Source organism: Furipterus horrens, unplaced genomic scaffold, assembly GCF_987537825.1.
Source record: "Furipterus horrens unplaced genomic scaffold, mFurHor1.1.pri manual_scaffold_4, whole genome shotgun sequence".
In the NCBI taxonomy this organism is placed as follows: Eukaryota; Metazoa; Chordata; class Mammalia; order Chiroptera; family Furipteridae; genus Furipterus; species Furipterus horrens.
This window is the reverse complement of record NW_028327174.1, coordinates 50,627,841-50,855,500: the sequence shown is the minus strand read 5'-3', so window position 1 is coordinate 50,855,500 and position 227,660 is coordinate 50,627,841. Positions and strand designations below refer to the sequence as shown.

General features: G+C 41.7%; 6 protein-coding genes, 1 long non-coding RNA gene, 2 other non-coding genes and 3 pseudogenes across 13 annotated transcripts; 7 read left to right on the top strand and 5 right to left on the bottom strand.

Annotated features, from left to right (window-relative positions):
- Positions 1-31,804: 31,804 nt before the first annotated feature.
- LIMA1 (LIM domain and actin binding 1) lies at positions 31,805-118,389 on the top strand. Its single transcript, XM_090273144.1, has 11 exons — positions 31,805-31,906; positions 58,106-58,247; positions 71,165-71,210; positions 79,293-79,760; positions 95,151-95,235; positions 95,988-96,136; positions 98,805-98,912; positions 102,535-102,592; positions 104,143-104,252; positions 111,534-111,667; positions 116,697-118,389. The coding sequence occupies exons 2-11, from the start codon at positions 58,129-58,131 to the stop codon at positions 117,706-117,708; spliced, it is 2,289 nt and encodes a 762-aa protein (XP_090129270.1). The 5' UTR covers positions 31,805-31,906; positions 58,106-58,128; the 3' UTR covers positions 117,709-118,389.
- Positions 62,762-64,005, bottom strand: LOC150011740 (large ribosomal subunit protein uL30m pseudogene; annotated as a pseudogene).
- Positions 69,449-69,619, top strand: LOC150011739 (small ribosomal subunit protein uS14 pseudogene; annotated as a pseudogene).
- Positions 70,128-70,290, top strand: LOC150011738 (U1 spliceosomal RNA). The gene has a single exon (XR_016510972.1). It is a non-coding gene; the product is annotated as a U1 spliceosomal RNA (small nuclear RNA).
- A 2,893-nt stretch (positions 118,390-121,282) lies between the features above and the next one.
- CERS5 (ceramide synthase 5) lies at positions 121,283-148,745 on the top strand. 2 transcript variants are annotated; one of them, XM_090273143.1, is made up of 11 exons: positions 121,397-121,653; positions 139,057-139,162; positions 139,754-139,884; positions 140,583-140,640; positions 142,514-142,564; positions 143,222-143,314; positions 143,938-144,066; positions 144,166-144,272; positions 144,968-145,124; positions 146,466-146,574; positions 147,859-147,920. In XM_090273143.1, the coding sequence occupies exons 1-11, from the start codon at positions 121,457-121,459 to the stop codon at positions 147,864-147,866; spliced, it is 1,146 nt and encodes a 381-aa protein (XP_090129269.1). In that variant the 5' UTR covers positions 121,397-121,456; the 3' UTR covers positions 147,867-147,920. The 2 variants fall into 2 exon arrangements, with proteins under 2 accessions (XP_090129268.1, XP_090129269.1); XM_090273142.1 differs by lacking the exon at positions 146,466-146,574 and having other exon boundaries at positions 121,283-121,653; positions 147,859-148,745.
- On the top strand, positions 141,371-141,503 carry LOC150011736 (small nucleolar RNA SNORA51). The gene has a single exon (XR_016511040.1). It is a non-coding gene; the product is annotated as a small nucleolar RNA SNORA51 (small nucleolar RNA).
- A 3,627-nt stretch (positions 148,746-152,372) lies between the features above and the next one.
- On the top strand, positions 152,373-153,318 carry LOC150011734 (microtubule-associated protein 1 light chain 3 beta pseudogene; annotated as a pseudogene).
- A 13,556-nt stretch (positions 153,319-166,874) lies between these two features.
- On the bottom strand, positions 166,875-169,861 carry COX14 (cytochrome c oxidase assembly factor COX14). Its single transcript, XM_090273141.1, has 2 exons — positions 169,703-169,861; positions 166,875-167,244 (listed from the first exon to the last, which is right to left on the bottom strand). The coding sequence occupies exon 2, from the start codon at positions 167,234-167,236 to the stop codon at positions 167,063-167,065; it is 174 nt and encodes a 57-aa protein (XP_090129267.1). The 5' UTR covers positions 167,237-167,244; positions 169,703-169,861; the 3' UTR covers positions 166,875-167,062.
- Positions 169,862-170,628: 767 nt separating this feature from the next.
- On the bottom strand, positions 170,629-177,793 carry GPD1 (glycerol-3-phosphate dehydrogenase 1). Its single transcript, XM_090273140.1, has 8 exons — positions 177,645-177,793; positions 177,084-177,261; positions 176,141-176,281; positions 175,430-175,568; positions 175,063-175,175; positions 174,144-174,377; positions 173,813-173,919; positions 170,629-172,823 (listed from the first exon to the last, which is right to left on the bottom strand). Exons 1-8 carry the CDS (start codon positions 177,683-177,685, stop codon positions 172,727-172,729), a joined length of 1,050 nt encoding a protein of 349 aa, XP_090129266.1. The 5' UTR covers positions 177,686-177,793; the 3' UTR covers positions 170,629-172,726.
- A 3,038-nt stretch (positions 177,794-180,831) lies between these two features.
- Positions 180,832-192,931, bottom strand: SMARCD1 (SWI/SNF related BAF chromatin remodeling complex subunit D1). 2 transcript variants are annotated; one of them, XR_016510459.1, is made up of 14 exons: positions 192,622-192,931; positions 191,796-191,983; positions 191,486-191,528; positions 191,269-191,391; positions 190,474-190,596; positions 189,345-189,461; positions 187,721-187,822; positions 187,272-187,433; positions 187,083-187,180; positions 185,528-185,663; positions 183,607-183,729; positions 182,395-182,496; positions 181,630-182,262; positions 180,832-181,133 (listed from the first exon to the last, which is right to left on the bottom strand). XR_016510459.1 is itself a non-coding variant. In XM_090273139.1 (13 exons), exons 1-13 carry the CDS (start codon positions 192,796-192,798, stop codon positions 182,209-182,211), a joined length of 1,548 nt encoding a protein of 515 aa, XP_090129265.1. In that variant the 5' UTR covers positions 192,799-192,931; the 3' UTR covers positions 180,832-182,208. The 2 variants fall into 2 exon arrangements, 1 of the variants encoding a protein (XP_090129265.1); XM_090273139.1 differs by having other exon boundaries at positions 180,832-182,262.
- Positions 192,932-193,754: 823 nt separating this feature from the next.
- On the bottom strand, positions 193,755-217,300 carry ASIC1 (acid sensing ion channel subunit 1). Of its 3 annotated transcripts, XM_090273138.1 has the most exons (11): positions 216,937-217,300; positions 216,086-216,281; positions 199,500-199,650; positions 198,745-198,872; positions 198,308-198,458; positions 197,881-197,937; positions 197,263-197,416; positions 196,746-196,837; positions 196,168-196,247; positions 195,976-196,080; positions 193,755-195,826 (listed from the first exon to the last, which is right to left on the bottom strand). In XM_090273138.1, exons 1-11 carry the CDS (start codon positions 217,296-217,298, stop codon positions 195,722-195,724), a joined length of 1,581 nt encoding a protein of 526 aa, XP_090129264.1. In that variant the 5' UTR covers positions 217,299-217,300; the 3' UTR covers positions 193,755-195,721. The 3 variants fall into 3 exon arrangements, with proteins under 3 accessions (XP_090129264.1, XP_090129263.1, XP_090129262.1); XM_090273137.1 differs by lacking the exons at positions 216,086-216,281; positions 216,937-217,300 and adding an exon at positions 202,069-202,726 and having other exon boundaries at positions 198,308-198,461; XM_090273136.1 differs by lacking the exons at positions 216,086-216,281; positions 216,937-217,300 and adding an exon at positions 202,069-202,726.
- Positions 205,284-209,479, top strand: LOC150011730 (uncharacterized). Its single transcript, XR_016510460.1, has 2 exons — positions 205,284-206,203; positions 209,180-209,479. It is a non-coding gene; the product is annotated as an uncharacterized LOC150011730 (long non-coding RNA).
- Positions 217,301-227,660: the final 10,360 nt, after the last annotated feature.

The window sequence follows — 227,660 nt, the reverse complement described above, 5'->3', positions numbered from 1 at the left end:
TTCTCCTATAGGCTTTCTTTTCACCCAGAGGGCTAGACAAATACATTTTTAGAAAAGAACAAAGCCTAAGGTAAGTTTTAGAGAGATTCACTAAGGGGCAAAGCGTTCTAATGAGCATGACACACTCACCAGGTATGGCACAAGCTAACAAGCTAAGGCCTAAGTTTTCATTACTCCTACCCTTTTCTCCATTCATTACTTATCAAGCTCACTGAAAACCCTGAGGGAAAATATCTCAGGGAAAAAATAACTAGACAATTACAAAGGCACTAAATTGAATGACCCATTATAGATGACAAGAATTAAGAGAATATAAGCCAAATAAATGTCACCAAACAGGATATTGATAATGAAGTGGAAATGATTATAAAGAACCAAGCAGGATTACTGAATATTCAAAATACAGTTGAAAGAAACTCATTACATATAAAGAGCAAAATGGACATAGCCCAGGATCAGGTCAAGGAACTTTTCCAGAAAATGCTGAAAAGAAATAAGAGATAGAAAATATAAAAATAAAGAAATATGGAGGCTAGACACAGAAATAACACCATTTATATATGAGGAGGGACCAAAAAAACCCAGAATTATCCTCTGGAGGGTGGGCCCCTTGTAGTACAGGCGTCCCCCAATGAGTATTCTAGGAACCCATTCTGTATGAGTGTACCAGCTGGCATTGTTCTGAGAGTCTGTATTTGACTTCAGTGAATTTTTTTTTTAACACTCTTTCAACATGTTTGCCCATTTCATCATGAGTGATTTATGAGTGCACCTGCCCCCACCACAATGCGTGTTCAGCAGTTTTTGACCAAAAACGGCTGACTCCCATGCCCCACCCCCTCTTATTCACCCAATCTCACCCCAAGCAACATTTTTTTTGTTTGTGTCTCTGTATGATAAAAGTCCTCAAAGGGAAACATTTTGCCCACATGGAAGAGGTGAAACAAAAAATGGCAGAAGCACTAAAAAGCATCAAAATTGATGCATTCAAAAACTGTTTTGAGCAGTGGAAAAAATGTCTCGATAGGTTTATTGCATCAAATGGAGAGTAATTTGAAGGTGACTGGAGTTTAAACATGTAAAAATAAATACACAATTTTTTATAAATAAATTCCAGCTTTTGGGGTGTCCCCCTCATAATAGGAGTTTTAACAGGAGAGAAAAAAGTAAATAGAGGGAAGATTATATATGAAAAAAACAAGTGAGAACTTACAAAGAAAAATTGATATTGAGGGGTGTATGGGGTAATATATAGGTTGATATGCAAAAATGAATACTTAGTAATATTTTAATAAAATTTAAGAACTCCAAAGGCAAAGAGAAAATTCTAAAAACTTTCTAAGAAAGGCAGCTTACCCACAAAGAAAATGAATCAGAATGATGTGAGACTTCTCAAGAACAACATTAGAGGCAGGAAAATAATAAAGGTACATTTTCAAAATATTGAAAACAGAAACTTTGACTCAAATTTTATATTCAGCTAAGCTATCATTTAAATGTGAGTATAGTACCCTGGCTGTGTGGCTCAGTGGATTGAGTGCTGGCCTGTGAACCGAAGAGTCGCCGGTTCAATTCCCAGTCAGGGCACATGCCTGGGTTGTGGCCCAGATCCCCAATTGGGGTGTGCGAGAAGCAATCACACATTGATGTTTTGCTCTCTTTCTTCTTCCTTTCTTCTCTCTCTAAAAATAAAAAAGTAAAATCTTTTAAAAAATAAATGTGAGGTTACAATAAATATATTCTCAGACCTTCAAGGTCTCAGTAGGTTGTCCTAAAGATCCTCTTTGAAAATACTCTTGGAGAAAGTAATCCATTAAACAAAAATTTTAGGAAGTACTATAAATTATAAGATAGTAAGAATGAGAAAATAACTTTGGAAAGCTTGTTGTTATCTAAAAAGTAATTTTGTACCTATATGTACACCACCAGATATAACAAAGTAGGGGACAGAGTGTAATATCCAGAGGTAGGTAAGAGTGTATGTGTGTTAAAGAATTTGTCCTAGTAAGGGGGAAGATAGAGAAGATACAGATAGGTATTGATAAGTTCCATAAATTGGGAAGAATAAATACAAGAGTCTTAACAAGTTATGCGTAACCAATGGAAGAACAAACTTAAAATGCAAGCCTTTCAAACTCATAGAAAAAAACCCTCGATTTATTCAAGGAAATAAGCAAAAAGGAAAAAAATGAAAGAAAATTTAAACTAAGATGGAATTAAAAGTTCTAACATAAAAGTAATTTAAAATTAGTTAAATTCACCAAAGAAAAGATAGAAATCTTAGATTGTATTAATAAACAAGATCTAGCAATACAATGTCTACAAGAGACACATTTAAAAGAAAGGATAGTACAAATTAAAACAAAGAGATGGAAAAAGTCAACTATGAACCAAAAGAAAGCCAAATAGACATCTAATATCAAAGAAATAGAATTCAAGGCAAAAAGCATCAATAGGGTCAAAGGGTGACAGTAGATCAAGAATATATAGTATATAGATAATATAACACATCTATATTATTAATATAGATGCTCTCAACAATATAAACAGATAAAGCAATTAGTGACCCCTGGTTCTCCCCTGATAATACTGCCTCACCTGCAGCCTTCTCGAATAATGTATTTTAACTCCTACATCTCCCTTTATCACCTGGCCTGGAAATGAGGCAGGGGAGGAGGGGTCTTCCTCACTCCTCAGTGTTATTTTCGCATCATTCTCCCCTACTCTCTTTATATATTATGTAAAATATTATATATAACATATAATAATACTCAACTTTAAATCTCCTGTCATCTCTATTGCAGTCATTTACCTCCTCCTTGCTCATTGTCATTCTATCTAGTACTTCTGTCATAAACCCTAACAATTCGAATAGTCATATAGATCTTTCCAATACCTGGTGTCATAATGTTTTGATCTATTCTCCTTCAGTGATTTCATCCTCTAGCCAGTACTTCCACCCTTGACCTTGTCAGTTTACAAAACAAACAAACCTACAACCCTTCAATAATCTCAATTTCAAACAACTCATTCTTCCACTACACCTCACTTCCACTAGTACCCCAACAATAATAATCCTTTGATCTCTATAGGAACCTTTTACTTCACTGGTTCTATCGCCTTTTTACTGTCCCTGACCTCTTCATGTCCTCACTTCCTTTGTAACCCAGTATACATTTTCATGGTCAATAATTATCCTTCCCTTGCATATGTGCTCAACTCTAACTCACTTGTTCCTCTCTTGCTATGACGTACTCATTGGCTGACCAAAGCCCAGCTTAAATCCAGTTTTCTCTGCCTATTTTATATCTGTACCCTGGCAGTTGCATGTGGACTGGGGAAAACATTCTAACTTCCTGACTGGTCTTAGTTTAACTAATCATTAACCTCAAGTGGCCCCATAATGCTGCCTGGCAAACATTCTGTATTTCACTAATCCATTCACTCTGACTTTCCCGAACAGTTTTGTATTTCTTTCTGTCTTCTCAAATCTCTGAGGTCTTCTCTTTCATATATCTTCGCTGATGACCTAGCTCCTTATTGCACTAAGAAAATGGAAGCACTCATTACTATACATACTTCTAGCACCATATCTCCCTATCTGTATTTGTATCCATATATTTTATTTTCTTATTACTAGTGAATGAATTACTGACTACTACCTAATGCCAGTCCCTTCATTTGTATATTAGATCCCATTTCCTTTCTTTTATTTAAGCACATTGCTTCAGCAATTCTCCCATCTCTCTCTGTATCATCAATTTTTTCCTCTCTAACATAATGTTATTTTTCTCAACTTAAAAAAAAAAAGCAAACAACTCTCTTAAACACATTTCCTCTGCCAGTTACTGCACCATTTTTCTCCTTCCTTTCACAAAAAAACTCCTTTCAAAAACTGTATAAACTCACCATCTCCAATTTCTCTCCTGTCCTGAACCCACACTAATCAGGTCTTTTTCCCTACTCTATCATCAAACTTGCTCCCAGCAAGCATCAGCGACCTCTATATATATTGTTAAATCCAACCATCCATTTTCAGCCTCTTCTTACTTGACACATCAGCAACATTTGAACTGCTGAATACCCTCTTTGAAATAACTTTCACATGGGTTCTAAGACATCACACTCTCCTGGTTTGCCTAACTTTCTGGCCACTTTCACATCTTTTTCTGGTCTCTCTTCATCATCCTGAAATCAAAAGTTTAGAGTGTGCTGGGCAGAGGGGAGCAAAGGGGGAAAAAATTGGAACTATTGTAACAATATAATCAATAAAATATACTTTTAAAAAAAGGTTAGAGTGGTTCAGAGTTTACTCCTTGGACCTCTTTTTCTATCTACATTCCTTTTATGGTCTCACTCATGTTATGGCTTTAAATGCTATATATATGCTGATGACCACAAATTTATATCTCAGCTTTAACTCTGCCTCTGAGCTTTGCCCCTGAATTCTAGTCTAACTATACACTTGATATCTCCATGTGGCTGAGCTCCTGATAGTTTATACCACCAAGCCCACTCCTTATGCTTTGTCCCTTATAACAGTTGTGCCTTGAATTTGTAGCTTGAATTTACTCTGTATAAAACTTACCTGTTTGGTTTCAGGGTTTTCTAAAATTCTGTTTTTAGTTTCTGTTCATATTAGCTTTGAATATCTATCTACTTATATCTCTTTATTTTCAACTTGTCCTTTTTTTTTTTCATTTTAAATGTGTCTCTTGTAGATAATATATTGCTAGACCTTAATGAAACCAAGGGAACTAGGTAGGGATACAACAGAGACAGAAAAGAATATTATGGTCAATTATAGGCTAATACACTAACTAACTTAGATAAAGTAGACAATTTTTGAAAAAATAGAAAATGCCAAAACTGGCATAAGAAATTAAAAATATGAACAGACCAAATATCTATCAGTAATTGAATGGTAATTAAAGACATTACCTCCAGAAAAAAAGCATTAAGCTTATATAATTTAACAGTTTTACCAAGTCTTCAAGCAGCAGATAATACTTTTATCAATAAATTATTTCAGAAAATAGGAAAAGAAGAAAAGCTGCCTAGTTATTATTCCAAAGTCATATAGTACAAGGATAATCATAACTCATGTTACTGGTGAAAATAAATTTTTAAAAATAGATGCAAATAAGTATTATTCAACTGAATTCAACAAACTGTTCTAGCAACACAAGAATAGCTTAACATGAGAAAACTATCAGTTACTGACCATATCTATGAATTAAAGGGAAAAAAATCACACGATCATCCCAAGAGTTGCAATACAAAACACTTGATAAAGCTAAATATTTATGTTTAAAATTTCTTCAGAAAGACAAGTATTTCTCTTTTTTAAAAAATAAACAAAAACTTTTAAAAGAGATTTTATTTATTTATTTTTAGAGACGGGGGAAGGGGAGGAAGAAAGAGGGAAACATTGATGTGCATTTGGTTGCCTCTCACACACCTGCAACTGGGGGCCTGGCCCGCAACCCAGGGATGTGCCCTGACCTGGAATCAAACCAGTGACCCTTCAGTTTGCAGGCTGGTGCTCAATCCACTGAGCCATACCAGCCAGGGTCTAAGAGCTCTCTATACAAGCAGTAATGAACTAGAAATGGCAAACTACCATTCACAATAGCACGAAAAATTATAAAATATTTAACAATCCACAAATATGCCACAATACTTTTACACTAAAAAACTGAAAACTCCTTTAAAGGAACCAAAAGAAGATCTGAAAAAATAGATAAACTATATTCTTAGATAAGACATCTTAGTTTAGGAAAGATGTCAGTTCTTCCCCAAGTTAATCTATAAATTCAAATATCATTTTAAAATATTAGCTGGAACCTTTTTATAAATTTGACAAACTCATTCTAAAATGTATTTGGAATATTAGCCCATAAAAACATGAGTCAATTCCAAAAAAGAAAAGTTTAAAGAGGATAATAACACCAACTATTAAGACCTAACATACTATAGATATTTAAAAAACAACAGCAGCAACACAAGAACAAATATGCAAACAAATAGAAAGGATAGAAAGTGCAGAAATACACCCATGATACATAGAACTTGACACAGAAAAAAGGCAGCACCACAAAGGTGGCAAAGCCATCTTTATGAGGAAAGGACAGATTGCTTAGAAATTACGTTAATACAACTGGTCCACAATATTAAGAAAAGCTAGATTCCTACCTTACACTAAATATAAAGGTAAACTTCAGATGGCTTAAAGATATAAGTGGAAAAGTAAAACTATGAAGCTGAAGGAAGAAAATATAGAAAAATATCTTTGTGACTTGGATAGGGAACAGTACAAGATGCAAAAATACAAAATTTAAAATCACTATGATGTATATTTCAAATACCTTACAATTTTATTTGTCAATTATACCTCAATTAAACTGAAATTTTAAAAAAATCAAAACGGAATTTAAGGCCAAAACTTAATAGATTTACCAGCACAACAAATTTAGGAGGTGGTTAATATCAAATCTTGGCAAAATGTGTGGGGGCACTGACCTCTTGTGCACAACCTGTAGAAGTGTAAACTGTCTTAGTTATTCTGGGAAGCAACCTACAAATATTAGTGAAGATAAGTGTCTGTGTGTGCCTTGTAATCCCAAGATTCCATTTTTGGGGTATGTGTCCTAGAAAAAAAATGTCATGTGGATTACCATGGAAACATATAAACAAACTCATTACTATACATACTCCTAAAAAGGAGTTCCCATAAGACTATCAGCAGATTTCTCAAAAGAAACTTTGCAGTCAAGAAGGGGCTGGCAAGAAATATTCAGTCACGAAAAGTAGGGATCTACAGCCAAGATTGCTCTACCCAGCAAAGATATTTAGAATAGAAGGGCAGATGAAGAGCTTCCCAGACAAGAAAAAAACTAAAGGAGTTCATCATCACCAAACCATTATTATATGAAATGTTAAAGGGACTTATTTAAGAAGAAGATCAAGTCTATGAATAATAAAATGGCAATAAACACATACCTATTAACAATTGAATCTGAAAACAAACTTAGCAAACAAGAAGAACAGAGACAGAATCATGGATACAGAGAGTTTTGATGGTTGCCAGATGAGAGGGGTGTTTGGGGGAGTGACTGAAGAGGTGAGAGGATTAAGAAATACAAGTAGGTAGTCACAGAATAGCGATGGGGATGTAAAGTACAGTATAGGAAATGGAGTAGCCAAAGAACTTATACGTATGACTCATGGGCATGAAAAATGGTGGGGGGATTGCCTATGGGGAGCTGGGTGTGCTGGGTGGAAGAGGGAAAAAAGGGAAAAATTGGTACAACTGTAATAGCATAATCAATAAAATATAATTTAAAAATAAATAATTTAAATAAGCAGACTAAGAAAACTGCTCTTCATTATAGCAACAGAAGAGGGAGCACTTGAGCTGAAAAACCTGGAAGGGCTCTTGAAACTGTCTATTCTCTCTAAAACAGCCATTTGTTAAAAGCTGACCCAGAAAAATTCAACATATTCAAACATGAATAACAATAACAGAAATTCAGCAGCCACACAAAGTTATTATAAGGAAAAACACACAAAGAAATAATCACAAGTTTTGACAGATGAGAACAGACCAGAAAAAAAAACGCTGTCCCAAAGCAGAAACCAAGACTAAACTTAGATAACAGTAGTAGATACTACGGTGTGTTCCCCAGATATCCACTTCAGGACTGAAGCAAGCTTTTGAGTCCTCCTCTTGGAATTTCCTTTAGCCAAAGAAATCTTCCTCTCCCAAGTTCAAACCCTCTCCCCAAGGTTCACCTGCATCCAATAACTGGTCCATGTCAAAATATAGAGGTTCCTATCTCAAGGTAAGACAACTAAAGGGCCATTCTACCTTTATATCTCTTTACAGGATGGGCTGAGGCCTTTGTCGTGACTGATCATGGTCAGTGGTGCGCTGGAGCTGGCTCCTGCTGGCCTGTGAGAACCAACTGTCAACATTTTCAGGAATTTTACAAGCAGGTTGTTATAACATAGCCATTGCTAAACTTAAATTATATAAATTTAAAATTAAATAATTACATTCATATCCAAGGTAATAAATACTCAATATTCATTACTTCCTAATTATTTTACTACATTTATTATTATCTATGTTCTTGAGGATATGTCTATTATTTCTGTATGGGTGCTACTATGCATTTCTCCCCAGATCCATGTTCAGTGATATCATGTTTGTAGCTTAAAAATGGCCATGGTGGAAGTATTTACATGCTGGAAAGTGTTACAAATCAGGGCTTTCATCCACACCCCCTCCCAAGGAATTGGTTGTTAAACAATCACCAGTTCAGCATCTCCTTTCTCCTGGATCCTCCTTCCTTTATCCTTCATGTTGTCACAATTGCTCATCCCAAGGGCACTCTCCAATAAACTGTGCATACCAATCTCTGTCTCAGAGTCTGTGTCCAAGCGAATACAACCTAAAACAAAACAAAACAAAACAAAAAGTGGCTAGGACCAATGTACCATATAGAACATAAAGGATGGAAATAAGAAAAGCCAAGAAAATGAAAGAAATAGGATATTAAAAGAATCAAAGAAAAAGTAATATAGAAATCAGACAAACAGCATACATATTTCCAGCTACCTTTAAAAAGAAAATCAAAATAATAGAATTAATATTTACAACTATAATTCAATCACACTTCTCTTGGGGATGGGGGTGGCTGTGGAGGGGAAGAAGACCTAAATCTATACATATTGAAAGGGCACACCATATGCCAAATTAAACAGACCCAGACTGGTCATCATTTAGATTTATCCTAGAAAATTATTATGCTTTAATACAAAGAAAAAAATTACCTGTAGTTTCTGGTGGAAAGACCATTTTCTAAGGATAGCAAGCCAGATTAACATCAGAGGTCTATGCATCATTCAAAGCCATAAAATAGTAACGCAATATCTGCAATATAATCAAGGGGAAAAAATGTGCACCAAGGAATTTAAATGCAGACAAACTGTTCTACAAGTAGCAAGGCTATAGAAAGGTTTTCAGTATGATCAACACCTGGTGGTATTATATTCATCAGTCCTTCCTGAGGATAAACTACCCAACTAAGAGAGGACTGAAAAACTTCAACAAAGAGACTGGTGGTGCACACTGAATATATTTAGCTATATATCTAAGAATAAAACAAGGTGGGAATAAGAATAGCATAAAATTTTATATGCTCTGACAATGTAGAAATAATTTTTAAAAAATGAGAAGAGAAAGAGAAAAGTAGAATAGTTCACTGATTGTCCAACAGGTAAAATGTGGGAATTCAAGGAGGTGATTTAAAGCCAACAAACTGAATATAGAAACCAAAACATTTAGAAGAACAAGAACCAATAATTAAGGAAAACAATACTATTAACTAAATTTGGATGGTAGTGGGCACAGAGGAGACAGGTGGTAGTTTCAAGTTCTTTTATTATTGCTCTAAGTAGGAAACTAATAGTCAATGTGTGAAGGAGGACCAAGTTACTATATGAGTATTGGTATAAAGGGAAATTGTTAGGACAAAAATATAAATTTCCCTAAATATCAAGAAAAATACACAGACACACTACAAAGAACAAAGGAAACTGAACACACAATTTATTGGAAGACTAGGCATTGTTTTGTATATAAAAAGATGACATAACTGAGATCAAACATAGAAGTTGTGTGTGTGTGTGTGTGTGTGTGTGTGTGCACATGCACGCACACATGATTGCTTAAATCACTTATCAAAAGAAAGGGATTTTCAGGTTGATTCACAAAATAAAACCCCACTCTGTACTGTATATAAGACAGCCTAAAATAAAAGAATGAGCAAAGATGTACTGGGAAAATGCAAATTTTAAAAAGCAAGTATTATAATCTTAATATTAGATAAGGTAACAATCAAGCAAAAGTATTAAATGAGACAAAGAAGGACACAAAGTACTCAAAGCTACAATGCATTATCAAGATATAATAATAGTCATATCTATGCAACAAATAATACAGCAACATTTTTATTAAAGTAGTAGCTACAGCAGATTGTAGAAATAAAAAAATACTAACAATCACTTTAATGAATATTTCTCAGTCCAAGACAATTCAAAGAAATTTTTTTTAAAAAGTAAACATTTGGGAGAACTAAACAATGTTGGACTATAAGATGGATAGTCTTGTAAGATGATAAAAAGTACATAAATCTTATCAAACGTTATATCATGATATATTAGTAATCTATTGATGCATAACAAACTACTTGCAAAATTCAGTGGCTTAAAACAGCACATATTATCAAAATTTCTGTGGGTCAGGAGTCCAGTAGCAGCTTAACTGGCTGGTTTCTGGCTCAAGGTCTCTCATAAGGTTGCCCTGAAGATGTTGGCTGGGGCTACAGTCACCTGAAGGCTTGACTAGGTTTGGAGAATCTGCTTCCAAGTTGGCTCGCTCATGTAGTTGTTGGCTGGAGACCAGATGTAGTTCTACATAAAGCTTCTTGAGAATCCTTTGATATGGTAGCTGGCTTCTACCAGAACAAATGACTCAAGAGAGACAGAAAGGATGAATGCCTTTTTATAACCTATTCTCAGAAATGCCACACTGTCATTTTTGCCACATTCTATTCATTAGATACAAGTCCCTAGGTGTCATCCATGTTCAAGGGAGGGTCTCCACCTTTTGAAAGGAGGAATACCAAAGAATTTGTGAATTATGTTTTAAAACCACCACAGACAGTATACCAAAAGTAAAAATTTGGATTGTTTTTCTATTAAAATAAAATATTGATCTATAGTCTGCTGTCAACACCCAGATAACTAAAGTTTCTTAGATCATAAAAATACTCTACACAGGGTCCTGTTAACTTTTGAGTCTTGCATTCACAGTAGTCATTTAATAGGCAAAGGAAAGGAAGAAAAAAAGGGAAGATTAAAAAGTTACAGCAAAAAATACACAGAAACATTGTTTGGTCAGTGTGACTCACTAATGGGAATGTTCCAACATTATCTGACTTGTTTGAGAGACAAAGACCTTTTAAGGACAGTGCAATTTAAGGATTTGGACCTGGGCCTGCTTGAGTTTAAAGGGCTTTGCCTTGATCAAGAGCCTCAGAGGACAGAATAGGAGGATAAATATAAAGTATCAAGTCTTTCTTTTTTTTTTTCTTTCTTTCTTTCTTTCTTTCTTTCTTTCTTTTTTTTTTTTTTTTTTTTTTATAGCACGAAAGAGAGACAGAGACAGAGAGAAACAACGATGTGAGAAACATAGATCGGCTGCCTCCCACTCCCACCCTGACCGGGGATCCAACCCATAGCCTATTGGTGTATGGGATGACGCTCCAACTAACTGAACGACCCAGCCAGGGCTCAAGTGTTTCTTATATATGTAGTGATTATTTCCAGCTAGGATAAAAGCTACTTATAAAAAACTATCCTTTCTTTTCAATCTAGTTTAACTGTCCAAAAAATGAACTACCTAACAGAAATCAAGATGAAGAAATATGGTCAACCTTCATTTCAAGTGCTAATTTGTAATTTCAAGAGTGCTAAAACTAAAGCCCTGTTTTCCAATTCTGCTAGGTAAATGAGCTCAGAGGAGTTCAATGTGCTAATTCTATTCACCTTTTATTTAAAACCTCAGGTTTACTATATCCTGGCATTGTCTAATACTTAAAAAACAAAATCAATCAAAAAATCCTAAAACACAATTTTATACTTTTCTAATAAACACAGTGAAAAAAATTTCCCAGTGAAAGGAGATAAATTGAGCACATCTGGGACTCCTGTCAGGCTAAAGAATCTGTGGAACACTATTTAGAACCAACTGCCAGAGCTCAGTTATCACAAATTCCCATCACATTTAAATAATTGAAAATAACAGTTTGCCTTCTAGATGAAGTCAGTTCCCATAAGGCTAAAGCCTGGATGAGATTGCTGACCTTTTCTCATTTCTTGGGAAAGCATAACACATATTTATTCCAACGTGCTTTTAACATAATCCAGTGTTCCACACAATCCTCTTTATCTATCCAATGGTCCTAGTTCTGGAGTGTTCTTTTTATATTAGAGTCTGGAACATGTTCAAAATGTTTCTCACAATTACAATAACTAAAACTTTTAGTTCCTTTTTCTCCATTTTTCCTGTTTATTTACAAAGATAGAATATTTTAGGACCAATTTAAAATAAATATGATACAAGAGTAACAAGTCTGAGGTGTACTACACAGAGTGTATTATTTTAGGTAAATCATCTATCCTCTCTTTGCTTCAATTTCCAGTCTCTAAAATGGCAATACTAATATTCCATCTAAATCATAATGTTATAATCTTGAAAATTAATAATAATGTGGATGAGCTAATTTTAACAAAATTTACTTTTAGTGTTTTAGTGCAGGAGTTGGCAACCCACAGCCTATGGGCCAAATTTGGCCCATGACCTACTTTGTATAGTTCACAAGTTAAAACACATTGTTACATCTTTTAAGAATTATAAAGGTAAAAGAAGGAAAAGAGGAAGGAGGAGAAAGAGAAAAAGAAGAAGCAAAAAAGACTATGTGATCCACAGACCCTAAAATATTTACTAACTGGTCCTTTACAGAAATAGTTTGCTGTTCTAGTTGATTCAGCTATCTTGAAAATATTTCCAGAACTAATATTTTTGATAAATATAATAATCAAAATGTATATACTTCAGAGCCATATTATAGGCAGTTAAGGGGCAGGGGGGGAGGATGAGGAAATTGTATTTGAAATCATTCATTTAATAAATATTTGAATGTCTAACCAACAAAGTGCTAAGCACTAGTGATAAAAACAAGTGAAGAATCAGGTAAACAATCCCTTCTCTCATGGATTGGAAGAAAGTTGTAATGGTGACAAATAAGATATGGTTGGATAAATGGATAAATTTGCTTAATCCAAATTTGGGGTGTGAGAGGAAATTTTCCAGAGGAATAAACTCTAGGATGGGACTGAATAGGAAGAGGTTTTCAGTGGACCCTTGGACAACACAAGGGTTAGGGGCACTGACCCCCACACAGTCAAAAGATTTGAGTATAACTTTGACACCCCCAAAACTTAACTACTAATAGCCTACTGATGACAAGAAGCCTTACTGATAACATAAACAGTTGCTAGCACATATTTTTGCATAGGTATTATATACTTCATTCTTACAATATGCTAGAGAAAATAAAATGTTATTAAAAAATTATAAGAGAACTCAAGCTGGTGTGACTCAGTGGATTGAGCACTGGCCTGCAAACCAAAGGGTCACTGGTTCAATTCCCAGTCAAGGCACAAGGCTGGGTTATGGGCCAGGTCCCCAGTTGGGGGCGCACGAGAAGTAACCACACATCGATGTTTCTCTCCCTCTCTTCCTCCCTCCCTTTCTCTCTCCCTTCCTTTCTCCCTCCCTTCCCCTCTCTCTAAAAATAAATAAATAACACCTTAAAAAACTATATGAGAAAATACATTTACAGTATTTATTGAAAAAAAAATGCATGTTTAAGTGGGCCTGTGTAGTTCAAATCTGTGCTGTTCAAAGGGCAACTGTAATTAAGTGAAATAGGGGAAGCAAAAGTATTCCAGTTGAAGAGACTATCATACAAAGATCCAGGAGCCAGATAGAGCATTGTTACTTAAAGATCTAAAGAAGGTCAGAAGAGATGGGACCTACCTTTGCAGGGAAGTGGGACTGAAGGTAGAGTTACTGAGAGATGAGGCTAGAGATATAAGCAGGCATCGGGCCATGTTGAGGGTTTTAGATTTTTACACTGAGGATAATGAGAAGCCATGAATAAATTTTAAGCTGGGAAGTCACAATACAATTTTCATTTTAGAGCACATACTCTAGTGATGTAGAGCATGGACTAAAGGGGACAAGTCATAATGAAATTAGTTTATGACGTTGCACATGCCATAATCCAGGTGAGAGATGGAACATCCTTCTATCAGTTGGTACCAGATGGAACCTACAGTACCATTTTTTTTAAATTTATTGATTTTAGAGAGAGAGGAAGGGTTAGAGATTGAGAGAGAGCAAAACATCAATTTATTGTTTCACTTATTTATACATTCATTGGTTGCTTCTTGTATATGCCTTGACCAGGGATGGAACCTGCAATGTTGGTGTGTCAGGACATCTAACCAACAGAGCTACCTGACCAGGGCAATGTACTGTACCAATTATTTAGTTATTGTCTTTCAGCTCCAAATCCTTTTACATTCTGCTTTTTGATGCTGTTTATATTAAGACTTTATTAAATCTAGAATTTATTTTATTTATTTATTTACATTTTATTGATTATGCAGTTAGAGTTGTCCCAATTTCTTTTCCCTCTGCTCCCCTCCACCCAGTGACACCCCCCCTTAGTCCATGCCCATAGGTTGTGCATATAGTTCTTCTCAACATCTTCCTGTCTACTGCATTCCCTCCTGCTGTGCTTCTTAACTCCTGTACCATCTTCCTCCCTCTCCCCACTTCCCCCTCCCTGCTAACCTCCCCCCTATATGTTCCCCATACCTATAATTCTTTTTCCACTCTCGTTGCCTAGTTTGCCTTTTTTCGATTCCCTAGCTTCTGTTGTTGATTGTGATACAGTTTTCATTTTAATGTTCATAGTTTAGATCCTCCTTCTTCTAAAAAAGTCCCTTTAACATCTCATATGACAGTGGTTTGAATCTAAGGAACTCCTTCAGTTTTACTTTGTCCTGGAAACACTTTCTCTGCCCTTCTATTCTGAATGACAGCTTTGCTGGATAGAGTAATCGTGGCTGTAGGTTTTTCCTTTTCATTATTTTGAATATTTCTTGCCTGCAGAGTCTCCTTTGAGAAATCAGCTGATAGTCTAATTGGGGCCCCTTTGTACATAATTCTCTTCTCTCTTGCTGCTTTTAAGATTCTCTCTTTATCCTTAATTTTTGACATTTTGATTATAATGTGTCTTGGTGTGGCTCTCCCTGTGTCCAGTTTATTTGGAACTCTATGTGCTTCCTGGACCTATAAGTCTACTTCCTTCCTCAAATTAGGGAAGTTCTGCTTCATTATTTTTTCACATAAGTTTTCAATTTCTAGTTCTTCTTCTTCACCTTCTGGCAACCCTATAATTCAGATCTTCGCTCTCTTATAGTTGTCCCAAAGGTTTCTGAGCTTCTCCTCATTTTCCTCACTTTTTGTTTCTTCTTTCTGCACTGGTTGACTGTTTGTTCCTTCCCTATGTTTCGATTTGTTGATTTGATCCCTGGTTTTCCTTACCTAACCATTTGTTTCGTATGTGTTTTTGTTCATTTCAGCAGGACTAGCCTTCATTCCTTCCCCATCTTGATTAAGTCCCACTGTTATTTCTGTAAGCTGTCTTATAACTATCGCTCTGAACTGAGCCTCAGAAAGATTATCTATCTGTTCGTCTGTTAATTCATGTATTTGCTTTCTGGTCAGCTGTGTGATTGGGATCTCTATCATTATCACTGCCATCCTGGCATATTTTTGCTTCCTGGGCGGGGCTGTCACACCTCCTACGCTATAGAGGGCAGAGCCCCGTGCACTTGTCACTACTGGGCAACCCTTCTCACCACACTGTGGTGCTTTGTACAGGGTGGGGGTCCAAGATGGATTCCTGCCGTTCTCTCTCTGCTGAGAGACTGGGAGCCTCATCCTCCATCCCCACACCCTCCAGGCCTCACAGTGTGAGGCAATGGGGGTCTGCCTTCCCCAGCACTGGAATCACGAGCTGACGGGTTTGGTCTGCAGCTTGGGGTGTTCTCAGGTACTTCTCGCCTCCCCTTAAATACAGGCATCTGTGCTTACCGCATTCCCACCACCGTCACCACTGTTGCTGCCGCCAACACAGCTTGACCTCTCTACCCCGGCTTCGCCCCTCCTACCCGTCAGGATGAGCACCACTTGTTTATAACTTCATACATTGGACTTCCATGTAGCTTTATTTTCTGGAACTTCTGATTTTCTCTAGTTTTGCAGTAGTTGTAGTCCTTCTTAGTTGTAGAGGGAGATGGAGTGTGTCAGTCTATGTTGGCCGGAAGTCCTAGAATTTATTTTGATGTGAGATAAGGATGGTATTTCCTATTTTTCCATATCAATAGCCAATTATCCCAATACTTTTCATTAAATAACTCATTAGCCAGTAACCTGAAATGTCATCTTTAATCGTATATCAAATTAATCCTTATAGGTGGGAATCTATTTCTAGGCCCTATATTCTGTTTCGTTGATTTATCTATCCTAGTACCAATAATACTAAATTGTGTATTAATTACTATGACTTTTAGAATCAGCTTGTGAAGTTCCTAGAAAACTACTGTTGGGATTTTGACTGGACTACACTGATATAGATCAATTTGGAAAAATAAATCTTTTTTTTATATTGAATCCTGCTATGTATTAACATGGTATATCTCTTTATTCATTCATATCTTTAATGTTCTTCAATAAAATTTAAAATTTCTCCTATCTTATACATAGTTTGTTAGATTTAATCTCACATACTGTATTTTTAATGTTACTGTAAGTGGAATTTTAAGTTAAGTTTTCCATTGTGACTGAAGTATAGAAATGTATTTGATCTTATATACTGATCTTCTACCCAGCCATCTCGCTAAACTAAATTATTAATAATTTATGGTTATATACTTTTGAGTTTTCTATTAAAATAAGTATATTACCTACCTAAGTTTCTTCCTTTTAAGTTCTTATCTCTTTCTTTTCCTTGATTTATTGCCCTGTCTAGGACTTCCTGTAAAATGCTGATGAGAAGTGGAAATGTAGCTCTGACTAGTGTGGCTCAGTGGATTGGGTGTCATTCTGCAGACTGAAAGGTCCCTGGTTTGATTCCTGGTCAGGGCACATGCCTGGATTGCAGACCAGCTTCCTGGTGGGGGCATGAGGAGGCAATCAATTGATGTTTCTTTCAAACATCAGTGTTTCTCTCCCTTTCTTTCTCCCTCCCTTCCCCTCTCTCTAAAAATAAATAAATAATTTTTTTTAAAGAAATGGTAATAGTAGATATCCTTATCCCATTCCTGGTTTTGGAGAGAAGTCTGCTAAAGTTGGGAATTATGTTCACTTTAACTTTTTTGTAGATTTCCTTCAGGAAGTTTTCTTTTTAGTTTGCTAAGAGTTTTTATCATGAATGGGTCCTGAATTCAGACGCTTGTTCTACCTCTTTTGAGATGCTCTTAGCTTTTCCCCTCCTCTAATCTGTTAACATGGTAATTTACATTGGTAGTTTGTATTGTTTTGTTTTGAATGTTAAGTCACCCCTGCATTCCTGGAAGAAACTGAACTAGGTCATGCATATCATTTATTACATTGCTGGATTCAGTTTACTAATAACTTATCTAGAATTTTTGTGTCTGTGATAATAAGATGGGTCTTTATTTTTCTTTCTTTCCCTGTCTGGTTTTGGTATCAAGGCTTCATGGTCTTATGGAAAGAGTTGGGGCATATTTCCACTTTTTCTATGTTCTAAAGTGTAGTATACAGTATACACGAAGATTTAAATAATCTAGTCTTTGAAAATCTGGAAGAAAGCTGTCTACAGACCATATCTATTTAATAGTGCTCTCAGCAGCAAACACAGCCATACTCTGGAGATATTGCAGGTTCCGTTCCAGACTACCAAAACACAGCAAGTATCAAAACAAAGTAAGAACTGCAGTAAAGTGAGTATTTCAATAAAGTGAGTTGTAATCTTTTTGCTGGTGGAGGGTCTTGCCTTCAATTTGTAAAAAAATGCAGTATCTGTGAGGCACAACAAAACCAAACCAATAAAACAAGGTATGCCTGTACCAGAATATCCATGTAACAACAGCTTAAACAATAAAGACATTTAATTACTTCTTCTAACTAGAATTCTCTCCAGAATAAAGTATTAATGACTGAGTGTTTTTCTTATTCTTGATGGTGCTGGATCTGAGTGAGACTTTCACAGGAAATCTAAAAGAGTGTATATACATCAGAGAAGTCTCATATTTATGCAAAAACAAAAAAAGCAGAATAAAAAAAAAGTTTTTGGACCAGTCAATCATTGAAAGATTATTTGATAGGTGTTAATAGTTTAAGGTAAATATACATACACATACATATGAATATATTTTATATATAGAACCAGAGAAAGAGTTCTGCGTATTTTTTATGCTTGAGATAAATCCAATGCACTATATAATAGCATTTTTGTAAATGAAAAAAATAAAAAACAAAACAGAATAACAGAATTAGGGACTATGAGTTCTAATCCGACCTTGCCTTCCTTTTGACTTAAGCATAAATTACAAATCTTGTACTTTGTATATTCTTGAGGCCTAATACTGTGCATAAACAGTATACAAGAAGTTTAATCTTTATTTTGTTCTTCAACAGAATCTGAAAAATGATGCATACATAACAATAAATTAGTATGATCAGTCTAACTGATTGAGAGTATTTTATGTTTTGGCAGATATTCTCAAAATAAAATTTGATAATTTTTCTGCAATATCCCAAAAGCACATTAAAATATTTGCACATATAACTGATAATCTGTTGTTTACTAATAGACATGTAGAGATCTTTTCAATAAAAAGTTTCTCCTGCCTTTAGGAATGAAATTAATTGTGAAAGGGCAGGTGTTTTGGGGAGCAGGGAAGAGGAACCAGAAGCATCTTAAATTAGAACCACTGTCTCTTTCACAGGATAAAAATGGGAGGAGGTAAAGAGGGCCTGAATCTGGTAATTTAAGGTGACAGACACTAATAATACGTGTCTTTGAATTTAAAAGCTGCAGCAAGAGAGGACATAATTAAATTACATGAGGACAAAGAAGGCTAGAGAAAGACTAAAAGGTGCTCTCAGGTCAGCCTTCCACTACAGCTGGGTACTGTTCTCACAGAGTTCCCTAGAGAGTCTTCTACCATCAAGTGACATTTGAGGTATTAAACATGTGAGATGGGATTGGACACCTTGAGCATATGATCCTTAAGGGGCTGACAGTGCACACTTCCTGTTGAACTAGTTTCTTATCCTAGAGTCTGATCCCCAAGCTCAGATGTTCTCCTGTTCTCCAGCACTTTTCAAACTTCTATCATTCTGTTACTAAAAGAATGAGGAAAAACCAACAGATCAGCTTCTGCTGTGGGGTATGCAATTTACCTCCAGAAAACTTTTCAGCCTATATGAGGAAATCCACTGGGAGAAATGGGAAAGAGATCTAATATTTACCAAATGTGAACTATATGTTAAGCAGAGTACTATGTGTCATTTAATTTAATCCTTGTGACAATACTGTCATCCAAATATTATTGCCAAAAAAGATGTTGAAAGAGAAGAAACTTGTCCTCTAACTTCTGTTAAAAAGTCAAAGGTGAGATGCAAATGTGTTCTGATGCAAAAGCTTATTTATGCTTATTCCACCAAAGCAAGGGATCCCTCCCAGTCAAGTGTTAATGCCTGGGTGTTTCCCTGCCCCTAGATAATGCAGCATCTTCCTGTCCCTGTAACATTTTCACAACACAGTGACTTTTCACTGAAACAATTTAACATTCTGCAAACTAAGAATCTGACAAAACCCCAAAAGTTTATTAAGTTCAGGGATATTAGTGTACATGTGTTTAAAATCCTAATAGTGAAAGGAAGTACACTAATCTCGCCAACACTACTTTTTTTAAAAAAAGGAAAATCATTTCCTCCTTCATTTATTGGAATTGCTTGGAAGCAGAAGTCAGGAAATCCCCTTCCTTGATTTGTGGTATTTATGTGGTTGTTATTTCCAAAGAACAGAATTTATTCTGCTTTATCCTCTGAAATGTTCAATATTTCTTCCTTCCTTCCTTAACAGAACATAGTTTGGATTAGTTTAAAGATTTCCATATGACAATAGCTTATTTTATTCCCTTTTCTATATTCTTAGAAAACGAAGCTTTAAGCAAAAACAGTATGCCTAATTATTTCTTATACATAAAAAGTATATTCCTTACAATGATAACTTACTATCCTAGGAATTATGGCAAAATACTTTTAATACACATAAATATTTTCAGTTGAATGAATGAATTAACTATATATATCAAAAACACATTTAAATGTATGGTTAAAATGGATGACTCTTAAATGTTTTGGAAGAATGCAAATTGTTCAAATGTGTAGAATACATAATATCCTAGAATAACTACAGAATATGTTTCACCTAAGTAAAATATTTTAATTATTAAAAGATTATCATAGACATGCAGTTAAATGAAATAGAACAGAATATCCAAAAATAGGCAAACATCAACATATTTGTTTAATTTTCAACAAAGGGAACCAAAGTAATTCAACAGTGGAAAGAATAATCTCTTCCACAAATGGTGCTAGGACAACTGAACAACCATATGGAAAAACCTTGACCCTTACCTCATACCATATACCAAAAAATTACTTCAAATATAACATAGATCTATAGGTAAGAGCTAAAACTATAAAACTTCTGAAACTATAAAACATAGTAAAAATTTTTGTGAAATGAATTAGACAACAATTTCTTAAATAGAATGCTGCACAAGACAAAAGAAAAGGTTGATAAATTGTACTTCATCAAAACTTAAAACTTCTACTTTTGATAGCTACTATCAAGAAAACTCAAGAAAAAAGCCACAGGCTTTCAAAGCATTTATCTGATTAAAATACTTGTATTCAGAATAGATTAACAACTTTTGTACTCAGTAATAAGACAAATAATCCAATTAATAAGTGGAAAAATATTTGAACAAATAACCAAAAAATGATATATAAAAGAAAATACACACATGAAATGATGCATATTATCTATAGTTATTATACAAATTAATAGAATGAGAAATTATCACACTCACTAAAATGGCTAAAAGTAAAAAGACCAACAATAGCCAGTACAGTGAAGGATGGGGAGCAACTAGAACTCTCATATATTGCTGGTGGGAATGCAAAATAGTACACCCGCCTTGAAAAAAAGTCTGGCAGTTTTTTTAAGTTAAATGCATGTTACAATACAACTCACTCCAAAGCAATCTTTCTTCTACGTAATTTACCCAAGAGAAATGAAAACAGATGTCCATATGAAGACTAGTATATAAATGTTTATAGCAGCTTTATTTATAATAGCTCAAAGCTAAAACAGCACAAATGTCAATCAACTGGTGAATTGATAAATTATGAAATGTCCACAATGGAACTGAATCTACTACTTAGCATTAAAAAAGAATGAACTACTGACACATGAAACAAGATGGATAATCTCAAAAGCATTATGCTAAGTGAAAGGAGCCAGAGCCAGACACAAAAGACTACAAGCATTTATGTGAAATTGTAGTAAAGTCAAAACTGTAATGATGGAAAACAGACCAGTGGTTGCATGGGGCAGGGATTAAGGATTAGGAGAAGAGACTAATGGCAAAGAGGAACAAAGGAATGTTTGGGGGTGACAGAAATATTGTATTAGGATTGTCATGGTGGTTATACTGTTGTACACATTTGTCAAAAACACATTGAAATATATAGTTAAAAATGATGAATCTTAATGTACATAAAGGATACTTCGGTAAAGCCAATTAAAAAAAAAAATGTTCCTCTTCCTTCATGAGAATCAGAGATTTAGATTAGATATAATCCAACTCTAATCCTACACTCTAGTTCAGACCATCAACATCTCTCACCTAGATTATTCTAACAGCCACCTAATGGCTCTCCTAATCCTCCAGTTTTGCCACCTTTCAAACGATTCTTCACATTCCAACCGAAGCTATCTCTCTAAAATACACATCTGATCATTCATTCCCCGGCTTCAAATACTTTACTATACTGTACAGATTTCAGTATGCATAAGAAATGACTTGGCAGTGTTGCAAAAAAACACAGATTTGGGGACTTTAACCCAATGATTTTGACTCAGTAGATCTGGGGTAAAATATAGGAATGGGCATTTTTTAACAATACTCCTGGGTGATTCTGAGGTTGGTAGTGCATACTTTAAGGCACAATGTTTAATGGCTCCTCAGTCCTCCTACAATGAAGTTCAAACTCCTTAACATGTCTTGCAATGCCTTATACAGTCTGGCCACTGCATACCTTTCCAGCTTCATTGGTGATCATCACCTGCTGGACCCTAGACTTAAATTATACTGAATTTCCCCAAATTTTTAAAGAAAGCACATCCCTACTATGCTCTGTTCTACCCCACTGATCCAACCCCATCTATCTACCCCTTCAAATGAACAAACCAAACACACACACCTTTCTGCCTTGTTAATTCCTATTTCCCATTCAGTTGAGACATCAATCAATTCTGCTAGGAAGACGACTGATTCCCAAGTCTGAGTTAAGTACTCCTTCTAAGAGCTGCTATAGCCTCCTGTATTTTCCCCTATCACAGTACTTATGTAAAGTAGTCTACTGACTTATCTGTCTGACTGAATCACTGACTTGTTCTCCAATGAATCTCCCAGTGATTAACACTGTATCTGGAATATAATAGGCACCCAATAAAAATTTATCGAATGAAAAAATTAATGACTTCTATTTAGAAGAAGTATGAAGTTAGGAGAAACAGGCTAAAAATTTTATTTATGTAATGGAAAATATGTATACCAATGAACAAGCGCCAGGAGGGCCTATAGAAAAATAACTACAGTAAGTGAAGTAGGAAGAAAACAAACAAATTATTTGAATAAGCACTTCACATACACGCAAAAATCCAAATGATCAATAAGAATAAAATGATATTTCTTCTCATTGTCAACTAGATAAATATAAGTTAGCCAATGACATTATTATTCCATACCAATCAAACTGGCAAAGATTTAAGTCTAATAATACCAACTTATGGCAAGGATGTAGAGAAATGAGATCTCATACTGTAGATGGAATGGTAAGCTAAAGGTATAGTCCTAGAAACTCTAGACTGTAAGTATAAGGATGTCCTTTTAACATTGTTGATAACAGTTAAAAAGTAAAAATAATCTAAATGTCCATTAGTAGTGGCATATGTTTCAATGGAATACTTTGGAACATTTTAAAAGAAATTAGTTAGCATTGGCTGGCTAGCTCACTTGCTTAAAACATCATCCCAATATGCCAAGACCGTGGGTTTGATCCCTGGTCAGGGCACATACAAGAGGTAGCCAATGATTGCATAAATAAGTGGAACAACAAAGCGACATTTTTCTTTCACTCTGTCTCACTAAAATTAAATAAATAAAAAGATGATTAATTAATTACACATTTGAATATGGGTAGTCCCCCACAATAAAGAATAAAGAATTAACATTAATAATGCCAATGTTGAGAAATCAGGAGTGAAAAAACAAAGGACCCAACAGAGAAGAAAAGCAGAGTAATGGTATAACTATCATTTTATTATCCTAATCTGTTAACCATTTTTCTAACAAATTTATTGTCATTAAGTTTAATACATGATCTACTATTAAGCTGCTATTTCTCACCTCATACAAATTCACTAAAATAAAACTTCGTTGTTTTTTTTAATTTTATTTTTTGGTTTTTCAAATTTCTTTCAGCTTTAGCAGTACTGACTATAAAAGTGCCATCTCTTTACCTTTGTGTATAGTTCTTGAGATTGTAACATTGTTTGATTCTACTTTAATATCTACAAGGTCCTGAAAATTATTCAAATTAATTTTTTAAAAGATTTTGTTTTTAGAGAGAGGGGAAAGGAGGGAGAAAGAGAGGGAGAGAAACATCAATGTGTGGTTGCTTCTCATGCGCCCCCAACTGGGGACCTGGCTTGCAACCCAGGCATGTGCCTTGACTAGGAATCGAACTGGTGACCCTTTGCTTCACAGGCCAGCACTCAATCCACTAAGCCACTCCAGCCAGGGCAATTTTTTAAATTTTTATTTATTGATTTGAGAATGAGAGAGAGGAAAGGAAAGAGAGGGAGAGGGAGGGAAGAAGGGAGGGAGAAATGCGGAAGGAGAGAGAGAGAGACATCAATTTGTTGTTCACTTATTTAGGCATTCATTGGTTGTTTCTTATATGTGCCCTAACCAGGGATCAAAGCCACAACCTTGGCATATCAGGATGACTCTAACCAACTGAGCTACCCAGCCAGAGCCTCATGTTTTAAAATTTCACTTAAATGATACATACAACTTTGTCCCACCATCCTTCCATAGTAAAGTTATTTCTTCATAAGGCCAAGAAGATGGTTCTAATAAATCAAAATAATTTAAAATGTTTTGTTTCTAATTAAAGACATAAATTCATTACTTTTTTTATTAACATATTCATAGGCAGAACTTCACATTTATTTTTATTAAATCGAATGTCTTTAAACTTACCTGACAAATCTTTAACATGAGACTCATGCTTTATAATACCAATTCTAAATTTTGCACAGCTTTTATGATGTATTTGATTAATTTTTTTACTTTCTGTATGTAAGTCATCTTAACTGCAATGCAAATGAAAATAATGAAAATTCTTCAAGAATGTTAATCATTAAGTCAAGGTCTTTCAAGGAGTTAATGTTAGCTAATCCCTGTGCCAAACTGGAATAAAAAGAATGAGAAAAATGAAGGATATGCCTGACATATAGTAGTGGCAGTTTGTAAACTACATGTTGCCTAGCTCAACCATAGTACTTGACCAGTTTTAATAATTTCAATTTCAAATTCTTTACCTGCAGTTTCTAGATGAACTTTATTTTTATTGGATTGGTGATAAATAGAATAAATTTTATCCAGAATTTTTTTTTAATTGACTTATTTTAGATACTGAATTATAATCAATTATTTAAACAGTGCCAAATAATGGCTTCAGAAAAATTTTCTAACAAATTTGTAGTTACTCTAGACTTCCTTCCCACTACTGTATGAACATCATTAGAACAAAAATGCACTTAAGTTCACAAATATTCATTATCAAAGCCATAATCATTTAAAGTAGACAACAATGTATTAGATATATACTCTGTTGTGGCTGATAGCAATTCTTTTGAAGTAACAAATACCATTAACAGGACAGAAACTAATTGAACTGCATACTGGAGATTAATCACTAAGTGCTCTTCTTTAAAAGTGTAGATGCCTAATCAATCATAGCACATATCTGGCATTCTCTTCTATGATATTCTAAAATATCTTTGCATAATTTATTTTGTATATTCTGCTTTTCTTGTTGCACTGTATCATGTATGTAAACAACTACCTATTTCTACTTCATTTTTCTTATTTAACTCTATTGCCCCCTCACTATCAGGCAAAGACCTATTATGTTTTTACTAAACTTTGAAGAGTTTTTAAAAACTTCGGTGATAACCCTGGTCAGTGTGGCTCAGTTGGTTGGAGCATTTTCCTGTACACCAAAAGGCTGTGGGTATGATTCCCTGTCAAGGTATATAACTAGGTTGTGGGTTCACTGCCCAGTTGGCCTGCATATGGGAGGCAACCAATCAATATTTCTCTCTCACATCGATGTTTTTCTCTAGCTCCCCCTTCCTCTTTCTCTAAAAAAAAAAACAAAAATAAAAAACCCTTCTATGATAGTATCAATGTCTTTATTTAATTTATATACTAAATTCGAAATTGGGTCATTAGTTGATTCATCTAACAAATCTTGAATTTTAGTGCAGTCTTTTAAAGAAATTATGTTCTCCAATTTTTTTTTTTTTGCAGAAGTTTGCCTGCTAATTTTATTAGTAGCATTTGGGGCTACTAAATATGCCCTCCGTTCCTTGGACCAATGGACATACTTTTCTGCTGTCACTCTTACATGCTGAACTGTCAAACAATCCTTACATCCATTCTTTTATTTCAAGCCATTTGTACTGTTCTGAAAATAATAACACTGTTTTTCATTCCAACAACCTGGAAGCAAGGCTATCTATTTCTTCCTTTGATGAACATGGTGGCTTTTCTTCAATGATTGGTCATTCTGTGATTTTGAGATTTGTTTCCATTAGCATAGGTATCATACAATTTTTATTCCTATTATTATTTTCTGTGTCTATGTTAAACTTCTTCAGATAAAAAAAAATATAAGCTACTCTGTTACTTTAGCAATTTAGGAATCAGAATCTGAAAAACAATTTTGTTATGTCAATAAATTCACAGTAGGTAACCACTACCTGGGTTTAACATAAAAATTATGTTAATTATTATAATATTATTATATTGTTTTTACTTTAAATATCAGGGCTTTAGTTCAACTGTTGATTCAGAGATATACTTTATGCAAATTAGGGGCTTTTTTTTTTTTAATGGAGCTGATAACATTACACTATCATAAACCAAGGACTGGTTTCTCTTTAAAGATTTCATTTATTTATTTTCAGATGCGTGAAGGGATGGAGAAAGAGAGGGAGAGAAACATTGATGTGAGAGAGAAACATCAATCAGTTGCCTTTCTTACATGCCCTGAGGGGGACCAAACCCAAAACACAGGTATGTGCCCTGACTAGGTATCAAATCAGCAACCTGTCACTTTGTGGGATGATGCCCAATCAAATGAGCCACACCGGTCAGGGCAAGGCTCAGATTTGTAAACTATTTTATACCCAGACTGTGTGTGTTTATCTTTGGTACAGATTAACTGCTTTTCTTCTTTTGACCCTCACACACATATTAATAGCTACCAAGAATGTCAGCTATAAAGTACCATAGAGACTGATTTGGGAGGGGGTGTTAGATGGTTCTTTTTTAATTTGCATTTTTATTTTTTATTTTTATTATATTTTTTACTTTAAATAATTTTTTATTTTTTCAATTACAGTTGACATACATTATATTAGTTTCAGCTGTACAACCCAGTTATTAGACATTATATAATTTACTAAGTGATCATCCTGATAAATCTCATACCCATTGACACCAAACATAGTTATGATAATATTATTGACTATTATCCCTATGCTGTAGTTTACACCCTGTGACCATTCTGTAACTAGCAATTTGTACTTCTTAATCTCTTCACCTTTTTTACACATCTCCCAATCATCCTCCCATCTGGCAACCATCAAAATGTTCTCTATATCTATAAGTCTATTTCTGTTTGCTTGTTCATTTGTTTTTTAGATTCAGTATTGTTCATAGATATGTACTTATTGCCATTTTATTATTCATATTTTTATCTTTTTTTATTCTTCTTCTTAAAGAAGACCCTTTAACATTTCATGTAATACTGGTTTGGTGGTAATGAACTCCTTAAGTTTTTTCTGTCTGGAAAGCTCTTTATATGTCATTTGATGCTAAATGGATAGCTTTGCTGCATATAGTAATCTTGGTAGTAGAGCCTTATTTTTCATCACTTTAAATATTTCTTGCCAGTCCCTTTTGGTCTGCAAAGTTTCTGTTGAGAAATCAGATGAGTCTTATGGGAGCTCCCTTGTAGATAACTGTTTTTCTCCTGCTGCTTTTAAGATTCTTTGTCTTTAACCTTTGGCATTTTAATTATGATGTATCTTGGTGAGGCTCATTTGGGTTCATCTTCTTTGGGATTCATCTTCTTTGGGATTCTCTGTGCTTCCTGGATGAGTAAGTCTATTTCTTTCACCAAATTAGGGCAGTTTTCTGTCATTATTTTTTCACAGAGGTTTTCAGTTCCCTGCTCATTCTGTTCTCTTTCTGGCACCCCCATGATGCAAATGTTGGTACAGTTGAAGTTGTGCCAAGGCTTCTTATATAATCTTTATTCTTTTGGATTTTTTTTTTCTTTTTTTAACTGTATTTTTTTTTTTTTTGAGAGAGAGAGAGAGAGAGAGGGAGAGATAAAGAGAAACATCAAATTTTTTTTGTTCCATTTATTTATGCATTCATTAGTTAATTCTTGTATGTGCCCTGACCAGGAATGGAACCCACAACTTTGGCGTATTGGGACATCTAACCAACTGGGCTACCTGGCCAGGGCTGTTTTCTTTTTGTTATTCTGATAGGGTATTTTCTGTTTCCTTATCTTCCAAATCTCTGACTTGATCCTGTACTTCATCTACTCTAATGTTGATTTCCTGTAATGTATTCTTCATTTCTGACTGGTTCTTTTTTTATGTTTTCTAGTTCAGTTTTTATGTTTCCTATCTCATTGTTGAAGTTCTAAGTTCATCTACTCTTCCCCTAAGTTCCTTGAGCATTCTTACAACCATTGTTTTAAATTCTGCATCTAGTAGATTGCTTGTTTCCATTTTGTTTAATTTTTTTTAGAATTTTGTTCTGTTCTTTCATTTGGGACATTTCTTTGACTCATTTTGGCAGCCTCCCTTTTGTTTGTTTCTATGTGTTAGGTAGAGCTACTACGTCTCCTGGGCTTGGTAGAGTGACCTTAGGTAGTTGGTGTCCTGTAGGGTCCAGTGTCAAAGCCTCCTCATTCACCTGAGCTGGGCACTCCAAGTGAGCATCCCCCCGCACCATGGGGCTGTGTACACCTTCACGTTGTAGTTGAGCCTTGGTTGTTGTTAGAAAATAACTAGGAGGGATTTACCATCAAGCCAATTGGCTGCAAGGAGGCTGTGGCCACCAATCACTATGAAGGATCAGATGTGTGAGGGCCCATCCCACAGTGCAGGCCCACTTGAGCAGGGCCCTGGTGCTCAGTGAGTCTGCCTCTTGAGTGTATGGTTTGTGGTTGGGTGGTGCTTCGACATGGTCTGAAGCTGTCCACTGGGTGCACTGGCTCCAAGGCCTCCCAGGAGGTGCAGGCCTAGGTCAACTGCTACTTGTGTTCTGCCCAGAGTCACCCCGCAGGAGCTACAAAATGATCTGTGCTGGGCTTGGATGTGCCCAGGAGAGGCCAAGCTGTGAACCAAGGCTGGTTGCTGCTAGTGCCAGGCCTGGGACCACACAGCAAGAGATATGAGGCACAAAGACAAGATGCTGCTTGTTTGAGAAAATTTAGGAAAGTCTGAAGCATGAAGCAGTTTGTACAGAAAAGCCACTGGTAACAGTTCGGGTGGACCCAAAAGTAGGGTTGGGGAGGGTCTCAGGGAATCACCAGGCCAGAGTGAACAGCATTAGCCAGGTTGTTGGAGATTCAGACACGGCGCCCACCTGCCAGCTCTGTGGGAGGGGGTCAGAAAAGGAACAGTAGACTGCCAGCACATCTCTCCAGAAAAAAGCTGCCCCTCCAGCTCTTATTCTGATGCCACACAATTCAACTCTCCCCCATATGTCCCTGGTGCCTTATGAGCTGCTGCCTCAGCCCTAGAGATCAGAGCGAGTGAGTCCAAGTAAGCTAGTATGCAGGCCCTTTAAGAAGAATACCTAGGACTCCAGAAGCCCTCCATCTCACTCAACCACAATCCCTTCTGATTTTTACACCCAGACGTTATAGAGACTTCTCTACCTGGCTCTGGAATCCTGGGAAGGGAGAACTGATGTGGGGCTTAGACTCCCTGCTCCTCAGGGGGCACCTGCAATTCTGAGACATCCGTCTTGATTTTTATCCACCACATGTGCGTGTGGGCCCACCTTTTACATGTCTCCACCCCCCCCACCCCCACCAGTCTCCATGCAGCTTCTTTATATCCTTAATTGGAGGACTTCGGTTCAGTGAGATTTCAGGCACCTCAGGATGATGACTGATCTGTAGTTTAGTTGTAGTATTGATGTGTTTGTGGGAGGATATGAGTACTGCATTACCTACGCTGCCATCCTGACTAGAAGCCCAGAAATAGCATGAATTTCAAACTAAAATAGTTATGTTGCTTTTTATTTTATACCTATACCTTCAGTATGACTTGTTAGTTCTTTAAAAATCTATCAGTTTTGATTTTTTCCAACAATATTTCACCAAAATCAGACTATGAATAAATGCTTGATTATTATTTGATTCAGGAAAAAAGACACATCTGCTAAAGAAGTATAGTTCAGACATAGATGTTGGTTGATATTTTTGTTTAAATTAACAAGTAAGACAAAAGTGAAACAGTGAAGAAGTACGTTGGAACATCATTCATGAACTGGGTAATAGTTTTCAAATACTGTTAGAATTCTTCCTCAGTTTTTTGTGCTATTCACAATGTCAAGCCATGGATGTGACACAAAGTTTAATTTTACACTGTCAATATTTGCTCCACAAGCCTGCTGCCTATTTTTGTAAATAAGGCTTTACTGGAACATTGGCAACACCCATTTAAAGTGTAAGAGTTCCAAGTAGTTGTGACAAAGACTATATCTGCTGGAAAACCTAAAATATTTACAGTTTGGCTATTTACAGAAAGAGTTGGAGATAATTGGTCTAGAAAATCAACAAAACATAAACCAAGCCCTGATTTGTAGCATTTGCCAATTTCCATTGTGTAAACATTCCTTTTGCAGCCAATTTAATGCTACAAATGTGAGTTGGGAAGAGATGCATGTATTATACAATATTTCCATCCTACTGATAGACAACCTCGAGAGCAATTATTAGTACAATGAAGTTAAGAAAAGAATGATGAATTTTGAGTATTTACCTGTTTTTAATATAAAACTATAAATTTATAAAATTCTATTTTTAATAGTGGTTATGCTTACTAACTGGCTCTTAAATCTATGAAAATTTAGCAATCAGCCTTGCAAACTAGTAAAAGCCAGTTGTGTGTACTACTATTTATTTTCAAAAGGGTGCCAAGGAAGGCTTTGGGAGAGCAAGTAATTTGCCTTAGTTGGTAAGTGGCTGAGTTGAGATTCAAATTTAGGCCCAAAACTGAGACCCAGGTTAGGCTTCTTGTTGAATAAGGGCCATTATAGGTTTCTTTTTTAATTATAATTTGTAGGGGGGCAATATTATTGCGGTAACTCCACATGCAAGGGAATGCAACTTCTGGATCTTGCATACTCCCTTACATTTCCATGCTGACTACCAGTTTTGCTAGTCTTGATGCTTGATACCTATCCAGTAATCAGTCTAGGCTGGATATTTGAAAGAAGAAGGGAACAACTGAGTGTTCTATCCATCTCCATCGTCTGCTGCTGGAAATTTCTCTTCTTAAAAAATTTCCTTAACTGTTTTAAGAAATGTAAATACAGGCGTTTTCCACCATGAGCCTATTATAGTACTACACGAACTCCGAAAAGCTTCAGAAAACTCGTAGTCCGAAACCTTACACTTGGGGTACAGGAGAAGGAAAAGACACTATCAAAGGCTCTTCAGTCCCACGGAACTGGGGCAAGAGTTTAGGGGCAGGATTACCAAGTGCTAGGCCCCTTTAAGTTCCCTAAATCTTTCACACAGCTCCTTTCTAAGCGCTGTGTGAAAGGTTAGAGCTCTTAGAAGAGAGCTGTGTGAAAGGTTATAGAGCTGCTGGAGAACTTGGGAGATTTGCCCTTGTCCAGCCCCTTCAGTTATAAGAAGAAATTCAGCTCTAGTGAGTTGAAGCGACTTGATGAATGTCAAGCGGTCGAGACAGGATTGATTTATAGCTCTTTCAACTACACAGCACAGCGTCCTCTAAAATACCCACCCTGCAATGAACTTACCCCGAAATCACCAGGAACCTGGTCGGGGACTGGCCCAGTTGAGCCTAGGGTAAACCTCCCAGGTGCTCCTGGGTCAACCTGCAGTAACTCTGAGTCTGAGTTAATTAATGTCAAACTAGGAAAAGACAAAGCCCAAGGCGGTTAAGATATGTGGATTCCTCAGTGAGCAGCATGGAGAATTAGACATAGCCTAGGAAAAGCAGCCCCGCCTCTCACACCGCCAACACTGAGCGCAGAAGAGCAACGCGAGCTGCTGCAAGGGAAGAGCACGCAGCAGGCGGCGCGCACGCTCGCCCAGAGGCCGCAAGGGAGGCGGGCTGGCGTGCGCGCCCACGCCGCAGTGGGCGGGGTTCAGGGCGGGGCTCTGAGCCGGACCGGGGCGGGGCCGCAGGAGCTGTAGGTGCTGCAGCTAGGTCGCGACAGGTGCGCGAGGCAGAGAGCCTGAGACCTGTGTCAGGGCTGGAAACAGGGCGGAGAAAAGACCTCTTTAAGCCAGGTAAGGGCCTTCTCTCTCCACATTCTCCACGCCCGGAGAGTGCGCGGAGACCTCAGCTTTCCTCCACATCTTTCTCCCGCGACTTCTGGGGCGAGGGGAGCACAAGAAGAGTGATCCCCTTACCCTCGAAAGAGGGAGTGGAGAAACCGCTGATCCACTGCTCTTTCCTCACTTTTGGGTACTGCTCTGGGAATGGAAGCAATTATATAGGGCTGAACCTTTGCTGCCTGAGAGCGGGAGCTGATAGGAGCTCCCTCCTCTTCAATCGGGAACACTTTTTAAAAAAATTTGTTGATTTTTAGAGAGCGAGAGGAAGGGAGAGAGAGGGAGGGAGGGAAAGAGGGAGGGAGGGAGAGAGGGAGGGAGGGAGAGAGGGAGGGAAGAAGCAAGGGAGAGTGAGAAAGAGAAACATGGATTTGTTGTTCTACTTATTGATGCGTTCATTGGTTGCTTCTTGTATGTGCCTTGACCAGAGATGGAACCTGCAACCTTGGCATGTCAGGAGGACGCTCTAACCAATTGAGCTACCTGCCAGGGTGGGAACACTCCTTTTTAAATATATATATATATATATATTTATGTGGTGGAGAAAGGTGGCAGTTCATCTAAATTCAATTTCCCAGGGAAATAGTATTATGATATTCAACTGCTCTTTTCCCTTCTTCATTTTCAGCCATTCCCTCCCTCTTCGAATATTTCTGCCCTTCCATTCTGCCAGTTGAACTCAGTTTAAGATACTTATATCTTTTTGAGGTATGTCGAGAATATAGCAGTCCTTGCAGCTGGATGTATCATCCCTGAATCGCTGTGGTGTATATATTGCTGAGACCTGTCACCAATGTACATAGGTGTTAATATAAGGTAACCGTATACCTTTGGCTACACCTACTAAACTTGAAGTTGTAGGTGCTAGGAGCGAACCATCTGGCACCTGTCCTTGCCTCCTTCTGGTGCTTACAACAGAGTTTAGCTGATCCTGGTGAGAGATATTTGAACTACTATTATCTTTCACTTAATTCTAGCATTCAAAAACCTGCCTAATCCAGATGGTTCTATCAACTTGACTTTTTAAGTTAGTCAAGATATTAGGGAGCTTTTAGCCTTTAAGACAATGCCCCTTTAGGGAAAAGGTCTTTTTCTGCCTGATAGTCTATCTTTTGCTCTTGATTTCAGTGGTTAAATGGAATACTTAAAAAACAAGATTTCATTTATTTCTTTTTAGAGAGAGGAGAAAGAGAGGGAGAGAAACATCAATGTGTGGTTGCCTCTTGCATGTCACCAACTGGAGACATGGTCTGCAACCCAGGCATGTGCCCTGACTGGGAATTGAACTGGTGATCCTCTGGTTCACAGGCCAGCCAATACGCTGAGCCACAGCAGCCAGGGCTGGAATACTTTTTATCTTCATAGTTACTAATACTATTCACAACAAATGATAAATAATTTAGGAACTGTGAAATAAAACTTTCTTCTGAGGTCTGATGTCAGCACAGAAAAAAACCCTCAAGAAATATTTCTAAGTTTCTGTGGAGTTATAACCTGGATGAAGGATGGTCATGTTTTAGGTAGACCTTAAGAAGTTATACAGTCAGCAGAAGAGAAGGTTTTAAAGGGAAAAAAAGGTGTGTATGCATATATATTTCCTTGTTTTGCAGCAATAGAAAAACACATAACATGTCAATAGGCAATTCCTGTAGAAATTTAACTCATTTTTTTGGACAAAACATGTATTAAGTGTCTCTGGTTTTGTCAGTCCTACTGTGGGTTCAAAGTTCCAAATGTCCCTGCTATAAAAGAGCTTAAAATCAAATGGGTTAGGCAGATCACTGGATACAATTTACAGTATTAGGTCAGTGCTACACCCAGAGGGCTGTGGGGGCACGGATAATAGTTTATTTTTAATTCTGTCTTCTAGTTTTCCTTAAAAACAAAACAAAGTAAAAAACCACAATAGTAAAAACCTTTAAGTAACAGTTCTCTTCAATTCATGAATTTGTACCATTTGTATTTCTTACCTTGTGTTCTATCAACATAATGGCTTTTTGAAGATGAAATTAGGTCCTATTGTTAAATTCTGTAGCAGTTCAATAAATGGTTGGTGGAGCTATTTTCACTGCTCTATGATGGGCCTTGAAGTGTTGTTATCAGGCAGTCCCTGAACTATAGAGCTACTGGGAAGAGAATAGAGTATTGGCAACAATAGTAAAGCAGTGCCATGGGATTAGGTCCTATTGTTAATTCTGTAGCAGTTCAGTAAATCATTGGTGAAGCTATTTTCACTGCTCTATGATGGGCCTTGAAGTGTTGTTATCAGGCAGTCCCTGAACTGTAGAGCTACTGGGAAGAGACTGGAGTATTGGCATCATTAATAAAGCAGTGCCATGTTGTAAAAATTGCTCATTGTGTACCTCTGTTTAACTTGGTACATTCAAACTTTATTTCAGACTCTGGTTAAGAGGTGGGCCAGATTTCAACCTCCTAATAATTCTAAGAAGAGAAAACTTCAGAAGTGAAAACAATTCTGTTAACAGCACATCTTGGTAACAAAATAATTTTTCTTGCTAAGGTGTCCTCAAACTGTCTTTTTCTCCCTTTTTCCTTTTGAAGTGGGGATGGGGTGGGTAAATAGGTGGAAAAGGAACGGATCAGAAGTGTTTGAAGATTCTTTGTAGAGCTTTGATGATTTGATGATTTGTAGTTAATTATATACAAATGGTGGTTATTTTATTTGGTAATTTGAGCCATGGTACTTGTTAAACATGTTTCTTTGACATTGCTTACCTCCTTTCTTTCTGTTTATACTCTAGGAAAGTGGTCTCCACCAGGAATTTTTGGAAAGGCAGTAGGTATATTTGCATGTAATTTGGGTACCTACAATGATTACATTGTTTTCTAACAATGTTCTCAGGTACAAAGGTTCTTCAAAGACACACAGACAAAAAAGAATGTTGAGAGTGTGGGAGATCATTAGACATGTTTGCCATAAAAGGCCTCCTAACAACATTGGGAGAATTTGTCATTATTTTGTTGACCATGAAACTAATTTTCAGGCATTCTTAATTCCATACACTCAGAAATAGATGATTTGCATTTAGATTGGAATTGTACTCTTTCTGCAGATACAATTGTGTAATTTGGTTCTGAAGTCAGTAATTTCCATAAGAAAAGACTGTTGGGTTTTTTTAAAGGTTGCTATGGTCTTCCACTATTTCTTTGATAGGAAGTTAAAGTACTTTATTTTGGATTGTGTACAGTAATCTCCAGGTGATGTTAAATTACTTAACACAGACTCTCAAGGTTCTTTAGTAACAACTGAGTGGTTGTAAATTGAGTAGTTTCTACTTAATGATTGTGGAATTAAGATTCTATGGTAAATGGTACTCTTGGTAGGACCATACTGATATGTTTATTCTGTGGCTGGATGTAAAGTCCTTGAGACTAAGTCAAGTTATTGAGCTTACGCAGACCTCTTTTCATGAAAAGGACAAAGTTTGACCCAACATGTCCTGTTATTTCTTTAACTTGAAAACGTTTCTGGAGACTTCACATATCCAGTCTTCAGAAGTTAACATGATACCGTTAAGTTGTACATTCTAATTTTCTTTCAAAGAATTTCTTAACAATGCTACTCTGAAACTAAGAACTTTCATATTTAGGAAAAAAAAGCAACATTTTTTGTACTTCTGATCACATGTGTGGAACTATTTTTTTCCCTTATTTATCCTATAACACAGCTTAGTATTTGGAAAACCTTACTGTCCTTCAAACAAGTTTTTTCTTCCATACCAAAGTATTTCCAATTTCTGTTTTGTTACCCATATATCAGTAGTCCTGATAATGCTTTGACTTTGTTTTAGACTTCTACAATTGTTTTTTTCTTTCATAAACTGAAATCAAGCAAATGGCCCAAGACTTCTTTTCCTCATATTCAGTTTTACTGAACAGGTAATATTTGCTTAGATTTGGCTTCCACCTCCAGCGCTTGAGGAGATCTGTCTGTCTGTGCATAGTACCCAGTGATTTCCCTGTAATGGCCCTGTCACTGTCCTCCTCCTTATCACTTGGCAACATTTGACCAAGAGGACAACTTTTCTGGTTCTTCCTTTCATTTGGCTTTCTTAATGTGATTGTACCTGGTTCTCCCATCTTCTAATCAAACCACTTCCTCCCATGCTCCTTCACTAACTCACAGTCTTTTTGCCTCTTAAAAGTGGGTGTTTGCTATAACTCTGTCCAATATCTTATTCTCAAAATACTGTCTCCCTGTGCAATTTGATCTGCTCTCATACCTCCATGTGAGTGACTTGCAAATTTGTCTTTTTAAAAAATTTTTTCACATTGTAGATATAAATTCTTTTTTTGTTTACACATATAAAACATACATACACATTTAGAAAATAAGGAGTACGTATACTAATTATAGAAAACCTGGGAAAAGTTAATTATAAAGAATATAAAATATTTCATGATCTGTTCCAAAGAGAACTTTAATTTGGTGTATTTCCTTACAGGCTTTTTTTTCTTTGATACACACCATAACAAATACACACCTAATTGAGCTCATATTATTACAGTAGATATAGTTTTATATCTTTTTTTTAAATTTATATTTTGTCATAATTTTTCATGCCATCAAATCATTTGAAAAAAATCTAATGGATGTTTAATAATGTCATTATATTGATGTTGCATAATTAAATTATGCACTTGGGTATTTTGATTGTTAAATTATTAATAAGTGAAAAAATTGAGAATAAGTTTATGCATAAATCTTTGTACAAATCACTCATTCTTTCCTTAGATTAGATTATCAGAACTTGAATTACTGGGTCAAAGGGCATGAAAAATTAAAAATACTAAACCTGCTGCCAAATTGCTTTTCATAAAGACCAGACTAACATTCTCACCTGCAGTGATTTTGAATGCTCATTTTACTGCATTCTTCATAACATCAAATATTATTTTTTAATCTTTACTAATTTGATAAGTGACATAATTGGTATTTTTTAAATATTAGTGACAGCAAACAGGTTTCATACATTCATTTCAATTTCATCTGTGAATTGTGATTTGTTTAATCCATTCTCATTTTTATTTGGGTCTTAACATCTTAATTATGTTGTTTTTCTGTCTGGAGTTTTTTCATTTATTTGGGACAGGGAGTATAGTTTTTATTAGGCCAAATTGAATAATTGGAGTGACAAAATAGAAAGTGTACAGGAAGTTTAAATTGTGGTATCTTAAATGCCCATTGTTATGAGAAGCCAGAGCTTGTGATTGATGAAACAGCATTGCAAAACGGGAAGGGTGCTGGCTTGAGAGTCAGGATTTCCACCTTGGTGCTAGAAACCAACCACTTAGGTTATCTTGGGTAAGTCATTCATTCTCTCTGAGCTTCATCTGTAAAATGAGAGGGTTGAGCTCTTGATCCCAAAATCCATACAACCTCTGTCCTGAAAGGATGACTTTTGATCACTGCTCACTATACATTCTGAAATTATTTTCTCTCCCATTCCTAACCCTTTACCCATTTTAGAAATATAGGGCCTGAGGAAAGACGATGCAGTAAAAGCAGTTTACACAGGGATCACAAAATCGCAAGGCTTAATGGAGCCTGGTGGCAATTTACTGTTTGTGCCCTCAGAACAATAGAAGTTGCAAAGATTGGTATTTTTTAGGCACTCCCATAGATTGACACTGGCAATCTAGTCAAATAAGTCTAAAAAGCCCTGCTGGTCTATGTCACAAAGCACCATAATCTCTAGTGAATATAAAGCAAGTCTTCTTTATGATAAGAGGTTTAAGTTGCCAAGCCCAGTTATTTAACAGCTTTCACTATTTTACACTAAAACTATCCTTTTTGTGATTTGTGTAAGTTCTTCATTTTAAGAATATCAATTCTTTGTTCTTTGGTCATACGTTTAACTAGTTATTTGCCTTTTAATTTTGTACGGGGTGTGTTATTACTTATCTATAGATCTTTTTCTTTGGAATTTCTTTTCTTGCTTTTACTCGTGAGTCTTTTGTCATTCAGAGATGGGTTAAGTATTCACTTTGATTTGCTTTTAATTTTTATGGTTTTACTTTTTACATTTAATTCATTTTGAATTTGCTTGGGAATACCAAACCAGTATGTTTAGTGCCTTTGCATATCTCTGAGCTTCAGATCCATACTTCCTGCTACCTGGTAGACCACATGGGTAGTCCCTATATATTAGGCACCTGCATCCACCTTGTTATCTTGAACCCTTCAGTCCTTTTCTCCTCCCTCACTGAATCACCAACTTTGGTTGATTCTAGCCCAACGGTGATAATGCCTCTTTCATCAGTATTCTAATTCAGCTCCCCCTTTTTTGCTAGAGTTCCTGAGCAATCCTTACAGTTGGCTTCAGTTTTTCCCTTTCAGTCCAGAGTTGTCCTAAAAAAAATAAAACACTGATTTTCAAAGTATGGTTCCCTCTATCACCTGTTTCAGAATCACCTGGGGTGTTGGTTAAAAAGGTAAATTCCCAAGTCCTGCCTAAATCTACAAATCAGCATATCTGAGGGATGGGGCCTGGGAATCTGCAGTTTTAACAAATACCTCAAGAGATTCATTTACACACATAAAGGAAACCAGTGCCCAAGTCAATTAAGTCTAAGTTTTTCTGCATGCCATTTAAGACCCCCACTCCCACACCCTCACAGTTTATTTTTCCAGGCTTATCTCTCACATCACTCCCTCCCACCTGGCACTATAGTTATACAATGATTCCCGGTTTCCTGGACCCACCCTGTCCTTTCCTGCCTCTGTGCCTTTGCTCATGCAGTTCCCACAGCCTTATGCTCCTTCCCCTCCCACCTCCCCCTCCTGACGAAATCCTTTTTCTTAAGAGGTCAAATAAAATGCTAGTTAAAAAAAATAAAGCCCTTTCTAATTTATCTTATTTGAATCAGTGGTTCCCTCCTCAGTCTTCACTTAACACTTTATTTTTGCTTCTTTTTTTTATCTTCATGCTGTCACTGTTTATGAATTATTGCTTTCTTAAAAGATTATAAGCCTTCTAAGTGAGAACCTTGCCTTTCCTTTTCATTTCATAGTCATTATTCATATAATAAGCAATTAAATACTCAGACTATATGAAATATATCTCATCTTGCAAACACTATTATATGTGTTCAGCTTCACATCACACTTAGAATAGAATTACAATCTTTGCCATTGCTTATAAATTCTTATTTAATCTGGCTGCCATTCATCTCTGTCATCGTCTCATACTTCTCATTCACTCTCCAGCCATATTTTTTCTGCCTTGGGGCCTTTGCATTTGCTATTTTCTCTGCCTGGAAAACTCCCCCATCTCTTCTCATTGCCTGGCTGGCTTCCTATATCCTCCCCATCATTCAGGTTTCAGCTCAAATGTCATTCGCTCAAAGAGGCCTTCCCTGACCACTATCTAAAGCATCTGCCCCCTTTCCTACCACCGCTTTACTCTCTTTTTATTTCTTTCACAGCATTAATCACAGTTTTAATTGTCCTGCTTCCACAGTAGAATGGAAGCTACATGAGAGCAGACAACTTGTCTGTCACTTTACAACGGTGTATCTTTAGCAAATAGAAAACTGCTTGACACATGGTAAGTGCTTAATAAATATTTGTTGACTGAATCAATAAGCCTTGAAGATAGACTTCTCATTTTAACAATGCTTGTTTTGGTTCACAGTCCAAAGCTTTGTTGTTGTTGTTGATGTTGATGTTGGTGGTGGTGATGTTGTTGTTATTTTAATGAACAACAGATGAGGTGGTTCCATCAGGGTTCAAATCAGGTATCAGTCCCCGAGGATTTCTGAAGGTAGCCAGACAAAGGTTTGGATACTGTGATAGGCAGGATTTGGTTCCATTTGAGTGCGGGTTTTCCAAGGTGTTCTCAGGATCCAGGCCACTATATTACTACCTGTCAGCATCTACTTCCATGGTTATTACTGCTAGCCAATACTAGTCTTTTAACACTCATTACATTTCTAAAAGCAAGTATAGTAAAACTAGAATCCAACTGCCTAGAATCCTCACGCAACCAGAAGTTTTCTTCTGCTTGCTTTCTCTAGAAGAAAAAGAAGAAAGCCATGGAGAATCTTCAAGGAAAGGATATTTTCATTGTACTTACTCCATACCCTGAAATAGACAGTATATTGATTAGAAGGATTTTCAGCAACAGCTTTATACAAGGGATTTCTTGTTAACATCTAATTGAATCAGTTCTAATATCTTCCTATTTCTCTTCATCGGATAGCCTTATTTTTTACTTCCATTTTTATCTTGAAACTGAACATAAATTTTATTTAAAATATTAATGGTTTTTAGAGAAATTTATAATTTTTCAAAGCACTTCTATTTTTATCCTCTAATTCAATCCTCATAGCCATTCCATGTGAACTATCTGTTTTTCAGATGAAGAAATTTGAGACCTAAGGAAATTGATTGACTTTCCCATGCCAACTAAAATATCACTACCCAATAAATTCCTCTCAATAAATTTTTAAATTTTATTTTATTTAAAATTTATTTATTTATCTTAGAGAGAGAGAAAGGGGAGAGAAAGAGAGAGAAGCATGAACATAGATTTGTTGTTCCACTTATTTATGCATTCATTGGTAGATTCTTGTATGTGCCCTTGAGGGATCGAACCCACAACCTAGTGTATTGGGACAGTGCTCTAACCAATTGAGCTGCCTGGCCAGGGATCAATAACTTTTTTTTAAACAGCACTATAATTTGAGGTAATTTTTAGAAGATAAACATTACAATTTAATCTAAACACTAACATTAATATGTTTGTAACCAGTGCTTATTAAGAAATGAGATCCATTGCATCAGTTAAGATTAGCAGAATTTTATCACTTCTGTGGCTGCATTGGTAGTTCTTTATGTGACCAGACTCAGCTGTGCTTGTCCTTGATTAAAGCATTGTTTGGTGTTAGCTTCTCAGATTTTTACAGAAAGGAAAGATTAGAGAACTTGCCTAGAGAAGAGTCACTTTTCAGTAAACCTGTTTTAATTCTCCTGCTTGAAGGGATTGGTTAAATTGATCTGAACTGGCTTTTCAGATTGAGCAAGACCTGAAAAAAACACATCATCTAAAATTTCAGATAAGAAGAATGGAAGCCAGACCCTTCCTGGAAATGGCCAGGAGTGAAACTAAGAAGCCCTGTATTTGGAGAAAACTTGATTAATTATTAAGGACAGAGGACTAGTATAAAGAGGTTATATCTTTAATGGAAGCAGCCTTCCTAAAATAGGTGTTTATATTTCTTCTGCTTCGACCTTATAAAGAAAACTCTTTAACTATCCACTTTGTTTTAATTAAGCATGTAATTGGGAAGATCTATGAGCATATAATTTATAGGCAGATATTCAGTTACTTATGTGGGCCACATGTCAAGATATGTGGCAACGGGGAACTAGCATAGTACTGTTTTTCATCTGTATAACAGATATTTATTGAGCCCCTTACATTGGACCAGACAATGACATTTGATGCATCTTATGATAAAGTACAGAATGGTACAAAGGTTAAAGGAGAAACAGGCTGTTAATAAATCTATGCTTTTGTGGCTTCTGTCAGCTCTAAATTACCACATTCTTTCTCTAATTAACTATGCTTTTCTCTACTTTTCCCCTTAAATTTGAAATTACCGTCATTAATATCTGGTTTTCTATTTATTGAAAGAGATTTTACTCACTATGTATGAAAAAACACTGGAAAAAACCTCATTCTCTTGGATTATGTTGCCTTTGCAATGAATTAATTATTAACTGGGAGAAGGAGGAAGAATCAAGTGAATATATAACATATTAGATTTGAGAGAGATGTAGAATTAAACTTGGATTAGATCTGGTATTTCCTTAGAGAAAAAAATATGATTCTTTATGAACTAGAAATTTTAGACCAAAGTCAGTTTTTAAGGGCTGTAATTGGAGGTTACTCTTTTAACTGTCTAAATAAGATACATGAAGACTACCACAATTATATAAAAAGCTAATTTGGGTTTCAAAAGTGCAAGAAAATAAGATAGTCAAGTGAATTAATAAAGTAAGAGAAGCCATGCAGGAAGGTAATAGTTATATCATCTTTGACTTAAGAGTTTTTATAAAGGAGTTGAAAACACGTAAAATGTGGCCCTTACAAGGTAAAGGAACATTACCATTCTTAGTTGCGAGACACTTAGGATACGACTGGCCCAGACCAGCCCCAGATTCTGGGAAGATGTGGTTTGTAGGCAGTTGTTAGAGCATGGACATTAAGGTCTGTCAGACTATGTCAAATCCTGGCTCTGCCTTTACTAGCTGTGCGACCTTGAACAATCTATTTAACCTTTCTGAGCCTTGGTTTCACCCTCTGTAAGATGAGAATAATAATATTTGTTTCATGGATTAAGTGAATAAGATCAAATGGAATGAATCACCTTGAATATGACCACTGCTCAATAGCTGACCCCCAGGCTTATACAAAGGTGGCCAAAACTTTTGCCTGATTCTGATACAGTCCATCTAGATGATGGAGGATTAGGATCTGTGTCTGCCTCCCTGCCTAGCCCTAATAACTCTGGGATCAAGCGAAAACTGAACTCTCAAAACTGTCTTTACATTGGAATTGTAGGGGACCCATTTCAGAAAAATTAGATGTGTTTGGACTCCACATGAGATATTCATATTCCAAAGAGAATAGTGATATTCAGAGCACCCTCCCTTCACACATAGCCCCCACCCCCTCACAACAGAGAGGCATTAGACTGGCTGGTTGAGGGCAGCAGCTGGAGCACAACCCCAAACAGTGATCTTAATGCCCAGATAGTCATGTAGTTAGTCAGGCTTCTCAGAGGGCTGTGCTCTGATGGGAATATTAATGAGCAGTCAAAGGGTATATGCCCTACAAAAGGGAACTCTACAGAAACAAGGATCGCATCTGTATAGTCAAGCAACAATTCTGTTTGGAAAGAATATTAATGAGATCTGGATAGGAATCAGACACCAGGAAAGGACAGCTGCTGTAAGAGGCAATTTGAATTGTACAAGGAGTTACACATGATATTCAAAAAGTCCTTGTGCAATTTTAAAAAGTAATTAAGTTGTAGAGTTAATAAACAATTTATAATCAAAAAGTGAATGTTGAGTGGCCAATACACAATTGGAAAGATACTCAACCTTACCCATAATTAAAGGAATGAAAATTAAAACAAGAATGTATCACTTTTCATACATCTAGCAAATTAAAGAAATAAAAAATGATTAATAATGCTTAACATTGACAAGGATGTGGAGAATAGGCTTTCTCATAGAGCTGATGTTTCAAATATAAATTGATGTGCATATATATATATATTCATGTAACTGTTTTTGAGGACTATTTGAAAATGTCTATTGAAGTTTTTAATGCATAAGGCTTTTGAACTAGAAATGCTGCCTCTGGGAATTTACAACATACATGCACACTTCCAGGTAGGCAATAGTAGAGGCATGTTCATTGCAGCCTTGTTCTTAATAATGAAGAATCTAAAGCCATCTAAATGTTCATTGACAGGGGCCTGGTTAAATAAGTTATAGACTATTTTGGAATGAAATAATAAGTGGTCCTGAAAGGTTGAGATAGATCTATATGTTCTGATGTGGGAAGATGTTCAAGAGGAAATGATAATTGCTATTAAGCTCATTAACATAAAACCATTGTAATATTTTTAAAAGTATGTGTTTCTACATGATATGTGTTAACATCTCTGTGTCTGAGTTTTCTCATCTGTAAAATAGGCATCATAGTAATATCTACCTCATGAGTTATTGTGAAGATAAAATGAGATAATATATGTAGAATGTTTAGAACAGTGGCTGACACATAGTACTATGTGTTTGGTATTATTGTTATCACATATAGGCAATATCAGGAAGCTTATATTCCAAACTGTGACAGCGGTTACCTTTGGGAAGTAGAATAGGCTTGGGGGAAGGGGCGAACAAGAGCAGGCAGACTTCTATTATTGTTTATGATGAGTAGGCTCATCCCTTGACCAATGACTCTGAACAATGAAGTTAGTGAAGAAAATAACAGCTCTGGTTTTGAGTGCTTGTTGAGACCTTTGGAGGAGAAGAGGTTTCCTAAAGAAAGAACGAAGGTGAGGGGAGGTGGTAGGGGGAGAAAGGAGGGATGCTGATGGATTCCACCTTGGCTGCTGAAGCTCTTTTGAAAACCACTAACCTAATTTAGGATTAAAAAATTTTAATTGCACAAGAACCTGATGAAGTCTCAACAATTTTACCTGGACTTATTCTTTTTGCAATTTAGTAACATTTATACTAAAAAGTTTGTTTTAATTTGACTTTTGAATAAAAACTACAAAAAGTAGTTTTTGTGGCCAAAACAAACATTTAAGGAGAGACAAGTAGTTTTTCTAATAATTATAAAATAAATATTTTAATGTTTGAAACAGACCACTTGGCATATTTTTCGAGTTCCATCAGTACTGTGTAGCATGTGTTCATACTTCTTTTTTTTTTCATGGACAAATAACATATGTATCTTTATATGGATAGACCACATTTTGTTTATTTATTCATCAGTTGATGAACATTTAGAACATTTCCATTTTGGAGCCATTGTGTATAATACTTTATGAACATTCATGTACTAGTTTTCATGTGGACATGTGTTTTCTTCTCTCTTGGAGACACAACCCCATCACACATGCATATATCTGGAGTCGAATTGCTGAGTCATACGATGATTACATGTTTCACCTTTTGAGGAAATGCAACTATTTTCCAAAACAAATGCACTATTTTAGACTCCCATCAGCAGTGTATGAGGGTTTTAGTTTCTCTACATCCTTACCAACACTTGTCACACTATAATTTTTAACCACATCCCACAATAGAAAATATTTTACATTGTTACTCACTTTATATAGCCGCAAACAAAAGCCTTATAAAAGAATACTTATACTATGTGTGATACACTGTGACACTTTCTACTTTCATTCTCTTTTTCTTTTTTTTTTTAACTCTGTATCTATTTTTAGAGAGAGGGGAAGGGAGAGGGAAAGAGAGGGAGAAAAACATCAATGTGCAAAAGAAACATTGCCTCTTGTATGTGCCCCAATTGGGAACCAAACCTGAAGCCCAGGCAAGTGACCTGACCAGGAATCAAACCAGCAACCTTTCATTTTGCAGAATGACGCCCCACCAACTGAGTCACACCAGTCAGGGCTCTCTTCTTTTTCATTAACACAAACAAACATACTTGTTCTGTCCCACTAAACTGATTTCACAGCTCACTAATTTTGTGACCTGAAGTTAGAAAAACTCTAGGCTAGTTTACCCCCTTAATTTTACACAAGAGGGAATTAAGGCCCTCAGAGATGACTTTTTCAGCAGATGATACTGCTAATTAGTGGCAGATTAAAGATTAGAGCCCAAGCCTGTTGGCTTCCTGCTTTAACTTTGACATCTCAATAAATCATAGTTGCCTTCAGATTCAATAGATAAAAATAAATTGCAATTTCTATTCAGATACCATTTTTTTTACCTTGTAGGTTTTTCTCAAGCAGCATTTTTAATTCAGCAACAAATCAAACTATAAAAAGAATAAAATAATAAAAAGAACCCACTTTTTATTATCATGAGTCATTGGTCTGCACAGTGATTTTGTGCCTTCTGGGCAGAAAAATTCTAGGTGAACCTAGATGATGGGCAACAAAGTTATGTCAGTTCAGTGTCCAGACTCATTTTGCACAAACATCAATCTGTCTTTAGAGGGCAGCCATTTTCCTCATACTGCCAAATGTGAATAGCAATATAAAATTTGAAGTGGTCTATATAAGAATTTCCATCTTGAAGTTTTTCCTTTTTTCTTGGAATACATATAAGTCTTAAACTCTTATATTTCAGTGTTTTTCAACATGCGATAGGGAAACCTCCGATGAATCACTTGAAGGTTCTTGTTAAAATGTGGTCTTCCTAGGTCTAAATTCCAGCCCTAATGAATTAGAACTGTGGGGTGGGACCTGGAATTCAGTATTTTAAACGTTCTAGGTGATTCTTATATATACTCAAGGTTGTGACCTACTGAGATAAGTTTCTCCTCCCCTTTATATTTCTCATATTAGCTCCCTTTTGAGTTCTAGAATTATTATTTGAGTTTGCTACCTGAAAAACCAAATACTTATTTGAAAGAATTAACACTTGTAAGAAAACACCTAAATTATGCCAACAAAGGGAGTTGACTAAAACAATCTGTATTGATAGGGTTCAGTAGAGTTTAGTGCTAGAGTCCATTTTTTGATGGCTATATCCACTGATTTCCTATAATTTGGTACGATTTGTCTTGGAATAAACAAACATAACCCACTATTTTGTTTCATTTGCTTTTCCCTCAAAGTATTAATCTATAAAAATAGTGGAACCCAACAAATGATTTTAAATACTTGGTATCCCTCCCTTTATTTTACAAATACTTGAGTGTTCACCATGTACCAGGCACTGTTCTAAAAGTTAAAATACAGTGTGATTAAACAAATACAATGTGATCAGTGTTGGGGGTGGGTCTAGAACTTTAGCAATTTAAGAGAAACTTCCCAGAGCAGGCCTGGGGGGTTAGGGAAGGCATCTGGAGGAAAGTGTCATCTAAGTTGGGACCTGTACCATAAAGCCATGGAGGAGCATGTATAGAGAAAGGCCAGGGATCAAGAGAGAGAAGTTGGGCCTGACTAAAGATGTGAGAAAATGTTTATACGAAGTCTACATGTCAGAGAAAATTAAGGAGTTCTGTGAAATAATAATAATGATGATGATGATGAATATTATTGAGTAATAATGATGATAATATTAAATATTTACTGAGCATTTATTAGGTCCTAAGTAGTGTAGTATATACGGGATGTTTAGGAACTTTTTTTAATTCTCAAAACAATACTCTGAAGTAGGTTCCTTTCCCTCAATTTAGAGATGAGGAAACAGAGATGGAGTATTATAATAACTTGCCCAAAATCACACAATTAGTCAGAGGTGTGAGATTTGAACAGCCAGATTTAAACTTAATGGCCTATGTTCTTAGCCAATATGCCATTCTCTTTGCACTATGTTCCACGTAATAGGCATTTTATATAGAATTTTTGATAAGCCAGTGTGGGTGATGGTATATTCCTCAGGGAAGTAAATAAATTGCCTGTGGTAAGCATACTTAGAAAGAGGCAGAGTGAGAACCTGTAAGTCCTCTTTTTAACTTCAGACTTTGTGTGCATTTTGTTACATTATACTATCTTTCATGTTATTTTATTTAAAAAAATTTTTTTTTAATTTATTGACTTGGGAGAGAGAGAGAAGCATCAATTTGTTGTTTCACTCATTGATTGATTCTTTTTTATTTTTTTTAAATCCTCACCCAAGGATACATTTAGAGAGGAAGGGAGGGAAAGACAGACAGACATTGATCACTTGACTCTAGCACCAACCACCCGCCACCCCCCCTCCCCCCCGACTAGGGATCAAACCCACAACTCAGGTATGTACCCTGACTGGGAATCAAACCTGCAACCTTTTGGTGCACACGACAATGCTCCAGCTGAGCCACCCTACCAGGGCTCGTTGATTGATTATTGTATGGGCCCTGACCAGGATTGAACCCACAACCTTGATGTATCAGGTTATCACTGTAACCAGCTGAACCACCTGGCCAGGGCCTATTTTATTTAATATAAGCAAAAATTCATATGCCAGCTCATCTTTTGAGAAAAATTATTTGTGGTTAAATAAACTTATTTTGAAGGGTAGAGGTAAAAGAGGATGATACATATGATTAGGGCTGTGTTATGTTGTGTATTTATGGGACATATGAAATGATACAACATATAGTAGAAACTCTAGGACTGGAAGTCAGAAGGGTTAGGACTTTTGATACAGCTTTGGGAATCATCTGGTGTAAGTGACCTTTGATGACTTGATGGTGGCTGAGCTCACCCAGAGAAAGGAGAGAAACTGACCCTTGACTAATGCCTAGGAACAGGGGTAAGTGGAAGGGGAGAGAAAGGTAGGAAAGGAGTCAGGAAAGTCATTTAAGAAAAAGAACAAGAGAAAATACAATTTCAAAAATGAGGGACTAATTAACAATTCAAATGGCAACAGATGATAAAAATTGAGACATGGTTCTTGGATTTGACAGTAAGAAGTCTTCAGGAGAATAATTTCAGCAGGAGTAGAAGCCGGACCCAAGTGGGCAGAGGGATGAATGGAAGGTGAGGAAGTGGAAACAATGAGTATCTGGAGACTAAGGTTTGGCTGTGTGGGTAGCCACAAGGAGAGGTGGCAGTTTGAAGGGGGAAAAGCTTAACAGAAAAAGAGTTATTTATTTAATCCATATATACACATTTCAGGTATGTATACACCTACATATCAGAAATGTGAGCATATTTTTAGGGCAAAGTCAGAGATGGAGGTGAAGTGAGGTTCTGGGAAGATAGAAGGGAAAAACCAGGCGCTCAGATGGATTGTCATAACACTTACTCTTCTGACAGACAAGGTGGGAGAAAAGATGATACCATCTGGGGGTACTTTTTTTTTCTTTTTTTCTTTTGTCTTTGAAGTGATAAAGTGTGAATCAGTATGGGTGAATGTAAGTGCTGAGTGAAAGTGAAATTGCTTCTCATTATACAATACAACTTCTTTTTCATTACTCTTGCTCTAAATCTTAGTGTTTTTTAAGACCAAAATGTTCTTAAAAGGAGATAAAAGAGGGAAAAATATTATCAAAGTGAATTTGTCTTGATGCCAACATCTACATCCTAGACCCCTCGGAATTTGGTCATTGTTATAATTTTCCTGTTGTCTGGGATACATGTTTCTACAGAGGCCTTGCTAAAGTCTTCTAAGAACAGTAGCAATGATTATTCTAACATGCCTACAGACTTCTCTTTCACCATGTTGCTGGATAATAGATAGTGTGCCTTTTATGTATAGTATTTAAAACTATTTACTGGTTCCATTTTTTAATATAATTTGAGTTTATCTCAGAGTTTAAGTAAGATAAGTTACTAATTCACAGTTCTGAAAAATGATACACACTTTCTTGACTACTAGTTTTGGACTGAATAATAAGCTTTTTTTTTTTTTTTTGTACTGACAGTATTTTGGATAAAATTTAAACTTTCATGCAATTTTATTCAAGACAAATTGATCGAATTTCTTCTATTTAGAAAGCAATATACTAGATACGAGGAGAGCAGGAGACAAAGTAGATCTGTCTCTTCACCTCAAGAATCTTTCTATCAAGCAGATTGATAAAATTATAAGGAAGTGACCTGTACTGATTGGGAATAGGGTGAGGGCAGTTCAGCTAAGGGTTCTTTGAGGAGGTAGTCTCTCACTTGGGTCGTAAAAGGATTGAGGAAGGAGTGGCATTCCAGCTGGAATTTAAAAAAATATGGTATATCAAGAGAGTGGATACTGGTAATGTCATAATTTTGGTGATTCTATATTTATTTTAATATCAAAATTCTATGGAGTTAGGCTTCTCACTATCAGAGACAGAAGTTACAAATAAATAAAAGGGACTATGTACTAGAATGAATCTTATGATGCTAGATTGCAGTCAGAAGTATCACTATGAGTTTGTAGTTTAAATATATATACAGATAGGTAGATATAGAGATAAATATATAAATGTAGATATGTGTAGATACACAGGTAAATATATATATTTCCTGGTTCTGTGCCCTAAAAAGCCTAGAAGCAGTGACATCAGTAGTAATGAGCACACCAGTGCCCAGATCTTGGTTTCTCCAACAAAAGGAACCAGGGTGCCTTGGAGAGGTGGTTGATTCCAAGGGTAGGAAAGACAAATACAAGATAAGTCTGGAACATTTTATAGTGCTAGAAAGTAAGAAAATGCATATATATATGCGGTATGTTGAAAAGACACCAAAGCCAACCTGAAAGAGCTCCAAATGGCCAAAGCTGAAACAATTTGAGCAACAAAATAAAATAACTCAGGGAATAACATAAATATCCATAAGTCTATACTAATATAAATAAAATGGATAAATAAGTAAATGAGGGAGAAAGGACATTTCTTTCTTTTAGAAGAATTTCAATTAATAAATGTAGACAGAAGAAGGGCAATAGAAAACCACCATTAGAACACCACAGTAACAATTATTTAAGGTAAGATCTACCCATGAATGCTAAAATTAGTGAGTAAAAATTTAAAGAGAAACAGGATTAAAATATCCCCCCCCAAATATTTATGAATCATAAAGGGAAAAAAATAGTAACTTTACAGTGGAGAAACCTAGCAGACACCACCTTAACCAAGCAAATAAGGTTAACATAGCCAGTAATAAGACATCAACCTTATGTACTCTCTGATATGATGCAGCGAGGAAGATACATCAGTTCCGCAGTATTCTCTCCAACATTTTATAACCTTAATTTAACGTATTTAAAACGAAACATTTTTTTGAGCATTGCAAGATGTTCCAAGTTCATCTTCTATTTGTCCTGCAATAGCTCTGGAACCAACCACTTCTCATAGGAGCCCTGGTTCTTTTTACTGAAGAAATCGAGAAACCCAAATTGAGAGATATTTTACAGATTATCTGACCAGTATTCTTTACAGGTGTCAAGGCCATGAAAGACAAGAAAAAACAGAATTGTCATAGGTTGGAGAAGACTTACAGAGACATGACAACTAAATGCAGTATAGGATCCTGGAAAACTGATAGGACTGGAATAAAGTCTGTAGTTTAGTTAGTAGTATTGTACCAATGTTTATTTCTTAATTTTGATAATTATATTGTGGTGATGTGAGGTAAAGCTAGGTGAAAAGTATCTGGGAACTTTTGTACTATCTTTGCAACTCTGTGAAAATCTAAAATTATTTCAAAATAAAAGGTTAAAAAAAGCTATTAACTTCCAATGTTTTTTTCAAGTATGTTAATTTAGTCACTACTTCTTTATACAAAAATACACCTTTAGAAATAAATGTAGTTTATATTCTGAAAAAGCATTATGTGAGCACATATTTTATGTTGCTTTTGTTAAAAATTTTCCTTCGAACCTTAAAATTTTTTAGGTTTTCTCTTTCATTTTAATTAGTTGCTCCCTTTTACCTGTTGTCATCCAAACTGGAAAGAGTTATTTAAAAAAAAGAAATCAACTTTAAAACTACAATTTATTTCTAAAAAATAACATTTTATCTGAACAAGGGAGTTTGTTGTACTTTTGACCCTTGAACAATGCAGGGGTGAGAGGAGCTGGCCCCTGCACAAAACTCTGTATAACTTTTGACTCCCCCAAATTTTACTGTCACTCCAAAGCCTTACCAATGACATAAACAGTCAACTAACATATATTTAGTATGTAATATGTATTATATACTATATTCTTACAATAAAGTAAGCTAGAGAAAAAATGTTATTAAGAACATCATAAGGAAGAAAAAATATGTTTATGTTATTTACTGAAAAAAAAAATCTGCATGTAAGGGGACCCACACATTTCAAACCCATATTGTTCAAAGGTCAACTATACTGTGTTCTCTTTAATCTTTTAAGGCTGTATTTAGGCAATTATGCCTCTTGCATAAGTAGCCATCTCAGGAGGAGAGAGACAAAGATAGAGAAAGAGATATGACTTAGATTTGGTTTATAAGAAACAGATTTGGGAATTTATTAGTGGCAGCTCATTTGCTTTTGTCCCAGCCTGGTTTCTGGGATCCAATTTAGTTAGTTAGGTATGTCTATATTAGAGTAGGTTTCAGTCTTATTATTGGAATAGGTTTCCTGGAGCAGCTAGAGACCTCGCCCTAAGCAATAGCTTGAGGAAACCGTACCTGGGGCCAGTTTCCCAGTGATTCATTGCCCAACCATTAAACTTTCAAGGACCTTTGTTCAGAGATCTTTATTTCTGTGGTACAGTTCACCTATAGGACGTTAAGCTATTCCACCTCAACCTACCTGGTATGATAAAAAAAAAAAAAAAAAGAAGTTGGAACTGGGAATTAGAACTCTGGCTCTCATACTAACTAGCTGGTGAATTTGGGAAATTATTAGACCTTCATGTGCCTTAACTCTCTTACTGTAAAAAAGGGTTTTGGTTACTTGATTTCTAAGATGCTCTCTTATAAAAATCTGCCACATGTATCTAAAGCTGAAGACATCTTCCTTCTTAGCAAATGATTCCTCTTTCTATGTCGCCCTTTTTTATTTGTTACACCATTGTCCTTATAGTCTCTGAGGCTAAAAATCTTAAAGAGTTATTTTTGGGGTTTTATTTTTTAGAATATTTTTTAAAAGATTTTATTTATTTTTAGGGAGAGGGGAAGGGAGGGAGGAAAAGAGGGAGAGAAACAGCAATGTGCAAGAGATACATTGATCAGTTGCCTCTCGCACACCCCCAACTGGAGACCTGGCCTGCAACACAGGCATGTGCCCTGATCGGAAATCGAACCAGCGACCTTCCAGTTTGCAAGCCAGTGCTCAATGCACTGACCCACACCAGCCAGGACTTAAGAGTTATTTTTGTTATAGCTGTTTCCTTTAACTCTTCTTGCACACAACTGTCAGCCTTTTCAGCAGTTCTTAGTTCACAGTTGAAGTGATAATAGAATGCATATGACCTAAGAGGTTGTTGGGTTTGGAGTCTTGTTGACATAAGAAATGTCCAAACCTGTAGAGAATTTTTACAAGAGTTTATTTAAGCCAAAGTAATGACCATGCCAGGAAGCAGGATCTCCAATGCTTTGGAGAACAGTTTTGCAATTCATTTTATGCATTTGAAGTTAAGGAGGGAATGTAAGAATGATTACATGAAGGTGGGGGAGAGCAAGGTAGGGATTAGATCACAGGATAATTAAGATTATGTGCTCCTTGAGAATGGTTATGCCTTGGAGGTATTACTTCTGTTATTTCAAAAGAGTATTAACCTAGATGCATAAGAACAGTAAACAGGGCTGGATTTAAAATCTTCCACTGAAGAAGTTATAGGGCTGGGGTGTAATTACCCACCATGACCTGCCCAGTTAGGAATTCATGATCAGATCACCCTGTGAGGTAACTTTCTGCAGAATCTTTTCGTCTACAGGCTGAAACACTGGATTCTGCCTGGGACATATATTAGCTATGTGATGTTAGGCAAATTATCCAACCTCAATGAACCACATTTTAAAAAATGAAAATAATACTCCCAGGCTGTATAAGGATTAATCAAGTTAGTAAATGCCCAGTAAGTGATAGCTGCTATTATTATTTATATATGGCAGTACAATGGATTAGATTTTAAAGTTCACAGGGATATTCAAGGATATTGTAGCAGCCCAGACTGAATATCTCTTTCTAAGTGGATCTCTCCAGGTGTTGGTACATACCTTTTCACTCTTAACAGGATTCCTAGAATTAAGGAAATTGTCCTAAAGTCTGAGACTGGGACTGTCATTTGAGAGAGCACATGGTAAGTGAGGGAGATATCACACATTTTTTTTTTTAATGCAAACCCATGAAAGGGAAGAAAGTGAGAGAGAGAGAGACAGAGAGAGAAGGAGAGAGACGTTGATTTGTTGTTCCACTTATTTATGTATTCATTGGTTTATTCTTGCATGTGTCCTGACCTGGAGTCAAACCCAACCCTGGCATATCAGGATGACGCTCTAACCAACCGACCTACTGGGCCAACACCATTGCCACTATACTCTTACTGAAAGATAATTTTTATGAGTTTGCAGCTAGGGGGTTCAGAGATTTGCTACCGAATTTTCTACCTTGGCTACAAGGAATAGTTTTAATTATGACTCATTACTTGTAGTGAAAAGAAAATTGACTTTGGAATCAAACAGAGTATCAGTTTGAATCCTAGCCCTGCTACTTAATAGCTAAGTGATCATTGTAAAGCTATATAAGTCTCTGAATCTCAGTTTCTTCATCATAAATATAAGATAATAAAACTAGTCTTGTAAAGTAATTGTAAGGATTAGTGAGATATGTACTTCTTGTAAAGGAGGTGTTTTAAAAATGTTTATTTCCTTCCAAGAGTCTGATTTTTAACCTTAGTCTTGAATTTTAAGCTTCCTATTGTGTATCACTAGTATTTTTTTTAATATTTTATTTCTTTATTTTTAGAGAGAAGGAAAGGGAGGAAGAAAGAGAGAGAGAAACATCAATTGGTTGTTTCTCACACTCTCCCAGCTGGGGACCTGGCCTGCAACCCAGGCATGTGCCCTTATTGGGAATTGAACCAATGACCTTTCGGTTCACAAGCGAGTGCTCAATCCACTGAGCCACTCGTATTTTATTGCTGACATGTATATTTCAACATGTGTAAAGCAAAACTCATTCTCCCTCTTCTTCCTATATACTCTCTCTGCTAATGGCATCAACATTCGATATTATTTAAGTTTGATGATGCCAGCTTTGATTACTTCTCTTACCCTAAGTTCATTTTATTCTAAGAACTGTCAATTCTCTCTTTCCACCTTTCTATTCCCACCTATTCTAATTTAAACCTTGATTACCTCTCCCTTGGTTTTAGAGTCTTCTTGACTAGTACTTTAAACTCCAATCTTTCCCCCTCTTCTTGCGTTACACACTGCTGCAGAATCATCTTTTAAAACATGACTCTTATTATGCTACTTGCTTTTTTAAGAAATTATTTTTATTCCATCACAGAGACTGTGGGGAATTCACTACAGAGTTCTTTTCTTACAAATGCACACAATGAGGCTCAGGGAAATTATTTTTTTATTTGCCATAAAGGTCAGATGTATGCTAGGGAGTGGCACCTTAAGATTACTGGACTTCATCTCAGCTCACTCACAGGCTAGTTCTCCACTGTTGGAATATGGCCCAAACTCTTCACCATGGTTTTCAAGACTCTTCCTCTTCTCTCTTTCCATAGCTTATCTTCAACTTCTCTTGCACCTAGAGTCGCCTGTGCTATTTCAACTCCCTATGGTGTAATGCTATTCTCCATACCTGAGATGCACTTTCCTCCTCCTGCCCTTGCTTGTTGAAATTCTGCTGTTCCTAAATCACAAGTCGATTCGATGTCTCTTCCCTTCCCACCCACCAAGCCAGAAAATCAGGTCCTGTACTCCTGAACCATGCATTGCCTCTAACCACATTCTGCCTTGTGTTATAATTATTTCTGTACATGTTAGCAAGCCCAATAGATTATGAACACTATTGGGTAAGGCCTTCTCCCCACACCTTGTAGGAAGCAGTTACCCAGTAACTGGTACCAGCTGACTCGTACTTATATCTGTTTCATAGGGTGCCAATCACATTGCTAAAAAATAACAGTACATTTCAGTTAAGAGAAATGTGGTCAGGGTGTGAGCCACCTCATTTCTCGAGTATAAAGTGTGCTTACCCTAGACTTATACCAAAATAGATGTGCTGACTTTTCCTAACTTTCTGGCCGAGAGTAAACAAAACCATGGAATTAGACTTGGGGAATTAAACTCCTTTTCTTAATCACACTCAGTCTCTCAAATAATTTATCCTTTTCCTTTTTTACAAACAAATTTGAGAATATATCTTTTGTGTGTGTGTGAAAGATACGCTCTACAGCAATCCATTCTGAATTTCTTTTTAAACTCAGAATGGATTGCTGTAGAACTGACAACATTTAAACCCACATCTATACTGGAAGCATAATTGAACCAAATAATGTCTTAAAGTGTTGATCAGTATTTCCTAAATTTGACTTAAAGGGTTATTACTGTGGTTTGGCATAATTAAGTTTAGCTGAATTGTTTGTTGCTTCAATGTCTTTTTCTTGTTAGAAAGGCTGACAGTATATGGTGGGTTTGTCAATTATAAACTGGAAAGCAAATAAAGAAATATCATATATTATTTGATACATTTAGAGTTATTTCAAAGAACATGTATAGAATTAAACTATTTTATCCAGTAAGAAGAGATAATATAAAAGCTGAACATTTCTTGCTCACTTATTCTAAGTCAGGGTCTTTTCTATCTTGTTTGTTCCTCATAAGGGTATGATGAGAAATCTAAGATTTAGGGGCAGACACAGCTTTAAGTGATGGGGCCAGCACCCACTTAGATGTATCAAACACCAGGGCCCTTACCATTAGAGGGTCCTATGTTGCCTTCCAACTTCGGGATTAAAACAAACGAGTAAACAAAAATAACAAAACTAGTGTTGTTTTCAGACAGGGATTTAGTTGGAAGAACAGGTGCTACACGTAAAAGGGCAACATGGTCTCTTAGAGTTGCTTATCGCTCACTTTGTGTCCCAGGACTTTTAGTGTGAAATGAAAGCCCAGGTTGCTTGGGTAAGCGTGTGTGTTCTGCTGTTGCCAAGGCAGTTGGAAGCAGTACCTGAACTGTACATTCTACCAACGAGATCAGTTATGGTCTGCGGTTGTAGAGAGAGCTACAAGAAGTACCGTCATCTATATTTTCACTCTTTAAATAAGGAAACTATTGACTCATTTGCCCTGGCTGGTTTGGCTCAGTGGATTGAGCGTCGGCCTGCAAGCTAAGTGTCGTTGGTTCGATCTTCCAGTCAGGGCACATCAGAGAAGGAAAACTCTGACTCCAAAAAACCTCCGCTGCCTTGCGGCATACCTCTTCAGGGGAAAGGCTAAGGGAGTAAACCCCGACAGAAAATCCGGAGCCGGAGTCCCTAAGGCGGTTTGACGTTGTAGTCAACACCGGCAACTCCTGCGGCGCACCTGAAGCCAAGCTGTATTGACTCCGTCTTTCCCTTGGACCCTTCAGCTGCGAAGAGAGGGGGGGTCTGCTGCATGGGCAACAGCAGACCCTCCATATCACCCTGCCCAGGCTCTGTAGCTTCAGCTTCACTGGAGAGGACACTCCAGCGTCATCGCAAGATGTCGATCCAACATGGGAGGAGACAGATACCGTGTCACTCCCGAGTCGGACTGCACAGCCATTCTCGGCGGTGCAGATAGACTCTTAAGAAGCTACACCATCGTCTCTCGAGACGGACGGCTGCCGATACGATACGATTGACTCATTTCTAATCTCACCTGTTCTGGACAAAGGTTGGGACTCCTTTGTTAATTACCAGGGGACAAAAAACCAAACCAGTCAGGATAGGGACCAGGTGATATCAAGGGCATGGCATTATGCATTCTTTGACTTGAAAGGATTTTAGGAAAGAATTTAAGTATAAGGGTTTTAGTCCCTTGAATTTAAAGTTCATTATGCTTTGCCCAATTGTTAAAAGGCTTAAAATAAGGATTATAACAAAAACTACCCTGGTTGGTGTGGCTTGTGGACTGAAAGGTTGATGGTTCAGTTCCTGGTCAGGGCTCATGCCTGGGTTGCAGGCCCAGTCCCTCGTTGGGGGCCTGCAAGAGGCAGTCGATCGATGTTTCTCTCTCACATCAATGTTTCTCTCCTTCTCTTTCTCTCTCCTTTCCCCTCTCTCTAAAAACAATAAATAAAATATTTAGAAAAATTATATCAAAAACCAATACTAATATATTGTACTTAAAATGCTCTTAATACTACTATAATATGCCTAGTATTTTAAATATATTATCTCCTTAAATCTACATCAAAAGCCTTATAAAGGTAGGTATTATTCTCACTTTTTCAGCTGAAGAAACTAAAACTGAAAAGATAATATAATTTTTTCAAAGTAACGAAGTTATGATTTTACCTGAAGTCTATCTCACCTTAAAACCCTTGCTCTTTATATTATCCATTGCTGTATCCCCAGCTCTTTCACCAACAACAAGTGGTCACTGCTGCAGAGCTTGGGGAGAGAGGGCAGCCAAGAGAAACTTGGATGTAAGTGCTACCTAATTTGGACCTGAGTCCACAGAGGTGCTGATTGTACCTCCCCTGGGATGTAACTCAGAAGAGTAGAACATTTCACTCCAAATGTGACTTTGGAACAGACTTAAGTTCAGGGAAAGGCCAATCGATGTCTGCACAGTAGGGTCAGTCATAAAATGATGGAACTGGAAGAGACGTTTGAGATCATCTGGTCTAACCTTCTCATTTTACAGGAAACTATAACCCAAAGATATTGAATCATTTGACCAAGATTATGGTTTTTGAGAGAACCGGTAGAGGAGTGTGGTCTGCTTCTCTGAAGTTCTCTGCTCTCTCACAACACATCACTGCCGGTACTTGGATGATGGGGAATCATCTTTTGTGTCTAATATTCTGCCTTTCTTTATTGCATAGGTATTTAAGTATCTGTAGACAAGATGGAATCAGCTCCATTTAATCGACGGCAATGGACTTCACTTTCATTGAGGGTAACGGCCAAAGAACTTTCTCTTGTCAACAAAAACAAGTCGTCAGCTATTGTAGAAATATTCTCCAAGTAAGTGCTGATTCTGGTCCAAAAGGACCATCTGTTTTGAGCAAACATTACCACCTGTCAGGGAAATCAGTAAAGGAAGTACATGATATAAAGTAGTTTTATTAGCTCCTTTGGATTTTAAGCACCATACAGGCACTGTGGAGAATAAGGTTTTGTGATAACGATCAGGAAACACATTTTGTCTTAGAATATTTGTTTAGTTAGGGAAAGAAAAAAGTTACAAATGCAAAAGATAATCTTAAAACACTAATTATTGAGCAAAATGTCAGCAAGTCTCAAATAAGTAGGAGTAAGGCCTGGATGCGGAACAAGAGAGAGAGTGACCGTCATGGGCAGAGGCTAGTCAGGAAGGCTTCCTCGTTCAGATGAGTTTTGAAGAAAGTTTTGATTTAGCTGAAGGTAATGGAATGTAAGGTGCACTGTTTACCTGCATTGTCTAACATGGTAGCCACTACATACATGGCTATTTAAATTAAAATTAATTAAAATTAAATAATATTTAAAATTCAGTTCATCAGCTGCACTAGCCACATTTCAAGTGTCCAATAGCTACATGTGGCTGAGGCTACCATATTGGACATCACAGAAACATTTCATCACTACATGTAGTTCTGTTGAACACTGCAAACTCTGTAGGCAATCTGTTGCCCACTGGCTGCATTTTAGTAAATAAAGTTCTACTGGTACACAGCCATGTCCATTTGTGTATTAACCATGGCTGCTTTCATGTTATAGCAGCAGGGTTGCTACAGAGATCATATGGCCCTCAAAGCCTGAAATATTTATTCTCTGGCCCTTGAAAAAAAGTTTGCTGACTCCTGCTCTGGACCATGAGTTCTTTGATATGATGGTACCTTTCCTGCTTATTTTGTATCCCTAGTGTGTAGCATGGTGATTTGAACTTAGCAGGTACTCAACAAATGTTGAAGAAATGGTATATGTAAACAATAAACCATGATGGCAGATACATTGACTTCCCTCAAATAGAGATGCCATTGTGGGGAGCTTTGGGCAGATGGTAGTTTTACCTTACTAGTAGAGTTTGTTCATTCATAAAAGCTACGATATATTTAAGAGAAGAAAGATGGTAAAGATTTGAAGAAAGTAATTCTAGGAACTATATCTAGGATATAATTAAATACCAATAAGAGGTTTCTGTAATCCACAGTGTCACCTTTTCTTCAATAACAAATCCATCAAGCACCTGCTATGTGGAAAACACTGCCCTTTCAAACTGTTGATTTTGGTTATCACTTAAGATAAAGTAGAGGCTGTGTGAGACTTCCTAGCCCTTTTGCCTTCTAAATTATGCATTTTATATTGCTGTAATTTTATGCCAAACATGTATATTCATATAAAAAAGACAATTAATGAAAATATTTCAGAAAAAAAGGGATCAAGATCTGGAAAGCTGTTAAGACTTAATCCCTGACCTCATGGAACTTAACAGTATAGTGTATATAGTAGAGTGAGTCCCCAAAGTTCCTTCTTCTTAAGAATCACATGGGGTACCCTTTAATAATATGGTGTTAGAGTTATCTATTCTACATGAAAAAATCCTCTAAGTTTAGTGGCTTTAAATATGAGAACATTTATTTTGCTTATTAATCTCCAGTTTGGGCAGAGCTTGCCTCTGCTTCCCTCAGCATCGGCCAGGGTGCTCAAAGACTGGGGGCCATAGTTTTATCTACAGGCTCACTCAGCTCACAAGTGAGGCGGTTGATGCTGACAGTGTTCTGGGCTCTCAGCTGGGGCCCTGCTCAGAACACCTACACATGCTTTTCCATGTGGCTGCTTGGCTTGGCTGGCGGCATTCCAGGGGCAAACATCCAGACACAGAAGGAGGGAGGGAACAGAGAAGGAAAGGAGTCAGGGTCAGAAAATGTATTGCCCTTTATGACCTATCCTCAGAGTTTATACATTTTTGCCACGTTCTCTTCATTACAGGTCAGTCACTAATGCTGGTTCATATTCAGAGGGAGGGGAGTTTGACTCTACTTTTTGATAGGAGGAATGTCAAAGGTTGTTTTGGACATGATTTAAAACCATCCTGTATGGCTTCCCTTCCACCCCCTTCCCCCCAAAGATTCTGATTTGATATGTCTGGGATGGGGTGCAGGAATTTGTGTTTTTAACAAGTATTCCAGGTGATTTTTACCTTCAGGAAAACTTAGGAAGCACTGGTAGTGGAAGCGAGGGACTTGTGAACGTGAATGTAAAGCAGAATGACAGATGCAGGCAGGACTGTGGAAGCAGAACATGAATAAAGGGAATAGGAAAGCAAGCAGTCTGGCATGGAGAAATACAAAGAGGGGAAGGGACTGGTACAGTTAGTTCAGTTAGAGCCATATGATGGAAGGCCTCCAGTGCCATGCTAAGTTTAGGATTTAGTTAGATAAACAATGAAAACAATTGAAGGTTCTCATGCAAGGAGAATGACATGATTAGACTTGATTTTAGAAAGATGCTTCTGGCAAAGGTTTAAAAGGTATACTGGAAAGGTAAGAGATTGACAGCATGAAGACAAGTCATGGGACTCTCTTGAGAACCCAAGTGAAAGCTATTGAGGGTGGGGGGCAGCAGGAATGGAAATGAAGGGAAGGATTTGTGACAGTGTTGAGATGTGATTAATGGAACTTGGAAACTCCCTGTTCTGTAGAGAAACTTCACATTCTTACCCTTTTCACCCTCCCCAGCCCCACCTCTCTCCAGCTGAACTTGGCTTTCCCTTGACATGCATTCTGTCTCTAAGTAGTGTCTGCCTGCTCTTTCTGCACATGCTTCTCTGAAATATTCTGGGGCCAGGAGTCAGGGATGCTACTCACCTACATTTCTACTGTATCCCATCCTTTGTATTTTGTGCCTCTTTCTGAAGGTCTAAGCCTGTGCTTTAATGCTCACAACTAATTATACTATATTTCTCTTATCCTCCCCTTTGCTGTGGTGGGGTGCCTTCATTGGGGACACTAACTTCCAGATTCATTCTCTTCTCAATGTTTCTCAGTGGTGGTGCTATTAGCATTTTGGATAAGGCACATCTTCCTTGTGCAGGATGTTCATCATCTTGCCTTTCTCCAAATGCTGGTAGCACCGCATGACATTATGACAACCAAAAAAGAAAAAAGGGGTAGAGGAAAAACCCCAGAAAGATTCCCACAATTTTCCAAGTGTCCCTTGGGGCCAGTAATGACCCCCAGTAAAGAACCACATAAATGACCTGATACTCGGGACTCATAATTTCTTGATCTTCCCTACTTCTTCGACCTGCACATTATCTCTCATGCCCCTGTATCCAATCCCAACCCCATCGTTACCCAGAATCTATCTCTGAAATGCACATTTGGAACCCCTACTCCCCACTTAGAGCCTCCTGTGCTTCCACGTGTTATCCCCACTGACCCTGCTCTTTGGCCACACGAGGACACCCAGGCTGTGATGTCGGTCCCCTTGCTGGCTTTGCCTCCTTCCCAGCCTAACTCGATCAGTCACGTCAGTGAAACTCTCACCCCTTCCTCAGTTCTCTTCTCATTCCTTTATTTTGTCACTGCCTGGCCCATCCAATTCTCAAGATAGAAAGTTTGAGTCTTGCAGGAGCACTGATGAGAGGAAGTTGGAAAAAGCTGTTCATCTTAAGGGCCATCTTAATTTTGCAGAGAGAAAGTGGAAAGGAATCTTATAAATCACCTTCCCATAGCATAGTATGTTGTCTTTTTTCCATGACGATTATAAGAGCAAATGGCAGGTATGTAAAACTGTAAATCCTGAACTCAATAATCAGAATCAACATGCCACACGCTGTGCTAGACTCTTGACAGAAATAAATACTACTTCTAATCCTAAGAAAAACTGTATGAAGGAGAGACATTATCCCTGTTTTATAGTTAAGAAAACTGAGGTATAGAGAGTAACCAGCCCATATTAATATTTTAAGTAGTTTATGTCTAATATTTTCCTCCTGATGCATATATCCAAATCTATTAAACAGGTTTTGAAGGATGAATAGTATTTTCTTTGGTTGGTTTGGAAGATAGTGGTGACATTGCAGAGGAAGGGGAACAACAGAAGGTAAGGTGCATAGGTAGGACAGGGCATGATGTGCACTTAAGACAGTGACAATCAGAGGTCAGCCTGGATTCTTCTCCAGGTTTCATACTCAGTGGAGACGTATTGCTGATATTGCTTAGGCTTTCAGGGTTCACTCACTGTAGGTTCCCAAAGCAGATTTCAAGACTGTGTTCTACAAGTCATATATGAATGTCTACTTCCAACACCTAGTAACCTGATTTTCTCTTATTTTTTAAACACTCTATTATGGGACTTGGAATTAATAAATCCTATACAAGCTTAGTTAAGAGTCTGTAGGAACCCTTAGGAGGTTTCTGATCAGAAACTAGTATAAAATTTGGAGGAAACTTAACCTGGCTGACATTTGTAGAATTAGCTGGGCTTTTACGCTTTTGTTTTTTGTTTTTTGGTTTTTTGTCAGTGAAAATTACTAGCACTTAAAATATATTTTAATGAGAACATTTTCTTGCCATCTTTAAATAAAACCTCAAACCTGAATTTTTTTCATCTGAAACTGCTCTGGCATTAGGACTTAATTGCTTCCTGGTCCACAGGGCTTAGATGCCACCGCACTACTAACTCCCCAGTGCTCTTGAGGCCGTTGTGAGCCATGTCCTCCTCTGTGGGAAGTCCTTGTGGCAACACAGGGGCTTTTTTCTTGTCAGCTGTTTAACCACTTTCAGTTTTGCATTCACTAAAGAATGTTCTTGTGGACTTTGAGGAGTATGTGCTTTTTCTAGTCCAAGCATCTGTAGTGCATCTTTTCTCCAATATGGGCGTCTTTTCATACTTTTTATTCTGGCAACAATATGCAGTTTATGAGGGTGCTGTGGATCCCCACAATATTTTCGATGACCTGCAGGTAAAGGTTGAAGCACTTTATCTGGAATTCTTGACGTGGTAAATTTGTGATGAATCCAGTCAAATGAGAGAGACTTCACACCTTTTGTCACAGTTTGTTGTCTGCCTGGGCGCCTCTGAACTATTGAGCCCAAAATCCCAGCATGATTGCGGTGACAGTTCTCTGTAGAGGCTGCCAACAAGAAGTTGAGCAGAGGAAAGACCGCCAGGCTTTACTTTCTAATTGTTAACAATGCATTTTACATTTATATGTACCTAAGAGTAATTTTCATAGCATCAGAGCCTGTGTCTCATGAGTACTTTGTAGCTCCAGAGTTTTCTTTTACTAAACTTCTATACTGTATAAATTATTAAATTTGAGGTAAGGCAGGGACTACTGATGGGTCAATTTGAATGGCTAGCTTTGATTTCACTCACCATTGACTTGATTAAAATTCAGCTCTCTTGGTGGAATTTGGTGTCTTTGCAGAAGGTTCCTCATTGACTCATATATTTTTGGAATTAAGGGGAATCTAGTCGAGTGATTTTCAAACTGTCTTAATTGAGTTCTGCAGAGGAACCCCAGGGACAATTCTGGGAAAATGGAAAGATCTAAAGGGCTGAGCCTAGGATCTTTCACCCCAGTGGTCTTGCTTTAATCCCTTTTATAGGTTAAGTTCTAAATAAAATATCATTTGAACAGAGGATCCTGCAGCGAAAGGGTTTTAAAACCACTGATCTGGCTAAGCTTCATCCCATTCCTCTGACAGATAATGATCTTGCTGTCCAGCAATAATAACCGAAGACCACACCACACAGATGCTGCGAGAACAGAATCCTCCTCCAGCCCCATCGTGCCCTCCTGCATGTCACCATTCTTCCCACCTCTTGTAACAACTTTATCCATCCCATTGTCCCAAGAAAGAACAGGGTTTATATTTAGTGTTCTGTGACTGTTCTTCCTTCCTTAAGGGAAGAAAAAAAAGGACCCTCAGTTCTCCCTGGTTAACCTCTTCGCTTCTCTGTAACATTTTAGTGGTCAAATTATTCCAGAAGAAATACATTGCCTAAAACTTGGGAGTTTCCATTTTCTCTTTTTGGCTCAGAACCCCCTTTGCTCTATTTGAGGGCCTACAAGCAAGAGTCATGACTCAGGAACTCTGTTTTCTGGCCTTAGAAAAGTTTGAGACACTGTTATTACTCCCCAGATAATTTTAGCTGCCTCCATCAGCTGCCCCTCACAGCTGAGCATTAATGAGCAGTTGCAAGATCAGATTCAGTATGTGCAGAGGAGGAGACTGAAGGAAAAAAAAAATCTGGGAAGGGAAGAGGGATGAAATTTTAAGTATGGAAATCTCATTACAAGTATTTTCCCTTCAACTTTGGATCTTCAAAATGCCTTGGCTCCTTCCTCAAATCAATGACCTTCACATTTTGTCAGAATAATGCAAATTGCTCTAAGTGCCTTTGAGGGAAGGCTGAGGCCAGAATCCTGGTCTAATACTGAATTCAGAAGTATTGTGCCATAGAGTTTCTTAGCATTCTGAGCGTACAAAATGTAGAAGTACCAAGGACCTGGCTTGGAAGAAAGCAGTGGTGGAAAACCTGTCTCCCTGCTTATGTACTATTTAGCAAGTACTTCATTACAAATAAAGTGTGGGGATATTTGAGTGGGAGTATCAAAACACAATTCAAGATAGCCATCAGTATACGCGGCCGTTGTCTTACAGATGCCTCAGTGCTAAAAGTTCAGGAATGAAGATGAAAATTATTTTGATTTTCTTTCTTTAAGTCTGTGTTTCTGTTAAGACAGTAAAGGGAACTTCTGAGCTTATTTACCCAGCTAACCACAGTGTAAACATCTTGCCTTGGAGAATAATTGACTAAGAATAAACCTGCTAATTGGCTCTGGCTTTCATATATTGTATTATTGCTGTAATATACTGAAGATGATTACCCAAGGGGTGTGGAAACACAAGTTTGAGACCATTTCTAAGTTCCTTTCTAGCTATAATGTTTCTGTATTTCCATTTTTAGGGAGTCTCTCAGACAGATATATTAGAATAAGTGGGGGGCGGGGGACGTATGTACAAGGACATTCACCAGAGCACTATTTATAGTGGCAGAAAACTAGAAGGACTCCAAATGCCCATTAGAGGGAGTATGGGTAAATTAATTATATTGTAATGGAAGAGGATTGTCAGGGTAACCAAGGGCTTCTGTGTTGCTACATCGAGATGTTTGTTAGCCTTTGTCTTACATGACTTCTTACCACTTCTTCTTTCCCACATTTTTCTTCTCTTGACTTCACTGGCAGTTTCCTGGTTTTCTTCCTACCTCTCTGTCTATTCCTTGCCATTCTCTTATTACCTCTTCCTCCTCATCTGACTGCTAAATATTAGGGTCTCCAGGACCAAGTCCTGGGCCTATTCTTACACTACACACTCTTAGCAAGTGCTATCATATACTCCAATGCTTTAATACCATCTGTGGGCAGGCAAGTCCTTAATTTAGAGTATTAGCTCAGATTTCTCTTCTGAGCTCTAGACACGTATCTAATTATTGTGACCACCAAAAGGATGTTTTAGTTGACATGGCTAACACTGACCTCTTCATCTTCCCCATCTGCAAACTCACTCTTCCTTCAGAATTCCCCATCCCAGTAAACAGTACTTCCATTGACTCAGCTCTTGGAAACCTGGGAATCATTCTTGACTTCTTCCTCCCTTCCTCTAATTGCCAATCCTGTTGATCCTACCTCTGAAATATATCTCAAATCTATTCACTTTCCTTTATCTCCAAGCCAGCACCTGGACCAAGCCAGCATCATCGCTCGCTAATGCCACCTCCGTTCTCATCCCCCTGCAGTCTGTTCTCCACACAGCATCCAGGGAGCTCTTTTAAAAACATAAATTGGATCAATGGCCATTCGTTGTACCTAGGATTAAATTCAAAACCCTTAGCGTGGCCTGCAAAGCCCCTCCTCCCAGCATCATCTCCTGTTCTCTCCCTTTCTCAGTGCACTTCAGCAACACTGGAGTTCTTTGTGTACTTTATACACATGAGACGCTTCCTTGGCTTGAGCTCGTTGCGTGTGCTATTTTTCTGTATCCCGGATGCTTTTCTCACCTCGTTTTGCCTGGCTGACTCCTTCTGGTCAAACTTCAGATCTCAGGCTAAAGGTCATTTCTTTCACATACACATTATGCCCTGCCCTTTCAATTTGGTTCCTTTGTTAGGTTACTTAATAATACTCTGTTCTTTTTCTTTGAAGGATTATCACTATATATGTTGTGTGTATGTGTATATTCATATATATATGTGTAAATATATATATATTTACATATATATATATACTTGTGTGCCCTGGCTGGTTTAGCTCAGTGGATTGAGCGTCGGCCTGCGAGCTAAGTGTCGCTGGTTCGATCTTCCAGTCAGGGTACATCAGAGAAGGAAAACTCTGACTCCAAAAAACCTCTGCTGCCTTGCGGCATACCTCTTCTGGGGAAAGGCTAAGGGAGTAAACCCTGACAGAAAATCCGGAGCCGGAGTCCCTAAGGCGGTTTGACGTTGTAGTCAACACCGGCAACTCCTGCGGCGCACCTGAAGCCAAGCTGTATCGACTCCGTCTTTCCCTTGGACCCTTCAGCTGCGAAGAGAGGGGGGGTCTGCTGCATGGGCAACAGCAGACCCTCCATATCACCCTGCCCAGGCTCTGTAGCTTCAGCTCCACTGGAGAGGACACTCCAGCGTCATCGCAAGATGTCAATTCAACACGGGAGGAGACAGATGCCGTGTCACTCCCGAGTCGGACTGCACAGCCATTCTCGGCGGTGCAGATAGACACTTAAGAAGCTACACCATCGTCTCTCGAGACGGACGGCTGCCGACGACGACGATATATACTTGTGTGCTTATGTGTTTAATATCTAAACGGTAGGCTGTCTGAGAGCAGGAACTGTGTCTCTTTTAATTATTTCTTTCACTATTTTTTCTCTGGTGCTTAGATTGTCATGAAAACTTTAGCTGTTCTAAAATGGACAAAGATGCAGAATAGTATGTTCAATATTATTCCATATGTGTTATTTTTTAATATGTATGTTTTAGATGTTAATCCCTTGTCAGATATATAATTTACAAATATTTTATTCTACTCATGGCCTTTTCACTCTATTGATAGTGTCCTTTGATGCACAGACTTTGTTGACATTTAATTTATCTGTATATTCTTTTGTTGCCTGCACTTTTGGTGTCATTCGAAGAAATTAATGCCAAGTCCAATGTCATGAAGCTTTGCCCCTGTTTTCTCTTAAGAGTTTTATAATTTTGGCTCCATTTTGACTTAATTTTTATATATGGTATAAGGCACGATTTTCAACCTTTTTGATCTCATGACACACATAAACTAATTACTAAAATTCAGCAGCACACCAAAAAATATATTATTTTTTGTTGATCTGACAAAAAAGAAAGTATAATTTTGATCCATTCACAGGGGACAGCTATTGTTATATTGGCAGTTGTCATTTTTTTATTTGACAGTCAAAGGGAAAAGAGGTCAGTGCCTCTGACTAAATAGTCAGGTATTGCATGTTTTAAAAATTCTTGTGGCACACCAGTGAGCTGCAGCACGCTGGTTAAAAATCACTAGTATAAGGTAAGGGTCCAACTTCATATTTTTGCATGTAGATACATACTTTTCCCAACACCATTTGGTGAAAAACTGTCCTTTCCTCATTACACAGCCTTGCCACCTTTGTCAAAAATCCTTTGACCATATATGTGAAGGTTTATTTCTGGGCTTTCTATTTCATTCCATTGATCTATACTTGTATGTCTGTCTTTAGGCCAATACTACACTGAGGTGTTTTTTTTTAATTTTGATAAAATATACGTAACATAATTGACCATTTTAACCCCTTTAAAAAAAAGATTTTATTTATTTATTTTTTTGGAAAGAGAAGAAGGGAGAAAGAGAGGAAGAGAAACATCTATATGAGAAAGAAACATCAATTGGTTGCTTTCTGTATGCACCTTGACCAAGAACCAAACCTGCAACCCAGGCATGTGCCCTGACCAGAATCGAACCCGCAACCTTTCCCTTTGCAGGATGACGCCCAACCAACTGAGCCACACTGGTCAGGGCTTAACCACTTTTAAGTGTACAGTTCAGTGGCATTAAAAACATTCACATTGTTGTGCCACCTTTACCATCATCCCATTTGTTTTATAGCTATATAGTATTCCATTACATATGTACACACACACACACACACACATACACACACACACACACACTGTAATTTATTAACCAGTCTTCTAAGGAAAGGATACTCAGGTTGTTTTTAGTCTTTTGCCATTTCAAGTAATGCTATCACAAATAATATAATATAAAAGTCATTTTTGCTTGTGTGAGTATATCAGTAGAACAAATTCCGGAAACAATTTGTGAATCATAATGCTTTATGCTTTTGTAATTTTTTTAAAGTTGACAAAGTGCCTTCATAGAGGTTTTATTAATTTACCCTCAGTATATTAGCTTTTAAAAATACTTTTTCTACTTGATAGGTAAAATATATTCTTAGTGTTGTTTGAATTTTCATTTTGAGATTGAACATTCCTTTTATTTGTTTAATAGCCATTTAGTATTCTTTTCTGTGAACTGTATGTTTATATTCATGCCTATTTTTCTATTAAGTTGTTTGTCATTTTCTCATTAAATTGTAAGAATTCTTTGTATTTTAGGGAAATTAACCATTTGTCTGCAATATAAGTTGCAAATATCTTTCCAGCTTGTTGCTTGACTTACAGCACTTGTAATTCCATTTTCTTTCATCACCTACATATGGTCAATGAAATCCTAGAAAATTTTGGAAGTTTTTTTACCCTATCCTATAGAAAGCTCTGCTCAGTTGCAGAGTAATACCCAACTGGTGAATAAGATCCTTATTAATATCTGATTATTAAAACTTAAACAGTGATAGGAATAGGAGAGGCCTTAGAAATCCCCTCACGTAGTCACTTGATTTTGTAAGCGAGGCCAGTAAGTGAAGTGATATAACCCAGGTGATACAGCAGGTGAGCAGTGGTGCCAGAATCAGGATTTATTTCAGGCTTCGATTTTGTATGAAGTTATTCTGCTTAACACACATACTAAGAAAGGTCTGAGCTTCTGAAGGTGTTTATGAACTGAAAGTTGGTTTTGGTAGAGAAATGGACTCTTGCCCTCCAAATTTCAAGAACGCATGCGTGCACCCGCTCTTTTCCTTTTGCCTTATTGCATCAGAGAAAGCAAGATGAGTCACCAGCAGCTCTGCTGGAGCCATCTGAAAAAATTCAGCTAGGGTTCTCATTCTTGTCGAGTCTGCTCAAATCAGCACGGCCCGATCTGGCAGTACAGCCTCAATATGTGCTACCAGTGTTGCCACCACTGTACGAAGGATATAAGCTTCATTAAGTTGGACTAAATGAACTACTGTGAATGGGTCATTGGAGACATCTACCTTACTGCAGAATGGCTAGCTCTTTGTACACAAAATTTTTTAAAAAACAAAGAAAAAAGAAAAGAAGAAATAGATTCTCCCATTCTGCTCTTTGTCTTTTTCTCTCACCTTCTTTTCCGTCCCCAAATGTTTTGTGAATTCTGAAATTCTACCTTAAGACAGAGCAAAAGCAGCCCTTTAAACATGCCCTTTTCTGGGGTTGGATTGGTGCTGAGTTTTAGGCCTGCAGACCCAGGGAGAGGCACATGATGGGGATTTTCCAGGTGATGGTGCCACCTTCAATGCTTAGCTCAGAGGCTCTGAGGAAGCCAGCTTAAGGTTGTTCTGGGTGGTCTTGGGTTTTGCTGCCTCCTGCACCACCCAGGCCTTCTGTGTCTCCGAATGGAGAAAACCTGATCCCCCCCTGAGAAGCCCTGGGACTTCACTTGTTTCTCCGGGATCTTCTTATCTAAGTAATAAAAATGATAAGATAATACTCACCTGGCAGGGGAGGTACCATGATCACAAAGGTGGTTTTCCTGGGTGAGGCTTACCGATTGCACTCTGGATGTGCTGACCCCTGCAATTTCCCCGAATGTGGGAAACTTGACTGCAGAATTTGTGGACATGGGGGACTGCGTTCACACTCTCCCCTGGAAAAAGAAAAAGAAAAAGATAACATAAAGTGATAAAAGTAATAATAAAGTTATAAATGCCTGCTTATCAAATCTGAGATGCCATTGACTATATAGGCTGTGTCACTGTTTTATGCATCACTTTGAAAAAATACTGCTAGTTAAAAGGACCAATGCTTTCTTAACACATAAACTTTTCTCACATGTCATCCTTTACGTACATAAAAAGTAAAAATGCCAACTGATAGTGTAATCTCTTTAAAGTCATTTTAAGTTGCACTTAAAACATGTGTAGTACCATCAAATACATTTAACTGAGCCAACTTGATAATACCAATACTTAGACCAAATTCACACATATGCAGGTAGTGTTACTACCTCGGGGTTGACAAGAATTAAAGATTTCAAAGGCATTAATGTGGGGGAAATGTGCATCCTAGGATTAATGCAATGCTATATATATCCTTTGGCTAATCCCAGGGCAATTTTACACACGTGCTCTCATTCAGTCTTCCCAGCAACCCTGAAAATAGCTCTATAAAGCTATTATTCTAGATAAGGAAACTGAACTTAAAGAGGTTAAGTGACTTACGAGACATGGTTAATAAGTGTTGAAACTGGGACCTAAATGCCAGAATTTTTGCTCTACCCAGTTGTTTCCCAGCATTTGGCCTCTTCAGCCTGGGTATTTCTGTTCTATCAGAGCAGATGATAGGAGCAGCCCAGGAAGCGAGGGCTGCTCTGATTCTCTGCTGCTTCTGATAGACTTAGTTGTGAAAGACAGTTGCTGTCAGAAATACATTTGCAGCAGTAGTTTTTCTTCAATATTAAAACAGTGAAAATATAAGTTTAATTTGAGGATATTCTCTCTCCCCCCCACCACCTTTCTCTGAAGGTATCAGAAAGCCGCTGAAGAAGCAAATGCGGAAAAGAAGAGAAATGTAAGTATTCAGAGCATGGGGCACATGGAACTTGAGGAGCAGAGCCTGTCTGGCCCAGCCACCTGCAGCATCTGTAGGGCTTGGGCTCCATGTCAGCTGAGCTGGGCCCTTGTGCCAACTGGTCTGATTTGTGAGCCATGTGCTCGGGAGAACTTGGCTTAGGTGCAGGGAGCCTTATTTTTTTCACAGACGTTCTCCTTTTGAGCCACTTTTTTTTTCCTGAGCTGAGTGAAGGACAGAAGGCCAAGTGCTTTGCCCAAGGTTAGTAAAATGGCTCGCTTCTTCTGCTTAAATTAGGATACAGGGCTTCCTAGGCTGCCATTCTTTTTCCCGAATCTAACAACCAGAATTTCTGTACCTCTTCATTTAAATGGTAGCAGCTATGCAGCTGTTGTCATCCTCTCGGTTCTTTGTTTAAAACACACTTCCTGACCCAGTCTAGTTAGCAAGGTTCTTAGCTCCAGTATCCATCAAAGGCTAAAACCTCAGAACAGGCTTTCTGCTTGTCCCCATTCTTTACTCTCCCTGTCAGCTAACTTAGCTGGGCTATATGGTATAATTCTTTTGCAGTCTTACTTGATTTAATCTTATGAAGGGGAAAAAAAGACATATTTGGGCAAGAATTCTTTAATTTGGCTGGCATTACAAAAGCATCCTCCTGGCAGTTTTCAGTACCTAACCTATTTAAATTAGTATATAACATACCCCTATCAATTTGTTCTCTCTAAGGAGTGTAATGCTAAATGATCCCTTAGTTTAATTTTTCTGTAATTCAGAAAATGGATCCCCTCAGGTACATTGCAAGAAATAGCTACCACCATTTACTCAAATGCTGGTTTCTTTTCTTTATTCCTTCTCTCTCCCTTGCCTGTTATTTCCCACCTTCCTCTTTCTTTCCTTTCTCTCATTCATTTAGCAAGTATTCACAGAGCACCTAGTATGTGCCAGGCTCTGTTTTAGGCATTCGTACACACTACATCTCTGCCACCATGAGGATTACATTCTAGTGGGAGAGACAGATAAATAAAGATATCGTGTCAGGTGATGAATAGAGTGATGAAACATGCAGTAGGTAAGAGAGATGGCGTGTAGGGTGGTCAAGGAAAGCCTCTGATAACTAGACATTTGAGCAGACATCTGAGGACATGAGCCAGGGAGAAGAATGAATCAGACAGAATAGAAGAGCACATGCAAATGCCCTGAGGCAGAAACATTCTTGTGTGTTTGGGGAACAGGAAGAGCAAGATGATACAGGGTCATTGTGAGGGCCTGGACTTTAACCCTGATTCATTAGGGACCTTTGAAAGGTTGTGTCCAAAGGAGTGATGTGACCTGAATTAAATTTTGAAAGGAGAGATTCCCTGGCTGGTGTGACTCAGTGGATTGTATGCCCGCCTGCAAACCATAAGGTCTCCGGTTTGATTCCCAGGCAGGCCACATGCCTGGGTTGCTGGCCAGGTCACTAGTTGGGGGTGTGCAAGAGGCAACGAATCAATGTATCTCTCACACACTGATGTTTCTCCCCCTCTCTTTTTCCCTCCCTTCCCCTCTCACAAAAAATAAACTTAAAAAAAATTTTCTTAATTGTAAAAGAGGAGAGGCTAGAGCTAACAATGGCAGAAGCACAGTGACCAATTACGATCAATTGCAGTGATTTAGGCAAGAGATGATAATGGTGATGAGAAGTGATCAGGATTTATACTGATGAGAAAGAGAAGAATCGAGAATGGCACCAATGTTTTTTGACAAAACACCTGAGAAAATGATATTGATTGAGATGAGGAGAACTGGAATAAAAGCAGGTTTAGAGAAGAAGAAATATTAGAAGCTCAGTTTTAAATGTAAAAATTTTTATTAAGGTATCTAAGTGGAGATGTCATATAGAAACTTAGATTTATAAATCTAGAATTGGAGGAGATCTGGTCTGGAGATGATGAGCTATGTATCGAAGTGTCAGTGGTATTTAAAGACATGAGATTCATGATATTACCTAGGTAGTAAGTGTAGCTAGAAAAAAGGTTTGAGGACTGAGCTCAAGGGCATCTTGATGTTTAAAGGTTGGAGAGATAAGGAGGAACCAGCAAGGAAACAGAGAGAGTAACTGATGAAATGGCATGGAACAAGAGAATGTCAGAAGTCAAGTGAATAATGTATTTCTAAAAGGAGAGTTCTCAACAGAGTCAAACAAACAAACAGGCTGACAATTAATTGTTTGATTTGGCAACATGAAGGTCACTGGTCAACTTGTGCTGTTTGGGAGTGATGGGATAAAGGCCTGATTGGACTAGGTTCAAGAACGTAGGGTGACAGAATTGACACCATGAGTATAGACAAACATTTTTGGAGCATCTCTTCAGTACGAGGTGCTAAAGACATAGAGGAATAAGATGTGGCCCCTGCCTTCAGGGGACTGTTCCGAGTTTGGAAAATAGAATTTATAATCCCAGTATGATAAGTACCATATTAAAGAAATACTCAAGCCCTTACCAGTGTGGCTTAGTTGGTTGGGTGTTGTCCTGCAAAGTGAAAGGTCACTGGTTCAATTCCTGGTCAGAGTACATGCATAGGTTGTAGGTTTGGTCTCCAGTCTGAGTGAGTGCAAGAGACAACCAATTGATATTTCTCTCCCTCTCTTCCCCTCTCTCTAAAAATAAATAAATAAAATCTTTAAAAAAGAAAAAACAGAAACTATTTTTTAAAAAAGAAAGAAAAGAAATACTCAAGGTGCTATGGTTGAATTTAGGAGAGACTTATAACCTTGCCTGTGCCATGTCAAGGAAGACTTCCCAGAAGTGGTGCCTGATTGAGCCCAAAGGACAAATAGAGATTAGCTTTAAAATGGGGGGTGGGGGGGGAGGGTACCAGAGGAAGCCGCTCAGGCGCAACATGGAGATATAAGAGAACAGGCACCTTTAAAAGTTGAAAAAATAAACGTCACATTCACCAAGATGGAGAATTCAGGAAAAGAACCAGATTAAAGGATGAGGAATAAAGGGAGGAAGGAGAGGAGAGACTTCAGCCTTAGATAAGGATGGATGTAAGATGCCTATAGGATTTTCAGAAAAATTAATAAGTGAGGAGAGATATCTGGCTAGAGTTATGGGTTATGAGTCATCAACAGAGAGCAGGTGGGTGAAACCAGATCATCTACAGAGGATATGTATAGCGAGCAAAGAACAGGACCTAAGACAGGGCCTTGTAGGACCCTGCCGTAGAAGGGAGGAACAGAGGAAGAGAAACCTATAAAGAAAAGTGAGGAGGGTCAGAGAAATGGGAAGAAATCTAGGAAAAGTGGGTATCACATAAACCATGGAAGGAAGGAATTTTGAAAAGCTGGGTGGGGTCAGCAACGTCAGATGCTATAGAAAGATCAAATAAAGTAAAGCAGACGTGTCCATTGTACCTGGTAGTTGAAGTAAAAGGATGTGAAAGGTAATTAAAGAAGAAGCAGTAAGCATGAAAAAATGCTAGCCTTGCTAACAATCAAAGTAATATAAATTAAAGTAATCATGAAAGATACATTGTAATGTAAACAGTTGGCAGATTTTTTTTAAGGATAATATTTGGTATGTGAGGAAATATGAACTCACACACTGTTAGTGAGAAGTTAGTTAGGCAATATCTATTAAAATATTAAATATATTTTATACCCATTGACCGAGCATTTCTACCTCCAGGAATTATCATTGATAAAAACTCACAAGTTTTTATAGTATAGTATTATACTATATAGTTAATATTTCATATATTGATATGGGCAGATATCAAAAAGCAGGTTAAATGATTAAAGCAAGGTGCAGAACAGTAGGTACAGTATGAGTTTGTAGAAAAAATATGCTGTAGTGTATAAAAATAAGGGGAAAATTGAGAATGTATGTACCAAACTATTGGCAGTGAATATATTGGTTGGGAGGGGTAGGGGTGTCAAATAGGGAAACTTATAGTATATATTCAAGATATATATACATTTGTATATTGATTGAAACTCCCCCCCCATTTTTTATTAGTTTTGTAATAGAGAAAAATAATAAGTTAAAAATAAGATAACTAAATGATAATTTTAAAGAGGTAATTTGTGATCTTGATTGGCACTACTTCAGAAGTGTTTCGGGAGAAGAAACAGAGTGAATGGAAAGTGATCGAGTAGAAGTAGTAGCAACTACAGGTCTTATGCTTGCAAGACCCTTAACTATGAAATGCAAGAGACAGCAATAACTTAGGGAAGACATAAAGTTGATGGAGGGTTGCTATTTTTTTTAACAAACTTTTTATTTTTAAATAATATTGAATTTATGAATTACTAAGATAGTACAGAGAGTTCCCATACACCTCCACCCACCTAGCTTCCCCAAATGTTAACATTTTCCATTACCATGGTACATTTATTATCAAAACCTAAGAAATTAACATTGGTGCAGCACTATTAACTAAAACTACAGACTTTATTCAGAGCTCACCAGTTTTTCCACTAATGACAGAGGGTTGCTTTTAAGATCCACTAGACTTGTAACAAGTCTGAATTGTCTCCTGAAGAACAGGAGGAAATGTCCGCATAAATTTATAGAAGTGACTGACCAGGTGAAGGAATACTTAAACATTCTATCATGGAAAGCAAGTCAGAGAATCATTCAGGAGCAAGTGGGTAAATCTCTTCCTTTAGCAAATACTGGGATAACCTAAATTCCCCAAAATTTATTCCTCCTTTTCTTTTCCTCAACTACTTTCACCTAGAACCTGAAAACACAAACCATTAGTACCGCCATCAGTTATATTTTCAGGTTCCCTTCAACATGGAATATGCCACTTCTTGAAATCTGTGCTCTTTGGGCGCTCATCTCCAAGATGACTGGCTACCACTGTTCTGAGAAGCTCTTAGCCTAGGAATTTCCTCCCATCCTCAGAGGCTGTGCATCCAGGTAGTCCACGTTTCCAGTCCCACTGCTGTATCCTACCAAACATCCTCCTGCTTTTAATATGAAGATTGCCGTGCTATATTCAACATTATAGCTCATTTGACCCAGCCTCTTCATTTTACAGGTAGGATAGCAGAGAACCGAAGAGAGACAGGTATTTATTCAAGGTCATACATCTTGGAGTGACAGACCAGAGATTCTTCCTAATTCCGAGTCAAATGCTCCTGCAGAAAGGACACTATGTTACATCTCCATGGTGTTCCTGGTCTGGATTCAGGCAGCCAGTTATGGTCCAGAGGCAAATCTGCCAAGATTCTCAGCCTTGCTGAGTAGAATGAACAGTGTGCTGGATGTCACTTTGAAAAGGGAGGCTATAGTAATATAGCAACCAATGGGGCCCTTGAAGGCTTGCAGCGTCCTTGACTTCCCACTGCCTTACTCCAGCAAAATACTTCGGAAAAGTTAAAACCTTGATACAGATGACACCAACTAGAATTTTACCTTATTTTGTGCCCCCCATGCCTTCACTGTAGAAAAGTAGAGACTATAGAGAGAGTAGAAAGAAGAGTAAGTGACTTTAGCCCAAGTTCAGGCTCTGGGAGATGACTGGGGACTATGAATAATCATCATTGTGCGGTGTGGCTTAAGGAGTAGTGAGGATCACCCATTTAATAATTATCACCACTTACTGGGTGCCTATTTATGTCAAATGCTACATTCCATGCTAATATAGTCTCATATATCTAGTCTCCACAGTAGCCCTGTATGGTATTAATAGTTTCCAGAAATTAAGAAACTTGCCCGGAGTCACATGGCTGGGTGGAGCTGGCTTATACAAGTAATACTTGATTATTGTAGAAAATACAGGTAAAGAGAAGAAAATATAAGTGACCGATAATCCATTATCCCATGATTACCCAACTCTCTCAGACCAGTACTCTCTTCACTGTGCTGCTCAAACTGCCTTTAGCTATTGTTTTTGTTTTGTGCCTTCTTGCTTCTCTTTGTTCCTCAGAAAGACTGTAGCCTCTGCTTCTTCCCCATCTTTGCTTGCTCAGGCCCTGAAGGCCTGGACCACTGGCCTAGCCTGGAAAGTGCTGCTGGAAATGACTTAAGGGTGTGGACCTTTAATGCTGTCAGACCACACAGCCCTGCCCTTCCCCTTCTTATCCCCACTCCAGCACTTTTGAACTCTATCCTTAAGTGCTCCTTTTAATAAAAGAGCACATTTACTCCTCCTTAAAGTGCCCCCTAAGGGATGTCCTCGCCCAGGCCCTTGTTCGGGACACTGCTGGTATTCTGTCACACATCCCTCTCTTCTGGTTACCACATGTAAAGTAGAAATAACAATTTTTGAGACACTTACAGTAATATCAAAATTATTTAATATTTTGTGACATGGTGATGTGTAATTTTATTTTTTGTATTCATTTTATTACACAATGAATATATATTTATTATAAAAAGAAAATATAAATGCCCATAAGCCATGATTCAAGGGTAACCCATTAATATCCTGATGTTTTTCTTCCAGAATACTTTCCTATGCTTATCTTTATAAATATACATTTGTATTATAAAATGGGATCATGTTGTCTTATAATTTGCCTTTTTCCCACTCAAAAGCATCATCTTATGAGCACCTTTCTGTGTTAAGAAATATATGTCAATCACATGACTTGTCTCTGAGAAAAGCAGTGTCCAGTTTCCAAGGCAAAATGCCCCTTTGATTCTCAGGGCTCCTCTTGGGCAGGGCAAGGGCAAGGCAGGTAAAGTTGGAAACCAGATGACTCATCCATTGTGGGGCAGACGGTAGCAGGGAGCCAGGAGTGCCGCTGGCAGTTAAGGTAGCACCAGCTTTGAGCTGTTGTTTAAATTCTTTCTTTCCTAGCAAGAAGACTTTTCATGCTTCTTATATCTCTGAGCCATACATGCTTCTTCCCCCAGTGAATTTTGTCAAGCAGTTGTTCTTCTGTAACTTATTTTCAAGCCTTGGAGCTACTTGATGAAGTGGCTCTCGGAATGTATTCAGAAGAGTAATAGGGTGAGAGTCTTAATTCCCAATATAACTGCTAATCCTGTTTAATTCCCTGAAGTCTCAGTCCTAGGTGGTTGGTCTTTTCTTTCTTAGTTGAAAGACCCGTGAGTCACAGACTACAGGAATGGAGGGCAAGAAGGTAGTACTGGAGCTTGTGGTTTGTTGGGAAGGTGGTGCAGCTCTATTCAGGAGTACTTTCAGACTATGGAACATTGAATTTTATTTAAACATTTTATTGTGGAACAACATTGACAGTTTCCAGGTTGTTTTCTGTCTTATGTTTTGAAATTAATTCCATTTTGACCCAGGTGAAAGTGAACTCTTCTAAGATGTTTAAATGTCCATCTTTTGATAGAGAGAGTGGGTATTGTCTTTTTCATATGAAGCCTGGATAATTTTTCAACCAAAGGATCTGTAAAGTAGTGAATTTTCTGATAACTGAGAATTTGCACATGGACAAACATGTAGAGAAGAGCAGGAAAAAAATAATTGGATTCTTATGTAAAGATAAAATTTGACTGTTTATATGCATGTAAATTATGTCAGATATGATGAAATATCATTTATGCAAATACATGTAAAAGTCTGATGACTTTTTAAAATTTCTACAAATAGTTTCAATCCATGATGCTATCATCCACAATTAATGTATTGCATCATTTCAGCTATATTGCATCTTTGTCTTTAAAATAAGAAAGAAAAGGCAGGATTCATCATGTCATTTTGTGGCATGTGATGATGACCTTTTATTAATGCATATTTACAGTGCTTAAAATACCTGGTATCTGCTTTTTCTTTCTCATTTTCCCCATTAATCTTTGGATAAAAATCTCTTGTCTCCACTGTAACTGTCATTAGATCTGGGCTCTCCTTTCTTCTCATTTTGTCCTTATAAGGCTATCCTGTTTTATCACTTCCTGCTTCAGCTCCTGACTTTTTCTCTCTTCCCCTCTCCCTCTCCTGGGGTGGAAGCGTTTCCTCCATGTGGCAGGGCTGTAACTGTTCACAGCTGTCTGAAACGCCAGTGGACCTGGAGCAGCTTGGAGCTTTAACTTTCATTTTACAAAGAACATCATGCTTGAATGTTTCAGCAGGCAAGTTATAACTGGCACTTACTCCTTGTTCTTCTAGAACACTGAAAATCTCCCCCAGCACTTTAGAAGGGGAATCCTGACTGTTTTAAAGAAGAAGTGGGAGAACCCAGTGCTGGGCTCCGAGTCTCTCCCAGACTCTCTGCGGAACAGCAGCACTGAGGTCAAGCACAGAGGCGACCATCCTCCTGCTGAAGTGGTGAGCAGCTCTGCCTCTGGGGCCGAAGCCAACCGGGAGGAACGGGTCCACCCCAGACCTAGACTTGGATCACCTGCTGAAGCTCATACTCAGTATCCGTATCCCCTCATTGAGGACAGTGAGCATCTAAAAGACCACTCAACAGACAGTAAAAAAATGGAAAATTGTCTAGTAGGAGAATGCAGGCATGAAGTAATGAAGCCTGAAATCAATGAAAATACAGAAGCTACGAACAAAATAGAGAAATATAATGTTCCGCTGAACAGGCTTAAGATGATGTTTGAGAAAGGCGAGCCAACTCAAACCAAGGTAAGGATTGGGAGGGTTTAAAACTTGATAAAGCCAATTCAAGTCAATAAACAGAGCTGGTTTCTAATTCAGACAGTCTGAGTACTGGCAAACATGTAGTCGGGGTCTTTTGAATCATGTTAATTAAAAATCTCAAATTATTTGCATAGATGCTAAGATTTGTGAGTCTCCAACCCAATTTCATATGAAATCAAGCTCACACTGGGTTCCAGGTTGATGTCTAGAAACGAAGAGAGTTTGATGCGGATAGTTTATATGTTTTTGTATGCTTGCCCTTTTAATTTGTCTTCCTGTGTCTTTTGTCATTTGTCGCTTTGGGGCGTGGAATTACTGCTGAATCGTTCCCTTGGACACAGCTGCAGGCTGAGTGTTAAGGCCAGAGTTTAATGTTAAGACTGAGGCTTAGTTGTCTCTGCTAGCTGAATCCCTTCTCTTCTTCTCAATTTCCTCATCTGTGCCTTCCAACAAATGTTTTCTATCAGCTAAAATCCTCTCCCAGGAAAAATCAATGAAGATAGCCAGACTAGCTGTAGCCTTCAGGATTTTTGACTTGCAAATGCACAGGGTTGCATTTTCCTACAACTGCTAATGAAATTTGATCCTTCGTGTGGATTGCAGACCAGGTCCCCAGAGGGAATTACTTAACTAGAAAATGAGTTACATATGCTGGTGGCTTATAACACAATCCAGGGGCTGCAGAACTGGTAAATTTTTCCAGTTTTCTCATACTTTCCTGCATATCTGGCTTTGTACATGAGGATGGTTTGTTACAACAGTCATTATAATGAAATAAACAGATCTGATTGGAAGCAAAGCCATCATTTGCTTTAGATTGCATCTAAATGGGGGAGTTGAATTTTTTAAGCTAAATATTTGGCCCAAATCCCTCTATTGGTGAAGTAATTGTATGAAGTGTTCTTTCTGAGATAAAAATTAGATAACTTTCCTATCTTCTATTATATTTGGGGTGACTTAGTCAATTTCTTTCCATAACTTACAGTTCCTGGAGCTTCCTGCCTAGAAACCTTCTTGAGTTTTTAGGGCTCATCTATTTGAGAATATAGGAAGAATTTTTAAAGGCTTTCAAACTTAGAACCCTCTTCTGTGAATGAGTTTTAGCTCTATTTTAACACTGAAACCAGCTGGCAAGAGATGTAACCACAAAGCAGTTTTACGGCTTTTCTTAAACTCTCTTCCCTCCCAACTTTTAGTCCCTCTAGGCCTGCCAACTCCCTCTTTCTCCTTTATGGTCTTAATAAAAAAAAATTTTTTTCTTCATTTAAATGGGAAGAAGAATTTTAAATGGAAGGAAAAAAATGTCAGAAATCCTAAATAGAGAGGAAGGGGCTTTGTTGTGACTCAAAGCACCATTGTAAGTCTCCTCCTCACAGACCTTGCTAAGGGGCAGGACAGCTGATGTCATGCCAGCACACACAATGTAGATTCAGTGCAAAAGGCTGGTGCATGTCAAAACTGGCCTAAGGTAGGAAATGACTGGGACTGCAGCAAACAAAAATGCTGATTATGTGTAAGGATCTTGTGAGAGACTTTTTTCTCATAAATGCCCGGTGAGAGATGGGTCAGAACAAGCCTATCTCTGTGGCTGACCAGAGAGGAGAAAAAACTCTTTATATAAAGAATTGTGAGTCCCCAACCCAATTTCATAGGCGCTGGGCAGCTAATGATCTAGGAAGTGGGGGTGAAGGGGTGTAATTGTCCTAAGATTGGACTTTTTAAAATTGCCTTATGAAATTTCTTCATAGTCATTTGTCGCTTAATGGACTGCTTGGGGAGTATGATACACAGCAGCCCTTGGTTTTATGTAACTGTGTCTAAATAAGTATCATTATCTACATTGGAAACAGCATAGATTACTTTTTAAAGTTTTGTCTTAATATTTCAATAAAACTGTTAAAAATTGTGTCTACTTTAGGTTAAGGAATAACTAATCAGTTTAAAACTAGGTTATGGTTTTGTTAACATAATTTCAGCTTTAACATGGATAAGGCTTTATTTAACCAGGAAGTCACTTAACTGGATCTTAGGAAGGAAGCTCTGAGAAATATAGAAAGGGCGCTAGAAATCCTTTTAGGAGCCAGAGTATATAGATAAGAACGTATACTTCGCTCCAACAAATTAGTACCTCAGTGAGATAAAGGAATATAGTTGGGCACATATTGTGTGAATTTTTGGTACCATAACTGAATTTTAGAGAACTGGACTGAAACTCAGCTAACTAGCTGAGCAGAGTCTGGGAGCACATAGACAATAGAAATACACAGTCTAACGTTGTGTCCTCCTAAATCTTTTTATCAGAGTCATCTGCGGGAGACAAAGTCAATTGGCTTGAGTCTCACTTTTCTTAGCCTCTCTCCCTTTTGGTGTAGATGGTTTTAGTTCTTGTCCATTTCTCTTCCTGATCTTTTATTCACCCTCCTGTTTTGTTTTTTAATTTATTTTTAGAGGGAGAGGAAAGGAGGGAGAAAGAGAGGGAGATAAACATTGATCAGTTGCCCCTGTCACACGCCCATCCGGGCAATCCAGGCAATCCGGGCAATCTGGGCATGTGCCCTGATCAGGAATCTAACCAGCGACCTTTAGGTTTGTGGGAGGACCACACCAGTCAGAGCTGCCCTTCTGTTCTGTTTTCTTTCTTTCTTCCTTTCTTCCTTTCTTTCCTTTTCTTTTCCTTCTTTCCTTCCTTCCTTCCTTCCTTCCTTCCTTCCTTCCTTCCTTCCTTCCTTCCTTCCTTCCTCCCCCCCTGCTTTCTCTCTGTAATCTTATCTCTTTACATGACTCCAAGAAATGAATCCCCAAACTAGATTCTAATCCTGAACTCTTAACCCAAGCTTCAGCCTTATATTTCTGGTTGTCTGCCAGATCAGACATCTCTCTGTGAATGCCCCTTAGGCCCTCCAGTTCGAGAATGCTAAGAAAGATTCATTATCTTTCAGACCAAAACCTGCTTTGCCCATCGTGTCCCTTAATGCATCACCATTCACCAAATCTCCTAGTCTGTAAAGCTGGGAATCATCAGTTCTTCCTTTTGTCCACCTCCTCTTCACAGTCAGTTACTTTCTAAGCCCTGTAAGTCAGTCCACCCCTTACGCATTACTCAAGTATGGGCCATTCTGTCCAATCCCTTAGTATTGCTACAACCTCCCCTACTGGCCTCTCATTTCGTTCTTCCCATGGAGCCTCCACACTGTTGCTACTTATTTTTCTAAATATAGTTATAAATTATGTTACTTCCTTGATTGGCCCTGGCTGGTTTGGCTCAGTGGATTGAGCGTCGGCCTGCGAGCTAAGTGTCGCTGGTTCGATCTTCCAGTCAGGGCACATCAGAGAAGGAAAACTCTGACTCCAAAAAACCTCCGCTGCCTTGCGGCATACCTCTTCAGGGGAAAGGCTAAGGGAGTAAACCCCGACAGAAAATCCGGAGCCGGAGTCCCTAAGGCGGTTTGACGTTGTAGTCAACACCGGCAACTCCTGCGGCGCACCTGAAGCCAAGCTGTATTGACTCGTCTTTCCCTTGGACCCTTCAGCTGCGAAGAGAGGGGGGGTCTGCTGCATGGGCAACAGCAGATCCTCCATATCACCCTGCCCAGGCTCTGTAGCTTCAGCTTCACTGGAGAGGACACTCCAGCATCATCGCAAGATGTCGATTCAACACGGGAGGAGACAGATACCGTGTCACTCCCGAGTCGGACTGCACAGCCATTCTCGGCGGTGCAGATAGACTCTTAAGAAGCTACACCATCGTCTCTCGAGACGGACGGCTGCCGACGGACGACGACTTCCTTGATTAGAAGTTTTTGATACCTCAGAATTAATCCACATTTAATATTCGGGTCTTCCATAATCTGAACTCAATCTACCTTTCCAGTCTCACAACCAGTCTTATACTCAAATCCTGGATTACTCTTCCTTCTCAAAATTATTCATGCCTGTCCCCCAACTTCTCCCTTCTAAAATCTTAGTCTTCAAGGTCTATCAAGACTATGAGGCCTTACCTCAGTTTCCCCCAGACGAATTAACCCCACTTCTCACTCTCCTATAATATTTTACTTCTCTTTGGGCACTTACATTATACTTCCTTTAATAGTCATATATAAATCTGTACACTTTCCAGTCTATAATTTCATTCAAAGTGATGACATTTTCCTTCTCTAGTGGTCAGCACTATAATTTGGCTCTTAGTGTTTATTTAATAAAGATGGAAAAGAAACTTAGAACTCAATTTATAATTATAAGAATCAATTAAAAACTAATTCTCACTTATTCTCTACCTTTAGTGAATAGGTTATTATCAGATGGTTTAGTTGGATATGATGGGTCTAATTCCAGTGAGCAAATGAGTGATGGATTGATTAATGTAACTTATCATCACTACTAGGAAAAAGAAACCTCCAGTGACATATACTGAATGTGTTTTAACATCCCTAACTTCATGTGTATGTTAATGTTTGTTTTACATAGCTTATATGACTATAATGCGCACTCTTTTATTAAAAAGATAGCTTATCAACTGGCTATAACCAATGTCCAGTTATTGTCATGTTGACATTTGAATGCATAATCTTTAGAAACCAGGATGAGGTTATTTAAGAATTAAAAACCTCTTCTTCCATGGCTAGGAAAAATAAAACAAGGTAGGGAACATGTGACAAGTTCCTTAAGTTTCAGTTTTTTCTGTTTGGTTCCTTACATATTTGGTTCACACAAATCATTGGATAAGAGAATAAACACCAATGTTTGGATGGTATATTTCTACCTTCATAATCTATTTAAATTATTGTCTTTTGCTTGGCTCAAGATTGAACCAGTGAGGTGTGATGCAAGAAAATAAGGCCGGAATATGGATATCCCTCGGTTCTTTTACACCAGTGTTTACTACAGCTTCTTCCAGGGAGTATTTCCATCTTCTAGGAGAGTAATTAGATAAAGGAAGGAGAAAAGGAGAGGAGAAGAAAGAATGCCTCCTCACAAAAGAATTCCTATTTTCTAAAACACATAAACACACACTGGTCACTCTTTGGGAACTAACCAAGGATAGGAGGCAGTAATGATAAGGTAATGATAAGTAAATAGAATTAAAACTATCTAGAAAAAAATTTTTCTTTCTTCTTTTCCCCCTATTTTATTTATGGTATATTTTAATGCTCCTAATTAGTCATATTTTAATTGTGTTAACTTGTTTTATATTACAAAGGTAAACAGTTCATTCAACTAAAAGAAATCTGAAATAAAAATGGGAGTTTCCCTTGTCCCATCCCCTTTTCATTTCTTTGCCACTTCTCTCCTCTTAGACTTCTAAATCCATGAATTTTCCTTAGAATTTCTGTTCCTCTTATCATCAGTATCATTATATTAATGGCTAGCATCAAAATGCCAGCAAAAACTTCACTTGTTTATACGAGAGTACAACTATCCTTCTTTAAACAGTCCAACATTTCTGTGGTTTTCCTTCTTGTCAGTTCCTGGAAGTGACACTTAGTATTTTGTTTACCTTTACATAACACTAGTACATGTCAGTGTAGGTACTGGTGTAGTGGAGTGAGCCCTTGAGAAAATAAGGAAACTAAGCTAAAATCTGATCTCTGTTCATCAGATATTTTATCCATAGCCAATGAATCTATGATCTACATCAAAGAAACAATTTATATTTGCCTTCTTGAAGAATGTGTAGGTAGGTGTCTGTAGGGACTCTCTATATTGTTATAAAATTATCCATGACGTTTTATTTTCTCCTTTCATGGTTAATAATTGCATGTGTTCCCTTATCTACTTAATGTTATCTTAATAAGATTTTTCTTTCACTTTCTTAATGTCTCAAGTAAATTATTTAGAATTAAATTCCAAGAAGAATACAATTCTGAGGATCTTTAAAATTGGCATTAACTGCATATTTTTTAATTATAATTTTAAGATGAGCTTAGAGAAGAAAGGGATTTGAGTAACTGTCAACATCACTGTGGTCATCCTCATGTAGAGGAGTATATCTTTAATTTGCTTATCAGAGAATTATAAATCTTAAATTGAATCAACATTACACCTCTATTAGATACATTGCAGGTGCTTTAAATATGGATAACTGGTTTTGTTAGATCAACACAAGAATTATCTTTTTCTATCATTGCTGTCTTTCTCATATATCCCTTTAAAACTAAATTTTTGCTGATTTATTATATTCACCTGTAATTTATAGCTTCTTCTATGTTTCAAATAAAAATAAGAATGACTTCTCTCTATAGTGGATCATTTCTCATAAAGACCTCATACCAGTATAAATAAGTTTTATTTACCCCTAATTAGTAACTCTGAGTAACAGTTTGGTCTTTTGTGGTAAGATAATAATGAATCCAGGTATAAAGGAATTCTGATCTTTCTCACTCTTTGTTGCCCTAAATGGCTGTCCTTGATGTCCTTTGCTCAACCATAGAAAGGATTACAACTAGACTGCAACACAAATAACATCCAGAACCATCAGAAAATCAAGCTCTATGGAAGTCCAACAACCAAGGATTTAAAGAAGCTACATTTATCCAGATGGGCAGGAGGTGAGGAGTCATGGAGACAGGCGGAGAGGCGAGGAGATGCAGTGTGGCACAGAGAGGTGGCAGCAGTGGAATAGACTATCCCACATTCACATATGGTGGATAAAAATCAGAAGGGATACCATGGGAGCAAGCAACCCCAGCCCTAGGCCAGACCACACAGTCCAGGGTGCCAGTGCCTGGAAGATAAATCCTCATAACTTCTAGCTGGAAAAACCAGTGGGGATTGGGGCGGTGGAAGAAACTGCCAGATTTTCAGGACACCCAGCTTAAAGGGCCTGCACGGACTTAGAATGTATACAAACCCACCCACTCTGGGATTCACCACCAGGGCAACAGCTGGAAGGGTGCCAATCGCATATAGGAAGTGGGTGAAGTGACTAGAAATGGGGTGGCTGTCAGGCAAACCTCTGGAAGACAGGCAGTGGCATTGTCCTCTTCAAGCCCTCCCCACCACACACAGCCACAGAGCCGTGGAGCAGGTTGCCCTGCCCTAGCGGTTACTAAGGCTCTGCCCCCAACACACACAATTTACAGGTGCCTTTTTTACAATAGTCTATGCTACTAAGACAGGGAGGCAAAGCAGCTCTACCTAATACACAGAAACAAACACGGGGAGGCTGCCAAAATGAGGAGACAAAGAAAGATGGCCCAAAGGAAAGAACAGAACAAAACCCCAGAAAAAGAACTAAATGAAATGGAGATAACTTACCTATCAGATGCAGAGTTTAAAACACTTTAAAACACTGGTAATCATGATGCTCAAAGAACTCATTGAGTATGGCAACAACATAAAAGAAGAAATGAAGATAAATGAAATAAAGAAAAATCTACAGGAAACCATCAGTGAACGGGAGGAAGCCTGGATTCAAATAAACAATTTGGATCATAAGGAAGAAATAAGCATTCAACCAGAACAGCAAAAAGAAAAAAGAATTTAAAAAAAACAAGGATAGGATAAGGACCCTCTGGGTTATCTCCAAACATACCAACGTTTGAATATAGAAATTCCAGATGGAGAAGAGGAAGAACAAGAAATTGAGAACTTATTTGAAAAAATAATAGAAGAAAACATCCCTAATTTGGTGAAGGAAATAGACACACATATTCAGTACAGTAGTCCCTCTCTATATTGCGGTTCACTTATCACGGCCTCACTGTATCACGGGATTTTTTAAAATACAGTATTCCCTCACTTATCACAGGTATTACATTTTAGACCCTGCCCCCCAATCCCCCGCAATAGGTGAAAATCCGCAGAGTAGAAACCTTACATTTATTTTAGTATTTATATATATCTTAAGACTTTATAAACCCTTCCCACACACTTATAAACCATTCGCAATCCCTTATTAACCTTTCCCACTCCATTATTAACCTTTTCCACACTTTTATAAACACTACTTATGTTCTTAAACATATGCTACACTCTTAAATCTACGTAACTTTAACAACATACGTATACAGTACCGCAAAACCCCACCGTATAGCAAAATATCCGCGATAAATAATTAAATATATTTTTTAAAGTTCTGCGATACAATGAGGCCGCGATACGTGAACCACAATATAGAGAGGGACTACTGTATTATATTTTATTATTTATCGCGGGTTTTTTGCTGTATTGCGGGACTTTGCGATACTGTATACATAATTGTTAAAGTTACGTAGGTTTAAGAGTGTAGAATATGTTTAAGAACATAAGTAGTGTTTATAAAAATGTGGAAAAGGTTAATAAGGGAGTGGGAAAGGTTAATAAGGGACTGGGAATGGCTTATAAGTGTGTGGGAAGGGTTTATAAAGCCTTAAAATATATATAAATACTAAAATAAATGTAAGGTTCCTACTTCGTGAATTTTCACCTATCGCAGGGTGGTCTAGAATGTAATACCGCGATAGGTGAGGGAATACTGTAGATGTCCAGGAAGCACAGAGAGTCCCGAACAAGTTGGACACAAAGAGGCACACACCAAGACACATCATAATTAAAATGCCAAAGGTTAAAGATAAAGAGAAAATCTTAAAAGCAGCAAAAGAAAAGAAGAGAGTTACCTACAAAGGAGTTCTCATAAGACTATCAGCTGATTTCTCAAAAGAAACTTTGCAGGCAAGAAGGGACTGGCAAGAAGTATTCAAAGTGACAAAAAGCAAAGACCTACAACTAAGATTACTCTATCCAGCAAAGCTATCATCTTAGAATGGAAGGGCAGCTAAAGTGCTTCACAGACAAGGCAAAGCTAAAGAAGTTCATCATCATCAAGCTATTATTATATTACATGTCAAAGGAACTTACTTAAGAAAAAGATCAAAACTATGAACATTAAAATGGCAACAAATGCACAACTATCAACAAGTGAATCTAAAAAAAAAAACAAACAAACAAACAAAAAAAACGAACGACTAAGCAAACAACCAGAACAGGAACTGTATTATAGGTATGGAGATCATTTCAAGGGTTATCAGCTGGAAGGGAGAAGGGGGAGAATGGGGTAAAAGGTTCAGGGATTAAGAAGCATAATTGGTAGGTACAAAATAGGGGGATATTAAGAAGAGTATAGGAAATGGAGAAGCCAAAGAACTTACCAGTATATGCACAACCCATGGACATGAATAAGGGGGTGGGATTGCTGAAGTGGGGTACTGGGTAGAGGGGTTAAAGGGGGGAAAATTGGGACAACTGTAATAGCATAATCGATAAAATATTTTTTTGCCCTGGCTGGTGTGTCTCAGTGGATTGACTGCTAGATGAAAGCCAGAGGGTCGCTGGTTCAATTCCCAGTCAGGCCACATGCCTGGGTGAAGGCCAGGTCCCTGGTTGAGGGGGTGGGAGTGGGGCAAGAGGCAATCACACACTGATGTTTCTCTCCTTCTCTTTCTCCCACCCTTCCCCTCTCTCTAAAAAGAAATAAATAAAATCTTAAAAAAAAAAAAAAAGAAAGAAAGAAAGAAAAAAGCCAGCTCTATGGATGGTAGAGATGAAAGCCGCGGTCTCATGGCATTGTTGAACTGCCTTATCAGGTCTGGACCATACCAGGGAATTTAAATAAAAATAAATATATATTTCTTAAAAATATTAAGAATCCATATTTTACAGATGGAAATAGCCAAGGTCAGAGTAGTTAACTGATATACCCAATGTCATGTGACTAATTAATAGAAATTGTGTAGTACCCTTTCTACCATATAACACCATCTTCATGAATATTATAATAATGGTTTATTGAATAAAAGCAACTGGCCATGGCCTTACACATCTTCGAAATCTAATGAAACTGGGAAGAAATTAAAGCGTATCAACAGCTCTATTCTCAAAGAATTTAGCGATCTTTCCTCTTCCCACATTTTTAGTGTCTTAACTGAATAAAAACATCAGGGCAATAAAGAGGAGAAATATATTGCAGTACAGCAGACTTGTACTAAAACTCTTAAATTAGAAGCTTACGGGTTCAGGAAGTTTGTTTCTCTTAAATAAATGAAATAGTCATCTGAACAATCTCTCTCTCTCTCTCTCTCTCTCTCTCACACACACACACACACACACACACACACACACACACACACACAGTAAACCAGAAAGGAGACTAAAAAGCCAAGTAAACCAGGAAAAAAGTTATCTTCATCAGCTGTGCACAACGATATCCTTATCATTGCATAACTAGTTTTTACATGGCTTTAGTCACTGTGTACACACTGTTTTGTGTGCTTTATCGTTTGTTTGGTCTTTTTTTATATACACCTTTCTATGTATCTTCCTAGTTCATGTAGTTATCCTTTTATGGCAACATGGTATTTCATTATACTGTTTAATCATTCCCCAGTAATTAGGTTCTTTTTTAGCCTAATAAAAAAGCTCTAAGCATCTTGGCAGAAACGTTTTTTTTTAGTTATTTGGGATGGGAGGCTATATTACTGAAGTGATGTTATCATGGTTGAAAGATATAATTCCTCAAACATTCTTCTTATGTATATTCAGCTTGTTGGCAAAAATTATACTATTTTACACCACCATTAGCACAATCTGAGGAGGTAGTTTATTCTCCAGCACCTCATCAGCATTTGGTTTTATCATTTTTATCTGTTGTTAATTTAGTAAATATGAAATATTTCCTTTTCTTTTTCCTAATTGAAAGAGTAACATAATTTTTGTAGCATGTTCAGAAATACAGAAAAAATAGAGAAATCCCACCAGTGGAGATCAGTGCTCCCTACTTCTTTATGTGTTATTTTACTTTAAGAGGGAGAAGGAAATGTTTATCTTGCAATACTATGAGAAATTAGGCCAGGTTTTATCTACACCCTATGATACTCATGCATAGTTCAGCAAAGTCTCATTTTTCCCTAAAAGTTATCCTTCCTCCACCCTTGGCTTTGGAGGGATGAGAGTCTGAAGGAAGATCAGAGTTGAAAGGTTGAAGGAAGTGGCTGAGAGGGGTAGGAGTCTCTCAGTAAGTTAAAGTGTTGAAAATCAACTTTCAAAGAGAATTTTTTCTGAAAATAAGGGTACAGGGGACAGGAAATCCTGCTTTTTACTTGACATTTGGGACCTAACTTATTTACTTCTTCAATTTGTTGTCCCACTTATTTAGGCATTCATTGGTAGAGTCTTGTATGTGCCCTGACAGGGATCGAACCCGCAACCTGGGCATATTGGGCAATGCTCTAAGCTACTGAACTAACTGACCAGGGCCTATTTACTTCTTTTAAAACAATTTCCAGCCCTGGCTGTTTGCTCAGTTGGGTAGAGTGTCACCCCAATACACCAAGGTTGCTGGTTTGATCCCTGTCAGGGCACATTTCAAGAATCAATCAATGAGTGCATAAATAAATGAAACAGCAAATCAATGTTTCTCTCTCTCTCTCTCTCTCCCTCTCTCTCCCTCTCCCTCCCTCTCCCTCCCTCTCCCTCTCACTCTTCCTCTCACTCTTCTTCCTCTCTCTCTCTTGCCCTCCTCTCTCTCTAAAATCAATCAAAATTTTTTTTTCAGAGAAAATAAATTCTATGGACTAGTGGTTAAAATCCCCAAACTCTTACTCTGTTAACTTTTACATGTTGATGTGTTTATGGATTCACAGAGAATGTTTAAGGGGCATTCACACTAAATAGAGTTCCTACAGTCAGCTGACAGGAAGGAGGACATGGGGGTGGGGTGAGGTCAAGGCCTAGGACATTCCAGAAAGTCTTAAAGTGTCTTGTCTTTTCTCTCTTTTCTTAACACATTATGATGACTAAGGTTCCCTCAGACATACGAATAAAAAGGGCTGAAAAGCGATAAAAATGTGTTACAGAAGAGTATTTTAGTATCAGAATTCCTGTGTGTTTTTTTCTCTCTGTGTTCCTCTACTTCCTTGAGAAATACTGGAGGAAACTCCTCCTTCTTCCTGTTCCTCAGATTACCACTTGTAAGACGAGGATCATAAAATTTGTAGTAAATGCATTTGAGATCTTGTTATTCTGTGTATTCAAGTGGTTTGCGGGTGAAAAGATATTTTTTAAATGCCTAGAGTATCACCTGGGATCCCATTAAAAGTTGTCTCAGAGCTGTATTCCTCCTTAGAACCAGTGTCTGTAAAACTTTCATTTCCAGACATGTTGCTCTTTTTCTATTTTTCTAAGACCAAATAGCTTTGCATGTTCACTTATTTAGTATTTGAAAGAAGATAATTCAGAATATTGATACCCTCATAGACCAGGTGTTTTTTTTTTTTTTCTTTTGAAGGCCCTATATTTAATTCAAAGTTTTAAATGAAAGGCTAGCAAAGATTGGAAATTTTGTGCATCTAAAGCCAAAGAAAGTCTCTGCCCTGGCAGATCATATGTTCTAATTCTAAATGATCTTGCTCCCAGTAAGATCAGTGCAGGGACTTTCACATAAGTACAGACAGAAAACTGTACTCTCAGCAGGTTATGACATGTAACACATATTCTTTGAATTGTACTTGAACTTTACCTTTGACAGGATGTAAGTATTTGAAATATTGCTCTAGTATTAAGAATGCAGGGGTCCCCCCAAAAAATAAATAAACAAATAAATTTTTTTTAAGCCACAGCTTTTAATTCACTAATATTATCAATTACCTAGCAATATGTTTTTGTAATCACAATATCTTATGTTTCTTGGTGGAAAAGTGACATTCACTGGTTAACAATATCAGTGGCAATATATTAATGGTATTAATAATAATAAAAGTAATAATGCCCCCCCCAAAAAAGAATGCAGAACCTGTTCATTTTCAGTTTTGTTTTTTTTAAGTGTATTTCCAGGGTTTTTCTCTTTTTAAGCCCCGGAAATTCTAATTTTTTTTAAAGATTTTATTTATTTATTTTCAGAGACAGGGGAAGGGAGGGAGAAAGGAAGAGAAACATTGATGTGTGAGAGATACATTGATTGGTTGCCTCTTGCACGCCCCCAACTGGGGACCTGGCCTGCAACCCAGGCATGTGTCCTGACTGGGAATCAAACCGGTGACCTTTCGGTTCACAGGCCAGCACTCAATCCACTGAGCCACACCAGCCAGGGTTGAGAATTTTAACTTTTATAGTGATCATCTTACAGTGCAGCAGCATTTGGGAAAAATTTTTGGAATTTCCTGTACTTTAATTATTTGCAAATGAGAAGTGCTTTGAAAACAAACAAACAAAAAAATGTGGATGGGAGAGTATCCTGCCAAACTGATCTTTTCTCTTTGGCAAATGATCTTCATTTCCAGACTGGGATCTGCTCCCAGAGGAAGAGTATGTTGCAACATATGAGTAACGTGGATGTGATTAATGGTACAGATGACCTGAGTGTAATGTGGCAAAGTTAGAGATGCTACAGCTTATCTTGGTTTTCATTAAAAATATTCAACTAATAATGTAAATAGCAAAGCTGACTGGAGATAAATTATATTTTAAATGTATATTAAATTTGCAAGAAACTTTTTTTTTTTTGGTTTGGTACAAGAAGCCCAATCCTTGTCTCTGACTTCTGAAGTGGTATGTTTTCTACTGCGGGTGTGGGCGTGTGGTGGGACTTAAAATAAGTGATAGTTCAGTCTTAAACTTTACTGTTCAGTTGAGTTGAGTAAGCCATTGAACTTAGAGGCTTAATAGCTATTTACTAATGTTGAATTCAAAAGGGTACTAAGTCTTATCTCCTGTTATTTGGGATTTCAGATATCTTATCTACTTCATGTTATGTTGAGATGTAAATGATAGGATGTGGTTGAAGGCTCTCATTACAAACTGAATAAACATGACATGCTGTGTATCATGGGGACATTCTGTGACACTGAGTGACTTACTATTGAATTACTTTTCCAGGTTTAAAAGTTATAATTTGTGCCCTGGCCAGGTAGCTCAGTTGGTTAGTGTTGCCCTAATACATCAAGGTTGTGGGTTCAATTCCTGGTCAGGGCACATACAAGAATCAACCAATGAATGCATAAATACGTGGAACAACAGATCTCTCTCTCTCTCAAGTCAATAAATAAGATTTCAAAAATATATAATTTGTAACTTTAATTAGAGATCTACTTTAATATTTTATTTATTTATTTTTAGAGGGAGGGCAAGGAAGGGAGAGAGAGAGGGAGAGAAACATTGATCAGTTGCTTCCCATATGTGCACCAACGGGGGACTGAACCTGCCTGCAACCTAGGCATGTGCCCTGGGATTGAACTGGCAACCTTTCACTTTGTGGAATGACGCCCAACCAATTGAGCCATACCGGTCAGGGCTAGAAATTTACTTTAGACTGAGAGATAGAAATTTAGTAATTTATAGGAATCACAAAATGCTTTAAACAAAAAATCTGTAGCATTCACTTTTCTCCTTAACACATTGCATATGGGTGGCGAACATTCTCGTCATTTCTAAAAGGCATTTAAATACCCTGGTACGCAACATGTAAAGGAAAGGTATGGCCTGCCCTGGGTAAGCTTCCAGTCCCGTAGAGCGACACACAACAATTTGATAAGCATTGTGCTGGAAGCGTAACCACCTTGCGTGCAGAGGAAGGAATAGTTGGATTTATGTAGCACAGGTAGAAATTTGCTAAGCTTACACAGAGTCTTGAAAGAACAAGCATTTGCTAGAGAACAGATGGATAAAATGGTAATCCAGGTAGAGGAAACTCGTTTACAATATCATGGACCTCACAGCAGTTTGCTTTTCCTGGAGGATAATGGGTGAGGAGAACAATATACCCAGAGAGGGTAGGTAGGGGCCAGATCTAGAACTGGTCTCCTGTGACATACTAAGCACTTTAGATTTAATTCAAGGAGTGATCAGGGATCCTTAAAGAATTTTAAACAAGAGAGTAGCATAGATTTATATTTGGGGGTGATTATGTATTTTGTATTACTTGGGATAAGGCCGGCATTATAGGGACTTGATTGGAAGGTAGAATAGCCATTTACAAAGGTAGTGCAGAGTAGTCCATCCAGAGCAGCAACAGCAGGGATAAGGTGAGATGGGGAAGGAAAACAGCAGATACTGCATCAGGGCTTGGCACTTTGGAGACACATGTCATCATCATCTGGGACATGAAGATTCCCCTCAATAACTGTTTAAATTACGAGACTTTCTGGTTAGCTGGTTAGGAAGTGATCACTAGTGGAGAGCATAACCTACACAGAGTTAACTTATTTTTCCCCGGGTACCTGTGAATATGAAGTGCTTAATATTTATAATACTAAAAACACATTCTGTGGAATATAGAAACTAATATAAAGTCTAATCTCTTCTGGGTTTAATTTATAAAGGACATTCGCTGTCATCCTTTTTGAACATTGCATCAAGATTTCCCATCTTCTATGCAAAATTTATTGCTGGGTTTTGTTTTCCAAACAGATTCTTCGGGCCCAAAGCCGAAGTGCAGGTGGAAGGAGGACCTCTGAAAACAGCTATTCTCTGGATGATTTGGAAATAGGGCCAGGTAAGCAGAGGGTTCCATGTATATGACATTCTCTGGGAAGTACTCATTAGTAAACAGTACCTTTTGGCCTCAAAGCCAATGCTTTTGAAGGAAGAGTGGCACAAATTAAAAGGAAGTCTTATCTGTTAGATACAAGCCATTCTCAAACCTCATTGCTTTCCACAAATAGCTCCTCTGTATTTTTAATCCATCCTTGTCAGTGGTAACCTATGGTAACCAAAGGGTACTTCTCTGGGATTCCAAGGGAAGTACTACGGACAATTTTGGCTCCATGGTCATCTGAGGCTTGAGGGATCCCATCAATGGGTAGTAACCTCCATCAAGATTGGTTATCCTATACTACTGGTGGTAACAAAACATTTTGAGGGTGGGATTATGTTTTGAAGGGCATATAAGGTACTGCACTAAAGGAAAAACTGAATTAATAAACATAAGAAAATCATCAGCCACCTAGTAATCAAAGAAATTCAAATAAAATGACATTGAGATCTAATTTTTTTCATATGTTAAATAAGCCAAAATTTTAAAATGTACAATACTCAATTATCGTAAAGGTTCTCCTTATAATGTTGGGGAAGTAAGTGAATATTACCATATAGATAACATATTCCTGATTTCCTTCTTTGTACTCTTAATGAAGAAATTGATTCCATTAGATTACAATAGCCCCAAATTGGGAATCTTGAAACCACTGAAATCAAATTTTATGCTCTAATAAATAATTTTTTTTTTTTTTTTTGGCATGCTTCCAGGTCAGGTATCAACTCCTGCATTCAACTCAGAGAAAAGTGACACTAGGCGAAATCTAGAGATCCCACGCCTCTCAGAAACCTCCATAAAGGATCGAATGGCCAAGTACCAGGCAGCTGTGTCCAAACAAAGCAGCTCTACCAACTATACAGTATGTATTCTGCATCATTCATTCATTCACTCATTCATTCATTCATCCAGCAAATGGTCACTGAGCGTAGGAATCAAAACGTCGTCAGACCCTGACTTGTGAGCCCTGGCTCCTTCCCTTGTGTGTCCTCCCCCACCCCCCATTCTCTTTTCACAGAAATCCTACCTTAGTTTTATTTTTCATCCTTCTTATGTCCTAATCCTCTTTACTTTCCTAGGTCTCATTCCCAGCCCACTCATTTTTTTGTGAGGCTACCATCCAGTAACGTCATTGAGAGTTTTGCTGTTTCTTCTACTTAATCTTGTTATTTTTGTTAAAGAAGTAGTGTTTTATTAATTTTAACAGAAACATTTATTTTATTTTTGTTTTTGAGGGAGGAAAGGGCAAAGAATGGAGAGAAATATCAAATGTATTCAACAGTAATACGGAGTAGGGGTTTTTTGCAATTTTTTATTGATATATAATTCTTATGACAAAATCACCATTTTAAAGTATAAAATTCAGTAATTTTTAGCATATTCACAAGGTTGTACAACCACCACCATTGTCTAATTCCAGAACATTCCTATCATCCCCAAAAGAAACCCCATGCCTGTACGCTCTCTCCCAATTCTCCTGGCAACCACTAATTTACTTGCTGTCTTTATGGACTTGCCTATTTCAGACATTTCTTATAAATGAAATTGTACAATATATGGCCTATTTAATCTTCATTCCTTATTACGTGATGATTTTATATATATATATATATATATATATATAGAATAGTGGATGAGAAAAGGTGAGAGATGACATGCTCATTAAGAACAAAATATTTGGTATTCTAAATAGAATGGAGGGTCTTTTCATTTTATACTTATTTAGGCTTAACTGGCAGGATGACACTATGGAAAATCTTAACTGAAGTTATCTTTTAAATGCCATTTATTCATGTGTACACACGCATATATACACATGTACACATACCTATATATGTATCTTTCAAATATTTGTTCCTTCTAAGATTTCAAATTACAAACTATTATCTCTTGATGTCTTTAAACAAAGTTGGAAGACTAGTATTGAATTTTATTTGTTCCCAGGCAGACTGAAACTGTTGCCTATTAGAAATCATCATGTGTGTTTCAGGAGTTGAGCCTTCTTTTCCCACATTATTAAGTATGCATTCTCCAGTAGTGTTTATTGGTGGCCTAAATCTCTGGGCAAGGAATAATATAATCTTGATTTTTCACTGTACTGTTAAGAAGAGATGTGTGTACATGAATATTGAGTGTGAAAAAAGAGCAAATTCTGACTTCCCTTAGAAGGCAGGTCAGGAGATACAGCAAAGAGGTGATCTGAGGAGCTTTAGTCCCTCTTGTTACAGGATTTTGCTGCTTCTCAGTGCCCTCCTGCTATAAACATTCCGACCAGGTGACTCCCTATGTGGAAAAACCTGTTCTGTGACTTTTTTTTTTTTTTAACTCCTAATAGAGTTTCTGCATTGCATCTCTCCATCTTTGAAAATTCTGAGTTGAAATACTTAAGGAATTCTTGTAAAAAGTACATTTTATCTCATCTCAAGAGAATTTCTCCGGCCCCTTTACAGAGATGGTTGTAACAAGGCAGACACTCTATGGCAGTGATTCTGGAAGCTGGGCTTTGAGATGGGGTCAGGAAGGAGTGGTTGGCCTGTTGTACTATTTATTATCTTCTGCAGTGCTGGCTGCCAGCTCCTCCCTGCAGATGCACTTCCAGAATATGTGCCTTAATCTGGAATTCCACACCTGAGTGAGTCACTCACACTCACACTCCCTTCATTGGCCCTGTGGCCATAAATTTTCTCCCCATGCCTACAGAATCACAGAGAACAGAAAGGTACTAGATTACTAGCAGATTAATGATAGGGAATGTCCATATTCATCTATTTCTATATTGATTTTGGGTTTAATAAATACAGTTGATTTTAATACTTTGCCCCAAGTGGTCTTTGCAAGAAAAAAAAAATTGATTGTGTTTATTCCTATGGTAGTATTAATGCCTGCTTTTTATGTTGAGACTCTGTTATGAGAAGTAGAATAAGGTATGTCTTTAGCACAATGTGTGAATTTTATGCAAAAAAAAACATGTTTTTGAAGTCTCATTTTAAAAGGTGGTTTTATGGTATCATTAAATATAATTTGTTTTCATATGTATACATCATCCCTGTCTCTCTTTCCAGGCCGGGCATATATATATATATGGTCAGTATATTTTCTTAATTATTGGCACTTGGCATCTCCTTTCCCTGCTCCAGAATGGTCTTTTCTGATAAAACTCACCAGCTTTGCATTCCCACAAGCTCTGCTGCTAGAAGAGTGAATCACGAGAACATTGTATGCTGGGGGTGGTCTGTGTGTGTGTGTCTGTGTTGATATGTCTGTATTTTAATGAGCATCAGTTTTGGACTAGTGTACAGATATTTAACTCTGAGGTGTGTGTCCACAAAGCTGCTTTTGTCATTTCACAAGTCCAAAGGGTTTTGCTTGTGACAATTAAGGGGCTGATTTGACTTGAGGCCTCTTAAAATAATTTTTTTTCACATTCCAAGTTTACTTAATAATTGTGTTATGAAGAGAATAGTGAGAATTTATTTTACTTTATTTTTTGAGACTTTTAAAAAATTTCACAGACTATTTTTATTTTTTAGAATGAACTGAGAGCCAATGGCAGTGAAATCAAAATTCATAAGTTGGAACAAAAGGAGAATGTACCCCCAGGTCCTGAGGTCTCTGTCTCCCATCAAGATGGAGAAAAGGTGGGTTGAAAAGTCTGATGTCCAGTTGCCAAGGAAACATGTGTTCTAAATTAGATGCTTAAAATTAGAAACCACTCTAACTCTGGGCTGTAGAGTGTCTGGGAATTTGGTAACAGCTGCCAGGACAGATTGTTGTTTTTGCAGGTCACATAATTTTGGTTGGGAAGCTCTGCAACTTATAGTTGACCAAATAATGAACCCTCATTGGAAAATTCTTTTCTTCAGCAAATGCTCTGAGGGTATAGAGCTAAAGTAATTTTTTTTTAAAGTTTTGATTAGCAATATTATCTTCAAAGTATTTGTATATTATTAATTTAACTCATTTTGTGAAAGAAAATTTTATTTTCACTCTAAGTATTTTGAAAGCTAGACACTATAGTAAACACAGGTAATACTAAGCTTAAAAACTAAATATGAACATACCATTTCATGCGGTCTTTATCTGCAAGGAAGCTAACAGTAGAAGGGAAATGGATAATATGTTGGCTGTCATAAAACAGTGTGACCAGTGCTATGAGAGGGCTATGCAAGGCTGTGGAAGCTGAGGCTAAGGACACTTACCCTGACTTCCTCAAGAAGGTGAGGTCCTGATGAATGTGTCAGAATAAGCCAAGTGAATAAGGAGAAGTTCGAGTAAAGAAAGAGAAGGGTATTCTAAGCAGATATAACAGAGGAGTGGAAATCGGAGATCTAAACCAAGATGACGTGGCTAGAAAAGAAGGTACATATAGGCAATAGTGAGAGACAGGTGGAGGGAGAAGGCCAGGGTGGGCCTTGAAAAGCTTTGTATGCCACCCTTAAGAGTTTGGGTGGAGTCCTGCAGTGGTAGAAACCCAGGGGAAGAATTTAAGCAAATTAGATTAGTATTTTATGCGTTTACCATTACATGAGTGTCTTAGTTGGAATAAGCAACAACACGTATGTCAGGTGAATTTATCATTTTCTCTGCCGATCCATTACCCATTCTCCTTGGTCTTTTGGTCAATATGATAATCAAATGTTACGTTAGATGAGGAGAAAGAGCTTTCAAATCTATGACAGTGATTAATATTAGGAGAAAAACCATTGTTTCTATTATACATATTGACACCCTTGAGGCCATCCTTCCAAAAGGTGAAGAGATAATTAAAATTAGTTAAGAGCAAGAGTTCTCAAACTTATTTCAGAGTAACAGACTTTTAAAGGTTTGCTGTATTGACAGAATACCAACAGGAACTCATGAGATATTTACACACTTGGTTGGACCAAAGTAGACACACAAAAAATGGTCTCAGATTAATGGCTACACAATTTGAATCATAGACTAGAACTGGAAAAAATTTAGAAAAATTGAATCACTTTACAAAAACATTAAAATCTATGTTGAAATAATAAGACAGAATACTTGGCAGTAATGTGTTTCATAGTCATAAAATTGTCAAATAAATTGTATCCTTGCAACAGTGGGCTCAGGCATTAGTCACATGGGTCACATGTCACACATATCAAGCGAGTTTTCTCATTAGACAGCCTGGGTTTCCCATTTTTTAAGTGGAAGATTGTCTTAAGAATAACTAAGTAAATATGTTTGAATTTTTCTTATATATTATAAAAAGGACATTTTAGCCCTGGTGAGTGTGGCTCAGTGGCTTGAGTGCTAGCCTGCAAACCAAAGGGTTACCAGTTCAATTCTCAGTCAGGGCACATGCCTGGGTTGCGGGTGAGGTCCCCAGTTGGGAGCACATGAAAAGCAACCTTGATATTTCTCTCACATATCAGTGTTTCTCTCCCTCCCTCCCTTCCCCTCTCCCTAAAAATAAATAAATAAAATCTTTTTTTTAAAGACATTTTAGGGGAAAATATTCCCAGCATTGAAATCCCCCAGTCTACTTTAGGAGCATAGTTTGAGAAATGATCCTTGGGAAAATAGTGCTTAGGCTGTTCCTATCCCTATATCTAATTTCATGTTTTCTTGACTGGGTTCATGATTTGAAACTGGAACTCTGTGCTGAACTAGAGAATGGGAACATTTTAATTATAACCTAAAAGAGCATCAGTGCAACTGAACCATGAATTGGGGAGTGGGTGGGGAGAAAAGGTGTTAAAGTTAGGGCATCGTCTTCAGGCACATACTGCAGGTTCATAAATGCTTAGCTGCCTTAAAATTCATAAAAATTTTCAGAGCCTCAGTTATCCTTTTGGCTATTTGCCTAGTGTTTGTTAACCAACACCGAAGAACTAGCTGAACTTCTATTTGTTGCAAAAGAACACATTAATGCTAGGGTAAACTTGCCTCAAATGGAATATTTTGTACAGATATCCATCCATTTCTCCTCTTGTGAATGAATTTGTACTTTCCTTTAATGAAATGTTTGAGCAAAATCTCACGTGCTGTCTCGTGGCTGTTCCTGCAGTGAAGTCATCTGGTTGGACACGTGCAATGATGTCATGATTGGCATTAATTTTACCCTTTTGGTTCAAGGTGATCAAATTAGAGGTGAGAGAAGAACATCCTGGGATGAATGCACCTACTAATTAGCAAGAACTAAAGAGGTTTTTATGGCCATGCACAACTTTCAGAAAACTTATTTCATATCATTAAATGAAATAATGCATGTAAGGTGATCATTTCAGTGATTAATAGTAAATACTCGGTAAATATTGGATGTTATTATACTGGCTCATTTTATACCATGTCAGAATTCCTGTAATGAAAAGAGAGTAGTGGGAAAAACAACCATGCTGTAATTCAGGTGCAGTCAGGCAACAACTTGATCTCCAGTATTTTATCATAAGTTTATTCAGTACATTATATAGCCCGATGTAAACTCTCAGCATCACTCATAAAATCCCTGACATCTGAGTGGAACAATTATTACATGAAGAGTGCACATTCAGTCGACCCTCATTTTTTGTGTGGAGGAAGATACCAGGAAGGCCTAGGGGCCAGTAAAAAGGAGAGAGAAAGTTAGTAGAAAGTTCTTTTATTTAAATTTGATGGCTTCTGGGGAAAATATATACCGATACATAAGATCTGCTATCTTGTTAAATACTGCTATTTTGAGAGTGGGATTAAAAAGAGAAACTAACCTTGAAGGTAATATCCGAGGTTGGTTTTAGATAAATTTGTTTTATGGCTATATGAAAGTCTTAGGTGCTGGCAATCTTGTTTCAGCAGAATGTATTTGGTTAGGAAATAAAGAGCTAGGGAATTAAAAGACTAAGACTAATTTCTATACGTAAAGACTTTATTTTGCCTAGGAGTGAGTTATGGTTATATGAGTTATGGTTTGTGGTGAGGAGCTTTGGTCTCCCTGATAGAGGGCTTTGTTTGCCCCCCACCCCCACCCCCTTTAAGAATCAAAAGATATGGTTTGGGAGTTCTTTTATAAAGGGAGATGATGCACAATTTTGGCAGCAGAATGCAGTCTGTTTCTGGCCTTACTCTGTAATTGAGAGGCATGTTAATATCCTCATAAAAGACATTTTGTTGCCTCTTGTTTAAATGCTCAGCTGTTCTGGGGCCCATTATTTCCTACAGGCAGCCACTGACTGACTGGAGTCAGCAGGTTTCTATGGCATTAACAGCAGTTTGCTCATTTATTTTTAATGTGATTTTTAATCCCACCCCTCTTTTTTGTAGGGTTCTGCAACTGAGAATAGCCTGGCAGCCTGTTCCACCCCTGCTGAAGCTGACTTCCGTAAGTATTCGTTCTTAGATCTAGACGGTGAAGCTTTTGTTCTCTGTCCCATATTTGGTGGTGAAGGGGGGGTGTCTCTCCATTGCTCTCTGTGTTGAGAAAGTAACATTAAGTTCAGTTCATCAGATCTTTCACTTGGTTTTAAGAACCGATGCTTGAATACGCTTCATACATTTCATGGCTTAGGGAGAAGTTAAATTTAATTATATATGGTTAACTTGGGGCAAAATGAATACTTCTGGTACTTCTCTTATTGAACTTATCCTACTTTTTGTATCAAATCTTTTCAGGTTTAAAGCTGTAAAAACGAATTTTGAAGTTTCATTTTAATAAAAGTTTGGCCAAGGATTTCATTCATGTAAAGGGAGAAAGAATTGATATTTGAGTAACCTATTAAAAATACCTTTCCTACTTATCTAAATGTGTTATCATAGTCCACACTCAAGCCAGATTCTAGAGATTTCACTGTTGATGTTGAATTTGACTACCTTTTCATCCTATTTTGGAGTCATTTTGAGCCTCACTTCTCTCAAAGATAAAAACCTCTTTTTCCTTTGCTATATCTACTTTGATTTTGATTTTCAGTGAATATATATATATATATATATGGATTTCTACCTTCTCCTGGTTAGTTTATTAGACACGGAACACTCGGCAACTAAAGTAGAAGTATGAGCTAAACAAATCTCTAGTGAACCCTACCTTAAAATTTCAGACAGAAACTCTTGCTGCTTGATTCCAGGAACATTCCTTCGCAATCATTTTGCTTGGGCTAGAAATTTTTTTGAGTTTTGACTAGGTTTGCAAAACATTTTTTAAGAATAAGCCTTAACTGTTTAGTACTTTCCTGACTTAACTCTAGATTATAAGGAATTCCTTTATTTTTCCTTGGTAGCTGTGTAAATGACTTTTCTGTGACTCTTCTGAGTTTTCCACATGATGAATGTATTGGCAGGAAATTAATTTATGCAGGCGAGACGTCAGTGATTATGGAAAAAAAAACTTCATGGAGTCTTTTTCCATAATCTTTATCCACAGATATCTGCTCTAGGACTGACCAAAAACAGTGTCAAATTTCTCTCTCTCTCTCTCTCTCTCTCTCTCTGTCTGTCTGTCTCTGTCTCTGTCTCTGTCTCTGTCTCTGTCTCTCTCTCTCTCTCTCTCTCATACATGTTATAAAATTTCTATTTTCAAGCACCCCAGAACAAATTACTGGGAGTGCTAATTATCAAAAAGTCATTAAAATCTATAAACAGCCTTTAGAAATGACAAAAGCTACAGGACAGAACGTTTGTTACATAGAGTGGTCTAGATTGCCACTGTTTGTGGCAAAGGCTGAGAAAGCCTCCTGGCAGAGAACCCGACTTGTGAGAGAACCTAAAAGCATAGCTTCATCATTAGAATATTCCTCAGTAGAAAAGCAGTTGTTTTTCCTGGTGTTGAAATGACCTGTTATTAGTGAAAGTGTCTAAACTTTGCTTTGGGAAGGAACTTTTCTGAGACTTCCCGTGAGGTACCTAAAAAATGTCTTTCTTTTGTAACTCAATCAGGTAATTCCCAGGTGAAGAGTGAGGTCCAGCAACCTGTCCATGCCAAGTCACTAAGTCCAGATACCAGAGCCTCCAGCCTTTCTGAAAGTTCTCCTCCCAAAGCAGTGAAGGTATGATGGCAATTTCTCTCTGAGCCTTTAGACATTGGTTTGCTAGTGGAGCTTACTTTACCTTCTATCATTATATTCATTATAACCCGTTTTTGCTTTCCTGGGGATGAAAATACCAAATAAGGACACACTTAAGGCCAGTTACTTTTCCTGGAAGTCTTGCTGCTTCTGCTCAGATGTTTGGAGCAGAAAGTGGGGAGGCTCACTAATAGCACTCAGTGAGAAATATGGAAAACTCATGAAAGTTTTAAGAAAACCTGAAGTTAAAGAAAATAACCTGATTTCTTTTAAGTCCAAGTTCATAAATCTGTGAATGGGTAAAAGATCACAAAATGGGAAATATGAGAAATCCATTAAACTAAAATCAGCCCATTGGACAGGAATGTGCAATGTCAACTTCAAGAGCATGGCTCCCCAGTCTGAGGAACTTGACCATCACATGATTAGTGGTCAGCATATTTAAAGAAAAAAATGTGACATTCCAGTGGGGGTTGGCCAGCCTATTTACTGTAAAAATGGACATTCAACTAATACTTATGCTTTGGTATAATATTAAATGTTAAGGAATGTACAAAATTTTTGTACCCCCTTGCCAAATATTTTACTTGGCTAGTCAACCTGTGGTCTCTTTTTATTCACCAATTTTTTAAAACCATCTTTTCCCTTTCTATGAACAAATATATATTTCCATAAAAATAAAAAAATAAAAAAATCCAACACCTGTTGTAGGCTGATTATTATTAAAACTGACTTTTTGTGTGTGTGTCCTCACCTGAGGATATGCTTATTGATTTTTAGAATGAGGGAAAGGGAGGGACAGGGAGAGGGAGAGAAACATCCATGTGAGAGAGAGACATTGATCAGTTCCTTCTCATACATGCCCCCCAACCAGGGAGTGGGCCCATAACCTTAGGCATGTGCCCTGACTGAACCACACAGGCCAGGGCTGACTTGTGTTGATTGAATGCTTTGCTAATATTGTGCTAATTTACTCACTGGAATTAATGACAAAACATATCCACGTTACTTTAGTGTCTTTCTCCTCTGATGTTCTCTTAAGTTTTGTTTCAGAACTTAACATTTGAGAGAAAATGTTAAGCAGCAGAGGCAGATTAAGGTTAGTTGAGGCCCTGGGCACAGGAGAAAATATTGGGCCCCTTAAAAAAAAGAGAGAGACAGGGAAAATAAAAATACATGTTAACCATATTTTATGCAGCGTAGTAATGAAACCAAACTTGGTGTCATTAGAAAAAAGTGTAAAATTTGGGTTTTGCGGGGCCCTTCAGAAGTCGGGGTCCAGGGCATGTGCCCAGTGCGCCTGCCACTAAATCTGCCTCTGCTCAGCAGGCAGAATTAGTTTTCAGGTAGTTTATACTGGCCCATCCTCACGCACACGTCTGCTGTGCTTGTATCTCTCACCTGTGGGCATGTGTGGTTCCTTAATGAAAGTTCTAGTGCACAAAAAAGATGAAGAGGACATGGGTGAGGAAAGGGGAGAATCCAGAACTTAAAGGACAGATTAAAAAGGGAGGAGGGGTAAAGAAGGTAAACATGACCATTTTTTTGGGTTTTGTTTTTTAAGATTTTAAAATCTATTTTTAGAGAGAGGGGAAGTGGGGGAGAAAGAGAGGGAGAGAAACACGGATCTCCCCCAACCAGGGGCCTGGCCTGCAACCTAGGCATGTGCCCTGGCTGGGAATTGAACTGGCAACCTTTCGGTCTATGGAGTGATGCCCAACTCACTGAGCCACATCAGTCAGGGCTAAACATGAACATTTTAAAGGAAGCAGAGATTCGTGAGGAGAGTAAAGTTCATTGAAAAAGTTAGAGAATGTAGCAAGAGAAAGCAAGTGTAGGGAGGAAGAACTGAGTTACAGGGATTGAATTTGCACGTGTACTCAACATGACCCTCTCCTCTTCTGGCCTTAAAGATCTGCTCATGCTGTCATCAGCACTTTCTTTTCCAGTATTTGGAGTCCAACAAAGTAGCAAATGCCATGGGGTTAATTTCCTCTCCAACAACAGCGCTGTCCAGATGTTAGTCCTTGGGTTATAGTTCTGGATCAAGGACAGCTAGCAAATCTGACTTGGCCATGGATTCTGTGTGACTGAGTGAGTAGGGAAATTCCATGGCCAACCTAAGAACTGAAATCTCTTCTGGAGTATTTTTGAATTCTCAATCCAGTCTTAAATCCCTCCTTTAACTACTAGACCAGACCTCCTAGTCCTTAAGATCCTTCCTGATTCAAACTCCAGGGTCTCAGCTAATGAACAATGAGCGACAGACACCTCACTTAGATCTTCCTGGCATACCACAAAGAGGAGATGGAGCTAAAGTGCCCTATGTACCTTCCCCAGACCCGTGCCTACTTCTTTGGCCCTGGTCACTCAGCAGTAGAATGCAGACAGGCCTGCTTTCACCAGCCATACACCTCAGGTTTTGAACATTGTCTGAAGACTGGAGTAAACTAGCTGGCTGCCTATGTCTGCCCATGGTTCAAAGCTCAAATGGTTATGGTGCATGGAGCCTGGGGTGGGACTCAATCGCATCTCCACTTTTGTTTAAGAGCAGTCTATTTTCTCTTCCTCATATTTACCCTTTATATTCTGCAGGCAAGTATATAGGGACTTTTGTATTTATAGGAAGACCTACTGGCATAACTGGTCTCATGACTATAGACCAGGCAACAGAAATTATTTCTTCATTTTGGGAAGAATGAACTTGTTTATTCAGAATAGATTTTTGGATCCCATGCAACCTGGGAAAACTCTTCCTTAGTGCCTTGTCAGTTATTGAAAATAGGACATCTAAGGTCGAAACTGAGTTCATTTCAAATTTTAGCTTAATTTTTTTTAAAATGATACTGGTCTTTAAAAGTGAGGATTTTATATATTTTGAACACTGGCCTAATAACTCAGTTGATGAGACATGATGCTAATGAAGCTGAAGTTGCAGGTTCCTTCTCAAAAAGGGTGTTGTTCGGGGTGCAGAGCTCAGTGGACCCTGTGAAAAGGATCAGAAGGTTTTGACTCAAGAGGCTCAGAAGTCTCTTAAGCTTTATGTTCTCCCACTGAAAGAAGTTATTCCCTACATGTTCCCAAAGGGGAGGATAAGGGAGAAAATACAAGATGTTGCTGGCCCTGGAAACACCAGCTCTACCCACTGTGTCCAGGACAGCCCGGCCCCAGGCTTCCTTGGCTAGTCCTGCTGATGAGTGTGGAAAGAAAACAGGAGACTGCATGAGAGCACATGCCCTGTGGCACCCGCTCCTTGCCCTGCCAGCTGTCCCTTCCTCTACAGACAGGGTAGGAGGTTTGATGCTTTTTTTGCAAAGTGATCAGAATTATGCTAGAAGGGCATCCAGAATCTTTTCTCACTGTCTACATTACTAGTGCTTTCTCAGAGCACTAGCCTTTCCTCTACATGGAGAGCAGTTTATTTAAGATATGAATATCCCCAAAATGCTTTCAAAAAGTTTCACAGAAAGCTAGGGGAAGGGTTAAGGCTGTACAGAATTGGCCCAATCATTTACTGTGTGGTGAAGAATTTTAATTTAATTACTTAGGTATTTTGCACAGATTGGTAGGAGGGGATGACAGGCATTTTGTGATGTTCTGAATTTCCTTCTGATTAAAGACTAGTTAGCTTCACTGCCTGTAGCCAGCTGCTGCCTCCCCCACCACACACATATAAACCCCAACTGGAGACTTCATTAGACTAAAAAATATACTTAAGATAGGAGAACGAAGGAATGGAGATGAAGTCATGCAAATTTGTTGGAAAAATAGTTTCAAGTTGATGCTGATTAGCAGAGGCCCTGCAGGATCCCTCAGATGGGAAAGACATGACAGTGTTTATGAACATCAATTATGTATAAATTACCTCATTCATTCCTAAATATCCCAAAGATATTATCTACATATTTTAATTTGAAACAAAGGCTGTAGTTTGTTCAAAGTGCTATAGTGAGATTATTTTCATTTAGGTTAGCATCTGCTCTTCTCCCAAAGAGTTTCTTTTAGTATGAAAATTTAACATTCCAGGAAAAGTTAGAAAATGCTCTGTTGGTTTGTGAGCCCGTAGTTCGGAGTTTTAACTTTACTGACTGTGAGAACTTTGATAAGGCATCTGACATTCCTGCTGCGTTAGTTTCTACGTGTGAAAAGGGGTGAGGGAGGGGAGATGGAAAAACATCTTACATACTGAAAAAATATATATTGTAAAGATTTTCAAGAAGGCCTGACATCTAATATTGGCAGTGTTTTAAATGTAGCTGTGCCAAGTCCGAGCATACCACGAAAGCAGGGGCAGAATGTACGCCAGGCCTACCATAATGCTAGAGATCTGTGGGCATTGACTATGCTTCCTGTTGTCTGAATAGACATGGGGGCAATTACAGAAAAGTGGCTGAGAGCCCAGGACAGAGCAAATAAAGGGAAGGCACAGCCGCAGCCACTCTGGCTTGGCATTATAGCGTGTTGGCATCCTCTTGTCTTTATGAAACTATAAAGGGCCCTTAGGCAACTGCCTCATAAACCTTAAATAATATTAAAAGAGTTTATGTAAAAAGTGAATAGTAATAATGGGACTCTGGTAGGTCTAGCTAGTTAGAAGGCTGTGATTAGTCAGGTATTTGAGCAGCAATCTACAGGCATACCTCAGAGATACTTGGGTTTGGTTCCAGTCCACTGCAATAAAGGGAGTTGTAACTTTTTGCTGATGAAGGATCTTGCCTTTAATTTATTTTTAAAAAAATAACACAACATCTGTGAGACACAATAAAGCAAAGTGCAATAAAACAAGGTATGCCTGTATGATTTTGATATTAAAGAGGAAGAGTAATTTTTCACTTGTGTGGGTAAAGGCTCCATTCAAGAGAGCCACTGTGGGTCAGGCAAGGGAGGTCGGAAGACACTAAACAACTGCTAATGAAACACTCCGTGTGTGGGTGAAGGCTCATAAAAGCCCTCTCTCCTAAGCCTGGGATGTGTTCCAGCCTCAGGTAGATATGAGTGAGGCTGATTTTGCCGCCATTACCAGAATTACATGAAAAAGAAAGAAAACATGGTCTTATTCATAGATCTGAGTCTGTAACTGCGGTACAGCTCAGTTGCAGTAAAGCGCTCCAGGGCGCACCAAATGCTGTGTATTCATTGAAGGTTCCTGTTTGTCTCTTCCAGCTTCTGCTCCTGCTCCTGGTACCTAATTTCTGCTCCTGCCTTCCACTTTCCTCCTAATGTGAGCTCAACTTTCAGCTTTCTCTCAGGTTCTCCCTTCTATTCACTGGGCTGCACCCCTCTGCTACAGTGTGTTCTCTCTGTGTGTGTACAGTGGAGGGCGGCTCTGTAACCCCCCATTCCCCTTTAGCAGAATACTACCCATTTCCTCTTTTACCATGTGAAATTTGTCTCCTGCTCTGTCTTTTCTGACCAGAATGAATACTTATTTTCCTAAGTCAAGTGTTAAAAAATACAGAATTCACCCTGCAGCTGAAAAAGATTTTCAGTCTGATTAAATACATTTGCCTATTACTTTTATATTCTGTGAATTGTGATTCTTACAGGCCCTCTCCAGTGGCTTCAATTGTACTTTTATACCCAATTATTCTGCATTTTAATCTTTCACTTGCTAGACAAGGGCCTAGTCCTTTTAGAGAAACCTAATTAAACTATTCAAGGACATCTCTACTTACGTCCTATCTTGTTAGAAGTGTTCATATATAAAAAAAAAAAAAAAGAATTCGGAGCTCCAAATAATGCCTTAATTACTTCTAACAGCACTCAATATATTAACATTTGATCACATTTAAATATCTCCTTTATGCTTGGTAAACTAGGTTGTAGCCTGTGGTCTTTGATTCTTTTAAGTTTTTCCTTTTTAGGATGTACCCCTAGGAATGGAGGGGGGGCTGTTATTAAGGAGCCATTTCCACTCAGTTCTGCTCCTTGATTCTTAAATCCTTTGGTACTATTTGGGAGTTTCCCACTAATTTTATTAAACTCCTTTTTACAGATCTTTCCCTTTACTTTAATTTTATGCCCATTTTCTGATCTCATTTCCGATCCAAATCTGCTTGAAAAACCATTCCTATTTTTTGCTTTACCTCCTAATGAATCATGTGACAAGTGAACCAAGAGTGTGAATTTTTTTATGGGTCTATTTTCTGGTTTTTTAAATCAACATTCTATCTTGCCCATACCTGGTTTATTTTAGGTTTACCTTAACCATTCAGGTCCTAATTTGCATTATTTCCCACCACACTGGTCTTGGCAGCAAAGGAGCCACCAATATGCCTGTGAGAGCTTCCCAGACACCTTAACTTAAGCTGCTTCTGCATTTACTAGTTGGGGTATTTCTATTGGAGCAAGTGAAGGATTACACACTCCTACGGACTTGGTGCCCACCTCTGGTAGCCATGTAACCATTATCATGTAAAGATTTACAGATTTGCAATTCTGGCTTTCATCAGTGCTAGAATACCAAATCTTTTATATTCTTCAGCATTTGGTTTCCCAGCTAAAACAGCTGTGCTTACCCCACCCTAATTCCACACTTTATAAGCAGTTCATGATTCCCAGTCAGTTATGACTTTCCACTCCCCATTATGTTTATTTTATTCTCCATTGGTTTTTTTAAAAGGTGATAGAACCTATAACTTTATTGGGCTGTGCTTTCTTCTGGAGTCCTAATAAAATAGTTTTGTCTCTTTTAAATTGTTCCATTTATGTGTCAGTTTTGACTTCTTTAAAAAAGATTATGCCTAGTGAATTGAGCAAGTCAAGATTATAAGCAGAGGAAACTAAAAGATGCTTTATCAAAGTGTCTTTTCCTAATTCCCAAAGCCAAATACACTTCCTCTCCTTGAAAATTTTCCCCTTCAGAATTCGTTCTCATAAAACTCTCCTGTTTTTCTTTGGCACTTGAATGAAACAATCCAACTTATTCTCCTGTGTGTGATATTTTCCCATTTCCTGTCTGTGTATGTTGTGTGCATTGTGGTCTGTCTAAGCTTTTCTCTGCAATCCAGCCCTAGTCCTATACCCACCCTCAGTGGCTGCTACACTTAGGGCAGCCGAACAGTTTGGGAAAGGAATGCAGGACAGCCTCTTGGCTTCACAGAGTCAGCTGAGAGAATCATAGTAGACTTAGTGTTCCTGTGAGAATTGACAGACCAGGTTAGGGAGCCATTAGATAACAAAGTACATTTCAGGGCCCATCTCAGCAGAGTACTAACTTATCACTGCCTATGCTAAGTTAAAGTTGTCCTTTCCTTTTCCTAGAAGTTTCAGGCACCTGCAAGAGAGACCTGTGTGGAATGTCAGAAGACAGTCTACCCGATGGAGCGTCTCTTGGCCAACCAGCAAGTGTTTCACATCAGCTGCTTCCGTTGCTCTTATTGCAGCAACAAACTTAGGTAAGCCAGACTAAAACAAGCCATCTCTCTATATAGTTGGACCTCCGGAGGGAGCCTTCTGCTTTTAAAACACTGGTACTAACAGCTATTATGCTGATAGTGTACTATTAGTTGAAGGACCCTTTAAAAAAGGTGAAAAGTACCCTTTAATGACAAGTATTTCATATCACATGATAGCTGTGTTTGGAACTTCTTGGTACATTGATATGTTAATTTACATGTTAGGACTAAAGTTTAAATAATAGGGTTGCAGGTTAAGACCCCCTGTGACCTAATTCAGTAAAATGTTTTCCCTTCGTATCATAGGATCATAAAGTTAAGAAATCTCAGGAGGATACTTCTCTGAGTCCTAACTTCAAAGTGTCCTGAGCACGGTGTAAATGGTAATAATAGCAACAAGAATAGGCCCTGAAGAGCATGTGTTTTTCTGTATGTTGCTTCATTTTCTTTCTGAGAAAATAATCATTATTTCTTCCAAGTAACTCAGAGTATGGATGTAAATGTGCCAAACTGGGGAAATATTCTGTATTAATTTATTTTAATTATAGAGTCTAGAAAAAGGAGTAACTAGTATATTACTTCCTCCAGCTTTCCTGCCAGAGCAAACATCCATTCTAAAATGTTCTTGAAAGATGTCCTGGCATCCATATGACACTTCTGTGGGCTTGATGCTTCACAAAGAGCTAGTGCCAGTATTAGATTGCTGTAGCTCGACAGTGACATTCCCTTCTGTTGAGCCAAAAGATACCTCTCTAACTTTCACTCATCGGTTCTTGACAGATTGATTGACTTTAGAGAGAGAAGAAGGGAGAGAGAAACATTTGTTGTTCCCCTTATTTATTCTTTCATTGGTTGATTCTTCTATGTGCCCTGACTGGGAACTGAACCCACAGCCTAAGCATATCGGGAAGATGCTATAAGCAATTGAGCTACCTGGCCAGGGCTGATTGTTTTGGGGTTTTTTTTTTCCTCTCCAAAGTACATTTTTCTGAATTTTTGAATTTTTATATTTTTTCTGTGGAAATGCTGCTGTTTTTATACCCCCTTTAAAATTTGTTACCCTGTGAGAGACACCAGATCTCCTAACTGGGGTGCTTCCGGCCAAGATAGAGGCATAGGTAGACACCCTTTGCCACCCTCCACAACAATAAGAAATACGACTACCTCAAAACTAAAAACAATCAGAACTACCAGAAAATCGAACTCCATGGAAATCCAACAAACAAAAAAAAAAAGGAAGTAATACTCACCGAGACAGGTAGAAGGGGCAGAGCCGGGGCTGAGAGGACATGGTGTGGCACTGGAGGTGGGAGCGGCAAGGCAGTGGCTGTGGCCAGCTGGCAGAAAGCACAGTCACATATTATAGAAGTTGAAGGGGCCACCTGGGAAGCGATCACAGCCCCTCACCAGACCGTGCAGCTCCAGGTTCTAGCACTGGGGAAAATAAAGCCTCATTGCTTCTGACCATGAAAACCGGGTGGGGGGGGGGGTTGGGCTGTCAGAAGAGACTACTGGTCTCTCAGCAGAGGCCGTTTGTTTAGAGGACCCCCACAGTCCTAGAACGTCCGCAAAACCACTCTCTCTGGGAACCACAGTCAGGGTAACAGCTAGAGAGGTGCCAGTACAATACGGGAAGCAGGAGAAGTGCCTGGAAAAAGGGTGAGTGCTGAGCAAGTAGCATGGTTCCCTCTCACACCCCTCCCTGACATACAGCGCCACAACATGGTGAAATGGGTCACTCTACATTGACGAATACCTAAGTCTCCGCCCCTTAGAATGCAACAGGTGTGAAAGCTCTAATACACAAAGCAACACAGAAGTCTGTCAAGTTGAGGAGACAGAGAAGTATGGCCCAAAAGACGGAGCAGATCAAAGTTCCTGTGGGAGAACTAAGTGACAAGGAGATAGCCAGCCTAACAGACACCAAGTTCAGAACACTGGTGATAACAATGCTCACAGACTTGAGAGACATGCTTGAGTATGGCAAATGCATAAGGAAAGAAGTGAAGGCTATGCTAAGTGGACGAAGGAAAATCCACATGAAATCAATGGTGAAGGGAAGGAAGCCAGGGCTGAAATCAATGATTTAGAACATAAGGAAGAAATAAACAGTCAACCAGTACAGGATGGGGAAACAAGTGAAAAAAAACAAGGAGAGTCTTAGGAACTTCTGGTACTTTAAATGTACCAACATCTGAATCATAGGGATGCCAGAAGGAGAAGAGGAAGAGCAAGAAATTGAAAATTTATGTGAAAAAATAATGAAGGAAAAATTCCCTAATTTGGCAAAGGAAATAGACATAGTCCAAGAAGCACAGAGAGTCCCAAACAAGCTAGACCAAAAGAGGACCACACCAAGACACATCATAATTAAAATGCCAAAGGTTAAAGATAAAGAAAGAATCTTTAAAACAACAAGAGAAAAGAGTTATCTACAAAGTGGTGCCTGTAAGACTAGCAGCTGATTCTCAAAAGAAACTTTGTGCGCAAGAAGGGACTGGCAAGCAGTATTCAATGTAATGAAAAGCAAGGACCTACAACTTACCTCGGGTCCACCATCTCGAGCTCTCTGTCAGTCGACTTGGAGGTCAACCGGAGAATCGCCAGGGCAGCCACAGTTATGGCCAGACTGAACCGGCGAGCGTGGAACAATTCCAGCCTCACTGAGAAAACCAGACTGCGCATCTACCAAGCCTGCGTACTCAGCACTCTCCTCTATGGCAGCGAGACGTGGACCACCTACGCAAGGCACGAAAGGAAACTCAACAGCTTCCACATGAGGTGCCTGCGACGCGTCCTGCATGTCGCCTGGCAGGATAAGGTCCCCAACACCGGGGTGCTGAAGCGAGCCAATATGAGCAGTTTGCATGCAGTTCTTAGCGAGAGACGCCTCAGGTGGCTCGGCCATGTCAAAAGAATGGATGCAGGCCGTATCCCCAAAGACCTCCTCTACGGCGAGCTAGCAGAAGGCAAGAGGATGACAGGGCGCCCAAAACTGCGGTTCAAAGACATCTGCAAAAAGGACATGACACAATGCTCCATCAATCTCAACACATGGGAAGTTCAAGCAGACGACCGCCTAGCCTGGAGGCTCGCGGTCAGGCAAGGTACGTCACGCGCGGAGGCTGCGCGCAACGAGGAGGCGGTCCAGAAAAGATCGAGGCGGAAGCAGCGTCAGCAGCAGCAACAACAGCCATCTGCCTTCACCTGTACCAAGTGCGGCAGGGATTGTCACTCCCGAATCGGACTGCACAGCCATTCTCGGCGGTGCAGATAGACTCTCAAGAAGCTACGCCATCGTCTCTCGAGACGGACGGCTGCCGACGACGACGACGACAACCAAGATTACTCTATCCAGCAAAGCTATCATTTAGAATGGAAGGGCAGATAAAGTGCTTCCCAGACAAGGTAAAGCTGAAGGAGTTCATCATCACCAAGCCATTATTATATGAAATGTTAAAGGGACTTATTTAAGAAAAAGAAGATCAAAACTATGAACACTAAAATGACAATGAACTCACAACTATCAACAACTGAATCTAAAAAATAAAAACAAAATCCAACTAAACAGACCAGAATAGGAATAGAATCATAGGTACAGGGATCATTTGGAATGTTATCAGCTGGGAGGGGAAAGGGGGAGAAATGGGGAAATGGTACAGGGATTAAGAAGCATAATTGGGCCCTGGCTGCTGTGGCTCAGTGGATTGAGCATCGGCCTGCGAACCAAGTGTCGCTGGTTCGATTCCCAGTCAGGGCACATGACTAGGTTGCATGTCAGGTCCCCAGTTGGGGGCGCAAATGAAAGGCAACCACACATTGATGTTTCTCTTCCTCTCTTTCTCCTTTCCTCTCTCTCTAAAAAAATAAAATAAAATAAAATAAAAAACAAAATAAAGAAACAAATAAATGAATAAATTATAAAAAAAAAAAGAAATATCAATACTAATTAAAAAAAAAAAAAAGAAGCATAATTGGTTGATAGAAAATAGACAGGGGGGAGTTAAGAATAATATAGGAAAGGGTGAAGCCAAAAAACTTATATGCATGACCCATGGACATGAACTGAGGTAGATGGGACTCCTGGAAGGAAGGGGGGTACTGAGTGGAAGGGAGCAAAGGGAAAAAAATTGGAACAACTGTAACAGCATAATCAATAAAATACACTTTTTTAAAAATCTCCTACTGGCTTGTCTAGCACTGACATTCAGATAGACTTATTTCCCGGCTACTACTCACTGTTCTCCTATTAACTGTAGCTTACTTGTATTCAGTCACTAGTATCTGTTGAGTGCCAGTTATTTGCAGCACATTATACCTATTCCTGTAGAGGTGTGCTTTTAAGTTATAACACAAATAGGAAACAAGGAAGACGAAGATTCAGCTTTTTACAAAGGAATATCATTATAGGAGTTATAGGTTATAAATGCTTAGGAATTACATGAGTGATGAGAGATAGGCAGGATTACCTAAGCAAGACTTCCTGGATGAAGTTATGTTTTTTTAAACAGTTTTGACAACGGGTAATGAAATCATTTGAGAATGGGAGCATGAGCCCTGGCTGGTGGCTCATTTGGTTGGAGTGTTGTCCCTTACACCAAAAGGTTGCAGGTTCAATCCCCAGTTGGGGTGCATGTGAGAGGCAACCAGTCTATGTTTCTCTCTCTCTCTCTCTCTCTCTATCTATCTATCTATCTCCCCCTCCCTCCCTCTCTTCCTCACTCTCTAAAATCAATAAATATATCCTCAGGTGAGGATTTAAAAAAAAGAAAAGAAAATGGGAGCATGAATCGAGTAGAAGAATGTCTTGTGAAGGTACAGGTCTAGAAGTGAGCATGTTTTTTATAAGGATAATAGAACAATTGTGCTTAAAGAGGATAGAGATTCCTAGGAGATTGATATGCTTTTACAGATATTTTTCGCAAGTATCCTATTCTGAAAACACTGGCATTGCCAGATTTCAGCCTGCTGGTGTAAATAAGAATATACAGATTTGTTAACTTTATGCTCTTTTCTCTTTTAACAACAGCCTAGGAACATATGCATCATTACATGGGAGAATCTATTGCAAGCCTCACTTCAATCAACTCTTTAAATCTAAAGGCAACTATGATGAAGGCTTTGGGCACAGACCACACAAGGATCTGTGGGCAAGCAAAAATGAAAATGAAGAGACACTGGAGAAACCAGCCCAGCTTCCAAATGCAGGGGAGACCCCTCAGAGCCCAGGGGTAGAAGATGCCCCCATTGCTAAGGTGGGTGTGCTGACCGCAAGTATGGAAGCCAAGGCCTCCTCTCAGCCAGAGAAAGAAGACAAGCCAGCTGAAACCAAGAAGTTAAGGATCGCCTGGCCACCCCCTACTGAACTTGGCAGTTCAGGAAGTACGTTGGAGGAAGGGATCAAAGTATCCAAGCCCAAATGGCCTCCTGAGGATGAAATCAGCAAGCCTGAAGCTCCAGAGGATGTAGATCTGGATCTGAAGAAACTAAGACGATCTTCCTCCCTGAAGGAAAGAAGCCGCCCGTTCACTGTAGCAGCTTCGTTTCGAACCACTTCCATAAAGAGCCCAAAAGCCTTGTCTCCACCTTTCAGGAAGGGCTGGAGCATGTCAGAGCAGAGTGAGGAGGGTGCAGGAGGAATAGCAGCAGGAAGGAAACAAGTGGAAAATGCCAACACCTCTGAGAAGAATGGGAGTGTGGGAAAAACAACCTGGCAAAACAAGGAATCTAAAGGAGGAGATGCAGGGAGGAGAAGAAGTAAGGAAGTTTATAGTTTGGAGACAGGGAGTGAGAATCTTGTAGAAAATGGTGCAAATTTAGGTGAAGATGATAGAAACCTTTTCAAACCGCAGTCTCCAGTAGAACCCAAGCCTCCAAGTTGGTCCAGCTTTGCAGACAACACCTCCAGTAAAGAATTCACTACTCAGAATCAGAAGTCCCAGGATGTGGGATTCTGGGAGGGAGATGTAGTCAAAGAGCTGTCTGTAGAGGAGCAGATAAAGAGAAATCGGTACTACGATGAGGATGAGGATGAGGAATGATAAATTGCAATGGTGCTGGGCCTTCCTTTTGTGCTAGTGTTAGTGAGCCACTGCCCTTTATCAGAGTGATGTATGTAAACAGTTCCCTTAGCATGAACTGTAATTTATGTGGAAGTAATTTTGGGAAACAGTTCTTGCTTCAGAAAAAATCCCATACTGCAGTTTATCTCTAAATACTAGAGATAACATTACCTAAATCCTCTATTTTAGCCATGGTGATATACATAAATGCTTTAAGGTCTTTCAAGGGATGAAGGGAATATCCCAACTGATACAGTCCAAATTCCACTGTATTCCCAAAAGGCAGTATGAAATAGATGATTAGTATAGTACACTGTTACACTAAAAATTCAATCATACAGAGGGATTTAGGGGCCTAAACATTATGACTGAATGCACTTTAGTATAAAGGGCACAGTTTGTATATTTTTAAATGAATACCGATTTATTTAGTATTCATCTGTTAAGAGATCAAATATTTAGTCTTTTTTTTAAATTTAGGTTAATTTTCTTACTCAAATATAGATGAGAAATTTATTGCTTTGCATCCTTCTCTCTAAACAACACCCTGACTTGGATTCTTGAGATATAACAAAACCATCTTTCTAAAGTACCGTTTGAGCACCTTTGGTGCTTGAAGAGATCCACTGTCTCCCAGATAAACTATAATATTTGCCAATGTGATTGCTTTCTTCTCTGATGGTGTCCTTATAATTTGCTGAAAGATGCAATATTTTAATAAGATCATTTATATTGCTGTTTGCCATTGTGCATGTTAGAGCAAAATGAGTTTAAAGAAGGAATAACAGGAAAAAATGCCTTAAACCACTTGAGCTCAGACTCCCCCCAAACCCTGTATGTCACTTCTGATATCCCATTTCTGGGACACTAGTTTTAAAATTCCTATCAACTCTGAAATGAATTGATTTTTATGGCAGACAGTATTCCTAGGGTGCAATTAAAACCAATTATAGCCTTTATGGGGGGTGGTTTCTAGTATTAAGGCTTTGGAACAACATTTGTTGTACATAATTGATATTCCAAATTATATGTGGGGAAGAGAAGTGTTTAAGCTATAGGCTTTTCTTTGTACTGCATTTTTAGAGATTTAGCTCTAATATTTTTTAGAGATGTAAAATATTCTGCGTTCTTACAATCTTGCTTAGTCTGAAACATTTTTATTCAATAAAGCTTCTTACATTTGAACTTTTCAATGTTTCTTTTCCATTATTATTTTTTTACATTGTTACAGTCTCAGGACCTACTTTTACTTCAGCAGTTTGAGAAGAAAAGGGTATGATGTGGTTTAAGTGAAGTGCTATGAGTATATATGACCACTTGGTGGTGGTATTGGGATGTTTTTTGGGCTTTCATGCTCCCTAAAAGAAGACAATTTTTTCTTGAAAATTGAAAGCAATTTGACGAGAGAATTAATGTGCACTTTCAAAATGAGCCATTTGTTTTCCAATTCAAAATTCAAAGAGTTTTTTTTTTTAGTGTCAATTGTATTCAACATTTAATAATTTACCTTACAATTACGCCTAACATACCAAATGGAATTTCCAAATGCCTCTGCTGAAAATGGACTTGTTTTCCACTCTGAGCAGAGGCATAGTTGGTTATTTGATTTCCTTGCCTGTACAAGCAACTGACACAATTGTTAAGGCACTTTTTTTTAAATGGGAGTGTGGATTTTCTTGAAGATAAGCATGCTTTTAAGTTATCTGTAATGTTTTCCAGGGGTACTGTGTTTCAAAGTTTTGCTTGGTCTTCTAAGTGGGTGGCAGGGTGCTACTTTCTGCTTTTGCCCCACCACAAGCTAAATAAAGTCAGAAAACCTTGTTCACTGAAGTTATCCAGAAGCTCTTGCTGACCTTCATAAAATATCCAATCCTGGCTTGAGTGTAGCTGCTTTTACTGTGTGACTTACTGCTACTCTTAACTCATCCACATGCTACAGTATCGACTGACTTTATACAAAAAAGCCTGAGTGGCTATGGCTGGCATTTGTATATCAGGTACATGGGGACTGAGATTACACTTAGAAAAACCCTTTTCTATATTTTTCAAAGGCTAAGGTAGACACATTATAGGTATAGAGAGTAGAGACAAAGACTAGCTCCATAATCAATGTAGTAAAAGGATGTCATTTCAAGAGAATGACGAGAAAATAATAAAGTCTTAGGGGGGAAAAGGCAGCCAAACCAAAAGTGTTTATTGTTTATTTTCTCAGCTCTACTTAATGAAGGCAACTTGTTTGGACTGGACATGTCAATGGTGGCAATATGACGATGTGAATTTCTCATTGGTGAAGCAGGAAAAGGGGCCAGCTTAGGACTTGAGGTGGTTGAGGAGACTCTTCATGACTGCTACAGAGCCAATTTAGTTCCATCATCTTGCTGGTGGCATCGCTCCTGGCCAAAGTGAAAGCTGCACCAAGTTCATTTTCATTACATATTTCATGAGCAACTATTTTGTAACAGCCAAGAGGTTGAGAAATGGTACAAATGTGTTTTTCTAGGGACCGATCTTGAGACCAAGATCATTGAGCGCTGGTTCCTGTATGCCAAGTGAGCATGCTCTCTCTGTTCCTTGGGACTCAGATTTAAACACCCATGGGATCAGGGAGGCATTACTTCTTTTAAAATGTATCTGGGATATAGAGTAGTTACCACTAAGCTACTGCTGGTTTTGGAGAAAAGTGGTTTCAGGCAGTGGTTCTCAGACCAGCAGCAAAGTCATTGCCTGAGTCTGTTAGAATGAGAAATATGAATTCATTGGACCCTCTCCTAAACCTCTGGAATCAAGCCCTTCCGATGGGGCCCAGGAAACTTTGAACAAACTCTCCATGTGGGATGGAACAAGCTAATGCCTGAGCTGGAGCACACTGAAGTTGGAGAACCACTGAGCTAAAGAAACCCTACTCTACTCTTTAGAATGGCTGTTTTGTTGTTGTTGGGTTTTGTTATTGCTGTTGCTGTTGTTTCCCTTCTTCCTCTCTCTGAAACCCTTTAAATTGTGGGTAAGCATGCCATACTAGTTATAGAGTTACTTTATCTGTCCTCAGACAAGAGGCAGAGATTTAGATTTTTAAACCTTTCTTAAGACCATTCTATTAGCCTTTGGTGGTGGAGAGGAGTAAGCAGGTCCCGGTGAGATGGCAATAGAAATCCTAGTGAAAAGGAGGTTGGAAGTAGAGATGGGTAGGACCTGCCTGGGAGCAGGAACAGCTTTGAATCGGCTAGGCTTGGAAAAAGAAATATCCCCATTAGGGAGCTAGGCCTGGAAATAAGGGGTGTGGCGGTAATTGGACGGGTGAGAGAAGGTGAAGCGTGGCCGAAACCGGTAGCAAAGAAGGGCGGGACTAGAGTTGTGAGGCCTGTAGGGGTGGGGCCAGAGTTGGGCGGGGGCGGAGCAGGAAGGTTGGGGCGGGGCTCCAAGGCGGGGTTGGGGCTGAGTGTAAGGCTCAGGAAGGGGTGTGACCAGGGCTGGAGGGTGTGGCGCGGGTTGGAGGGCGGGACCCCAAGACAAGGTCCCGGGAATCTGCTGCTAGGAAGGTGGGCGGGGCGGCGAGATGGGCGTTGAGGAGGCCCGGCTTCGCGGAGGAGGCTGGCTGGGAAGTGCCGGGAATAAGAAGGGGCCGGAAGGGGGTGGCCACCGGCCCGGCCCCGCCCCGGGGCCGCCTCCCCGCGGGTTCCGCTGGCTGTGCCGGCTGCTGAGATTGTGGCGGCCGCGGGGCGGGCGTAAGATGGCGACAGCGGCGGCGGGAGCCCTGGGCCTGCTGTGGGGCTGGCTGTGGAGCGAACGCTTCTGGATGCCCCAGAACGTGAGCTGGGCCGACCTGGAGGGGCCGGGCGACGGCTACGGCTACCCGCAGGCCCGCCACATCCTCTCGGTGTTCCCGCTGGCGGCGGGCGTATTCTCCGTGAGGCTGCTCTTCGAGCGGTGAGAGCTGGCGAGCGAGCGGCGCGGAGGGCTGGGGGCGCGGGCCGATGGAATTGCCGCAGGGGAGAGGCCGAGGACCGGAAGCAGAACTGTAGGGAAAGCCCGGAAGCAGGGGGCTGGGGCAACCTGGGTAGCCGCGCGGAATGCACCGAGAGTGGCCGAGGTGGTCACGGAACCTAGGCAAAGACAGTTTGGGGCGGAACAATGAAAGAGCGCGAGTCGAGGGGGGACGCCGGACCCTTTTAATTTTAGATCCCGGAGGTCGCTTGGGCAGGGGGCGTCTTAGAGGCCTTCTCTCAACCTCCAGGGATTCTACAGACCTGTGAGCTGCGGCTGAGAACTCGAGGCGAGGAACAGGAAAGGGGCCACAGGAACCCGAGCTAGTTGGGGCCATGGAAGCTAAAGAGTCAGTGCAAGAACCCCAGACGTTCCAAGCAAAGGGAGCGGGTTCAAAGGAATCTAAGATGTGTGAGGACACTTTAGTTTCTGAGAGTTGAGGGAAGCGGATTAGTTAGGCCCTAACCCTCAGTTTGTCAGCTCATGGACGTGTGTGTGTGTTTCAATAAAATTCCGCCCTAGCCTGTAGGAGAGTAGAAATCTGGTAGGGGTAGGGTGTGGTGGAGCCTGAGGCTTCGGAGGTATGGAAAGGAGTTAGATTGGTAGAAGAACGGGCCTTGGAGGCTTGAGCTGGAAGGGGGAGTGGTCATCTCGAAAGGATGGAGAGCCCTAGGGCTTATGCGGGAAGTTGAGCCAAACTTCTGAGTTTAGCAGAATCACAACATACTTTGGCCATGTGTTGGAAAAGTGATTTTACCTTTTTGAGTGACTGGATTGTATCTAACTGTCTAAGATAAAGATACTCACTGAAGACTTGATCTGGTAATTTTATAATGTGGACTTAAATAGCTGTGGATGATTTGGTCAAGTCTACTCAGACTCGGGAAAGGCGACTTCTTTCCACTAGGTCTCAGGTAATGAGGGTGGCACTTTGGCATCTTTTGTTCATTTGGCCTTTTATCTAGAGCAAGACTGCCCTTTCTAGGATGTTACAAATAAAATAATCTCTTACTCTCTGGAAAATTAGTGTTAGCTGTTATTGGATTACTTGTTTGATTTGCCTACTACTTAAGACACAAAATCTTTCAAAAAATATTTGTTATATGTAGCTAGCTAGTCATTCATCCATTTATCCACAGTTTGTATATTGTCATCACAGTGCTCTGCTAGACTTGAAGTTCAAAAATAAAGATGCTTTTAACTGAAGCAAGTGAAATACAAATATCTAAATCTCCTTTATGGGTCCTTGGGAACTTAGTGGTGCAGTTTTTAAAGTATAGTCATTGTATGAATGTTATTGGAGTGGAGACACAAACCACTTGTCCCTCTTAGGAGTAACCTAGATCCAGGTGCTCTTTACCTTAGCATCAATATAAGGGCTGAAAAAAAGAGAAAGACAGTGTAATGACTAAAATGTAAAATATACAATTCAAGACCCACCCCTCCCCCCAAAAGAAAGTTCATTGTCCTAGGAGAAGAGTCTGTGCTTCTTGTATAAATATATATTGTGAAAATTTCTACACATCAGTGGCAAGAGGAAATAGCTTGTTGCTTATAAACACCCATTTTATAAAAACTTATATTATCTTAAGATTTCCAAAGTTTCCGCAGGTGGCTGAAGACTAAATCCACTGGCAGAGCCACTGGAAAAGATCCTTTACCTGTGGGAATTCTATCTAAATGTTTCTATGGTGCTCTAGTGTCAGGGGAATAGGGGTGCTTGGAAATACTGAGCTGAAAGCATTCTAGTATGATATTTCTTGGCTGGCACAGACCGCTACCTTGTTCATCTCATGTTTGATCTTAGGAAACTTTAACCCTAGAAGCAGTCTTGCTATTTTGTTTCTCTTTAAGACCTACTAATTTAGTTAGCAATAAAACTGACTACTAGATTACCAGTTCCTCTTATTGCGCTGGTCTTCCATAAAGGTATTAAATAGAAGCTGTTCTTAGAGTACTGTATAGTAAAATATATATCAGAAATATTGGTAGTGAGTCATCTTTCCTACATTTTCTCATTTCTCAAATCCCACCTACTTAGTTTCTAGAAGTAATTCTGTAATCATCATAGATTATAAAAGCTAGAACTCAATCTCTTCTTACGGACAGTTAAACTAAGACTTAGAAACGTCTTATCACTTTTCAGAGGTTGCATACTAGAACCAAGATCCAGATCATTTTACCCAGTCCGGGGCTCTTGCCACTGTATAATGTAGCCATCTTTCCCTGTTCCTTATCATCCTTTCAAGGGTTAAGATTTAACTTTCTGTTCCTAGTATTCTAGGATTTGGAGAACAAATTTATGCTCATCTTTTTTTTTTTTTTTTTAATTTTCATTTATTGATTTTAGAGAGTGAGGGGGAAGGAGAGAGAGAGAGACATCAATTTGTTGTTCTACTTATTTATGCATTCATTGGTTGCTTTTATTAATCTTTCCTGACCAGAGATTGAACCCACAACATTGGTGTAGTGGGATGACGCTCTAACCAACTGACCTACCTGGCCAGGGCCATGCTCATCTTACTTTTGATTATTTAATATAATGTGTTTGACTTGAACTTCACAATTTTTTTTGTTTCAAATTGTCCTGCATATTTTAATGAATCTTACACTATGCCCCAAGATAAATTTCTCTATTTGTGTTGTTTTAAGAATCTCCCAAAGATTTAAGTTCCCACATTCCCTGGAGAATGGCAGCCTTATCTGGTAAGGGATGACTTGAAAAGCTACTTGACCATAAATAAAGTATTTGTATCTAGCTAACTATTTTGCTAAAGAATTGCAAGTAAGAGAATTACCTACCAAAGAACACTAGGCTTGCTTTTGTGGGCCTCTGCTGACTGGTTGCATTGTGATGGCGTGCACCTTGCAAAATTACCTTACCTTGGCTGTAGTATGTGGTCAGTGAATACTCTTGACAGTTTGAAAAGGGTCTACCCTCATCTACTCAGCTGCCCAGAAGAGTGACCAGAATCTAAATCTTCAACCTGAAATATATACTGGCTTGATTGAGAGAGGCAAAACTGTTAATTCCTTTGTTTCTGTTGTGAAATTTCACTATACTAGATTTGCATATTGTGCACCTTCCTATAGCTTCTCTCCTTCTTTCTTCCCTCCCCCATACACAAATTCATGTTACCCTGTACCTATCAAAAGAGAAATAAACTCTTCTACCTCTTTTTAAAAACTTCTTTTTAATATTACGTTGATGATTGAGATCTGAGGGAAAGAGTGATTCAAGCTAGGTCTGCTATGTCTTACTTAAATGAAATCTTAGAGATAAATTCTTTGAGATCTAATATTTAGTTCCTTGGGATCAAGTAGAGGAGCTTCAGACTTAATGTTGACACCATTACAGCTATATAAGCTCATCTATTTTGAACATGGTATTGCAATAGGAGCTTTATATTGCCAGAAGAAAATTATTTTGTAAATTATACAGGAGATAGATTAGAACTCTCCTTTCTGCTCATTCATTATTCCAGTCCTCTCTTCTCTCCTGTTACTTCCTATGCAACCTCACTGGGGTGTCTAAAGAGCCTTCTGAATACCATTCTCTCTCACCTGGGACTAAATGTACTCATTTGCTGGCCTGTCATGTAACTGGCAACAAAAGTAATGACTCATTTTTGTGTGTGTATATGCATGTTTCTTAATCACTCATTTCATCTTCCTTTTTAAACCTTGCTACCTTGCTATATACTGCATTTTGTTTTCCTGTTCTCCCCCACTTCCCCTAAGAAGAGGAAGAACTTTTTTTCCTCTTCCTGACAGGCCTGCTGTCCTCCTCCTGGATCCATGTTATGTCGCAGCATTGTGGCCCTGTGTTAGTAGGTCCTCCAGACAGGGAAAAGAAGCTTTAGGAAGAATGGACACAGCTGCTGACTAGGTTGTAAGGGAGTCTGCCCCTTCCACTGCATCCCTAAAGGTGTTCCATTGGGTGTTATTACAGAATTAAATCAGGTTTGCAGAGCCAGATTGAAAAAGATGGTTACATGACCCTGCCCTTATTTAAGAATCCAACTCTTAAAAACTCCAGATGATCAGAAGCCTCTTCTCTATGGGAAAACTTTCCCCAGCCCATTTTGTGTAGTAGGTGTTAATGCTCTGCAGAAAACCCCAAATGCTGTCATACCTGAAGTCAGGTTCTTGGCTTATCCCTGGAGACAATATATATTCACCACTAAAAAGAAACATGTCAGATATTTTTGCTTTAGCCACTTCCTGAGTCAGAAAGCTAGGGTCTCTCCTAGATGGGTAAAGAAGAAATTTATGAAAGAGGAGGCAGCAAGTTAAATCTGTACTCTCCTTATAGAGAGGGAAGGGAGAAACAATACCTATTTTGGCTTCCTCTTCAGAGGTATTTTTAGGCAAATAAAAGCTGCCTTCTAAAGAATTCACTGAGTTCTGAGTTTTTTGTACCGAATCCACTCCTACTTTATCATTGGAGAAGTTATTTGAGGTGTTATTGCCAAAGGAATTAATCATAATCACTTCTAAGGAAAAAAAATTGAATATAGTTTCCTTAGATATGAAGGCAGTTTTTCCAGATGTGAAGACAAATTCTCTCTGAATCACCTAAAACTATGCTGTACAGTACAGTAGCCACTAGCTAGTACAGTAGCTGCTAGCTTTTGGAGATTTCAAATGTGACTAATCAGAACTGAGATGAGTTGTAGATTTCAAAGGCTTGGTGAAAAAAATAAAAAATAAAATCTTAATTTTTAACATTGATTACAGATTGACATGATAGTATTTTGGATATGTCAGGTTAAAGTATATTATCAAAATTAATTTCACCTCTTTCTTTTCTACTTTTTAAAATGTGACTATTAGAAAATTTGAAATTAGATATGTGGCTCACATTTTATTTCTGTTGAGCAGTGCTGCTGATAGTGGCTCAAACAAATATTAATAACCAAGGAGAGAATTTTATAGATTTACATTTGATTCAATTTTTTAAGACCAGAAGTTAATCAGTCCTAGGTATATGGACTATGCTTTAAACAATAGGTCTTTCTTAAAAAATAAATAAACAAAAAAATTTAAAAAAAAATTTTAAGTAGTGAAAATGGGATTTCTAAAGTGTAAATTATTTCCTGAATGATTTAAATAGTTATAGTCTATTTTGTGTAATTTTTTGTTGACAGTGTCTTTAGCCAAGCATTGCTCTGTAGTTTTGCTTTTCTGCATGTATCTTCTCAGTTGAGTAGTTAATGATCTGTAAACAAACAAGTTTGTCAAGTAGTTAAGTATACACGGGCTCTGCACAAGCCTTGATAAGACAGAGAATAGTCACACTATTATATCTCTTCTTAAAATTATGAAGTTTCTGAAAAAGCTTATTCCTTGTAGTCTTTAGCTTTTGGTTAGTGTCAGCATTTGTAAGGAGTCTCAGTGATAGGCACAGAGGGTCTCAAACTAAATTGGGTTGCCAGATGTCAAACTATGTGCCCAGGATAAAAAGGTATAAGTCGTGATGGCTACCCTCAGGAAGAAAGCAAGAAAAGCAGTGATTAAAATACAGTGTAATAAATGTATGGGAGTTTGGAGAAGATGAATCCAGTTCCTTTTAACAGTTGTTAACTAAAATATAGAGTTAGAGCCCTGGCTGGTGTGGCTCAGTGGATTGAGCGCCAGCCTATGAACCAAAAGGTCGCTAGTTCCATTCCCAGTCAGGGCACATGCCTGGGTTGCGGGCCAAGTCCCCAGTTGGGGATGCGTGAGAGGCAACCACACACTGATGCTTATCTCCCTCTCTTTCTCTCTCCTTTCCCCTCTCTCTAAAAAATAAATAAATAAAATCTTTTAAAAATATATAGGCTTAATTTTTCACTAACAAACAGTTGTTTATTGGACTATGAAGAATGGTAAAAACTTCTTGAGAGTTTTTCGTTAACCTTTTTTTCTAATCCATCTCTTATTTGGCACACTTGGGTTTGTGTGGTACTACTTTAAGCAAATGCATTAAGTTGTATAATCACTCATTCATTTAAATAAGATAAATACGTTTAATGAAAGAAATGTATGTATATATGTATGTAGTTGGGAAAAGGAGGAGTTCTTAAACAATGAGTCAGGAATCCTCAGCTGTTTTCCATCCACACTTTGAGAATTGCTGCTCTATAACAAGTAAAATATTTACTAGCTACTGTGTAATAAGACTACAATTTAGGCTTAAATTAATTTGTGTCTACCTGAAGCTTTTGAACACACATAATCTAAGTAATTCTTATCTCAAGACTTAGTTCCCTTATGAAAAGATAAGATGCAAGCAGGGTTCTGATTCTTGTTTCTCATCACAGTACCAGTAGATACATTAAATTGCACAGGTATTAGTCATCTTAATTTTTTAAGTCCCTGTTATAAGTCTAAGTGCAGATAACTTTGCTGCAAGTGGGTAAGGAATGAAGGATAGTCTGGTATAAATCCACATTGTGTGCCTTGTCATGGTTTAGAATAGTATATGTCATAGAGGTCCTTTTCTTTTTAGTCTGTTTCTGCTTTAAGAACACATTTGCCATTAAAAAAAAATAGTCCCCTTAAGAAAATGCAAAAACTACTTACAATGCAAGAAATGCTGGATTTGGTGGTATAGGTATCTTCTGACGAGTGCTGCACCTTGTATACAGGAAGCACATCTGTGCACAATACTTTTGCTTATACATAGGAAAAACCCTATCCTCTTAAGAATTTACTCAGAAAAAAATATACTGACATGGGTGCACATGGGTATGGAATATACAAGATAATGAAATGCTGCCAGTCACAAGCACATAAATGGTATTAGTATAATTTAGAAATTCTTAAATATTTTTTTGTTCTCAGTCTTCTTTTTCATTCTGAAAAATTATTGAGGACCTGAAAGGAGCTTTTGTTTATGTGGGGTACATATACCTATCAATTTTTCCATGTTTGAAATTTAAAATTAGCAATTTAAGAAATATATTTACTATTTCATTAAAATAACAATAATAAACCTGTTACATGTTAACATAAATCACATTTTTTAAAATAATTTTTTTCCAAAAGAAAACATACTTAGTGGAAAGAACAGCACTGATTTTACATTGTTGTAAATCTTTTTAATGCTTGGCTTAATCAAATAACTAGAGTCTCCTCAATGGCTTCTGCATTCAGTCTCTTGTAATATGTTGCTTTGGTTAAAGTATGTAAATAAAAGCAAGCTCCACACAGATGTGTCATTGGCACAAAGAAGTATTTTTTCCTTTCATACTACACCAAAACACAAGTAGTAGTTTCTTAAAGGTTGGCTGTATTGTAGAACCTGAAACTATCAATGAGCATTTTATTCATGTTAAAATTCATTGTTCTAGCTTACACCTTGAATGAATATCATGTATTGCTCATTTGAAAAATACTGGTTCACTGAGTTATATAGATCTCCCAAATGTCAATACATCTCATTATACAATATTTAAAAATCATATTAGTTAATCTCATTTTAACCAAGCATATCAGAAAAATCTTGTGGTATCGTCAAGCTCAAAGGTGGGATATAAGTTCTCCAAAATTATAGTTTTCACCTGAAAGCTTGAATTTTATCATTGGCAACAGTGTTGTTTGTTTTTTTTAAGTGACAGACTTTTTTCATTCGTTTTCAAGACAATATTTTCTAAATACCTAGATCTGAAAAACTAGTTTATCTGTTGGTCATTCTGTCAGGTAAAATTGGTATTCAATGACGACAGTGATTTTGTTCATTCAGCACAAAGCTCCACCAACCAAGTGCATTTCTTCAAGACAACCGTATATGTACTTTGGTGTGCAGCAGAAGTGCTTTCTTTGTACTTCCCATTTTATTACAGAATACTTTTAAACAATGTATTCAGTGGTTGAGATTAATGAAATTAATCATTTGTACTGTTTCATCAAGGACATTCTTAAGTGAAACTAGCCTTTTTTCTTTTTTAGCTAAGAGGACACAGAAAGGAATTATATAATAACTATTGGGTTGACCAAAAAGTCCGTTAAGTTTTTTTCTGTATGATGACCTTAGTAGTCCTGAGTTGTCTTTAATTTCATTTGAAACGATTTTGTTAGATTGTATTGTGACAGCTGTTGTGTCAGCATGCATTTTTTTAAAACTTACCAAAATTGATGAATTTTTGTGCAGTCATTTTAATATTAAAGATGTAAGAAAATATGCAACATCTTCGGCATATTATGCTTTATTATTTCAAGAAAAGTAAAAATGCAACTGAAACACAAAAAAAGATTTGTGCAGTGTATGGAGAAGGTGCTGTGATTGATTGAACATGTTAAAAGTAGTTTGAGAAGTTTCTTGGTACTATTGACATTTTGGCCAAATAACTCTTTGCTGTGGGGCTGTCTTGTGCATTGGAAGATGTTTAGCAGCACCCCTGGCCTCTACCCACTAGAAGCCAATAGTGGGAGATAGCCGACATACTCGAAATATCCAAATCAATAAAGTTATTGGTGAAAATGAACAATGTGTCTTATTTTACAGAAAAAAATTAATAGACTTTTTGGTCTACTCACTACAATTTGGTACCACTGCCTTGATTTTGTGCTCAGGTGCCATTAGTTTTACCCACCATTGCTTTGTACCATAATTGCAAGTATCAAGACAGTAACAAAGGCAAGTAATGTCTTAATATTATATGAAAATAGTTTTGATTTTATGGGCCCCCAGAGAGAATCTCAGGGACCTTTGGGAGTCTGTGGACCATCCTCTGCTGTAATTGAGTGAGATCACCTAGGGTGAGTGTGTAAAGTAAGAAAAGAAGCTTACGTAGAACCCTGAAGAAACACCTCGTTTAGGAAAAGGCAAAGGACAAAGAAACTCAAAAGGAGGTAAGACGTGTGATGACTATAGAGTATTTGATCTTAGTTAGCACTTAGTATGCTTAACTTTGTCCCAGGCACTGTTCTAAGTGCTAAATAAACATAGTAACTTTATGAGGTAGGTAGATACTGTTGTTTTCCTCATTTTACAGATGAAAAACCTGAAGCACACAGAAAGTTAAGTTTCTTGTCCAAGGTGATTCAACTAGCAGTGCATACCAAGCAGTCTAGTTCTACTGCCAGAGAGATAGAGAAAACTAGGAAGGGTATGGCAGTAAGGAAGCTAAGAAAAGAGCATTTCAAGAGGGAGTGCATGGTCAATAATACAAAATGGTGCTGAGTGGTCAGGTGAGATACAGGACTGAAAACATCTACAGTATTCCCTCACTTATTGCGGGTATTACGTTCTAGACCCCCCGCGACAGGTGAAAATCTGCGAAGTAGGAACCTTACATTTATTTTAGTATTTATACATATTTTAAGGTGTTATAAACCCCACACACTTACAAACTGTTTCCGGTCCCTTATTAACCTTTTCCACTCCCTTATTAACCTTTTCCACACTTTTATAAACACTACTTATGTTCTTAAACATATTCTACACTCTTAAACCTATGTAACTTTAACATATTTATACAGTACCACAAAATCCTGCAACATAGCGAAAAATCTGCGATAAATAATTAAATATAATATTTTTAAAAATCCCGTGATACAGTGAGGCCACGATAAGTGAATCGCGTATAGAGAGGGACTACTGTGTTTGATTTCACAATAAGAAGATCATTGACAACTTTGACAGGAGCAGCTTCAGTGAAGTGCAGGGACTGAAGCCAGATACGTGAGGGATGAGGAATGAGTGGGCATTAGAGAAGTCAGGAGGAAAGAACAACTTCAAGAACTTCAGTTGTGAGGTAGGAGAGACCCAGAGGGTGTGAGGGACAAGGAGAGCCTTTGTAAGATGGGGAAAACTTCAGCGTTCTTAAGGTCTGATGAGAAGAAACAAGTAGAGAGGGGAGCTGAAGCTAAAGAGGTAAAAAATGAGAAATAAACAGAATGAAATTTCTGATCAGTAAGGATTGTATCTAAAATTACAGGGATATTTTGGATAAAGTGGTTCTGATGCAGGAAGTTGAAGGCATTCCCTCCTGTTAAACCAGATTCTTGAGTCTTGGCTATTTCCACTTCTTTCTTCCTCCTCGTATCTTACACTGCTATACCTCACTACTATCTTTTAGAGCCTCCATTTTACTTACAGGGATTTCTTTGGTACAGGTTACCAAAGATCTCCAAATTGCTGAGTCCAGTGGATACTGGATTTCTACGTCATTTGATAGGACTCCACCTCTGGCCTTCCTGTCCCCTAAATTCATCTTTTATGCTTGTTTCCCAGGATTCTAACCTTGGTTGTCTTTTCAGTTTATATTCCTTTCTTATGTAGTCACATGAACCCCCTACAATTTTAGCTACCACTTTTATTCTTACTCTCTTTCTCTTTGTCTTTGTCAGATGTGTGTTGTGTGTCTGTGTGTGTGTGTGTGTATCTCATTCAAGTTCCTTTTCCAAGTTTATTTACCTGCTAGACGGTTCCATTTCAACAACCCATTTCAGCATACACACAACTCATATGTCACTCCCAAATCTGCTTTTCTTACCTTATTCTCTACTTGGTTGAGGCACCATAATCAACCTAGTTTCCCAAGCCAGAAACATGGAAGGCATGCTTGACTCTTCCTTTTTTTGGCCTCTTACAACTACTCAGTCACCAGGTCCTATTGGTTTTACCTCCTAGCATCTCTTGAATCCATCCTTTCTGTATCTATAGCCTTAGTTCAATGCTTTATCACTTAAAGCATGGATTTTTTTATAATAGCCTTCAGCTGATGACAGTTCTGTATTTTAAGGTTGGTGCAAAAATAATGTCCGATTTCGAGGTCTATTTTAAAACTGAAAAAGCCCATGATTATGAAAATATTTATTCGTTAACATAACCTTCTTTGCTTTCTAGAACGTCATTCCATCTGTCAACTAGCTTATAAATGCCACGCTTGTAAAATTCTTTAGGTTTTGAGGCAAAATATGAATCCAACTCATTTGCAGCCTCTTCTCTTGATGTCAACCTAAGACCATCAAAATGGCTCTGTAGTCCCCGAAACAAGTGATAATCAGAAGGAGCAAGGTCAGGAGAATATGGAGGATGAAGCAATATTTCCCAACCAAGCTCTTTCAAGAAATTTTTGGTGAGTCGAGCTATGTGAGAACGAGCATTATCATGATGGAAGATGACACCCTTTCTGTTGACTAAGGAGGGTCGCTTTTGGTTCAAAGCTGCTTTCAAACGCTGAAGTTGTTGACAGTAAAGATAAACAGTAATTGTTTGATTGTTGTCTAACAGTTCGTAATGGACAATTCCTTCCATACCCCACCATACACTCAACATGATCTTCTTTGGATGAAGTCCTCCTCTTGGTTGTTGAACTCTTCTTCCTCCTTGACTGATCCACAATCAGCGGCATTTAACATTATGGTAAAGGATCCACTTCTCAGCACCTGTAACAAGCCTACCTAAAAATGGTGCCTGAAGGTGTTGCGAAAGCAATGACTCACAACAAGCAACACTGTTGCAGATTCTCTGGAGACAGTTCATGTGCGACCCACTTTCCAACTACTGAAATCTTTCCGATCCTCTTCAGTTGGCGTAGCTCGGTTGTATGGGCTACGTTACATTGTTCTGCAAGTTCCCTAGAGGAAATGGTGGGGTTTTCTGTGACAATAGCTTCCAACACTTCAGAACCAAGTGTTTTTGGAGGACCCTCTTTTGGCTCATTTTTCAAACTGAAATCCCCACTTCAGAAACGGGAAAACCACCTCCTGCAACTTCTTTCAGTCACTGCATCATCCCCATAAGCACTCTAAATAGACTTTGCTGCTGTATTTGCATTGACACCTTTATGAAACTCAGAGTAAAACATTTCTGATGTGGTCTTTAGATGGGACGAATATGGATGGGTGCATATATTGCTGATGATTATGAACAATACTTTGATAATCTGAAAAAATAAGATATAAATTAGTCACTGACATCAAAAAATTATAAGAGGCACAAATTTAATAAATAGTATCTAAAACTTTCTTTTAAAAAAGTCAGACATTACTTTTGCACCAACCTACAGATCCATTCATCTCTTCTCTGCCCCTGGTCTAAACTATTGGACAAAAAGTTCAAGCTTTACATAACATACAAGGCATCTGTGATCTGGCCCCTAACTACCTGTATAGTTTTATTCTCCTGTCACTGTTGCCACTGTCACCACCACCTCCAATACACTTAAAAAAAATTTTTTTTCCATTTATTTATTTTTAGAGAGAGGGGAAGGGAGGGAGAAAGAGAAGGAGAGAAACATCGATCGATTCCTCAACCAGGAATCGAACCTGCAACCTAGGCATGTTCCCTGCACCGAAATCAAACCGGCAACCATTTGCTTTGTGGGACAACACCCAACCAACTGAGCCACATTGGTCAGGGCAACCCTTTTTTTCTTATCTCTCTGTTTTAGTACATGCTGTTCCCTCTGCCTGAATATCCTTTTTACTCTCTTCTTTTTCCATTCTGCAGAAGCCACTCCAGTTTTTTTTAAAGATTTTATTCATTTATTTTTAGAGAGAAGGGAAGGGAGGGAGAGAAACATCAATGTGTTGGTGCCTTTCGTGTGCCCCCTACTGGGGACCTGGCCCACAACCCAGGCATGTGACCTGACTGGGAATTGAACTGCCAACCCTCTGGTTCACGGTCTGGCACTGAACCCACTGAGCCACACCAGCCAGGGCTTCACTCCGATTTTTAATGTGATTGGTTTATTAACAATACAGTTGTAAAGGGAAGGGACTCTCTGAATCTTTTCAATTGATTTTTAGGGGGAGGAGAGAGAGAAACATTGATATGTTGTTACACTTACTTATGCATTCATTGGTTGATTCTTGTATGTGCCCTGATCAGAGATTGAACCTTCAGCCTTGAAATATCTGGACGACACTCTAACCAGCTGAGCTACCCGACCAGGGCCTGAATCTGTTTTCTGTGGGACTTTGCATTTGCCTATTAGGGGTACATATGTTTTGGGGGAGGACTTTCAAATGCTGCTGTGTACTTAAGGATTAAATTCTCTAAACAGACTTCATTTGGCCCTAAGAACGTATATTTAATCATCTCAGCTACCCTCTTTCTCTCTTGAGCCTCCATGTGCACACACCCCCACCCCCTGTGTGTTTTGGGGGTGTGTGTGCCTGTGTGTAGTGGGGACCATTTCAGGTTCAGGTAATTTAGTTACTCAGTATTGGTCACATAAGGATACGCCATCCTCAGTCTGTGTAAGATCTTTCTCTTTTTGTTGTATTCTTTATCCCATTCCTTATTTCAGTTTCTCTTATTATTTTTTCTTTTTTGTATCAATCTTGACACTTTATATTTTTCCAGAAATTGATTTAAACCATTGCTTCCCTACTCAATCATATTGCTGCACATAGAGAAGGTAAAATGTGCATTGCACAGTCGGGTATGTGAGGCCAAGGCTACATACAGGCTAAGGGTTTCTGGCTACCACAGGCCCCATGGACCACCCTGAGAACTAAGAGCCATATCTCGGCATAAGTATAGTCCATTTGAGACACTTCTAATGTATTTGTGTATAATTCATATCCATTAATGATGTTGCAATGAATCACAAAGACAGCAGTGTTAGTATGGCTCCTGTCTTTGGTATGAGAGAACAAATAGTAAGTAATTTCATCTTAATTAACCCAGGCTTAGCTGCTGCCATGTATCTAGAGGGCAGAGAAAGGGCAAATTGAAATGATCTCTACAAAGCAGGACAGATACATTACAATCAGATTGGGTCATTAGACTCATGTTCCTGGAGTGGCAGGTAGAAAGGAGTGTCTTACTATTACAGACCACTAAATGCCTACTTATTCAGGCTTGTCTAAGGGAAGTCTAATTTTACAAATTATTTTAAAACTTGAGCAACAAATTGATCCTGGAGAGGACAGAATCACAAGAGAAGTTTGATTTTTCGGTGTCATCCAACACAGTAGTTTGCAGACTATGCTGTCAGAAATCCTTTATGCTTCTTTAAAGAAACATTTTTATTTATATGAATAATACCCATCAGTATGTACTGTTATAGAAATTAAAATGAAAAATAATTTAATATATTATTAATTCACTTAACAAATAACAATAAATTAATTATATTGGTAATATAACTAACACTTTATGAAAAATATTTTCCAAAACAAAAAAAAGGATGTGAGAAGAATTTACATTTTGCAAGTCTCTTTAATATCTGGCAGGTGTATTCTCATGTCAGCTTCTGCATTGTCTGTTGCAATTTGTCACAACCTGTGGAAGATTCTGCCGTATACTCATGAGAGAATTAGAGAGAAAGTAAATATTATGAAGTTACAGAATTATTAGGAGAATGGTTTTAATCTCACAGACCTCCTGAAAGGGTCTCTGAGACCCCTGGGAGCCTCCAGAGCACACTTTAAGAAGTGCCATTCTAGCAGAAAGGATGAATGCCAGGCTGTTTGTCTGGAGTTTTACTAATCTATATACCTATTTTATAAATTATACTAATGCCAGATAAGTGATAAAGAATGAGTATATGATTAAGACTGAACTTCAAAGTACTAATTTAAAATAATTTTATTTTCATCATTAAGGGAATTCATTAAGTGTGTAAATAAGTCTGTATATTTACTTGTTTTATCACAGAAAAAAGTGTTTTTCCAACCAGAAGTCCTTATTATTGGTTTTGGGATTCATGTCCAAAATAGAAGCCCAATGAATATTTGTCAAATAAATTTTCTTAGGTCTGTACAGCTGTAACTGACTGGATGCTGCCAAGAGCTTTATGCCTTTCATTGAACTCTGAACTAATAAGCTGTGAGCTAATGACACATAGGATATTCAGTCCACTCCCAAGTTCCAGATAATAAAAAAATTATCTTGGCTTTACCCAGGTGAGCAGGGTACAAACCTGTCCCTGTTGTATGAAAGAGGATTTCTTGCACTTCTCGCCTTCTGCTGGAAGTACCATCAGGGTACCCAGACTGAACTATCAGTTTCTAGTAAAATAGTAACAGCTGCCTTTTACTGAATGCTTACTGCGTGTCAGTGACTGTGCCAGGCATGCACATTATGTCATTTCATCTTTAAAAAGAACTTTCACAAAGTCTCTTAGCTGTTACAGTTTGCCTAACACTAGGACCTTTAATCACCTGACTGCTTCTGGACTGAGGAGGAGACCTCCATCATGGGATAAGAGCAAGAGCTAGAGAGGCTGCTTTTTGTTTTTGCACCTAACTGTTCAAACCATTAATGTAGATGAGAGGAAATGGAGGAGACAGAGATGATTCAGTGCTTTATCTCTGATTCGGCACCAACTCAAAAGCAGAGTGACTGCCTTAAATACATACTCTTCTGGTTGCTGATCAATCGTGCGTCCAACCTGAGTTCACGGAGCAAGGTTGGGATTCACTGGACCTCTCGCTTGTCTGTTACTAAGCAACTACTGAACACAGAACCTTGGTAAATACAAAAGCATTATTCTCTGTATTCTGTGTTCACAATGAGTTCAAACATGAGTGGGGTTTTTAAATATTTGTACACAGACTAATATACCAGGAAATATAAATTAAAGTATGTACTATAGCATTGGCCTTTGAATGAAACTTTTGTATCACCTGTATAAAAGAGAGGAGAGAATGAATTAAGATGTGGCTGACTTTGTGCTCTGAATAAATGTTTCCCCATGGCTCAGGAACTTGGGTGATAAGGATAAAAATTTTCATAGAAGAAGATAAACAGAGTTTCTTATTCTCAGTCTCTCCCTTAAAAATAAATTCTGGATTTAAATGCAGACCATGAAAATAGATCACGAGCAGTCCCATCTTAGGCTTCCCAGTCATAATTTTATTGTGGGACTCCCTAAGATGCTGAGAGCTAAAACTGGTTTTGATTTATCCTCAAAGTGACTACATGGAGCTTTTCCTAGAGCTGATTGATGCTCACAAAAATCTGTCATTGTGGAGAGGCAGATCTTTCTTGAAGACCCAAGAAAATAGTTTCTCAATTCTCAAAAATCTAAAAGTTAGGAATTAATTACAATCAATGATAACACTATGTAATATTAGATATAGGAAAACAAATCTTAGAAATCACCTCATATAACCCCTTCTTTTAGATGATAAAACCAAGACTCAAGATTTAAGTGACTTGGCCAAATTTTATGATTTATTGGTGGTATAATCTAGTACTGGGTGTTTAAAATATGTGTTTCTTTTTAAGATTTTATTTATTTATTTTTAGAGAGAGGGGAAGAGAGGGAAAAAGAGAGGGAGAGAAACATTAATGTGAGAGAGATACATCGATGGGTTGCCTCTCGCATGCCCTCAGCTGGGGACCTGGCCCACAACCCAGACATGTGCCCTGACTGGGACTCAACTGGAGCCCTAACCCTAACTGTTTTTGTTTTTGTTTTTGTTTTTTTTGGTTCGAAGGCTGGCGCTTGTTCCCTGAGGCACACCAGCCAGGCCCTTATTTCTTCTAAGTATTTCCATAATCTTTTTATTAGGTGTGACCAAATCCCAGGATATTTGTATTTTAGGAAGAGTTCAGCTTCAGTTTTACTTTTCCCTGCAATTAAGATCTTCCTGGGCCTGGCTGGGTGCTCAGTTGGTTGGAGCATCATTGTAGTACATCAAAGTTTCCTTTTCAGTCTGCAGTCAGGGCACGTAGAAGAATCAAACAATGAATGCATAAACAAGTGCAACAACAAACTGATGTCTGTCCTTCTGTCTCTCTCTCTCTCTCTCTCCACCCCCCTTTCTAAAAATCAGTTTTTTTAAAAAAAGGTCTTGATCTTTTGATGTAAGGAAAACTACCATCTATTAAGCACCTCCCTTGTTCCAGGGTCTTCATATATGTTATCTCATGAATACTTAAAAGAGTCTTCTAACATTTTAATGGTCATCTGAATCACCTGGGGATCTTGTTAACACAGAATTTGATTTTGCAGGTCTGGGATGGGGTTCAAGTTCTGCATTTCTAAAAAGCTTCCATGAGAAGCCAATAATGCTTTTGGTGTGTGGACCTTATACTGAGTAGTAAAGATGTTAGTTGATGTTATCTTCATCTTACAAATGAAAAACTGAAGCTTACAGAGATTAAATAAACTGCCCAAGTTCATACAAGCAGTAAATGGCAGGCTAGTGATTTGACCTAGGGTTTTCTGACTTTAAAGCTCAAGATGTAATAAGGAAAACCAGGGAAAAATGGAGAGAGAGCTTATGGTCCAATATTTCTTAAACAGGTTATATCTCAAGTGAGTCAGTGGCAGAATCCCAGGTGAAATCAAAGAGACCTAGCTCCCAGCCAAGTGTTTTCCTAATTGAGATCTTTCCTTCATGCTTAGCAAACCATATTTAGAATTGGCTTTTGGGCTTTCTCCATTACAGATTTATTGCCAAACCCTGTGCACTACATGTTGGCATCCAGGACAGTGGTCCTTATCAGGCCCAACCCAATGCCATACTTGAAAAGGTGTTCATATCTATTACCAAGGTAAGTGGGCAAAGAAACAGAATATTCATATGAGGGTTTGCTCCATAGGGCAGGGGAAGATAGAGGACAAGTATCTCCAAGGATAAGGATAGGATGGGATGATTTTTCACATTTGGGTAGTCATTATATCTATGAGGAGAACTTTATCCCCTCAGGAAAATACCTTTGGGCCACGATATAAGTTGAGTATACATACACTGGGGTTTTAGGTCTAGCAGTCACCACTGTCCCTTGCTCCCCAGACACATCGTATCTTAATTTTGTTTTTCCCTGCTCCAGCTTTTGTCAGTACTTAGTTGCATAACTAAGATGGGAACTGATAGCCTTTGCAGGTTGTTTTTAATACCTTTCTTACTCAGCTTAGGCTGAAGGGAGAAGACCAAACAAAGATGTGTATAAGTGAGTGCTAAAGGTCCTTGATGTATGAAATAGTACCTCTTATTAAAAATTACTTTTGAGATGAAACCTGGAAAAATAAACGTCACTTCAGCCACTGTAGTTATTGCCCCTTTGCCACTCAGTTAGTCAGAGGGATTTAATGAGAGGTTTGGAGAAAAAGGCATGTTCTGACTCTGGTCAATACATCTACAGTATCCTGATGAGAAAAGGCTGGAGGGCTTGTCAAAGCAACTGGACTGGGACATACGAAAAATCCAATGCTGGTTTCGCCACCGGAGGAATCAGGACAAACCCCCAACGCTCACTAAATTCTGTGAAAGCATGTAGGTGTGCAGAGGGAGGTGGGGAGTAGGGAGAAGCGTGGGGTATGACTGGATTGAGGTTTTCTTTTTTGAAATCAATTCTATTGTTAGCACAACAGTCAATAAAAGTGGGGGGCTAACTCAGTTTATTAAAGGCAGGAAAGGAGAGTTGGAAGACTGGTCATACTTAGTTTCTTGGACATGCTTGCCACTAAGTTAGATGTAGTTTCATTTTGTTCCTCTTCCACAAATAGATTGGGAGTGAATTCCTTCACATAGGTAGACATGCACTGCACACCCTTGTACACCTTGATAGCAGTAGTACCAGCTTGCTCTAAATGGATATTTTGATGGGAAGCATCCCTTTTTTGGACATACTATACTACATTGCACTGGGTTTTTACTAATTCCCCTCTGGACACAGAGCACTGTATTTATCACTGTTGTGCAAAAGAAAATAAAGGCACTATCATCAGGTAGTCTGATATGGAAGAAAAGTTGTTTAAAGCCAGTATACACTTGTGGAACTCTATTTTAAACAGAGGCTGATAGATGTGTCTATCTTTTTGGCTTTTGAGGTAACAGTATTTATCCCTATTTGGGGACTTACCTTCTTTCTCACCAGTAACTATCTTATCTCCAAATCTGCTATCTTCTTTAGCCTCAAAGACTTCCTTTTGAGTGAGTATTCATCTAACCTCTACTCTTTGCTGATCCAGGTGGAGATTCACTTTTTACTTATGTATATTCTGCTACGGAATTAGATTTCTTTGGTCGGTGAGTATGAACTTTCTCTGGTCTTCTCTTGGGTTCTAATCATGCCTACATCTCTAGAGATGACTTAAATACCTTTAGATCTCTATTTTTCCCCTTTTCTCTGTGATGTCTGTAGCCCAGGTTTATATGCTAAATGATTGCCTTCTGTCTGGGGCCTGATTTCAATAACCTCATAACTCTACTGTTTCTCCCTTAAATAGTGCTAATAATAATTAGCGTTGATTAAATCAGCATAAATCGTGATGGTTTGCAAAGCACTTGACAAAAATCTTTTTCTTCCAAGGAAGAGACAGTTATAGAATTGGAATCAGTAACCCTTTAAAGTGGGTAAAACAGATATAATTCTTTCTTTTCAGTTAGTTGTCAAAGAATTTCAGGCTTTTGGGTTTCTGATTCCATGTTGTTTTTCATAGCACCAGCCTACTTTTCTAAATGATATAATTAAGGCTTCAAAATATATGAAGCAGAAGAGGCAGAACTGAATGAAGAGGATAGACAAATACAAAGTCATACTTGAAGTTTTTAATAATCATGTATACTCATCTATGTAATTGACTAAATCACTAGACAAAAAATACCACTGAAGGATAGTTTTCAACAGCACATTCAACAATTTTGATCTAACTGACACTTACAGAACACTACACCAACAGATGAAGAACACATATATAATTTCCAGCGCACATGGAACATCAACTAAGACCATATGGTAGGCCATAAAATAAATCTCGGCATCCTGGCATTTACCACAGGCTGTGTTTTTTCACTGGCTATCCAGAAAGAGGAGGCAGAGTAAACTCACCCCATACACACCTCAGCCCAGAACCCTTTGTCTGGTCTGTATTATGAATGGAGGGACATGGAGAATAAATAAATAAATAAATCTCAGTAAATCTTAAAATACTGAAATTTTACAAAATGTGTTCTCTGATCATAATGGAATTAAATTAGAAATTAATAATAAGATATCCAGAAAGTATTGGGAAGTTAAACAATCTTGCTACATGCCTCAAACAAGAAATCACAAGGGAAATTTTTAAATACTATGAATTGAATGATGCTGAACATACAACATACCAAAATCTGTGGGCTGCAGCTAAAGCATGCTTAAACAGAAATTTATAAATTTAAATGTTTATGTTAGGAAAAATAATAAAGCTTTAAAAATCAGTGATCTAAGTTACCATTTTAAGATCTGGAAAAAGAGCAAAGCAAACCCAAAGTAAGTTAAAGTAAAGAAATAAAAAATAAGCAAAAATTAATGAAATAGGAATTAGACAAACAACAACCAAAAGTTGGTTCTTTGAAAGGTTTGATTAAAATTGATAAACCCCTAGAAAAAAGAGAAAGCAAATTATTGATATCAGAGAGTAAAAGGGATTATCATTACAAATCTTGTAGACATTCAAAGGATAATAAGACAATTATATGAACAATTTAATAGTAATAAATTCAACAACTTAGATGAAATGGACAAATTCTTACATAACTGAATGAAACTCCATTAGAAGTTATTACTTTTGATTTTTGAATCTTTGATATGGAGATCTTTCTTGGTTATCAGATGGAATCATTGTCTTCCTTCCTTTTTACAATACATCTCAGGTGGTGATGCTTTAAAAAACTATCCTAGAGCTTCTCCCCCTCTTATGTAACTCAAAGCATGATTTTTCTGTTTGTAATAACACTTTTAAGTGTTGTAAGAAAAGTCTAGCTGTTTATTTACCCTTTAAGGATTTCTAAATTCTGTCAAGATGGATTCATTTTTCTTTCCCATCTCCCTTTTCCCCTTATATCCTTGAGGGAGGGGGATTATATAGGTGAACCAGGGGAGAATCCAGAAAACTGACCTGGATTATCTGTTTTCTCTTAGTCAGCTTGGTTTTGGGACACCCGACAGTGCTGGCAGAGTTATCCATACCAGGTAGGATCTGAGCCCTTTCAAGCAGGGGCCTTACATGTGTGTGTAAAGTGGGGTGGGGGAAAGTGCAGTCACAGAGCAGATAAACACATTTCTTTGGTATTCTTAAGGGATTAGGGATTGAGTCTCTTTGAGTAAAATATTCAGGGTATCTGTCCCCATAGCTATGAAATTCAGTGATCCTTTTCTAGTTCCCCATTATATTCATTGTAATTGGGCTGGAAAGAAAAGCAGCTTACTGTCATTAATGAGGTGCTTTCTGGTTCAGGTGTCCCTTCTAAATGAAGGGTAACTTGGAGTCCCCTTAACCTATACTAGAAAAATGTCAGGGGGCTGCTAACCAGAGTGGAAGAATAGAAGGCTGGAGTGTATTTAATCTCCCAAAAAGAGTTAATTGTTTGAGCGTGCTATAGTGTGTATTAACTTTATCTGCTCTCTTAAAAGATGAGAGCTGAAGATATGTGTGTGGAAGGGCAGAGGGGAAAGGTGTAAGTCTCCATACTAACCCAAAGCCTGTTAGCTATTGCAGATGTCGTAAGATGCTGGAGAGGAAAGATGTCTAATAATTTTGGGTATTGGTCCTCCAAGGCAGAGAAAGTTGCAGCGTTAGAATGAATCTTTGACTAGTTGGTATTCTAACTACTTCTTTCTTTCTTCCAGCCTCTCACACGTGGGCTTTATTACTATTATATCATGGAATTGGCTTTTTATTGGTCTCTTATGTTTTCTCAGTTTACAGACATTAAAAGAAAGGTAAGGACACTGACTCCCTCGATTCCCTAACTTATTATATTCTCCTTCCTAGCAGCTACCGTTACTGCCATTGTGATGGATTCTCAGTCCTGACTGGGACTACAGAAGAGGGAGAAAGTAGGTTTGATGGGAACATTAGCTCTTTGTACTGTTCTCAGAAATGAGACTTGGCTAATGAAAAAGTATATTTGAGGCATTCAGGGCAGTCAGAATGAGAACAGTTAACGAGCTAAGCATACCCTTTTCTTTTATTTTTCTCCAAGGTTCTTACATGTACAAAGCTCAGGAAACTAGTCAGAACTTCGGGATGACAAGGCCTGAATCCAGAAAGGCTAAATCTGGCTTTTGCTTGACATTGGGGACCCTTATTCTCTCTCTGCTTTCCCTTCTTGGTGACCCCACTTACTCAAAGAATTTCAGGTAGAAGGGGTTTTAGATTATTTTGCTTTACCCTTTTCTTGCTATTGGAAATAACAAGCTTTTTATAAGCAAACATAATCTTCACCTCTTATTGTCCACTTGACATAATGTAGTTCCATCAGCTCTAACCCTAATCTGTTACTAACTTGTCGTTATCTTTGGTGAGGAAAATACCTGCCTCTTCTATTTCCATTCCTTCCTAGGACTTCCTGATCATGTTTGTGCATCACTTGGCCACCATTGCACTCATCACCTTCTCGTATATCAACAACATGGTTCGGGTAGGAACTCTGGTCATGTGTCTCCATGATGCCTCAGACTTCTTGCTGGAGGTAAGACCCCGACCTCTCTTTCCTCATTATTCTTCTCTCTCCTTTTCTTTCTTAGAACGGGCTCTCTCCTCAACCCAGTTCTTACCTCCCTTTCTCCAGGCAGCCAAGCTGGCCAATTATGCCAAGTATCAGCGTCTCTGTGACACCCTTTTTGTGATCTTCAGTGCTGTTTTTATGGTCACTCGTCTAGGAGTCTATCCATCCTGGTAAGTGTTATGGCTGTGGAGCTGTGATAGGTATGTAGCTAATGATACCTTTTGTCAGTTTAGGAAGTAGACCACCAAGAGTCTGCTCTGCTTTTTCCTTGACCTCACTTGACCTTTATGGACTCTCACAGGGCCTCAGTTCCCTTGCTTAATATTTCTAGTGAGGCGTGATCCAGACTCAGAGCATCCAACTCACTTGGCTGTGGCTTTCCTGGCTCATCTCTGAAGAATAGTTCTCATTTTATGCCTGAGTAATTCCTTTGCTCTCTTTTGTGCTAATTAAAAAATTCTCAGGCTCTTCTTGCTTATTTTCCTGCTCTGTACCCTCTCCCCACCCTGACCAGCACACACATACACCTCTCGTTTCTACACTCACTACTTGATGGTACAAAGTCAGTGACTTTGTGGGTTGGCGATCATGCTTAGTCTGAGGGAATCAGCTCCCAACCTTTTTTTTTTTTTCCATTGATTGATTTTTAGGAAGAGAAAGGGAGAGAGGGAAGGTTATATCTTCCCCTGTCCCTAAAAAATAAAAGACTTAATAGGCTCCTTTTCTTTGTTCTTTTCTCACTGTGGGTGCATATCCATGGACCTTCAGCTGAGACAAGGTGTGGGGAGAAAACACACAAGTTCTGCTCCCCCCTTAGCTGCCTGGCTTTGACTCTAGAATCTGACCATTGGTCTCCCTCTTCTAGGATTCTGAACACGACCCTCTTTGAGAGTTGGGAGATGATTGGGCCCTACCCTTCCTGGTGGCTCTTCAATGGCCTTCTCCTGACTCTACAGGTTCTGCATGTCATCTGGTCCTACCTAATTGCACGAATTGCTTTCAAAGCCTTGATCCGAGGAAAGGTTAGTACGAGAAATGGCTTCTTTCTTTGGGTCTGGGTATAAAGAAAGGTATTACTCAATAGACCTTCTCTGTCAATCTAGTTTGGTGAGCCCCATCTACACCAGCAGACCCAGCAAAAAGCCTAGGGATCCAGAACTTTCACCTTTTCTCTAAGTTTGAGTATTTAGCCTTTTAGGACATGATTTAGATGTCAGAGAAAGGATCTTCCTTCTTCTTATCCCTTAGAAATAACTGTTGTTAAATAATGAACAGGATTAAGTTTTAGAGGTGACCTCAGCCATTTCCTACCCCTTGCCTACCTACTTCAGTGAATTTCACATTTTATTTTTAAATGAGAGGACTTTTTTCTTTTTATTTATTTTCTTTATTTTTTTAAATGTTATTTTTTTATTTTTAGAGAGAAGGGAAGGGAGGGAGGAAGAGAGGGACAGAAATTCAATGTATAAGAGAAACCTCGATTAGTTGCCTCTTACACACCCTCAACCGGGGCCCTGGCCTACAACCCATGTATATGCCCTGACCAGGAATCAAACCCATGACTTTCCAGTTTGCAAGATGATGCCCAAACCACTGAGCCACACCAGTCCGGGCATTTTTATTTTTATTTTTTTTCTTTTTTTCTTTTTTTAATTTATTGATTTGAGAGAGAGAGACAGAGACATCAATTTGTTGTTCAACTTATTCATGCATTAATTGGGAGATTCTTGTATGTGTCCTGACTCGGCATCGAACCTGCAACCTTGGCATATCTAGATGATATTTTAACCAACTGAGCTACCTGGCCAGGGCAGGAGCCTTTTTTCAAAGGAAATCATATGCAGTGCTCCAAGATAAAAACTGTAAGAGTAGAGATTACCTAGGGAGTAGTGTTGGTTCACAAGCCACCCCCAGGGGGCTACACTGTGATATTCAAGATAGAGTTTATGTAAGGGACTAAGTACTGCCCTCACCCCACTGTTGTATGAGGCAAAGGCCCTAAATGAGGTGGGTATTTAGGGTTTCAAATACCCATTTTATGCTCAGAGCCCAAAAGCACAAAGAAGGGTGTCATTTAATGACAGAATTCATTAAGCGAATCCAAGTTCTGAAACAGTAAGGCTTTAATCAGCCCAAGGGTTGGGGATTCAGCCTTCAGTAATACAGAATCCCAAGGGAGTGGTGCTCTGCTAGAGGACACACTGACTCTAGGACAAAGGGATGAAATGTTACCTGAGCATATATGACCTCTTATGTCTGTTCCTTACAGCTGCAATTGGTTACAGAATTTGCACAGTGTGCCTACACATCTTGCTGTAGCTACTGGACATCTCTTTTCTCCCTTGCTTTTCTTTCCTGACCAGGTGACTTATCCAGGAAGGATTAGACCCAGATTCTGTACTCTCCACTCTTTTCTCACCTCCTTCCTTTTTTCTATGCCTGGTGGGAGCTGGACAGTTTCATCTCTTGCATGTAAGTGTTATCTGTGCTTCTAGTATTCAGTGAAGCCTGTCTGTCTGAATGTGTTTCTTTTCCTTCCTGCTTTCCTTTCTATGTTGTCTGAAAGCACGACCCCTCTCCTGACCTGTGGGCCCATTGACTGAAATTCAAGTTGCCAGATTTTCCTAAGTGGAGGCAAGAATAGAGTCTACTCTTTTTTCCTTTCTGTTTTTCTTCCCCCCGCCTTGAGTCTCCCTTTACATCAGACCTAGACACGTTAGAAATTTCCTAACGATCAGGTAATCAATTAGTTATCTGAGTTCAAAGGTCAACAGCTATTAATAGAATCTTAGAGCTCACCAAAGCAAGTGCCCCACTTCTTAGAAACAACAATTATAGTTTGGTTTTCTTCTCACTGACTTCTCTCCTTTATTTATTTTAAAAACAGCAAATATTTATTATCCTTCAGTTCTAGACTTCAGAATTCTGGGTTTCTGTCTTTTACTTTTATGGTCCATTGTAGAGAATTTGAAATACTTGGCTTAATATGCAGGATAATTTAGATTCTAAAACACTACTCTAATCCAGGTTCTTCATTTGAAAATATAAAACAAAACTGAAGTTAAGCAGTAAAGATCACAGATAGGAGCATGATTGGGACTCGGACTCTTTCCTCCCTGACCGCCAATCCACTTTTCACCATCTGGATCTCAGGGAGGCCAAAGTTATGCAAGAGAAGTGATCTTGCTCCTGGAAAAAGGGAAAAGATTGGAGAAACTGTGTCATAGAATATTAATAGTTGAACCCAGAAAGAATAGAACTACTGAAAAAGGCCCCATATGGATCACCTTTGGAGACAGCAAAACTCAGGATAACCAGTGTGAATCACTGCAGTGGCCACCCCCACCAGAAGATAGATGCAACAATGACGGCCATGTGCATTATTTATGTTGGCCTTCTCTATTTTTTGAGATGGAAGGGGAGAAAGGGTGTCTGGAGTGTGCCTCAAATCTAAATCAGGACTTTGTGAATGATTTCAGCCGTTTTAGGCTGGTCCTGAAACATACACCCCTCAACCAAAGTAGCTACTTATTCCATAGAGAATGAAAACAGAGATGATGGGAGAGAAGTCCAGGAAGCAAGCAAAGAATGCGACAGTAGCCATGGCCCAGATAATATTTTGAGTCAGGTATCACCAGAAAGTAGGCCAAATTGGGAACGGTGCCCACACATGAGCTCTGCGGGATTTGTCTCTGTTACGTTTCCCGAAGTACTGTCCTTACCTTTTCTGTCTTTGGCCCAACCCCACCTACCTAGGTGTCTAAGGATGATCGCAGTGACGTGGAGAGCAGCTCAGAGGAAGAAGATATGACCTCCAACACAAAAAGCCCCTATAGCAGCAGCTCCAGCAATGGTGCCAATCGGGTGAATGGTCACACGGGAGGCAGCTACTGGGCTAAAGAGTAAGACAGTTGGTATGAGGACTTGAGCGCACATGGACTTGTAGAGCCACTGGCAACCTACTCCTCTTGGGCCTCGCCACACCTACACTCCTGTGACCATGGGGTCTGCAGAACACTGAGGAGAATCAAAGAAGCAAATATTTTCACTTTTTAAAAAACTCTGCCATTTTGTATTTAATAGCCTCCAGGTTCTTTCAGTAATATTATTTGCTCTGTGTGTGTTTGTGTATGTGCATGTGCATTTGTGCATATGCATGAGTTTCATTGCCTGGGTTAGGGCACAATTCTGAACTGGGGCCACTAGGCCTTGCCTGGTCGCCTTTGAACCCACCTCAATCCCAGATTTGGCTGCATCCTGAAATACGCTGGCTCTGGACTGTCCCCTCCCTTGTTGCCCATGGCTTTTGAAGCTCTGGCCATCTGAATGGAACAGCCAAGTTCAGCTACCAGTTTCTGCACTATTCTTCCTTCGGAGCTGGAACATTTCACATAACGTTGTGTAGAAACAGACAACCGTGGATGAATGGCCAGGATTGCTGTGGCCCTTAGCTAGATCCCTTCCTATCACCTGGTAGTGACAGGGACAGCTGCTGATACCCTTCTCTTTACTCAATGGTACACAGGGAGTGAGGGGGTGGGAGCGGGTGAGTGAGGGCTGGAGGAAGACAACAGCCACTGGGTGAGCTGTTAAAGGTTTATACTATTGTTTACTCTTCTGTGATTAAAAGTGCTTCAACTCTCCTCTGCCATCTCAAACTCTTTAGTGACTCTATCCCAAATTCCCTGAATCCATAAGCTAATTAAGAATTTTTTCAAGTGTGATGCTAAAAGCCATTGGACGTCAGATTTTTTCTTCCTGTGTATGCTGGGAAGAGAGTACCTACATTTTAGGACTTTGTTTTAAGAAAAAATAAACATGTATAGTGGTCACAAGGAAAAATGCTGAGCAAATAAAAGCATGCATATCACCAAACCAACAAAGACATTGGTTGAAGAGCTAAGACACCTTTAATTTGATACATGTGTTTCCCATTTATTGAGTGCAGATACTGCCAGTTAACATTTTAAGATTACGATAAGTGAGTCTCCGCAGATGTTTTCTCTTTTAGTTCTGTTTTCTCTATTAGCCCATGGAGAAACAGTCTTCCTAATCCAGATTTTTCTCTAGTTGAGGTCCTGGCAAAATTACCAATAGTAGTATTCATGTCTCAGGATAGTTGTCTATTTGCTGAATATTCATTCTATCAGAATATTTCCAGGTGCTCTATATACATTAAGACATATGGAGTACTTCGTTGTCGGGGTGATGACTGCAGATTAAAAGAAATAGGTTATTGTTCTAAGAATCAGATACTCACTAGATGTTCACTGACAATATAGGGATATTGACCCCACTAAACTTACCTTACTGAGCAGCTGGATTTTTAGAAGACTTACTGTGAGGCAGGGGAAAATTAAGTCCTCAAAGATCTTACGTATTTAGTCAGAGTTAGTAAGGTCTTACACTTAATTCCTCAGCCATATCCTTAAGTAGTAATTATAAAGTATGAATGAAATGCTTTTGAAAGTTAGACGAGATATGTATTTTGCCTTCTGAAACTTAAACAGTTGCTTTGTAAATAGTTTGGGTTAGTTGGCCCAGTTAATCTAACAAAAGATGCAACCAAGTGGTATAGTAATTGTTCACACATAACTTTATTATATGTCAGGCACTGTATAAAGCACTTTATATATGACAAAAATGAAGCAAAAAGAGGTTAACTTGCCTAAGGTCAAACAGCTAGGAAAGAGTCAAACCCAGTGTCTCTAATTCTTTTTTCTTTTTTTTAAAATAGATTTTTAGAGAAAGAGAAAACATCGATTTGTTTTCCACTTATTTATGTATTCATTGATTGCTTCTTGTATGTGCCTCAACTGGAGATCAAACCCACAACCTTGGCAAATTGGGACGACGCCCTAACCAAGTAAACCGACCAGGGCCCAGTGTCTTTATTCTTAACCACTACACTCTACCACTTCCCAAAACTTCATAATGAGGAAGAATATATATTGAAGAAACATTTAGCCAGAGGCAGAGGCATAGACTGATGAAAGTTGGCTTTGGATGAGTGAATTGAGATTAGGGTCAATTACAGGAACAAGGTATTGTTCTGAGAAAGAACTGCATACATATACAAGGTGAGAGAGGGTGCTAGAGGGTTTGAATACTAGACAATAATAGTGTTACTGGGGCAGCAATATGCTCATAAAGCTAGTTTTATAGGTGGCCTAGGAAATTTTCATGCCTGATAGGAAGGACACAAGTCAGTGGAGAGCAGGTTAGAATCAAACTCATCATCCCTATGAGAGAACTAGGAATATTTGTAAGAGAAACAAGGTATGACCTCTTCTCTGTGAAATATAAAAGGGTTTTAACTTTATTATTTATTGAAAAAAATAAGTCACATTCTGCATAGTGCTTTACTGCTTAAAAAATGATTTCACATACATGAAAAAGTGAACTTGAGAACACTTTTGTAAAGGTAGGATTATCCCCATTCCAAAAATGAGTATTCTGGTTGTCTATTACTATGTAACAAACCACCCTAAAATAGTGGCTTAAAAGAACAATTTATTATTTCTCATGGTTTGGTTTGTTGACTGAGCTCAGCTGGAAATACTTCATATGGTTTCAGTTGGGTGGCAGCTGGGAACTGAGTCATTTGAAGACTCAACTGGATGTCTAGATGATTTACTAGCCTGGCTAGAAGTTAGTGCTGGCCGTTCCATAGGAATTCAGTCAGGACCATGAACTAAGATCTCTTAGTACATGATCTCTTTGTGTTTTGGGCTTTGTACGTGTGGTTGTGTTCCAAGAGGCAGGAAGCAGAAGTTGCTAAGCCATTTAAGAGTGTTGTCTAGAACTGGCACACATCACTTCCACTGGCACACATCATTGCCACTGTATTATATTAAAGTAGTCATGGGGACCACCTAGATTCAAGGGAGAGGGGAGATAGACAACCTTTTTTCTTAACTGTTTTTTTTTTCAAGACTATTCATTTTTAGAGAGAGGAGAGTGGAGGGAGAGAGGGAGAGAAACATCATTGTGTAGTTGCCTCCTGCACACCCCCAGCTGAGGACTCAGCCCACAACCCAGTCATGTGCCCTGACCCGGAATCAAACTGGCAACCCTCTGGTTCACAGGCTGTCACTCAATCCACTGAGCCACACCAGCTAGGGCTAGACTCAACCTCTTGATGATGAGGTGACAAGGTCATTGCAGAAGAGCAATGTCAAATGGGAGACAACTGTATTCATCTTTAAAAAATTCAGTCTGCCACTATGAGGAAACTTGAGCTTTAGGAGTTATTTAAAAAGCAAACAGGGTAGTGAGCACACAGTGCAATATATAGATGATATATTATAAAATTGTACTTGAGACATAAAATGTTATTAAGCACTGTCACCCCAACACATTTAATTAAAAAACAAACTTAGGTTGCTCATCATGTATCATGAACTCTCATGTTATCACAATCCTGAAAATAATGAGTTTAGTTAATGGGTGGTATGGTGATTTTAAACCAAGTTCTTTGTTTTAAATCCAGTGTCCATGCAGGGAGATATTTTCAGTTCAATAAAACATTAAGGGCCCTGGCTGGTGTGGCTCTGGATTGAGTACTGGCCTGCGAACCAAAGGGTCACCAGTTCGATTCCCAGTCAGGGCACATGCCTGGGTTGTGGGCCAGGTCCCGATTTGGGGGCGCTTGAGAGGCAACCCCATATAGATGTTTCTCTCCCTCTCTCCCTTCCACTCTCTCTAAAAATAAATGAATAAAAATATAAATGGGGGATTTTTTTAAAAAATAGAAAAACATTAAGGGCCTATTTTATGATAGGCACTGGCAGGAGCTGGGGATGCAAAGATGAACAAGATCTGGTTTCTATCCTCAAAGAGTTTATACCTCAGTAAGGAATAATAATATAATGCAATAAAAACTCAAATTATTCTTGGCAAGGTGGGAGAAGACTTCAAAGTGACCCTGGGCCATTAAAAATGAATAGAGTTTTACCTGGAAAACAGGAATGAAAAGGTATGTTTAGAAGAGATGTGGGAATATATGGCAAATAGTTCTGATTTAATGCATACCAAAATAACCCGAGGCAAACATCTAGAACTGGTGGGTAAAGTTTTTTGTGTTTTTTTTTTTTGTTTGTTTGTTTGTTTTTAATGCATAGCCGAGATTCCAAGAAAAGGTTGAAGCCACAAAGAAAAATTGAAAGGGCAGAAGGCTAATAGTTCATGCAATGATTGGAGGGGAAAATGGGCATATAACTAAAGGGCTTGGGTTTTAATGCTGACCACAAAAAGACAAAACGCCCCGTGCAGGAAGCGGAACCGAGACCTCCAGTTAAGGCTGGGAACCTGAAAGCAAAGAAGTTTGAATGCTTGGGTTTGTGGGGTCAGGAGAGACTTTAGAATTTCATCAAATTCTGGGCCCACACTTCATGTGAATTTGAAAACCTAAATATACACTTCCTGTGTGCTCTGGGAAACACCTCAACCCACACCCCATTCCCAGGTAAGAACTGCATGAAAATTGGTCTCAGGTCAGTTACCCATGGAGCTGCTCTGGAGAGACATGTACATGATGATGCAGACACCATGGGATTTTTACCCCGTCAGCCTTGCCCCCCCCTCCAAGCCTCCAAAGCCAAGCCCTGGGAGAAGACCTTCAAGCAGCGTCACAGCTTCCAACCAAGAGTAGAAGATGCCTGACTTATCCAAGAGCAGCATCCAACAAAATCCCGGTGATAATAGAATGATTGATAGAAGGGTGAGAAGCAGCTTCCTGTCCTGGATAAAACCAAGCTGCTTTTACCTGATCATGTCAACGTGTGAACTCATCAAGATACTTAGAAGGTGCTTACAGCTCAATGCTAATCAAGCCTCTTCCTGTTAGTGGGCACAGCATGGTGAGCATATCCACACCAATTTTGTAAGTGTATGAAAGTGCGAAGGATGAAGATGGATTCTGTATATGATATATGCCTCTCAGGAGACAGAATGAAATTGTTGGTGTAAGACTAGAAAAATGCATCTGTTCTAGAATTTTTTAAACCCTTATCAACAGGAAAAAAAGGGATGTTACGAACTGAGATTGATCAGTTCATCTAATCATAGATCATCAGAACAGTAGTGTTTCTGCATAGGAGTTTGTTCTTGTACTGCAAGCAGAAAAACTGAGCTCCAAATGAACACATTAAGTTTTAGAAAACTATATTATTTAAGCTTGGCTGTCTTGTTTTCAAATTTAGAAGTTTCAAAATAAAACACTTTGCATTCTGAGTTACAAATAAAAATAAATAAAATCTTAAAACAGAAAAAATAGTATTTTCAATTATCAGTTGGAGAGGGATGACTGCATGCACTCACTGTTCTATATCATTTTATATGAGACTTGAGCATCCACAGATTTTGATATCTGTGGGGAGTGAGGAGAATCCCAGAACCAGTCCCTTATGGACAACTGTAGTTAAATTTTGGGGAAGTCAAAAGTTATATGTGGATTTTCAACTTGGGGGTCAACAGCCCTAATCCCCACGTTCAAGGGGATTGTATAGCAATATGGATGTATTAGCCTGAACCAGTAAGATATATATGTACATACATATATATTTAAAAGATATAAATTTTAAAGTATATTTTGATTATGTTGTTACAGTAGTACAAATTTTTTTTTCCCTTTGCTCCTCTCCGCCCAGTACCCCGCTTCCCTCCAGCAAACCCACCCTCCTTAGTTCATGTCCATGGGTCGTGCATATAAGTTCTTTGGCTTCACCCTTTCCTATATTATTCTTAACTTCCCCCTGTCTATTTTGTACCAACCGATTATGCTTCTTAATCCCTGCACCATTTCCCCATTTCTCCCTCTTCCCCCTCCCAGCTGATAACCCTCCAAATGATCCCCATAACTATGATCCTGTTCCTATTCTGGTTTGCTTAGTTGGATTTTGTTTTTATTATTTAGATTCAGTTGTTGACAGTTGTGAGTTTGTTGTGATTTTAATGTTCATAGTTTTGATTTTCTTTTTCTTAAATAAGTCCCTTTAACATTTCATATAATAATGGCTTGGTGGTGATGAACTCCTTTAGCTTTACCTTGTCTGGGAAGCACTTTATCTGCCCTTCCATTCTAAATGATAGCTTTGCTGGATAGATAATTATGGTTGTAGATCCTTGCTTTTCATCATATTAAATTCTTCTTGCCAGTCCCTTCTCGCCTGCAAAGTTTCTTCTGAGAAATCAGCTGATAGTCTTATAGGAACCCCATTGTAGGTAACTCTTCTCTTACTGCTCGTATGATTCTCTATTTTGAACCTTTGGCATTTTAGTTATGATTTGCCTTGGTGTGGTCCTCCTTGGGTCTAGTTTGTTTGGGACTCTCTGTGCTTCCTGGACTTGTATGTCTATTTCCTTCCCCAAATTAGAGAATATTTCCTTCATTGTTTTTTCACGTAAGTTTTCAATTTCTTGCTCTTCCTCTTCTCCTGGCACCCTTATGATTTGGATGTTGGCATGTTTAAAGTTGTCCCAGAGGTTCTAAGCCTCCTCATTTTTTTCAACTCTTGTTTCCTCACTGTACTGGTTGACTTTCTTTCTTCCTTATGTTCCAAATCATTGATTAGAACCCTGGTTTCCTTTCCTTCACCATTGGTTTTGTGTGAGTTTTCCTTCGTTTCACTTAGCATAGCCTTCACTTCTTCCCTTATTCGTCTGCCATACTCAAGCATATCTGTCAAGCCTGTGAGTATCTTTATCACCGGTGTTTTGAACTCTACATGTTAGGCTGGCTATCTCCTCGTTGCTTAGTTCTCCCCTGGAGTCTTGATCCATTCCCTCTTTTGGGCCATACTTCTCTGTCTTCTCATCTTGACAGGCTCCTGTGTTTATTTGTCTCTATGTCTTAGGTAGAGCTGTTGCTCCTGTTATGTTTAAGGGGTGGAGCCTTAGGTATTTGTCAGTACAGGGCTACTCTTTTCACCATGTTATGGCGCTGTATGTGGGGGACGGGTCAGAGAGGTAACGATGCTGCTTACTCAGTACCCATGCCTTTTCCAGGCACTTCTCCCACTTCCGAATGGGACTGGCATCTCTCTAGCTGCTACCCTGGCCATCGTTCCCAGAGTGGGTGGTTCTGTGGATATTCTAGAACCGTGGGGGCCCTTTAAGCAAGCAGACTCTGCTGAGAGACTGGCAGTTCCTTCCTCCACCCCAACCCCCACTGGTTTGCACAGTCAGAAGCAATGAGGTTTTATTTTCCCCGGCGCTGGAACCGTAGCTCTGCAGTCTGGTCTGGTGCTGGGAGCACTCCCCAGGTGTCTCTCCCTACCTTTTAAAACGTGTGACTGTGCTTTCTGCCACCCTGCCACTGCTGCCTCCTCCACACCACGTCCTCTCCGCCCCTCCTACCTGTCTGGATGAGTATTTCTTCTTTATATCTTGTTTGTTGGACTTCCATGCAGCTCGATTTTCTGGAACTTCTGGTTGTCTCTAGTTCTGAGGTAGTTGTATTCCTTCTTAGTTGTGGAGGGAGATGCAGCATGTCTACCTTCACCTCCATCTTGGCCAAAAGTCAGATATAAATTTTTTAAAAATTTATCTTAAGGAACTGGCTCACATGGTTTTGGAGGCTGAGAAACCCCAACATCTGCAGTCAGCAAACTGGAGAACCAGAAGGGCTGAATACATAATTCCAATTCAAGTCCGAAGACAGGGGAAGACCAATGTCCCAGCTCGAAGACAGTCACATGGAGAGAGAATTCTCTCTTATTCCAGTTTTAATCCTATTCAGGCTATCAATGGACTGGATGAGGCCCAACCACATGAGTCTACTAATTCAAATGTTAATCTCTTCTGAAAACACCCTCACAGATGCACCAGGAATAATGTTTCACCTCTACCTGGGCACTCAGTAGCCCAGTGAATCCAAGATTAACCAGCACATTGGATAAATATCAAAAGTATAATGAGTAAAAAAGGCAAGTTGCAAAAAAAAAGTATCACTTGAATTAATATTACCTTTTTAACCCAAAAATAAGATTTAAGGGTACTTTTATAGCAATAGTACAGAAACATGCAGTTACTGAAGGATGGACAGTGTTTATCTTTGGGCAGGGAGAATGTAAGATGAGTTTCTTTTGTGCTCTTCAATAAATTTGGAATAATTAATAATTTAAATTTGTTTAATATAAAACCAAGTACATGGTATTTTCAGGGAACTGTGAGCTGTTGGAATTGTATCAAAGTGGCAGGAGATGAGAATAAGGTGGTTTGGGGCCAGATTGTGAATAACCTTGACAATCATGCTGAAGAATTAAAATTTATTTTTAAATTTTATTTATTTTTTAGAGAGGGTGGAAAGCAGGGAGAAAGAAAGAGAAACATCAATGTGTGAGAGAAACATCTATGGGTTGTCTCCTGCATTCCCCAACTGGGAACCTGGCCCACAACCCAGGTATGGGCCCTGACCAGGAATCAAACCGGTGACCTTTTGATTCACAGGCCAGCGCTTGATCCACTGAGCCCCACCAGCCAGAGCTAAAGAATTAAATTTTAGATGGTAGGTTGTGGGAGCCCCCAAAAGTTTAAAGCAGCAAAGTTAGTCTTGTAAAAGCAGTCATGGAGAGGGCTATCCTAGGACTTGGGACTTGACCTTAGAGAGGTACAGGAAATGGGTGTTTAAAAAAAGAGGCCTATGAGTTGGCATAGGCCAGTATGTAGTAAGGACACATAATGAGGTTATCTGTACCACCTTCACCTTAGTCATCTGCATACAGTTACTTTTCTTTTAGTTCAGTAAGGTCTTTCCCAGAGCAGCCCTCACCAAAAGTTCAGCCACAGCCCTAGGCCTACAAAAAAGGCAGATTGGGAATCTCCCTTCACTCAAATGGCTGCTCTATGAAAGTCATTTAGAAACAGTACTAAACTTTTTGGCTCTGCTGTTTGAGAGTGACTTATTTGAAATTTATTAGTAACTACATGACTTGGATTTGTTTTTTTTAGCCCAATCTATTACTAGTCTTTGTCTTTTTTTTTTTTTAAGTATATTTTATGGATTATGATGTTACAGTTGTCCCAGTTTCTTTTTCCCTTTGGTCCCCTCTGCCCAGTACCCTGCTTCCCTCCAGCAGGCACACCCCTCTTAGTTCATGTCCATGGGTCGTGCATATAATTTCTTTGGCTTCACCCTTTCCTATATTATTAACTCCCCCCTATTTTGTACCTACCAATTATGCTTCTTAATCCCTGCACCATTTCGACCCCTTCCCCCTCAGCTGATAACCATCCAAATGATCCCCATACCTAGGATTCTGTTCCTATTCTGGTTATTTGCTTAGATTTTTCTTGTTTTCATTTTTAAGATTCTTTTGTTGACAGTTGTGAGTTTGTTGTGATTTTAATGTTCATAGTTTTGGTTTTCTTTTTCTTAAATAAGTCCCTTTAACATTTCATATAATAATGGCTTGGTGGTGATGAACTCCTTTAGCTTTACCTTGTCTGGGAAGCACTTTATCTGCCCTTCCATTCTAAATGATAGCTTTGCTGGATAGATAATTATGGTTGTAGATCCTTGCTTTTCATCATATTAAATTCTTCTTGCCAGTCCCTTCTCGCCTGCAAAGTTTCTTCTGAGAAATCAGCTGATAGTCTTATAGGAACCCCTTTGTAGGTAACTCTTCTCTTACTGCTCGAATGATTCTCTCTTTATTTTGAACCTTTGGCATTTTAGTTATGATTTGCCTTGGTGTGGTCCTCCTTGGGTCTAGTTTGTTTGGAATTCTCTGTGCTTCCTGGACTTGTATGTCTATTTCCTTCCCCAAATTAGAGAATATTTCCTTCATTGTTTTTTCACATAAGTTTTCGATTTCTTGCTCTTCCTCTTCTCCTTCTGGCACCCTTACGATTTGGATGTTGGCATGTTTAAAGTTGTCCCAGAGGTTCCTAAGCCTCTCCTCATTTTTTTCAACTCTTGTTTGCTCATTCTGTACTGGTTGATTGTTTTTTACTTCCTTATGTTCCAAATCATTGATTAGAACCCTGGTTTCCTTCCCTTCATCATTGGTTATGTGTGGATTTTCCTTCGTTTCACTTAGCTTAGCCTTCATTTCTTCTCTTACGCATTTGTCATACTCAAGCATATCTGTCAAGCCTGTGAGTATCTTGTCACCAGTGTTTTGAACTCTGCATCTCATAGGTTGGCTATCTCCTTGTTGCTTAGTTCTCCTACTGGAACCCTCATCGGCTTCCTCCTTTGGGCCATACTTCTCTGTCTCCTCAATTTAACAGCCTCCTGTGTTTGCCTCTGTCTTAGTTAGAACTGTTGCACCTGATACGTTGTAAGGAGCTGAGCCTTAGGTATTCATCAGTGCCAGGTGACCTGCTTCACCATGTTGTGGCGCTGTATGTGGGGGAGGGGTATGAGAGGGAACAATGCCACTTGCTCAATACTCACCTCCTTTCCAAGCACTTCTCCCACTTCCCATATGGGACTGGCGCCTCTTCAGCTGTTGCTCTGGCTGTGGTTCCCAGAAAGAGTGAGTCTGAGGACATTCTAGGACTCTGGGGGCCCTTTAACCCTTTGAGTGCCAACATCGCTGTGAGTGACACTGCAAATTTTCCCAAAAGTGCCAACGCTGCTCTCAGCGACTCTTTTTTCAATGGCTATAAATGTAAATAACAATGGAATAATTCATATTTTATGTTTTGTTTTGTTTTGTACCTCAGGTTATATATTGATATAATTTTTTTCTCATGTTGATCCAAATTTTGAATTATGCATGGCACTCAAAGGGTTAAACAAGCAGACTCTTCTGAGAGACCAGCAGTTTCTTCCTCTGTCACAACCCCACTGGTTTTCGCAGTCAGAAGCAATGTGGCTTTATTTTCCCTGGTGCTGGAACTATGACCTGCGCGGTCTGGCCTGGTGCTGGGAGGGCTCCCCAGGTTTCCCTCCCTCCTTTTTCTAATGTGTTACTGCACTTTCTGCCACCACCACTGTTACAGAGTAGGGGTCCCCAAAAATCCCCAGAGCCTGTGGGTTGTGGGGTGGGGAGAAGGGAACAGCTTTTAAGATGCCTTTGCATAACTATGGCTAGTAGCTAGTGTCTTAGTCAGGCAAATGGCTTTGGTTCTTCCAAGGCCCCCAGGAGATGGGAGGGGTTTTGACTATGAAATAGTGAGGAAAGAGCATATAGAGCCTGCGCAAGGATCTGTGAATGGTCAGACCGGTTACCATGCCCATTGTGTCACAGGACGCAGTCAGGGATTTAAAAATAGGTGGCAGGCATTTTGGCTAGGAGAATACCATGTGGCTTTGAAAGGGAAGGGAAAACTCCATGCGGTTTACAAGGAGGCTGGGAACTCCACCTGGTTCTGCATTAAGAGCTGGAGGGCACCACAACACAGGCAAAACCTCCCCAATCAGGTTTGAATGATTGGGAGCTGCTGGTAAAACTGAACTGTGTCTGGGAAGTAGGAAAACTGTATCTCTGACTTTTCTAAAACTAGCCTGGTTTGGTAGGGGGAGGCAGAACTATGTGTTTGTGGGTGTTTTAAAGAAAATAAGACTTAATGGCAGAAATCCACAAATAATCTAAATCTGTATAACCTTTAAATAAACAATTCTTTTTCTTTTCACCAAATTCTGATATTGGGAGTTATCCTTCTGGTGGCGGGCAACTGGGCCCCTCATAACTGAACAGCCCATGGGTTCTGTTACACCATCACACAGCTTCCTCTCTGCACCGGCTCTGTCCCTCTTACCTGTCTAGATAAGTATTTCTTCTTTATATCTGTGTTGGACTTCAATGCAACTTAATTTTCTGGAACTTCCAATTGTCTCCAGTTTTGAGGTAGTTGTATTCCTTCTTAGTTGTGAAGGGAGACACAGCGTGTCTGTCTAGGCCTCCATCTTAGCAGGAAGTTTAGTCTTTGTCTTTTAATGAATCTGGTTTATTGATATTTAGCATAATAACCGAAGAACTTAACTATATTTATTTTAATTTGACAGCAAATGTGTCTGCTGTTCCTTACTAAATACAGATCATGCTCAGTAAATACTAAACAACTATTTGAGCTGTATTTGAAATGACTGTGGGTGCTCCAAGTGAAAATGACTGTTCTAGACAACGGAGGTAGGAGTGGACTGGAACCTAGGCCAGAAAACAAGACTGAACAGATACATATTGGCATTATCTGCTATATTAGTCAGAGTTCTCTAAAGAAACAGAACCAATAGGTTAGAGAGAAACAAGAATTAAACTAATTTATTTTAAGGAATTAGCTCATACAATTGTAGGAACTGGCTAGTCTGAAATTTGTAGAGTATGTAGCAGGCTGGAAATTCAGGTAAGAATTGATGTTGCAGTCCAAGATCTGCAGGCCAGAAACTCAGGTAGAGTTTCTGTGTTACAGTTTTGGTGCATAATTCCTTTATTGGAAACTCTCAGTCTTTGCTCTTAAGGCCTTCAACTGATTGGATGAGGCCCATTCATATTACAGAGGATGACCTGCTTTATTCAAAGTCTGCTGATATATGCCCTGGCTGGTGTGGTTCAGTGGATTGAGTGCTGGCCTGTGAAGGATCGCTGGTTCGATTCCCGGTCAGGGCATATGCCTGGGTTGTGGGCTAGATTCCCGGCTGGGGGTGTGTGAGATTCTCTCCCTTTTTCTCCCTCTCTTCCCCTCTCTCTAAAAATAAATAAAATTAAAAAAAAAAAACTTTAAAAAGAAGTCTGCTGATATGTATTTGGTCTTCACCACAGATGTTTGGCAAAGAGCTTCTAAGACCCTTGGAACCTCCAGAATGATGTTTTCTTTTTGTGTGTGTATGCTAATGAGGTGACTCTTGGGGGCCATTAGATAGTTTCAGGATGTGAGCTGGTTGCCAGAGAAACCAGACCAAGGCATGATTTGAGGGAGGGGAGAGGGGCTAGGGATTGAGTTAATCACCAATGACCAATGATTTAATCAATAATGCTTATGTAATGGAACCTCTTTAAAAACCCTAAACAATGGGGTTCATAAAGCTCCTGGGTTGACTATATTGAGGTGCTGATAGGCTGATGTACCCTATACATATTTTCCATTTGGCTGTTCCTGAGTGGTATCCTTTATAAGAAAGCAGTACATGAAGTTTCCCAAAGTTCAGTTCTGTGAGCCATTATAGCAAATTATAAAACCTCTGGAGGTGATTGTAGGCACCAATTTGTAGACAAGTCAGGCAGAAGTATAGGTAACCTGGGGACTCATTACTGTGATAGGCCTCTGAAGTGGGGGGAAGTCTTGTGAGACTGAGTCCTTAATTTGTTGGTAGTTAGTGGCGGAATTAAATAAGATACTCAGTTGGTATCCAGGTGAAGAATTGTTTGGTGTTGGAAAAACTCAATTTGGTATTAGAAGTGAAGAAAGTTTTCATTTAAGACTCCTTTAACCTTTGCCCTGATCTACCTCACCTCACCCAGATATAACAACTACTATTGTAAGTTTGGTGTGTCCTTTCAATCCTTTTTTATTTTTATTTTTTGCAAATTATACAAGTTTTTATTGTTTTGCTTCTTAAAGTGTATTACATTCCTAGAGTCCTTCTGGTAGCACTATTCTAAGTCCCTTATTAACATTTTTTAAAAATATATTTTATTGATTATACTGTTACAGTTGTCCCAATTTCCCTTCCCTCTGCTCCCCTCTACCCGGTGGCCCCCCTCCCTCCAGTTGTCCCCCCCTTTTAGTCCATGCCCATTAGTTGTGCATATAGTTCTTCTCAACCTCTTCCTGTCTACTCCATTCCCTCCTACTATGCTTCTTAATTCCTGTACCATCTCCCTCCCTTACCCCCTTACCCCTCCCTGCTGACCTCCCCCCAATATGTTCCCCATACCTATAGTTCTTTTTCCACTCTTGTTGCCTATTTAGTTTGCCTTTGTTTCAGTTTCCTAGCTTCTGTTGTTGGTTCTTGTGATGCAGTTTTCATTTTAATGTTCATAGTTTTGATCCTCCTTTTTCTAAACCAGTCCCTTTAACATTTCATATAATAGTGGTTTGGATCTAATGAACTCTTTCAGTTTTATTTTGTCCTGGAAGCACTTTCTCTGCCCTTCTATTCTGAATGACAATTTCGCTGCCCTTCTATTCTGAATGACAATTTCGCTGAATAGAGTATTCGTGGCTGTAGGTTTTGGATTTTCATTACTTTGAATATTTCTTGCCAGTCCCTTCTTGCCTGCAGGGTTTCCCTTGAGAAGTCAGCTGATAGTCTAATTGGGACCCCTTTGTACATAATTCTCTTCTCTCTTGCTGCTTTTAAGATTCTTTATCTTTAATTTTTGACAATTTGATTATAATGTGTCTTGGAGTGGTTCTCCCTGGGTCCAGTTTTTCTGGAACTCTCTGTGCTTCCTGGACCTGTAAGTCTATTTCCTTCCCCAAGTTTGGGAAGTTCTCCTTTATTATATTTTCACTTAATTTTTCAATTTCTAGTTCTTCATCTTCGCCCTCTGGCAATCCGATAATCCATATGTTCGATCTCTTATAGCTGTCCCAGAGGTTTCTGATCCTCTTCTCACTTTCCTTGCTTTCTGCTTCCTCTTTCTGCAGTGGTTGACTGTTCCTTCCCTATGTTCTGGTTTGTTGTTTTGATCTCTGGATTTTATTTCCTCACCACTTGTCTCGTGTTTTTGTTCTTTTCAGTATGGGTGGCTTTCAATCCTTTCTCATCTTGTTCCAAATCTTTTGTTAATTCTGTAAGCCACCTAATAACTATAGCTTTGACTTGAGCCTCTGATAGGTTTATTTGTTCATCTGTCAGATTCTTCATCTGTTGCCTGGTGAGCTGCGTCACCAGGATTTTTATAGTTGTCTGCCTCATTTTGACAGATTTGCGTTTTGCTTTGCTTCTGGGGCAGGCTAAAGGGGGCGGAGCCTGTGTACTCCTCACAACCCAGCGACTGGTGGTGATCTGCAACCATTTTCGCCGCGCTGTGGCGCTTTGTCGTCACTACCCAGCGACCAGTGGCGATCCGCAACCTATTTCACAGCACTGTGGAGCTTGGTGTGGGGGTGAGGGTCCAAGATGGATTCCTGCCGTTATTCTCTGCTGGGAGACCAGGATCCGTCCTCCCGCCCTCTGGACCTCACCATCGGAGGCGATGTGGGGCTGCTTTTCTGAGCGTTGGGGTCGGGAGCTGCTGGGGCTCGACTGCAGCCCGATTGCTCTCCCTGCTGCTGTCCCTGGTGCTACCACAGACAGCACCGCCCACTTTCGCTCTTCCTACCTGTCCTACGAGCGCTGCTGGTTTATAACTTCGTACTTTGGGCTTCCATGTAGTTTTATTTTCTGGAATTTCTAGTTATCTTTTGTTTTGAGGTAGTTGTATTCCTTTCTAGTTGTAGAGGGAGACCACGCGTGTCAGTCCAAGCCTCTATCTTGGCCGGAAGATCAATCCATTTTTAAAACATACTTTTTACACTTTCACAATCACACACATATCCATAACATAGAGTATAGTTAACCACATTCTGTAATGATTTTCACCATGGATTTATGATGTATTCTCTATCACAGTCAATTTCTGACATATACATTGATCTGTTTATTATTCTATGCCACTGGTTTCTTTGTCTCCTCCTGCACTACTACTCCAACATTTAGATTACTATTAGCTTTCTACTATATCTTGATGTCTGGTAGGTCCAACCCATCTTCCTTGTTCCTTTTCAAAATTATCTTAGCTACTTGTGCTTTTAAAGATTTATTTTTATACATAGGAAAAGTGTTATCTTCTAGAGACACTTGGCCCAGTATGGGAAAGTGAAGGGTCACAGAAACATTTTTGGAAGAAAATTGAGAGGTAGGTAAAGAGGATGTTCTATTCAGAAAGAAAGCACAAATGGAAGTGAAAACAAGAAACAGTGTGCAACCAGTCAGGCAGTTTGATACTACTAGAACAAAGGGTGAGGTAGGAACATAAGGTGGGTCATGTCTTAAACCCCTCATGCCATATTGAGGAGTCTGGACACGCCCCTATAGATCAGGGATTCTTATGGTTGAGCTTCAGAGGCGATCTAAAGCAGGGGAATGCCATAATTGAATTTATTTCAAATAGATGTCTCTGATGGAAATGTGGCAAATAATAGGATGAGGTCAAGATGGGAACCAAGACCATTAAAAACCTTCTGCAAAAGTATAAGCAAGAAATTATAAGTAGAACTGATTAAGTGGATGTTTAAATGGTAAAAATTAAGACAATTGCTTTATTGGGAGCAGGGCACAGGGAATAGTCTAATAATTCTCCCATATTTCTGACTTGGATGATAGGGAAAAAACATGAGTATGTCCTAGAGATGAGAAGGAATGCTGTTAGTTGCGGACATGTCAAGTTAGAGAGGACTATAGGATATTCAAGTGGATATATCAAGCAATTGGATATATATGAAACTCAAAAGTCAATCTGGAAGATACAGAATTGGGAGTCCAGCAGCGGGCATTAATAGCTGACATTGAGTGCTTATCAGGTGCCAGATATAGTGTTAAATACTTAAAGTGAATTATCTTATTTAACCTTAAAGCTAATCTTTTAAATTAGGAATTTTTTTTATCCCCATTTGACAAAGGTAAACTGAGGAGTTAAGAGTTAATAATTGACCTATTGCAACATAGCTATAATGTGGAGCCAGGATACCAACACTGAGCACTTAATTACATTCTGTAATGTTAGAACCATTAAGTACCTAGATTAATTGAGAATATAAAGAGTAAGAGAAATAGGCCAAGAACAAAACTGCGACACACCAGTGTTTAAAGTGGGCAGGGGAAATCAAGAGGAAAAATCAAAAGCGGTAGAAGGGAATAAGACAGTGGTCCCTAACTGAGCTTCAGTGCCTCAGGAAACAGTAAGGGGAAGACTAAAATCACCAGTGGTGTGGCACAATGGAGGGGATGGCAGCCGGGAATTTCAATGGAGTTGTAGAGGTGGGAGGAATTTCAAGTCCTAGGGAGTGCTATCATGTGAGACTTCTCCTTAATCTTGAGCAGTTTGTTTTTGTAGGGGGGTGGGGGCCTTAAGCAAGTTTATATATTGAGAAGAGGGTGAGCTAGAGAGATAACTAATGGAGCAAGGACTGGGGTTGAGAAGGATAAGGATGGAGGCAGAGACCACAGAGGAGTTGTTAAGGGGATCAGCTATGGGCACAGGCTGCATAAGAAAGTAACTTAAGCCAATATGAACTGAGAGGTTGGAATAAAATAGAAGGAATCAAACAATTTGAAGTCTCCAAGTTCTAGAATAGAGTGGAAATGAGAATGTAAGAAAGCTCCTCAAAAAGGACTGATTTTATACTTCAAAGTGGCACCAGGGAGAGCTGGGAGAACACTGACCCTAACTATACAGGTGAGAAAGAAGAGGAGGCAATAAAGTTCTTGGTTTACATACCAAGAAAAGATAGGAGTAAAAGGGTTGAGTATAGCAGAAAGCTGGGTTTTTGTTTTTTTTTCATGGAAGAGGGCTTTCAGGTGAAAGGTTTAGGAGTAGAGGGACAAAGGTCAGAGCAGTATGCACATAGAGCATGAGAGGACAAGTGTCCAAGGAGGTTGATATTTGGTCACCAAGAATGCATGAACTAGCAACCTCAAAGCTCAAAATGGAATAGTGGCAACAATAACTCTTCATAGTTGGGTTCTACCTTGAATATACTTTTTTCTTTAACATCCTCTTCACAACTCTAGTTAAGACCTGCAGGTAGTATGGCACAGTGAGAAATTGACCTTATGCTAACACTACACCCAATGAGCTTAAGGAGGTGAACTGCATTACTATAGGCTGCCCACCAACAATCCTTCCTTTTGGGAACTGTGTCTCCTCTACTTGGCATAATTTTGAGACGGCTGTTGAACAAAGGCCTCTGCCTTCCTTGACTAAAAGATGCATGTACGGCCATGCTGGCTAGAGCACCCCATTACCTGGACACAGTAATTAGTCCAGGAATAGTCACTGACCAAAGAGCTCTGGTCTTTAGTCTTTTTAAGGGACTTATACAGCTACTGGGAGTCTTTTCTTTGAGATCACGAAAGGTGATATTCGTCGGTCGTCGTCGGCAGCCGTCCGTCTCGAGAGACGATGGTGTAGCTTCTCAAGAGTCTATCTGCACCACTGAGAATGGCTGTGCAGTCCGACTCGGGAGTGACACGGTATCTGTCTCCTCCCGTGTTGAATCGACATCTTGCGATGACGCTGGAGTGTCCTCTCCAGTGAAGCTGAAGCTACAGAGCCTGGGCAGGGTGATATGGAGGGTCTGCTGTTGCCCATGCAGCAGACCCCCCCTCTCTTCGCAGCTGAAGGGTCCAAGGGAAAGACGGAGTCAATACAGCTTGGCTTCAGGTGCGCCGCAGGAGTTGCCGGTGTTGACTACAACGTCAAACCGCCTTAGGGACTCCGGCTCCGGATTTTCTGTCGGGGTTTACTCCCTTAGCCTTTCCCCTGAAGAGGTATGCCGCAAGGCAGCAGAGGTTTTTTGGAGTCAGAGTTTTCCTTCTCTGATGTACCCTGACTGGAAGATCGAACCAGCGACACTTAGCTCACAGGCCGACGCTCAATCCACTGAGCTAAACCAGCCAGGGGTGAAAGGTGATATTACTACTTCTTAAACTGTTTATCTCCCACTTCATGGGTTCTGAGAGCTAAAGGTATGGAAACCCAGTCTGTGAATAGGAAACTGGTAGTTAAGGCCCCACCTCTGTGGTCCATATCCTATTTAAGTAAACAAAAACAGCACAACACAAACAGACATGGCATAAGGCAAAATATTTAATGTCTGTACATTTGCCCCCCCCCAATTCCTATTATGATATGACAGCATCCCCAAACTGGCAGTTCCAGAGAAAACATGGGCACTTATTCCCAGCAGGGTTTGAAAACCATTAAGGCCCTAGTTCTCTTGACTTAGATATAACTGCAGGTGAGCTCTTTCCACAGCATGCCTCAGGCTTCTCTGGTCAGGAAACAAAGCCCCGCAGGCTCTACAGGCCTCCTGTGGTCTTCTGTTCTTCTGCGTCCTGGCGCTGGGACCTGCGACGCTGGAAATAGTGGTAGGCTCGGGCGCTGCAGAGGTAGCCCCCATACACAGTGAGGAGCATCATGGAGGTAGAGAAGGTCTTGTAGCCAATGTCAGCTAGTTGCTTGGCAGTTGGCATGTTGTCCCCTACAAAGACAGACCAGATTTAGATACCAGGATAGGCCTCATGTGTCCAGCTCAGTTCCCCGTTTATAGTCATCCCATAATTTCTATATCCTGCTTAGTCTGTCTATTCTGAATGGCCCCTACATGTAGGCCAAGTCTTATAGTGGAAGACAACGTTTGGAAACTAAGATTCGAAAAGGCAAATAAAATCTGTATATGAGATACAGACACATAGCTGGAACCACAGGTGCATCTGAATGACATCACAGCTAACACTTGGCCTTCTATGTTTGTGGAAGACGTGATGGGTACAACCACCCAGAAATGTTAATTACAACATTTACTTTAAGCACGTATCAGTTTTTCTGGCTAGCAGGCAATTAATGGAGGTGGCCGAGGATTAGCAGTAAATTATTCTCTGTAGGATGATCAAATGGGAACCTTCTAGGCAGTATCCAATTTATTTTCCCATAAAAACAATCTTATTCATGGTGGTTAGGTTCCCAGGTTAGCCCTCAAGCATCTGTTTAAGCCAATATATACCTGAAATAGTGCCAATAGTACATTTATATTATTTCAATTATACTTAACCTTCTGCAGCATTAATTCTAAGTTTCAGGCACAATACCAAGTACCTATCCCAAGGGCTAAAAGGAAACTTACTGAGTGCCCAGAAAATTTCTGACTCACATTTGCGTGAGATAAATTACTTCTAATTAACTGTTCCCTATATATTCTGAGCTAGAAAACAACAGAAAGTCTAGCATGGCAATCTCTCATACTAAACAAAACATTCCTCAGTTTGGGACTATGAATGTGTTCTTAGACTCCTCTCTATTGAGGGAATTGAAATTAAGAGGCTGACAAATTAGTGAGAATATGTTTCTTAAAAGTCAAGAATTTGCAAGAAGAAAAGCTCAGGATTAACTGGCTTAGGGGGTCAGGAGTAGGGTGAAACAGAAAAGTGCTTCTCCGGGTGAGTCCTATGGGTGAATATTCCCTTGGAGCCAGTCCTTGAAGGTGGAGCCAAACTGAGCTGAGACATAGCTTTCTTGAATTATAATTCCAAATGACTTTAAACAAGGTCAGAGGAAGAAAACCAAATGGCAGGGGCTCAAGATGAGAAAGGGTTGTGTTCTGGTTATCTGAGCTTTGAAAGGACCCCAAACTGTGAGACAGTGAAGAAAACACACACACACACACAGCAGGATACTAAGGTAGTTAAGGAGCTCCCAGCAAAGAGACTTGCAGACCTTCAACCTCCCCCTCACTTCGTCTTACCCCTCACATCCCCCATTACCCTGGCCAGATGCTGACCAGTTATATAGGACCATTTCTTGGAGGAGAAGGAAGAAGGCTAGAAGCATTCACTAGCCAAGAAACAGGATGGTACAGCTTGGCTACAAGAGAGATAGAAGCCCTATTAATAGACATAATTTTGGTGTTTAGACCCTGATTTCCTTCTCTTGCCTAATCCAACCAAAGATTATTCTTATTTTCAAATTAACAAAAACTTTTCACAGACCCTGAGCTAAGTAAGGCAGGGCTGGGGAAAAGAACACAGATGCAGAAGTTCAAATCAGTTTTATTAACTGAATGGATTAGGGCAAAGCTGAAAATATATCCAAGTTAGGAAACTCTGTGGATTGGGACACGTCTAGAAATAAGAAACAAGAAGAAACTGGTGTGTGTACCGGGAAGGTGATGGCAAATGTCAGTCAAGAAGAACATCAGCTGGGTTTTGGACGTGTTAAAATTAAATGCTCAACATATCAGGTGATGATGTCTATCAGGAAGATGGATATGCATATCTGGACCAATCTTGGGAGAGATACAGATGGATGTAATGCATGACACCAAAGCAGAGGATAAGACCAGAGAGAGTGGCCAAGGGAACACCAGTTTGGAGAAGCAAAATAATCAGGGAAAGAAAGTAGATAGAAAATTCCAAAAACTTTTTGGGGCTTTTTTCATTTTACTACATCCCTCTTCCTGGTTGAAAATCACTGGTGGATCAATTCACTGCCACTGATGGAGGTGTGCTGTATCTTTCAGGTGTGTTGAGCCAGAATGAAAATTAGGAACCACTACTGCAAAGTAATAGGTGTTTAGGTCACGGGTAAACCTAAAGTAAAAGTTAATTTAGTGAACTGAACTGGAAGAGGCATTAAGTAAAAAGCAAATCCTTAGCCAGGGCCCCAGGAGGCCCATGAACCCTGACCCTGACCAAAGTCAGAGCTACTAGAGTCTGAGCGTGGAGGGCTAAAGCGCCCGGTAGGAGTCAAGATTTGACAGAAACCTACAGCTGGAAGGAGTTTGTTGGACTAGAAGCAGTGCAAATCGCGGCTTAGGTCCACGGCGCAGGATACACCGGTGACTTCAAGGGCATGGAAGCCTGGAGCCTGGAGCACGGGAAGATGCGGTGAGCAAAGGCTGGCCCAAACAGGCGCGCCTCAGCTTGTCCCAGCAAATGGCATACCTGGATGCTGCAACTTCCTCCTGTCCAACCGAGGCCTCCACAGGCAGCGTCTCGCCAACACACTGCGTAGCCCGACACAGCACCCAGGACCTGACACGTGAGGACTGTGACCAAGAACAGCCCTAGACGCTGAGGCGCTATTGGTGAGGAAAGCCACTCTTACTCCCTCCCACCCGCCCGGTTTACCCTCTAGGATTCGGCTTCCAGTGCCAGAGAGCACACCGCGCGCAGGACACGGCACAACCCCACCCACTGAGGCGGGAGCGACGCTGCCACAGCTCCAGCTGGATGCTGCCCTTGAACTTCCGGCTTCCGAACCAATCACCCTTACTACACATCCTCAGACGAGTATTCCTTTCCGAGAGGCCCGTTGAATTTTGGGGGTTGTAGTCATTCTCCGTTGAGAGAGTGTCTTAGTGACTCAACCGGAACTTTTAAGATAGTCACGACAGAAAAGACGATCTTTGTCGCCGACTCAGTCAGCCAGCCAATCCCCAACCTACAGCGTGATGACGACTTGGGTAGCTAGGTAGATTCTCTTGGGGTCAGCTCTCTGGAGACGAACTGCGCGCCCCCTAGAGCCTGGAGCTGCCATCTTCCCGTGGCCTGGCTTCAGACAAGCTCAGGTAAGAAGACCGCTACCGGCACCGCGAGGTCTCAGCCTCCAGTCTGGCCCTGGCCACGGAGTGGGCAAGAGGGATGTTTCTGGCCCGCGTGTGAAGTCTCAAAGAAGCGGCGGAAGGGGATGGGAGGGAGTTGCCATTTGGGGAAGACAACTGTGTGAGCACCCAGCTAGGGGCAAGGAGTGTCTGGGATTATCGAGGAGGGCTTTCTTTTTTCCTTTTTTCCCCTGAAAACATATACATGCAGTGATACACCACAACTTGCGAACTGCCACATGTACTGAAGCGCTTTTCCCCAACTCGTTTCTGGTAAAACCACGCTTTATTGGGTAGACAAAAAGGCCTGATTCAAAGGCCTCAGATTCAGTTAAGTGCGGAGTGAACAACTGTAGGTAAAAGTGTTTGACTGTCTAACAAGGCCGCAGCTGCTGCTGAGCAAAGGAAGCTGTTGTTTTTCTGCCCCAACTTTGACCTCCTATATTCAGTTAGTGCCCCTGACTGGGCCCAGCCAGATCTGGGGTGGGTGTGCCCTTACTTCTGCCACCTGATTCAGGCAGCTCTGCCCTTCGCTGTTAAGAAAGGGAATTCTCAAGGGCTAGAAGCTGAGAGGAGCCTGCCTCCCTGCTTAGGCGGGGAATAAGGGAGGGTTAACATAATGCTGACCAGAGCCATAGTGGGCCAGGTGCCGCCACTCAGGAAGCTGAGACCCTTTAACTGGACCCGAAGGAGTTTCTTAGGCTCTCAGGGACTATTTATAGCCAGGAGCCTAGGCTGCTGACCTGTGACATTCCCGGCTGCCACCCCATCCTGGAGCAAAGCCAGGGCAATGCACACTCCTCTCCCTCCTCCCCTTTCTGTTCTTCCCTTACCCTAGGGCAGCAACTTGCAGCCTGTGTGTGATGTGCTGCAAGAGGCTTGCTGGTGTGCCGCAAACATGCAATACCTGACCCTTTAGTCAGGGGCACTGACCTCTTTTCCCTTAGATTGCCAAATAAAAAATTGACATTGGGCCAACACAACAATAGCTATCCAGTGTGAATGAATTAAAATTATACCTATTTTTTTGGCCGGTTCAGTAAAAAATATATTTTTGGCGTGCCACAGAATTTTAGTAATTAGTTTATGTGTGCCATGAGATAAAAATAAAAAGGTTGGAAATCACTGCCCTAGAGGGTAGGGTATTTTTATTTTTCTTCCTCCTTGAGTTTCCTAGCTCTTGGGGTGCTCATATATACTTTGTGAGAAGGCAGATGACAGAAGAGAGCTGACCTTGGAATGTCAGGACCCACTAACATAGGGACCTGCTCACCTTTCCCTGCTCCTGCTCAGCCTTTGTGCCACTCTAGTCTCCTGGCCTCTAGATACAGGGCTTGTTAGCTGCCCTGGCTGCTCTGGAGGCAGCTGAGAAATAGGTACAGGGTGTGAGAGAAGGAAAGGGGTGGAGCCAAGGATGTTCTGGGGAGAGAGCAGGAGGAGGGACCCATCTGAAACCTCCCCTGCTGGGAGAGCTCCTGAGAAGGGACGCAAGGCAGATACAAAGGTCACAGGGAGCAGAGTGATCTGAGCCTGCTATGAAAAGGTGTAGCTCTGTCAGCAGATTAAGTTCCTGCTCCTCAAAGAGGGTGCTGGCGGGGAGGGTGAGGGAAGGCTTGCAAAGGTCACGCACAGTGGGGAGGAGCTGGCAAAGAACTAGGAACTGGGAAGTCCATGGGGAGAATGACAAGCCCCAGGGCCAGAGATGCCAACGTGGCAGCAACTCTGGTGCCAGGGCAGCCTGGGGGAGGGGAAAGGGACTGACCAGAGGGTTCTGAGGACGCAGATGTTGCTAGGAGAAGCTTAAAGGGGGTTGAGATCTTTGTATTTTGTTAACAAACACTGAGATCCATTGATGCTATGTGGGGCCTGGCAGAGGTCACAGAGAGCACAGGAGTCCCTATGTCAGCTCAAAATCTCAGACCCTCCCTGACAGGCCTTGCCTCATCCCTCTTGTGGCTGAGATAGTTCTTTAGCCACTTAACTGGGCTTGGGGACAGGATTCCTGTTCTGTTTGAGGCAGCAGTGGGAAGCCATTGCCTTACCTTCCTCTCCCTCCACCCTCTGCCCCACCACACACGCCCAAAGCAGACAGCACTGGGGCTTCCCAGAGGACAGGAAGAAAGCCCCACATCTGGAGAGGGACAGGCATCTCCATTCCTGGAGAGATGTGGCAAGAGGCTGTAGGCTGCTTGGTGGTTCAGGATTTCCAAACAGGTCACTGGGCCCCACAGCCTCCTGTTGTCCAGTGAAAAGCTGAGAAGAGGCTGCTCCGTGGGAGACCCAGAGATCCTGGTGGCCAGGTACCCAAGCTTCTGCCTGTCTCCACTGGGGTAAAGAAGCTGCCTGGCCTGGGCCACATCCCTGCTCACATATGTTCTGGATGATTCTGCAGACAGCGGATGAATTCACCCACTGGCTGGCTCTCGTAGCATACCCTGTACACAGCCATGAACAGAGGGAACCTAGAATGGGGAAGGAGAGACCCAACTTAGCCTTCTCCTATGTCCTCCACTCCCCACTCCCCATCCCCACCTAACCCTCCATTCTCCTACTCTCCCACCTTTGAGTTCAGGCAGACTCTGGCTCTCAATTTCCAGTCACTGAGAATTTGAACTTCCTAGCTCTGGGTTTTAGGGCCAAGTTGTTAATTGCCTTGTTCCCTACCATATTGAACTTGCCGGCATTCCCTTGAACGTGTTTTGTTCCAAGTAGGCAAGCCACTTGACCTCTGTAGGCCTCAGTATCATCAACTGTAAAATGGGGCCAATATAACAAAGTAGTGAAGTGATGATATATTCTATGAAGGTGTTCAATAAATGACAATTTCCTTTTTATCCTCTTGCCCAGGCTGCTTGCTTTACAAGGAGGCTTTATCTTGACCACCCATGAGCTAATCCTCTGAACTTGTTTTATACTCTCGTATTCCAGGATTCTTTCTCAGGGCACCAGAGCTCTGCTCTGATCAGCCCATCACCCCCTCTGTCTTTGTGCTTCACATAAAGCAGCACCTTGAAGTAGAGACTGTCCTCACACCTCAGTACCCAGGACAGCAATCAGGGACAGAGGGTTGGCTTTAGGGGAGCAGCTTAGTTGAGGGTGCTGGACAGAGAAATAGGACAACCAGGTGAGCTTATTATTCTTGCTGCTTCCGAGCTCCAAGCCCCAGAGCAGAGGATGAGGAAAGGATTGAGGGGGGCTATGCAGAGGGGTCAAAGCAATATGATAGACTGCAAGGAGTTCAAAGACCATGAACTAGCCAGGCGACAGAGAGCATACCAGACTCTCTCCAAGCTCTGGTCTCCATGTCTGTTAACGTAAGATAGCATTTCCCTCTCTGCCCATTTCACAGATTGAGGAGGGTTCAGGAAGATGAAAAAGGGGGAGAGTGCTGGTTGTGGTTCCCTCCACCACTGGGGCTGTGGTTCCCAGTGGGGCTGTAGCAGACACTTACTTATCCACCAGGCCCTTGTGTTGGAGGATACTGTGTAGCTCCCGGGCTGTCTGGGGCCCCTGCAGCTTCTGCCCATTCAGCATCTCTTTCTCCAACTGCTCAATGGACTGTGAAGAAAACAGGACAGGTGGGTGGAAATGGGAGAGGAGGATTGTCAGTGTGAGGCGGAGAGTCTGGGGCTCAGATGAGCGGTAGGTCTTAGGAGGAAAGAAAGGCTGGAAATGTTCACACCAAGTTTAATGTTTGTGCTTAAGCGACACCTCAAGCCAGTTTCCTCTACCTTCACACCTGTAGAGCCCACCCTCCCTGCTCCTTTCTCCCTGGGACTCACCTTTCCTGTCCGGGCAAAGGCCTCGGCCACCTTGCGGTTCCGCCCTCCGTAGCAGGTAGTGATGAGGTCAGCAACACCACAGCTCTCCAGGAAGGTGGCTGGGGACACAGGGCCCTTGCAGAAGAGCTTTGCGAAGGCGATCATCTCCATGAGCCCCAGCCGGATCACCGCTGCCTTGGTGTTGTCGCCAAAGCCCAGCCCATCACAGAAGCCAGCCCCCACAGCCACTACATTCTTTGGGGAATGGAGGTCACAGGTGAGAAAGGATCCCCTCTTGCAAGCCCCACTAGGAGCCCCCACCACCTGCCTCATACTGCTTCCATCAGCCATGACACACCCACTGAAATTACTGAAGCATAGTGGGTGGCTCCTCAACTATTTCCACCTCTTGGTTTTCCCCTTTGCTGTACTCCCCTCCTTTTAGCCTGGGCTTATGCTTCCTGACTCCCCAACTCTGCTCCATACTCCATCCTTGAGGACATTTACTGAAAACCAGTCTTCTGTTCAGTTGGCCCTCCCATCCATGACTATCCCTGATATCCACAACTCTGTCTGGGATTCACAGTTCTAGCCATCAGTCTCCCTGGGTGTCCTGGACATCTTGTTTTTCATTAGCCTGGGTGCTCCCCCAGGGCATCTCCTCCTCCCCCTGGACCACCCCCAGGATCCAAGGGTAGGGATGTCCTATAAGAGGCTATAGGGAGAAATGAATAAGTGGGTCCAGGGTCTGATGGTGAATAATCAGCAGGCCTAAATGACCTTGGCTTTGCTTCTGCAGTTCTTCCTATGTGTGTGGGATTTGGTGGGGAACAGGAGCAACTGCCCATGAGTGAGAGCCTGGAGTACCAGTAACCTTGTATAGCTAAGGTAGGCCCTCTTTCAGAACCTTCTCCCCACCAGGGGTCTACACCCCTCTCACCTTTAAGGCCCCACAGATCTCTACTGTGTCCACCTCTTGCACCACTGTGATGCGGAAATTCGGTGTCTGCATCAGGTCTTTCAGAAGCTGTCCCTGGGCTTGGTCCTTGCAACCTAAAGAGGAGCAGAGCAAGGCTTTTAAGCAGGGGGAGTCTTAACTGACTCTTTTTCACACATGTGCCCTAAGCAGGACCTGCAACCCTTTCCCTGGGGGTGTCCCAATCCTCCCTCACCTCTGATGCTTGGGTCTTCTTCCTTTGCCTGCTTTATGGGGACAAGAAGGCTAAGTGGAGTTGGAGGAGGGAGAATATGAGGAAGGGATGTAACTGGAGCTTCATTACGCATGTGGGTTGTGGTGGGGCTCTCACCAATGGTTGTCTCACAAAACTTCTCATCAGCCACTTCACTGGCAATGTTGGCCCCCATCAGCACGCTCATGGGGATGCCAAGCCGCTCCCCAATCACTTCAGAGATGAGCTTCAGCCCGTTGGGGCCCTCGTCTACACCCTGGGCACAGGAAGAATCTCAGGCCAGGTGGCCTTTATGTCCAGCTGAGAGCTTTCCACCCAGAAATCCTGCCCTTCCCAAATCTACTGTTCATCAGAGTCCCTCCCCAAAGGTCCTGCCCCATTCCAACCTGGCCAAAGCTTGTTGTAAGGAGGGTAGTTGGCACATGAAAATGAATCTGTCTGAAAACTCCTTTCACATACTCTCAAGTCAGCCTACCTCTCCAAGTCAGTGTACCTCCTCCACATTCCTAAACAACCCACTCCCGAGTTCCCCAAACCAGCTTCCATCCAGCCACTGCTACAGACCAACTTCTTTCACATTCCTGAAACCAGCCCACTCCTATGTGTAGTATACCCCTAAGCTCCCCAGGACATCTGCCTCCAAACCAACCTCCCCTTCCCAACCGTTCCTAGCATCTGTTTCTCAAGCCTCACCAAAACCAATTCCTTTCCTCTTTCCAGAAAACGACCTACTTCTGCCACTTTCTCTTCTCCCCACTTCACCCACTTCACCCACTCTGAGTTCCACAACAGTTAACTACACTCCCATCCACATGGCATCCCTGGCACCTTAATAAGAGATATCCCAATGGCGTTTGCCTTCAGGTGGCCCTTGAGCTGATCACAGATCTTGCCGATGAACTGATGCGGCACCACAAAGATCAGGATGTCAGCGTCCACTGCAGCTTGCACCACATCTGGGACAGCTACCTGTGGGGTGATCAGTGCTCATGGGCCCGATAGACTTCTAACCCCTTTGAAACCCCATTCAGATCTAAAAGCCAAAGAGTGAGGCTTGCTTGTAGGGGAAAAGGAGGCCACTTTGGGCATTGAATCTGGAAGGGCTGAACCGGGAGGAAAAAAACACTATTCCTTCCCCCTAGCCTTCATTCTCTCTCAGCTCCAACTTTCGTGAGCTCGTCTCCTGGGAACCTCCTCCCAGTACCCTCCTAGCCTTTGGCTATGGGACAGTTAGAGGCCAAAGGAGGCCTGAGCTTGGCAGGAGGAGGAGGCCAAGTAATTTCATCACCCTGCTCTTTGGGGCTCCTAACTGGGAAGGAAGAGCACCAGTCTTCCTGCTGTTTTCTCTGCTGTGGGGAGTGAGCTGCATAGATTTGACCAAGGATTTTAAGTCCATGGGGCAGCGTCCAAGTCCACTAATAATCCAGTGAATAAGTAACAAGATTAGAGCCTGAGGCAGGCTCTACCTGAACCCCAGGTCTGGGAGCTGGAGAACCTGTCTTTGGTTGCCACAGAAATCAACTTCCTTGTCTTCTCTTAAAAGCTTGGGAGCCCATAAATTGAGGGGAGGGGAAGGCACATTCAGGTTCTCCTCAGTTCCAGAAAGTGCCCAGGGGAGCAATTTGGGGGCTGTGCATAGAAGTGCCCTGTGCCTGCAGCAGCCCTCCAGAGACACTTCCCAAGTCCAAGTGGCACCTGAAATGCCCCTCCCCCTCAGCAGGAGGCACCCCTCCACTTCCCTCTGCCTTCCTTGCAGGGTGTTGGGGCTCACCACATTGGGGGGAAGCTTGTGCCCTGGCAGGTATTTGACATTTTCATGCTGTGTGTTGATGATTTCTGTCAGCTTTCTGCCCCCGATGTCTTCCTCAAACACCCACATGGTCACCCGTGGGTCAAAGCGTGCCAGCTGGGCTGCGTTGCCACCCACAATCTTGGCGATGGCTGAGCCCCTGGTTGGGGGAGGAGCACAGAAAGCGGAGGAGTGGGGGCGTGAGAGAGGAGGGGGCAGTGTTCCACCTCAGGGTATCATAGCAGCCCACCAGATTATTTACCAGCCACCTTCCTTGTCACCCCTACCCCAAACCCAAGCGGCTTTTCAAGCAGGGAGCAAACTGGGGGCTCCGTTCCTGTAGCAGACAGGTGCAGGGCTAGGCAGGGGCCTGGAGAGGTTTGGGCACCATCTGTCCTATGGGGGTTAGGCACAAAAGATAGCCCCAGGGATAGAAGAAGAACCAGAGGTTATTTCCTACCCACCATCTGCCTCCTGCCCACCTAGGCCCGTGTACTTGGGGGATCCCCCTTCCTCCCCATACTCCTTGACAGAGCCACTTACCAGTTGCCGGAGCCTACAATGCAGACTTTCTTGCCGGCCATGGTGCCGCTTTTCGGCCTGAGCAAGCTGGTTCCACACTCCCCAGCTCCTCTGCTGCTAGGAGCATATAACTCCGCCACACGTGGGTGCAGCCAAGCCCCGCCCTTCAGGGGTGGGTGGGGAGGTGGAGCCTAGGGAGACAGTCTGGCAGAGCCAGGGAAGAGGGAGAAAAAGAGTAGAGACAGGTGGGGAACAGGGATGGGGCGCAGACCAGGCTCCACCTTTCCTCAGGTTTGCCAGCTGACGTTGATGGCAGGCTTCTTCCCTTGGCCCCAGCCCAGTCCCCTCTATCCCCCTGCAATGCTCTCATTTTGAGGCCTGCCAAGAAATAGTCCAGACTGGCCCCCCTTACTCCCTTCTTTCTCTCAGCATTAGAATAAATTGTACACAGCCCTAGTAGCAGATACAGGAATGCTTTCTTTTCCAGGGTAAAGCCTTGCTTATCCTCCCAGGAACCCCAAAACTGCTCTCCAGTTTTGTCTCCTAGCAGTGACAGGGACCACATGTCACTGGCCCCACATCAACTGCACTGCAGGGCAGTGGCTGAGTGGCATGGGTGGGTGTGGGCCTATTTCTAAAGCTAAGCCCACATAAGAGGTAAAGGCCTGCTTTGGGACAACCCAGCCCAAGGATAAGGAGACGCCAGGAGCCCTGACAGACAAGGTCATCTCGGTTACCTACAGTAGTCATCTTAGGAACTCACCAGTGGGCCTCCCTCACCTCCAAGTATCCCCACCTGAATGTCTTCCAGCAGGGGAGAGTGGGAAAAGTCTGAGTTACAGGCTCAGATGCCCATGATTCTTCTTTTACAGGATCTGGGCTTAAGAAGATAGGAGAGAAGAGGGCAGCCAAAGTGTTCACTTTCCTTGAGAGGCTTTCAGCATCCTGCAGTTCTTTCTTGGGGTTTCAAACTTGGGGAACCACACTAGGGATTCTCTCAGGCTAGCTTTCAGAAGCCCCAAGGGGAAAGGAGCCAGGATCAAGAGTAGCTGTGACCTGTGGAGCTTGGTGGTCTCAGGTGCTGTAATTGAGAGTAAGTGGGGCATGTGATTTTAGGGGGAGGGAAGCATGGAAGCAGCTCTTTCAGCAGTTCAGGGCTCCAGGTCACCCACAGCCATCTGTTTGACTAAGAGGGAGAGCTCTGGTTTCTAGGCTGATTTGGAGAGCGAGGCCATGAGCCCTAACACTCCAGCTGTCTGTGCACCTTGGCCTAGAGGGCAGAGACCACTGTGTGTTCACATGCTGACCTCCTGGCCTGGAAGGCTAAGTGGGTGTTTCCAATCCCTGGGGCTGCTGCTGGCTGGCCACAGTGATAAGCAGTAGGCCAGAGGGGAGTCTCTGTGCAACCACTGGGTAAGAGCAAGTAGGCATGAGGTCAAGAGCAACAGTTTTCTAAGTTCTAGGGACTGCCCAGGAAAAAAAACCCATATTCTCCTTCCATGGCCCGAGTTCCAAAGGAGAACATATATGAAATCAGTATTTCTCTTAGGAACAAAGTTGTACCTACTTCAGAGCCAGCCTCCCAGTCACCCCAGTATTGCACTGGCACTGAGTCAAAGGCATCAGTACCAAGCTGCCAGCTGGGAGCACTGATTATGGGTGATGGAAGAGAAAGAATGCTTTTGTCCCTAACACATATGATGGGAACCTCAACAAATGGAGAGCTGTGCATAATTGTTTTTTCCTAAATGCTTCCATCTCTTATGTTCCTACAATAATTTTCAGTAGTTGTGGAGACAAAGAATGTGGTCATTTATAGGGGAATAGTGTGTAGAGATCCAGAACTGGCTTGTCATAGCAAATTATCTGTACCGGTAGGCTCTTTTCCCAAGAGGAAACTGTAGATTATTTGCCTGAAATTAACAAGGGTTCATCAGTTATTCATTATATGTGTAATTAGCCTGAGTAAAAACAGATGCCATTTCAATGTCCTTGACATCAACTTTTTCCACTCTCTGCTTTCCCTACTCAAGTCTGATAAACCCCCCAAGTTCCATGTTGGAAAATGGTTTTATCCTTGGTAGGTTTGACTGCAGACAGGAAATATTATACTTGAGTTTTCTCATCCATGAAGTCAAAGGATAATCTTCTAACTACAGCTTTGGAATGCACCTGCACTTATCCTATGTCCTAAACCCCCCTCTTGGGTAGCACCAAGCTAGATCAGAGCACAAAAGAGGAAAGTAATGAGCCACCAGATGGGAGGCAAAGCACATTATGAGAGGACCTGCTCTGCTAATGAGCATCAAACCTGAGCAGAACCCTCCCATCTCTTCCAGTGAGAGGCTGATTATCTATAGTGTGAGGATACAACACAGCAAACACTCCCATGCTGGTCTTAAGAACCGAAATCTTACTCAGGGCCATGAAAGTGGAACCTTAAGGAATGAAAGGCACAGAGAACAAAAATGGCTTTAGCTGTGCAGACCCTGGAACTCCCTTAGAGGAAGCTCAGGTTCATCAAACCTAAAGGATCACAGACACCCAAGGTCAGTGCACTTAAGCCAGCACACTCAAGCCGTGGGAGCTCAAAAGGAGAAGGAAGATGATGGCAGTGCCATTGCCTTGTTAGTACCTTCCCAACAGGGGAGCTGGAAGCAGTGATGAAACCCAGGAATCCCACCAGCCCCTGGCCTGCTTGGACCACGGGGGGCTGACAGAGTGAGCTCTAAGGTGAGGACCTGAGGTCCACAGGGAAGAAACCTTGTTTTCCACCATATCCCCAGTGCCCAGCACCATGGCTGGCACATAACAGTAGTCAAATAAAATGAACAAACACCATTAACATGGCTAATGGCACTGGGGAGAAAGAGCTCAGGGAAGAGCTCTCCCTCAGTAGGTAGGGGAATCCATACTTCAGAAGATTCTTTTATTAAAACTGGGTGACATCAATAAGGGGACAGTACAAAAAAAAAAATTTGGTCCATGAAAAAAACATAATTCAGTTAATAAAAAGTTATCTCCAACAGGGACACTGTGTAGGAGTGCTGAGCTTCCTTCTCATGGTTCCAGCCCCAGAACAGAGGTTGTCCAGTGTCACTGGGGAGAAGCTTTCAAGGGACAAGTGGAATAATAGCAGGAAGGGGGAGACAGGGAGAAAGTTCTGCTGTCCCCAGTGTGGAACAGATAGGGATACTGGGCTGGGGTGGGGGTGGGGGTGCTCGCAGGAGCCTGAGGAGGGGGTGGGGAAGCAGGGGCTTTGTCAGTTCTGTGGGTTTAGAGCCCATGCTGAACGGAATTCCCCCTCTGTGTGCCCAGCTGTCTCCCACCCTGCTGTATTGAGTCTGCGAGCCTGGGATATACTAACTCGGGCTGATACAACCTGGAAGAAGCTGAGGCTCTCATGGAAAGATGCAAAACCATCTCAGTTCCAAGGGGCCAAGGTCACAAGGTCCTGCTGCTACCTGAGGGGTCTGAAGCTTTGAGGGCAGGGGCTGGGGAGTCACAATCCTGTGAGGCAGGGAGAGGGAGGAGTCACAAACCCAACTCAGAGCTATTCTCCAGCCCTAGGCGCTTTCACTCCTCAGTGCCCTAGAAGTCACCGGTGGGTGTCAACTGGGCAGACAAGGGACAGGAAGACAGGGTTGGCCCAGGGCTTTTACCCGTTTGATTTTAGGCCTGTTTCTCCACAAATGAATGGGGGAGGCAGGGTGGAGTGAATGAATGAATCACACCTTCAAGCAACAGTAGGAAGGAGCAGCTTCTCCTAGCAATGACAGTACCCCAGGTTAGATCTCTGGGGCTCTGACAGGGAAAGGCAAGATTCCACCACCCAAATACCCTGGGTTAGGACAGATAGGAGGAAATCCTAAAAAGAGCAGCTAGAAGGAGTATGCTGGGAGGGAGCAATTGTTAAAGAACAAACTCCAATACTGATGTGGACCCCCTACGAGGGAGTAAGAGAAGCACTGAGACAGCAGGCCAATCCAGAAGGCTGCAGACTGACCTGGGGCTCAGTGGAGCCCAAGAGCCAGGGTTCCTTTAGTGCTAGAGGGCAACAAGTGAAGGGAGAGTTTGCTCCAAACCTGTGAAGGAAAGGAAGGAAATTGGATTCTGTTATGAGGAGAGCCAAGATCAACTAGCTTATCGAGTGCCCCCAGGCCTGAGTCTTGGAGAAGGAGCTCATGCTCCCTACTCCTGGGTCTCTGAAGGGCAGGATCAGTGTAGCTGGTCCCTTTGAGAACCACCTGGCCTTAGACCCAATCCATTCAATGCACTGATTACCACTACGGTTTCTCTCTCTAATACTATCTAGAGGTCCTATGTAGACCAGGGGAGGGTAGAGGCACATGGGAAATTGGTGGGGCAAAGGGAAACTGGGGTGTGGGAAGGGACGGGGTGAGAGAAGAGGGTAATAGGTGTCTTGTAAGACAGAAATATGAGACCCTCTTCGTTCTGGAGTTGTCCTTGAACCACAGCATCCCTTGGAAGGCCCCAAGCAAGACCAAGGCAGGTGCTATGAGGCAGGCAGCACAGGGCCCAAATAAAGCATCGGTGCAGCCAAATCAGGGCTGTGAGAGAGGCCCTATGTATTTCGGATTCCCAGGGCTTGCTCTAATTCTTGTCGTCTCTGCTGCACCTAAGGGGAAAATAGTGAAAGGAGGAGGAGATGAGACAAACCAGGAGTTGATAGCTATTAACCACTGACCCCCATCAGGGGTGCAGACCCCTTGCCTTTTGTCAGTTTCCCCTGTATAGCCCAGGCACCTACCTTGGAGTAGAAGTAGCGACACACGGCCTCCTGAGCCCAAGGCTGGAAGTAGAACTCAGCTCGGCGCTCTTCTTCTGGGTTACCCACCACATCAGTCATGGTCTGAGGGAGATGGCAAGGGATAGACAGGACAACAAACTTGTTTCCTTCTTTCACACTTGTTATGGATTGAACTGTATTCTCCCAAAAGATGTCAAAATCCTAACCCCCCAGTACCTATGAATGTGACTTTATTTGGAAATAGGGTCTCTGCAGATGATCAAGCTAAGATGAAGTCATTAGGGTGAGCCTAATCCAAAATAACCGGTATTCTTATAAAAAGGGGAAATTTATACACAGAGACAGACATGCACAGAGGGAAGACAGAGTGAAGAAAAATGGAGAACACCATCTACAAACCAAGGAACGTCTGAGGCTACCACAAGTTAGGAGAGAGGCCTGGAACAGACCCTCCCTCATAGCCCTCCAAAGGAACCAACCCCTGCTGACCACCTTGATCTCAAACTTCTAGTCTCCAGAACTGTGAAGCAATAAATTTCTGTTTACACCACCCAGTTTGTGGTACTTTACTATCGCAATCCTAGCAAACTACTAATTAATGTAACACCCCAAGTCACCCCCTGCTATCAACAAATCACTGCCAGGTTCAGGGATCCTTTTTGGCACTCTTGGTCCCTTGCTCCCCTGCTCAGCCTCTTAAAATTGTAGTCACAGTCACCACAGGATAGGCAAGAACTAAAGACATATTTCATGCATTCTGTACTCATTCCTACCTTCTTGCCTAAGCCTCTGGTGCTTCCCTCTCTGGGAAAAACCTCAAATCCCAAATTCTCCAAGACTAACTATTTGAGTCTCATCGATCTCCTCTCCTTTGAATTATCTTATTGATACTGGTGAGGCCCAATAATGTCTGATATAGTTTATTACACTTTAAATAAATTCAAAGCATGCTGCTTTGAAGCAGAGATCAAGTTTTCCACTCTGTATCTCCTATAATATGTTGAACAGTGACAGCAAAGTTAAGTACTAGATAAACACTTGATGGTTCTACCTCCATTTCCCTACTTAAATGTAAAATGGACCCTAGGATGTGCTAAAGATAACCTGGTCCCTCACTTACTCCTCTGGCTCTTCTATCAGATACCAGAGAAATAAAGCAAATGTGTGCCTCACTGAACTAAGTTCCTTGGTCCCTTTCCTAGGTATTTTTACCTTGAGGTCCCGGCATTGGGACTGAAGCCAGTCATTAATGAAACCCTGAGGGTCTCTGGCAAAGCTCAGCATGAACTCCCGTTGGGTCTTCAGCTGATTGATAGTTTCTATTGTCTCATGGATCTAAAAGGAAGAAGGAGGCTCATAACATTTTCAAACTGGAGAACTGCAAATTTAAATGGAAGACAATGTTGACATTTCCCTGTGCCACTTACAGCCTATGTACAGAGTGCTGCCTAGAAATGATAACATTGCCAGAGCTCCAACTGCTCCGGCACTGTGCCTCTATATACCCAGCCTGAGAGAAGTTTTCATTTTAGTCTACTGTGTCCATTCTGGGTGAAGCTACATGGTGAATACTTAATCCACTGCAGAAATGAGCCTAAAAACAAGTAGTATAGAGGCTGTCTCAAAACCTATGGTCCATGGATTATTTTCCCTCTTCCCTCTTCTCATTCTCCATACTCTTCCTGGCAATTTCATTCTACTTGTATGTCTTTCACTACCAATGACAGGGGGTAAAGAGTCCCCAGTCTGCAAACCAAAGTCCATTTTCCAGGCCCTGGCTGCTGTGGCTCAGTGGACTGAGCATCGTCCTGCGAGCCAAGTGTCGCTGGTTCGATTCCCAGTCAGGGCACATGACTAGGTTGCACGTCAGGTCCCCAGTTGCGGGTGCGAGTGAGAGGCAACCACACAGTGATGTTTCTCTCCCCCTCTTTCTCCTTTCCCCTCTCTCTAAAAATAAATACATAAATAAACAAATAATTAAAAACAAAACAAAACAAAACAAAATCCATTTTCCAAACTCCAACCAATTCAACTACATGGCATCTCCATACACCTTTAAACCCTAACACTAAATTCACTGTATTTCCCCCAATACTTGCTGGTCCTCAGTTCTCAGTCTGAGTGACTACTACTACCCATTCAAATTAGAAACCTGGGAGTCATCCTGATGCCTCTTTCTCCCTCACACCTCACCCTACCATCTCCATCTAAACAGAGCCCAAATCCCTTCAATTCACTTTGACATAACTCAGATCCATCGACTTGTTTCTATCCTGTCAGTACCCTAAGTTTAGGCTCCCTCCCATATCGCACATGCATTACTGCACCAGCCTCCTCACTGGGCTTCCTGTCTCCAAGTCTGCCCCTCTTAAAATCTGCTCTCCAATACCTGCTGGTGATCCTTTAAAATGCAAACAGCATCAGCCCCTCCAGTCTTCAGGACAAAGCAGTAATAGGTGTTTCCCGCATCAAAATTTCTTCATATCAGGCTCTGCTTTCCTATCCAGTTGCCTTTCCCAAAATGTCCATGCAGGCACACTGGGATGCACACCAAATAACTTGTATTTCTTAAACATGCCAGGTTTATCTTTGGATCTTTGGACCTTTACACACCTTGTTCCCTCTTTCTGGAATGTCCTCTGCCTACCACACCCCTAAGCACTGCTCTCCTTTCTTCCCCTTTGTCAATTTCCACTCTGTCCTTCAAGATTTAGTTGGGGCATCAACTCTTCCAGGAAGCCTACCTGTTCTTTTCTTTTTGGCTTTACTTGTAGGGAATGTCTAATAACATTAAAAATAATAGTAAGATAATAACAGCAATAGCAGTTACCATTTGTTTTTATGTACCAGACACAATGTCATGCCTCTACAATATAATGTCTAATTTAACCTTCAGAGCAAGCTTATAAATATTGCCTTTATTTCATAGATCAGAAACTGAGGCTCAAAGCTATTGAAAGGTATAGCCAGAATCAGAATTCATGTATGTCTGGCTCCAACCAGCACCAAGCACAGTGCCTGACATATACTGGATGTGAATATATTTTGAATGAATACCAAGAACCAAAAGGCAGCCTAGAAGCTGTGATAGAGGGCTGGTAGCACCTAAACTACCTAGGACAGAGGCACCTACCTTGTTGTCTAGAGTAGCAATCTCTTGCTGGCTGGCAGTAGACAGCAGAAAAGAATTCATCTGGGTCTTCAAAGTATCATCCACTTCCACATCAATGTCATAACAAGCTGTCTTTTTCTGATCATTCGGGTCAACGCTGGGGATGAAATCAAAGGGGTCAGGTAAAGTGCTTGTCCCCTAAGACCTAATTAATTACACAGAGTCAAAAAGATGGCTAAAGAATTAAGGAAAAGGAGTTGATTGCAAAGCTCCTTTTGGCTGTGACAGAATTGTATCTTTCTTATTGTAGTAGCTACAGTATATATATATTTGCCAAACGACGTCAAACTATACTTTAAATGGGTACAATTTATTATATATAAACCTCAATAAAAATGATTTTAAAAAAAAGTCAATAGTAAAAATTCAAGTGCTACAAATAGATATCCAGTGAAAGGTGAGTTTCTCTCTCCTCAAAGAAAACCACTACTACAGTATCTTGTGTATCTTTCTCCCTGTTAATCTAAAATTGACCCCGAATATAAATTCAAACAAAACACACACCACACAAAATAAAAAGTGCCTTAAGCACAGGAATACAGGACAGACCAACATCTATTAACCCAAAATATAGGTTATAGGAGTTACTACTGGCTGAGTGATGTTTCATGTTCTAAAGAAAGGAAGGCCTTTATTGCAATTAATATAGATTAAGGAAAAGAAGGCAAAGAGACTATATCCAACAACAGACATGCTGTTTTGAGGAGGAAGTGCCTTCCTTCATGTTATATCTGCCTAGAGATGCTTGGCTTATCCATCTTCTGAACAAAAAAGTAGATGGAGGTAATGGAATTGGAGTCTCAGACTGGAATGTCCTACCATCAAAGAGAAGATGGTAGCCCATCAGTGATAAACTGGTAAATGTCTAACAATTCATTCTGCAAAAGAGGAGGGGGGAAAAGCCCTGATTTGTAGCATTTGTCAATTTCTGTGGTTTAAATAGTCCCAACACGGTTGATTTCAAGCTGTTAACATTACATCACTGATCAGGATGTTGGGAAGAGATGTGTAGTTACACATCATTATATAGTATTTCCACCACACAGATACAAAAGACATATAAGTAACCTCGAAAACATAAATAGCCATAAAGCAATTAGGAAATGATGAACTTTTGAGCATATATTACCCTCATTTTTAAAAAAGATTTTATTTATTTTTAGAGAGAGGGGAAGGGAAGAAGAAAGAGTGGGAGAGAAATATCAATGTATGGTTGCCTCTTGTGTACCCCCAAACCGGGAACCTGGCTCACAACCCAGGCATGTGCCCTGACAGGGAATCAAACCAGCATCCGTTTGGTTCACAGGCCAGAGCTTAATCCACTGAGCCACACCAGCCAGGACTATATTACCCTCATTTTTAACATAATATATATAACTAAGTTTATATAATTTCATTTTAAATAACAGCTATGTTTAACAACCTGCTTGCAAAATTCTTAAAATCTGACAGTTGGCTTATGCAAGCTGGTACTAGCCAGCTCCAGTAGGCCACAACCTCCCATACACACGCTTACCTGATGACGTGATTAATGATGATGGGCTCTGGTGGCATAAGCAAGGCATGGAGCCGTTGGGGGATCTCTGAAAACTTCATACGTTGAGATTCAAAGATCTGTGGAAAAGAGAGGAAACAGATAACAAGTTGGCATCTTGGGTACAAGTATTACAGTAGTCTCTAGCAAGAGAATGGGTACTTTTCTTACCTGCTGGAGGTACTTGTCACAGATGACAAACTCCCGCTCATGAGGGTCCTGGAGCTTATGTGTCTTAATATATTGCCACAGTGCTTGAATGATCACTGGACGGGTCTGGGTGTGGATGCCCAGGAGCCGAGCCAGGCGAGGGTCTAATTTAAACTGGGGAGGCTACAGAGAACCAAAGAATATAAAAATGAAGCTAGTGAACTAGGTCTATATACATTTTGGGGCGCTTAGCATGACCATACATTCAAATCATTCAATATGCAGTAATGTAGTAACTTCTCTGGGACAGAAAAACACTAGGAGAAACTCAGAAATGACTAAGACTCTACCCTGTATTTAGGGAATTTAAAGTCTGATGGCAATTATCCACAACCAGACTTAAACCTTTAAATGTCACCCTGTTAATGGGATATGTGAAAGCCAGACCCCCGTATATCACCACAGAATACCTGGTAATCCAGCATCAGTAGGACAGTACACCGTACATTCACATCTCCTGGCCGCTTCACCTGGAAGCCATCCGTCTCCTGGGTAGTGGCGGTCCTGTGCCACTACAGAGAGGAAGATGTCAGGGGGTGCTCTCCCAGAGGAAGAGCTGGGGTGGGAGGGAAGAGCTTCTGTAATGACTGAATATTCAACTTGGTTATTGAGGCTAATGGAAAAGAGCAATAGCATGAGTTTTTGTTTTTTTTTTTAACTGCATATGGCTTTGGGATTACTGTTTGTTTAAGTAGATTAACTTTTTAATTCTGAGTGTTCAGGGTCACATTTAAATTAGCCTGAATTTCCAGTGATAATTTTATCCTCATAATCGATAATACACATAGTAAAATAATATAGCTATCATTTACTGAATACTTACTATGTTGGAAGTATTCAAAGGCATTTACTTGGATTATCTTATTAATTACCATAACATCCACACCAGATGGGCACAATTAAATGTATTTTACAGATGAGGAAACTAATGCTTAGAAGGATGGAGTAACTTGCCTAAGGTCAAACAGCCAATAATTAATGGAGCTGCAAATTGAGCTCTGGGGTGTCTGACTCTACAGTCCATATTTTTAGCCACCTTGCTTTACTGCTATAAGGTTAAGTTAAATATGTTTACAAATTTCTATTGGTTCTATGACTTCCTTCCCTTATTAGACGGTAAAGACCTTCCCATGCCTCTTAGTGGTTGAGGTTAAGGGACTGCAGCTACACTGGCAAAAAAAAGGAGCAGGTTAAGTTCACTTGGAATGTTGGACTGTCTCATTCTGGTCTGGCTGTATCACAAAAAACACTGTCGCTAACATGGTTTTCAAAACACTGTAAATCAAGCATTATAAGAAAGGATTCTTGATGATTTGGAATGTGAAGCTATACAGAAGAGGGATCAAAAGGAAGTCCTAGATCTATAACACTAACCTTGGCAAGGACTAAAACCCTATCAGTTAGCCCCCTTAATTATAGCATCTGCTACCAGGAAAAAGTATGAATGGTGTATGGGTAACTAATAAGCAAGATGCAGAGATGGCCTGGCATGTATAAGAGGCCGCCATTAGAATTTCCCTTGAAAGTGGGGGCAACAACCAGGATAGTAACATTAAAAAGGTGGGACAAGCCCTGACCAGTGTGGCTCAGTTGGTTGGGCATTGTACCGCAAAGTGAAAGGTTGCTGGTTCGATTCCTAGTCAGTACACATGCCTAGGTGGTAGGTTTGGTCCCCAGTTGGGGAGTGTATAAGAGGCAACTGATTGATGTTTCTCTCACCTCAATGTATTTCTCCCTCTCTCTCTCTTCCTTCCCCCTCTCTCAAAATAAATGAATAAAAAAATAAATATTTTTCTTAAAAAAAAATTTAAAAGATGAGTGACAAGTCACAAGAACTCATGTGTCCAAACAGTACCAGAACTACACAGCTAGTGACACCTGGAGGTCAACGTGCAAACTACAATTGTGGTACTGTACGCCTGAGGTAAGCCTTTATTTATACTTCCCCCACTTCCCTAAACTAAATTAAAGTTGGCTCCCAAGTCTATCATCCTTCAGTCATAGAGTCAAAGTCTAGAGGGCAAAACTACTCACTTCTACCAGATGGTTGTCTGGCCCATACAGGTCTTTGTCCAGTTCAATCACCAAAGATTTAAAAAAGGAAGAAAACTTCCTCTTTTGTTTGGTGGCATCGTATTTGGACAAGGCTGACTAGAGGAGAGAAAAAAAAAGGTCATGTTAGAAAAGCCCAGAAGAAATTTCTCAAGACAAACTTCCACAAAAAAAGGAATCCTCAACAGTAATGGGAAAAAACTAAAAAATGTCTTCTGAATACCTCTTAGGAAATGGCAAGGTAATCTGTGGGTATTAAGTCACGGTAGCAAAAAATACCCTGAAGAAGCAGACTATAACATGTATAGGGTCACTGCCTTACCCAAGTTAAGCCAAACCACTGCACATAACAGAAAAGTATGACTCTAGAAGGGAAATGAATCACAGGCAATAGGCAGCCAGAACAAAAACAGCTTTATGTATTTTGATTGAATGACACCACCAGCACATGGACTGGACGTAGATAGAGAAGGAGGCTCTGATACGGGGCCCTAGTTCTCTTGTAAAAATGCATTCACATTAGCTTGCCTGGGAAGAGCTAAAAATAGAGCCAGAGTGTAAGCGAAAAGTGAGCTTCCCCAAGGAGCTTCAGGGGTCGGAAATTTGGGGGCTATCAACAGTCGGTTGATGCTCCCCATGAAGTAAGAAAGGGCCTGTCAGATAAATCTATTCCACTTAAAACTGTGAGATGTCTACAATGAAAGTCAGGAAGATGGAGATGCCACAATGGGAATCAAGGATCTCAAGAACTCAGAGAGGAAAGCATGGCCTGAAATTTAAGTGCAAACTCACTTGAAAATACATACACACACCCAACAGAATAATCTGCACATACTGCTAAATTCAATGGCCAGAAGAATCAGGAGGAAGGTAAATAACAAATGAAATCCCAGGACAATAAGGTTCTCGATATGATACCACAGTGAGGGCCAAGCTGTGGGAGTCAACACAAAGAACCATTGTCTTTTAGCACAGGGAACACAGTGACCCTTTCCCTGCTGTTCCCAGCAGGAGCTGTGAACACCAGTCAGGCTTCCTGCCAAGCAGACAACACTGCTTGTTCCCAACAGCTCCCACCCTAGACACCAACCATGGTTGACCTTGAACTCACATCCTCCAGGAGCCGTCCTTCTACCCGAAGTTCCCAGGAAGCCACTGTCCCTTCCCCATCCTCAGCATCTGACTTAGCCGGATTGAAAGTGTTAGAAATGAAAATTCGCAGCTTCCGTTTTTGCTGAGGAAAGTAGAACAGGATTAGTGGTGCGGCTTCAGTGGTTTATGATGAAGACAGGGTTTCCCGAAGCCCCAAAATTATTCCTAACACACTGACTTAGTCTACCCAGTCACTAGTGTGGGTGGATGGAGATTCTATCTAGGAATACAGGTCATTGGCCTGAGTGCAAGTGTATAGACTGAGATGCCAGGTGGATAAAGTCATGCAAGGTGCCAGAGCAGCTATAGCAAAAACATGGGCAGGGTAGCCCTGACTGGTGTGGCTCAGTGGATTGGACATCATTCTGCAAACCAAAAGGTCACCAGTTTGGGTCGCAGGCCAGGTGTCCGGTTGGGGGCATGCAAGACCAATAGGTTTTTCTCTCTGACAGCAATGTTTCTCTCCCTCTCTTTCTCCTTCCCTTCCCCTCTCTAAAAATAAATAAAGTCTTTAAGAAAAAACAACAAAAAACATGGCCAGAGTATATTTCTGGTGTAAGATATATCAAAAGCCCATCTCCCTCTGCTGTTCTGTTTTTATGCTTCTAATGTAACTCTCAGTCCATAGGTGAAAGAAAAAGATATAATTCAAATGCCAAGGAGAACTGTGCTACATTTTTTATTTCTCATCCTCAGCCTGTTGAAGGTTCCCAAGTCCTCTCCTTTGGCTCTGCCTATTGTGCTCCTGTGTTACCTTGATGGGACGTTTCAAGGCCTCCTGTATATCTAGCCGTTTCCTCATGATAGTCTGGTCCAGTTTCCTTTCAAAAGCCAAGAGATCCATATAGGCCTGGGATTCTGGTACCAGTTCACGAATCTTAGGAACAGAAAGATATCACAGGACTATTGAGCTGACCATCTCTAGTCTCAAACTCACCACACCCTCAAGAAGACCTAGAGCCTGGACTCACCCTTTGAGGTAGAATTTTGTCAGCCATCTTCTTTTTCTTTGCACTGTTCAAAATAAATACGGTTATCAGGTCGGGATGGAACTAGCCAGAACAATGAAGACAGGCTGTTAGCACCTCCATTTATAGTAAAGTGAAGTAATTGCAAACCTCTGAAATCAAAGGCATTCCTTCAATTCCCCAACCAACATGAGGCATTCTCAAAACCATCTGCTGACACAGCACTACCTATTCTTGGTTCCAATACTCCCACCACCTGAGTTCCTACAAGCCTCCACCCTCTCTTCATCCCTCCTCCCTGGGGTCATCTTACTTGTGGTTTCGATTTTGGACCGCCTGCTGCTGGACCTGCTGGATCTGCTGAGGCGCAGGTCTCTTGCGGGACTGGTCCATCCCTGACTGAGCCAGGCCAGGTCGGACTGAAGGGTTCCCCCCATAGCCAGGGGGACCCATGGAAGGTCCCTGAGGTGTCATTCGGCTGCCTGGCAGCATACCTGGTCTCTAAAGAGAGGAGAGAAACCAGAGATGTCATGGCTTCCCCTACTAACCTCACCAAGAAAAGAACAGTGGGGGATTCTTGAGTTCTTTGAATGAAACAAGACTAGGGATGGGGTGTGGAGCACAATGGGAAGACAGTCCTGTGCTGCTCTGAAATATGGACAACTGGACCTTCCTCTGTTCCAGACGTGATTCCATAAGAGAATACAGCCCCAAAACTTAAGAATCAGGTTACACTAAAATTCTCTCTGGTTTACTCTGTATCTGACACATTGGACAACTCCCCTAATTCCACATTTACCAGGAGAGTACTGTCAGCTACTATGTCCTTTGAAGCTGACCTCAGTTTGCCAGCTACCTTCTGGTTCCTCTGGGCGCTGGAGCTGCCCAAGCCCTTCTGCACTCCGCCCTCATCTGCCCACCGTTGGCCCCACTTCATCCATCCTGATTCTATACCCTGTCTCCCCACGGACACAATGCCCCCAGGAGCAGGTGGAGATGCTAACTGCCTCCCCCACCCCCACTTGAAGGCCCGAATCCCTCCCAGAGAGCCCCACCTACTTCTCCCCCCACCACTGTCACTCTCAGGCCCAGCTCAGCCCCGCCCCCGGCCTGCGCGCCCCTCCTCCTGCCCGACTCACCGGATAGGCCGCTCCGGGCATCGGGGAGCGGTACAGCCCTTGACCCGGCGCCGGGCCCATTCGCACGGGAGGCCCCGGAGTTCCACCCGGGCCCAGAGCAGTTGCCGCGCCTGCCCCTCCTGAGGCTCCGGCGCCGCCGCTCGGAGGCACAGACTGGAAACCTGCCCGGGCCGCCATCTTCCCCGGAGCCGCTGCTGCAGCTGCACAAAGAACCGGAACCGGAACTCCCCCCGTCCCCCACACGCCCCCCGCGAGCCCGCCTGTCCGCCCGGCCAGCCGGCCGGCACGGGAGGCTCAAGGCAGCAAGACTGCAGGCTAGAGGGGGGCAACTAGCGAAAAAGGCGGGTTGACCACGCCTTCCCCCCCCCTTCAAGGTCTGTGAGGGAAAACCATAGAGAAAGGCTCCGGGATAGAGAGGCCCTGGGAGCGGGCGCCCCCAGGCTGACAGGAGGAAGACAGGCCCTGGAAGGGGGACTACAGCCCCAGTCTCAGACCCCAACGCTCTGATGAAGAGGGTGATGGTGGAATTGCTTCATCTTGCCCCAGTGCGTTCAACTTTCCAAAGCGCTTTTATTGTTTTTCGTTTCCTTCTCTTAGTGCTATAAGCCTGAGGGACTGAAGAAGAGAACGCACTGTTTATTCTATTTTACAAACGGAAAGCTTAACTCCGAGAGTAAATGACTTGGCAAAGGTCAACCAACAGGTTTAACAGTAAAACCAAAGCCTAGAATCCAGATCTTCTGTTCTGGACGCAGCCCGGGGCTCGTTCCACATATAAAAGTGCCGCAGTAACTACCTCACTAGAACGTCAGCCCAATTTATTCCCTGACTTTTAACCTAATCTGCTTCCAGATTTTAAGTTTATTTTGAATTTTGACCCTGCTTCCTCGCCAAAGAATTGTGTGCTAGGACTTATCTTTGGGATCTTTTTTGCCTTTGACCCCTCTCTTTCCCTATCCGGTGATTCAAACCATTCCTGGTGCGATGGCCAATCTGTCTTATTCCAGTAAGACCAAGCCTCCTTCCCTGATTGTTGGCCCAAGCTTTGGCCCCAAGCCAAGCCTAGCTCTAGGCACTTAATGGGAAGGCCTGAATACTATTGAGATAAGAGAAGAACGACACTGAAGAGGAGATGGTTGAAACCCAGTTTATTAGACCAGAGGCATGCGTCACCCACAGCCCTGCCTGCTGTTCTCCATCCGGTGCACACCTGTTGGCCTTGCTCCTGCTTCCCTCTGGAGAGGTCTGCTCTCTAAGGAACTACTTACTAGGAACTAAGAGTTCCCGAAGATCCTATAGCCTCATTCTCCAGCTCCACGTCAATGCAGAGGTAACCTGCCACAGGTCCTGTTGTGGGGTTGGAGACCAAGAGATAGCTGGGCAGAGAAGGCCTGGGAAGGAGCAGGGCTCTGGCCTGGGAGGACTATTTGGTGGAGGGGGCACAGAGGCCCTCTAACTCACTCCTCTTAAACTTCCCCCTCTTTCCTACCACTACCAAACTATACCTCACCAGAAAATATAAGTGATGGGCTTGGGTGTCAGGTGAGGAAAGGGGGCTGGGCACCTAGAAGGAGGGAAAGGCCACTGACTGAGGACTACAGCCTCTGCCTGTGAGCACCCCACTGCTTCACCTGCAGGAGTTACTAATTCAGAGCTCCCTCAGTCTTTGAAGCCCTTGGCTTGATGTGCAGAGCAGATCTCCATCCCTTGGGTGGGGGCTCTCTCTGTGCCAGTCCCTTCCCTTGGGAGGCCACAGGCAGCCAGACAAAGGCATTGGGGTGGGTGGAGAAGGGAAGGGAATGTTAAGGCTACAGGGAGGACAGAGGATGCCCAGGTTGGGGGTAGAGGATGAGGCCAGAAAGAGGCAGAGCTTGTGATTCACAGCTTCCTTTATGTCGCCACCGAGACAGTGCGAAGGTTACAATGCTCATGTCGTCTCCTTGTGCTTCTCAGAGGGATGTGTGTACACAGTACAGACACCAGGGGAGAGAGTCCAACTCTTTATACAGGTGAAGGCATTCAGAGACCAGGGAGGGAGCAGAAACATGGGAAGGGGTACTTAGGGTGGGAGGATGGTTCTTAGAGACAAAAGGGGTTGGGGCAGAGACAGACAGAGTTAGGGGAAAGTATATACAGAGATATAGCAATATAGAGTCTGTATCGCATAGAAATAGAAAATGCAGATGAGGTTGTTGAGAGAAGCAAATGAAGTTGGGGAAGAGGACTTGGGAGAGTTCCATAAGAAAATTTATGGATGTGGCCCTCTGCAGGGGCCCCTGGGAGTGGGACCAGTGAGGTTAGGCACCAGTGCCCCTCTCCCTGAGCTGGAAGCCGACCAGCTGGATCTCGTATGGGATGGGAGAGGAAGGCCGCCTCTTGGGATTTCACTCCAGCAGCTCTGGGTGGGAATGAACTTACAGCTATCAGCATGTGGCCTACAGCACCAGGGCCACATTTTGTCCCCATCTCTACTTCTTCAGGGGTCCCTACCCCCACCTCCCTAGTGACTTCACATGGTTTATGTGTTGGGGTGGGGCTAGGGTCTTAATTCCTGCCCAAAGACTTGGGGTTGGGGGGTGGTCACTGGGCCGAGAGGGTCTCTTAAGGCTGGGGAAGCCCCACCACCACCACCACCACTATCCCTCCCCTTCAAGGTACATTCTCTGGTTTGTGGCCAAATTATGGATCTGGAGGATCCCCTCCCCCACCACCACTAAGAGGGGCTTTGGTGACTGGTGGCAGCAAAATGAAGGTGGACACTCAAAGACAGACAGCCAGACAGACAGAATTCAGGCTGGGAGCCAGGGGGAGGCAGCATGGAGCAGAGAGGGGCAGCCTGAGGTCACTTGCCCAGTTCTCTCTTTAGTTTTTTTTTAGATTAGTTTTGTTAAAAATAAAAAGAATGGTATAGAGACAGGGAGAGGACTCTATGGTCAAGACTCCTTCCTCACCACAAACAAGAGGAAAGGACTGCCCAGGAGTGGGGGATTGCCTTGGGAGGGGGGAGTGGTTCCCCAGGGCAGATGTGGGGGACAGCTGGGGGCCCCCTTGCTCTCCTAGCGCTCCCCATCTAGGCTTTTGGTTCAGTGGCCTGCAGCGCTCAACAGGTAAAGTCCTCAAAAGTGCCTCGGGCCGGATGGTGAGGTAGGATGTTGGCAGCATACGTCATCCCGGCAGGATGGCCCCGCAAGCTCTCGCACGGGTTCTGGGAGAACGGCACAGGACAGGGGCTGGTTATTGACAGGTGTCGATAAGGCGTGGGGGAGGCAAAGGACAAAAGGTGGCAGGGGGCATGGTCCTGGAGTGGTGGGGGGGACAGGCGGGGCCCGAGGGCACCTCCCATGGCTCCCTCACGTGTCTTTTGACGTCATCCAGGCTGAGGGCTACGCCCTTGTCTGCGCTGCTCCTCTTGGCCTCCTTCTGGCACTTCCCTCGTCTGCACAACTTGTGCTTAATGACCTGGGACAAGTAGGGTGGTGGGAGGGTTTGTGGGAGGCCTGGAAATGACCCCCCCCCCCGCCTCTTCCGTGGCCCCGCCTTGCTTACCTCGTAGGCGTAGTCAAAGAGTTCCAGCACCGTGAGGATGCTGGCCCCAATGAACAGCCCCATCTGGCCACCAATGTCACCTGCAGGGGCACAAAAGGTCAGTAGGGTCAAGGCACCATAGGAGCCGCAGAGCCCACTGGGACAGAGGCAGGCAAGTCATAATTGTGGAAGGATAGCCAGCCTTTGCGCAGAAGGAGGGCAAAGGGATTCTGATGGGGGTCTTTATTTTCTTCTCCATGCTTTCTGTGTTTCTACTTTTCTAGAATAAATAGGTATTATTTAAAAAATAATTGTTTATGAAATACTCCAACAGTCATTCTCTAGACAGATTTTCAAGGGCATATGAAATAGTCCTCCATTCACGCCCACAGTCCTGTCTTTTCCACTTTGCCTTAAGAGAAGGCTCAACCCCCTCCCTCCTCCAAATACCAAGAGAGCAGAATTGGGGAAAGGCCCCTGGCGATGGCTGAGGAGGAAGAACTCATGGGACAGAGGTAAGCAGCTTGCTTTGGGTGGTAGGCTGTCACACCATGCCCATGACATGGGAAGGGGACAGGTGCATGCCATCAGCAGCTCACCCAGGAGCCCTGCAATCTCATAGGCCTTCTTCTGCTCAATGGTCTCATAGTTGAGGACTTCAAAGAAAATGTCCAGCACCAGGATGTTCTCCCTGCAAAGGGGTTGGGGGAGGAGACCTAGGTTCAGGTCACGTCTCTGTCCCTTACTAATTAGGTGACCTTAGTAAGTTACCCTCTCTGAATCTCAGTCTCCATATCCATCAAATGAGATGCTGATGGGGGTACCTGCCTTTTAGGGTTGCTGTGAGGCTTAAATGTGATGGCATATACAAAAAGATGCTCCACACACTAGCAAGTGTGAGGTGATCCCAGTTACAGCAAGGAAGATGAAGACAGAGGATGAGGTGAGGAGGAAGGAGAAAGAGGCACTCACTCCCCCTGCTTGTTTAGGCTTGATTTTTCCTCCATGCCCACCCCATATTCAACTTCCTTCTGTCTGCTGGCTCCCATCAAAGCCTGCTGACACCCTCCATAGTCCCAGCCCAACAGCCCCACCCTGTACAGTCAGAGCCCTTACCCTATGTACTGCTCGGACTTGTTGAACTTCTTGGCCAGGTACTTGGCTGATGCTTTGCTGGGGATCTTGACCATGGACAGCTCCTTGCCATAGCGGGTCAGATTGCAGGGCATTTCACACACACAGTACTCCTGGTCCTTCTCCACCAGGAAGTCTGTGCCCAGCCAGGTGAGAGGCACCAGTTGAGTAATGCCCTTCCATCAGCACCTTCCCAACACGCACATTCTAGCCTTGCCCAAAGGAACCTTGGGCCCCCTTCTCTTTTTCTGATGTGTCCTTCACATCAGCCCTGAGCCCATCCTGTGTTGATCCTCACCCAGTCTCCCCATGGGTATTTCCTAGTCCTATAGCTCATTCCCTCAGATCCCCTGGGGGTCAACCAGCTGAAATGCTGAGGAGAGAGGGTGAGTCCCCCTCCCAGGTGGCCCCTGCCCATTTTTGACAGGGGCCTCTAGAGATGCTATTCCCAACCTTCCTAAAGTCAGACACAGGAGAGATCAGGTGAAGCCTGATCCAGGAATTATTTGAAGCTTCTCAGAGCTTGGTCTGAAGCCCCTGTGCATGTGGCTGGCAGTCTCTCCCCACCCCACCCCGACTGCCCCAGGACAGGGCACTCACCCAGAGCAGGATCCGCACACTCCTTGTACTGCTCTGGAGTGCAGTATGGGGCATCCCCTACAGAGGAGAGGAGACAGTGGTACAGGATGAAGATTAAAGGGCTCTTGTGACAGTGGTTGTAACAAAGGTCTGGAAGACGGAAGCTAAGAGAGTAGGAGAAGGAAGGACTAACTAGCTCCCAATCTGTCCTGGAGGTGACCCACCCCATAGTCCATCTCTCCTGGGCCCTTCCTACCCATCCCTGTGGGCACAGGCTAGAACTGACATCAGAGACATATGGGTATGGAATGGGCCTGGAACTGAGGTAGGGAGAAGCCAGCTGGTCTTGTTTCCATGTTGGCAGGAGGTTGATATGCATGGGGAGTGGGCAAGGGACAGTGCAGGCTGAGGGGCCCCAGGACTGTGTTGGAAGTTTTGAGGGCCTGACCTGGCATGTGCACCATGCGGCAGTTACAGTTCTCCACTAGGTAGCGGGTCTCACAGTCGATGCGGCAGGCGGTAATGCTGTAGGAGTCGAAGAAATCCGAGTCCATGGTAACAGCTTTGCAGGTACCCCAGGGCGGGGGCAGGTAGATGAGCTGCTGGGAGAGCCGGGGAGCTGGGGGGTGTGGGGACTTCTTCCCGAGTCACCTCGATGGACTTCTCTGACAAGATGCAGAACTCAGGAGTCCTGCCCCCTCTCCCTCAGCAGCCTCTGAGGGTCTCAGAGTTTAGAAAGCATCCCCATTTTTTAAGCTCATTCGTGCTTCTTACTAGTCAAGTCACTGCTCAGGCCTTTGCTCATCTCCCGTTAGTGATTGCCCACCACTCCATCTGGACCCCTCAACACCCCACCCCAGGACCATCCTTGTGTGGCCTTCTCACCCGCTGCTCCTGGCAGGCCACAAAGGTCTGGAACCCTGGGGCCACGCCAAAGCCCAGCTGGTCAATGAAGGGAGGTTCATCCTGACTGTGGATCTGCACTTTGATGCCCGCTTCAAAGGACGTCTCGTCTGTGAGAATGAGGAGGGTGTGTGTTGGGAGGGCTTCTGACTCCCTAACCTCCTCCAGAGCTGGGGACATCCTGCCTCTCCTGGGAATAAGCACAGCATACACTGGGTCTTGGGGGAGGGTTAGTTTATGGGATCCCAGCCTGTCCCCAGCTTCCTTCTGGGTTCACCAGCCCCATGCTGCCCTGATGACCACCCCCCATTCCCCAGCCAGTACCCTGCATACTTCTCTTACTTGGCTTTGATTATGTATCTTGGTGTTTCAAATTCTTTCATACTGTCTCAGATGCTCTCCATTTCTCCCCCTCCTTTTTTCCCTTCACCTCCATCTTTCTCTGCCCCAAGGCCCCTGAGACCAGACAGACAGCAGGCAGCCCAAGAAGAGAGTTATTTATAGAGCAAGTGGAGGCCAGTGATGGAAAGGGATGGCTGGTTACCTTGGAGAGTAACTGAGCCAGGAAGGGGGAGCTAGAGAAATGTGAGTGTGACAATCAGGTAGAGTCAGAGAAGGAGATGGAGGAATGGAGGAGAGCCCAAGGCCTGCCTCAGGTCCCACGGTGGAGCCCAGGAGTCCCCTGCCAGAGATTGAGGCCTACACCATGGGGAGGGGGCCTTGGGGAACTGACATACCAGTCTCCCCCCACACAGGCAGGTACTCGTCCTGCTGGATGTCTAGCATGATCTCCAGCCCGTTGCCCGTCCCACCCTTCATGGTCTTCAGCAGTGGACGTCCATCTCGGCCAGAGTTGAACGTGTAGCACTTTCCATACCGCGTGAAGACCTGGCAGAGGCAGAGTGAAGAGCCTGAGAGTCCTGCCAGCACCCCCATCCCCACCAAGGGCCATCCGAGACTGCCCCCTAGCTGTGGGAATTGTAACACCCTTCAGGATCGATTCCTCCTGTGCAGCCCAATCTCCACGTGTCTCCTTTCCCACCCATTTGCTGCCCTTCTTCGCCCTGCTGTGTGACCACACTGGGAAGCTGACCTCTCTGGGGTGCTTCTGTGCTACCTGGACAGGCTTCCGGTTGGCTTTGGCCAGTGGAAGGTATCAGTAAGGGATCAGAGGGCAGAAGAAGGGAGCTACGGGGCACTTTTCCTTCCCCAGGCCTCAGGTCTCTGGGAGTTTTCTGTTCTGGCAGTGGCTCAGACCCTCTGTGACAACACATCCTGCAGAAGGGCTCCCTGCACAGCCAGTTGCCTCCCTGTCCTCCTTCAGCCCGTGTGACAATTTTCCACTACTGCCAGGTGCCTCCGGCCCCCTTTTGGGTTTCCTTAACTCTACCCACGGCTCTGTAAGCAGTCCCTCCATTAAGTCCTTTCAATCACATTATCTGAGTGGCAGTCTTTTACCCGCTGGGCCCCTGACATACATCTCCATCGCCTGGGTCCCCTTACTGCCACTCCCCTGGATTTCACCCCAGACATCTTAAATTCTTTCCCCAAGAACCCTCCTCCAAACCAAGTTAAACTTTTTAGTTTCCTCCAGCCATTAGCCCCTTATGGCCCTCGTTGTCCCGGTTGCCATGCTCACCAGAGCACCAGCAGCTCTTCTCTCAGCACTCGGTACTGAGCCCCCGGGGCATGGCGTGTTGAGGGAAGCTTGTGCAGAAGTGTGAGGGCTCCGAAGAGATCTCTGCCCTGGGGGCAGCCTCCCCACTCCCTGCCCCAGAGCAGCCCTATCACTACAGAAAGGAGTGAACGAATTCTTTATGGCCCTTTCTCCACAGCTTCCCTGAATGCCCCCAGGTTCCCACAAATGGGGTGAGTGTGTTTTACTACTGCTGATGGCAACAAAGTCTACAGAGTGAGTCATAGATTAGTACACAGACGCTCAGCCCAGAGGAGACAGATAGAGTGTCAGACCAGACTGGCGCAGCAGGGGGGCGGGGATTACTAGGAAATAGAGTCCTTGCTCCCTTCCTCTCCAGAAAAGAAAACGTGCTGTTCCCATTTGGAGGGTGAGGTCCCAAGGTGATATAGAGAGAGAACTCTGACAGCTCCTAATCCCCTCCAGCCCCACTACTGGGTTTGTGGCATACAGTCACAGGTCCCTCCATCTGGGGACGTGAGGGACCCCAGGTGGCTGAGGCACTCCGGGAGCTCCAGCTTGCCCCGGTTGAGAACTGTGCTGCTGCGGGGTGGACTGCTGCTGCCACCTTGTGGTTCTCGGTGCAAAGTGTCTGTTCTACCCTTAGATCCAGAGGAAGCCAGATGGATCCCTTTGTCTGTGTTCCTGTATCTCCGGCCTGTTTGAGGTCCAGTGGACCAAACCTTCAGGTCCCTGTCTGTCTGCAGCCAGTCTACAATGCACCAATATGATGACACCCACCTGCTCCTGCACTAGGAAGGAGGTTGGGGACTGAGGGACAGGTGTGTGGGGAGGGAAGACTTGGCATCTAGCACTGGAAGAGGCAGGAGAGGAGTCTGGTCAGACAGAACTGGAAGCTGAACTGGGGAAAAGATGGGGTGCCAGTTGGTCCCTCAGTAGGAGAGGCCTTAGATTCCAGAGTGGCAAAGCAAGCAGGAGGATTTCCCTGGGAAGAGGGTCCCTGGCCACTTAGAGGTGGGGTGGGAGGGCTTTAGAGGAGGCCTGTTACTCTCCCTCAGACACACACCCACACGCGTGTGCATACACACACGCACTGGAGACCAAGGACGGCTGCAGAGAAGCCCCTGCTGTGGGAGCTGCTGACCAGGGTGTGGTGGGGTAGAGGTGAGGGCAGTCCCCACCCCTCCGCCTCCCTTCCACACTCTCCTCCTGCACCTCCAGAAACCTGTGGCACCGGCGCCAGCTCCAGTCCAGGGACAACAGTCGAATTTGTTAATACCAGGCATAGGCACCTACCAACAGGTCAGAGGCTGACCTCAGACATGGAATAAGGTCCAAGGTCCTGCTGGACATGCTTGAGGATGTTCAGAGAGACACCAGGGGCCCCTGGGCAGCAACCAATTACCACCTAGCACAGATGTGTGTCACAATTTTAACAGGAAGAACAGTGCTGGGAATAGCAGCCCAGCTCCAGATCCTGGGGCTCTTGGGGGAGTCCTGGCCAGGCCTTTCTGAGACATGTCAGAGAGAGTAGGTAGTTCAGGTGAGGTGGGGAAGGAGCAGGACCCGCCAGCCCCAGCCCCAGAAAGTGAGGGTGAACCATGGCAGACACTCTTGGGGCGCCATGCCAGGCATGGGCCCCCACTCACCACTGAGAAGTTGTGAGGGCCGCAGGGCCCCCCGCAGTAGGAGCAATAGAGCAGCATGTCCTCCAGCTGGTGGCAGGAACGATTGTAGAAGCGGTGCAGGTTAAAAGGCTCCCCAGAGAAGGCCTCAGGCCCTGGGGGGGCAAGGGGCACCCCGGGGTCATCACTTTCATCCAGCCCCAGCATGGGGGCCAGGTAGAGCAAGTCAGGGTAGCTGAGCTGGGACAGCCGCACGGTATTGGTGTTGCAGAAGGTGACCGCTGGGAAGGCCAGCTCCATGGTGGCTACCTCGTCTAGCAGAGTCACATGCGGGTAGGTGAGGTAATAGGCAACGCGGTCTCCTACCTGACACAGGAAGGCACCCAGTGCCAAGACAAAGGCCACTGCCCACAGGGCCTGCCTTGGCCCTGGACCCTCTTCCACAAAGATGTGGCTGGCGCCATGGAGGGTGCAGCTGTTGGCGAAGGCCACCAAATCCACGGGCAAATCCTCCTCTCTGGCCTCCTTCCTAGCTGCCTCCTTTTCCTTCTCTTCTTCTTCTTCTGATTCAGAGCTGTCTCGCTGCTGCTGCTGGTGGGGACCCCAAACATCTCCCAAGGACCCTGGGGCCTCCTTTTCAGAGGAGAATGACACAGAGCAGAAGATCTGGATTGGCATCTTCTCCAGGGGCTTCCTGACACCAGAGGATCAGCAGGAGAAAGGGGAAGGAGATGTGATCCCAGGCAAGGTCCGGTGGGGCCAGCCACCCAGCCCTTCTGCCGGGTCTCTGCCACCAGCTGGCTGGCCGTGTCCTTCCTTGCCAGAGCCTCTGTGGCCGTGTGGTGGAGATGGGGCGGGGCATGGAGAGGAGGGCCAGCATGCCCTGCTAGGGAGGGCGGGTATCTGGGCTGATGAATAATTGATGGCAGTGGGAAAGGGAGGATGATGGAGAGGAGGGGGGCTGGTGCCCCTTTTTTGTCACCAGCTCTAGCAGAAAGGAGAGGGCTGGAGACAGAGTGGAAACCTGGAAAATCCTAGGACTTCTGGCACCCTCCTTTCCAGGTGACAGGGGACCAAGCAGAGTCCTTCGCTCTCTTTGCCAAGCCAGCAACAGTCCTTACTCCTCCCCCACCACACACACACACTCAGGCTCCCTCTCACCCTCCAATCTGTCCCTTGGCATGACCCTCAGTCTTCCCACCCCAATTCAGGACCCTCTCCCTCATTCCTACTTGGTCCTGCCTCTGACATACCTGAGCCCCCACACTCTCTCGAGACTCTCTCAGACCTCTAATTCCTCTCCCCTGACTCACAACCCCCCAATTATTTCATTGACTCCCCAATTCTCCCAATACACCATTATACCCCAGTTCCCTTCTAATTATTCCTTTGATTCTCAGGTTCCTTTCAATCACTGTCCTGACCCCAATTTACTCTCAGTTACTTCCTGACCCCCTAATTCTCCTGCAATCACACTCCCTGGACTTCCAGTTTCCTTCCAGGCAGTTCCTGACCCCATTTCTCCTCCCCTCACTCCCCTGACCCCATCTCTGCTTTAAGTCAGCACCCTCCCCCATGCTGAGCTGTACTTAGGTCACTTTCACTTCTTCCCTTCCCTTCTGTGGCTTGGGGGGCAGCCCAGGTTCCATTAGCACAGGTCTTTCACTGACCACAGACTCATTTATGGCCAGTTCCCAGCACTGGGGGGAGGGACCCCGTCTCTCGCACAGGAAAGCTTCCTGACAGATCACCATTGCGCACCCCTTCCCCCGACCCCCACAGCATACCCATCCCCTAACAGTCCGGGAGAGGAGTTTGAGCAATTCTCTTCTCGTGGGTGGAAGAAACTGAGATGAGAACAGAGACTGGGTCCTGGGTTAGGTAGACAGTGTTGGGAACCAACCTGTGTACCCCCCAAAACCCTCAGCCTCATAGATGCCCCCAGCCCCTCAGTCTCTGAGGCTCCCCCTTGTCCACAATTTCTTATTCCCTTCCCCCAGGCCCCTGGCCCCTCTGTGGGCTCTGATTACTCAGGGCCACTGGTTGAGGAACTTGAGCCAGCAGCCAAGTCTCCAGGGCCTAGAAGGTGACCTAAGGAAGGGAGGGAGGGAGGTAAAGCGTATTAACCCTTCCTCTGCAGGGCCAGAGGAGGAGCCGGAGGGTGGGGATGGGGCGGTCAGACAAGTCTACCTGAGCCTTACTACTCATTAACTGTCCCACAGCCCCAGGTTCTGTTGCCCTCCCTCTCCTTCTCTCCCCTCCCTCCCTGCTCCCACACATCCTCCCCTCTACATTTGCATGCAGAGACCCTGGAGTGTGTTGGGTGTGGAAGGCAGGGTGCCAAGTTCTAGCAGAACTGTGTGATGTGGGACCTTTGGCCTCTGCTTTGCTGCCAGGGACACTAAGGCCCCACAGAAGAGCAGCCTTTGAGATCTGGCCCCTCTCCATCCTTACGCCATTGCCCTCAGATGGGTCTCCTCTTTTGCCTAAACAACAGCCCCCACCCCTGCAGTTTCTCCCCACCTTCAGCCCATGCTATGTAATTCTGACCATTCTCCTGCTTAAAGACCTTCTCTCACTCCCCAGCACCTCTTGGTAAACTTCAACCCCAACCACACAGGCCTTTGCAATTCACCCTCCAGCCTCCCCTCTCCTTCACCCCAGTCCACTGATCAGCCACCACGCCCTTCTATTCTACAGACATACTAAGCGTATCCATAGTTTTGTGCCTCCCCTGGACTCCATCTGGAGAACTTCAAGTCATTTTTCAAGACCCTACTCATCATTACCTCCTCCAAGAATCCTCCCTTGTTCCCCCCATTCCCCCAGGGAACAGACTAAAAGGTCCAGGTTTGCTCAAGGCCCTCCAGGCATGAGTAGCTCCTAGAGGACAGGGACTATGAGAATGAAAGAGCAAGACTGAAGGACCAGGTGGAGAAACAGGAACTGAGAAAGACCAGGAACACCCTGGGCAACCAAAGATAAAGAGACCTTCACCTTCAGCTGTTGTCCTCATGCTTTTCCTGTAGGAATTCGTGGGTTTCTTTCCTGTTTCCATTCCCATGTGCATTTTCATCCTGCTTGCAAGACTTCAGCTGTTGGGCTTTGCTTGTCCTCAGGATGTGTTTCAGAGGTGAGTTCCAAACTTGGGTTGGGGATGAGGCCAGCCCGGGTTGAGACAGGCTGGGGGAGCCTCAGCGGCCCGTGTGTCCCACACCCACTAGAGGGCGCTGCCCCCCCCTCCCGACTTTCCGGCAGGGGAAGTAGAGGAAGTAGTTTGGACTTCCAGAAGGAAGAAACTACGGCAGGAGAAGTGTCCACTGTGGGGACCTCACAATTGAGAAGGACAGCAGATCTGATATGGCTGTACACCTCCTCCCCACACCAATACAAGGACCCACGCCACACACCTGCACATCTCTACACACAGACACACAGCCCTCTTGTGGGGCAGTAAACACACACAAACACAGCACACCCCCTAACTGCCCTTCCTTGTCCATCCTCTAATATCCTCTCCTCCCTCAGCTCGTTCCAGTAGACAAATCCAAGTTTTCCACAGTAATGGAGAGTGGAGGCAGGCAGCACACACAGACCCCCAAGCATACACAGAAGGTCCCAGGAGTCATGCCCAAGCCAACCTACATGCAGAACAACTCTCAGTTCTGAACGCTCTGTCCAAGGAGGCAACCCTTCCGCATGTCACTTCCTAGCCAGTACTTCTCCTAAGCTGTGTGTGGTTGCTTAGTGGTTTCTGACTTTCTCTACATCTCTCTGAACTCCAACCACCCCTCACATTTGTGGAATGTTTCATGCTTTTCAAATGATACCTCCTGGGATCCTTATACAACCCAGTGAAATAAGCAGGTTGAGTAACTTCACTCCCATCTGACAAATGAGGGAACTGAGGCAGAGTGACGTCTTCAAGTCTCAGGGACAGCAAGTAGTGGGCATGACATAGAACTAAGTTATTCTTCTCTAAATCACTTTCTTCTTCTTTATCCTTTCATTGACTCATCAAATATTTCCAAGTGTCTATGTGCTGAAGACATAGGGAGCACAGATCAAGGACCAGGATTCTGCCCTCATGGAGCTTACCGTCTACTGACAGACATCAGTTCTGAAAATCGCAGAAATAAATAGTTAATTATAAAGTATGGTAAGTGTTATAAAAAACTATGGTTTTATGGCAGATGAATGATAAGGAATCTGACCCAGACTGGGTAGTCAAGAAAAATTTCTCTAAAGAAGAAATGTTTGAATTGCAATCTAAAGAATAAGGAGGAATAATTAGGTAAAGCTCTATATGTGTGTGGGGGTGGGAGGCGTGGTGTTACAGAGAGCAGTCTGTGCAAAGGCCCTGAGGGCTGACAGGTGGAGGATTCAGGGAGAGCAGGGTAAGAACAGGCTGGAAAGGCAGGCAGGATCCAGACCCCTCAGGCCTTGAAGGCCACTGGCAAGCATTCTGGCACAAGGACAATGAGAGACTCCCTATGGAAGAATTTCGAGTGATCAGAGAAGTGTTTTGAAGAGACCACTCAGGAAGAGTCAGAGGGGTTGCAAGAAGAGCTGTTAGGAAGCCAGGTTTAGGTGAGACAAGGAGTGGTGGGGTAGCTTGGGACAGGGTGACAGAGCGGAGATGTTTAGGAAGCAACATTGGCAGGTTCTAGCCAGGGGGTTGAGGGCAATAAGAGTATCAGGAATGAGTTCTAGTTTGCATAAGTGGGTAAATGATGGGGTAGCTCTCTAGAGCAGAAACACCCAGAAAGGACTAATTTGGGAGGTAAGATGATGAACTGGGTTTTGCACCTGCTGTTTTGGGGGGGGGGGCTTTAGGGACATCCAAATGGAGATGTTAAGTGGAAAATTGGCCACTGGGACTGATGTGCAGAGGAGAGAGCTGGGCTGAGACACACATTTGGCAGTTGTCAGTGTGTACATGGCAATTGGAGTCACGAGTAAAGATGAGAATGCCCAAGAATAGAATATAAAGTTAAGAAAAAAAGATAGATAGATGTAAAGAAAAAAGGCCTGATTTTGTAATATGCACTGAAGCTAAACAGAGTCCTGACCTATGACTTAAAAACATCTCCTAGTTATATACCCAAGGGAAATGAGTGCATATGTCAACTGAAAGACATGAACAAGAATGTTCATAGTAGCTTTATTTATAATAGCCCCAAACTAGTAGCAACCACAACATCTAGCAAGAGTATAATGAAGAAATAAATCATGGTATATTTACATAATGAGATACTACAAGGCATTGAAAAAGAACTAACTACTGCAACATACAATAACAAGACTAAATGTCACAGAAAGCAAAAAAAAAAGATGCAAAAGTGAATATACTGTATGGAGGACACATATACTTTAGGAAGTTCAAGGACAGGTGAAAGTTCTCTACACTGACAGAAGTCAGAATGATGGTTAATTTTTAAAAATATTTTTAAATTTATTTGTATAGAAAGAAGGGAGGGAGAAAAAGAGAGAGAGAGAAATATCAATTGGTTGCCTCTTGCATGCCCCCAACCAGGGACTTGGCCCACAACCCAGGCATGTGCCCCAACCAGGAATCAAACCAGCAGCCTTTTGATTCACAGGCCAGCACTTAATCCACTGAGCCACACCAGTCAGGGCAGAATAATGGTTAATTTTTATGTGATGGTATTCACTATGAAGGGGTCTGGAGGAACTTTCTGAGGTACTAGAAATGTTTTATACTTTTATACCAATGTAAATACATACCAATGTAATATAATATGTAAAACATTAAATTGTAATATACACTAACAAAAAATATACTAATGAAAAATTTATCAAGTTATACCATTAAATCATACCACTCATGATTTAAAAAAAGAGGAAGGCTTGAGATTGAGACTTGAGTAGTGCCAACATTTAATGATCAAATAGAAGAGAATATACTGGCAAAGAGACAGAGCAGGAATGGCTAGACAAAGGAAGAAACTTGAGAGAGTGTGGCTGTCAGGAAAGAGAATAGTTGAAAAAAGAAGTGGTCAACAATTTTGAATATTATTAAGAGATCAAAGATAAAAAAAAAATGTTTGTGGGATTTGGCAACATGAGGGTCACTTAGCTAGAACCATTTTGGTGGATTGCTGAGGGTGGGGAGAAAGGTAGCCTGGAGTGGATTTGAGAGTTAGTTAGAAATGAAAAAGTAGCCTGGCTAGTGTGGCTCAGTGGATTGAGTGCCACCCTGTGGACTGAAAGGTTACCAGTTTGATTCCAGATCAGGGCTGTGGGCCAGGTCCCCAATTAGGGGCGTGTGAGAGGCAACCTATTGCACATGTTTCTCTCCCTCTCTTTCTCCTTCCTTTCCTTTCTCTAAAATAAAAACAACGAAGTCTTTTTAAAAAAAGAAAAAATGAAGACAGTGGAATATATATGTCACTTTTAACAATTTTGTCTGTGAAAAGAACAGACATAGTATGTGTGGGAGTTGGAAGGGGCTGCGGAGTTCAGATATTAGTACTTTTTTTTCAAGATTTTATTTATTTACTTTTAGAGAAAAGGGAAGGGAGGGAGAAAGAGAGAGAAAGAAACATCACGGTGTGGTTGCCTCTCACACGCCCCCAACTGGGGATGTGGCCTGTACCCCAGGCACGTGTCCTGACTGGGAATTGAACTGGCAACCCTTTGGTTCACAGGCCAGCACTCAATCCACGGAGCCACACCAGCCAGGCCTATATTTTGTTTTTTATCTTAACCTAAATCTTGATGCATATTAAGTGCTCGGTAAGTGTTCACTGTTGTGATAGCTGTATAATTCAAGATGGGAGAATCTTAAGCATGTTTCAGTGTCAAAGGGAACGTTCTACTGGAGAAGGAGAGACTGACTATAAAGGAGGGAGAGGCAGAATCTTTGGGTAAAATTCCTATAAAGGTAGGAGATCAGATGGAAAGAATAGATTGAGATTTCAGCCTAGATAAGATGGATGTTCCCCTCTGGGGATTGGTTCCCAGAGGAGAGAGGAGACCTTGTCTAAGGCTTCTGTCTTCTCTGTGAAGCAGGAGCCAGAGTCATCTGCTGAGGGTGAGAAGGGGGCTGGAAGGGTGGATCTTTGAGAAGAGTGGAGAAGTTTGCAGTAATCACCAAATTGCTTCTTTACAGAGTATGGGAAGATGGGGAGCCTGGAGCACCCTTCACCACACACCACACTATTGCTACTATCATCATGCACAACAAAATCTGGACCTAGCCCTGGCTGGTGTGGCCCAATGGATTGGGCGCCGGCCTGAGAACCAGAGGATTGCCTATTCAGTTCTTGGTCAGGGCACATGCCTGGGTTGTGGGCCAGGTCCCTGGTTAGACGGGCATGCGAGAAACAACCACACATTGATGTTTCTCTCCTTCTCTCCCTCCCTTCCTCTCTCTCTAAAAATAAATAAATAAAATCTTTTAAAAAAAGAACCTGGACCTAGAAGATCTGAAGTCCAGGTCCTACTCTGCCATTTACTGGCTGTGTGACCTCAGGCAAGTCACCTAACACCTCTGAGCATCAGTATCCTCATCTTTCAAGTGGAGATATTAACATCTTCTCTTTCTCCCAGAATTATGAGGATCACATGAGCTAAAGTAAAGGGAATTTGTAAATTGCAAAGTGAAACTGAAAGAGATGATTAATTTCGCTGGTACGTGCTCTGCATGTGACCAGAAGTTTGCCCACATGCAAGCTGTCTCCTATAGCCACACAAAGCAAGCTGCAATCCCCATGAACATCCGCACACGTCCACTTTACACCCTAGTTTACAGCCACATCCTCCCACTCTCAGACATGCACACGGAGGCACACATGCAGTGAGCATGTCATGAGGGAGTCTGAGTTGGATGCTGTCCATGGTCAAGGCCACTGCAGCAGTCTCTCCCCTAGGGATAGTCCTAGCCTGGCACGATGGTGCAACACACCGGTTAGTCACACACCCACTAAGCTACATAGCCCAACCCCCCAGGCCTCCAGGACTGTCAGATTCATTGAGGGGATGCAGATGAGAGGGGTGGGACAGGGTTTTCTTTCCAAGACCTCATAGGAGTTCAGAAAAATCACAACTTGCCCTTCCTCTACCTCACGAATGGCCTTGGAGAGCCTAGGGTGGCAGAATCTCTGTCTTCACACTTTCTTAAGGGAACTTCCCCTTAAAGTGAATACACAGCAGTTCTATTCTCAGTTAAAATCTTTCTGTGAGGGCTGGAGTTCTCTCCACACCAGGCCCCTCGCCTTTCTTAGAGAGTGAATAAAACCTTTACGCACTTTCTTCTCCTTGTGAACACTTTCACAGCCTACATCACCAACTACCCTAACATTCTGGTGGCCCATATGGGGATGTTCTCTATTCTCCCTCTCCTCTGGCCTCCAGAGACTTGCGACTAGGGGAGCAGAGGGCTGCAGAAGCTCAACCTGGGCTGACCCCCTAACTCAGTCTCTGTGTGGTTTGGAGAGAGGATTCTAATCCTTCTCTGTCTCTCTGGACTCTGCAGACAGGTTTCTCTTCACCCATCTTCACAGCTGGCGATCAATATAAGAAAACTCGTTTTTTCTTATCATGACTGCCATTTTACTCTTTTGAGCTTGTCCCCAGGGCTGGAAATTACTGGAAAGCAAGAATAGAAGGTGACTAACCAGCCACTCTGTACAGCCACAGGCAGAAGATAACATTGGAACAAACTGCAGCCTCGTGTTATAATGCCCCAACAGCCCAGGGGTCTCACAACAGCACCCCCACCCATTCATTCTTTTTTATCCAATTATAATTTAATAAAAGCTCAAAGCCCCCCCCCCCAAAAAAAAATAAAATAAAATTTTTCCATGAGGAAGATGTCTGTTCCATGTGCCCAGGAAAGTCAGTACCACACATGCATTTTACACCTGGGCTGGTGTGGGCTTGGCCAGTGTCCCTGAGGCTGAATGAAGGGCTGCCCCTTAGCAAAGAATAGTTTAACAATGCACAGAGAGACCCCTTTCCTCCCAGGAAATTGGACCTAGAAGCTCAGAAATGGAGATGAAACTATGCCCAAAATAGAATCCAGGAGTGCCAACACCTAGCCTCATCCTCTACCCGGACTAGGACACCCTTCTCATTCTTGCAGTCCTCTTCCCAGTTTTGCCTTCCCAGGTCCCCACGCAAGGGTCCCGACTGGAGGGTTCTCAGCCAGATGGCCGAGGCCCCTGGAGCAGCCCCCTCAGACATACAGTGAAGGAAGGCTTGTGCCTAGAGTACCTGGCCAAAGGCAGGCAATAAACCTTGCTAGAGAGGACTGGGCTGGTCATCTGCTTGGGGAGAAACTGCATTTGTTAAACTGTTGTTTCTGAAGAGCTGAGCTGGGCTGGGAAGATTGGAAGAACTCCACCTAGATGTCGAGGATCCTCTCCTGCCTGGCACACTACTGCTTGCTCCCAAGGCTTCTGTTAGTACCGCCCACCCTCTCAGCTCTGCACCTGCCTGGGCAGTGCCCTTTACGCTGAGCTCCTTGAGGGCAGGGACTGGACCTTCCTGTTCACTGCTACTCGGGCCCCCAGCATGGGCCTGGCACTTAGAAGGGGCTCTGCTACAGGAATAAATCAAGTGGAGACTGACACACCTCCTGTCTAATAGTCAGCCTTTCTCACCATCCCCCTAGAATCGAAACTATCTTCACAACGTTGAATCATGCTCAGAGGAAACTTCCACCCACAACAGAACCATCCACCAGGCCTCCCCTCTCCACTTCCTGGATGCACACAGGTGCACAAGGGCCAGACCTTCCAGCTGCCCAAAGGCTGGAGCAGGAGAAAGGCCCAAAGCTCAGAGGTGCTCCTCCTCCCCACCCTCCACTCCCTGCTCTGCCCCCAGAGGCACTTAGTCACTTACATCAATTCCCTATTACTTTAGCCAACAGTTCAGGAGATCAATTAACTTAGAGGAACCTCTTAGCTGACAGTAGTCTGGGAGAAGGGTGGAGTCAGAAATGACGAGGGAGGAGGTGGAGAGGAAACTAAGCCAAAGGATGAGAGAGAGAGAGAGAGAGAGAGAGAGAGAGAGAGTGTGTGTGTGTATAGGAGAGAAGAGGAAAGGCAGAGAGAGAGAGATCCCTATCTAGAGGCACCTGGATTCTTGCAACTGGTTCTACAGGAAGGCAAGGAAAGAAGGGAAGGATAAGGCTGGAGGAAGTACCCAAGAGCCTCTAGGTCTGAAGCGCCTCACCTTCAAAGTTAAATTAACCTCCTCACGCCACGCATGCTCCCCTGTTGGAGCCCTGCTTCACCCATGAAGGGGTTGCCCATGACCCTCCTTCCTCTCTCTGGGCAGCCTTTCTCTTCAGCAGCCCCTCCACTTCCTACCTACCTGGAGAGAACGGACCCAGGTAGAAAGGACGCGCCCTCCCAGGGACTCCTGGTCTGAGCTGCCTGGGGTGGGGTGTGTGGGTGTGAGGGGTGTCAGGGAAGGGACAGCGCTGACCTTAGGGATAACATGGCTCCCTGCTAGCCCCAGCTCTCCCTGAGACCTGTCATCCGGCTCTGTTGGCTTTAAGGTGACCTCTCTCTCCTGAGGGTTCCAGAATCACCCACTTACACCCATCTTATATCAGCATCCCACCTCCACAGGTACTCCAGAAGATTCCTGTCCTCCAGAACCTCAGGGGGATTTCTGTGCCTACCCACCTCACTCCACTTCTCCTCTAGGAGATTCTTGCCCCCACTTCAAAGTCCTGGGGGACTCCCATGGGCCCCTCAGGGATTTTTGTCCCCTTATCCCTCATCCCCCAATTCAATCCCCTGCCGAGGGGGAGAATACTGTCCCCACTACACACACCCACCCCTAGGATTTTCAGTCTATGCCCCCCCCTTCCTTCTTTTCCAGGGTCTAGAAATGAATTCTGCTTCTCTCTCCCCCAGGCAGAGGCTCTGGGTCTCAGCTGGAGGAGGGCAGACTGGGCAACCATCTGCCACCCCCTCCCCTCAGTGCTGTTCAGCATTCCAGCCACATTGGCACTCCCACTGCCAGGGACAGATAAGGTGCAGCTGGAGACTGGCACCAGCTGCGACTGTGCTCACTCCCCCCAGCCCCCACCCAGACACGGGCAGACAGCTGTGCCCCCAGGTCCCCTCCATGGCCCCTCTGCCCTGCCTTGGTCTGCATGGCATCAAGGTGGGGTGGGAGAGTGGAGCCTCAGACCCTGTTGTCCTGGCAACCAAGCACCCCACCATGAAGGGAAAGAGGTGGCCAGGGTCTTGTGGGTGGTTCTCTGGTTGCTCTTTTGGTAGCTCAGGAGAGAGTTCCTGAGGCCTACCCAACCGGACTGCTGTGAGGATATTCTCACCATTACCCTCTGCCTCTTCAGTCCCAAAGAGTTTCTAACCAGTTCCTCCCTGATTTAGCCCATGTTCCCCATATTCACCCCCACTCTCCCAAGTTGAGTCAGCCACAGCTAGAGGACCAATCCAGCTCTGCGATCATCAGTCTATGCCCTGAGGTTGAGCTGGGCTCAGAAGCACATCTGGGGGAATGCTTGTCTCGTCAAAGGAGCTGGGGTCTCTGAGGGACCAGAGGTTGACATTCCTATGCCCCCTGAACCATCCTCTGGGGTCATACACCCTCACAGACCCTCACACACACTCACATGCACCCTCACACTCACACACAACCTCTTATAAGTTGCCTTTGAAACCTGCACGAGAGTTCACATGGCGCCCGTGCACATTATATTTTGCAAACACTGTGAGCCAGAGCTTGGACCCCCAGTTAAGAACCTCTGTTCTTGAGGTACCAGAAGGTGCCAGAATGGTCTCCCCTAAGCTTTGACCAGATACAGTGCTACATCTGTCTAGGGGCTAGAAATGTGTCTTTTTGTCCAGCAAAGAATCACAAGGATAAAGAGGCAGATGTTCACTATGAGATCAAGGACGGAAGAGAGATGGTAGAGCATCAGGCAAGGAGTGTCTGCACCCGTTAGAACCAGGGAGCTGGAGGAGTAACGAGCCCTTCTCCACTGGGGACAGGTCAGACATGGACTCACAAAGTTCCCATCCATCTAGGAATATCCCTATGGACAGAAGTGGTCGAGTTCCTGACATGGAACGAGTCTGGCAATGAGGTCAATCAAAGAGGGTAGAAGAAGGGGCTGCGAGATTTGGGTTCGGCCAGATAAAGGGTCCGCTCTTTGACATGGACTTGGAAACAGCAAAAAGATGGTCTTCCCTGGCAACACAGACCAAGAAGTGCCAGTGTGGGGCCTGTATATCTCTCCCCAGCAAAAGGAGGAACTCAGATAGCTCCAGAACTTTCTGAACCAATCATATCTCCACCGGACTGCTTAGAATTGTCCCCTCAGACAACACAGAACGATCACATTCCAGTGTCTTCATTTCCATAAACCAAACATGTCTTAGCATCACGACTTGGGATCTCGCTGGACAGGAGAAACAAGTGGAGCAGCTGAACACTCTGTGAACTAACTGTACCCCCATTTTATACCTTAACACTTTCCCAGGTTGAGCCAAGCAATTCCCTTTCTCCAGCAATACTACAAACCACTCAAGCTAATGGGTTGTCTATCTTTCTGGGTGGTCCTTTCTGCTTGTGTGTTGGGTATGTTGGAGAGGAGGCTGGCCTTGGCTTCCACTTCCATCTTCACCTACAGTTCTACTAATCTTGGGAGCATATGTGGTGAGCCTGGGAGCCCTTTTGTCTTGGGCTCTGGGGAACCCAGGACTCTCTTGTTTTAAGGAAGAAAAGAGGGAAGAAAGTGGTTCTTGCATCACATTAAGCTCTCCATCAATTTGGCTCAGCAAACAGAGGGGTCATGTAACCTCTGTAAGATTGACAAAGACTCATGAAACCAGTCTGCAGAGCAGGGCTTTAAAAAAATGGGAAGACTTCTGTAACAGCAAGAAAAAAAATAAGCATGACCATGGCTCCAATCTTTCTACACAGACAAATGCAATACATGCTCCCATAACGTCGGGAGAAAGCAAGCAAGGAGGGAGGAAATGGGCAGGGAGAAAGGGGAAGTTCTTAGAGTGGAAAATTGGGGGCAGGCATGGAGAATAGGGGGCTTCTAGGGGAGGTTGGGTTTTCAAAGAGCAATGGCCAGAACTGGAAACAGATACAATGACTCCAGGGTCAGTAGTGTTAACAAAAAGAGCGCACTGCATTGGGACTTAATGAGACATGCGTTCTTATCCCAGATCTGTCATTAACCAGCTCTGTGAGCTCAAGACAACTCATTCTACCTCTCGGTTTGTGCATTTGTGAAATAGAGATAATATTGCTATTTATCCAGGGGATTGAAGGAGAGTCTAGAAAGCATTCTGAAGAGTTACAAGCATTGTCCTCTCATTTGGTGTTATTTTTCATACATGGTCCCAGGTCCTCTGGTCCCTTTCCAGCCTCTGTCTGATTCTAACCCCTCAGGAACATGTATGACTTGCTCAGGATCACCTGGTATATGAGATGCCAGTCAGTTCCCCTAACCCTCTCTGGGGTAACCCAATTGTACAGTGTATGTGGGTGGGGTGTGTTGGGGGAGGTGTGGAGTGGAACAGATAGCATTACCTGTCTGGATATTTAAGAGAAAGCTTTCCTTACTTTTCATACTTCACAGTACTTCTCAAACTTTAATTCAAATCACCTAGGGCTTTTGTTAAAATGCAGATTCTAATTCAGTAGATGGGGTGGTAAAGCCTGCATTTCTTTCCAGCTCACAGCTGATGGTCCTCGAATCCCCACTCCCCAGCTCTGACACCTGTGGCCCAGAAAGTAAGTTTGATGGTGTCAGGACTATACCAGGCTGTGTGTATCTGCGTGTGTTATAGTGTGCCCTGTGGGCTCTCTTTGTTCCCATGATAGACACAAGGCTGAGACTCCAGCCCTCACACAGAGCAAATGCACCCCTATGCTGAACAAAATCCCTTCCGAGCCCCAAGGACACACAGCTTCCTTTCCCAGCGGAGCAAGCAGGTTGAGAGGCCCACCTGCTCCTCGCCTCCTCCTCTTCTCGGGGTCTGGCTTGCTCACAGCCCGCATCAGGGGACTCACTCACCACCTTGAAGTCTTCTGCGCTGCAAACCTCCCCCCGGAACTGGCAAGAGAGCAGCATGTCTCGAATGTCATGCCCCGCACGGTCATAGAACTCGCGCATGTTGAAGGGCTTGGGCTTGAAGCTGCGGAAGTTGGCCTTGTCCTGCAGTATCTCCAGCTGCTTTTCATCTGCCATCTGTGTGTCTGGGATCTCATACCTGGAGCCCGGGGGTGAGCAGTGCATAGAGTGGCATGACGTTCCGTTTCTGTCTCCCTCCATTTGGCCTCCAGTGTCCCATATGCAACCACCTCAAGGGGACAGGGGGGAGGGCAGCATCCAGCCCTGGGAATTAGGCCTGGGCACAGGCACAGAAGAGAGCAGGGCATGCCCAGAGGACCTGCCCCATGGGATCTGAGATGACAGGAGGAACCTGCAGTGGCCGCCTAGGAGATGGGCATTTCAGCATAAGGAGGGTAAGGGTGGGGTGGCAGCGAGATCAAGGCAGGAACTATGACTTTTATACTATAGCCTCTACCCTTTAAAGATGGTCTGTCCCCATCCCCCCAAGTGAGGAGAAAGAAGATCAAGACACAGTGGCAGGAGGGTGGGCAAAGGTCACTCCAGAGAGGTTGGTGATGTCACAGCTCATACTGGGTAGGGGCAGAGCTGTTTTGGACTATGCTGGGATCAGAGATTGGGTGGCCTTAATTGAGTGTTCAGCAGTACCCCAATTCCTTTGCTGTGAGTGGCAGATTTGGCAGGGACTGGAGGACAAGATTGCCTGGGATTTATGGGGTTAGAGATGGGATGTTTGGGAGCTGGGGTGCATGCAGCTCTAGGAGCCCAGCTGGGGGATGGGGGGAGTCACCCACCTGTTGTTGAGCAGGGCCAATAACTCCCCAGCATGATACAGGTCATTCTTGGAGACTTGGCTAAAACGGAACTCGTTGAGGTTGCACAGCGTGACGGCAGGGAAGGTGAGCTGGGAGGCAGCCACCTCATCAAGCTTGGTGACGTGGTGGTAGTTGAAGTAGTACTGCACACGCTCGGTGCACACACACAGCAGCACAGCCAGTGAGCCCAGGAAGCACAGGGCCCAGAGTGCCCGCTTTAGTGACAGCCGCTCGTAGGAGAAGATGTGGGCCAGGCCGTGCAGTGTGGAGCTGCTGGCGAAGGCCTGGATGCTCACCGGCTGGACGCCACCCACCTCTTCCTCCTCAGCCTTCAGTTCCATCCTGGCCAAGGGGATCCTGAGGGAGGGATAGGAAAGGAGTCTATCATTGTTCTGTGATGAGAGTACACATAGAGTCCCTTCAGATGTGTCCATCTGGAATTTCCATCTCTAGAGGTCACTGCCTTGGGGGCAGCAGGCTCTCCTGGCGTGCCGGCCATAGCGGGCTGGCCAAAGGACGTACTCCTAGAAGAGGTTTCCTCCAAATGCAAGAGCTCGGTGGTCAGGTCAGGCCAGGAAAATGTTCTCCCAGGGAAGCTTCCCCGGCCAGAGGAGACCCTAGATACAGTCATCTGAGGACGAGAGGGAAGTCCCAATGTTCCCACAGGCAGGCACAGGAGTTCCCTCCAGATGTGGGGTCATTCTGGGACAGGAATCTCCACTCCATCCTAGAGACGAAGACTCCCCTAGATGAGCTGAACCCGGGGTCAGAAGCTCCGTGTGAAGGGTGTCCCCGGACTGCGCTCTGCCCCCCGCCCCCACCAACTAAACCTGGGCCATAAAACCCCCAAGGAGTGGGGAGGGGGATCCAGCCTGAGCGCTCACCTGCGGACGTCTCTAGTTCTCATAATCCGCAGGCGGAATGTGTGTATGTTTGGGGTGGGGGGTGAGGGCAGCCCGAGGTGGATACAAGGGGGGGGGGCGGTTCCCTATGACAGCGAGCTGTCCCCGCCCGGACGCAACAGCACCCCCCTCCTCCAGTCCAGCTTCTCCACGCAGCCAGATCCCCTATTCGGCCCCCGCCCCCCTCCCCAGCCACCGAGCCACCCCAGCAGCTGGGAAAAAAGCGAGAAGGGAGAAAGTCCCGGCTTTGGGGGCCAAAGGCGGGGGGATAAGAGACCCACCTGAAGGGGCTTCGGGAACCCGGCAACCAGCGGCGGGTCCTGGGGCGCGGGGCCGGACGCGGGCTCAGCGCCGAGCCGCGGAGGGGCGCATGGCCCGGAGCGGGAGCCAGCGGCCGCCGCGGCACGCCGTGCAGAGCCCTGCAGGGAGCGGCCCGCCCGGCCCGGCTCGGCTGGACTCGGCTCAGTCAGCCCACCCGCCCGCGAGCACTCGCTGGCTCGCCTCAGCTTGGTCCGCCCGGGCTCGGCGCGGTGCGCGGTGCTCTCAGCCCCGGGATCTGCAGGGATCCATCGTCCGGCCGGGAGGCGGCGGGAGGAGAGGCGAGGGGGAGGGGAGAGGGTGCGCGTGCGCGCCTACGAGTGTCTGCGAGGGTGTCTCCGGGCTGATGTGCGCGCCGGGCCCCCGGACCTGGGAACGGGACCCAGGGCTCCCCCGCTGCCTCACCCTCCTCCCAGCCGCTTTAGGCGGCGCTGCCTCCCTGCGGTCCCGGAGCCGTTTCCCTTCCTGTGAGGCCCTATATAGCTTGTGTGTGACTGTGTGTGCTGTGTCTGCGCGCGCGCGCGCGAGATAGAGAGAGAGAGAGAGAGTGTGTCTGCCCCCAGCGTCCCCCTCCCTGCTGTGTCTCCTTCGGATCGAGGCTCCTGACTCTTGCTGCTGCTTCTTCTGGTGGCACACACACACACACACAGACACACACACACACACACGCGGGCCCGCACACGGGCGCGCGCGCGCGCGCACACACACAAGCTCCGAGTCACACTTGACTGATCCAAGCACTTGCCCGTGTGGAGACACAGACACACAGACCAGAGTCACACCACACCACTCACACCCACACATCCCAGAGGCCTGGCCCACAGGGCAGGCACTCAGGGGCTTACACAAATTCATCTGTTCTTATGATATGCACACACATACACATATATAAACAAACACAGCTTTGGCCACCCAAAACCCATCTTTGTAGCCTTGGGGTGGGGGGTGGAGCCTGTTTGCAGACCCTCAATGCCAAACCTCTAAAGAAGGAACAGAAAAAAGGAAGGAGAAATTGCCAGAGGTCAAGGGAATTTAGAAGTCAAGAAACAAGAGAGGAGAGGAGGGGTGAGGGTTAGGTGGATGAGGGTGGGTAGGATAAGGAAGGGGTGGAAATGGGAACTGTACTCAAGGGATAGACCAGAATTCTGGGGCAATGAGCCCAGGCCTGGGGGCTGCTCCTGTAGCTCTCACCTCTCTCCCTCACTCCTCCTCTCTGAGAGGCCTTGGGGGGCCCTCCCTATCCAATTAACAGAGAAGGAGCAATCAAAGGGAAGTTGTTAATTTGCTGATGCTCATTAGGAGCTCTTAGCACCGAGACTGTTGAGGTCTGATGGTGTCAGATGAGGAAGAGGGGGGTGTGGGGCACCAGAATTCTATCTCTAGCAACTCCTTCACTCCACTTGGAGGCTGTCACAGCTCTGGGAGAAGGAAGATGAGAGGTGTGTTCTCAAGGCTTTAAGAACGAGAAGAGCCTGGCACAGTGGATAAGTTGTGAGGGGTTGGGGACAGGAGGCACCTGGGAAACCAGGGAAAGAGCTGGAGATCCCTAGAGGAAGTATAGGCTTAGGACTGTGTAGGAGGAAGAGTGGGATCCGTTTACTAGGGGCCTGAGTTTGGTGCTGCCAAAAGGAAGGGAGGATTTAGGGTTCCGGTCTTGAGTTGGGGAGCTGTCCAGCAGTACCAGGCGGCCGAGAGGGCGGCCATGTCCCTGGGCAGCCACTGGGTGGCAGCACTCTTTCAGATACTTAGAATCAACCCAAGGAGGCATTTTGGAGTGGGAATTCCTCTTGGGAGGGCCCCAGACAGGGACCCGAGGAAGAACTGAGCAGAGTCTGATTCCTGAATTCCAAGTGTCCTTAGATGGATGGGAGGACCATCTTGAAGAATCTGTAATTCCCCTAACTCTCCACCCTCGCAGGCTGAGTGACACATGGAGTTTCTTGAAATGGCTGCAAATTGCTTCAGTCACCTGGGATGTTACTGAGGAAGCAGCGGGGGTGGAAGAAAGGTAATGAGGTGAGGTGGAGGCAAGCAAAAACTGATCAAGGCCAACGAGCAGCTTTAGGAGGAGTCTGGGGGAAGGTAGGAGATGGAGTCAGGGAATCTCAGCTGCCAGACCTGACCGTGCCATTCATTAGCATGGCAGGTCCCTTGATCTCTCGAAGCTAAGTTTCCTCATCTATAAGAAGGGAATAATATTTAATTCACAGGATTTTCTTGGGACTACATGAGCTAATGCATAGAAAGTACTTGGCACATTAGCTTGTACTTAGTAAATCCTCAGTAAGTAATAACTAATATTATTAGGATTAGTGTTTGGGTCCAGTGGTAAAACCACCAATGCAACTAAATCAGTGCAGAATCTGACAGTGGTTCAACCCGGGTTGCACATTTGAATCAATTGTGGAGCTTTTTTAAAATGTTGATGCTGTGGCCCCCCTCTCAGACCAATTAAATCAGAACTGGGAGTGGGGCCCAGATTTGCTAGCTTTTCAAGATCTTTAATATACTGCAACCAGTCTGGAGAAACCTTGATCTTCAGAACCCATGGGGTCTGAACCAAAGCTTCAGCATGATCGCCCCACCTTCAAAGTTCTTTCTTATGAAAAGCCTAAGTTCCTCATACTGTTGTTTCCTCTTCATCTGAGGTGAGATGGATCCCTGTACACAACCCCCATCCCTGCCCTGTACATTTCAGCAGACCTCCACTGAGGCTCTTCTTGTTTTAAGCCCCAGGATTGGTCCTGGAGACATGGTCAGGAGTGGCATAGTCCTTGCCTTCAAATTTTCCTAGTGTCAAAGGAGAGATGAACATGTTGACAACTGACTCTAGTGCAAAGGCCAAGAGTGAAATTGAGGGAAGGGACAGGGCTGCCAGCACAGAGTGGCAGAGGGCAAGTCCAACTGATGGGTTTGTGGAGCAGAGATGAGGAAAGGGGAAGTTGGCTTCAGAAAGATGACACTCGAGAGAGCCAAGGACTGTGATTAGTGTCCCACTGCTCCTTTCTGCTTTTTCAGGCTCACTTACCTCTTGTTCAGACTGTGACAGATTCTAGCTCCTTCAGCTTCCTCCCAGCTTCTTGTCCATACTTTCCTCCTCTCTGGCCCCTGCAGTTCCTACACCTCAGCACCTTTTCTCTGCTGGGGCTGAGAGACATTCCTCCCTCCACTGGCATGAGGTCTCTGGCCAGGACCCACCCAGGGCTTTGGCATCATGCTGACATGGATTCACATTCCACCTCTGTCACACCATTGCTGTGTGTTCCTAGGCAAGTTACTTAACCTGTCTGAGCCTTGCTTTCTTCACAAACCATAAAATCTGACTAATGTTCACAGTGATGAAACACGTGTGCCAAGTAAGCAGTAGGAGTTCCATCAATAGTGGCAAGTGTTCTTTTCATCCCTGAAAGGCTGATGGGGGCAAATTCCCCATGGACACTTCCCTTGCAGATGATCCCATCTGCTCTAGGTTCAGAAGCACCCTCCAGCCTCTCAGAGTCAGGGAGGAGGAAGGAGGGCGGTGGGGTGGGGGTGGGTGGTGAGGCCCCCTAGGACTCCCAGGCAGCTCTTCTCTGCTCTCGCATGCATGAAATCACACACTCCCCAATCTGTCTACATCCGCTTCATCTGCTAGCTCAGCAAATGCAGAGACAATTAAGGAGTTAATTAGCAGGCAGTGGGAAGGGACTGTGGACCCGAGCTGATGGAACCCATCAGCACACCCCTGCCCACCCCTCCAGTCTCCTTGTTGAAACTGTGACTCTCATCTTCTCCCTCTGTTTTCTCTTTTCTGGTCCAAATGCTCCTCTTATGCTCTTCCCTCATTTCTCTGCTACCCTTGCCCTTTCCCCTCACCTGTGCTGGCTTCCTCTTCTTCCCCTTTCCTCCCTCTAATCTCTCCCCTTCCTCACTTGGCTTTCCCTCTCTTTTCCACCCAAGCCACTGCCTTCTTCATCCTTCAGAGACTAATCCTTTCCTCCTCCCCATGTCCTCCCATGTTCTCTTCTCACTCTGGCCTCTCTCCACTCTCCACCCTCCCTCCCTCTCCCCCCAATCACCCCTCCATTTCCAACTTAATGGGGATCTCAGAAAACATGACTTGTTCACTGGTTCATGAGTATGGGCTTCACTATTTGCTACAGGAGGCAGCAGGGGCCAGGTTGCCTGCCAGGGTGGTCCCCATTTCTGCAGCCTGGAAAGGTCTCTGGTCCTCACCCTCTCCTAGCACCTTCCCTCCTGGCTCTTTGGGTATCTCCTCTACCAGTGCATCTCTGGGGGGCTCCCACCCCATATTGCTACTGCTGCCTCTCTCAGGGTCTTCGTGGCTCATCCGCATGTCCAGGACCATGCTGGACCCTTCTTTTTCCTCCCCTGCTTTCAGGGGGCAGGACAGAGGGCTCCCTTTCTTCCATCACATATCCCAGTTTGTGTGCCATTATGTCATTTGGGGACTCACAGCTTTAGAAGGAAGGTATGATTAAAGAGAAAAACAGAGAGATTGAGAGACAGAAAGGCACAGAGCAAGAGAGAGGTGGAGAAATTGGGGCCAAGGCACAGGTGAAAAGGGCAGACGTCCGGGAGGGAGGGGCAGGAGAAGGAAGTGGAGGAGGGAAGGAGGGGGAGAGGGACTGAGCCAAGAGGGAACTGGCACAGAGGGATGTAGAAGTAGAGACTTCGAGCCAGGGAAGAGAGCTGAGGTCCCTTTCTCCTTTAAGATTCTGGGTCTTTGAGAAGAGCAGTGAACAGAGGAGAAACACAAGGCCCACAGAATGCCTGGGGCTTTCCCTTTCCAAGAAACTTCTCTGGTGAATCCCTTACCTCCAATTCCCTCCTGGACCAGCTACTCTGGTCCCTCTGTTTTGTGGGCTCTGGCTGCCCTGGGAATAGGTCTGTCTTCTGTCCTCCCCTTGCACGCCCTCCCCAAGGCAGGGTACTCCCCAGCAGGGGCAGCAGCTGTCTTGACGCCTAGAGGAGGGGAGGGGAGAAGGGCTGAAGACAAAGCCCGCGGGCATGGATTGTGCTCCTCCCACACTCAGTCAGCGCTTTAGACCCTGGGCACTTTGAGGGCAGCGGCTGCATCTCCAAGTCCTGGACACTATGGTGGCTGCTCCATCGTGTTTAGAGTGTTGACTAAATGAGAAGCACCCCTGCGGGGCATGGCAGGCCCTGGAAGTTCCTTAGTCCTGGGGACACTGTCCTTCCTCTGCAGCAGTTGGCCCTTCAGGGCGCTTGTGTCTCTGAGCTGTCCCCCAGCTAAGCACAGTCCTCCTCTCTCCCAACTCTCCCCAATGTGGACCCCTCTACAGCCCCTACCTCCCCCTGTGGACCCTCCTCCCACCTTACCCAGGCCCTTCTGGAAGGCGCAATCTCAGCGGCCTCCGAGCCGGAGGAGGCAGTGCCTGTGAATAATTCATGGAGCTGGGAGGCCCTTATCTCCCAGGCCGGCCCCACCCGAGGCCCCAGCGCTGGGCTGCTGTCCCGCGGCTCCCTGCTTTATCTTGACGCCCAGCTTGTAATGCAGCCCGCCATATCACAGGCAGAAGGGGAGATTAATTTTCTGGTTTTGCATGGGCGGGGAGGGGAGGGGGCGTGAGGAGGTGCTGGGGAGCAGAAGCTGGGATCTTTCCGATTTCAGACTCCAGCGGCTTAATCCTCTCCCAGGCCTGCAAAAAGGGGAGGAAGGGGGTGTTGCAAGCCAAATTTCATCATCAGCGGCAGCCCCAACAGAGGGAGGCGGCGGCGAGGGGCAAACAGACGGGGAGAAGCAGTGGCGCTGGCGCAGAAAGGGGAAGTTGTTTGAAAACAGGGTAAAAGGCGGCCCTCAGCCTGGGCTCGCAGACGCTCAGCTTGTCAGGGGCTGGAGTCATGTAGGGTGAACGCGTGGGCACATGTATGTGTACACACAGGAGCTCCAGGCACATGGACTCACCTCCTAGGGAAGCGGCACCAGCCTTGGTGTCTGCCATACCTCACACAGGGCCTGGCACAGAAGAGCCTAAAAAAAATATTGACTGACTGTGGGGCTGAATGTCTAGAGGAATGCTGATGAGCTGAGCAGACAGCTCCACATGCTCCTGGAATCTGGCTCTGCCATCTTTCCATCTGCTCTGTGGACCCTGGCACGCACAGACTGCTAGCTCCCTCAGTTTCCTGGGCCAACGAGGTTGGGGACACTGGCCTGGGGAGCCTGCATGTCCCTGATGCTTCTGCCTAGATGACACAACTACCCAGAGCTGGAGGAACCTACCACCTGTTAGTTGAGCACCTATTACACATCAGGACATGGGCAGGCAGCAGTGTGTCCCCCAAGATCAATCAGAAGTGAGTCTTGCCTTCAAGGAGTTATGGCCTAACTGGGATGACCAGACATATAGGTAATTGACTCTGATGCATGATGACATGTGATGCTTGCCAGGAAAGAGCTACTAATAAAGCGCTTCAGGGAGAGAGAGAGTTGATGATGACCAGGAAAGTATCTTGGAGGATGTAGCATTTGAGATGGGTTTTGAAGGATGAGTAGGAGTTCGGACTGGCTTGTAATGGCATGGGAGAGAGGCAAGGCATTTCAAGAGGAGGAACAGTATAGAAGAAATGATGGTATAGGACAGGTGTGAAACAAAGAGATGGTATTTTTGTCTTTCTGGTGGGCGAGGGGGAATAGTGAGGGTCAAGGCTGGGAGGCAGGGAGAGGTGAGGACAGAAAGACTCCTGACATCCTGTGGATGAGCTTGCCTTTGTCTGGGATTATCGGGGCGCAACTGAAGGACTTTGAGCAGGAGGTGGCATGATCAAAGTGGTATTGAGGGGAGATAAAGATAGCCAATACTATTAAGCATGTGTGTGCTGGGTATTGTTCTAAGTGCTATGGAAGGGATTCTCTCATTAAATCTTCACAACCACACTCTTAGTAGGTAATATTATCATCACAGAGGTGTTGGAAATAGGGGAATTTATTAAAGGTAGCAGAAATCACAGATGGAAAGTTTAGGATAATAAATTCTTTAATGTCTCAGGTACTTTGGGACATAGAGAGAAATACTCAAATTTTCTATGCTGATGTTCAATTTATTAATCTTTGATTATTAACATTTCCCTAAATATCCTCATACTACTTCTACAACCAATAAATCAAAAACTTATTAGTTTAGCAAATTATATTTCCTCAAATATTTCAACATTGGTTGCAAATGAAATCAATTAAACTTCAAAAATCAGGTTTTTTTAAAAGCTTTAAACATCCTGAAAAGCAGACAAAACAACCAATATTACAATGGTTGCCCAAAAAAAGCCCATTATGAAAATAATATCATGAATTTAAATGTCTTTGTTCCAAATTTCCAATATTTTTTTCTATATTCTTACTCTCTTTTCTTCCTAGGATAGAATTTTTCTGACTTAAACTTGAGAGTTGAGTTTACCTGCTCCAGCAGTCAAACCCGCAGCCTGGGGTGGTGACTGGAGACCATTTGGGGTGGGGCACCAAGGTCCTAGCATGTGGAGCTTCCAGGGAGACTTCGTTATGCAGCCCTTCATTTGTCCATTTCATCAGGAATTCTCCTCTTTACATTTAGACCAATCATAGATTCTGAATTTTTGTGTGACCCTAATCTTTTCCCCAAAATGATTCTAGTTCAGAGTACCTTATCTTTACAGTACAGCCCACTGTGTTCTGTGTGGGGCCTGGTCTGGTTAAGTCTAAAGCCCTTGGTCAATTGGTTAACTGGAACAATGTACATCCTTTCTTTCTCATCGGCTAAGACCCGCACTATTGTCAGCTAGGGCACTGAAGCAAGGGTCTAGCAGGAGGCATAAAGGGCTTGAATTAGTGCAGTGGCAATGGAAATAAAAAAGGAAAGAACAGTTTTCAGAGACTCCACAAAGGCAAAATTAACTTCTATTGAATGGGAGAGAATAGTTTACCTGATAGAATCAAATGGTAATACATGTGAAGGTCCTTTGTACCATATAAGCACCATTAAATCCTAGTTGTTTTGCTTTTGTTGTTATGATTATGAGATGGCCAAGGACAAAACCTCAGGCAGTTCACCCAAAGGAGAGGAGGCAGGAAAGGAGGCTGAAAGACAAAGGGAACTGAGAAAGATTGGTCAACAAGAAGAACCTGGAGAGAGATGTGTCATGTAAACTGGGGCAGTGGGAGGCATGAGTTTTACGGAGGTCCAGGAGAGAGGAGGTCAAGGTCTGAACTGGGGTGGGGATGGTACGGGTGTGTTGGGAGGAAGAAAGGAAACACAAGAGGTATATGATATCTTAGAGACAGAATGGGCAGAGGGTAATTGCCTGGGTGTGCTGATGAGGGGCCAGAGGGGATGCTGGTAGATTCTAAGGTCATGTACCTGGGTTTAGTGGGCCTGGGCAGATTCAGGAAAGGAAGGTTGGGGTGGCCCTGGGTTCCTACAGGTTACAGAACAAAGGCTTCCCACTGTGATTAGGCTTGACTATCCTTTGCAAACAAAAACTATTCACTCAGCCAGGTGGCCACCAGCCTTTTAGCATAGCTATCACCTTCCTCCCAACTTCCATCCTTCTCATGGGAATCAGGATCAGAGAAGGTTAGAAGTGGCAGGTCTCCAGAGGACCTCTTCCTAGCCACCCTCCACCTCCAACTGCTTCCATGCAACAGATGAGGCTGGAGAATAGAAGTGGCAAGATGAGTGAGTGACAAAGCTGGGATTAGAATCCTGGTTTCCTGACACCCAATCTAATATATTTTACTCCTGTTATTCAACCTGGTGATCCTGCTGCCAGAGGACTTGGACCCATGCATGACACCCAAGATCACCTGGTTGCCTAGAGAAACTCTTCCAGATAAGTGGGCTTTATTTTGGCTTGCTAGACCTAAAAACCCTGGCATCGAGGTAGGATTAGGGGGCTTAGTGATGGTCATTGAGGGTAAGAGGCCTCAGAAAAGAAGAATCCTATCTTTGATTAAAGGAACAGGAGTGATGTTTGGAAGATTTTAAGGAATAACAGGTCTTCAGGAGTTGGAGGCTGGGGGACACTAGAGGATGGGATCCCTCTCTGGTCTAAAGCCTATGTGAAGAATTGAGAGAGTGGCAGTGTCCCCTGTGGATGTGTATCTGGAGACCAAGTTTAGGTGGGTGTCTTTATCCAACTTGAAAGAACCAGAGCCCAGCCCCCAAACTGGCAGCACCTCTGTCTCCCCTGGGCCTCTGACCACTCTCTTCTCCCTCTTCCCTTTAACTGCAGGTGGTAATTGCTCTCCATTTGGTGATTTCTTAGCTCATTAATTGCCTAAAGGAGAGCATCAGCCTAAGATGGGGATGATTGGCAAACAAAGTAATGGGGAGGGAGAACTCCAGGGGAATGGATATAGACCAAGACCTGAAATGGGGGGCTTGAGTGTGGTGGAAGAGGGTGGGTCTTGTATATCTGGCTCTAGTCAGCTGGATTGCTCTGCTCAGATCTAGTCTGGAGGTCTTTCAATTCCAATACGGACACCGG

What these genes read in the sequence shown, in the direction of transcription:
- SMARCD1 (XM_090273139.1), bottom strand. Translation starts at nt 192,798, where the DNA reads ATGGCGGCCCGGGCAGGTTTCCAGTCTGTGCCTCCGAGCGGCGGCGCC. An exon ending in ACAAAATTCTACCTCAAAGG is followed by an intron (nt 191,392 to 191,485) that starts GTGAGTCCAGGC and finishes TCTGTTCCTAAG; the next exon opens with ATTCGTGAACTGGTACCAGA. An exon ending in GTGACAAGTACCTCCAGCAG is followed by an intron (nt 187,181 to 187,271) that starts GTAAGAAAAGTA and finishes TCTTTTCCACAG; the next exon opens with ATCTTTGAATCTCAACGTAT.
- COX14 (XM_090273141.1), bottom strand. Translation starts at nt 167,236, where the DNA reads ATGCCAACTGCCAAGCAACTAGCTGACATTGGCTACAAGACCTTCTCT.
- GPD1 (XM_090273140.1), bottom strand. Translation starts at nt 177,685, where the DNA reads ATGGCCGGCAAGAAAGTCTGCATTGTAGGCTCCGGCAACTG. An exon ending in ACAAGCTTCCCCCCAATGTG is followed by an intron (nt 176,282 to 177,083) that starts GTGAGCCCCAAC and finishes ATCACCCCACAG; the next exon opens with GTAGCTGTCCCAGATGTGGT. An exon ending in GTTTTGTGAGACAACCATTG is followed by an intron (nt 175,176 to 175,429) that starts GTGAGAGCCCCA and finishes GCTCCTCTTTAG; the next exon opens with GTTGCAAGGACCAAGCCCAG.
- ASIC1 (XM_090273137.1), bottom strand. Translation starts at nt 202,722, where the DNA reads ATGCCAATCCAGATCTTCTGCTCTGTGTCATTCTCCTCTGAAAAGGAG. An exon ending in CCGCATGGTGCACATGCCAG is followed by an intron (nt 197,938 to 198,307) that starts GTCAGGCCCTCA and finishes TCTCCTCTGTAG; the next exon opens with GGGATGCCCCATACTGCACT. An exon ending in AAGTCCGAGCAGTACATAGG is followed by an intron (nt 196,838 to 197,262) that starts GTAAGGGCTCTG and finishes ACCCCTTTGCAG; the next exon opens with GGAGAACATCCTGGTGCTGG.
- CERS5 (XM_090273142.1), top strand. Translation starts at nt 121,283, where the DNA reads ATGGGCGTTGAGGAGGCCCGGCTTCGCGGAGGAGGCTGGCTGGGAAGT. An exon ending in GTGAGGCTGCTCTTCGAGCG is followed by an intron (nt 121,654 to 139,056) that starts GTGAGAGCTGGC and finishes TCTCCATTACAG; the next exon opens with ATTTATTGCCAAACCCTGTG. An exon ending in ACTAAATTCTGTGAAAGCAT is followed by an intron (nt 139,885 to 140,582) that starts GTAGGTGTGCAG and finishes TTGCTGATCCAG; the next exon opens with GTGGAGATTCACTTTTTACT.
- LIMA1 (XM_090273144.1), top strand. Translation starts at nt 58,129, where the DNA reads ATGGAATCAGCTCCATTTAATCGACGGCAATGGACTTCACTTTCATTG. An exon ending in CCCTGCTGAAGCTGACTTCC is followed by an intron (nt 102,593 to 104,142) that starts GTAAGTATTCGT and finishes TAACTCAATCAG; the next exon opens with GTAATTCCCAGGTGAAGAGT. An exon ending in CTCCTCCCAAAGCAGTGAAG is followed by an intron (nt 104,253 to 111,533) that starts GTATGATGGCAA and finishes TCCTTTTCCTAG; the next exon opens with AAGTTTCAGGCACCTGCAAG.